The sequence below is a fragment of the Cryptomeria japonica genome, chromosome 2 (assembly GCF_030272615.1).
Source record: "Cryptomeria japonica chromosome 2, Sugi_1.0, whole genome shotgun sequence".
Taxonomy (NCBI): Eukaryota; Viridiplantae; Streptophyta; class Pinopsida; order Cupressales; family Cupressaceae; genus Cryptomeria; species Cryptomeria japonica.
Genome location: NC_081406.1, coordinates 414,119,149 through 414,407,506, shown reverse-complemented (window position 1 = coordinate 414,407,506; position 288,358 = coordinate 414,119,149).

Genomic DNA, 288,358 nt, shown 5'->3' with positions numbered 1-288,358 from the left:
GGATTCTTTCCCTTTGCCTCATTTTTTCTTGAAAGTTCTTAGCATGTCACCATCAGAACCTATGTCGGTAATTGCCTCCTTAATCTATTTTCCAACAAAAATATCATAGGCAAAGTCCTTGTGTCCAATACCGAGAATCTCCTTTGAGAAATATAGCATTAAGAATATAGTCAAATTCCCAAACTTGAAAGTTCCCTTCTTGTCACCTTTGATCTTGCTCAAATTTTCTAACAGTTCATCATTCAGCCATTCACAAATGTCAATTTTAGCATTATTCATAACCATCTCATAGGAACTATGAATGCATAAACTTGAAACAAGATTTAGCCTATTAGTATGAGCAACTTTGTATCCAATAACCATACTAGCATATTTGACATTGTTGTCGGTTATAACACTAACCCTAAGTGATATGTTATCAAATGTAGCGCCGGTTAAGTTCATAACTTCTTTGTTTGGAATTTTCTTTTTCTTATCAAACCTAGTTTCGGTAGAAGGTAAACTAGTAATAGCCTTAATTGCTTCCTTAGTGATCTTGAAAATTGAGTCTAACCACAAAAATTCACTGTGTACTTGACTAAGAACATAATGGACAATCTCATATGAGAATTCAGGCATGTGAAGGATGTTAGTGAACCCTAAATCTTCAACAACCTTGTGTTCCGGTTTGATTACACCTTGTTTGTCAGTGATAACATTCATGAACATGTTCCTTAAATCCTCAGACCCTAAATCTTCGATGTTATAGTGAATGTATGCCTAGGGTCTTCAACAAATGCGACTCCTTTCAAAAAATTTCAAAAATGCGCCAATGGAGTCATCCAAATTTTCTATCTTAGGGATGATCTTAAAGACTGGTCTAGGACACTTGACATTTTCCATAATAGTAGGGTTTGCAATGAATTTAGGAATGCAAGATGAAGAAGCCATTTCGTAAGATAAATACCTTTGACTGTCGAATGCAAGTGAAAACCTAAAATGCCCTGAAAAACCTTTGCTGCTTCGCCTCTAGAATGTTGGTGCTCAACTCCCGCGCTCTTCAAATGCTTGAATACTTTGGTAAGTTGAAATGAGAAATTCAAGTGCTTTATAACCAAAAAGTTAACCTACAACCGCATTAAATGCTTCATTGGTGAAGTGAATACTCAACATATGTGCCGGTAAAGAAGAAATATGACTTCTTACCACCAACTGAGGGTAAATACACGATCTTCAATTAGTTGCTTTACCCCTAAGGATTATTCCTTAGTTAGATGAAGAATCTCCTATCGGTGCAGGATTACTTTATTCTACTGGTGCAAAGACAGATTCATCATTCCTCTGATCTCTCTTCCTGATCCATTGTTTAGTGAATTCTTACTTGATTTCATTCACCTTTTCTTTGCCTTTGTCATTAGATCCTTTGTTGTTCATCGGTATAGTCTTACTTCTACAAAATTTTGCAATATGCCCAATCTTGTTGCATGCATAACAGGTTATATTGTTTCTTTTGATAGCTTTTCCATAACCTTGACCGGTTTGAGTTCTGCATTGATTAGATAGATGTTCCAAATCTACCACAAACATAGCATTTCACATTCATTCTACAATTGTCTGAGTTATGACCATTTTTATTTCATTTGGAACATTGACCAGTGGGTAAGTTTGATTTTGATTATTTCTAAATCTACACTAATTTTCTCTATGACCAAATTTGTTGCAATTAAAACATTTTCCATTTAATTTATAAGCATTAGGTTGCCTTACCGGTTTGCTATGATCATGATTGTTTGCAGTTTCAGAAATTCCTCTATTTTCAAATCCAAGTCCAACTGTTTCTCCATCAGGTTTTTGACTTTTTAGCATATCATCAAGCTTGTTTGAACTATTCTTGAATTTGTCTTTGTATTCATTTGCAGCGACCAACTCACTTTCCAAAGTACTAACTTGTCTCATAGGTTCCTCTTTGTCATGTTGCATGTGAATCAAATCTGTTTTAAGAATATCATTTTCATAACTAAGCCTTAGAGATTCATTTGATCTTTCTTTAAGTCTTCTGGCCAAATATTCCTCTTTTCTCTTTCTATCTTCAATATCCTTACATAGTCTCATGGTTAAATCTTGCATCTCATTCCTCATGTTACTATTCTCTTGTCTCAGTTTCTCTGCAATATCTTTGAGAGTTTCCTTTTCTTCATCATCTTGGTTTTGCAGTTGCACATGTAATTCTTTTCTCTTATTCTTTGCTATGACCAGGTTATCTTGAAGTGCTTTGATGAATTCCCAAGCAGATCTGAGTTTATCTTCCAGTTTGATATTATTCAATTTTTCTCCATCAAATTCTTCAAGAGATCCTTCCAACTATTGTCTCACACTTTCCATCGGTATCGGTATCAAAATCTTCTTCAAGCTGTTAGGCTTCTGCAAATAGAGGACTAGGCTCTGATACCAATTGTTATATATCTGGTTAGTCACAAAGACACTGAGAGGGGGGGTGAATCAGTGTCTAACCGATAAGAGAAAAACCTCAGTGGAACTTGTGACCCACAATATTTACTCACTGGCCAATATGAATAAATATTACTTAATACAATAGGGGCCTACACATGCAGGAAGGCCAACTTCCTAGAGCTCACTGCTCGATACAAAATTGGAGTCTCACTAACTACACAATTGGATGGTTAAATCCAATAACAATGTATTGCTCAAAATAGCACATGCAATGCTGAATTCAGTATTGGTTTAAGCTCTGTCTATTACCTCTGCCAAAACCTTGCTTCACTCTGCTCTGCTTCTTATTCGCTCTCAAGATAAATACATCAAAATGCATATACATTTTTTTCACTCTCATATACTGCTGACATACATACCTACATACATACTCTCACATAACTCAAATGACCTGCAAGATCTCATACATATATGAGTCTTTACAACACATCATGTTGGCTATACAAATATAATATTACATTACAATACATTTCACATAAACAATATTATTTCCAAGTCGGTTGGACTACCAATGTGATCTACTATGGGTGTAACTGGATGCCGGTGTGAATAAAACTTGTAGTTACTATCAGTATTGGTAGGTCAAGTCTATTGCCAGTAGAACCTTTGAACCCTGTTACCAGTTGGTTGCCATTAATGACAACATCAACCATTCTCATATGAGTGTATAATGCCAACTTCCCCACAACACCAAATCCTTCACAACCTTTGTTGAATGATATAACCTTGCTTGCACATAAACCTCTCTTTGATAATGCATACATAACCACCCCATACCAAATTACATGAATAAGTCACCAATAAATATAGATCATCAACCTTGATAACAAGGTCTACTAAACCCTAAACCCATAAACCTATAATTATAAAAATTACATCACATGATACTGCTGGACCAATATTATGATTTACATTACATAGCATGGACCTAATTTAAATTCCCAAATAATTATATCCATCGAAAATCATGTTAAGACCAATCTCCAACATGTTTCACCAACTGGTAGAAACCCTCAATAAAATAACATAGAATAATCAATCGGATCCAAATAGGACCACCAAATAATCATGCCAGCCAATGTGAAGCCACCAAGCAATTAGGACACAAACATGAAGCACCTTCAACATGTTAGGAACTAATACAATAAACCAGACCAAATCACTTAACCAAATTATCAAATATCATCAACCGGTAATCCAAAACATAAGCAATAGCTTCCAAAGAACCAAATCATGAACCAACTGAATATGACAAGCATGTAACATTCCAAAATAACCATCCTAAACCGAATCCAAGGATCTGATCATACCGGATCAAAATCTGCCAAAACCAAGTCCAACCAAGACCAGGAACTAACCAAGATAGCAGTAACCAACTGGGAAAGAACCATATCCAACTAGGTTATAGTGTTGACATTAATGAAAACACATAGTCACTATTGCCAACAATCTCCCCCTTTAGCATTGATGGAAACACTGAATGTGAAAAATATCCAAGTGCCAAGGAATGCCAACAATCTCCCCAAAGAATAAAAAACCGACAAAATATCTCTCCCCCTAAGATTATCAGTTTTTTCACATGAATACTATCGCCCCCTTTAACATCAATGACAAAGTATTTATACCAAACCAAAATACTAAACCAGACAGATGAGTACTCCCCGTGAGCAACAACATCATCCCATCAACCCAAATCAGAATATATGTCTGATAAGCTCACCGGATTGATGCATCCCTGCATCTCTAAGTCTCTGCCAAAGGGGTGGTGACCCCCAACTGATCTTTGAGATATTCAAGGTATCTTTAGGAAATGGTTTAGTTAGAATATCGGCAATTTGTTCCTTAGTAGGCACATAAACCAATCTAACTTCTTTTGCTTCAACCTTTTCCTTCAAGAAATTATATCTTAAAGAAATGTGTTTTGACTTGGAATGGAATACCAGATTCTTTGACATATCAATAGCAACACTATTATCACAATGAATAACAATAGGCTCATCATAACTTACCCTTATATCTTTCAACATCTGCTTCATCCATAAATCAGAGTACAATTAGTTGCAACAACTACATATTTGGCTTCAACAGTAGATAATGAAGTGCATGATTGTTTCTTGCAAAGCCATGAGACCAACTTCTTCCCAAGAAATAATACACCACCTATAATGATCTTCTTGTCATCAACATTAACTTCCTAATCTGAGTCTGTATAGGCACATAATCTAAAACCATCATCCTTTGGATACCATAACCCATACTCTGCTATTCCTGCCAAATATCTGAATATTCTTTTAATAACAATATCATGACTTCCTCTCGGATCAGACTAAAATCTAGAAGCAATGAAGACAACATTTATTATATCAGGTCTAGTCTGAGTTAATTACAACAATCCAATAATCATTGATTTGTATCTACTTGGATTCACTCTCGAAGATTCATCTTCCTTAGTCAATTTTCATCCTGTTATCATAGGAGTACCAACAGGTTTTGAATTTTAAAGAGAAAATTTATTTGACAATTCCTTCACATACTTTGTTTGACAAATAAAAATAACTTTATCAGTCTGAGTGATCTACAAACCTAAAAAAAAATCATCTCTCCAATCATAGACATTTCAAATTTATTCTTCATATCATCAACAAATTTTATGCATAAATTTTCTTCTCCTCCAAAAAAGATATCATCAACAAAGACTTCAATGATTAGTATGTCATAATGCTAAATCTTACAATATAAGTTACTATCAACATTACGTTTGCTAAAACCGAGCTTTGAAATACATTTATCTAATCTATCATACCATGCTCTAGGGGCTTGTTTTAATCTATATAAAGCTTTCTTCAATCTGCATACCATGTCCTTGTCTTTTGATAGGGAAAATCCATCTGGCTACTCAATGTAGACTTCCTCCTTAAGATCTCCATTCAGAAATGCACATTTAACATCCATATGATATACCTTGTAGTTCTTGTGTGCAATATAGGCAAGAAGTAGTCTTGTCGCTTCAATTCTTGCAACCAGAGCATAAGTTTCATCATAATCAACTCCTTCTTCCTATGAATAACCTTTACAAACCAATATAGCCTTATTTCTTACAACTTGACCTTCCTCATTTAATTTATTCTTTAAAACCCATTTAGTTTCAATAACATTTTTATCTTTAGGCCTAGGAACCAATTCCCATGTTTTATTCTTTTCTATCTAATTCAATTCCTCTTCCATAGATCTTATCCAACTCTCATCTTTACTTGCTTCAATAAAAGATTCTAGTTCAATTTGAGAAATTAAAAAATACCTCTTTAGCAGATAACCTTCTTCTTGTCATCACATGTTTCCTCTTATCTCCAATGATCTGATCTTTAGAATAATTCAACTTCACATACCTGGGAGGCTTTGGATTATCTTGACTTTCTGACTCTTTATGTTCATCAATAGTTACTGTGGAATTTTCTGATGCTACTGGAGTAACTGGATCAATTATTTGAACTGATTCTTTCACTACTAGTTCTATTCTGACAAATTGATCTTTTGGTCCATAGTCATATGATCTGATTTGATTGTTACCTTTCTCATCCACCTTGACATTTATGCTTTCCATTATCCTATTCAATCTTTTTTTATAGCATCTATATGTTTTACTCTTAGAAGAATAGCCCAAAAATATTCCTTCATCACTTCAAGGATCAAATTTCTCTAATGCATAATCTCTTGTAATATAGCATTTACTTCCAAAACTTCTGAAATATCTGACAGTAGGAGTATGACCAAACCATATTTCATAAGGAGTCTTACTGGTATCTCCTTTTATGTGTACTTTGTTGAAAGTGTATACTGCAGTATTGACAACTTCTCTTAAATATATATCAGGCAATTTGGCTTCCATCATCATTGACCTTGCAATATCTAAGATAGTTTTGTTCTTCCTTTCCACTATTCCATTATGTTGTGGAGTTCTAGGTGCAGAAAATTGTCTTCTGATTCCATACATATCACAAAGTTGTTAAACTTAGAGGATGTAAACTCACCGCCTTGATCTAATATTAAACATTTTATCTTTAATCTTGTTTCTATCTCAACCATAGCTTTGAAAATTTTGAATTTCTCAAGAGCTTCTAATTTTTCTTTCAAAAATGCAACTCACATCATTCTAGAATAATCATCAATAAGAAACATAAAGTATCTATCACCTTGAAAACTTTTAGTCCTTATCGGTCCACATAGATTGGTATGAATAAGATCAAGAATTTCATTAGATTTATTGTGTATGATTATGAAAGAAGTTCTAACATGCTTACCCATTTGACATTCTCTACATATCAGATTATGAGGCTTGATAATCTTGGGAAAATCTCTAACAGACTGAGTTGAACTGATCTTCACTATGTAATCAAAATTCGTGTGACACATCCTCTTAAGTCATAGCCAACTTTCATCAATCTAAGAAATCAAGAAAGCCTTCTCACCGGAGTTCAAATGAAAGATATTTCCTTTGGTCTGAGTTCCAGATGCAATTCCAAACCAGATCTATTGATAATCTTGCACTTTCCATATTTGAATTGTAAATTAAATCCTTTATCCACCATTTGACCTGCACTCAAAAGATAATGCTTCAAACCTTCAACATAATAAATATTATCAGTATTAGTCTTACCATCCAAGGATATAGTTCCTTTGCCTTTGATCTTGCATGCCTTGTTGTCTCCAAATCTAACTAGTCCACCATCAAATTCTTGCAAAGTCAAGAATTTCCTCTTGTTGCCAATCATGTGATGTGATAAACCACTATCTATAACCCATTCATACTTCTCTTCAATTTTAGGAGCTAGAGCCTTCTCCTTAGTATGAGTTGTTTTAATGACAGGTTTCAGAGAATCATCCTTAATAGCAATAAAGACCCAATCTTTATCGGAGTTCCCATTACCAGATCCACTTACAGGTTCATCATCATCATCATCAGTAATACCAAAATCATCATCTCCAGCATAAAAACATGATTTATCCTTATTCCTTCTAAATCTAGGTCTGCTATGACATTCTGGATTAGGCTTATAACTTCTCATAAATCTTTCTTGATTCCTAGAATCTCTTTTAGGACATCTAGAAGAAAAATGACAAATCTTATTGCATGAAAAACATTTAAAAGGAACTTTTCTTTCATAATTACTTCAAGCTGGTCCTTTAGGGATTCTTCTAGTAATTAGGGATTCTAACTCTTCAAGCTCTCTGTCTTCTCTCTCAATGTCTTCCAAATCGTTAGCATATAACTCCTTCCAGTCTATCTTCTATTTACCAAAGGCAAATGCTTTAAATGCAGTCTCAGTTTTAGTAGCACTCTGATCTCCAAGTTCCTCAAGTTCAAAAGCAGTCAACTTACCAAGTAATGCATCTCTAGTAACAGGGGTACTTGACATTGTCTGGAGTTCATTAATTGCAGTAGCCCTCATTTTGTAAGCTGGGGGTAGAACTCTCAGAATCTTTGACACAACCTCATCCTCAGTGACATTTCCACAGCAACATTTGATTCCCATGACAATCTCATTGACTCTATCCATGAAAGAACTTATCTTCTCATCTTCTTCCATCTTCAAAGTTTCATATCTCACCCAGTAACCTTCAAGTTTTGTAATCTTTACTGCTCGGTCACCTTCATAAAGAGTTTCAAGATTGAACCAGATATGCTTTGAATTTTCTAATTCTATGACATTCGATAGCTTCTCATCTGATAGGGCACTTAATAAAGCTTCTTTCACTCTAACATCATTATCATCTCTTTTCTGCTCATCAGGAGGTGCCGGTATTCTAGAATTAGGATCATGAGGTGTATACCCTTTCTCTACTATCTCCCAAACTTCAGCTCCAAGATATCTCAGATGAATCTTAATTCATTCCTTACATAATTTATAATTTGTACCATCAAATTTGGGACTCTCCTTTCCATAGGGATTAAATGTAGAAGTTGATGTCATCAAATCACCTCAAATGGTTAATCTTCTACAGAGAGGACATCGCTCTGATACCAATTGTTAGAATGTTCTCATACCAGAGGAAAAATAAGAGGGGGGTGAATTAGTTTTCCACAAGTTTAACAGTTAAAGAAAATTATAAACCTTTTATCGGAGCAAGATAAGAACAACACATTGAAAGATAAAACATGAGAGCACATATCACACACCACCAATATTTTTTACATGGAAAACCCAATAAAGGGAAAAACCATGGTGGGGAACCCTACCCACAATCAGATAATACTTCTACAATAGTATGTAAAATAATTACAATGGGGATTGCACTTGCAATCAGACCAACCACCTAGAGCTCAGTGCTCATCACAAAAGGAAGTATCACTAAGTTACATAAACAATAAACTACAATCCAAAGAAAATGAACCGTGAAATTAGCATCTCCTAATGCTTGATACAGTTTTAGTTAAGCACTGATGTCTGCCCTGCAACACCAAATCCTTCACAACCTTCACTGAATGATCTAACCTTGTTTGCACATAAACCTCTCTCTGATAACCTAGACATAACCATCCCATACCAAATTACATGATTAAGTCACCTATAAATATAGATCATCAACCTTGATAACAAGGTTAGCTAAACCCTAAACCCATAAACCTATAATTAAAAAAATTACATCACACGATACTGCTGGACTAATATTATAATTTACATTACATAGCACAGACCTCATTCAAATTCCCAAATAATTATATCTGTCAAAAATCACGTTAAGACCAATCTCCAACACATTTCACCAATCGGTAGAAACCCTCAGTGAAATAACATAGAATAATCAACCAGATCCAAATAGGACCACCAAATCATCATGCCAGCCAATGCAAAGCCACCAAACAATTAGGATAGGATCAAGAAGTACCTTCAGCATATTAGGAACCAATACAATAAGATAGACCGAATCACTTAACCAAATCATCAAATATCACCAACCGGTAAAGCCAACCGATACCAAGAAATACCGACCTATAATCTAGAACATAAGTGATAGCTTCCAGAGCACCAAATCATGAACCAACTGAATATGACAAGCATGTAACCATCCAAAACCGAATGCAAGGATCTGATCATACCGGATCAAAATCAACCAAAACCAAGTCCAACCAAGACCAAGAACCAACCGGGATAGAAGTAACCAACTGGGAAAGAACCATATCCAACTAGGATACAGTGTTGACATTAATGACAAAACATGGTCATTATTGCCAATAAGACTAACTTGTGGAGAAGGCTCGTGTGGGGAATGAACTTGAACTATTGAACCTTCATTGGTTCAAGAGTTCATGAGTTCAATGGTTCAGTGGCTCCACTTTCAAAATGAAATATTTGTTAAAGAAAAGGATGATGGGGTAAAGTGATTGGCCTAGAGGGGAATATTCCAAACATCTCGGTGATTTATTTGAAAATATTTTTCACTTAAGGTGGCAATCATTTTTCTGACAAGATATTGTGGGAATTGTTATGTAATAAAAGCGGGTGTCAGAAGTGTCATCTTTATCATCACTCTACACGAGTGAATGAGTTGTGGTAATCATGAAACTATATTTTTAGCCATTTATATAGTTTTTGTACAAAAAAGATCTGTATCTTCATGAAAAAGATAAATTAAGAAAGGCAGAGGTTCGACGCTAGAGGTAATTTTCTCATAATTAGCAAACACTAAGTTCCATGAAAGGCGAATTGAAAATATTCACCATCTCTATCATTATCGTGCTTCAAGGAAGAAATTGTTAATTTTTGTTGTAGTAGCCATAGTGGGTGTTATTGCAGCATGTTTTGGTTTTGAAAATGAGACCCGTTCCACCAAAACTAGTGCTAGAATCAGGTCTTAGTTGCTTCCTTCTATAATTTGAGGATACGTCTCTAGCTCATGTTGATTTAGATGAATTTATAGAAAGAACTAAGAATTCCTCTAGTTCACCCATGATGGGAAGAATTGTAGATAGTGGGTTAATAGAAGCTTGAGTTTTCCCTTCTGCTATGCAGTGCTCTGAGTTAGTACTTGAATGTATGAACAAGTATGACCCCAAACATAAATGTATCATAAATGCAAATGGGGATGTCCTGTTGAATGTGACTAGGAAAACTATTATGGTTGTCTTTAAATTTTCCGCTAAAGAGTCGTATGAAGATTGGACAATCACCACCTCATATGGGTTCTTCTCAAAAAAGAAAACCCAATACAAAGGTGTTATAGCCAAAAATTGGCTCTTGAAATGGCAGAAGGGTGGTTCCAGAATGCCCAAGCCCTTAGCTAGAGAACATTTAATTAAAGAAGTGAGGGACATTCTCATTTTGTTGCATAAGGTAAAAGGAAGCAAGAAGACATTTTATTGGGAAGACTAGATGTACTTTTTCATTCAAGTCATATTAGATAAGAAGAGATATATAGACTGGGCATAATTAATTGCTAAGAGGCTGCATGAAGGGATAAGTATTTGTTTTAAAAATAATAATTTTTATATGTCCTAATACTTGTTTTATTGTTTGGCATGTGTCAGACCTTGGCCAGGTCTACATCATGCAGAATGGGTTGATGGAATGGAAACTTATGATTACCATCTGCACCTCGAGCTACAGAAATATCATGAGGTTTTCAAAAGAGTTTATGATGTGTTTGCAGGGAGACTGATTTATGAGCTGCAAGGAAATGTGAACAAGCGATTATCTAATGAGGTAATGTAGCTAGTGAGTACATATGGAATTTATTTCATACAGTATCCTCAGTTCACCTATATTAGGGTTGGAGGGTTCGAAGGAGAACCATTTGAATTACTGAGGTTTTCCCTTGCTCACTTTGTGCTAATTGAACTCTGCAGGTAGCTTGCTCATATTGACAAGAACACTCTGGCCAAACAAGATTCAAGCATTTATTTTCCAGTTGAGTTGGGTTATTATATTTGTCACTCTATTTATGTTGCTTTGAACCTAGAGGTTGATTTTAAAAAGCTTAACCTTCAACACCATGTAGCTCGACCAAATTTCAAGTAAAGGTTATGCTCGGGCGCATTTAGCCCTTAATAGGACTTCTCTCATGTTTCATAGCTTGAATATTTCTGAGAGGATTGCGGAGATGAATTTGAAGTGAGGAGGAAAACATTCTCCAAGTTTACAATGGACCAGATTATTTCCTTTCAGCTCAAAATGAATATAGCGAGAATTGTGGATAATGGTGGTGATTTGATTGACCCATAGTATGCAGAAAAAGTACAGGGTTCCCCAATCCATGAGAGAGAATTGGATAAGAAGGTTGAAGATCAAATTCAAATGAGGACATTCCTTGTTATTCGTAGAACTGAGCAATGGCTATGAAAATAGAGACTGGGAAAACTAGTGATCGAGGATACTCCTGTTCAAAAAGTTTTGTATAAACAATCTGTTAAAACTTGTGTTGTAGGTGGTGCCAAGGTTAAGCTTGAGGAAGATAGTATCAAAGGTTCAAAGAAGTCTTTTATTAGCCAGCTTCCATCTCGTGTTACCAGGTCAAGAACCAAGAACAAGGGAAAAACATTGCTAGAGAGTACAGTACTAGTGGTTGATTTGGAAGGGTCTCTTGAAGATGTGAGTGGAATGGCTGAACAAAACATTGAGATGTCCACCTTTGAAGTTGGAAATATTGAAGAGCCTAAAAAAGAAGAAGAAGGCATTGAAGTTTCATTGATCTTGGCCAATGTAAGTGTTGAGAAATCCCAAGCAAAGAAAGATGTAGGTTCTAGTACTCCCCATGGGTTAGACATCGTCCTTAGTAGAAAAAAGCAAAATGTGGTTCCTGTCTTGGTTCCTATTGAAGATATGGTTATTAAATACCTAGGTAAAACCCCAAAATCTAAAAGGTTGAAGACAATTTCGAAAATAGATTTTGATCAGGATACAAGTAATTGAACTACAAACATAGCTCGCCCTATTTCAGATAAGGAAGTAGAGAATCCATCAGTAAAGATTTCAGTATTGAAAGAATTAATTTGGGTGTTGGATCGTGTGTGGTAGATGTACACCATTTAGAGGCTTCCACCAAAATAATAATAAACAAGATGTGGAAGGATGCAATGGATAAACAAGATCTCAAGGAAATGCTAAGACATATGACATAGTACATAAACACTATTCATAATCCTAATGCTCAACCAATTTCACAGCTTCCAATGTCATTCAATCCTAAGTCGCCTGTTAATAAAAAAATTCTAGGCCAAATTCACAAGAGTATGATGGTGAGTGAGATTTTCCTAGAATGGTTGCAGGGGATCACTGGATCCGATATGGAATACTTCAAAAATTTGAGCAAGGTGTACGAAAATGCCATAACTGTGATGATGGAGCTAGAGACAGAAATTATCAACTGGAAGAAAGAAGAAACCAAATGGAGAGTCGTGGTTGCTCAAATGGTTGATATACATAAGTATGGCATCATGAAGTTTTTGTCAGAGAAATCAGTACAGGGCCTGGATGATAATATCCTTTATGTGTGCAGGAAAAACATTGAGTGGCAAAATTATGTAGTAGAATAGGGATGTGAAGAATCTGCTAAACTGTGAGATGAGTTAGCTCAACTCATTCTATCTATGCAAAATGATTTGAAGTGCATAAGGATTAAATGCTTGAAAGAGAATGGGAAAACCATAGAAATTTTAGAAGTCATTACTCAATCTTTTAAAGTGAAAATTAAATATGTCAAAGAAGCAAAGTATCTAACAACAAATGACTTCTCAACCATGGAAAAGATCGAATCCCTCCTTTTCCCATGCATAGAACACTTGGGAAGTCATGCGGACATTGTGACCTAGGTCAGGCAAGACAAAGAGATGTGGCGTCAGAGGATTTCTCACATTGGACTTCCAAGCTTTGTTGTTATATAGAACTTCTGAGCCACCTATTTAGATTGGAAACATGTCACCAGCACACTGTAGAACCAACCTGAAGATCCTATTCCAAGATACTATCTCAATTGTGCATGCCCTTTGGAAATTGTTTAGTGATAAACAATAGGAAAATTTCAAAAGTTAGTTTTTTTGGTTATGCTTTTAGAACTGAATCTTGACTCAAAGGTAGAGTTATGTAACTTTGTGTTTCCCTACATTTCAGTTAGATGATATGTGGCTATTTATATGTTTTTAAAAGACTATGTGAAGGTTTGAGTTTTGGTTAGCTTTCAGACATGGTATATTTTATTTTGCAGTTACATAATGTTTCAAAAGGAAATGCTCATTTATCTATGAATGAATGAAAGAATTATTTTGAAACCTCAAATCTATGTGTTTGGTGTATGAAATTAATTTTTTGTGGGAGTTCAGTTATGTCAAAATAATCTTTGTTTCTTTATGAAATGTTATGTACGTAAGGAGTAATTTAGTCTGAAAGTTACTTTGAATGAGAAGTGCAAAATATAACAAAGTCAGTGAGCTTTGCCATTTTAAAACTATATTTTAAAAATTGCATTTACAAGATAGTTATGTGTATATGTCAAAAATGCCTTTCGTACTTTCTGGTTAGAAGTATATGTGTGGTTCATTTTCTTGTTTTCATTCATTGAAAATCCTACCTCAGAACAGAGGGAAACTTTCACAAGTTTACCCAAATGTTTGGTTAATATTTTGTTATTTAAGGGTAAATAGAGTGGTGCTATGTTAGTTTTATCAAAGGACAAATTTGTTAACCAATAGTAAGTCAGTGAGACTTCCCTAAGGGTTGTGGCCTTCTAGGGAAATATCTTTTGAGCAGTGAGCTCTAGGCAATGTGCCTAAATGCATCTGTATTCCCCTTGTAATATTTTCATATGCTACTACAGAGTATCATCTTACTGTGGGTAGGTTCCCATCGTGTTTTTTTCCCTTAACCAAGTTTTTCATGTCAAAATTTTTGGTGTTGTGTGTTGTGTTGTTAATTTTCTTATTTGTTTATTGTTGTAGTTTATCAATTTTGTTTTGGAGTTTAATTTTCTGCATTCAGGGGAAGACTGATTCGCCCCCCCTCTCAACCTTCCTTCTTGATTGTTGATAACAATGTGAAGTTCATAACAACCCAGTGCCTTGACCAGGTTTAGTGTACAAATGTTAAGACTGGCTCCTCCATCTATGAGTACTATTCTGACTTTCTTCTATGTAAGTAAGCCTCTAGATGTAGTGGATCATTATGCAAAAGTCTATCATTAGGAACATCGTGTTCTGTGAAAGCAATATGGGTAGAATCAGCTAGATTCACTACCATGGATTGGAAAGCATTTTCATCCATGTCTTTGTTGACTACTGAATCTTGAAGTGCTTTATCTAAGATATCACTTTGATTTGGTGATATACGTAAAAGCTCAAATAGGGATATTTGTGCTAGGGCTTTCTTAAGTTTCTCAACTACATTACAGCTCCCTACTGTGGGTGACTGATTTGATGGTACTCCTTGCAAGGTTACTTTTGATCTACAAGTAAATACTACACAATCTCTGTCTCTTGGATTTATTTTAATAGTTGCCATTGTATTATCTCTTGTGAGGCACATTTCTTCAACATATGTTGTGCTATCAAGGTTTATTTCATCTCCTATCTTATAGTCATCATGTGCAAGTCTGACATCCATGATTTGTGTTATAATTTCATCTTCGAACTATCCTGAATAAGGTGGTTCTTCCTAACCCCAAACTATAAGACAAAGATTCTATGTTAGAATCAGAAATCACTGAGAGGGGGGGTGAATCAGTGATCTGCCAGAAATCAAAACCTCAAAATTATTCTTTATCCACTGATTATCAATGCATAATAAAAAATAATATCAACATGCAATAAAGAATACACAAATCTACAACACTAGAATTTTTACATGGAAACCCAGAAAGGGAAAAACTAGGTGGGGCTGGAACCCACAATATTCATATACTATGGCCAAGAGTACATAAATCTTACATAGATGGGGAATGCACTTGCATTCAGGCTCATTGCCTAGAGCTCACTTCTCAAATATAGTTGCCCGGAAGGCTACAACCTTTAGGGAAGTCTTACTGACTTACAATTTGATTACAATGAGAAAATACAATGAAATGAACTCTCAATTAGCATCTGACTATGCAAGAATGAGTTCTAGTTAAGCACTAAATATCTGACTATCTTTGCTCTACTGAATACATTCTTTATGTCAAATTCAAGTACCGGTTGGTCTGAAAGCAAAGAGCGCACATGAAAATGCGCTCAATCGCACCAAAATAGATCACCACACCACTAACACATCGAAAATCAATTCCAAAACCAATCTTATATATCTGTTCTTAACACAAAAGCAATCTCCTTCAAGTCGGCTTCAAGAAGTGTAATGTGTAGCTCTAAGTTAGCTTCAATCTCAAACAAAACATAGCACCGAACCAAAAGATTATAATCACATGCTTCCTAAGGGTCTTCCCAATCATCAAGATCACAAAATCACCCAAAACACCACAATCATCGGAAATCATTTCAGACCAAAACATTACCGAAATACCCTATTTTACGGGTTAACTCTAGTTTTCGGATAAGATAAATCATGACCACCGGATTGAATCACCAAGAAGAGTTTCCATCAATAACAACCCTAGACCATAAATCAAGCATCGAAAGTCACCAGATGAGTTTTAATTGCCAACAATCTCCCCCTTTGGCATTCATGGAAACACCTATGAAAAATGGCTAAGTGTTGAAACTTGTACATCAGATGAAAGAATAAAATAATTCTAAGGCTCCCCCTTAGATCAACAATCCAAAAATCTGCATCACCGAATTGAATGCTCTATACACAATTAGTTTGTACATTTTTCACCTCATCTCTCCCCCTTTGACAATAATGCCAAAGATGGGGTGCTACCCAAAATTGATATACAAATGAAAAACATTTTACAAATACTTGAAGAGGTCAGCATAAACAGTCTTCAAAAATCCTAGGTGAGTTTCCCACCCACTCTTTAGGCTATCCAAAATTGTGATAAATGCATTAAATACAGTAGCATGAATTTCTAATTCTCTCAAATCTGATGGTACAGGCTAGGCCATTTCCTTCATATAGTCTACCTTATTAATTAGTCTAGTATCTAACCATATGGCAATCAGGTTCCAAAGTTTACCCAGTTTCCTCAAAAAATTCTCCTTATCTGCTTGAAGGCTTGAGATCTGATCTTTTAAGGCTATAATATGTTCTTCAATACTTCTAGTTAATGTTACATTAGGGTCAAAAGATTGAGAAATACTAGCAAGCTTTCCTTGGCAGCCACTTATTTATTTATCAATATCAATAGTGAACTTAGGCAAAATAAGACAAGATTTATACAATTTACCAACTTCTGACAATGTGTTAGAAATAGTCTGCAATCTCTTATTCAATGTTACCCTATCATCTTCAATCATTTTCAGGAATGTTTTTTTTCTAACTTCCTTAAACCTATCCAAAATGTTTTGATTATCTGTATTCTCCAAAGAATCAAAATTGGTATTTACATTGTTAATCAACTATAATAGTTTACCAGAGGGCCTATTATTTGAATCTAACTATATATTGGAAGCCACCTTCTGCAAAACATTTATAGATATCAAAATTAGCTTTTTGTCTTCATTTTTTGATCTCACCAAATATTGACTGGCTTGAGCTTGCATTGCAGTAGCAAGCATAAGCTTCTTAGTAGGAGACATCTTCCCAAGATCAAATGAGCCATCAAGATTGATTAGAATCTGAGGTAGGATTCCTGTAAATGGAGGAGTGGAAATTGTCGAATCAGATATGCCTTTACCTTTATCCACCTTAGTTACCTCAGCTTCTCCTGACACATCATCCTTCTTCTCTCCCTTGTCCCTAATATCAGTCTATTGAATCATAGGGGCTGCAGAGCTATCTATCACTAGAGGATTGTCACCGGTCTCAACATGAATTGTGGTATTACCTTGGTCTTCTAGTTGATCTTCAGACTGAGTCTCAACCTTTTGACTTCCAGAATCACCTTGCTTATCTTCCATCTGAGATGGTCTAAATGCATCTTTGTATAGAGGGTCATTCTGAATAATCTTTTTCCATATTTCCTCTATCTCTCTCCTCACCTCCTCTACATTCCCAATCATTAATCTATTGATTATGTTCTTACTTTTGAATTCCTTTTTTTTTTGCTTCTTCACTATGAGTAATACACGTACATCTATTTACTAGCTCTCTCCTTCATTTCTCTATCAATTTTGCTTGCATTCATTCTTCTAGCATCTATTAAACTATATGTCTTTTGGAATGGACTTTTCTAATTCAATTAATGTCTTACTAAAATTATGTAAGTATAATACTACTACTTCTTCAACTTTCCTTTGGTCACCATCATAAAAATGCTCAAAATTTTCTTCAAGATTCTTCAAAGTGTCATCTACTAATATTTCATCTATCAACTGATCTGCTAATAGTGGAGGAATGGTTGTGTACTTACCTTGTATATTGCTAGACTCAAGGTCTTTGTCAAGTTGACTTTTGACCTATTTACTTCTTTGGGATCTTCCAGTAGGAGTAGGATTTGACTTAGTCTTTTTTCTTTATTGTGCTCCACCAGATTGAGGCTTTCTTACCAGTCTGACAAACTCTCCTTGCCTCTTCCTCATATTTGGTTTTTGAGGCCACCAGAGATACCACAACATAGGTTCTTTTGGGTTTTTCTTTCTACTTCAGCACACCTTTTCTGGATGGGCTAGGTTTTGCAAGTTGTGCCATTGGAGTAGTAGCGGACTTAGTTGCCTTTGGCTTTTCCTTGGAGGGAACCAGGTCAACCTTGGGTTTTTTGGTTTCCTCTTTAGCCTCCTTTTGAGTATATTTTTCTCTTTCTTTCTTCACCTCCTCCTTGGTGAAACCCATTTGAGTACCTACTTCTTCTGCCATCTTAGTGACTTTTCTCTTTTGAGTAGGAACAGTGAACTCCATATGTAAACTAAGGTCCTTTTCCTTGAATGTGACAAATCTCCCTTCTTTGGGATCCACCGATTGACTCAGAAGGTGTTGTGCTCAAGTGTACCAAAGTCAACTTCATACCCCATGGGCATGATCTAGATTATCTAGGGCTCTACTGCTTCCATCTGACACTGATCCTTATTTACCATGAAGTAGATGGTTTGCTCATATTTCTCAACTACCTCCTTCAGAATCCTCTCCTTGCTTCATTGTGGCTTGGTATCCTCATGGTTGCATCACCAACTCTCCATAAACCTTCCTTTATCCGCATGGCCACTGGTCTATCATAGGCCCATTGGACCTTACCATTGATACCAGGTATCTAATTCAGGAAGTACAATGCCAGGCAAATAAGGAGTGTACCATATTTAAAAGTATGCTTTTATCCCACGTGATTATCTTCAGATTGCTCAATAATTCATTCAAAAGTGCAGTGCACAAATCATACCTCTTATATTCCTCGAGCATTTGATATGTAGAGTAGATAGCAGTACCAAAGATAGAGTTGTATCGAGTGGATTAGTAAACCTTGTATCCAACTACCATTGAAGAAAACTTCACATCATTCTCAAAAATGTCAATCACAGTCATGGCTCTGCTGTCAAAATTGAATCTAGTGGTAGCTATGATGGTGCAATTGCTACTTTTCTTAAACTGGGCACATCACCAGTTTCAGCTAAACTAGTTACAACATGGATTTCTTGCTTGGTGATTTTGTGAGTCCTATCAAGCCATATAAATTCATCATGCACGCGACTAAGGATGTAGCGGATCCATTCTACCTCATCAAACAACAGAAAATGCATGAACTTGAGAAACCCTTATTCTAAATCACCTTATATTTGGGTTTGAGATTTCCCAAACCATCAGCCAAATACTTGTTGTATGGGTCCAACATGTTTGCATTCCCAAGCTCTTCAAGGTCACAGTGAATGTAGGCCCTGATATCTTCATTATGCAGCATACCGTAGGGAATGGATGATAATGAACCTTCTAGATCATCCTCGACTGATTTAAATGGATGTTTCTTAAAGACTGGACAAGCCCTATCCTTAATTTCAACCATGAAAGTAGTCGCAATACCTGAAACTGATGCCATTTTGAATCCTAGGGTTTGTGAAAAACTGAAAAATCTAAATAGATAGATACCTTGCTTCACAACATGGCAATAAAATTCAATTAGAAGTTGTTGAGATCGTCAAGTCATTTTTCTCTCTGCTCTACTCTTACTTGCTTGATCACATTGTGACAAAATGAAGTCTTGAGATGCACTTTTATACCTTGAAAACCTAATTTTTAACCGTAATAAATGCAGAAATTGGTTATCATGATCTTCATGAAATTTCATACCAGATCACAAGATCCTTCAGAAACTTCCGGATATCATCTACACATATGATTCAATCCTTCTACAATCTTCCGGAATCAATTGCAAGCCACCGAAGAGGGTGTTGGCATATTGGCATAACTAATGGAGATGATGATGTATCGGTAAAGGATTGTTGGTGATGATATAATTATGATATGATGCTCTATGATCAGTTATTTGTGTTGGCATTGATGGAAACCATGTTTGTCTATGTTTGATAGATCATCTAGGTTATCTAAGTTATCTAAGCCTAACCGGTAAGTAGGAACAGTGAAGGAGATGATTGTGGTAAAGATCCATGTTGAGTTAGACATTGCAGTTTGGAATATATGCTTATGACATTGTAATGAATCTATGATTAGAACCGCATCATGTTTGGAGAACTGGAAGTCATGTTTGTAATTGATTGTTAAATGTTTGCAAGGTTTGAGAACCAGTAACAAGATCTATGACCAGTGATGATTTATGGTTCTATGGTGAATATTATCATGTTCATTACTTAGTGGTGATGTGTTAGAAATCATGTGTGATGATTAGATTGCATTTAACCACATACATGGATCAAATTTATTGGGAAACAATGAAGTGCTTAGCAAAATGTAATAAGGGTTTGACAGCTTATCAGATCGATGTGCGGTGATGTGTTATGATCATTCAATGACTGTAATTATCTTAAAAAAATTTATAATGATATGATATGATCTATGGTGTAGATTAAATGTACTTTGAATATTTCTAGGGTTATGTAACCAGCCTAGTTGAAAATTTTATTTAGGTCGAGTTTGAGTAGGTTTAGTGAGTCAGTGATCAGAGAAGGAGAGTGTGCTAAACCAGATTGAGATGTTTTCATGTGTGAAGAAAGTTGGAGCTGAAATGGAACTATACTAGCAAGCAGAGAGTGCAAATATTTTGTGGGTACTAATTCCCACCATGGTTTCTCTCATGTGGGTTTCCACATGAAAAATATTTGTGTTCATGTTGTGGATGGATTGTTGAGTTATTTATTTGATGTCTTTACTATGTTTTCTTAACAATGAACACTTAAGTAGCTATTGGTAATGTTTTGGTAAATCTATTTTGGAGACTATTTGATCAACTACCTGTATTGGTTATGAACTGTTTTTGTTGAAGTGTTTTCAGATTGGTAAAAGATTTCAGTTTATTGTTATCACTAATTCACCCCCCCCTCTCAGTAAAACCGGATGCTCATAATAATAGAGGGGGTTCTTAGAATATGCATGAAAAGATCCCCCTAAGGCATAAAGTCCTAGTTACCAGTTGAAGATCTTGCATTAGATTTGGGTGTAGATCCATTGGTAGCTCTGGATTCACCCTTTCTCACCCACATCTTCTTGCATTTTGTATGATTGGTGAATGAAATGGTTATCAATGTTGGCAACATCATCTTCTAAGTCTTCATAGTCCATCGGTAAAGAAGTAAAAGATAACTAGTAAAGAACAAGAGTTCTTATTCCTATCGACGGTGAGTTAACCAGCTAAGCAGAGTATAGACTAGCTAAGCAATGTGTAGATAGGGTAAGCGGAGTGTAGACTGACTAAGCAGTGAGTAGACTAGCACATAAGAGGTCAACTGGATAATCATTGAACATATCGGTACACAGGAGGATAGTCAGCTAAGTAGATAATAGACCCGTATACAGGAGGTAACTGGCTAGGTAGAATTTTATCAATACATCGGCATAATAGGAGTCTGAACTGACAGACTTGGAAACATCAAGTTAACATCCAATGAACCAACAGTCTTCCCTTTTCAACCGGCGAACTTATCAGCATGAATGACTATCTTGACCGATATTCCTGTAATGATTTTTGGAGAGAAATTTAAGGTGCGATAACAAAACTTTGAATTAGATTTTTGGAGGGAAAATTGGTGCAATAACTAAAGGCTAATATATTCACATAATTCATTCTAATTATGGTGTTGTCAATGTGAAAAATATTTGTGTGAATGTAAACATGGACAGTAGAATAGAGAATAGCAGATACAGCTATGAATCGGTGAAGCCAACACCAAACAGTTGAACAAAGCATACAAAGCGAATCTATGAGTCAAAGGTAGTGTCATCAAACAAATCATTTATCTTTGTTTCCTTCTAACAATTGCAGCATTGTAAATCCCTTAACAGGCCAGACCTTAACTGGTTCTCTATGTAAAATCTCTTAACCGAGTCACTTCAGACATGAAGTTGTAAAATCCTCTAGCAAGGTGAACTTTAACAGGTTCTAAGATATTCTTAACTGAATACCAATAACTCCTAACAGGGTGATGTTCTCAGAAAGAACTGGTTGTAAGCTCTTAACAAGGCACCTCTTTTTAGAGCAGTAAAAGAGATTGTGGGTTATCCTTACCATGGTTTTCTCCCTCTAACTAAGGGTTTCCACATATAAATTGCTAGTGTTATGTGATGCTTATGTGTGCATGCAAATCATTTTTTCTTTGATATTCTTTGCTTTCATGTTTTATGCAATGCTTAAGTTAATTTTCAAGGAAAGTTGCAGACTGGTTAGAGGGAAAGTTTGAATTGTGTATAAACTATTTGTACTTATTCACCCCCCCTTTTAGTCATCGGTTAATCCTAACAATTGGTATCAGAGCCCTGGTCCTCTAAAGAAAATCTTGAAAGCTTGAGGAAAAGATCATGGAGGAATACCGGTATCAGAAGTAGATTGATGAAGCCAATGAAATCATTGCTCAACTAAAAGAGAGACTGAGAAAATCTCTTTCTAAAAGAAAGGAACTAGTTCTACAAATAAATGAGAGTTGGGATATCATAGATCAACTCTCATAACAGAGTGGATTTGAAGAAGCAGAAGAAGCAGTCTCAGAACTGATGGAAAAAAACAAGAAGCTGACTAAATAAATCACATGTCTAAATAGAGAACATGAAAGTCGGGCTTTGAGAATGACTGAAATACTGGAAGCCAGCAGAAATGTAGATGAAAGAAAAAGAGATGCAGAAGAAGCTTTGTCAAAAGCTGAAAAAGCCAAAAGGCTTGTTGAAGAAGCCCTAACAGAAAATGATGCAATCATCATTGAAAAAGATGAAGAAATCTGAATTCTCACTCGGGAGAATGAATACATACATGAGCATCTACATGACAACATAGAGGAAAAGGAGAAGATGATGAAAGATATTGAATAACTCAAAAATGAGTTGAAAGCTGCAAATGAGAGAAATGAAAAGATGAGGAAATTTAATGAAAGCTCTGAGAAGATAGATGAACAACTAAAAGCTCAGAGGAGAACAAAGGAGACAACCAGTCTTGGTTACTCTGGGATAGGTCCTATGGAAACCATAGAATCATCTAAATCCAAAAGGATGAAGGATGACAAAAGGAACAATTCAGGAATGAAAGGTATGAAGTCTTCTAAATCTTCTTGCAATCATTGTGGTAAATCGGGTCATAAGTCTGATGTCTATAGAAATCAATCGGTTAGTCAAAAGAATTCTTTCACCTTTGATGGTTACTGCCATAATTGTCACAAGTATGGACACACTATTTATGAGTGTAGATCTCGATCTAGCAGCATGTCAAATAGAAGAAGATTTAATGGATATTTCTTTACATGAAACAAATATGGACATAAAGCTAAAGAATGTATGTTGAAGTCAAATGTATTAAGATCATAATTTAAACTGGTTAGCCCTAATAAAAGGAATAATCAGTCCAATGCCACCTGTTCCACTTGTGGTAATTTTGGTCATGTTGCAGCAAATTGCAGAATGAGAATGGGTTAGAGAAAAAATGTAGGACCATGGAGGACAACTGGTATGGCATGTTTCATTTTCCATAAGATCAGTCACTTATCCAGAGAATGTAGGAACTAATCCTATAACTGATCTAAAGATAGGAACCAGTTTGGCAAGAAGAAAGGACAAAATGACCTGAAAGGAAAGAAGACAATTGAAGAAGTGAGGAATGAAATGAAAAAGACATGGATTAAGAAGGAAGAAATAAAAGAAGGAGAAAGTCATTCTGAAACTAAGTCATCATCCATCGGTGATGACAGTTCCTCTTCAAACTAGGCATATTGATGCTCAAGGGGAGCAAATATGGTAAGATCATTATTAAATCCCCTCGACCGATATGAGGTTATCTCTACCTGCATAGTTTAGATGCAAAAAAGTTTGTTTAAAATCTCTTTTTGGTAAATGTTTTGAGGGTTAGTGGAAATGTTGTTTGTGTACTATAATTGGTAACAAGAAACTGGTAAAACGTAAATCGATGTACCTTAAGTTGTAAATGGTCAAAAGTACAAAATCTAGCCGTTGCATTGAAGAACTGATAAATCTTAATGGATAAATAAAGAAATATCAATACATTTCATTTACCTTGCTTTCTTGTGAACATTCCTGAGATCTCGTGTGACCTAAAGTGATCAAAAAATTGCTAAGTTCTATTTGTGTGAAGTGATCAAGCAGCATTATAGCGGTGATCGGTAACCCTAGAGGAGAAGGTATTCTAGGTATTCAAACTCTATTTTGAATAATGTGTTTAAATTCATCATGGCAGCTCCTGTATCGACTCTTGTATTGGTTGAAGCACTTAGAGAGCCATAACTCAAGTTCAAACTTCATCCTATGAAGGCTGGAGAGATCAACATGATTGGTGTCGTATCATCTGTGCCCTTTGATGTGGTATTGATCGAAGATATTCGCTCCTTCATCCATTGCAAGCTTGAAGAACTTGGAGACAAATTTATTTGAAGCAAATTCAAAGGGTTCTGTAATCATGATCTGTTGAAGGAAGAATATTCGCATCTCAAGATCAAGGGTTTCTCGAATGCTATTGACTTTCCCAATTAATTTCATGTCGACTAGGTTAGGTATGTATTAACCAGAGTGCATGATCAATTTCTATGGCTGGAAGTTGGAGCACTGATTAAGATTACAAAGGATGTAATCCAGAGAGTAATAGGGTTTAGCGCAATAGGTGAAGCAAGAAACCTAAGAACAATTTCATCCACTGAAGTCACTAGGTTGACCAAATCCTGATGTGACAGTAGAGAAATGACAGTCGCTCATATTGAGATTGTTGAAGTAAGATTTGCTTCTACAGTGCTAGGTTATAGGGTCTATCAATCAAGTCAGATGAATAGTGTACCAAGCGCTGCTATACATGTTGCCTATCGAATCATCCAGGAGGAAGCAACATATGATATTTGTGAGATGATCAAAAGCCAATTTTTGGTAAACATGGAGAGAATCAAGAAGGACAAGAAGCAATCTTTCAAATATGGCTCACTAGTGGTCTGTATATTTTTCTATGTGCAAATCATTTTTTCTCGTTAAGGGTAATATAGTATGGCCTGAAGAAAAACCTATCATGGTTCAGATAGGTGAAATGATTAGGGATTTAGGAGATAGGTTTGGAGAAACAATGTGGGAACATTTTAAGGAATTTCAAATCAGGATGCACAAAAGGGAAAGAATACCAACCGGTATAGTGTAGAAGTTTAAAGAAAACAATTTCTTTCTTGTAGACACAGATTGTTGCATCATTCAAGTGGTTCAACCTAGAACCTTTTTTGGTTCCACCTATGGGTTATGAGGTCACAATAGACATTGTTAAAATTCATGCAAACATGTTACTGTCTAAACCAGTAGACAAGAAGGTAAAGAGATTTGGAACTTGTGAGGAGGAAAGCTCCAAAATAAAACAAAAACTTAAGGAGCCAATCATACAAAAGAAAGTAAGAAAAATGATTGATACTCTAGAAAAAAAAATATGGAGGCGAAGCATCCAGTGCCACTACTTCCACTAGTACTAGTGAACAAATAGGAGCCAAATCAACCAAAGTGATAGAAAAAACATAAGAAAAGAAAAAAAATGTCAAAGGAAAAATCCAAGGATATTGCAACCAGCAAGCTGACATCATACACAAAAGAACAAGAAATAGATATTCCTATATTTTTACCAGGTAAAGATAGACAGGTAGGAGTAACTTATGCTAGGAAGAAAAAGTGTGAAGGGATAGTTGACACAAAGGCTAATAAGAAGCCAAAGATAGATGAAAAGGAGGGTGATAACACTGACACACAATCTGATGTGGAGATAAAAGAAATCAGAAGAAGTGGTAGAAATGCACTTCCAACTGTTGATGAATTGGTCCATGGGATCAAATAGTTTGGAGGTCTATCAGGGGTTGGGAGAAAATATCCCCTCTGCAATGAGGAGGACAAGAAAAATTGAAGACGCACTTATGTGGAACATGCATAAGTTCTGCAGAACTCCTAGTGAACTATATGGAATAGTTCCATCAGACTTGCAAGATCAAAATGAAGGGAGATGGAAAACAACTTTAGCTATTGAGAAAGAGCATAGGATAAAAGAACTCATGGAAGTGCAACATGAGCTTGATTATAATCAAGCATCTATACTGGCAGAAGCATGTATTCAACACTTTAAAATAAGGAACAAGGCAAGGAGAGTGGGCATAGGAAATGTCCAAGGTGTGCATGATGAGGGTGTTGCCTTGTGGAAGAAAATCTTGAGCCAGCAAAAGGAAGCTGAAGAAGAAATAGCAAACGGAACAAAATATGACCAAGGTGCAACTGCCCTTGACAAAGGGAAAGGTAAAGACAAAGACTCTATTGAAGTTTTTGATGTTTTCTTAATTGTTGATATCATCGGTAATGTTGTGTCAGATATTCCTAATCTGACTAAGGATGTAGAGTAACCGGTTAAAATCAAATCAACCATTGAAACTATTTATATTGGTATTTTACCGGTAAAGGAAACCACTCAAACCAAGCATCTTGATGTAGATGAAGTTATAGTTGAAGATATGCCTTGTGAAGACACACCTAATAGAAATTCAGTAACAATAAATTCTATTGTCAATGAATTCATTTTATCAGAGATAAAGGAAATAGTGGAGAAGGAAGAACAACAAAAGGAAGTAGAAAAGAAGAAAGAAGAGATGAGAGAAATAGAGGAGAAGGAAGAAAAATAGAAGGAAGTAGAAAATAAGAAAGAAGAGATGACAAAAATAGAGGAGACCAAGAAAATAGTGGTGGACACTCCTTTGGTAAAGAGGAAGTTAGATTTAGAAAAGGAGAGGTTAAGGATGAAGAAATGGATGAAGAAACAGACGAGGAAGAAGAGGAAGACTCTATAATCAACATAAAGAAGATGACCCCTAAACAATTAATGAAAGTTTCTAAAAAATTGAAACTTCAAGCTGAAAAGGCAAAACTTAGAGAAAAGAGAAAGAAGACCAAAATTCTTAATACTGCAAAAAACATTTTGTCTGATCTCATTCCTGATGTTGTTGTTGATGACAATGCACCCATCATTGATCAGTTGGGAACTCTTGTCAAAGCAATCAATTCAAAGGCAACCGATCTGGAGAAGGTTGTAGTTAGACAGTATGAAACAAAGAGAGGTGAAAATTTAATGGAACACATATCAATTGGCAAAGTTTCTCTCTCCACCAGCACTGAAGAGGTCAAATCCATTCTTCTAGAAGTTGTCAATTATTGGTCAAGTCATCAAACTTCACCAATTTAATCCATGATCTTGAAGATAAAAGAGCTCGGACTTAAAGGGAAATCCAAGATCTGATAGGCTCTTTTGATCCTCTAATCATCTCTATAATGACCTTTAGTGGAAAGGTCAAATAGTTAACTCATGAAATCAAAGAGTTAAAAGAGGAAGAGGATAAAAGAGCTCTTAGTCTACTAGAGCTACAGTGCTACCTTGCACCGATCATTGATTTCATGCAAAGAAATGTCAAAGAAGCAAAAGGCATAATAAGTACACCTAAATGTAAGTCAATAGATGAAATAGAGGATTTTGTTACATTCTTGCATGGACACTGCAACACCATGAAACAGATGAAGTCTTCATGGCAATCCTCTTTGCAAGTCGCAAAAGAAAATTTCAAATATATTTTTGCTTTACTTTCATAAATCTTTTTGTATATTCTTTTCCATTGATGTCAAAAGGGGGAGTTTTTATATGTATGTGGGGTAGATGAAATAGTGTACATAGGGTAGATGAAACAAGGGTCAGAACTGACACATTTTTGTAGTGTTTGCCACTAATGCCAAAGGGGGAGTTTGTTGGCATTTTGGTGCATTTTGTATGACCGGTGAATAAAATGGTTTTCATTATTGGCCACATCATCTTCTAAGTCTTCATAGTCCATCAGTAAAGAAGTAAAGGATAACCGGTAAAGAACAAGAGTTCTTATTCCTATCAGTAGTGAGTTAATCGACTAAGCAGAGTATAGACCGACTAAGCAATGTGTAGATAGGGTAAGCAGAGTGTAGATTGACTAAGTAGTGAGTATATCGGCACATAGGAGGTCAACTGGCTAAGCAGTGAATAGATCAGTACACAGGAGGATAATCAGCTAAGTAGATAATAGACCGGTATACCTGAGGTAATCGGTTAGGCATAATTTGATTGGTACACCGACATAATAGGAGTCTCAACCAACAAACTTGGAAACGTCTAGTTAACATCTAGTTGAACCGACAGTCTTCCCTTTTCAACCAATGAACTTATCGGCATGAACGACTATCTTGACCGATATTCCTAGAATGGTTTTTGGAGAGAAATTTAAGGCACTATAACATAATTTTGAATAATATTTTTGGAGGGAAAATTGGCACAAGAACTAAAGGCTAATATATTCACATAATTCATTATGATTATGGTGTTGTCAATGTGAAAAAGATTTGTGTGAATGTAAACAGGGGGAGCAGAACAGAGAATAGCAAATATAGGTATGAATCGGTGAAGCCGACACTGAATAGTTGAACAAAGCATGCAAAGTGGATCTATGAGATAGAGGTAGTGTCATCAAATAGATCATTCATCTTTGTCGCCTTCTAACAATTGCAACATTGTAAATCCCTTAATAGGGTGGACCTTAACTAGTTCCTTATGTAAAATATCTTAACCAAGTCACTTTAGAAATGAAGTTGTAAAATCCTCTAGCAAGGTGAACTTTAACAGGTTCTAAGTTATTCTTAACCAGATACCAATCACTTCTAACAGGGTGATGTTCTCAGAAAGAACTGGTTGTAAGCTCTTAATAGGGCACCTCTTTTTACAGTAGCAAAAGAGATTGTGGGTTATCCCCACCATGGTTCTCTCCCTCTAACTGAGGGTTTCCATGTATAAATTTATAGTGTTATGTGATGCTTATGTGTGCATGAAAATCTCTTTTACTTTGATGTTCTCTGCTTTCATGTTTTATGCAATGCTTAAGTTAATTTTCAAGGAAAGTTGCAAACTGGTCAGCTTGAATGTTTGAATTGTGTATAAACTGTTTGTATTGATTCACCCCCCCTCTCAGTCATCGGTTAATCCTAATATGTTCTTTCTTTTGCAGTACTTTGCAATATGGCCGGTTTTGTTGCATACTCAACAAACAACATTATTCTACATAGTTATGAAGTTCATCTGATTTGGTCTTGTCCTGCACTGATTAGAGATGTTTCCAAACATTCCACAAGCGTAGCATCTCTTGCTTTGAAGGTTACTCACTACTTATCTACACACATTTGACCTATGTCCAAAGTTATTACACATGAAATACTAACCAGTAAAGGTAGGAACATTATTCATGTTGTTCATCATTCCATTATTCATCCTACTTCTGCACTGACTCGCCATATGACCAAATTTGTTGCAAGTAAAACATCTACCATTAAATTTATGAGCATTAGGCTATCTTACTAGAGGATTCTGGCTCTTCTTCTGATCAGGTTAAGCATTTCCTTGTCCAGATCCAGAGGATTCACCTTTCTCAAATCCTAGACCTTGCATATCCTTTCCATGTCTCTGACTTTCTAGCATCTCATTAACCCTTGTTGAACTAGCTTAGAATTTGTCTGTATTCATTGGCAGTAGCAAGTTCATCCCTCCAGGTAGCAATCTATCTTTCAAGTTCTTGACAGTTATTCCTTGATTGTGTCAACTCAAGCTTCAACTGATCATTCTCATAGGTAAGCATGAAACATTCATCAGCTCTTTCCTTCAATGATTGTGCCAAATTATCTTCATTCTTCTTCCGGTCCTCAATTTCTTTATCCAGTCTCATCACAATGGATTGCATCTCATTCTTCAAATCAGCATTCTCTCTCTCAAGCTTGTTAACCTCATCAACTTTGTCCTAGTATTCCATTATCTGATATTCTTTCTCCTTCAAATTATCCATTAATTCTTTCCTCTTTTCTCTACATACACTTGCTTGATCCTTTATCTCACTAATGAATTCATCATCAACATTCAAGTTCTTCTTCAAGGTACAGGCCTCATTTCTAGGTGCATCAAGATCCTCAAGTGCCACATTGAGTTGTCTATGAAAACCGGAATCCATAGAATCAATCTCCCAGAACTTCCTTAGAGGAACTAGGCTCTGATTCCAATTGTTAGAATCAAAGATCACTAAGAGGGGGGGTGAGTCAGTGATCTACTGGAAATCAAAACCTCAAAATTATTCTTTATCCACCAGTTAGCAATGCATAACAGAAAACAACATAAACATGCAACAAAAAATACACAAATCCACAACACCAAAATTTTTACGTGGAAACCCGGAAAGGGAAAAACCATGGTGGGGCTGAAACCCACAATATTTATATACTATGTCCAGGAGTACATAAATATTACATAGATGGGGAATGCTCTTGCATTCAGGCTCACTTCCTATAGCTCGCTGCTCAAATATATTTTCCTGGAAGGCTACAACCTTCAGGGAAGTCTCACTGACTTACAATTTGATTACAATGAGAAAATATAATGAAATGAACCCTCACTTAGCATCTGACTATGCAAGAATGAGTTTTGGTTAAGCACTGAATCTCTGACTGTCTTTGCTCTATTGAATACTTTGTTTTTGTCTCAGTCAACTACCAGTTGGTCTGAAAGAAAAGTGCACACGTGAAACTGCATTCAATCGCACCAAAAATCAATCTCCAAATCAATCTTATATATCTGATCTTAACACAAAAACAATGTCCTTCAAGTTGGCTTCAAGAAGTCTAATGTGTAGCTCCAAGTCGGCTTTAATCTCAAAAAAAACATAGCATGACCAGAACAAATGATTATAATTACATGCTTCCTAAGGGTCTTCCCAATCACTGAGATCACAAAAACAATCACCAAAAACACCACAATCATTGGAAATCATTTCGGACCAAAACTTTACCAAAATACCTCATTTTACAATTTAATTGCCTACCGGTTCACTCAAGCTTCTAGATAAGATGAATCATGATCGTCGGATCGAATCACCAAGAAGCATTTCCATCAATGACAACCCTAGACCATTAATCAGACAACAAAAGTCACCAGATGAGTGTCAATTGCCAACATTCTCATCTTTATCATATTTTGGTGCTTCTGACATCATGCAAAATTGGTTATCATAGTTAACAGTCCATTGATATTGCTCATCATCATCAAGTTATTTGTGTGAATCAATATTTACTACATCTCCTGAGCTAATAGAATGAATGATATAGTCATATGAGACTTTTGTGTAGTTAGCAATGTTGTCTTGTGTTCCTGATGTTGATGCCTTACCTTTGTCATGTTTGACAAAAGGGTCTTTAAATATGGTGTGATTTCTATTTGTTGAAGTTTTGTTGGTGTCAACTATGATATCACCTTGATCTATCAGATCCTGGATTAAGTTCTTCAACTTATAGCAACTTGCGGTCTTATGACCTTTTGTATGATGATAGTCACATAAATCATTATCATTCAACTAGGTTGGTTTGAAAGGACATGGTTCGTACACTCTAACCTCTGGGAAAGGGATCAAATTTGTCTATATTAATTTCTTTAATGTTTATTCAATGGGATCGCCTAGTGGTGTGTAGTTCCTTCTAGGAGCATTCATTCTCGGGAATCTTGTTTTTAGCTTGTACATCATTTTCATTTGTGACACTGTATTATTTTCCTGTATGTGGAACTTTATTCTGACTAGATGATTGAATTGGTCCTTTTAAAGATACAATTGGTTGAGATTTGTTCACCGTATGGGCATCTACCACACCGTCATTGGTCACATTCTTGTTTCTTGACTAGAACTTAGGTTTATCATTGTTTGTGTTGTTTGTAGAAGTTCCATATTTTATGATACCTTTTTCTAAAAGTCCTTTCTCATATTTTGAGGCCTTTTCAATGATTTATTTAAATATGGTCAAACATTGCATTTGTATTAGGTACTTAATTTTTGGGATTAAGTTCTCTAAAAACATGTCAACTTGCTCAGTTTCGAGAATAATAGTCTTGCATCTTCAGTAGAGAGATCTCCATCTTTGTAAGAAGGATGTGAATGTTGCATTCTCATATTGTTTTGCAGCACATAAATCCATCAATGTAACTAGGGTATCAATGTTATGCGAGAAGTTTGCAATGAATTGTTTAGCTAGTTCACCCCATGATGTGATCATTGGTGGGAGATGTAAAAACTACTCCAAGGAAGAACCTTTGAGACTTTTTGGAAACAATCTCATTAGATAGGTGTCCTCATGTGCAACCTCTATACATACAGTGAAAAATTCTCTAATGTGATCTCCAGGATCACCTTTCCCTCAATATCTGTCAAATTTTGGTGTTTCAAAATATGGAGGGAAAGCAAGCATGTATATTGTATGATCGAAGGGATAAGGATGTAATTCACGCATCGTATAGCTCTTTTTGTCATTACCGGTTTGCATAGTTGTCACATGTTGTTGTAGATTCTATATTTGTTGGGTTATAATTTTCATTTGAGTTAGTGGTACACTTTGCGCATGTATGTTTCCCACAAAAAGGATTTGTGGTAGTATAAATAGGAGGTTGTTGAAATGTACCATAACTATAATTCTACTTGTTGTGGCTTCCACTTGGTATTGTGAAATAAGTGAATTGTGAACCCATGTTCGATTGGGTTGCACTCATTATATTAGTGGAACCTGGGTTTATGTTCTAATGATTGTATGTATAACCTATTGAGTAGGAAACTAGAGGTTGAGTTTCACTTGCCGTATGAGAAAAATGTGAGGCTTGTGATTGACTTGGCGCCAAAGCACTTGACATTACTGGTATAGTTTGAGAAGCTATGATAGCCTACATTTGTGCACTAACATTCATTGTTGAGGTCAATGCACTTGCTTGAGAACTTGTGTTTGTCACCAAAAATGCTTGAGTTAGCAATATTGATGCATTTTGGGAGGAACTTGAAGTCATAGCTTGTGTTTGTGTTACATTTGGTACTTGACTGCTATTTTGACCTAAGGTAATTCTTGATGGTAAGATTGTTGTGACATCAAAACCTTCAGGTAACTTGGCACCATTATATAATAACAAAGAAAGATATCGATCTCTTCCATTGTTTATTAGGGCATTTAGAATCATAAGGACATGTGAGTCCTATTGAGCTGACTCAATTTCCTCACGTATTAAGTTTTGTTGTAGCTCATGTATTGTCGACATGCCATAAGGATTTGACTATTGATAGTTTTGACTACTTAGCATATCCATGTTCCAAGTAGGATTAATTGATGGGTCATTGTTTGGGTCCATTTTACTCTTTGCCTTTTGTGACCTTGTGACGGGCATTTAAGACTTCTATATGAGGACACTAAGACCTAATGAAAGATGATGACAAACCTTGTGTATGAATGCAAGACTCTAGACCAAAAAGTGAGGTATGCAATAGTAAACTTAACTCTCTATTGGGGATTAGGACGTGGAACTTGTTGAGTACTCTTAGATTTTTGTAACATAAGTTTTTCAAGTTCATGTCTAAGGATTTTTGCCGCAATTTCTCTATCAATTTTGCAGGCAATCTTATACTCTCTATCTAGCTCAAACTTGACTCCTATGTACTGAGGTGCCCTTGTATTTAATTGCCAAGCCAAGTTATCTAATCCGTCAATGATTTGTCATTGACCGTTGTTTGGCACTAGATTAGGTTGCTCGAAGGGGAGCAAACCATCACTTGGTATGACTTTCTAGGATGCAAATGATGACAAACTAAGATAGAAGTATATGGAGTCTAAACAAGGACTAATATGAAGATTATACTTAAAATGAACTAGGAGGTTAATATCAATTAAGGACTTATGTGAAGATTATGACGACATAAGATAGAATTATAATGAGGATGATAATGAGGACTATGCAAGGACCCTAGGGATGCAAATGAGGACTATAATAAGGATGACAATGAGAAGGATGCAAGGACTTATGCAAACCCTAAGGATGTAAATGAGGACTACAATGAGGATGATAATGAGGACTATGCAAGGACTTATGCAAACCCTAGGGATGTAAATGAGGACTATAATAAGGATGATAATGAGGAAGATGCAAGGACTTCTGCAAACCCTAAGGACATAAATGAGGACTATAATGAGGATGATAATGAGGACTATGCAAGGACTAAGGACTCTAAGAACACCTATGGTGACAAGTATGAAAAATTTTGGACTTTGTTGGATTGTCAAATGTTTCAAGGTAGACTCTATTTCAAATAACTATGTTTGTAGGACAAGTCTATTTTTTGATTATGAGAACATTGTTAGAAAATAAGTATAGTTGGATGAACAATGTTCTAACAAACTCTAAGAATTTAGAGATATGCAATGTTGGGCCTAAAATAGCCCAAATATTGACTCAATACTAGTGTAGCACAATGATACACATAAAAAACATAGAATACAATCTTAGGTTGGAAAGTGGAAACCGTTTAATGGGGCCCCCACAACAAAATACTGAAACAAGATGAACAGATAAAGAATCTGGCAGCACTGGCTCCATTCCATGTCACACACTTCTTGGGCATGTTAGTCTCTCTTACCCTGAAGATTCGAAGATCTTATCACCAAGGATTTTCTATCTCATCATGCAAGGTACATGGAGGGTATCTATGCAAGGGTATGATCTGCACACCTGGAACTAATAAACGTGGGATTTGGGCTAACAATTGGGTTCTTATTATAAGTTTCAAGGGATCCCAATCCAAGGATAGTTTCTTAGAGAAAGCCACTTAAGGCTTTAGTTAAGCTTAGCGATGTAGGGAAGGCCCCCACATACGTCGAATTCACTCAACACTCTAGCCACCTGACCAGTATGTTTATATAGCGGCTCAAAAAACTGCTCGAGTATGCTGGGAGAGATGATATCCCCAATGCATCCCAATTGGAAGTACCTCTATGGGGTGATGAAATCCCCAGTATAAGATACCCCTCACTACTAAAAAGAAAAGTGGGTGTCGTTATCACCTTTCCCTCTCTTCCAAGACCTCGAAGGCAGGTGGAAAGGTACTTAAAGAAACAATAAGTCCACTCAAGACATAAAAAAAGTTGTTTTTTCCCTTAAATATTGCAATGTGTGATTTATTCTATTCATAAGCTAGATTCACGTCAATTTTAAAATCCAAACTGAGGTGTGAGATATGCATGTGCATGTCTATTTTAAAACACTAAAGTGGAGTGTGAGATCATGCATGCCAATTTTAATCCCAAGATCAATTTTAAGCACCAAGCTGAAGTGTGAGATCATGCATGTCAATTTTAATTCAAGATTAATTTTATGCACCAAGCTGAAGAGTGAGATCATGCATGTCAATTTTAATCCCAAGATCAATTTTAAGCACCAAGCTGAAGTGTGAGATCATGCATGTCAATTTTAAACCCAAAATCTAAAAGTGATTTAACCCTAAAGGATCCTGCAATCAAATTGTTAGTGGTTTCCAAAATAATCTGGGATGATCAAGCCTTCTCTATAATTTTGCCACATGCTGCAAACAGGGAATCAGTAACTAGAAAACACAGAAAAACCAGAAAATAGAAAGTCAAACTACTTATCAAATAAATGTGTGATCCTAACTGAGCAAATGTGTAATAATGTCTAGGTGATTGTGTTAAGATGACTGAGTGAATGCGTAAAACTGATAGAGCGAATGCATGAAATTGATAGGGCGAATGCGTGACAGACAAACATGGAATTAAGAAAATCTACAAAAAAGCTTAAATTTCACCAGAAACCCGCAAACCTGACTATGAGGCCCTATTCAGATCTCTCATCCACCATTCTATATTAAGAAAGTCATATTTCACTCTGTATGATAGAACAAGGTTGTTGTGTCTATTAATAGTTGGTTGGTCTTCAAGGTCTTGTATTCTCTTTTATGCCTTTAGGATTTGTTGGTAATTTATAGCTTGCCTCCTTTGTTCTATTGTTCTTCAAGCACCTAAAATCTTAAATTTTCTCTTATGTGCCATTAGATGTTATATTGAAGTCATCATATAAGGAAAAAAAATCTTCAAATTTGCAGAATTGAATACAAAATTTAGACAAAACAGAGGATTAAAAAATGAGAAAACAAAACAAATAGAATGCCTAAATATTGTTGGAAATTGACACTCATCAAATTCATTTTGTTGTCATTGATGGTAAAAAGATTAGATGGAAATAATTTATTGGCATTAGGAGGCATATACCGACAGACACCGACTTTGGAGCATTCAAGGCTACACTGGTATCGGCACCGGTACCGACATCAGTACTTGAAGCAAACCAACATCAAGGAAGATTTATTTAGTAAATCATTTTGTAATTATTGTCGAGGCCAACATTGAATATCTTTTGTAATGTATTGTAAGCCGACATAAGGCATATTGTTTGTAATGGGTATATAGGTCTGTCTGCTAAGTGATTTTGAATATATAGGTGAGGTAGAATATAGAAAAACTGCATAATGCAAAGTATATGTATGTAGATCATTTGTATGTGAATATTATATCATCCAATGATCTGTAGATAGTTTGGATAGCATTCTTGGAGGAGAAGAGATACCAGTAGTAGTGTTCAGGTTTTATGAACCGGTACAGAGTAGAGATAGAAACGAAACTCTATTTGGCATAGCAGATGCATTTTTGAGTTCTTCTTTAGTGTTTTACTTCAACAGAAGCTTGCAGTCAGTGAGACTCTTTAGTGATGAGTAGTATGCTCTAGGAAATGTGTCTTCCTACATGTGCAGGCCCCCATTATATGTAATATCCTTTCATATGGCCAGTAAAATGATATTATGGGTCACAAATTCCATCATGGTTTTTCCTCTTTGAGGTTTTCCATGTACAAGTTCTGTATGTTATGGTGTTCTTTTATGTGGATGGTTTATTTTCTTCATGTGATATGTTTATTTGTTTACCGGTTTATATGTGTATGGTATAAAAGGATAAAATCTTATGTTACTGGCAGAACACTGATTCACCCCCCTCCCCCTCTCTCAGTGTTCTTAGACCCCAACAATTGGTATCAGAGCCTGGTACCTCGAAAGAAGTTTAACAGCTTGAGGAAGATCCTGAAACTGGAATCTTTGAACATGGCTATGGAGAAGCAACTTGAGATGGCTCTCAAGGATTATGATGTTGAAAGGATAAACAAATTGAAATTGCAAGATGAATTTAATAATGCTAATGAGTCCATTCTATTGGAATTTTGATGATGTTTTGATTGTCATTGATGGACACACACTTTCTTGATGTATGAGTTATGCTCAACCGGTAATTGTTCCAACTGGTATTATGTATTATAGTCTTTAGACTATCGGTGTTTTGCAGAATATGTTTACCGATCACAAATTGACTGAAGACCTCAAGCAGTATGGAGAACCCAAGCGGTATGAAGACCTCAAGCAGTTCGAGGATCTCAAGTGGTACGATGGAACAAAGCAGTAGTTAACATTTTCCAGTCTTCATTTTTGACAACTAGTAATCGGTATATTGTATGAACCGCTATTACTCTGTGATGAGTTACCAACTGGTATTTCTGTGATGAGTTACCAATCGTTATTTCTGTGATGAGTTATCATCCACCAATACTTTGGTCGTGATTTTGTGTCGTGTTACCAAATGTTTCTAGATGCACTGAACCTAGGAACTTGTAGTTTAATCCTATTGGACCGACATGAAATTAGTTTCCTTTATAAGGACATCATGTATAGGGTTTGTATATGTGAGAGATGTATGATGTATGAGAAGGTTATGTGCGATCTTTGCAGAGAAGATTAGGTCTGTGTGAGGAGTTAGAGTGTGGAGATATTGAAGACTGAGGTAATGCCGAAATGCATTAACAATGAGCTATCAAGGATCTAACCAAGCATACAGTGTTAGTATCTAGATCACTCACTTGTTGATTACTCACAGCTTTGACAAGTCTAAAACCCTTAATCGGGTAGGCCCAGCAAAGCCTTTGTAAATCCTCTAACAAGGTGGTTCACAACTGTGGATCTGAAATCCTTTAACAAGGTAGTCTTTAATAGGACTTATCTCCTAACAGAGATCTAGATTCCTAACAGGATCTGTTCTGGTGAAGAACATTGTATGACCTTAACCGGTTTGGTTTCTATTCTATAGATAGTTACTTGTAAGTTTCTTCTCACTGTGGTTTTTCCCATTTGGGTTTCCATGTCAAAATATCTTGTGTTATGGTGATTGTGCTTTTGTGAGTGAATGCTTTATTTTCTATTTGGTTTGCATTTATCTTAACCGGTTTATTAGTGAATTTGTTATATCGGTTATCTGCTAAATTTTTTAAGAGTTTGAGTTTAGTATTTTTTGGTATACTAATTCACCCCCCCTCTTAGTATTCATCAATTGGTATCAGAGCCAACCTTTCTATAAGTCTAACCACTTGGAAGGAGATATGGGGGAATACAGTGTGAGGGAACTTACTCATCACCTCACTCATACTGAGAGAGCCTATGATGAACTCAAAGTCAAGTATAAAGCCTCTTTGGCCAAAAGAAGAGAGCATGCTGAGAAATTGATAGAACTTACTGAAAATAGCTCTTCTGATGAAGCTGACATGGATTCCCTAGTTGAAGAAGTTGAAAACCTGAATGAATCTAATGCCAACCTAAGAAAGGAGTTGGAAGGACTGACTATCAGAATGTGTCAAGAGTTTGAGAATGGAAGGAAAGCTGAAGATCTGGTAAAAGACAAAGATCATGAGATCTCCAAGATGAACCAAGAAATCTGTGCCCTTACTGCTCATCTCCAAGAGAGTAAAGTGGAAAAAGAAGAAATTCAAGGTGAACTAAACATGGCTATTTCTGAGAATGCAACCTTGATGGAATCTAATGCTTCTATTTCCATGGAACTTACTAAGTCAAAGGAGATACTTGCCAAATTCAACAAGAGTACTGTTAAACTAGAACAAAAGTTGGAACTGGCAAAACCAGTAAAGAATACCACTGGACTTGGTTTCTCTAGGTATGAGGAAGGTGAGACCTCTGGAACAAAAGCTAAAGCATCAAAAAAGAAACCAACATCTAAGGATAAAGGTAAGAAAAAATTTAAACCTGTTTTCTTTAATTGTCTTAAGGAAGGAAACACTACTAATCTGTGTAGAAGCAAGGTCTACAATAATTTTCCTTATTTTCTAAACAATAAGCCTAGATCCAATAGATTCAGTGGAAACTGCTATGCATGCAACAAGTTTGGGCATAGAGCATTTGAATGTAGGTCTATTTTGTACAACACTGGGAGACATCCTCCAAGGACTCAAGGAGTTATCCCGGAACCCTCTGTGAACCAAAATCCCAACTGGTATAATACCTATGACCATCGGTCAGGTGGCTATCAAGTAGCAACTGGTTGGAGAGAAACCTGTTTGATCTATCATGGTAGTGGTCACACTGTTGCAACATGCAGAAGGAAGAATGGTAGTATGAATAATGAACCATGGAGAACACCAGGAATGGTATGCTATCATTGCAACAAACCGGGTCACACTGCTAGAACCTAAAGAATGAGAAAGAACCTATCGGATGATATACCGATCACTCCTAAAGGGAAGAGTGATGTTGAAACCATTCAAGTGGGAATGAATAAAACTTGGAAAAAGAAACCTGAAGAAGCATCACAGGATGAATCGATTTCTGCGCCTAGTGTGGAAGTCTCTGAACCGGCAAACTGAGCTTCAAAAATCTTAGGGGGAGCATATCAGTGAAATATTTGAACCCCCGGTTTATATTGGTAAAGACCTTAACTGGTATACATTACTTGTCAATTGGCAGAAAACTTGAAGTGGTAAAAGGCAAAATTAAGGTTTGTACCCCAATAGAGATGCATTTATTATGGTAGGTGAAAGATTGTTTAAAAGGGATTTTTGTCATCATTTTCACTTGTTTTCGAGCAAAGAATTTTCAAGAGTAGAGCGAAAAAGTGTGATTCATCTAGCGATTCAAAGCGAATTCAAAAATCTTGCAGAGGAATCTAGCAAACTTTCAATCTATCGGTGAAGAACACTAAGCGGTGTTCCAAGCAAGCAAAGCGGTGTGTTGTGAGAAACTTTGGCAAAACCTAAATTTTGGTTTGTGAAGGTATTTCTCAAAATTATTGTTTATCATTTAATCATGGCTTCTACATCACACTCCAGTTCGAGTGTGCCTATAGATTTAGCTAATTTTATTCAAAAGAAGATGAAATACAATGCCCTATCCAAGATACCCGCCGAGTTATAGTTGAGGAAGATATTTCAGGATATATTGATTGTAAACTGGAAGACCTAGGATCCCTAGTGATCCATTCCCAGCTAGGTCAGTTCTATGGGGATGACAAGAAAATCAAACCTGAATATAGAATCCTAGAGAGGAAGAAACTGCACAATGCGGTTTATTTTCTGGAAGAGTTCACTAAAGATCACATCTGCATCATCCTGAGCAGAGTGCATGGTGATAAAATGTATCTTGGGTGGACGCATGACATCACACCGAAAGAAATTCATGTCGTCACCAGTTTTTGTAACATTGGAGAGGTGCCAGCTCTAAGAAAGGTCACCAAGACTAAAATGACTAAGCTCGCTAGTTCTTTGAGCAACCAACGGGCGATGACCGTCAACACCATCAAAGATGATTTGGTTAAGTATGCTTTCATGGTGATTGGCTACCGGATGTTTTATGCCAGCAGAATGAACTTTGTCCCTGCTACTGCAGTGAATTCCGCCTACAGAATGATTAAGGAAGATGCCTCATTTGATTTGTGTACCTATTTGCAGAAGCAATTGCTACTAAAGCTAAAGTCCATTAAATAGGATAATGTTTTAAGGTTCAAGTTTGGACAACTTTTGGTCGGCCTATTTTTCTACTTTCAAGGCTATTTCACTAGAGTAGGTGATGTTCAATGGTCTGCTGACCAATTGGTCTCCAAGCAAATTAGGGAAAGTCTTCAAGCAGTGGGAACTTCACATCCTAAGGTTCTGAACAAATACTTTGATGAATTCAAGTGGAAAATGAGCCAGAGAATGAGGATATCTGGTGATATTGTGAAGAAGTATGAAGATGACATCTGCTTCACAATAAAGGTAGATGAATGCATAATGGAAGTGGTGGAACCAAGAAAGGAAGCAGTTGAACCAATGGGATATGAAGTGATGTATGATATGCTGATTGGGTATGCCTCTACCCTACTTACCTCACCACTAGATGCCAAGAAAAAGAGAACTGGCACCTACTTAGAAAGGGTAACACCGGTTGAAGATCCTACACAAAAAAAGGGCAAGGTAGTGCCATCGGTATCGGCAGTGGTTACCTCAGCCAGTCCAAAAGTGACCAAGTGGTCACTTGCCAAGAAGAAACCCAAGGTTTCTCCCGCTAAAGTATTTGAGAGGAAGCGGAAAACCAAAAACAACTCACTGGAGTCAGAGGATACTGAACTGGAAGCACAACCAAAGAAGACCAGACAATCAAGCACCTGCAATGTCAGCACCAGTAAACATGGATATTTCCTTTTACAAGCCAATGACACATTGTCAGAGGACTATTAAGAATATTAAGAGGAAAGTGCTTGATGATTTAAAAGAATATTTTAATGAATTTAATGATAATGAGAAAGAAGAAGTAGAGCAAGAAATTATTAAATATTTGTGTGTTAATGACCGGTCGCCATCTGAAATCAGATCGGTCACACCAAATTTTTTATACAATTCTTTAGATATGAAATGGTGCATTACCATTGAAAAGGAATAGGAAATAAGGGAGAGAGTCTTTGCACAATACTTTCCTGATGCCTCTAATTCTGAATTATTTGAGATAATGGATAAGAACAAAGGCCTCTTCTTCATGAGAAGAAGAAGAAGACTCGGGATACTAGAAGGTAAAGCTTCTGAAGTGGAGAAGGACACACATTTACATGCCAAAGCTAATGTCCAGTTACACCAAGTGTCAGAAGCCAATCTGAAGGTTGAGCAAGCACTTGATCTAACATCAGGCAAACCAGATGAAGCATTTGACAGTGAAGGGGAAAGAGTGACAGAGTAAAATGATCCCATAGATGTGGATGCATTAGATGTTGAGGATGTCACTCTAGACATAGAGAAGGAGAAACAGGACAAGGAAAAAGATGAAAAAGAGAAGCAGGACAAACAAAAAATGAAGAAAGAGCAAGCGGAAAAAGAAAAGAAAGAGGAAGACAAGAGGAAAGAGGAAGAGAAAAAGAAAGAGGAAGACAAGAGGAAAGAGGAAGAGAAAAAGAAAGAGGAGGAGAAGAGGAAACAAGAAGAAGAAAAGAGAAAAGAAGAGGAGAAGAGAAAAGAAGAGGAGAAGAGAAAAGAAGAGGAGAAGAGGAAAGAAGAGGAGAAAAAGAAGGAGGAAGAAAAGAAAAAGCAGGAAGAAGACAAGAAGAAGGAAGAACTGAAGAAGAAACAAGAAGAGGAGCAAAAGAAGAAAGAAGAGGAAAAGAAAAGAGTAGCAGAGGAGAAGGAAGTAGAGAAAACCAAACAAGTGAAGACTCCCAAGGCAACCAGTGGTCAAGCCAAACTGGTTGACACCACCAGTCCGATTAACCTTTAATCAACAGTTGAGTCTGAGCTGCTATGAGGCATCAAACTGGCATAAGAAAGACTAGAAGAGTTGTGGAGGAAGAAGGAAAGGGATGTCATACAAACTACAGTTGACACCCTTACCAGTTTGATTCCTAGTACTAACCTCCCTAGTACTGATTCCTCTCTGTCCAAGCTAAAACTCCTTTGTACTGTAGTAGAGGACCAAGTACAATGCTTGGAAGATGTTGTTGCAGCCACTGCAAAGAAGAATCATGAAAAGGCACTCAACACTGCCTTATTCAAGAAATTGAATGAGCTCTGATCACAACTTATGAAGCAGTAGAAGGCTATCAAGGGTGTTATGGATGAGGGCAAATTACTGTTGAGTAAAATCTGCCAACCCCATCTATTTTGTGATGATGTGCTTAAGTAGAAAGATAAACTCCAATCGGAATTCCAGGCATACATTAGCAACTTCAAGATGCCATATGATTCATTTACTACATATGGGCAAACAGTCCATCATTATCAGCTACAGAATGCTAGGATGGAATCAGAAATATGCAACCAGACAAAAGATTTGCAGGAGCTTCAACTGGTCTTATTACCCAGACTGCAGATTCTTCAGAAATGTTTTCTCAATCTGGAAGCCATCATAGTAACTCAAGAGACGAGTACCATTGATGCTATGGAAGAACTGGTATTCTATATGTAGACATAAAGTGAGGTTGCTACCTCATTACTTGAGTCATGAACATTGGCCATGAAAACTTTTATGCATGATTTTAAATCTGTTTTTGATAAGTTTTATTCCTTATTGTCATAAACATTTACTCTATTTTTATATATAAGGAAACATGGGTTATTCTGCATTACTTTGTCATTGTTGGCAAAGATGGAGTAGTATTTAAAATTTTGGTGAATGTTATGTATACTTTCATGTTACCACTTTGGGGGAGTAGTATACATTGTAATTTCTGCAAAAGTGATAGTGTATATGCTTAGGGGGAGTAATTTTGATTATGGCATATTTTTGTTGTAAAAACACTTAGATGTCAAAATTTTCCTAAGTGTTGCCATCAATGCCAAAGGGGGAGATTGTTCGCATTTTGATGATGTTTTGATTATCATTGACGGACACACACTTTCTTGATGTATGAGTTATGCTCAACCGGTAATTGTTCCAACCGATATTATGTATTATAGTCTTTAGACTATCGGTGTTTTGCAGAAGATGTTTACTGATCACAAATTGACTGAAGACCTCAAGTGGTATGGAGAACCCAAGTGGTATGAAGACCTCAAGCAGTTCGAGGATCTCAAGTGGTACGATGGAACAAAGTGGTAGTTAACATTTTCCAGTCTTCATTTTTGACAACTGGTAATCGGTATATTGTATGAACTGGTATTACTCTGTGATGAGTTACCAACTGGTATTTCTATGATGAGTTACCAACGGGTATTTCTATGATGAGTTACCAATCGGTATTTATGTGATGAGTTATCATCCACTGACACTTTGGTGGTGATTTTGTGTCATGTTACCAAATGTGTCTAGATGCACTGAACCTAGGAACTTGTAGTTTAATCCTATTGGACCGACATGAAATTTGTTTCCTTTATAAGGACATCATGTCTAGGGTTTGTATATGTGAGAGATGTATGATGTATGAGAAGGTTATGTGTGATCTTTGTAGAGAAGATTAGGTCTGTGTGAAGAGTTAGAGAGTGGAGATATTGAAGACTAAGGTAATGCTGAAATGCATTAATAATGAGCTATCAAGGATCTAACCAAGCATACTGTGCTAGTATCTAGATCACTCACTTGTTGATTACTCACATCTTCAACAAGTCTGAAACCCTTAACCAGGTAGGCCCAGCAAAGCCTTTGTAAATCCTCTAACAAGGTGGTTCACAACTATGGATCTGAAATCCTTTAACAAGGTAGTCTATAATAGGACTTATCTCCTAACAGAGATCTAGATTCCTAACAAGATCTGTTCTGGTGAAGAACATTGTATGACCTTAACCGGTCTGGTTTCTATTCTGCAGATAGTTACTTGTGAGTTTCTTCTCACCATGGTTTTTCCCATTTGGGTTTCCACATCAAAATATCTTGTGTTATGGTGATTGTGTTTTTGTGGGTGAATGCTTTATTTGCTATTTGGTTTGCATTTATCTTAATCAGTTTATTAGTGAATCTGTTATACCAGTTATCTGCTAAAATATTTAAGAGTTTGAGTTCAATATTTTTTGGTATACTAATTCACCCTCCCCCTCTTAGTATTCATCACATTCTTATCCTGCAAGAAAGTTTATCATCATCTCAAGCCAAGAGAAAATAACTTTTGCAAAACCTGGATGATGAGGAGAAGAATGCACTTAAGGAACAATGTCAGAAACTAAGTCAAGCAAACATGCTCATGAAGAATGAAATGCAAGACCTAACTATGAGGTTATCAAAAGATATTGAGGACATAAAGAAGAAGGAAGATAATCTTGTTATATCTCTGAAGAACAAATTTGATGAATGTGGCAGATTGACTCATGAGAATAATCTATTGAGAATTGATTTGGCACACTCCCGGAACAATGAACAAGAACTTGAAAGACAGATAACTACTCTGAGAGATGATCTGACTATTGCAAGTGAGTATAAAGAAAAATTGAGGATTAGTGTTGCACAGTTGGATGACTTATTGAAAAGACAAAGACAGATTGATGATTCTAGAGGACTTGGATTTGTACAAGGTGAAAGCTCTGGTACTACAAATGAAGATCATACAATCGGTATGCAGAACTCATCTAGACAGAGGAAACCGGTAAGGAAATCTAATGCTTATAAATTCAATGGTAGATGTTTTGTTTGCAATAAATTTGGGCATATGGCTAAACAATGTAGAAATAGAGAAAATCAAAACTACAATTTTGTTCCCGGTCAATGCACAAATTGTAAGAAATATGGTCATAGATCAGAAGATTGCAGAATGAATGTTAAATGTCATGCATGTGGAAAGTTTGGACATTTTGCTAATCATTGTAGGTCAAGGAATGACACCAAATTTGTCAAAGCAATTTAGAAGAACAATGTTACATGTTATGCATGCAACAAAATAGGTCATATTGCTAAGTATTGCAGAAGCAAGACTCAACCAGTTAGCAATGATAAAGATAATAAGAAAGGAAAGAAGAAGGTAGATGAAATACAACAAGATCACACCAAGAGATGGGTTAGAAAATTTGAAGATGGATCTACACCGGTAACACCACTGGTAGAACAAGGTATTCCTCCATCGACATGAAATTCCATTGGTAACTGAGGCATAGGCCTTAGGGGTTGGAAAAGTCATTACAAAATCCTACATATTACCCAGGAGGAGATCTAAAGAGATCTGGAAGAGATTTGGAGAGTTGTGTTCATCATTGATGAAGGTTCACCTGGCACAAGATTGTGAAATTGGCATTCGGTAGGGTTGTTCGTGAAGCATTTATTACAGAGAAAGATTAGGATTTTATTTGCTGATAAAAAGGGTAAGTGAATTCATTTTCACTCACTGAGCATTCAAGAATTCAGAGCAAAGAAAAGGAAAATTTAAGGCGAATTAAGAGCAAGCAAAGGCATTGTAAATAGATTTCAAGCAGTTATCTGAGAAGCACTCAATCTTCCACTGACATTCACTTTCAGGTATTCTTCAAAAATGGCATCTGGATCTTCAGCTCCGACTTTCATTGGAAATCCCACCATTGTCGAAGTCAAGGATAGGTTAAGGCTCATATTCAAGGAGGTTCTTCTGATTGCTAAGAAAGAAGACTCTGCAGGATAATTTTCTAGGGTTCTTGACAGTGTGATGTATGTTGAAGATGTGAGGGCATACATTCACTGCACCCTGGAGGATCTAGGCATAGAGGAAATCAAAGCATGTATCAATCCATGATACTTGGAGACTCCATAACCATCAAGATAGAATACAAAGCAATTGAAGGTCTAGGGTTAACGGATATTCTATACATACTAGAATTCAAGGATGAAGTCATCAGATACATTCTGAGAAGGGTTCACAATGATTTTATTTGGCTGGATCGGTCTTACATGATCACTAAGGAGGTTATTCAAGCAGCCACCGACTTACCCAAAGTCAAACAAGAACCTGCCAAGAAAATTTACAACACAGAGGTCAATAAACTCATCGGTGCAACTCCTGATAGCAGATCAATGAGGATCAGCACAATCACCGACACTGATGTGAAATTTGCAAGCATGATAATAGGTTATAAGATAACTCAATCTAATCGATTGAATTATGTTGCTAGTTCATGCATTCATGTTGCATATTAGATGCTGAGGAATAATGCAAAGTATGATTTATGTGAATGGATGAGGAGTGAATTGATGTTGAACCTTGGAAAGATCAAGGGAATCAAGAAAGGAACTTTTAGATATGGTAATCTTATTGTATGTCTGATGCTTTACTTCCTAAATGAGCTACCCGTTCTTGGCAAGAAGTGTTGGGCTCATGAAATACCGGTAGGTATGAAGATGAAGGAAGCAATGACCCATCTTCGTACTGACAAAGATGAGAAAATTTGGGGGTATTTCAAAACATTCCAAGAAAACATGATGCAGAGGGAGAGAATATCAAAGAAAATTGTGGAGAAGTACTCCACTAATATTTGTTTTATAGTGAAAACCGATGAAACTCTTATGGAGGCAGTTGAACCTAGGACAATCTGGGTTACTGAGCTTGGATATGAGGTGGATGTTAGCATTTTTAAACTCTATGCAAAAATGTTGCTAGAAGCCCCATTAGATGACAAAACAGAGCATTTTGGCACAGCAGAAGAGAAGGCCCTTGAAGTCAAAACTGGTTTTAACAGGAAGAGAAAAGAGAAGAAAATAGAAAAGATGACTGCATATGTACATGATGTAATTCATAAGATAGACACTCAACTGGGTTCTGGATCCAAACCGGCAATAGAACCTGCAGTGGCTAGTACTGCAGAGGTGAAGAAGCTTGAAGCTTACATTTCTACCATCACTTTTGATTCTGACCTTGAGGACAATGAACCTCTAGCTTTCAGAAGGGTACAAAGGAAGAAAGTGGATCAACCACTAGTAGAGTAGAGGAAGGCAGAGCCTAGGAGGAGACTTGTTAGAAAGGCAACTAAACCTACTGCACCACCACCTCCGACAAGGAAGCCTATACAAAAGAGGAAACTAGTCACATCTACTCTAGCAACCATAAGAAAAAAGAAGAAGAGTGATGATACTGAAACTGGTAAGACTAAAATGACTTGTGCTGAGCTAATTGATGAAATTACAAAAGATGGAATTTTGAAAAATGTATCTATGTGTTATGATAACTTAGAAGAAAATGAGCAAAATGAAATAGAATGTTAGAGTAATTGGGTATTCACTTGATAAATTAAACAATATTTGTTTAATTCTTTAAGTTCCCTATTATATTTTTACACTTAAGCTAACATTAGGTGCATAATAATTAATTCTTTTATTAATTATTATGTGCAAGCCTAGGTTTTCCCTTTTAGGGTTTCTTGACCTATTAGATGTTATTTTTCTTTTCTTTGTATCATTATGACATTACACATTTTGGTGAATATTGAGCTCTCATCTTTTGAGCATATTTTTTTGTGTTTTTGTCTTTCAGATTATTTGCTTCCTTGCTTCTCCTTATAATAGATTATTCAGCTTGCAAAAGATCTTCAGGCTCCTGTGGTGTTGTATTTTCTCAAATCCAACATAGAAGAGGGTATTTTGTTACATATAGACATTTATAAGAAAGCCTTAATAGAAATTTTAAAGGAGATACCTCTATCTTTGTATAATAAACTTGATGCTAGAAGACTTGATGTTGTTAAGAGAGATAGGGAGATTAAGGAAGTAGCACTTTTGGAAATGTGTGGTTCTATAAACAATGAGGAAATGAAAAGATGCATAGGTGTTGCAAATAGGATAGTTTTTCAGTAGTAAACCCCGACAAATAGGCCTTATGATGGGCAGAGTTAATGAGGTGATAAATGAGACCAGTAAGGGTTGGACCAAATTATTCCCAAAGAATCCAGATTTTCTCACATCTCATAAAGAATTTGTAAAGTCTACATCATCCGCCATTCCTGACAAATCAAAAGGGAAAGGTATTTCGGATAGTTCAGCTCCAATTTTAAATACACCGGCATTAACTATAGATATATAAACACAACCGGCTAAGGAGAGTGTACAGTTTGTACCGGCACAAACTATTTTTGAGCAAGTCAATGTACAGGTTACACAGAATATTGTAGATAATACTCCATCAATGGTAACTGACACTGCACCAAGTGGTGAAGCCACTGGTGCAAAAGAGGTTGTAGAGGATAAGGTAAAGGGAACTGAATCTATACCGGTAGTTAAAACTGATTCCCCTTCAAAGGTTTTGGCAATTGACACTTCTCAAGTTGAGAAAAATTATGTCACTAAGATGAGTCCAACTAAGTTGATGATGATGGAAACTCAAAAATTATTGGAGGGTACTGTAGACAAGGGATTAATTGATCAATCACTTACAATATTGCATAATTTAATCCCCGAATGTACGATTGAAGATGGAGCAAGCCCTTCCGAAAAGCTTAAAACTCTAATAGAGCATATTTCTAACAATTTTCAATCTCTGAAGCAGATTGCAGACCAACAAGCTTCAAAAATATTTATTGTGGCTAAGAGAGCCACCTTTGACCAGATCATAGAAACAGAGAAAAAGAAAATTGAAAAAAAACTCATTCTAATTGAGGTTTTTTTTAAAACATAGGTACAAATATCTATAGGGTTTGTTGTAACATAGGAATTCTTACAGCTAATGTAGATAGCAGATTAAAGGAGTTACATGATAAGGTAGCTAGCATTGCAAACTCTTTTGATGGATTAACCACACTAACAACATCTGTTGATGGACAAATTTTGTCCTTAAAGAACCAATTTTTTACTTTTGAGAAGGAGAGAGATAAAGTCATTAGGAGAGCAAGAAGTCTTAGAGGACTGGTAAGTCCCAGATTAGATTCATTGTGTGTTCATAAGAGAGAGTGCATAGATATGATTACTAAACCCACACCGTCAGATGTCAAAGAGAAGGAAACACTTGCCCACTTACTAAGTGGACTAACATCCATATCTAATGCCTTAAAAACTGGCTGGGATACATATCTTCAGTTATTGGATAAGGCTTACCCAAAAATTTTGAAATTGGTCAAGCTCCAGTGAAATTAACAGTATTCATTTATTCTTTTGTTCTGAATTCTTTCAATTCTTTCACCAGTCTTTCGCATTGATGCCAAAGGGGGAGTATGTATATATGTGAAAAATATTAGAAAATATCACATGGGAAGGATATCAGGATATCAGAAGGGGTGTATTGCTCAAGGGGAGCATATTTTAGTTAAACCAACAGAGAATCTATTTTTCACATGAGTGTTTCCATCAATGCCAAAGGGGGAGATTGTTGGAAATTGACACTCATCATATTCATTTTATTTTCATTGATGGCAACAATATTAGATGGAAATCATTTACCGAAATTAGGAGGAATATACCGGCAGACACCAGCTTTGGAGCATTCAGGGCTACACCGACACCGACACCGGCATCAATACTTGAAGCAAGCCGACATCAAGGAATATTTATTTAGTAATTATTGTCGATGCCGACATTGAATATCTTTTGTAATGTGTTGTAAGCCAAAATAAGGCATATTGTTTATAATGGGTATATAGGTCATTCTGCTAAGTGATTTTGAATATATAGGTGAGGTAGAATATAGCAGAACTGCATAATGTGAAGTATATGTATGTAGATCATTTGTATGTGAATTTTATATCATGCAATGATATGTAGATAGTTTGGATAGCATTCTTGGAGGAGAAGAGATACTGGTAGTAGTGTTCAGGGTTTATGAACTGGTACAGAGTAGAGCCAAAACCAGAACTCTATTTGGCATAGCAAATGCATTTTTGATTTCTTCTTCAATGTTTTACTTCAGCATAATCTTGTAGTCAGTGAGACTCTTTAGTGATGAGAAGTATGCTCTAGGCAGTGTGCCTTCTTGCATGTGTAGGCCCCCATTAAATGTAATATCCTTTTATATGGCCAGTGAACTGATATTGTGGGTCACAAATCCCAGCATTGTTTTTCCTCTTTGAGGTTTTCCACATACAAATTATGTGTGTTATGGTGTTTATTTATGTGGATGGTTTATTTGCTTCATGTTATATGTTTATTTGTTTGTCGGTTTATATGTGTATGGTATAAAAGGATAAAATCTTGTGTTATCGGCAGAACACTGATTCATCCCCCCCTCTCAGTGTTCTTAGACCCCAACAAATATGAATGACAAAAGTGTAATGCATGAAGGTATCAGCACGAATGCGTGACCCTCACAAGTCGAATGCATGATTTTTTCTATGCGATTGCGTGATGTTTAATTTCACCTTTGAAATTCATACAAAACCTGCAAAAAATCTGAAAATCCGTACGATCCTTCAAAATCACATAGAAAACACAGAGGGTTAATTATCTGTTGTTCACACCAGGTTCACCAAAATGTCGTATCTTAAAATAATCATTGCTAAATAGGAAAAAGGAAAATCATGAATTCCTTAACTACTCAAGCAATTCAAAGCATAAACCAATGAAATAATGAAAAATAAAGCAATAAGGATGTAAAGTATTAATCAAAACTCCCTATTCCATGATCACATATGGCTTCCATTGTTCTTCTCTTCTTTGTGGTATGATGGCTCTCAGATATTGCACTGGTAACCTGCAATTGACACAAAGATTCAAATTTTGTGATTTGATTGAAAATGGAGAATTGATGCTGAATTTATAGATTTTTGGGTCAGATTGATTGAGAGGTGGAACAAAATGATCAAGAGGTGGAACTCAGGTGAGCTCACATATTGATTGATAGTTGAACTGTTGATTAGGAGGTGAAACTCAATTGATTGAATAGTTAATTGAGTTAATTGATTCAGAAAAAAGTTGATTGAAAGATGAAAAAGAATGATTGGAGGAGAATTAAAGAATGTTGTAATTAATCAATTAAAATAGATGGAATAGTTAACTGATTGAAAGCTTTTTGGAAAAAAGCAAAGTGGAAGATAGAAATAGAGATTGGAAAGATAATGATTTAATTAATCAATTAATTTAATTAATTGATTTAGCATGTGCTTGAACTTTGACTTGGATTTTCAATTTAATCTTTGCATGAGATTTAATTAAAATATTGAATTTATTTTAAATTCAATTTGTTATTTGAATATATTTAGAACTTGACTTTGGAATTCAATTTGATTTTTGAAATCATGCACATGTATTTAAAATTAGAAGAAATTAGAAGAATATGAATTTGAATTTGAATTTGAAGAAATAATGAAATTAGAAGAATTAATGAAATTAGATGAATTAATGAAATTAAATGAAATTAGAATTTGGGGATTTGGAATTGGAATTAGAAGAATAAATTAGTTAATTAAATAATTTAAAGAAACTATTTAATTATTTAGAAATTGAATTTAATTAAATAATAAAGATTATTTAAATTAAAAGATTAAAATCATAATTAATCAAATAATAAATATTTAATTGATATTTAGAAAATGGTTAAATGATTAATTGATTAGAAATAGAAATTGAATAATTAGTAAGATGATGAAGAAATATGAACTTAGAAGAATAAGATTAATTAAATTAATTAAAGAATTAAAGAATTATTTAATCAATTAGACGAATAATTAGTACATGATCAATAGACATTTTTATAATACCCTAAAAAATGGTCACCTAAACCATGGGCCCCTAATCTTGACAACATCACCAAGGTCCTAACCAAAAGGCAATTAAATCAACCTTGAGCACCTAATTAATTAATTAATTCTTCAATCATTAATGTTAGATAATAATAAATCACTCTATATTAATTAAATATTTATTTAATTAATTAATCATTCCAAGTAAATCATTTTGATCAATTATCCTATTTATTTAATTAAATATCCTAGCATATTTAATTAATAAACAAATTTGTCATTTAATCATTAAAAAAAAGGAATTAATTTACAAAAAGAGATTAATCGTAAAAAATGAATTAATTTACAAAAGGAGATTAATCACAAAAAGAGGAATTAATTTACAAAAATAGATTAATCACAAAAGGAGGAATTAATTTGCAAAAGAAAGAGTTAAATTGGAAACAAAAGAAAAGAATTAAATTGAGAGAAGAAATCAAACTTAAGATATATCTTTTTCTAAAATTGAAATAACTTGAAAAATAAAATAAAAACAATTAAATTGAATTAATCATTTTCCTTAAAGTTAAAGCTCAAAGCTTTTCAAGAAAGAGGTTCAGTTGCATTGAAAAAGTCTTTTTCTAAATAAAAATCTTGAAAAAATTAAAGAAAAGTGCATGGAATCACCTATTTTTATCTCAAGTGCATGGAACCAACTAAATTTTATCTCCAATGCAAACTCAAACTTATAATCTGAATGCATTCAATCAAACTATAATTGGAATCTATCTCAAAATTAACTTAATCTGATCTCTCAATTATTTCAATTATCCTGAATTGTGCTTTTTCTTGACGAATCTCAACCCCTCATTGTTTATCGATCTTGACCGTTGGTCTCTCTTTTGAGTCTCTATAAATTCAACATTCATCTCTCATTCAAAAGACCCTAGAGATTTATTGTTAGTGTGCAGTTTTTGCTCTGGAGTCATTGAAGATAATGTGCTTTGAGATTATTGCATCTTAGTTTAGCTTTTTGCATACTTAGTTTAATCGTTATTGCTTGCATTCATCTAGCTTAATCTTGTATATCTAGCTTAATCTTGCATACATTTATCTTATTCTTGTGCTCATATAGATTAAATCCTTCATCTTGGTGTAGTCTAGTCACTGGTATTGCTTAGACAAATCTGAGAGCAAATCTATACTCGCATCTTTTAAAAGGCAATAGGTCAATTTGTTATGGTTCTTATATTCATGATTATATTTGTCTAACCATGCATGCAATGACTTAATTGAATTTTTGTGTCTTACAACTTGTAGATACTTATTTCACTTTTCACACACAATTTTTAGGTGTCTATAGATACATGCCATGCAGGCAGTGCCTTCCACATTTCATCAATGCATCAAATTCCTAGTCAATGGAGTAGAAATAATTGTGCATGGGGATCCTAACCCCTTTCAACACCGCAATACTTTAAGAGCAAGCACAAACAATCAAGTTCCAATTAATCAAGAAGCACTACTTACTATAAAAATGGACTCATTGAAAATCACAAAAGCACAGAAAGATACACCTACAACATCTTCTTTACAGCTTAAGGATGTTGGTTGTGGGGAATATTCTATCTCAAGTACATAAAAAATCAGACAATTATCTCTTTCTCCTAGAGCTTTTACGAAACCTCAAAATACTATGATGAAACAAGATAAAAGAAAGGAGATAGTCAGACACTGAGATTCATTCTTATCCATCAGATGGGGAGACTTACAAGAAGAATCCCTAGAAGAAGATGTCAATCACTAGTTATATAAAGAAGAAGATGACATGACAATAGATCGCTTACCCTTAAATCATTATGACAATGGTTTCAAAATTCTACAGAAGCATGGGTATGCTAGTACCACAGGCTTGGGACTACAACAACAAGGAAGAATAGAACTTGTTTTACCCTAGGAGAACCCAAAGAATCAGGGGTTAGGGTATAAATGTGTCACAAAGATAACAAAGGCAAGACAACAAACACTGGACATACTGAATAAGCCAAGACTAGCATCAAAGTATATACCTCAGAATCAATTATCAACACGGGTACTTCCTCCTTCATCTCATAGAAGCGAGAAAGAAACAACATACCCTAGTACATAATCAGATGGTGAAGATCTCAGACGTCTTTTACAAGAAGCTAATGAGACATCACCTAATAGTATGGTACCTGAAACAATTTCGCAACCAAATGTGGTAACAGAAACTGGATTACCACCTGCAAATGAGCCTAATCCTTGGATCCTATCAATACTTTTACCAAGGGAAACAAACTTAGCTCTACCAAATAAGTTAGATGAAGAAAGACTGCAACATCTTATGCCAGGCTTAAGAAGGGTCTCCACCACACAAAGGAGATCCACAAGTCGGGAACAAATTTAGTTACAAGAACAAGATGAGATAAGTGACACAGCCTCAGACAATGGAACATATATAAAAAGTGTGATAGATTCTCATGACTATGATTTTCTATCCATTGAAGATAGTAGCCCACAAATAATAGACACGACATATGACAATCAACCACTCATTTATGATGACACTATCTATGAAGATGTTCATAATAACTAGATTTGCATGGTGTCAGACACTTCTCCAATAAACAAGCAAATATTTACCCCATGTACATTCACATCTAATTGACTAGGGGAAAGATGACACACCGAATCTAGACTGGTTCAAGAATTATAAAGCTATTGCAAAATTCTTTAGTGTCAAAGAAGGGTTTACCTATGGGGATCATAAGGCAGGATTTCCAATAGACTTGGATAGAACAATATACTTTGGTGAGGCTAGCTCATCCTCGAATCTAGTTGAATCTGAAGAGATAGAAACAATGACTAGAGGAATATTGGATGATCTTCCCATTGATAGAGAACAATCAACACTCCTTATGGAGGAAACAAAAGAAGTCAACATTGGAGATTCAAAAAATATAAAAAGATTCATCTAGCAAAATCTCTAAATACTATGGAGAAAGAGAATTTCATCCGCTTCTTCAAGAAAAGACCCATCAACTTTGCATGGTCTTATGCAGATATGTCAAGATTGGACCCCGAGTTGGTATTACATCACTTACCTCTCTTACTAGGAGTAAATTCATACAAGCAAAAATTGAGAAAAATGTATCCTCATATAGCCTTACTAATCAAGATCGAATTGCATAAACTATTAGATGTAGGTTTCATCAGACCTATCAATTATTCATAGTGGATTTCCAATTTAGTCCCAGTGACTAAATATTCCAGGGGTATCAGGATCTATACAAATTTTAGAGATCTTAACAAGGCTTGTCCTAAAGATGATTTCCTACTCCCAAATATCAACATAATTGTAGATTTTACAGCAAGGAATGAAATGCTATCACTTATGGACGGTTTTTCTAGTTACAATCAGATTAGAATAGAACTAGAAGACCAAGCTAAAACAACATTCACCCTTCCTTGGGGTACCTACTGCTGGAATGTAATGCCTTTTGGTCTAAAAAATGTAGGAGAAACATATCAAAGAGATATGACCATATTGTTTCATGATATGATACATGACTTCATGGAAGACTATGTCGATGATATCTCAGAAAAATCACAAACCAAAGAAAATCATTTAGAGGTCTTGAAAAAAAAAATTGACAGATTGGAACAATACTAGGTAAGGTTAAATCCAAAGAAGTGTGTGTTTGGTGTAACAGCTGGAAAGTTGTTAGGCTTCATAGTATCAAATAGAGGAACAAAGGTAGATCCTACAAAGGTGAAATCCATCTTAGAAATGCCAACACCAACAACACTCAAACAACTCAAAATTCTACAAGGTTGACTTCAATCTACCAGGTTCTTCATAGCATATTTGACAGATAAGTGCCACCCATTTCAACACCTTTTAAAGAAAGGTGTTACATTCAAATGGTCAAAACAATGCCAAGAGGCATTTCAAGCTTTGAAATACTATCTATTGACCACACCAGTTTTGATACCACCAGTACATGAAAGACCATTACTTTTATATATATCAGCTACCAACTCAGCTTTGGGTGCTCTCTTAGCACATCATGGTGATCAAGTGAAGGAACGAGAAGTCTACTACATTAGTAGAACCCTTGTAGGCTATGAATTGAATTACACTACTATTGAGAGTGCATTCTTAGTAGTGGTCTTTTCTTCCCAAAAGTTAATATACTACATGATCAGTCACAAGATCCAGCTCATTGCAAAATTAGATCCACTCAAGTACCTTTTTAGTAGATCTGCACTAACTAGAAGGTTGGCCAAATGGGAAATGATCCTTAGTGAACTTGATATTGAATATATTAATAGAAAATCCATCAAAGGGAAAATTATTGCAGACCAATTGGTAGAAGCACCAATGTTAGACCACCATCCTATGTTGATAGACTTTCCAGATGAGTCTGTCTTTATAGTCACAGTATCCAATGAGTGGAAATTATTCTTTGATGGATCACATATGAACCATGGAGTAGGAGTGGGAATTATTTTTATCACACCTCAAGGTGACTATATTCCCAAGTCATTTAGAATAAGCTTCACATTTACAAATAACGTAGCCAAGTATGAAGCCTTGGTCACGAGACTTTAGAAAGTGGTGCAATGGAAAATACAAGACCTACAAGTATATGGTGACTCTCAGCTCATTATAAATCAGGTAAATGATGATTATGAAACCAAAGATGAGAAGATGACACCTTATAAATAGTTGGTAGAATAACTAAAGCAATATTTCACCAATATCACATTTGAGCAAATCCCCATAGTACAAAACTGAGTTGTTGATGCAATGGCAACTGTGGGATCTCTCCTTGACATGACAAATAATGGAACTCAGTTTGAGTTCATAGTGGAATAGTTGATGGTACCTTCATATGAAATACCAACTTCAGAATATGTTTGTGCAATAGTAGGACCTAAATCTCCATGGTATCAAGAGATATATGCATATTTACATGATCAATATATGCCACCTGACCTCTCATCTAATCAAAGAAATACTTTCATAAAGAAGGCGTCTAGATACACACTCATTGCAGATACATTGTACAGAAGCAACTTGGATACAACTTTACTTAGATGTCTCAATACCTATGAAGCACAAATAGCTCTACAAGAAGTTCACAATGGAATTTATTGTGCCCATATCAATGGCCCAACTCTAGCTAAAAAAATATATGTGCAAAGATGCAGACAATGTCATATCCATGGAGACCTAATCCATGCACCAGCACAAGATCTTCAACCAATAACATTACCATATCCATTCTCACAATGGGGACTTGATTTGGTAGGAAAAAACAACCCTACTTCATCCAATGGACACAAGTTCATTCTTACTGCCACAAAATATTTCACTAAATGGATTGAGGTAATCCCTATGAACTATACTACAAGCAAGCAAATAGCTAAGTTTGTTCTGAACTACATTATCTGTTGATATGGAATACCAATGAGAATTGTAATGGATAATGGTAGACCTTTAAAAAACCACAAAGTGGAAAAACTTTGCAAACAGTTCCATATTCAACAAATCTTTGCAGCTTCATACTATCCTCAAAGCAATGGTCAAGTAGAGGAAACAAACAAAACAAACCTTAAAATCCTAAAAAAAGTTGTCAATGAAGCAGGCAAATATTGGCACATACAGCTCAATCCCGCTCTATGGGCCTACAAAACAGGTGTATGCACAACAACAGGTGCCACACCATACTCTTTGGTATATCATATAAAATCCATTTTTCCTATTGAAGTAGAATTACCATCACTGGGGATTTGTTTAAAGAATATCATATCTGATGAAGATCACAGAGTTGCAAGGTTGCAAGAGTTGGAACTCTTGGATGAAATGAGACATACTGCCCTGAATCACTTATAAGGTTATCAGAATAGAATGCACAAAAGTTACAATAACAAAGTGATAAAACATCACTTTGAAGTAGGAGACCTCATCTTAAAGGAAAACCAGAGGAACTTGGTAGAGCGAGAAAAGCCAGGAAAATTTGAACCAAATTGGCAAGGCCCTTTTGTCATAACATGAGTAGTTTGAAATGGTGCTTATCATTTAACAACAATGGAGGGAGATCCACTCCCTAATCCCATGAACAACATGCACCTAAAAAGATATTATATCTAAGGGACTAGTTCATTTAAATTTTCAGTACCGCATTTGCATATTTCTTTACTGCATTGCATCGCATTTCTCCAGTTTAGAGTGCATCATAGTTGCTTGCATTTCAAATTGCATAACATATAGCTACATATCATTATTACTTTTGCATATAGCTGCATCAATAAAACAAGGCAATTATCTAAATCATTCACTCGTCTACACTAAAGGGAGAGATGGTGGTCTCATTTCCTAGATACTAATTTATGAAATCTTTAGGAGGTCTTTAGTCATTTACCATAAATGTTACCTTGTTATTGAGCTTTATCCATGGTTGTGTAGAGGTTTCACTATTGATTCTTGTTACCCAAAGTCTATCAATTATTATATCTAATACATTAATCAAATGCTCTAAGTTGTTTCAGATACCTAGTTGGTCATGTGGCTAGTGAAAAATCTAATATTCCACTTCAGTGTTGTTGTAATTGTCATACCCAAGTAGGTTTCATTACTTACAAATCAAGGCAAGAAAATATTTTTAAAAAATGTAATTCCAATATTCATCTCAAGGCATCATAGCACAAATATATAACTAAAATATCATGCAAAAATGTGAAATAAAAGTTTGACTAAGGGAACATGTGAATAAATCCATCAAGGCTATGGATTCCTATTGGCAATGGAGCAATGTTCAAGAGATTATGGTGTATAATCGTGTCAGAGTCCTAAAAGCTTGCTGGCAGTGAGTCTCTATCTAGGTTGCTTTTGAAGATAGAATAACACACGTAGCTAGCCACATAGGATTCCAAGGGTCTTTAATGGTTATAAGAGTCAGAATAAATTCAAGTGCACACACATGGGCAAAGGGAGATCAAAGATTTAAGAATTGATGGAGAATTTTTCCACGCCTTCATTCATAAATCTTAGTTACATAGCGTGTTAAGATTGGATGATCTAAAGTCTTCTGAGAATAGATTGATTTCCTATCTCTGAAACATTTCATAATGGATTGAGTTCCTATCTTTGAAATGCACTAATTGAACTAACCAAAAACAATAAAAAATCTTTCAAATCTGAAAACATTAAAAAAATGAAAAAAACTATCAAAAACATCCATATATAAGCCTCAAAAAATCAATCAAAAACATTCAGATAAAGTCTTCAAAAAATCCAAAAACATTTGCAAAACACAAAAATCTTAAAAATCATTAAAAATCCCAAGAACAAAACCCTAAAAATCATAAAAAGTCTTGAGAAAAAACCCTAAACATCGTAAAACTCAAAAACAAACTAAAAATTGAAAAAACAATAAAAAACTTCCAATAAAATCTCGTGAGAAACAAATACCCTAGCAGATATCTAGCAAAGACTTCGCATGAAGTTCAACAAAGGATATAACTATCTTATTAAACATCTGCAACCAAACTGATCTATAGCTAGGAAATGTGGAAATCATCAAATCAAATCAATATTAATCTAGCTCAATCACTAAAGCTCAAATGCAATGATCAATCCTAAAAACACTCAATAAAGACATGAAAACAAGACATCAATTCAGTATTGAAAACTAGCAAACCAAATGCAGACTTGAATGTCTCCATCATGTGGCTCCATTGTCCTTCTTTCTCCTTCAAATAGCTTTGTTGTGGATCTCACCTACTAGTGCATAAGCATGATGTGAAATCAAGTAGACAAGACGATAGCGCAAGACTACTAGAAGCGTGATTGATTCGACCAAGTAGTAGTCTTGATTGAAGAAATTCATCCAATTTATAGACAAATTGGAGAAAAGATCAGATTAGCATGAAAATGATTCGAATGGAAATTCAAATCAAGAATAGCAAAATTATGACATGCGTATGACAAATTGCTATGCAAGGATTTATGACGATTTATGACAATTTATGACAAATTGCTATGCAAGGATTTATGACAAGATTTTGAAATAGAAATAGACATTTAGGAATTTAGGAGAAATTAGAAAATTAAGTTGGAAATAATGACTTGGAAATTAGGAAATTGATGAAAATTAGGTAAATTAATTAATAATTTCCCATTCATTAATTAATTTACAAAAATAGGAGGAAATTGAATTAGAAATTAGGAAAATTAGAAAATTGGAAAATAGGAATTAGGAAATTAGAAAATGAGGAAATTAGGAATTTAGTGAATTAATTAATAATTTTTCATTTATTAATTAATTCACAAAGAAGGAATGATGAAAAATTAGGAAATTAGGAGAAATTAGGTAAATCAATTAATAATTTGTCATTTATTAATTAATTCACAAAAAGAGGAATAATTAGTTAGCCAATCATTTAATTGTGACACGAAGACCTAGGATAAATAGATAAATTATTTAACCTAGAGGGAGAAATGACAAACAAGGTTAAATGAACAAAATCATGAAACCTTAAAAGATGAATTAGAAATGCAAAGATGACAATTAGGTCTTGACAAAGGATAATTGATATCGATTCGATTTGATCATGATTCTATCTTGATAAAAGACCAGTGCTGATAAATGATTTGATTGATAAATGCGCCAATTGATGAGGGACAATGATGAATTGATCCAAATTGAGAAAGACGACGATCGATGACAAATCGATCGCAAAATGACAAAATTGACAAGAAGACAAGGATAGATGACAAAATAGATCACAAGACGACAAGATTGATGACAAATTGATCAAAGGACAAGAATCGATGACAAATCGATCGCATGATGACAAGATTGATAAGAGGACAAAACCCTAATTAGGATTGACAATGTCCAAAATGATGAAAAATGAATACACACATAGATGCGATAGGATAAGATTGACCAAAATCATGACTGAAGATTGTTATCGACAAGACCAAATTCGAAAGTGAGACAACTGAAGAATGTAGAAGAAGGACTCGATGCTCACAAATGATAAAGACCAAGTGCGTGACATAGGAGAAATGTTAATGCGACACAAAAACCCTAAAATAAGGCAATGCGCAAATGTTAAAGTACGATTCCGCAAGCGTTGACCATTTTTAGGTGTCTACATTTTGCCCCTCTTTGAGACAATGCAATTTTAAGCGTTGTTTCAAAGAACAATAATGAAAATGCCCCAGACAATAACAATGACATATGCATGCCCCCTCAAGGAATTGGCCGAAAAAAAACCAGAAAAGAGGCCAATTGATCGATAAGAATGATAGAAAATGATAGGATCGAACAGCCGGACAATCAGAGATCGGATACATGAATGACAAGCAATTGAAGGTGCAAAAGACCACGACCAACATGAGATGGTGAGAGTGCACGTCCATCTATGCACTGACAAAGATCTATAAATAAGACAAAGAGAGTGAAAATTGCTCATTTGCACTAGCCAAAGAGGAGAATTTGTTGCTCTGGAAAAGGACACATGCAGAGAGATGGCGAACATTCCAAGGGCAGATCACCTCGAAGAATGTGTACACACGTATAAATGACCGGATGACATGGAAGTAGCGGTATGCATCTCAAAAACCCATATTTTCAATTTCATGAATTTGATTGGCTTGCAAGACATTGCGGGGCCCACAGGGGATGTAGAAACTGACTTTTGCGCTTGTGTAGGGTGAATTTTGTGCTTGTGTAGGGTCTTCTGCACTTGTGTAGGGTACACAGGTGTAGGTTATGCTACACAAGTGCAGGACTTGTCACACAGGCGCAATTGTGCAGTGTAAACCCTAATTTAGTCAAAAATGGCATGCGAATGATCCAAAAAGGGGGGTTAAGAATAGGATAAGTCAAAATAGATGAAAAACACCCAAATTTGGACATGAAACAAGGAAATGCAGCCCGTAGGAGCAAACCCTAAAACTAACAAAATGTGCCCCAATTGTGATGCAGAGTCAACAGTATCCATTGATCACACGGGAGAACCGACCAGACTGCTTCATGTTACAACATAGACTCAGGAGCACAAACAGAGATACATTAGCAGAACTTGGGATATACTATATCACATTCATGCCCGAGATTAGGGCAAACATAGGACTGCTTACCACATTGGCAGAGCGATGGCATTTGGAGACCTCCTCATTCCATCTGGCGACTGTGACGCTAGAGGACGTATGGCATATCCTTTGCATTTTGATTCATGGAGAGATAGTGGAGTGTGACCCAGTGACAGGGAGAGATGCGTTGTGCAGATTATTTGAGTGTGACGCAGAGGATCTAGATATCGTAGAGAGGGAGATCGGCTGGGAGACCATGGCATCAGAGTATGATCGATGATATGTTGTGATAGTAGTGGTGATAGCATGCCTACTAGCAGGGGATAGACAAGGACATGGATTCCCTATTGGATGGGGAAGAGTGCTGGAGCAGATGGTGACAAAGGGGACAGTGTACGCATGGGGACCATGTGTACTGGCTATGCTGTATTTTCAGTTGCATCAGATAGCATATTAGGGAGTTCAGACCTTGAGCTGTGGAGTCACATTGTTACAGGTATGGGCATTCGAGCACATAGCCATATGTCGACTGATTGCAGAGAGATAGGTATTACCACATCGACCATATGTGTACTGCTATGGGGGAGCACTGAGACAGGGCCCGTTTAGATATATATTATATTGGCGACACGAGCTAGACAGACTGAGAGAGTTCACATGGAGGCCATATCGTGATTGCCCTGGATGGTCAGATGATAGTGAGGAGCTACCATATTGTAGACAGGAGAGGTACCTGATTGGGTGACCAGTGAATCACCAAAGAGTGATTGAGATGTACCTACCAGAGAGAGTCAGATGACAATTTGGAGAGAGGCAGGATGTACCTAGGAGGACTGCACACTTTGTCCAATCTCACAGAGAGACGAGTCAATGGGGGAGTATGATTCAGCCACACATAGAATATGTTGACTTCACATAGCTACAGTAAAGATAGTGGGATTGGAGATCAGATGTGGAGGACATCAGGATGATAGAGGAGTATGAGAGATGGTTTGCATGACGACGGCCAGTGCCATTGACAGATCCCAATATTCCAGTACCGAGGAGACAGGAGGACTTCCCACTCATAGGAGAGGAGGAGGGAGATGATGAGGATGAGGAGGATGAGGGTGGTGATGAGGATGAGTGGGATGATGAGGACGAAGATGAGGATGGGGATGACAAGGATGAGCCAGATTCAGGCGAGCAGGAGGCATTGCAGGATATACCCATAGAGCCGGAGATAGCTAGCATAGAGGAGATGGAGATATGCAAGGCTACTATAGCGAGTCAGCATGATCATATTGCGACATTAAAGAGATAGAATGCCATCTTGAGGATAGAGCAGGATCAGTTCAGAGTGGAGATAGCCAAACTCACAGCAGCTCGAGATACAGCAATAGCTCAGGCACAGCGAGAAGAACAGCGAGTCACTGATTATATTGGGTCGATTAGGGACACCAGGGCATGAGAGATGGCATAGATGTTGGTAGAGATCGGAGAGGAGATACACCATTGGAGGACATTATATGAGAGTGCAGTTCCACCAGAGCAGAGAGTAGCATCATATCGGGCACAATCGAGGACAGAGAGCAGGGCACGCTCTCGGAGGTCATTGAGCAGCATGGGGGTGAGTGGACCTATGAGACCACCGCAGCCAGGACTAGGAGGAACATCATCCATGAGACATGGTAGGGATGAGGAGGACAGAGGGAGCACCCAGTGACAGAGGCACGTGCTCCTTAGGACGGACAGATGACATTATGTAGTCAGCCTGCGGGCCATACTTAGGACAGACAGTCCAATTTTGTACTCCAATATTACGTTGATATATGATATGATATGCATCAATATGATGGGATGCAATGTGTTATGACTTATGTTATTTTCCATGTATGGATGACTTATGCACTATTGATGTATTATTGTGGAACATGTATGGATATATTTTTTTATGTGTTTTTGATGCATTTATAATATGAAATGGATAAAAATGCTTGATATGATGCTCGATGTGATGCTTGATATAATGCAAATGTACTAACCAATGAATGTAGGATGTAGCATATGTGTTTGGGGAAATTGGAGCACTAGACCGAACTGACTATCCGAAATGACGGAAGAAATGTTAGTAAGAAGAAATGAGACAAAGGACAGTTAGAGATGAAGAAAAACTTTCTTTCAGTAATGCACTTTGTAGGTGAGAACCTTTATTTTAATGTAGAAAAATGGATGCGTAGCATCATGGCATTGAAGACCAGAGCTAAAATGCAACCCTTTTTGCAAAAGACAGACACATCACAGACAAACAACAATCACAGCAAAAAAGAAAGGGACCATGAACCATCCCGGTCACTCTAAATCACTCAGTGACATCATCGAGCAACATAGGAACATGATCGAAGCCAAAGATAAATTAGTAAAAAGATAAGATGCACAAATTCCAACAAGTCAAACAAACATCTTGATCTTCATTGTTAAAAGTTGAAAGTGTTGATAGGACGATCATGCTGTCTGGTTTCAGGGAATGCGGTACCCCATCTAAGACAAGACATAGTCTGGTTTTGAGTATACCACACCTTGTATAAGACCCATGATAATGTTGACAAGGAAAGATAATGTTGATGATGATGTTCGATTGATAAGACAATTTTGATCAGTTTGAATGCTTGGTTGAACAGTTCATCTATGAATGCATGATTTCATTAAAGCATAATGTTTGAAGTGAGTGTCATTGGAGGTATGCTCAGCGATCTGTCCATGCACAAAGGGATCATTTATTGACAAAATGCAAAATGCTTGTTTTTGGATTTGGAGTTTCTTCAAGACATTAGTTGATTTTTTTTTTTTGGATTTTTTCAGGACATTATTTGATTTTTTTGGATTTTTTCAAGACATTATTTGATTTTTAGGGATTTTTCTTTTTTAGGACATTATTTGATTTTTTTGGATTTTTTCAAGATATTATATGATTTTTAGAGATTTTTTCAGGACATTATTTGATTTTTAAGGATTTTTTTAGGACATTATTTGATTTTTTTGGATTTTTTTCAGGACATTTTTCAATTTTTTTGGATTATTTCAGGACATTTTGCAATTTTTTATGATTTTGCCCCTAGTGTCTAGCAAGACAAGGAATATGATAGGTGAATAAATAGGCTTTCTGAAATGTTGGTGGATAGAGGGAAGACAAAGGTCTTTTAACATGGAGACAATACAGATGCAATTTTCAAGGGCTATTGCGTGATGGGACAAGAGACTGGATATGACAATGTAAAGCAGGAACATGGCATGAGGGACATGTCAAGAGGTTTTTGAAACCATATTTAAATTTTGCATCCTTATGTCAGATCAAGATCAAGGAATGAAAAAGAGTGTATGGATAGTGATAAGATATGGATAGGATAAGCAAGACCAAGAATGGATAAAAGATATGGACTGAAGGTTGAGGTAGGATAAGGGATAGTGGCAAAAAGTTGCAATAAGACAGTGAATATGGATGAAAGGTTATAACAAGAAAATGGATAAATGACCAAAAGCTATGATGGACTAAAAGCTACAAACAAGATGCATGATGCTCATGAAGATCCTCAACCTTGTCAAGATCAAAGGTGGAAAGAGGAAATGGACATGAGGGACAATAGGATATGAAGGGTAATGATAGGGGTTCGATAGGATAATGGAACAATGAAGGACAAAAGGATATGAAGGAGTATGACATGGGTTCGATAGGATAATGGAACAATGAAGGACAAAAGGATATAATAGGATAAAACCTGCCCCCAAGTGTGGTGTGCAAGAAGTTCATAAATTACGCATGACACCTGTTTGCCAGGTTTTCATCATGGTACTTGCCCAAGGCACCTATTTGCCAGGTTTTCACCAGTGGACGAATTATTTTTTCTTTACGTTTTTTCTTTTTTTGTCTTTTTTTTTCTCACTTTTTTTTTCACTTTTTTTTTATTTTTTTTATTTTTTTGTATTTTGACTTTTTCAATAGAAGATGGACACATGATAGGGGATGGAAGAAGGACTCAAGCATATTATTGTTTGGATAGTAACCTTGAAATAAATGGACCATGACCTTGGAAAGTATGCTCAAAGACGTTGGTAGGATGAGGACATGGAAAATGAGATGAAACTAAGGCAAGGATTTATGTAAAGGATTGGATCAATATGCATTGAAAATATGCATTGTATAATAGGTAGGGTATTGGAAGAATTGGGATTCAGTGGATGAAAATGTTGGCAAGATTGACATTGGCACACACCTTGAGGGGTGATGGACTGATGGAGGAAAAATGGATTTCAGATTGTGAGATTTGGATGGAGGAATAGCTTGGGATTTTGGGACATAAGGGCCCAAAATGGATGAAGAAGGTGATGGAGGAACAAATTTGAGAGGGTTGGATGAAGGAATAGCAACTTTGGATGCCAAGTTGGATGTTTCTTTAGGCTTTTGTACTTCAAGGAGCCGCTTAGGGATCCACATGGTTTTTGATTTTTCATGCTTTTGTGGTTCCTTAGAGTGCATTGCTTGCACAAGGGATTTAGGAACCCACATATATTTTGACTTTGTTGTATTTTGCTCAGTGGGCCTTTGTGGCCTTTTGGATATTTCTTTTTCTTTATAGATCATATTGTTCTTTTCTTTGACATGTCGATTATATTGGACATGTTGATCCTTGAATACATGTGGATTTCTAGACTTATGACTTTTATACTTGGCATCCAAATTGCTTGGAGGGGGAAAGGAATGCATGGATGGATATGAATGAAATGGAGTTCTTTTGGATGGATGAAATTTACTCAAGGATGTGTGCCTTTGCTGACCTTGCATAGAGGACGAAGGGATATAAGGACCTAAGATGGATGGAAGGTATGATGGGGAAGGTGTATGTTTTGATTTTGATGGAGGGATACCAACGTCTTGAGAGCGAGTTGTGTAGACATGACCCTTAAGATATTATTTAACATGAAGGGATTCTTGCTTATGGAGATCTACTCCTTTGCCTTTATGAATATCTTGACTTGTAGGATACTCTTTTCTTTGGGAAGAAGACGCGAGTCCATTATGAGGTGCATATGATATGAGAGAAATAATGAGATCTTGAAAGTGGATCAGATTGCACCAAAGTGGAAGAACCCATTGTGCATGTCAAGGGTTCATGAACATATTGCGCTGACACATTAGAATCATGAGTGGGATTAGGATCATGAGGGGGACTAGGATTGTGTAGTGGACATGGTTCAATGACAGGCTCTTCAAGAGATGGAATGGGAGAAATAATGGGATCATCAAAAGAAATGCGATCTTGGAGTGTATATGGAGCATTAAGACAAGGAGATGGAGGAACAAAAGGATCTTGTGGAGGATTTAAAGGAATAATTTGATCTTGACAAGGAGGAAGATCATTGGAATCCTCTTTAAAGGTGCTTTTCTCTTGACTTTTAATGGGATCATCAGAAAGGATGGAAGGGATATCTTGATCTTTCTTAGGAAGTGGAATGCCAATGGGATTTGAAAGGACATTTTTTTCATGAAATGGAAGGGGATCATTTGGGATTTGATGGACTGGGATATCTTGATCTTGTTCGAGGAATGGAGTGTCAATAGGACTTTGGATAGGATGGACAAGAATAATGGAATCATTGTGAGTGTCTGGGGAAATGGGATCCTGGTCAACAATTGGATGGGATGATAAGGTTTTAGGATCTTGATCTTGATCTGGATCTATTTCAAGACACGTTTCTTCATGCTCTAAATTATCCTCTTGACATGAGGTTGGACTTTGGATATGCATGGGGGATTCTGACAAGGAATCAATGTTTTGGCATGAAGGAAATGCACTTTGAACATTTGTGATGGATTCTAGCAAGGAATCAATGCTTGAACATGAGGAAGAGGGACTTCAAATGGGGTCCTCTAAAATAGGTAATGGCAATAAAGTGCATGGTGGCATTGGGTCTAGTATTTCTGAAACATGACAAGGATGTGCATCATGAATTGGATTATTTTGGCAATCAATTATGGATAGCTCTTGGATAATTGTATCCTTGGGTGTATTGTTTGATGAGGACAATATGGAAGGTTCTTGTGAAACTTCTAAAGGTGTAGGGATAGATGCCACTGGAGAGTCAATTTGTTTGTGGGGAGATGAGGCATTGCTAGACATAATTGTATTATCTTGATCTTCCTCAAAGAACTCACTTGGTAGGTTCCTTAAGATCCTTGCAATAAAGCCACCTTTCTTTCGGGGTTTTGACATAGTTGTATCTAGAATTTGAACTTGTTTGGCAAGAATTTGGTCTTGGTTTGATGTCATGTTTTTCTATTGGACTTGGTTCAATTGTTCAGACATGTTTGAAACTCGGGTTGGTGTGTGTTGCAACCTTTGTTTTTGAATGTTTGGTTGTAGTTGTTGACATTGATATGTTGATTGCACTTGTTGATATTCCACCATTGGTTGAACCATTTGTGGACATTGTATAATTGGTTGGACGTATTGTTGAAATTGAACCATTGGTTGTGTTGGTTGAATATGTTGGACCATTGGTTGTGTCTGTTGGAAATGTTGAACAGCTGGTTGAACCATTGGTTGTGATGGTTGAAAATCTGATCGATAGTAAACACCTTCTTGTTCTTGTTGTGGAGGCACATAATGTTGAAATTGATGTTGTCTCCTTTCTTGAAATTGTTTCATCATCTCTATTTGGGAGAGGAGAGCTGGTATGTCTGATTGTTCAAGAAGAGATCTTACATCAATTGGCTCAATCTTTGGATTTCGACCTCAAAATTTTTGAAACATTTTGGACATTTGTGATCTATTCTTCTCAATGTTTTTGACTTTTTGCTCCAATATCTCCTTTTCTTGAGCTAGTTTCTCCTCTAGTTTTTGTATTTGGAGACTTGTTTCATCATAAAAAGTTTGATCGATATTGCCTTGTTGTTGGGTTGGATATAATTGTGATTGCATTGTCGGTTGATATGTCAAACTTTGTTGCATCATTGGTGCTTGGAACCTTGTTTCAATAGACATGTCACTATGCAAATGCAATATTTTTGGAATTTTTCAAGGATAATGTATGATATGCAACTAAATGCAAACTAAATAGATGGAAATGCAATCTATGGCAAGAGTGCAATCTATGTTTTTGGTTGTTTTTCAAGATTTTGACAAACTTATGAATGCAATTCTAAAAATGAGACCCTTAGGAAATTGAAATGATGTCTAGACCTCAAAGGACAAAAGGACCAAGTGACAAAGGGACAAAATGACAATGTCACCCCTATATGCTTGGATACTAAGCTAGGTTTGACCAAATGACATTGATGACGAAAAGAGAAAAGGTTTGATAAGGTCTAGACCTCCTAACAATGACTTAGGGTTTATCAAAGATTTGGATTAATCAAGTATGACAAAACCTAGTTTTGACACTATATGCAAAGGGGCAATTACTATGCAAATGACTCTAATATGATATGATAATGATCTAAGCTTGATGAAGAGACCTAGGGTATGCAAATTCAAATGTATGACAATGCCAACCTAAGTTTGAATTATGAAATTGTATTACTCTAATGCAAGAGGACATATGCAAATGGATGACCCTTATTGATATGCAAAGGAGTATGACCTAGGTGAAACTTAACCTTGGTAATTGACAATGAATTTGCAAAATGCAAACCTAAGATGAACCTAAATCTAAGTGACATGAATGTTGAGACAAGATTTTGAAAAATGTTTGACAACCATGTTTGAAGATGTTTTGAACTTTGTTGGATGAAATGTTCTTGTGTTTAACTTTGTTTTGAATCAATTTGTCTTGTTTTTGAAATGAGATGCAATTCAACTTTTGACAAGCAAAGAAAACAAGATATTTCAACTTAGACTGAATACAATCATGCTCATTCGCACATTTCTTATGGTAGGCAAGGACATTAGATACTTGAGAGGTAGACTCGTTATGGGATTCAAGGAGAATACATAGATTCTTGACCCCATGGGCTCCCCTCCACGACACTCACTTCTCAGGGCAGCCAAGCATCAGTCCCCATGGAAATATCCCCATGGCGAACTTAGTATCTCTTCCAAGTATCTGAACTTGTCCTTCTCAAGAAACTAGAAGGATTTTTGGCCTCTAAATACAAGGTGTTTAATAAGGATTTATGTTAAGCGTTACTCCTTGGTGTCACGCAAGTGTGATTGAGACATTAAGCCCACCAAGATACCAAAAAAATGTAGTTGTGCAAGCACGATTTAGACCGTGAGGTCCTACTTAGATGTTGATATGAGAAAGAGTTCAAGGGTCATCACTTCCCAAGTAACTGCAATTCCCACGTAACCCTTCCTTCAAAGCTTTCGCCCATCAGGTATTTATTTATAGTGAGTTAGAATGCCAAGGTACTCTAGCTATACTCACTTTAGATCGTTCCCTTCTCACGATTATCACTTGCTTGCAAAAGCAAATGGTCGGGAAGGCAGGCCCTCTAAAGGTGACACACAATCAAAAACATGAGCATGGTATCGAAGATCTGGATTTCTGATCACCCTAAGAAGGATGAGAGCATACTCTCCTACTCCAATGTCAAACTCAATAATAAAAGAAAACATACATTCATTCCATCCTATTTGGAAATCATACTAGGTGCCTAAATATTAATTGCAAACACAAAGTTTAGTTGTAGTCCAAGGCAACCTGCAAAAACCCAAGTCAGAAGTTTGATATGTTTAGTCTTTGACTATCGAACCTGCATAAAATGTATTAGTAGTTTCATTTGTTGTCTTTGTCATGTGTATGCCAAGGTGCTGCATAGAGAATCAGTACCAAAAACCAAAAAAGTAGAAACAGAATGCAAAACAAAACAATTTGCAAGTAAAAAACACTGCTTTTTACCTCTGTTTCTAGCCCTACACAGCCGCAGAATGCCTCACACAAGCACAGAATGCTTGACATAGGTGCAGATTGTCCTTGACACAGGCGCAAAAGTTCCTAGAAAACCCTGCATTACCCTGTTTATTGGGTTTTTAACCTACAAATCAACTCAAAAGCACTCAAAAGCATGGTTAAGTGGTTAGTTCATGTCGGGTTCACCAATTAATGTAGCTAGGAAATGTGGAAATCATCAAAGAAAATCAATATTAATCTAGCTCAATCATGAAAGCTCAAATGCAATGATCAATCCTAAAAACACTCAATAAAGACATGAAAACAAGACATCAATTCAAGATTGAAAACTAGCAAACCAAATGCAGACTTGGATGTCTCCTTCATGTGGCTCCATTGTCCTTCTTTCTCCTTCAAATAGCTTTGTTGTGGATCTCACCTACTAGTGCATAAGCATGATGTGAAAGAAAGTAGACAAGATGATAGCGCAAGAATACTAGAAGCGTGATTGATTCGACCAGGTAGTAGTCTTGATTGAAGAAATTCATCCAATTTATAGACAAATTGGAGAAAAGATCAGATTAGCATGAAAATGATTCGAATGGAAATTCAAATCAAGAATAGCAAAATTATGACATGCGTATGACAAATTGCTATGCAAGGATTTATGACGATTTATGACAATTTATGACAAATTGCTATGCAAGGATTTATGACAAGATTTTGAAATAGAAATAGACATTTAGGAATTTAGGAGAAATTAGAAAATTAAGTTGGAAATAATGACTTGTAAATTAGGAAATTGATGAAAATTAGGTAAATTAATTAATAATTTCCCATTCATTAATTAATTTACAAAAATAGGAGGAAATTGAATTAGAAATTAGGAAAATTAGAAAATTGGAAAATAGGAATTAGGAAATTAGAAAATGAGGAAATTCAGAATCTAGTGAATTAATTAATAATTTTTCATTTATTAATTAATTCACAAAGAAGGAATGATGAAAAATTAGGAAATTAGGAGAAATTAGGTAAATCAATTAATAATTTGTCATTTATTAATTAATTCACAAAAAGAGGAATAATTAGTTAGCCAATCATTTAATTGTGACACGAAGACCTAGGATAAATAAATAAATTATTTAACCTAGAGGGAGAAATGACAAACAGGGTTAAATGAATAAAATCATGAAACCCTAAAAGATGAATTAGAAATGCAAGGATGACAATTAGGTCTTGACAAAGGATAATTGATATCGATTCGATTTGATCATGATTCTGTCTTGATAAAAGACCAATGCTGATAAATGATTTGATTGATAAATGCGCCAATTGACGAGGGACAATGACTAATTGATCCAAATTGAGAAAGACGACGATCGATGACAAATCGATGGCAAAATGACAAAATTGACAAGAAGACAAGGATTGATGACAAAATAGATCACAAGACGACAAGATTGATGACAAATTGATCAAAAGACAAGAATTGATGACAAATCAATTGCATGATGACAAGATTGATAAGAGGACAAAACCCTAATTAGGATTGACAATGTCCAAAGTGATGACAAATGAATACGCACATAGATGCGACAGTATAAGATTGACCAAAATCATGACTGAAGATTGTTATCGACAAGACCAAATTCGAAAGCGAGACAACTGAAGAATGCAGAAGAAGGACTCGATGCTCGCAAATGATAAAGACCAAGTGCGTGACATAGGAGAAATGTTAATGCGACGCAAAAACCCTAAAATAAGGCAATGCACAAATGTTAAAGTATGATTCCGCAAGCGTTGACCATTTTTTAGGTGTCTACATGATCAAGTCTAATAAATCATCAATATCCACATCAACGGGATCATTATCATGTGTTAGATAGAATCAAGTACACTTGAAACCAGACAGATCAGTCTTAAACGACGTCCAAAACTTCTGAAACCAAACATTATCAACCATCACATCAAACAAATCAAAGCAAAGGCATAGTCAGTCTAGCTGCTGAGTTATGTCTAATTTGGTTTTTATCTTTTATCAATCTGTGAAGATCATGTTTCTATGCTACACAAGGATGTCCAAAAGTGATTAGAGGATCCATGATGGGCATGATCCTTTACTTTGTTTGTTGTTTGTGGTGTGAACCAATGAAGTTCTGGGGCAATTTCTCTAGTGGGTGTCTGTGATAGGAGCATTCATCTTGTGAATGCCACATGTACCTCAACCCCTAGTGTAATTCCCAGAATGGAGGGTTCACTCCTTGTCTGCTACATGTTTGTTTCTTGCAGTGAGATATCTATACATCCTGATTCCTTATACCTTGGTGTACTAAGCTTCATTGGTACATAATAAGTCTCAATTATGATAATGAATTGTACTACGAATAAAGGCAAAGAAGAGTACTCATCACTATCATATCATATCGATTTTGCTATCAAGTTAACACAGTTAATTCTTCATTTTAACATATCTTTTCATCATCTTTTCCAAATCTATCTTTCTTACTAACACTTATTCTAATTCAAGAGGCACAATTAACAATGTCTTCTATCATAACAAAAAAATTCATATCAATTGCATTTATTTTAAGTGCATTGCATTATAACTTAAAATGTGTTACTTAGATTCACAAGCTTAAATGTATCTTCACTTCGATTTCATTGCACTAGATTCATTTAGATAAATATCATATATGTAAAATTCATTTTATAATCATTATCATATTAATCTATGTCAAAATAATTAGTTGCACCATCATATCATCATATTAAATAAAAATTAAAAAAACACAAGGAATATAAAACATCACCAAAATGCATATCATATATATCTCAAAAAGTATCAAATACATCAAATCAAGTACAAGACAAAGTGTCTCAACTGGCACTACCCATATCTCCAGGTGGATCTTGTTTGCTCGATCCTACCCTAGGATACCCTGATGATATCCTAGGTGGAACCATGACCCTAGCTATACTAGTATCATGACTAGTAGACCTGCTAGATCTCCTACTCGAGATATATCTCCTATAACTCGGAGCTCGCTATCCCTCCGGCATGACATCCTCATACTCACAATGCTAGTACGTGCACTCTTGAGCAAGATGAATCAGTCTCTCATCTCTTGACCCTATAGCAAGATCAAGGTACTGCACCTGTGAATCCTAGATCAATCTAGATCTGCACATGACCACATCTCTCTCCTATTGGAAATGATCCCTTTCCTCTTGCAAACAATCCCTCTTTGCTGCAATCTGATCTCTCTCTACCTCCAAAGCACCATACTCTCTGCAGAAGTGCTCCCTATCATCCATCTATTGTTGTCTCAATGTGACAAATAGATCCTCCAAGCTCTTAATCCATGCTCTCAACACCTTCTCATCCTCACCCTCCTCATCGCCACCTCCCTCTATGGTTTTTGCATCTCCAATCAAGGGCATCTCAATGTCCTACCCGCCACCATCCCCACCATCACTCCCTCAACCTCTAGATGATCCTGTCTTTGAATCATCACTCTCACTCCCATCACGGTCAGAATTATTCATAGACTCGGTGTCTCCACCGATGTCTACGTCCCCCTCACTATCCTCTCACTCTGCCTCTTATATCGCTACTACTGCTATCAATCCAATCTAACCTCCACCTCATCCTCCCCCCCAATCTTGGCCTCCCCCATCTTGGCCTCCACCATCTCTCCCTCTACCTCTCCCTCTACCTCTCTGCACCCTCCTGAGTCAGATCTACTGAGGAGAAATAGGAATCATAGGATCAGTCAATGGTACTTGCATATGATGTACCCACCAAGAATCATACTGAGGTTTAGCACCAAGATCTGCAACCCCAATGGACCAACCTCGCTATACTGGCCGAAGAGAATCAAACTCTGCAATAGCAAAATAAGGTTGTACACAAACCCCCCAATCCCCAATCTCTCACTTAATCTGAGAAAACTAAGTTGTCACATCTGGCACACCCTGTGCCTCCCCAAACTGATAGAGTACCCGACGAGGAAGATGGATGTCAATAACCCTATGCCTACCAACATTTCAACCAATGAGATAACATTGTTGTTTGCAATAAGGTAAATGTTGTGCATCATCAGCCCAACCGTGACAATCAAGATACAGTCTCCAAGAGGAATATTATAATATATCAATTTGATGTCTCTGGTAAAGGGTGTTCCCTGACACCCTATGTCTAGTGCCAGTCGTGTATCTATAGGCATACGACTTCTCATCATCAAGATCAACATGAACCATTGGCTAAAAGATAGCCATATTCTCCCAAGCCCATACCTAGAGCAAAGTGATGCCATAACCAATAGATTTCTACTCTAAGTATACAATACCATGCATCTGATGATATAAAGTGGCTAATAAGAATGAACCCCAAGCAAAAACACGTCTATCAATAATCATGTCTCATATTACTCTACCCCATTCAATAGGGAAGCCATGTGTTCATCGATCAGGAAGCAATAGGCCAGCAACAACAAAGCATAGAATGACAGTAAGGTCATCATAATCAAGCTCATCCCATGGGATCTCATATCGACCTCGTATAGGTAAGTCCTCCTCTGAGCACTTGAACAAATCACATAGTCTAGAAACACCATCATCACGATTGAATGTAACTCAAGCACCATGAATAGGAATATGTAGAATAAGTCACACATCCTCCAGTGTGCTTGATGCCTCACTAGTAGGTAAATGGAATGAACAAGTCTCAGAATGCCATCGCTCGACTAAAGCAATAATCATGGCCCTGTTGGCCGTAACCTCTAGCAAGTGCAATATGTGATATAAAACCAAATGTCTAATCAAAGCAGTCTCATCATCAAGAAGTTCATAAGGATGCTCGAGACCATCTGTCCTCGTCTGCCTACCAACCAAGATAGGGTAATGTTCCTACAAGATGAAACACATAAAAATATCAGATACTATATTCGCATGATAAAAAATCAACTCATAAATTTTGGAAAAATCACAAAAACATCAATTGCGAATTAGATATAATGAAGACAATCAATTGCGAACAGTTAAAATCAATTGCACATCACTAGAGTCAATTAAGCACCATTTAGATAAATTGTGAATTATTAAATACAAATGCGTATTATTAAAAACAAGTGTGAGCCAAATAGTTAATTGTGAATTAATAAAAGAAAATGCACACAAATGTAATCAATTGTGAACAGATCAAAATGCAGTTGCACATTGATTAAAAAAAATTCTCTCACATCAACTTGAATTTTTTTTGAAAAAACAAGCAATTTTTTTGGAAAACTTACCGGGTTTCCAGTGTCAGGCAGTCTCTAATATGAATGCACTCGATCGAACAAGTGCAATCTTGCTCTGTGGCCCGCCATCATGCTCCAAAGTTGTAGGAAAGCACTAAAATCAAGAAGAGCTCCACAAAATCAAATGAATGCAAATGAATGAAAGGGAAAATTCACTATTTATACCTCAAAAATTAGGGTTTTTCCCACTCCAATGGTCACGGTCCCCCTGAACTTCAACGCATTTGTAGTACAGTCAAATGAACTCAAAATCACATGAAACTTCACATAGTTTCTCACTACCATGGTATCAAAAAAATGGTCTCAATTTCATAATTTTCATACCATTTTTTCCTAGGAGGCATATTTACACTATAAGCATCACCGGGGCATAATAGGGCAAAAAAAAATTGTTTTCTTTGAAACAATGTCTTCTCGACATTGTGTCAAAGAGGGGCAAATGTAGACACTGAAAAATATCTTTTTCCTCATCACTAATTATTCATCCTAATTAATTAAGTAATTAAGCTAATTATTCTTATAAAATAACTCAAACATCACCCTTCAACCTTACTAATCAGTTTACTTCTATTCTTTAATTAATTAATCAATTAACCCTATCTCAAATATTAATTAAATATTATTTATTTGATTTATTACAATTTATTCCTTAATTAAATAGTCTATTATTTAATTAAATCCATTTCTAATGTTTAAATAATTTCATTTAAATTATTTAAATTTATTAACTTATTCCCCAAATTTGAATTTCAAATAATTCCATCTAATTTCATTTCTCTCAATTAATTTCACCAAATCTGAATTTCAATACATTTCAGTTAATTTCATGTGCATTTCAACATTCAAAAGTCCAAATTCAAATCCAAATTAAAAATGAAAATCAAATTCAACTTCAAAATCCTCCAACACATATTGAAATCATAACTGATTGATCAAATCAGTTGACTAATCAGTTAACTCACCAATCACCCCTTTTCACTCCAAATCACCTTTTCTAACTAATCAATCAATCCACTTATCTCTCCAATCCATTCAGTCATCTCCTCAATCAACTCAATCAACTGGCTAATCTATTCAATTTATTATCCAATCTATCCAATTGACTAAATCAATCTAAGTTAACAAATCAATCAACTCTATTAACATCAATCTAAATTAGTTCACTCCCAATTAGGACTTGAGTTCAAAATCTCTCCCCATCTCTCTTGAAAATATATATAAACAACATCAATTTCTCAAATCAAAATAGATCACAATTCAAATCAATTGCCAATCTATGCAGGAATTTCAGTTCAACACCTAAGAGCCACCCACGCAATTTCGAAGAAAAACAATGGAAGCACAAATCAGAAATAGGGAGTTTTACTTAGCTTAAAGATTTCATTTCTTTCAATTTGATATTCTATTGAGTTATTTTTTATTATATTTTATTACTTAAAGATTTGTGATCGTCTTTACCCCCTAATCAGATTTAATTTTATGATATTCAAGCATGGAAACAAAAGGATCAATGTATATTCTTGTGCAGTGTCAATTAAATCACAAATATTCAATAAAGTGTTACAGAACCCCAAGCTTTGTTTGTTGATTCCATATGAATCATAAATATCAAGTATATTTCTAATTTGTCATTGCAATTTCCTTTTAATTGTGTAAATCTATATATGGGTTCTTTTCAAGGAAAGGATTAAATTTTAAGTGCAAGTTGTTGTGAATTAGAAAATACAATTTGGATTAACATGTATGATTATTGATGTAGAGGCCTTCTTAGACCTAAGTACAAGTCCAAAAGGTCAGGTTCTAACCCTTCAAATGACAAAAATGACCCTACAAGGAAGTACTCCACATCTTAAGGTTTTGAACTACTCTCCACTACTCAAGCCTAAAACCTACTCAAGATGAGTAAATGGCTTCAACTCCTCTAGCATGCCTCACTGGTGGCTCCTTCTCTTAGGGGCTTTGGAATTGGTCCATTCATGACTACTAAGGATTGTTCCAAGCATTGGTTTAAGGTTTTGTCTTCAAATCCTTATACCTCCTTTGGAAACCTACCCCCTAGGCTAGTAGCCCTCCTAGACCGGTATTTTGCCTTTAACTCCAAAATATTGAGCACAACTTAAAAAAATATTTACCATTCCAGATACCCTTTATGGAGTTACACTCTTCCCCAAAAGGTATTGGAAATATCTGCAACCTAAAGGTCCGAACCCCTTAGAAGCCTAGAGACCTAATTAGGGCGATTAGGCCTAATTTACAAAGCAACCCCCATTACCAGTTTCCAAACTACATAACCAACTTTATGAGAATTTGGGCGATGTTAAATAACCTCTAATTCCAGAGTTGCACACTTGGAATCCACCGCTATCAGATTTTAAGATGACTGTCCTAATGTTGCTTAAGGTAGTCACATAGAGATGCCTACCTAGTTTTGCTTCTTTATCCTCACAACCAAGTCTCCCCTGCAAAAACCCATGAAAATCCTAAAATACATAGGCTAATCCTGCACTCCACCAAAAGAAGAAGCTTCTAGATGGAAAGAATGCAAGATATGGCCATTTTTGGCTAAAACCCTAGCCAAACCCTTACTTTCTGGGTTACAGTAAAAAAAATGGAGGACTCTCACTACATAGAAAAAATAAAAACCTCAAACCACCACCAAATCAAATCTAATTCATTCCTCCATCTACTCCATGAATGGTGTGACTCAATTCACTCTGTACAAGATCGTACAACTTCTGCAAACTCATAATTTATGGGAAAACTCAGTCTTGTTTGTGTCTTATTGCTTCCAACTTCAAATCACAACATCACCTACATTGGGAATCATGTCCACAAGGCTTATAGACCTCTCCAATGGTTTCCAACCTAATTTGGAAGAGGTTGGAGATGTTGAGAGGCTTACATTAACCGCATTTTGAAAAGTTGCACTTTTGTACTCAAAAGTTGCACTTTTGCACTCAAAAGTTGCATTTTTGCATAAAAAGTCATCAAACTCTCTAAGGTTGGGATCCACACACTTGGATCAACCAAACACCCCTAAAACATCCTAAAAAAATATCAAACACAAAACCAAACATTCTACTACCTCTATTGACCATATTGTCCCAATTGGCTTATCAAATTGCCTAATCAGTGACATTGGTTTACATGGTGGGGTCTTTATTGAATACATGAAACTTGCATAAACATAAGACACTAAGACAAACACTATGATCCTAGTCTTCATCCTCAAAGCCATGATTTTTTTGTTGAAGAGGTGCTCCTGCACCAATTATGCAATGACATAAGGGGTTGCATTTATATTGGGAATTAATGCTAATAGGCCCACTAATTAGAAGTGATCTACAACTTTAATGTGCATTCATAACCTACCATTTAAATCCATACCTTAGTGATTAAGAATTGGTCTATGAGACTCTTGAATCTAGTTTAGAGATATTCAATGATATAAATCCCTTTTTTTTTTCCTTTGTTTTTGTTTAAGTTATTTTAGTCTTGGAATCTTCATGGTATTTAAAGAAGATAGGGGTTGAATTGGGAAGAGTTTGTATGTAATGTTTTTATGTGATTAAGATGAAGATGTTTAAATTATTTGTTCTCAGATAAATTCAATGCAACAATATTATACTTGAACTTGATAAATTGTGAGACATCTACCACTCATATGTTTGAGAACCATCCACACACATAGGTATGAAGCTTAGTGTTTGTCATATGTTTATCATTCAATCAAGCCTTTTTTTATGAATACCCTCCTGAGTCTTATGGATCTCAAAGTGAAAAAGGTCTTTAGAGCCTTGTTTATTGGCTTTTTTACCTCAATTTGCTGATAATGTAACTCCAATTTCCTAATTCCCTTATCCCATGGTTTAGGTATTATGCATCTCCTTAGGACTGAGCATTGCAAGAAAAAACACCAAAAGATTGGTGAATACATCCATTTGTGAGAGTGAACAAACTAATAAATCTAAAAATTGGTTCAAAAGTTTTGAAGTTTGCAAACCTAGAAGAAGAATTGTTACAATAGTTGTGAAGAAATGATTGAAAGACTCTATTATTGGAGAAGACCCAGAAGATGAAATTTATTCCTCTTTGAAAGAGGTGGCAACTTTGTCAAGAAGAACCTAATAAAAAATGTAAGAAGTTTAAGATTTTTAATATTTCCAATCATGAAGAAACGTTAAAGGTTGTTGTAAATTTTCAAAGAAGGTATGTATTGTAACTCTTATTATCCCTTTACAAATGTTTTGGAAGAATCACAATAGCAGCAATTGTGATGTCAAAAGGGGGCATTTTTTCTAGAAGTATATATGTCATTTGATTTCAAAATTATTCACGGTTATCCTCATCAAGTCCCATTGAGTGTTAATAACTATTTTCCTAAGCTTAATGGAAGCAAATCAAAACCCTAACCCTAATTTTTCACCAATACATTCTGGAGAGCCCAACTTATTGCACCTTAATTTCTAATTTCTGATCTCAGATCTAATTTTCTATGTGTTTTCAATTTCAAATTTGCACTCATAGATCTCATTTTCAATTGAATTACATAAATTTAGAGGTTAAATTCACAAAAACCCTAATTTATAATTCTAAAATTTACTTGTGGGTTGCATAATTTTTTAAATCTATTTACAAATGTGATCATTATGACATGTTATGCTATGATTTAGAAGCATTTATTTTTCAAATTCACAATTCAAATTTCTTAATTGGTTAATTAACCAATTTGTGCATTCACAAAGAAGTTTTAGAATTAAGGCTTCCCAAGGTTTAATTACTAAGGATAGAGCCTAATTTGAATAACTTATTTTATGAGAATGTTGGTTCTTCCTTCAACCCAACAAATAATGCCATTTATGTTGGCATTTGCATGAAGATTGCATTAATGAAATTTTATGTTGTCATTGATGTCAATTAAACCGGTAATGATATTATTGTAATGTTAATTTGTAACTGGTAGGAAGAGCTAGTGAAAGGAACTGTAACCGGTAGGTAAGTTTGTGGAGTGAATCGATATTGCTAAGTATTGGAGAGTTGAATCAGTAAACCCTACTTGTTGTTTTGAAAAACCCTAACTGATTAAAATTGGTGAATTGGTTATATAGGTTTATGATCTGATGGTGAGCGGTAATACTTATGACATGTATGCATATTGTATGAAGAGAGTTTCAAAGTGATTTTGGCATGTTAAGGTAACGGTTTTTGTCTTGGGAGTGAGAAAGTATATTGCACATAATGCAAAGCACGTGATGAGTTACTAATTTTGATGAAGCGATGATCAAGGAGTGGTCGAGGCTTTCTTGAATGATGTGTAGAGATTATTATGTAATCCAACAGTCATACTTGAATTGACTTGTTTGTAATCTCTATGTGAATTAGGTTTTTGTTGTGTTATCGACCTACTTGATTTGTTTATAAAGTCCCTGAGTTATTTAGTTTCAGAGTTGGCAAAGTTTAAGTTGAGTGTGTGGTTGCCAAACCGGATGATGTATTTGCAGTTTGAGTAAAGGCAAATAGGAGCATGAAAAGGATCTGAATAAGCAAGTGTAGTGCTATTCAAACAAATCATCAAACTCCTATTGTTTTCTAACAATTACAATAGATTGAAATCCCCTAGCCAGGTAAGCTCTAACAAGATTGATGCTATTCAAATCCTCTAACAAGGTGATCCATTAGCTTGGATTCTAAATCCTTTACAAAGGTTACTCCTCATAGGGTATTGCTTCTAACAAGGCATTATAGTCAATCCCTTAACTGGGTGGTCCCTAACAGGATTTGTTCTTAACAAGACTTTTTGTAAAGCTTTAATAAGCTTGGCTCCTAATAGGGTGAACTTCAGAAGAGTTCATATAGTTATCTTGTGAGTCTCATCTCACCATGGTTTTACCCATTTGGGTTTCCATGTCAAAATATTATGTCAAGTGGTGAATGTTTTTGTGGTTATGTTTTCTATGGTTGATCTGCTTAACTACTTAATCCACTTTGATATGTCATAATAACTGACAATAATATGAAATGAATTTTTACTTATGTCAGTAAAAGTATTTGGATGTTTGTGAGTTACAAGTTGTTTACTGTTAATCTGTTGTAACAGTCAACCGGTTTAAACTTGACAGTTTTATCTTGACAGTGATATTGCATTGATAGTTCTAAGTTTACTTTGAGAGATTGATTTTGAGATTGGTGAAGTTCATCAGTTTTTCTATCTACTGATTCACCCCCCCCTCTCAGTAGTTGACCAGATCCTTGTTCTTTCATCATACCATCAATTTGTATAAGAGTGCATCTCAGGTCCTCTAAGGTCTAAGCCTAACAGCTTGAGGTAAAGATCTTGTAGAACATGATGAAGAAGGAAGGTCTAAAGTTTAATAGAGAGAACTATAAGATATGGAGTGACAGAATGAAAATTTATATCAAGATTCTTGGAAATCAATACTGGGAACATGTTAATACTCAATATATTGCACCTAATGGGATTATGACTGATGATCAGAAGAAAGAGCAACAAGAAAATAATCAAGCACTAGAGGCTATTATCAGTTCTTTGTTTGATGCAGAGTATGTAGATGTCCATGGTCTGGAGACTGCATATGAGGTATGGAATAAACTTGAAGAGATTTATAGCGGTGATGAACATGTAAAGATTTCCAAGGAAGAGAGTCTAAGAGGAAAGTTTGATGACATGAGGATGGTTGAAGGTGAGAATATCCAACAGTATGGTCAGAGGATAAAAGAGATAGTTGGTGAGATCAAGAGTGTTGGTGGTAAAGTGGAAGATGCCACAGTGGTTAGTAAGTTATTGATAACCCTACTACTGGTCTACGCTATCTGAGTTGCAGCCATTCAGGAGTTGAAATATATTGACAAAACCAAGACAACCCTTGAATCCATCATTGGTAAGCTTAATTCTTTTGAATTAAATGGCTATGATGGTAGTATTCAGAAATCTGAATCTGTATTTAGAGCTTCCATTTCTAACCCATCTATGAGGAAAAGTAGAGATGTAAGTCACATTTATGAATATAGATTGAGCAAAGAAGTTGATGATGAAGACAGTTTGGTTGAGCTTGAAGCATTGTTGCCCAAGTGGTTTCTCAGAGGTATCGGTAAATATAGAGGTAAATTAACTTTGAAATGTTTTGCATGCAACAAGATTGGACACATAGTTGCTAACTATCCTAATGGTGATAATGAGCACAAGCGAGAGAAGTTCAAGAAGTACAAGGGAAAAGGCAAAAGAGATTGTCTTATTGTAGTTGATGGTGGTTGTAGCTAGGAAATCGGAAATCATCACAAGCAAATCAAAATACTAATCTAGCTCAATCACAAAAGCAGATTGCAATGATCAATCCTAACACACTCAATGAAGACATGAAAATAAAACATTCAAAACTAAAAACTAAGCAAACCAGATGCAGATTCGAATGTCTCCTTCATGCGGCTCCATTGTCCTTCTTTCTTCTCCAAATAGCCTTTGTTTGTGAATCTCACCTTCAAGTGCATAAACCTAATGTGAAAGCAAGATTGACATTGGCACAAGAGTACTCGAAGCGTGATTGACTCGAAAAAGTGATTATTCTCATTAGTTGGGATTGAAGAAATTCATCCAATTTATAGAGAAATTGGAGAAAAAGATTAAATTAGCATGATTCAATTCAAATAGAAATTGCAAATCAAAAATGTCAATTATGACAAATTATGCACTTTCTATGCAAAATTTGATTGATTGATAATTCATGACAATTTATGACAAATTTCTATGTCAAAATTGATTGATTGTCAATTATGACAAATTATGACAAATTGCTATGTCATTCCCATGAAATTAGAAGAAAAATACGAGGGAATTATGTGAATTAGAAATTGATGAAAAATAGGAATTAGAAATTAGGAATTAAGAATTAAGTAAATTAATTAATAATTTGTCATTTATTAATTAATTCACAAAAAGAGGAATAATTAGCCAATTAAATGAACATTTAATTGCGATGAGAAGACTTAGGATAAATAAATAATTTATTAATCCTAGAGAGAGAAATGACAAACAAGGTTAAATGATTAAATCATGAAACCCTAAAAGATGAATTAGCAATGCGAGGATGACAATTAGGTCGTGATGAAAGATTGATTTGATGTCGATTCGATCATGATTTTGAATTGATAAATGATTTGATTGATAAAGGTGCCAATTGACGAGGAACAATGACTAATTGATCCAAATAGACATAATTGAGATAGACAATGATCGATGGCAAATTAATCGCAAAATGACAAGATTGAAAAGAGGACAAGGATCGATGACAAAATAGATTGCAAGACGAAAGGTTGAAAATGACCACGATCGATGACAAATCGATCGAAAGATGACAAGATTGAACATGACAACGATCGATGACAAATCGATCGCAAAACGACAAGATTGAAAATGATAAGAATTGATGACAAATCGATTGCCAGATGATAAGATTGAAAAGAGGACAACAATTGATGACAAATCGATCACATGATGACAAGATTGATAGAGGAAAAAACCCTAATTAGGATTGATGATGTCCAAAATGATGACAAATGGGCACGCACATTGATGTGACAAGATAAGATTGACCAAAATCATGATTGAAGATTATTGTCGACAAGACCAAATTCGAAGGCGAGATGAATGAAAAATATAGAAGAATGACTCGATGCTCGCAAATGATAAATACCAAGTGTGTGACATAGGAGAAATGTTAATGCGATGCAAAAACCTAAAATGAGGTAATGCGCAAATGTTAAAGTATGATTCCGCAAGCGTTGACCATTTTTAGACGTCTACATTTTGCCCCTCTTTGAGACAATGCGATTTTAAGCATTGTTTCAAAGAACAAAAATGCCCCAGACAATAATAATGACATATGCATGCCCCCTCGAAGAATTGGCCGGAAACATGCAGAAAAGAGGCCAATTGATCGATAAAAATAATAGGATCGAATGGACGGACAATCGGAGATCGGATGCATGAAGGACAAGCAATTGATGGTGCAAAAGACCGCGACCAGCATAAGATCAAGAGGGTGCACGTCCATCTATGCACTAACAAAGATCTATAAATGAGACCAAGAGGTTGAAAAGAGCTCATTTGCACTAGCCAAAGAGGAGAATTTGTTGCTCTAGACAAGGACACTTGCAGAGAGATGGCGAACATTCCAATGGCGGATCACCTTGGAGAACATGTATGCACTTACAGACGATCGGACGATGCGGGAGTAGCGGTATGTATCTCAAAAACCCATATTTTCAATTTCATGAATTTTGATCACTTGCGGGACATTGCGGGGCCCACAAGGAGTGCAGAAACTGACTTCTGTGCTTGTGTAGGGTGAATCCTGCACTTGTGTGAGGTCTTATGTGCTTGTGTAGGGTACACAGGCGCAGGTTACATGACACAGGCGTAGGTTCCTTGACACAGGCGCAGTTGTGCATTGGGAACTCAATTTTGGTCCAAAACAACATGCGAATGATCCAAAAAGGGGGGATAAGGGTAGGATAGGCCAGAATAGATGAAAAAACACCTTGATTTGTGGATGAAATGAGGAAAGGAAACCCGTAGGAGCAAACCCTAAAACTGACAAAATGTGCCCCAATTGTGATGCAGAGTCGATAGTATCCATTGATCATGCGAGAGAACCGACCGGACTGCTTCATGCTATGACATAGACTCAGGAGCACGGACAGAGATACAATAGCAGGACTGGGGATATACTATATCATGTTCATGCCCGAGATTAGGGCAAACACAGGACTGCTTACCATATTGGCAGAGCGATGGCATTCAGAGACTTCCTCCTTCCATCTGGCGACTGGAGAGGTGACTATGACACTGGAGGATGTATGGCGTATCCTCCGCATTCTGATTCATGGAGAGATGGTAGAGTATGACCCAGTGATAGGGAGAGACACATTGTGCAGATTATTTGAGTGTGACACAAATGATCTGGATATCATAGAGAGGGAGATTGGCTGGGAGACCATGGCATCAGAGTATGATCGACAGTATGTGGTGATAGCAGTGGTGATAGCATGTCTACTAGCAGGGGACAGATGAGGACATGGATTCCCTACTGGATGGGGAAGAGTGCTAGAGAGGATGGTGACAGAGGGGACGGTCTATGCATGGGGACCATGTGTACTGGCTATGCTGTATTTTCAGCTACATCAGATAGCATATCAGGGAGTGCAGACGTTGAGCTGTGGAGTCACATTGTTACAGGTATGGGCATTTGAGCACATAGCCATATGTCAACCGATTACAGAGAGACAGGTAGTACCACATCAACCATATGTGTACTGCTATGGTGGAGCACTAAGACAGGGTCCTTTTGGATACATATTATATTAGCGACATGAGCTAGATAGACTAAGAGAGTTCACATGGAGGCCATATCATGATTGCCCCAGATGGTCAGATGATAGTGATGAGCTTCCGTATTGTAGATAGGAGAGGTACCTGATTGGGCGACCAGTGAATCGCCAGAGAGTGATTGAGTTGTACCTGCCAAAGAGAGTCAGATGACAGTTTGGAGAGAGGCAGGATGTACCTAGGAGGACTGCACATTTTGCCCAATCTCACAGAGAGACGAGTCAGTGGAGGAGTATGATTCAGCCACACATAGCATATGCTGACTTCTCACAGCTACAATAGAGATAGTGGGATTGGAGATCAGATGTGGAGGACGTGGGATGACAGAGGAGTATGAGAGATGGTTTGCATGACGACGGCCAGTGCCATTGACAGATCCAGATATTCCAGTACCTAGGAGGCAGGAGGACTTCCCACTCGTAGGAGAGGAGGATGGAGATGATGAGGACGAGGAGGATGAGGGCGGGGATGAGGATGATGGGGATGACGAGGATGGAGATGAGGATGGGGATGATGAGGATGGAGATGAGGATGGGGATGACGAGGACGGAGATGAGGATGGGGATGACGAGGATGAGCCAGATTCAGGTGAGCAAGAGGCATTGCAGGATATACCCATAGAGCCGGAGACAACTAGGATAGAGGAGATGGAGATATGCAGGGCTACCATAGCGAGTCAGCAGGATCACATTGAAACATTAGAGAGATAGCAGGATCAGTTCAGAGTGGAGATAGCTAGACTCACAGTGGCTCGAGATAGAGCAATAGCTCAGGCACAGCGAGAGGAACAGAGAGTCACTGAGTTCATTGGGTCGATTAGGGATGCCAGTGCACATGAGATGGCATAGATACTAGTAGAGACCGGAGAGGAGATACGCCATTGGAGGACACTATATGAGGGTGCCATTCCACCAGAACAAAGAGCAGCTTCATATTGGGCACGATCGAGGACAAAGAGCAGGGCATTCTCTTGGAGGTCATTGAGCAACATGGGGGTGAGTGGACCTATGAGACCACCATAGCCAGGACCAAGAGGGACATCATCCGTGAGACATGGCAGGGATGAGGAGGATAGAGGGAGCACCCAGTGACAGAGGCACGTGCTCCTTATGACAGACAATGGACATTATGTAGTGTGATATTATATAGTCAGCCTGCAGGCCATACTTAGGACAGACAGTCCAATTTTGTACTCCGATATTATTGTGACATATGATATGATATGCATCGATATGATTGGATGTAATGTGTTATGACTTATAGTTATTTTCCATGTATGGATGACTTATGCACTGTTTATGTACCATTGTGGAACATGTATGGATGCATTTTTTTTAATGTGTTTTTGATGCATTTATAATATGAAATGGATAAAATGCTTGATATGATGCTTGATGTAATGCAAATGTACTAACCAATGAATGCAGGATGCAACATATGTGTTTGGGGAAATCGGAGCACTAAACCGACTTGACTATCCGAACTGACGGAAGAAATGTTAGTAAGAAGAAATGAGACAAAGGACAGTTAGAGACGAAGAAAAACTTGCTTTCAATAGTGCACTTTGTAGGTGAGAACCTTTATTTTAATGTAGCAAAAATGGATGCGTAGCATCATGGCATTGAAGGCCAGAGCTGAAATGCAACCCTGTTTGCAAAAGACAGACACATCACAGACAAACAGCAATCACAACAAAAAAGAAAAGGACCATGAACCATCCCGGTCACTCTAAATCACTCAATGACATCATCGAGCAACATAGGAACATGATCGAAGATAAATCAATAAAAAGATAAGACTCGCTAATTCCAACAAGTCAAACAAACATCTTGATCTTCATTGTCAAAAATTGAAAGCGCGGATAGGACGATCATGTTGTCTGGTTTCAGGACATGTGGTACCCCATCTAAGACAGGACACAGTCTGGTTTCGAGTATACCACACCTTGTATAAGACCCATGATAGTAGTGACAAAGACAAATGATTGTTGAGGTTGATTGATATGACAATTTTGATCACCTTGAATGTCTGGTTTGATTGAAAAAGTTCATCTGTTAACGCATGATTTCATTAAAGCACAATGTTGGATTGTGTGTCGTTGGATGTATACTCAGTGATCTGTCTATGCACAAAGGGAATATTTATTGCAAAATGCTTGTTTTTTTTGGATTTTAATGTTTTGAAATTTTGTTTTTGTGTTCATTTTTTTTAGGACTTTATTTGACTTTTTAGGGATTTTCTTAGGACATTATTTGATTTTTATGATTTTTTTTTTTTCAGGACATTTTTCAATTTTTAGAGATTATTTCAGGACATTTTTCAATTTTATGATTTTTTTAAGACATTTTGCAATTTTTTTTTTTTTGAATTATTTCAGGACATTTTAAATGCAAAAGTTCCAGTGATTGATCATGACAAGGGGAACATCCCCAATGCACAGCGGAAAGACATATAAAGCGACCAGGACCAAAACATATGCACAAGAAATGGAGTAGGACAATGATGTTGACCAATCACTGGCCTGGAATAGAACATTGGGTCAAGACAAAGATAGACGTGATAAAACCGGCTGAGAGAAAGCATAGCTTAGAGGTCATGACAGATGACGGAGCAATGATCTCGTCTTACACATGGTGCCTGTTTGCCAGGTTTTCACCAAGGTACTTGCCCAAAGCGCCTGTTTGCCAGGTTTTCACTAAAGGGCGAATCATTTTTCTTTACTCTTTTTTTTTTTTTTTGTTCTCTTTTGCTTTTTCACATTTTTTTTTTTTTTTTTTCACTTTTTTCACTTTTTTTGTATTTTTTCAGGATCATACTTGAAGAAGTGCTGATAGAAAATTATGCCCAGTACTTGCGAAGGTGCATGCTATTGATAGGATCAGACAAAGGTTCACCTTTTGGAGTGGCAAGCTGATATGCCCCCGAGCCATAGGCTGCAGTCACTATGAAAGGCCCAACCCAATTAGATTCAAACTTTCCTTTGATGATGTCAGTAGACTGTGCATTCTTAGGGTTTGCCTTTAAAACCAGATCTCCCACTTTGAAGTGTCGCCCTTTGACTTTCTTATTATAAGAGCGACGAAAATGGTTTTGATATGCTTGCAAATGTGTCAGGGTTGTCTGACGTTTCTCATCTAACATCTCAAGCTGATGCAACCGAGAGACTCTGTGTGTCTCATCATCAATCAGATGTTGCAAGGAAGCATGCAAGGAAGGAATCTCCACCTCCAAAGGTAAAATGGCTTCTGCACCATACACCAAGGAATAAGGTGTTGCGCTAGTAGGTGTGCGGATAGAAGTGCGATAGGCCCATAGTGCTAGATTCAACTGTACATGTCAATCTCGACCAGCATCATTGACAACCTTTTTCAGGATCTTGATAATGGTTTTATTTGATGCTTCAGCTTGACCATTACCCTGTGGATAGTATGGACTGGAGAAACAGTGTTGGATATGAAACTTCTCACAGAGTTCCTTGACATCTTTATTCTTGAAGGGTCGACCATTATCTGTGACTATGGCAAGGGGAACCCCATATCGGCATATGATATAATTCAGCAAGAATTTTGAAATTTGGACACCAGTGATATAAGTCATGGGGATAGCTTTGATCCATTTTGTAAAATACTTTATGGCTATAATGATGAACTTATGGCCATTTGCAGAAGTCGGGTGAATCTTGCCAATAAGATCCAATCCCCATTGAGAAAAGGGCCACAGAGATATGATAGAATGAAGCTCTTGGGCTGGTGCATGAATATAATTTCCATGGATCTGGCACTTGTAGCACTTCTTAACAAAATCATGAACATCTTTTTCCAGAGTGGGCCAATAATACCCAGCATGAATCAACTTTTTGGCTAAGCTAAGACCATTGAAATGGCCCCCACATATACCATCGTGAACCTCATGTAAAGCCATTTGTGCTTCATCAAAATACAAACACCTGAGGAGGGTATGGTCAAAGGAACAGCGGTAAAGGGTGTCGGCAATGATGACATATTTGGCCGTCTGTCGGATAAAGGCTCGGCATTGGTTAGCGAAAAGGTTAGGTGGTAAGGTTTGGGATTTCAAATATTGATATACATCATTGTACCATGGGGAGTTAGGACCAACAAGAACACACATCACATCTTTTGTCGGTATATCAAAAGAAGGGACAAGCAATTGTTCGACCAAAAATTCACATTTATCCATATTATGGGGCATATTCAACATGGAAGCAATCATAGCCATCACATCTGTCGACTTATTTTGCATTCTGGGAACTTGACTGAAATGGATAGTCGTGAATTTTGTCTTGAAGAAATCTACCATGTGCTTATAGGGAATAAGCTTTTCATCTTTTGTTTCGTAGTCATCATTGACTTGTCGGATGACTAATTGAGAATCTCCATAGACTTGTAAATGTGTGATGTTCCAGTGGACTGCTACTCGGAGTCCTGTGACCAGTGCTTCATACTCTGCAATTTTATTGGTACAATGGAAAGTTATTCTGTAGGACTTGGGAATAGCATCACCTTGAGGGGTGACAAACAAGATGCCTGCTCCGGACCCGAACTTGGTTTGGGACCCATCAAAGTATAACTTCCATTCATTAGAAGATGTAAGAGTAAAGACTAATTCATCTGGAAAATCAGTCAACATGGGATGATCATCATAAATAGGAGCCTCTGCAAGTTGATCAGCTATGACTTGTCCTTTTATTGCCTTTCACTCCATGTACTCAATATCAAATTTGCTAAGGATCATAACCCACTTTGCCAGGCGACCCATCAAAGCTACTCTACTAAGCAAGTATTTTAGAGGATCAATTTTTGCAACCAACAATGTTTGGTGATTTAACATATAATGTCAGAGCTTCTGTGTTGCAAATACCACTGCTAAGCATGCCCTTTCAATAGTTGAATAATTTAGCTCATAACCTACCAGTGTCCAGCTGATATAGTAAATAGCTCGTTCTTTGTCGTTCTCATCTTGTTGGGCCAAGATAACTCCTAGTGCCATTTCAGTTGCAGAAATATACAATATAAAAGGCTTTCCTTCTATAGGAGGCATTAGAATAGGCGGCGACAGCAAATAGTCTTTGAGAGCTTGAAAGGCTGATTGACATTGCTCAGTCCATTTAAAAGCGACACCTTTATGCAATAGATGCTGGAATGGATGACATTTGTCAGCCAAATAAGCTATGAAGTGGCGGATTGACTGTAGCTTTCCTTGCAGAGTTCTTAATTGCCGGAGATTGGAAGGTGGAGGCATATCCATTATTGCTTTAACCTTGGCAGGGTTGACTTCAATGCCTCTATGAGAAACAATGTACCCTAGTAATTTGCTAGCTGTGACACCAAAGACACACTTCTTTGGATCGAGTCTGAGCTTGTAGGTCTCCATTCGGTCAAAGATTAGGCCTAGGATGGCTAGATGACTATCTCTTGTGACAGATTTGCATAATAAGTCATCAACATAGTCCTCCATCAAAGTATGCATGAAATCATGGAAAATTGTCGTCATTGCTCTTTGATATGTTGCACCTGCATTTTTAAGACTGAAGGGCATCACATTCCAACAGTAGGTACCCCAAGCACATGTGAGTGTCGTTTTATGTTGATCTTCAGGAGCAATGCGAATTTGGTTATAGCCGGAGAAACCATCCATCAATGAGAGCATCTCATATCCAGCAGTCATGTCAACTATGATGTCGATATTTGGCAATGGAAAATCATCTTTAGGGCATGCTTTATTGAGATCCCTAAAATCTGTGCAGATTCTGATGCCCCCAGTTACTTTACTAACTGGTACCAAATTTGAAATCCAGTCTGCATAATCGATGGGTCTGATAAAGCCCACATCCAGTAGTTTTTTCAGTTCTACCTTGACCAAAAGAGCCACCTGGGGATGCATCTTTCTAAGTTTCTATTTGATAGGCTTGGCATCTGTTTTTAATGGCAAATGATGAAGGACTAATTCTGGATTGAGGCCAGGCATATCTACATAGGACCATGCAAAGCTGATCTTCTTCTCAAGAAAGAAATTGACAAAATCTATCTTTTCCTATTGTGATAGAGAAGTAGCAAAATGAATGACCTTAGGGTTGTCAGGTGTACCCAAATTGATTTCTTCAGTCATTTCCACAAGCAATGTTGATTTATCCTGAATTGATAGGGGTATGTCCACTCTTCCACCTTTGGGCACCTCAGAGAGGTTTTCACCCGCAGGTACGTCTTTTATTTTTACTTTTGTGTGATCAGAGAGTGCCTTACGGTTTTCACTCAAAGACCTATTCTTTTGATTCTTTATCTTTTCTTTTCTTTTTTCATTTTGATGACTGGAAGATGGAGTTGACTCCCCAAAATATGCTGTGGAATCTAGGTCAATAGCAAATCCTGCCTTATGATCACCTTGTGGTATGCCTTCCCGTAGTCCAAGGAATTCTGCAATTGCTTCGTCATTTTTAAAATAGTCCAATGTGAGTGGTTCTTGTTGGTCATATTGGATAAGTTGGGGATAGATGAGGGGCATTTCATCATCGGTTTTCAGGAGAGAGAGGGCTAATATGGTAAAGATGTAAACATCTGTGGTATCACTGTCTGAACTACTTGTATCTGATTCGGAGCTTGGATCCCAGAATGACTCTATCCAAGCATAAGGACATGTTTTAGGAAGAGGAGTGATTTCATGTTTGTCTTCCATAGGCAAATTATCAGGGTTAAGGAAAATATTGTCAAGGGCATAGGAGCTAGAAGAAAAGGAACTCCACTCCCATTCATTGGAATCAGTTTCGGGTCGGGTATCCTCAGGTGTTATTTCATCATCAAAGTCACACCCTTTTTTACACGTGGTCACTTTGGAAGATGAGGGTCCAATTCGTAACGGTACAAAACCTAACCCTAAAGTTGGAGGTCGCATCTTAGGTATAATAGGTTCAAGCCTTCCATTGTTGTTTAGGCCTAAGCCACTACAGCCGTCATATCCTTTCTTTTGCAACATAGTAAATCCTTTGCCGTATCGTTCCACTGGCAATCTGACAGGTGGGGTCTTAGTTGGATCCTTATAAAGCCAATCTATGACATCATCATCTAAAGTTTCTTTGTCAAGTTCGCCCCATCTTGTAAATGTGGTGGGAGGCTGATATTGAATAACCACCTTAGGTTCCTTTTGCAATAAATGCGGTTTGCCATATGATTTTGGAGATATTGGTAAATTCTCGATGAGGAATGTTTGATCCATTGAATATTCTCCACATCCTTGGTCCTGTATCTTCAATTTTCCTTTGATAGCATCTAACAATTCATTAGGATCCACATAACTATGTGGTTTGGCCTCTCTATTGACTGGGACTTGCTGCTGCGGAGAATCCTTTAGAGTAGCACAAAATTGAAATGGATTAGGATCTCCTGGAATTGTTATCTCGATTCCATTGTAAGGATATTTTAAACATTGATGATAGGTGGATGGAACTGCTTTCATTGCATGGATCCATGGACGGCCAAGAATCATATTGTAAGGGAGATTAAGGTCCAATACTTGCAAGAAAATGTTTTCTGTCACGGGACCGACTCTGATAGGCAATGTAATTATCCCTTTGGATGGGCACTCAGCATCATCATATGCTTTGATTGTTACTCTTTTGGAAGCATCAATTTCATTTTCTGTATAACCGAGGCCAATGACCACTCTCAAGGTACAAATATTAAGACCCGCTCTGCCATCTATCAAGACTCGTCGGATTTTGCAATTATGGACAAAGACTTCTAGGTGCAAAGGATCATTATGAGGGAGCTTATCAGGTGAGATATCATTATCAAAAAATGCGACATTTTGGGAAACAGCTAGATGTCCGATTCAGGCTTGGAACTAGTCAACATCAATGTCTATCGGGACAGTGGACTCAATTAAAGCTTTATCCAGGACTGCACGATGCATGGGGGACATTTTTAACAACTCAAGGATTGATATTTGTGCAGGTGTCTTTCCTAGATGATCCAAGAGATTATACTGACTTACAGGAGTTGGCTTGGGAGGAGCTGCAAGAGCTCCTTTCAGGACTATTTTGGATCGACGAGTGGTGACTGTGCAAGAAGGATCTTGTCCCTTTATTCTTAGGGTGGAAACATACTCATTCGATGCACAAAAACAATTGATGACATTATTATAACCAGTATTTGCATAATTTGTTGTTTGGGTAGAGTTTGAAGAAGACACTTTACCCTTGTCATGATCAAGCAAAGGAGTTTTGAAAATGGTATGATCAGTGTTAGAGGTCGCATGGGGTGGATCTACCTCAATTACTCCTTGCTCTAACAAATCTTTAATCATATGTTTCAATTGAAAACATGACGCGGTTTTATGTCCTTTGGACCGATGATACTCACAGTATGCATTATCATTCCACCAATGCGGTTTTACCACTGGTTCTGCCTTGATATCTGGTAGCTTAATAAATTTTGCTTGTATTAATTGCTTCATTACTGATTCAATAGGCTCTACCAATGGCGTAAATTGTCGAGGAGGCCCATCCCTCGATCGGAAAGGTTTGCATTGCTGATTTTGTTGCTAACCTTTTTGTTGATTATACTGTTGAGTGTATTGTTGAGCATGTTGTTGGTATTGCGGTTGTTGAGTAACATTGCTCATTGGTGTTTGATTTTGTTCCATAGTTGACATATTAGGAACACTCAATTTCTTGATTGTGAATGGGGGTTGATTTGCATTCACCGCTCTTGCATCAACAACACCATCATTAGTGACATTCTTATTTTTATACCAAAATCTATTTCTGTCCCCTGAATTATTTGTGTTGTCACTGTCTTTATTGAGCTTGATAGTTCCTTTAGCTACAAGAGCCGTTTCAATGCTCATTCCTTTCTTAATGAGTTTCTCAATAGTACTGGGACTTTTCAAGTTTAGTTCATACATCATTTCTGGGACCAAATTTTGGATAAACAGATTCAAGGAAGAACGACTATACAAGCTTCGCCATCATTGCAAGAAAGTCACTAATGGTTCACCTTGCTTTTGCTTGGTGTTGCATAAATCTAACATGGTCACGTCACTGTCGATGTTGAACGTGAAATGAGATAAAAACTTTTGAGCCAATTCTGACCAAGTCTTTATATTTCCTGGCAGATGTGAATACCAATCCATGGCTTGTCCCGTGAGACTTCGTGCAAATAAGCGCATTAAATATGTTTCCTCATAACTCACTTCAGTACATGCCATGAAAAATGCTCGAATGTGATCTTTTGGATTGCCATTCCCTTTATATTTCTTAAAATTAGGTGCCTCAAAATGCTTAGGGAATGGAGGCATGTATACACTCTTGTCAAATGGATTAGGACATAAATCTTGATCTGTATACAACTTCTTTGTTCCTTTGGTTTCTAATGCATCAACTTTTTGTTGCAACTTCTCAAGTTGTTGCGCAATTGTATCAGATTTTGGAGGTCCATCATTAATCCCCGTGGGTACTCTTTATTGATATATCGTATTTCCGATCGGTTGTTGATACTCTGAAATGGCCATTTTTGGTGTCTTCGGCATATAATGTTCTTGGTACATCTCTTGTTGTTGTGGTCGTGCCATGCCTTGATATCGACCTTGTTGCTGTGCTTCTTGGAGCCTAGGTTGATATTGTAATTGAGTGTGTTGTTGATATTGCACAGGTGCCAATTGCGGTTGTGAAGTATGATAGCTTGTTTGTCTTGGCACATATTGAGGCACATGTTGTTGTTGATGCCGACGAACCGGCATTTGTTGACTTTGTGCCAATTGTTGTCGCGGTGTATATCCCATCATTTGCAAAAAACTTTGTTTAGGTGGTTTTTGTTGTTTCTCCTTAAGATGGGGTATAGCACTTGCATTAACTTGTTGTGTTGTTTGTCCAATCCATTGTGATGGTTGCAAGTTTGCATTAACTTGTAATGGTGCCGAAGGCACTGCAATTTGTTGTCAAATGCGAAATTGTTGTTGTTGCACATTGCTTGTTTGCACATTCAATTGTACCTTTTGTGTATTACTCAATTGTTGCAACAATTGTTGTTGGTGCAAACCACTATCCATAGTTCTTTGTGTCGCCATTATCAAAGGATCTGTCGCAATAGTGTTTGGCAAATATATTGAGCTTAATGGGATATATGAACTTTGTTGCATCATGGAATTGTTTTGGACATTGGTGATATCAGGCATCCCAGTCGTGAAGCTTTCTTGCATTTTAGATTTTGATCCAATTTTATGCATATAAGGAACTACTTCTTATTGAGGGATAGTTGTCAATATTTGCGTGGTCTTTATTTGATCTTGTGTTACAGGTGTTGTGTTGAATAATGGATTATTTATTGTCTCAAATGGTGACTTTTGAGGAATAGTCACTGTCAATGCCTTTGAAGCATGTTTACTCATCAAGGTAGGTTGAGTTGCTTGTTGCACATTTTCTTCATTTGGATGCGGAGAGAAACTTAACAGCTCACCGCCTTGTTGTTTTTGCACATTGATTTGCTCACTTGAAGAGGTCACATTACTCATCATGTTAAGATACTTTTGTGGAAACATCTTAAAGACCTTGTTCAAGAACTTATCCATCTTTTTTGTCAACTTTGGATCTTGAAGGAACATGTCAACATCATCAGAAGCATCAGAATCTTATGAAGAATCTGGTTGGACATTTGGATTCGTTTCTTGGTGAATGCCTTGATCTGAACCAAATCCTTGTGAGAGGGTTTGTTCTTCATACAATGTTTGTATTTCATGTTGCAAGTTTGGTTGATTCCAATCGAAAGGTGCACTTCCTCTTGGTGTTGGTGGAACACTCCCATGTCCTGGTTTCATGGGTACAAATACTGGTTCATATAATGGAGGTGGTCCAAGTTGAACCATTCCATATGGTGGTAATGATGTGTTTGATGAACCTTCAATTTGCACTATTTGACTAGTTTGAAACTATGAATTTGCTATGTCGTCAATGGGTTGATATGTTGGTTCGCCCATCTTTTTAGATTTTGACCTTGTCTCAACAGGCATGTCACTTATGCAAATGCAATATTTTCGGAATTTTTCAAGGATAATATATGATATGCAACTAAATGCAAACTAAATAGATGAAAATGCAATCTATGACAAGAATGCAATCTCTATTTTTTGGTTGCTTTTGAAAATTTTGACAAACTTTTGAATGCAAATCTAAAAGAGACCCTTAGGAAAATGAAATGATGTCTAGACCTCAAAGGACAAAAGGACCAAGTGACAAAGGACAAAGTGACAATGTCTCCCCTATATGCTTGGATACTAAGCTAGGTTTGACCAAATGACATTGATGACAAAAGGACAAAAGGTTTGATAAGGTCTAAACTTCCTAACAATGACTTAGGGTTTATCAAAGATTTGGATTACTCAAGTATGACAAAACCTGGTTTTGACCCTATATGCAAAGAGACAATTGCTATGCAAATGACCCTAATATGATATGATAATGCCCTAAACTTAATGAAGAGACCTAGGGTATGCAAATATGAATGTATGACAATGGTATTACTCTAATGCAAGAGGAAATATGCAAATGGATGACCCTTATTGACATACAAATGAGTATGACTTAAGATGAAACTTACCCTTGATAGTTAACAATGACTTTGCAAAATGCAAACCTAAGATGAACCTAAATCTAAGTGACATGAATGTTGAGACAAGACTTTGAAAAAATGTTTGACAACCATGTTTGAAGGTGTTTTGAACTTTGTTGGATGAAATATTCTTGTGTTTAACCTTGTTTTGAGTCAATTTGCCTTGTTTTTGAAATGAGATGCAAATCAACTTTTGACAAGTAAAGAAGACAATATATTTTAACATAGACTCAAGACAATCATGCTCATTCACACATTTCTTATGGTAGGCAAGGACATTAGGTACTTGAGAGGTAGACTTGTTATGGGATTCAAGGAGAATACATAGATGCTTGACCCCACAGGCTCCCCTCCACGACACTCACTTCTCAAGGCAGCCAAGCATCAATCCCCATGGAAATCTCCCCATGGCGAACTTAGTATCTCTTCCAAGTATCTGAACTTGTCCTTCTCAAGCAACTAGAAGGATTTTTCGCCTCTAAATACAAAGTGTTTAGTCAGGATTTCTGTTAAGCGTTACTCCTTGGTGTCACGCAAGCGTGATTGAGACATTAAGCCCACCAAGATACCAAACAAATGTAGTTGCACAAGCATGATTTAGACCATGAGGTCCTACTTAGATGTTGATATGAGAAAGAGTTCAAGGGTCATCACTTCCCAAGTAACTGCAATTCCCACGTAACCCTTCCTTCAAAGTTTTCACCCATCAGGTATTTGTTTATAGTGAGTTAGAATGCCAAGGTATTCTAGCCGTACTCACTTTGGGTCATTCCCTTCTCACGATTATCACTTGCTTGCAAAAGCAAATGGTCGGGAAGGCTGGCCCTCTAAAGGTGACACACAATCAAAGACATGAGCATGGTATCGAAGATCTGGATTTCTGATCACCCTAAGCAGGATGAGAGCATACTCTCCTACTCCAATGTCAAACTCAACAATCAAAGCAAACATATATTCATTCCATCCTATTTAGAAATCATACTAGGTGCCTAAATATTAATTACAAACACAAAGTTTAGTTGTAATCCAAGGCAACCTGCAAAACACAAGTCAGAAGTTTGATACATTTAGTCTTTGACTATCAAATCTGCATAAAACATGTTAGTAGTTTTCATTTGTTGTCTTTGCCATGCGTATGCCAAGGTGCTGCATAGAGAATCAGTACCAAAAACCAGAAAGCAGAAAACAGAATGCAAAACAAACAATTTTCAAGTAAAACACTGCATTTTTACCTCTGTTTCTAGACATTACACAAGCACAGAACTCATGACATAGGCGCAAAACTCATGACACAAGCACAGAATGTCTTTAACACAAGTGCATAATGCTTAACATAGACGCAAGTTTTCTTACACAGGCGCAGAAGATCCCAGAAAACCCTGCATTACCCTGTTTCTTGGTTTTTTGACCTGCACATCAACTCAAAAGCACTCAAAAGCATGGTTAAATGGTTAGTTCACGTCAGGTTCACCAATTAATGTAGCTAGGAAACCAGAAATCATCACAAGCAAATCAAAATACTAATCTAGCTCAATCACAAAAGCAGATTGTAATGGTCAATCCTAACACACTCAATGAAGACATGAAAATAAAACATTCAAAACTAAAGACTAAGCAAACCGAATGCAGATTCGAATGTCTCCTTCATGCGGCTCCATTGTCCTTCTTTCTTCTCCAAATAGCCTTTGTTTGTGAATCTCACCTTCAAGTGCATAAACCTAATGTGAAAGCAAGATTGACATTGGCACAAGAGTACTCGAAGCGTAATTGACTCGAAAAAGTGATTATTCTCATTAGTTGGGATTGAAGAAATTCATCCAATTTATAGAGAAATTGGAGAAAAAGATCAAATTAGCATGATTCAATTCAAATAGAAATTGCAAATCAAAAATGTCAATTATGACAATTTATGACAAATTAAGCACTTTCTATGCAAAATTTGATTGATTGATAATTCATGACAATTTATGACAAATTTCTATGTCAAAATTGATTGATTGTCAATTATGACAAATTATGACAAATTGCTATGTCATTCCCATGAAATTAGGAGAAAAATATGAGGGAATTATGTGAATTAGAAATTGATGAAAAATAGGAATTAGAAATTAGGAATTAAGAATTAAGTAAATTAATTAATAATTTGTGATTTATTAATTAATTCACAAAAAGAGGAATAATTAGCCAATTAAATGAACATTTAATTGCGATGAGAAGACTTAGGATAAATAAATAATTTATTAATCCTAGAGAGAGAAATGACAAACAAGGTTAAATGATTAAATCATGAAACCCTAAAAGATGAATTAGCAATGCGAGGATGTCAATTAGGTCATGATGAAAGATTGATTTGATGTCAATTCAATCATGATTTTGAATTGATAAATGATTTGATTGATAAAGGCGCCAATTGACGAGGAACAATGACTAATTGATCCAAATTGACATAATTGAGACAGACAATGATCGATGGCAAATTAATCGCAAAATGACAAGATTGAAAAGAGGACAAGGATCGATGACAAAATAGATTGCAAGATGAAAAGGTTGAAAATGACCACGATCGATGACAAATCGATCGCAAGATGACAAGATTGAACATGACAACTATCAATGACAAATTGATCGCAAAATGACAAGATTGAAAATGATAAGAATTGATGACAAATCGATCGCCAGATGATAAGATTGAAAAGAGGACAACAATTGATGACAAATCGATCGCATGATGACAAGATTGATAGAGGACAAAACCCTAATTAGGATTAACGATGTCCAAAATGATGACAAATGGGCACGCACATTGATGCGACAAGATAAGATTGACCAAAATCATGATTGAAGATTGTTGTCGACAGGACCAAATTCGAAGGCGAGATGAATGAAAAATATAGAAGAATGACTCGATGCTCGCAAATGATAAAGACCAAGTGTGTGACATAGGAGAAATGTTAATGCGACACAAAAACCTAAAATGAGGTAATGCGCAAATGTTAAAGTATGATTCTGCAAGCATTGACCATTTTTAGACGTCTACAGTGGTATCACTAATGAGGAATCTGATGGTGATGCTAATGAAGACATTGTGTTTGTAGCCTTTAAATAAGAAACATCTGATCAGAAGGCTTTAGTTTCACAAATGGATAATCTTGATGATTGGATCATTTATAGTGGTTGTTCACATCACATGACTGGTGATTGGAGAAAATTTATTTCCTTGAAGGAATTTGATGGCTGAGTTGTAAGATTTGGTAATGACTCACCCTGCATGGTAAAAGGTAAGGGAACTATTTCTCTTAATGGAAAGAGAAATGCAGATGATGTCTACTGGGTTGAATGTAATCTTTTTAGTGGTTCTCAACTCAATGAAAGAGGATATCCATTGGAGTTTAAAAATGGTATGTGCAAAATCTATGGGAGCAAAGGTGAACTGATTGCAACCAGCAAGTAGACTAAAGGTAACTTGTTTCACCTGAATCCTAAAGTCAGCAACTGTTTGATTTCTAAAGTAGATGATAGTTGGCTTTGGCATAGGAGATTTTGTCATATAAATTTTGATAACATTGTTAAAGTGAGTAAGTCAAAGATAGTGAGAGGTTTTCCTCAGTTGGACAAACCGGTTAATGCTCTATGTAAGGAATGTTAGTTAGGAAAGATGGCATCCTCAACTTTCAAGAGAAAGTCTTTTTCAGTAGAGCATCTGTTAGATTTGGTTCATACAGACCTATGTGGACCAATAAGGACTAAAAGTATTCAAGGTGATAGATATTTCATTATCTTCACTGATGGTTGCTCAAGAATGATGTCACATTCTTAAAGGATAAAACAAAGGCATTTAGTAAGTTCAAGGTATTCAGGGCCTTAGCTAAAAAGGAGAGTGGAAAGAAGATAAATTGTCTAAGGACTGATCAAGGTGGAGAATTCACTAGATATTATGAAGAGAATGGTATCAAATGACATCTTTCTACACCAAGGACACCACAGTAGAATGGTATTGTAGAGAGAAACAACCAGTCAATTGTTGAAGCTGCTAGGAAGATGTTGATAAAAGGAGGTGTAGTGAAGACTTTCTAGAGAGAAGTTGTCAGCATAGTTGTCTACACTATGAACAGGATTTTGGTACAAAGAGGTAAGGACAAGACTCCTTATGAATACTAGTATGGTAGATCACCTAATGTTAGTTATTTCAAGATATTTGGTATCAAATGTTTTATTAAGAGAGGTGACTATATTAGAAAGTTTGAGGCTAAGAGTGATGAAGGTATATTTCTTGGTTATTCCACCAAGAGTAAGGCCTACAAATGTTTTAACAACCAGATAGAGAATCATTGAGAGTGCTGATCTTCGAGTGGATGAGTATCCTAAAGTCTCAAGGGAAACCAGTGTGGAGAAAAAGGATGAAGATCCTTGCATTCTTTTTTGGAACCATAGCCTGTGAAACCCAAAACTGGTAAAGAGAATGTTATTGTACCAGTTCAACTAGAACAGGTAGATTCAGAAGAAGATGATGATAACAATGAAGAAGAACCTGAAGATAATGATCATGTTATTCTGAGGTATGTGAGACTCAATCACAATCCTGAGTAGATTATTGGAGATAAGGATATTGGAGTACTAACCAGAAGAAAAATCAAAGAGAATTCTTGCATGATCTCCACTATTGAGCCTAGAAATGCTAAGGAAGCATTTGGAGATGATCATTGGGTTAAAGCTATGGAGGAGGAGCTTGAAAAAATTGAGAAGAATAACACTTGGACCCTAGTACCCCGACCGATAAATAAAAATGTGATAGGCACTAAGTGGGTTTTCAGGAAGAAGTTGAATGAAGATGGTGTTGTAGTTCACAATAAAGCCAGATTGGTTTGCAAAGGTTATGTATAATAAGAAAGAGAAGATTATGGTGAGACTTTTGCACCAGTGGCTAGATTGGAAGCTGTTAGAACTTTTCTTGCATTTGTAGCACACAAGGGATTCAAAGTATATCAGATGGATGTAAAGTCAGCATTTTCGAATGGAATACTGGAAGAGGAAGTATACATTGAGCAGCCATATGGTTATGCTCTGACTGATGAGAAAGACATGGTATGTAAGTTGAATAAGGCATTATATGGATTAAAGAAAGCACCGAGAGCATGGTATGAAAGGATTCATTCACACCTGATGAAGATAGGTTTTCAGAGAAATAGTGAAGATAGCAACATATATCTCAAATCGAAAGGAGATAAGATACTAGTTAGTGAAGTGTTTGTAGATGATATCATATTTTGAGGGAATGATGACATGAGCAATGACTTTGCAAATGAAATGAAAAGTGAGTTTGAAATGTCTCTAGTTGGAGAGATAAAAAATTTCATAGGTTTTCAAATACAACAAATGAAGAGTGGTATTTTCATTACACAGTCTAAGTATGTGAAGGAGGTACTAAAGACATTTGGTATGAGTGACTGTAAACTAGTTGGGACACAAATGGTAACAGGTTGTAAGTTGTCTAAGGAAGATGAGGACACATCTATTGATGAGAAGGAGTATAGGTCAATGATTGAAAAATTGCACTATGTTGTTCACAACAGACCGGATATAGCTCATGCAATTGGTCTAGTTGCTAGATTTCAGAAGAATCCAAAGGAAACACATTTGATAGCAACCAAGAGGATATTCATATATTTGAAAGGTATTGTTGACTATGGATTACGGTATCCATATGAAGGAAACTTTGACTTGAAGGTTTACACAGATGCAAACTGGGTAGGTAATGTTGATGATAGGAAAAGCACAACCGGTGGAGAATTCTTTCTTGGAGGAAGACTTGTTTCATGGAGTAGAAATAAGAAGTGTTGTATTTCATAGTCTATTGCTGAAGTTGAGTATGTTGTAGCTTTTATGAATTGTACCCAAGCTATCTGAATGAGGCACATTTTAAAAGGTTTCAAGATGAAGTTTATAGAACTTGTAAAGATCTTATGTGACAATACTAGTGCCATAAATATTTCAAAGAACCATGTCTTGCACGCATGAACCAAGCATATTGAATTGAAGTATCATTTCTTGAGGGAAAAAGTGCAGAGTAAAGATGCGATCTTGGAGCATGTTTCTACCAAGGAGAAGCTTGTAGATATCTTTACTAAAACTCTACCTAAGACTAATTTTGAGTATCTTAGAAGTTGGCTAGGCATTGTACCCCTTCATGAGGTCAATTTAGCATGATGTAGAGTACATCAGTCCTGGAGCTACTTGCAGAATTTTACAACAGGATTGATGTAGAAGTGGAGTTATTCCACGGGGGGAGAATCAAGTTGTAGGTTGTTAATGCTAAACAGTGAAGTTTTACATTGCATGTGTTTACTTTCAATTTCTCATTATTGTCAAAGGGGGAGAAGAACTATGTGATTATGGGAGAAGAACCGGTGATAAGCTAAAGACAAGGAGAGTACATGGTAAAATGTAAACTAGGATTCCTATTCACAATCACAACAATTAATGGTATTGATATTTGTATTGTCATCAATTCCAAAGGGGGAGATTGTTGGCATTTGCATGAAGATTGCATTAATGAAATGTTATGTTGTCATTGATGTCAATTAAACCAATAATGATATTGTTGTAATGTTGTTTTGTAACTGGTAGGAAGAGCTAGTGAAAGGAACTGTAACTGGTAGGTAAGTTTGTGGAGTGAACCGATATTACTAATTATTGGAGAGTTGAACTGGTAAACCCTACCTCTTATTTTGATAAACCCTAACCAATTAAGTTTGGTGAGTTGGTTATATTGCTTTATGATCTGATGGTGAATGCTTATGACACGTATGCATATTGTATGAAGAGAGTTTCAAAGTGATTTTGGTGCCTTAAGGTAATGGTTTTTTCTTGGGAATGAGAAAGTATATTGCATGTAATGCAAAGCGCATGATGAGTTACTAAGTTCGACAAAGCGGTGATCAAGGAGCGATCGAGGCTTTCTTGAATGATGTGTATAGATTGTTAATGTAATCCAACAGTCATACTTAAACTGACTTGTTTGTAATCTCTATGTGAATTAGGTTTTTGTTGTGTTACTGACCTAGTTGATTTGTTTATAAGATTGATGAGTTTTTTAGTTTCAGAGTTAGCAAAGTTTTAGTTGACTGTGTGGTTGCCGAACTGGATGATGTATCTGCAGTTTGAGTAAAGGCAGATAGGGGCATGAAAAGGATCTGAACAAACAAGTGTAGTGTTATTCAAATAGATCATCAAACTCATGTTGTTTTCTAACAATTATAGCAGATTGAAATCCCCTAACTGGATAATCTCTAACAAGCTTGGTGTTATTCAAATCAGAGATTACTTTAGTGGCGAATATTCGCCAATGGCAAATTTTTCACGTCAGTGACTTGGGAAATGGCAAATATTTTGTACCGACTGGGGGTGGCCATGTCACTAGAATGTTATCAATTTCCATCAAATTCACAGCCCGATCGCCATATGTTTTATGTAATTAAATGTTTCTATGTGAGGATTTCACCAATACAATATACAGTGGACACATGGTAAATTTAATTTTTTCGCCTACACTCTCCGAGGTTGCCTTAATAGACGACCATAATTTGCCTATAGGCATGTGAAGATTTGTTAGCTAGGAGAACCCAATTTGCCTGACATTTTGCTGATGCGTGTCTCCATTCACCCCAACTTTCTCCAACTATATTGTATTTGCCAATTATTTGGACGACCCATAATAGCCTCAAAAATTACATGTCGTGTTATAGTTATGCGGGATTCGCCATATATTTGTATATCATATAAAATTCTCATGGAATTCACCATATAAGGATTGGTATAAATACATGCAAAGATCAGATCTATCTCTACACAATCTAGTAGAAACTAGACTCTGAATTCTGATCAAAAGCAAAGTTTCAGACTAAGGAAAATCATTGATGTTGACTGACTGCATTGGTGACTGCTAGTGACCTAAAGGTGAGCGATCATATTTTTGAAGTGTTATAATGTTATTCTAAATTTATCTATATTTGTTTGCAATGTTGATTTCATTTCTATTCAGTGGTGACCCATCAGTGCCAAGTGGTCAGCTGGGACATTCAGACCTCAAACATCTAGATTGTAGGTCGTAGGGCCAATGAAACATATATTATACTTTATAGTCTATTATTGCTTCTTCAACAAATTAATATTTTTTTGGGAGCCTTTATTTCATTGGAGATTTCAAACAGGAAGAAGGGTAGGAAACCTGAATGTGGGGAAGGCCATGAGAAGCCAAAAAAAAGTAGAATGTTGTCTTCGTACTTTGGCTTTGGAAAATATTGTGATGAAAATCACGAAGGTGCATCATCACAAGTACAAGTACAAAATTCGCAACCTACACCAAATGTTGAAGACGATGGTGAACCTGATATCTCAGATCAAGATGATCTCGAAGAAGATTATCTGGTAGATGCCCAAGTTAGCCAGAATGATATAATCGACTTGGGTGATAATGTCATTGATGATAATGCATGGAAGGGGAAAAGAAAAGCCAGATCAAAAAAGGATGAACCACAATAAAAAAAGGATCAAGAGTGGGATATGTCAGTGAGGAATTTTTAAATTAATTGGGCATCAAAGTATCCATTTATTGAACCAATGGAGAATCCAATTGAAGGTGAGCCTCCAATAGAATGTAGATGTAAGATTTGCACTTGGAAACATAACAAGGAAATTAGGTTGCAGCTAAAATTTGACACCATATAAAATCATATGGGTAAAGTTTATGAAAAACAAATGATAGATGAAGTTGAAAAATCAATGATAAGATGGAAAACAAAGGAGGAATGTAAGCATGTGAGGAATGTCGAAGAGTATTATTTTCATGAGAAATTATAAATGAATCCTACTGAAGTTAAAGGTTCTATTGAAGCTAGTTTTGAAAAAGCAATGCAAATGGAGCAACTAGGAAAAGTTAAATCAGTTAAGCGTTGTTTTTTATATTTTGAGCAGAGGGCGTGCTATGACAAATTTCCCATCAATTAGTGGTTTATCACACTTTTTGAAAGTTCCTAACTATCCTAATAGACACTGGTCAGTAAATAGTGGATGGCAATGGGCAAGTTGTCTTGTTGGGGTTGAAAAATAAGATGTAAAGGAAAAAATAAGAGAGTCAAACTTTATTGCATTTTCTTTAGATTAAGTTACGGCAGTAGACAATACTTCATGGGTATGCATGCATGTCTATACTGTAGAGAATCATACCTGCCAACCTCATCTACTATCTGTTGCTAAAATAAAGGAGAGTGCAACAACAGAAAATTTATTTCAACTAGTAAAGAGAAGTTTAATTGAATATGGAGGCATGGATGACATGACGATTGCCAAAAAATTGGTTTGTGTTGGAGCAGATGGAGCTTCAATAATGCAAGGTCATAGGAATGATCTTTGTACAAAGATTGAAACTTCATTTGCACCATACATTATTGCAATTCACTGGATGACTCACATAATGAATCTAGATTTTAGAATTGTGAGTAAGTTTGCTTCGGTAAAAAAATTTGAAATTTTAATCAAAGAGCTCTAATCACACTTTTGTCGAAGTCCCAAGTGATTTGTGGAATTTCAACACTTTACTGATGGAATAACTAATGGGAACAAGCTTCTCAAGGATAATGATACCAGATGGATCTCTTTGGATGGTCCAGTGCATCGAGTTTTTTTAGAATATCCATCCTTGATCGGACTATTTGACACAACTCACGACAAATCAAATCAACCGAAATTTCTTGACCTTCTTCGGAGGTTAAGTAATCTATCTAGACACTCTTAACTTTAGCAACTCTTCTGCCCATGCTAGAGGAAATGAGGAATATTATGAAGGTTGCCCAAAAAAGAGCTCTGTATATTGCAAAATATGCTACACTGCGTAAGATGACATGCATGACCCTCGACAATCTCTATCAAAATCAACCAACACTATCTGATGAAAAATTTGTTAAGTGGCAGACACTCACAGATTTGAACAATCCTGACAACTTTTTACAAATCGGTGCAGATGGGGAGGTATGTGCCAATGTACAAGGAGTTGAGATACCAATGCACTTCTATGTCATGGTCAACCCCAAGGAACCAAGAAAGCGCCCCAGGAAGCAAATAGAAAGAGTTACAAGGGAAGATTTCAATAAGATTATTGAGACTGTAACTACTTCTGTGAAGAAAATTCTATATGATCTTTCCTCACAAATTAGAAGTAGATTCCCTCATGACAACCTACTTGAAGCCATGTCTATTGTGTTCACTCGATATTGGAGCCTCAATAGTGCAGCTGATTTTCGAAGTAAGATACTAACTTTTAGAAAAAAATTTGGCATATTCAGAGAATTGAATGGAGTAACTATAAATGGAATATTAGATGAAACTCATCTTTGAGAGCAATCATTTCATTTTATATACACTATGAGAGAACAATATGGCACAATGGAGAACCCCCATGAAGAGGGATCAGTAACAAGGCTTTGGAAATATATAGCTGAGAACGCAACGTTGCGTTATTCAATGCCAAAATATTTGAAGCTTGTTGATTTATGTCTTACCATGATATTGGGTTCAATGGAAGATGAGAGAGTTTTCAGTTCTTTGGGGTTCCTAAAATCTAAGCTAAGAAACAAGCTAGACAAAAATTTGGAAAATTGCTTGAGGCTCTATACATCTAGGTATGATGTCCACACTTTTCCTTACGATAGGGAACTGCAAATCTGGAGGTCTAAATGTGAAAGAAGAGGTTTGGGAAACACTTCAAACCAAAGTGCCAGTGAGACTATTGACCTATGTACTAGACCTACTGGTAGCATTGAGATGCAGTTCAATGAAGGTATGCAAACTCAGAGTGAAGAAACCATAGACAAGAATCAAGAAAGCTCTGAATTTGATGAGGATGAATGGCAACTGTAAGAGATTGGTATTTATTAATTTTATTATTGTATCTCATCATTCATATTACAAAAGCATATTACTTTTTGCAATTAGAATTTAATATTGATCAATTTGTAATTGTATTTTTCAACTTTCTATTTCCAGATTTAAAATAGCATAATAAAAGACCATAATGTGTTTATTTATATAGAGATGTTTATTTTTTATTTAGACATGTTTGAGAACTTATATTTTCATTAATTATTTCAAAATATAGCCATATGATACAATTCATTCAATAGTAATACACCAATATGTGTGATTCTCCATGCAAAAGTCAATACAAAGTTTCAGAACCCTTTGCGAATGACCCTGGATTCCCTTTTATAGAAACAAGGGAGAAACAACAGCTTCAGGTCGAATTGCAACATGTGAAGACTCAACATCAAATTCACAAACTCAACACAAATTTACATGGCCATCACAGGCCGGATTAGCAATTTAACAACTGCTACATAAGACCATAATGTGTTTATTTATATAGATATGTTTATTTTTTATTTAGACATGTTTGAGAACTTAGATTTTCATTAATTATTTCAAAATATAGCCATATGATACAATTCATTCAATAGTAATACACCAATATGTGTGATTCTCCATGCAAAAGTCAATACAAAGTTTCAGAACCCTTTGTGAATGACCCTGGATTCCCTTTTATAGAAACAAGGGAGAAACAATAGCTTCAAGTTGAATTGCAACATGTGAAGACTCAACATCCAATTCACAAACTCAACACAAATTTACATGACCATCAAAGGTCGGATTAGCAATTTAACAACTACTACATGTCTGATGTCTCCTGTTCAAAAAATAGAGTTCAAAATTAAATATTAATTCACGCCATGACAAATTAAATATAGATAATAGCAGTTCCCAAAACCTAATAATCAGAAATAGAGAAATGCACAAATGTTAAAGCTTGGGAGAATTTGAGAATACAAATTTACAGGCTGAAGTTTTGCACTTTGCATTATAGATTCATAGGCTCGATTAGCAATAGCGAGTGCTAGTTTTTTCCTATTCATAAAACAAAGTTATTTCAAGCGATGCCAAATTCCAAACAGAAAAAACATAAAACCTTGAAATTAAGAGTAAAAGAAGAAAACTGTGCAATACATACTATGATTCTTAAGATTTATGTGCCAATTTTTGTAGGGTGCTCCACTCTTTGTCTAATGGAAGGTCAATATTCTGTAAACTATGGAATGTCAACTACAACTTCATCAACATTCCATATTTAGAAGAGTGACCTGACATCACCATTTCACCCAATACCGAATTCAGAGTTGTAAATGGTTGGATGAATTCCAGAAAGCTTTGGGGAGTTGTATCCTTAGGAAGCAAGTCTAAATCAGACTTCTTTTTTATCTCCATGCTTTTTTTGTAAGCTTCTTTTCCAATGAATTTATTTGATGGGTCAACGGTCTTAGGCAAACCAAGTTTAATCAAATTAGTTTTCTTTTCTTGTAGCCTCAATATCTTTTTGCCACATTTATCCATAACTTATGATGTTTCCCTTAGTTTCTGGGATTTTTGAATGATAGATGATGTCTTAACTATCGCATCAATGGGACTCTTAATTCCCTTGGATGTCAAGTAGCTATCACTAGTACTGTAGACTACTTGCAGAATTTATTTTGCCATATCCTCTGTTGAATAAACATGTATGCTCTTCTCAAAGTGCCCTTTGATTTTCATATAAATTACTCTTAGACTTTCATTCAATTCAAACCATTCACACAACTTGTCACTCCTCTGCATTATTTTCGGCCAAATGTTTTCTTATATATACTTTGTTGTATTTTTCATATTATCTTTCAATCTATCCTCCAAAGTTTTAATTTTATCATTTGCATTGTGTAGGTCTTCTTTCATTTGTGCACATTTTTTTCTTTCTTCCTCTACTTCCTCTTGCAAATTTTTTTCTTTTTCCTTCTCATGATCCAATAGGTCCTGTATTTTTCTTATTTTGGCAACAACAGACTCATAACTTTTGTATAATTTTTGAAAACTAGCTCTTTCCTCATCAATTTTTTTACTGCTTTTAGCCATTTTTTCTCTCAGGTCCTTCAATTTTGCATCCATCTTCTCTTGCTCTGCAATTTCTACTGTAGAGCCCAAATTTTTTATCCTTTTCTGTAAATCATTGCACTTGTTATCTGCTGCTTTCCTCTTTGATTTTTTTGTTTGCTAGGTCTGCCTGTAACTTTTCTATTTGTTTCTCAAGTTTATTTTGTTCTCTCTCCACATTTAGCAGTGAAGTGTAGACCACTTCGTTAGTCCTTTTTGACACACTAATTTTGCCCACATTATGTACTATGGAAAAATCCATTTGGAGGGTGCTAACTTGAAATTTAGAGGGATCTATCTGACAGTGAGGTGGATTTTTATCTTTAGTTGGGGGCATAACAACCATGAACTCCATCATATCTTTGTGTGGTTCATATGTTGGAAATACCTTGTTCCTTACAGGTTGTTCGTCTAAAACATCATTCAAGGAAACCCTATGAAATGCTCTCTTTTTTTCTTTATTTGCATTTGTTGTGTGTTCAAAATTTTGATAGTAATCACAAAATTGAAAATCTGGGCTTGCTGAAGCAATTGAATGTTTGAAAGGTGACATAGGAATAACAGAGGCTTCAGTTCCACTTATGCCTGTGGTTTTTACTAATGCATTACTAAGATTACCAACAACCTTTCCTGATCCTGTCCCACTGACACTTTCATGTGTATTTTTCATAATCTTTTGAGCTCTGTGATCTGAAGCTGCAAATGATTGATTTGTAGTCTCAGTGTCACTTGATATAGGATTCTGAATAGTATGAGTATCTACCACTAGTGGCCTCTTGCAAGAGATATTTTGTTGTAGCCCTTGTCCAACAACTAGTATCAGTAGTCGTACCCATGCCAACCCCACCAATCATAGTGGCACTTGACTGAACAATAATAGGAATAATATCCCCAGATTCCCCACCAGTGGCAGTGGCACTTGATTCACCACCAATGGGAATATCATGATGTGGTGGTGGTTGTGGATTTGAACCTGAAACAAATGTAGGTGGACCCTGAGGGTAATGAGTAGTACCTTTCCATGATGAATCTAAAGAATCGAGTCCAATGACTAGTTTAATAGGAGATTTTGATTTTGAATCTGATGGAAGTTGTACCTCAAGTGGATACCAAATGCCTTCTCCTCTGGGACCTATACCACCACCTTCAAAACCCATTTTTTCCACAATGTTTGCCCCTTTGCTATATTTTTCTTTCATAAACTCATTGACTCCAAATAATATTTTAGGGATTGTAGTAGCTGTTGGAGTGGGCTCAACCTCATACTCATCATCATCTTCACTCCTATCATATGTTGTTGTGGGATGCTTCATATTCCACAATTTGCTAAACTCTTCATCCTCGTCGATGGCGTCAAATTCTGCACTAGTCTTTGGTTCACCAAGATTCTTCCTCATAGTCCAAAAATTATTTATTTTGGTTTGAGTCCAATAACTCTCTTTAAATTCTTGCAAAATTGATTTGGGAATAGATTTGTTAGATAGATTAGCATATTTTTGGTAGAAATTGTAGGACCTCCTATTTTGGATTCTCTAGCCCTCCTCAATTGTCCTTTGTGTGTGAAATGTCATAATTTGTGATGACATTTCTACTGTTGAAATGTTATTATCATCGGCAATTTTCTCCATCTCTTTTTTTACCTCATCCCAAGAGTCCATGTTTCTAAGCTTTACTAGCAATGGTTTACTTTCATGTTGACATAACGCTGAAGAGTTCCCATTTTTCTTAAGCCTTGCTTGAACTACACCGATTGGATCATACTACCAGAGATCCTCATCACCAAAGCTAAAAACTATCAAAACATCATGTGCCCCATTGAATGCTTTTCTCTCAAATGTGAACCCTCCACATGAGAAAGGCAAGGAAGGAAATATGCTCTTCTTTTGCTAACCATGGAAGTGCCTATCTATGCTCTCCAACTGCAGTACATATTCCAATGCAAATACCCTCTTTGTCACATGTATTGGAAGTTTGTATGGTTTTATTGTTGATCTGTAAAACCTTAACATAGTGAATTCTTCCATGAAGAACCAGTCAACCAATTGTATTCAACTTCTCAGTTGAATGCAGCCTCTACAAGACAGGCAATCTAGGCATTAGAGTGCTTTTAATTTCATTATACAATGGTGCCAAAAAGAAGTCTACAAAATGGTTGTAGTTCTTTCTGTTATCATGCATCCTTATCTTTGGTGTCTCATCAATCTTATAGTTCACAATTTGAAGACTATTGGTCTCGAATATTGCACGATACTTGGATAGAAGCAGATAGAACAAGTAGGATGAGAACCTAAATGTCTTACAGGAACCTTTTTTTATCATTAGTAATTGTTTTTGCATGGATTGAACAATTTGCTCAATAAAACTATATCTTACTGGCTGACCTACATAATGGATATTAAAAATCATTTCAAGAAGGCTTGCACCCACTTCCCTATCATTTTCCAATCCCAGGCAAAATGACAGCAAGGAAATAGTATCCCCAACCCATGGAACAAAAATGTTAGAATCATAAGGAGGCTTATGATTCTGATCCAACAGAGTACCACACTTTATTAGAGCCTTGATAAATGAATCTCTACGACTTGGATCGAGACTCTCATAATTCTCTGCCAGCTTTCCTAGGTCAATTTGGACATTTGAGTTGTGTGCTTCAAACCCTAGGTTCAACAAACGAGCAAAACGTTATGGATAAAATTTCCTCTTTTGTATTTTTATTGACAATTGCTTTTTTATCTTCATCATAATTTTTGGTGCAGAGCATGACAAAATCAGGGCAAGGGAATACTTCAGGTAACATCATGCTTCCCAATCCAGTATACCATGATGCGATTTTATTTGTTCTTAATTTTAACATTGAATTGAAAATAGTAAATTTTGCCCTGGATGGATCTGCCGCCTTACTAGACAATGCATATCTAATATCTATGATACAATTTTCACCATGGATAGAAGGGTCATAAATATCATGGTATTTGATGCTTTTCAAAAAGGATGGTTAGGATATTATCAAGACAAACATAAAACACACAAGCAACAAACAAGTGTTAGTGTTAGAAATTACAAATCAAACACTATCCTAAGAAAGCATATCAAGAGAGACACAAAACATAAAATAGAAAGCTTGATAAATCTAAGAAATGCAATAAGGCATCTCAAAATTCCCTTCACCATGCTTGTAGCTTCTCCTCCCTTGTTCCTCTCCTCTCCAAGTTCCCAAATGAGTGTAGCTCTTAGTAGCTTTTTGCACTATTCTGGATGTCTTATGGAGGTTCAAGATTGTAAAATGGATGATTATGAGAATGCAAATGTGAACAAGCTAAAACAAGATATTATCTAATGTTAATTTTAGCCCAAAAAGACAAATGTGGATGATTATGCTAAATGCTCTCTAAATTTCACTATAAATTAGATGCATACAAGATTTCAGGATCTCGATTATGAAGAAATGAGCTCTATTTATAGGTAAAATGGAGCAATGGAGGGTTGAGATTGAGTAATATCAATAAGGGCCAGGATTGAGGGGTTTCTGATCCATGTGAGGGCTTTCAATCCAATCCTTGGATGACAAATGTCAACATGAGATGGGTTGAGAGGAGAGGGAATAAGCATTAAATGATTGACATGATTTGAGGGTTAACTTGGGAGGTAAGGTTAATGTTGAGTTGAAAGAATAAAGCCATTATCCAATAAATAATGTCTTTATCCAATGGATAAACTCTTGTGTAAGAGTTAATGAGGATAACCATGGCCAAAGCAATAAATGCTTGAAGAGACCCATGGGTCAAATGAGGGTTGAGTTAGAGGTAAAGTCTCTAGCCATGGGGGCAAGTGGATTTAACCATAAACGATTATGTAAGAGCCATTAATGGTCATGTAAGAGCCATTAGTGGTTTGGAAGACTTTAGGCGTTAGCTTGTTGAACACATAAAGCATTAAATGCTTTTCAAAGACTTTGAAGGCTTTGAGAAGTGACTCATGTTAGTTAGATGAGAGAGGGGGTGAATCAGATAACCTCAATAATAATTACTCTAATCAGATTCAACCTCGGTAGCATTTACTTGATATGCAACTTATGACTGTAGATCATTCAAACTCATAAACAAATAAACATGAAACATTAAATCATATTTGACACCAGATTTAACATGGAAACCCTAATAGGGAAAAACCACTGTGGGATTTCGAACCCACAAGAAAATATACTCTTCTAGAGTATGCTTAGTTAAAAGCAAATCCTGTTAAAGATTACATACACATTGCTAGATGTGACTCGGTCAAGGGATTTCCCTCAGATCTGTTAGAATCTTCACTTTGTTAGAAGTGACCTTGTCAAAGGATTTCAAACACTCATTCAGAATGTTACCTTCCAAGAGGATTTACAAATAATAATGTTAAGTCCACTCGGTTAAGATATTTCATGTCACTTACAATAATAAATAACAATAATAAAATATATTTGCAACTTCACATCTAAAATGTTAAAGCAGATTCTATGTGCTCAATGTGCTCAAGATAATCTTGTCATAAGACTTATCTTTCTCCTTGTTGGGCTTCTCAATCTGTTCTTCAATCAAATCTTCAATCTTCTATACTCGGTAATCACCTCTGTAGTATCTCTATGCTTCAGTTTGCCTGCATACTTTGTTCAACAACATTACTTTATTTATAAGCAATTCCCAACCACTTAATCTCCTTAATCACATTTCTCATGATTAATCTTGGCCATCAAATCTTCAAACTTGACTAGGTTCATTGTATCCTTCGATCTGAAAAATGTTTTATCTTGCCTTGAAACTTGTATACCTTTCTTGGTACTTGTGCTCGGTTAGGACCATTCAATCTGTGTTGTAGATCTTACTCTTGAATTTTAATTGTCGTTGATCCTTAACAAACTTCTTGCACGACATTCCTATCTTCAATAAACCTCCAGCTCATTGGCATCCTTCATTTAATAATGTATACACTTATTTAATGCATTTTGTTATTGCACAGTTAATACTCGGTTAATACTGAACTTTACTCGGTAGACATTCTCTGCTCGGTGACTTTTTCTTTCATTAACCGATATTGGTAACCTTGGAGTTTACCGACTAGCTCCTTGCTTGGTAAAATAGAATAGTATCAAACCTTTACTCATTTTATTACATGAAATCTTTTCCCCTTCTTGTTCAATCTTTGAATACACATATATAGGATATCAAAAAAATCAAAATATCATAATCTCATCACTGTCTAACTTGGTAATAGTTTCCCATTGAATAACTTATTACTCCCCTTCACTTTCACATTCTTTCTATGTCACTTATAGACATCTTTATACTCATCAAAACATACTTTTTAAGATATGGCAACATCATACTGAATCAGAAAATCAATTGCTTGACATCAATGACAAAATAATAATATTAAGACAGTAATCATCCTTTATCAATTATATCATTCATCTCCAACAACCCTCTCAATATCATCAACCATCAAACTTATTGTAATGCCAACAATCTCCCCCTTTGGCATTGATGGCAATACCAACTTGATTTATTTCAATTGATTCAAACTATTGTTATTCTTCTCTTGTTATCCTTGAGCTATAAACAATCATCTCCCCCTTTGACAACGATGCCAAAAATAAGACTGATCCATAATTACTCCCCCTATGAAGTAATTTCCTTACAGTTCAAACATATACAAATGTATCTTGGTCAGAGCAACTTGTCTTCATTCACTATTTCTTGCACAACTTTAGACATCCTTCTAAAGTGTGTAAATCAGCATCAACTTACAAATAGTATTCTTTGGAGTCATAGAATTGATGATGTCACCGAACTCTGTCAATGAGTGCTAGATAGGGGTAGGGCCCCTAACTTACTTCTGAGATACTCAAAAGTGTCCCTTGCCAATGGCTTTGTGAAGATGTCTACAATTTGTTCCTTTGTGCTAACATATTCTAGCACAACATTCTTTTCTTGAACTTCTTCTCTAAGATAATGATACTTTATAGAGATATGTTTTTTCTTAGAGTGCATTACTGGATTCTTTGAAATGTTAATAGCACTTGTATTATCACAAAATATAGTTACTGGCTCGGTAACTATCTCATTCATTCCTTCCAATAGTTGTTTGATCCATGCTATATTGGTAGAATTCAATGTTGCAGTGACATATTCAACTTCAATTGCTGACTGTGAAATGTATCCTTGTTTCTTGCTAAGCCAACTTACTAGTCTTTCTCCCAAAAAGAAAGCTCCACCGCTTGTGCTTTTCCTGTCATCAATATTTCCTACCCAATCAGCATCAGTATAGACTTTTAAGTCAAAATAATTCCTTTTTTCATATAGTAGACCATAATCTTCAGTGCCTCTCAAATATCTGAAAATTCTCTTGACTATTGTCATATGAGTTTCTTTGGGATTTGCAGAAAATCTTGCAGCTATACCTACTGCATGTGCTATATCAGGCCTGTTGTGAACTACATATTGCAACTTTTCAATCATAGATCAATAAAGTGTCTCATCAACAGATGCAGATTCATCATTCTTTGATAGTTTAAAATTAGTAGGCATAGGAGTACTTATAGGTTTAGAATCCTCCATTCCAAATTTCTTCAAGGTTTCCTTTATATACTTGGATTGAGTAATGAAAATCCCATTTTTCATTTGCAGTATTTGTAAACCTATAAAATACTTTATCTCACCGATTAATGACATCTCAAATTCTTTGCACATTTCATTTCCAAAGTTCTTACATAAAGAATCATTTCCACAAAAAATAATATCATCAACGAATATGGCTAACATTAGTATTCCATTCTCATAATTCTTCATATACATGTTGCTATTCTCACTAGTCCTTATAAATCCAATCTTTAATAAGTAAGAGTGCAACCTTTCATACCATGCTCTAGGTGCTTGCTTTAGACCATATAAAGCTTTGTTCAACTTACATGCCAGATCTTTATTCTTCTCTTCAATAAATCCTTCAGGTTGTTCAATATAGACTTCTTCTTTTAGTATACCATTCAAAAATGCAGATTTAACATCCATTTGATATACCTTGAAATTTTTGTAAGCAGCATATGCCAACAATTTTCTTACTCCTTCAAGTCTTGCTACAGGTGCAAAATTTTCTCCATAGTCTATTCCTTCTTCTTGAGCATAACCTTTGCAAACTAGCCTTGCTTTATTTCGAATGACCTCACCTTTTTTATTTAGCTTATTCTTGAAAATCCACTTTGTACCAATTACATTTTTCTCTTTTGGTCTTGGGACCAGTGTTCATGTTTCATTTTTCTTGATTTGATCAATCTCTTCTATCATAGCATTTACCCAATCTTCATTGCTTAAAGCCTCTTTTACTATCCTCGATTCAAATTTGGATATCAGACATGTGTTGTGTCTCAGTTTGTTCTTTGTCATCATTGGAGCATCCTTATCTCCTATAATCTGACTTGATGCATGATTTCTTCTGACATATTTTGCTAATATAAGCTCGGTAGGCTTTGTATGATCTTCTTCATCACTCGATAACTGAGTAATTTCTTCATTGGCTTTCTCAGTAAAACTTGTCGGTTGTACATATACAAACTCTTCATAATATTCTGGTTCTTTGGAGTTTCCTTCATCATTCCTTTCTGCAGATTCATCAATTTTCACATTTGCACTTTCCACAATTTTGTTAGATGATTTGATCAGACATTTAAATGCTTTACTCCTAGAGGAATAACCAAGAAATGTTCCTTCCTTGCTTTTCTGATCAAATTTTCCATTTCTATCATCTTTGTGAACATAACATCTACTTCCAAATATTTTAAAATCACTTACATTTGGTTTCTTGTCATACCAGATTTCATAAGGTGTCTTCATAGTTCCTTTCTTCAGTTGTACTCAGTTCAAGGTGTAAATTGCAGTGCTTATTGCTTCTCTCCAAAATATTTGAGGTACTCACTTTTCTATCATCAAAGTTTTGGCACAATCTACAATTGATCTATTCCTTCTTTCAGCTATTCCATTTTGTTGTGGTTGTTAGGGTTCCCACAGATACTGAGAGGGGGGGGTGAATCAGTATCTGACTGGTAGTCACATTTTCTTAAGTTTAAACATACAGAACATAAAGTAGCAGTGTACCGGTATGCAAGAATTAATGTAATAAACAGAATCAAAAACATCCACATGAAAATAACACCATAACACAAGATGTTTAATGAGGAAACTGGGTGTGGGAAAAACCTTGGTGGGATTTGTGACCCACAATGTTCACTTACTGGCCAATAAGAGAATATTACTTACAATAGGGGCCTGCCTAGAGCACACTGCTCAGTGAGAAGTCACACTGACTTACAATGAGAATTATACTAATCCAATGATCTGTACTGCTTTATAATAGCATATTCAATGCCAGATTCAGTACCAGTTCTTACTCTATTCTTTACATATACCCTTGACCTATAATTCACACATTAGGTCTGCCTAATAATTTTCTTTATGCTCACTTAATTACTCCTACAAATGTCTACAATGATCTCCTTTATATACAAGAGTCATTTTACAATTTACTAAGTCGACTTACAATAATAATCAAAATATTACATATCAAAAATCATGTCGGCCTCTGTGCCGGTATACATCTTTTCTTCTATGCCGGTGTAGAGTGGTCTTGTTGATGTTGGTGCACTATCTTGTTTGAATAATGCTTTGTCGGTAGAATGTCTTGCCGGTGCCATAGGATTGCAAGGTTGCCATCAATGACAAAACCTTCAATCACACACAATGTCTCATTGGAGTGTCCATATGCCAACGATCTCCCCCTTTGGCATTGATGGCAACACTCATGAGAAATTTCAAAAAGGTGTCCAAAAATGTGTAGACCAGAAAAAATTTACCAAAAAATATGAGGGGCTCCCCCTGAGCATATGATTCCTATCTTTGAATTTTCTCATCCTACTACTCCCCCTTTGGCATCAATGAAAAAGGTTGTCAAGATGTTAGTAGAGTTTGTAGTTATACTGGTCCATATCCTCAACCTTGTAGTTGGGTAGTTATTATCTGAAAAAGATCGCCCAAAATTAAGTTTATACTATCCATAAACTTTTCGCTATCTTTTATTATTATTTCAGTTCTCTTCATAGTGTCGGTGAGATGCTACAATTGCTCTGCTGGTGTTTTACTTCCCAGTGTTAATGCCTCTAAGATTTCCTTCCGTAGAGATGCTAGATAGTCCAATCTTGGACTCGGTTTAGATCTCAAGTGTTTTGCCTTATTTATTATTGTCTCTTTCTCTTTCTCCTATTTAAGTAATTCTGCCTCAAAATTTGCTAACTTATCTTCAAAAACAGATAGTGAATCTGGTGAGTTGACAAAATTGTCTGCAAGCTTGTTTATCTCTTCTTGTGTCTTGCTTATTTTCTTGTATATATCTATAGTCAGGATGTTTGTTTTGCATGTGTCTTTGTACAGGTTTTTGTACTCTTTTAACAAACTACAAAGTTCCGATAGAAGTGTGTCAAAGTCTCTGTTCCACTTCTTAATTTCTTCCTCAAAGAATTTATGTTTCTCCTTTTCTACAATGTCCTTTACAGATTCGACCTTTATTTTCTCAATATTTCCAGAAATGTATTTACATAGTGTATCCAACTGTCCTAGAGAATCTTTATTATCTATATTACAATTAGGAGCGATTGTTTTCAAAATTGGTATTGAATCATCTTGTTGGGTCTCAAATCAACAGATTGGATAGGTTCTAAGGAAATGCCAACTCCAATGATCAAACCCTCCAATTGACCTAGCCAACTTACAGAGTGAACCTGTTTGGTTGTTAACTCTCTCACTTTAGGCTCTGCAAGACCTAGGCGGGTATACCTATTCACTAGTTGTTTTTAATGACCAGTGCCTTTTATAGCAGATTAAGTGTCTTGGTTTCCTCCTATCTCAGAATGGCATAAGTTCCTAGGATGGAGATATAGCAGATGAGTTCAAGATTGTTGTTGTAGAAGCTATTCGATCTATGTTTCCTACTTAGTTACTCTTATTGCATTAAAATAACATATGATGAATATGGTGATAAGTGTAATTTGTAAATAGCCAGTGCCTTCCTCGCTGTTTGGGATACAGAGTCATTATATTTTCTTTAGGACTTACTGTGCAAACTTGTGAGACAGCTTTTACCCACCCCTTTATGGATCTGTTGATTATTATTTCTTATGAGATCAATTGAATGCTTATATCATAAGTTGCTTGAATGAATTTAACCCTACCTTTAAGGGAACATTCAAGTAAGCACTGCGAAGAACAATTATAATTCGCAAGCAGAACTTTTATTTCAACCTTATAACATACAACATAAATTTCATTCAAAGAATATGAATAACCTTATCTCCTTTAGATAATATCACAAGCGACTGCCAAAAACAAAATGAAATAATCCACAACACATACGCAAAGAAAAATGACTGATCATAGCATGTATTCCATCAAAATTTGTATAACAGAAAACTTACAGGCTGTCATACATCGCTGTCTTGTCCCTATCATCTCTTATCCCATATTACAAAAACCTCTCTCATATATATATGAGAGCAAAAGTCATTTATGAAAAGACGTGTCTTTTCAAAATACTAATTGTTAATTTGAATATTCCTAACAAACTTAAGTAAAAAGAGATTAAGAATTCCTAAATGATGAATATAATCATCCTCTTTAAAACTCTTGATCTTAATACTCTGTTTCTTCAATTCTTCTCCTTGTGAAAGGTATTCGAAGATCATCTGGTTGACGGTAGGGGCCATGTCTTTGCTTCGATCCAACCTTGACAGAGCCCGATCCTTGATGCTTACAAGTTCATTCCTCAAATCTTCCATAGACATTACTACTCCTTCTTTATAAAATGAGAGCATTCCAATAGGGCTCCCATCATCCAATTCTTTAAGATCTCCTTTTAGCATATCTTTGAATTTAACATGATCTTCTATATATGAAGTCCCTTCAGCCTTCTCCTCTGGCGTCATCATATCAACACTGTTTATCACCTCATGCAATCATGCTTTTAACCTCTCATGGTCTCTTAATGCTTTTATGGTTCTAGTGTATACCTTCCAATAATGTTCGACATGTATAAGCATGGTGTTGAATCGGTGTTCAATGATGTCATTAACCAATTTATCCATCTTTTGCTGGATATTATTTACCTGTTTGGTAGCCTTATCTGCTTGGTATTTCCAATATAGAACATCAGAAACATCATCCAAGCTCTGTCCTATGGGATATGAGGCATATTCATTCAAAGGAGTCCCTGTCTCAAGTTGTAATATTTTTGTTTGTAACTTCTAATTTTCCTCTTTAGATCTTTCATACAAGCCCTTATAGGTAATATTTTCCCTGACCAAAAACTCTGTGTGATCCAAATTTAATTTGGCTACATCCAGGTTCAACTTTGCAATGACCCTAGGGTCAGTCTTTCCAACCTGATGAATCATGAGGTGTCCAAAGGTTTCTTCGATATGCACAATAATTGGTCTTTTTCCTTTCGGATATAATGCCCATTGTAGGAGAGCCTTTTGATCAGGATCATATCCGGAGCCTAGGAATAATTTATCTATCTCTTGAGGCAACACTTGTTGATTCAAGTCCTGCTTCTTCAAGAATCCATCAAATAGAAGTGCTGAATTTATGTCCCAACCAGAAAAGATGATAACACCAACCTCTTTTAATATTTTCCTCCCTTTCTCAGGGGTCATATCTTTCATGAGGGTATCGATTTCATCCTGTATTCTTTTCATCTGTTCTTCTTCTGGTTTTCCAGCCATACTTCATTTCACATGAGCCCCTTTATACTAGTACAAGAATGAAAGGAATTCCCTTGAAGAAGCGAATCCGTCATCAGCAACAAAGTCTTCATGCTCTGTCATCCTTATATCAACTACATCTCTAATGTTAAATTCACCAGTGTCCACATCCACCTCTGCTTCAAAACCAGGGGGATAATCTTCTCTAGGAGAGTCAGCAGGGATGCTACTAGCAGCTGATTTCGGTGACATGTGAGCCAATGGTTGACTATCCTTTTCAGTGTTGATAAAATGAAGGACTTGTGGGGGCACTCTATGCATAATCTCTACTTCATGTTGAAGTAGCCTTTTGGCTATCTCCAAAGGGTCTTGGAGGTTTCCAAGTAAGTCTCCATCCACCATCCCCCTTGCTCTTTTCCATTTGAAGGCTTCCCAAGTCATTTCGCTTCTTTCTCTCAAAACCCTGGCCTCTTCCCTTTCAAGGTTCTTAATTAAATCATCTGGCATTTTAGCCGCATGTATTCCAACTTTTAGTTTTTGTGATGCCCTGGCAGCTCTTATATATCCCTCAGGATCAAAGTTCTCTCTAGGATCACCCAGAGTCATGCCATAATAATCTAATTTATTTTGAAGTAAATGATAGCTTTTGGAACTTTTAACAATAAAATCAGAAAACACCAATAACCCTGGCACAATGGATTGTTTACCAAAATCCGTAAGATGTTTGGCACTGACAGCAGATAATTGTCTCACAATCTCTAGGCTAGCCACCCTCTTTGGTACTGTAATTGGAAGCATGTATGGCTTTCCTTCATACCCAAATATCCTGATTTTTGTATGATTAAGGTGGCAATACCAGTCACCCCAGTTGTGATCAATCTGAGACTCTGGAGAGAAGTCTTTTGGCCTGAGGAATCTCTTAATTTCAGGGGACAGAGTATAATCTCTATTTTGTCCAAAGGCCGCACTAAGAGGTTTCACAAAATACTCCTGAAAGTGCCAATATTGATTGTTGATGAATCTTTGATCCCATGCAGAAACCCACAACTGGACTGGTTTCTTCATACCATTCTTATCATAAGCTCTGATGCTGAAATCATCTGACCAAAAATTGATTTCTTGTCCACAATAAAGAATGATGTGCATCAATAAAGAATATAATGAGAAATGGACATTTACAAGGTCTCCTTTCAACTTTTCCAACCCATGATTTAGGGCTTCTGCAACATAAGTGGCATAGTCAAATGACCTAGGGTCTTTCGATTATAAATTAGCACACAGAACCATAACCCCAATATCCATGAGAGGATGAGCCTCTAAGCCTAATACTTGGGCTGCAGCATAGTATGTATACTTAAAATACGGATGGAATTGGTTGACATCAAATGGCACCTTGTCATCTTTACTGAATGGAACAAAGGACCCCCCTACTTTTGGCCAGTGAATGGGTAATCTCCACGTCCTGTAGATGTCTTCCAAGTTAAAGAATTCTCGCGACAGTTTCTGCATATCAACTTTCTCTTCTACTTCCCAGTCTAGATCAAATACCATATCAATAGTCTATTTTTTAATCACCACCAAGGGATTCCCTCGGTAGTCGCATATGGTTTTGGTTCTTGGATCATAGCAATCTACCAGAGCTTTCATTAATTCGACATCCACAAATACATTCAGGACTACCAATTTCCCTAAGTTTTTCTTCCACAGGTTACTTATGGGCTCAGGAGCATCCCTTCTCTTGTAACTAAATAGGAACAACTCATGTCCTCTGATTTCAGTCCATATGTCTCCTAGATGTTCAAATCTATCTTCCAATCCTTCTTCTTCACTCTTGATCTTTTTAGACCTCACACTGGATGTCGGGCACTGGTCTAGCAAATCCTGAGTCAAAGCTCTACCCTCCTTTTTCTGTCGCTTGGGCTTCTCTTCAGGGTTTAATTCTTTCCCTTTTCTACTCTTTTTAGAAGAAGAAGAAGGTTCCATAATTTCAGTAAATACGAGAAATCACACTTACTTGGAGAATTGTCGAACTCTTCTGATTGTTGTTCACGAACTTCAGCAAATCCCTTGCAATTTTCCATCTTTTGGCATCAATCTGGTTCTTATGAAAATTCGATCAATTCAACTGTAATTGCATGGGCAACTTGTGCATAGTTAATGTCTCTGTGTCTATAATGGCTATTCAAATGTTTAAACTTAATTACAGATGTGACATTCTCCACCTGGGCTTTTAACTCTTTCACGGGAAGTACTGTTCAACTGAAATGATCGTAAATCGAGTTTTCGATGAAACCCTTGTCTTCGGCCAAATACTTTGATCTTTCATCAAAAGCTCACTTTCCTCAATATCACTTTATCGACGAATAGCCCATGTCAAAAAACCATTTTCTAGTCTCCTCGAAATCATTTTTTCCTCGATGAACTTTCTTTTGATGAGTCATTCGTGAGTTTCATCGAAATCATATTTCGATGGACACTATTCTTCAGTGAAAGTCCATGCAAGCCCTTCGAAAGCCCTTTTTTCTTTGATGTCCCCCTTTATCGATGAAACCCCTTTATTTTTATTCGATATAATGTTATCGATGAGATTTGCTTTTCAATGAATAATTTTTTAGTCTCTTCGGCAGTTGTATTTCCTCGACTTCACCTTTTGCTTTTTGCTTTTCACTTTTCGATGAAACTGGAGTATCGATGAGCGGCTTCCTTCATTTATCGAAAGTGATATTCCGCTGAAGACATCTTTACTTTAATGTTTTACACGTCATGTTCTATTTTGATGAAAGAATTCTTTCGGTGAAACTCCTTTTGAGATGCTCGATATGATATTTTGGCCGATAATCTTTTAGTTTTCACGGCTATGGGAAGATTTTTTTTATTTTAAATATAGTGTTCAACACATCTATTGCTTTGTAAGCTTGTGAACTATAGTCAGTTATTTTCTTGATGGATTCAAGTAATACCTCAGTCACATTTGTTAACTTTGATGGTGACCCAACAAACTGAGTACCGATGGAAGTGACCATGCTTGTATTGACCTCTGGCAGGTTAGTTTGTGTCTGCATTTCCTTTAGCACTGGTTTTCCTACTTCATTGCTTACCAGTGGCATCTGTTCTGGAGCCTTTAGCTCTGTCGGTTTCTCTGTTTGTGCTTCAGATTCCATCTTTTTCCCTGTATCTACTGCCGGTTGCTCTGTATTTCCTGTTACCAGAGGCTCTTTAGCCATATCTGATTTTTCACTTGGGTCTTTATCAACTGTTATGTTGATCTTTTGGGTATCAACATTTACAGTGAATAGGACTTTAGGATTTGTATTGCTATCCTCTGCATCCATGCTTTCAGTTGCCAGTTGGTTTTCAGGGATTGCAATTTTTATAGGTGGAGGTAGGTTATCTTTAACCTTTATGCTTGGAGGTCCACCAATTTTCCCTTTCCCTTTGTCCTTATCCTTCTGATATACCTTAATAGGCTTGGGATTCCTATATTCTTCTTGTTTCTCTTTTTCAACCAAAAATATGTCCCAACCATCTTCTGTTTCCTTTGAAACCTCTATAACTCTACCTGCCATCAGTGAAATATGCTAGTGTGCAGTGGAAAAAACTGTCCCGTTGGCCTAAGCTATCAGATCATCAATTTCTTTTGGGGAGTTTACCGGATATACAACAAGTAGTTTTTCTATTTTTATTTTCTTGTCCAGTTCAATTACTCCTTGCCTTCTGGCCTCAAGTCTTTTGTATAAGTCATCAGGAATTTCATTTATGACTTCCATCAAAAAAATTTTAAACATGTCCATGTGTAGTATTACACTCTCCTCAACTTGCCCTTTCTCATCAGCCAATAGGGTGTCATAAATTTTCCCTATGTTCTTTATTTTTCCTTCCTCTATGATCTCATTTAACAAAATGTCTAGAGGTGCCAAGTCAGTTTTTGCCTTTTTCTTTTTCTTAGGGGTCAACTTCTTTTTGGGTGTGACCTTTCTGACCAGAGATCTCACAGCTTGTTTCTTTTGCCTTGTCCTTCTAGGTGAAGGAGTGGTTGCCGGTGAGGGATCTCTTTTCCTAACAACTCTTTTAAAGGTTGTTGGCATGTCTCCTTCTGAAGAAGTACCTACCAGTGATAGATGAGCTTCAGGTTGTGGGCTGCCAACTCATCTTTAGTTATGCTGGTTTTCTTTAATACATCTTCCTTAATGGCTTTTGCTTGTCTGGATCCTTTTCACACAAAAGCTTCTACCTTCTTCACTCTTTTCTTGGACTGTATTTTTTTTTCTATTGTTTCAGCACTACCAAATGCTTCCTCCTTAGGTTCATTGGGGGCTTCCAGAAGTGCTTTGGCATATGTTTCAACTATGTGGTCATCTATTTCATAGCCCATTTCTGTTACCCAGATTGTCCTAGGGATGACTGCTTCCATCCATATTTCATCCTTTTTGATAATAAAGCATATATCATCTTTGTATTTATCTACAATTTCCTGAGATAACCTTGTCCTTTTCTTCATTTTTGTCTTTAGTGCTTGGAAAAAGTCATGAATGTTGTTTTCCTTATTCTCACCCATGGTATTGAACAGTTCTGTCAGTTGCTTTCCTACCGGTATGTCATATCCAAATTCTTTATATCCTATATCGGGAACTTGTTTTTTTATATGAATCATTAGACACACTAAAAAATTTCCAAATCTGAAGGTTCCTTTCTTATCCTTTTTTATCTTTCCAAGGTTGCCTATCAGTTCATCCTTTAGCCATTCACAGATGTCAATTTTTGCATTGTTGGTTATTATGTCATAAGCACTCTTAATGCATAAACTTGAAACTAAGTTGAGTCTATTGGCATGAGTGGCTTTGTAACCTAATATCATGCTTATGAATCTCACATTTGTATCCTTTACATCATTAACCCTTAAATATCTTTTATCAGATGTTGCACCTGGTAGGTCAATGACTAAATCATTTGAAACTTTCTTGTTTTTGTCTGGTCTTTTACCGGTGGTCGGTAACCCTGTGACAGCCTTTACCACTTTCTTGGTGATCTTATGAATTGCATCTAACCAGAAAAATTCTCCATGAACTCTGCTTAACACTATCCTAATCACATCCTTAGGAAATTCAGGAATACTCAGGATCTCTGTGAATCCTAGGGTTTCAATGATTTTGTGTTCAGCTTTGATATTGCTGGTATCATCACATATCTCAGTTTTGTACATGGTTTTGATTTCCTCGTCTCCTATCTCTTCAATATTGTAGTGAATATACATTCTAGGGTCTTCAGCATATACAACACCTTTAGGGATTTGAGAGAATGCACCTAAGGTATCATCCTTCTCTGCTATTTTGGGGACCAATTGAAATACGGGCCTAGGTCTTTTAATTACTTCCACAATAGTAGGGTTCGCTATGTATTCAATCGCAGAGGTGGATGCCATGATAAAATACCTTTTTCTGTCTTGGATGGATGATTGCTTGGAGTGTGCTTGCTTCTTGCTCGAAATGCCTTAGCTCAGAAATCTTCACGCTCTTTGAAAGTTTGAAATCACGGTGAAATGAAATGGAGCCAAAACCTTATTTTATAAAGTCTTTTTCACTACCTACCACATTAATTGCATGCCAGTTATGTATTCACTTAACTTTATTTGTCGGTAATAAGTGATTTTCAACTTCTTTTCTTTAACCGAGGGTATAATAGTACATGTGTCATTAGATTGCCAAACCCTCAAGACAATTTTCTTCAATTATGTGAAGAACTTCCTGCCAGTCGAGCACTGCTCTGTCCTGCCAGTGGAGCATCACATTGTCCTGCCAGTGGAGCATTTGTTGGTTCTACCGGTGGAGGAGTATTCCCAATATTTAGATCAGCCTTTTTAATCCATTGCTTTGAGAATTATTGCTTAACCTCTTCAACTTTTTCTTTACCTTTCAAGCTAGCACTTTTATTGTCTACTGGTGTACCTTTACTTCTACAAAATTTAGCAATATGCCCAATCTTGTTACATGCATAACAAGTTACATTATTTATCTGAATAGCTTTCCCATAACCTATGTTGGTTTGTGTTCTGCATTGATTTGATAGATGTCCAAATCTTCCACAAACATAACATCTTACATTCATTCTGCAATTTTCAGAGTTATGACCAACTTTGTTGCATTTGGAGCATTGACCGGTGGGAGGATTGATATTGCAGTATTAGGTGGTCTTACTAGTTTGCTGTGATCCTGAGTATTTGCGGTACCGGAGCTTTCTCCAACTTCAAATCCAATTCCAGAAGTGTCACCTTTGGGTTTTTGATTCTTTAATAAGGTACCAAGTTCTTCTGAGCTTTTCTTGAATTTTTCTTTATGTTGATTTGCAGTTTCCAATTCCCTTTCCAAGATTTCTTTTTGTCTCATTAGTTCATTTGAGTCATTCTGAGTATGCATTAGATCTGTCTTCAACATGTCATTTTCATAGCTAGGTCTTGTGTTCTCATTTACTGCATCACTTAGTCTTCTGGTCAATTCTTCTTCATTCTTCTTTCTGTCCTCAATCTCTTTGCAAAATCCCATAGTCATATCTTGCATTTCATTTTTTGTTGTCATGATCTCTTGTTTCAACTTGCTTATCATATCATTAAGTGATTCCTTTTCATCATTCTCATTTTGCAATTTTTCACAAAGTTCTCTTCTCTTATTTCTTGTAACAGTAAGATTTTTTTGAAGTGCCTGAATGATATCCTGAGCTGCTCTTAAATCATCTTCTAATTTAATATTTTTCAACTTCTCTACATCATAGTCAGTAAGAGCTCCTTCAAGTTGCTTCATCAGATTTTCCATCTTTACCGGTGTCAAGATCTTCCTCAAGTTGTTAGGCTTCTGAAAATAGAGGACCAAGCTCTGATACCAATTGTTAGGGTTCCCACAGATACTGAGAGGGGGGGGTGAATCAGTATCTAATCGGTAGTCAAATTTTCTTAAGTTAAAACATACAGAACATAAAGTAGCAATGTACCGGTATGCAAGAATTAATGTAATAAACAAAATCAAAAACATCCACATGAAAAGAACACCATAACACAAGATGTTTAATGAGGAAACCCGGTGTGGGAAAAACCTCGGTGGGATTTGTGACCCACAATATTCACTTACTAGCCAATAAGAGAATATTACTTACAATAGGGGCCTGCACATGCAGGAAGGCCAATTGCCTAGAGCACACTGCTCAGTGAGAAGTCACACTGACTTATAATGAGGATTATACTAATCCAATGATCTGTACTACTTTATAATAGCATCTTCAATGCCAGATTCAGTACCGGTTCTTGCTTTGTTCTTTACTTATACCCTTGACCTATAATTTCCACATTAGGTCTGCCTAATAATTTTCTTTATGCTCGCTTACTTACTCCTACAAATGTCTACAATGATCTCCTTTATATACAAGAGTCATTTTACAATTTGCCAAGTTGGCTTACAATAATAATCAAAATATTACATATCAAAAATCCTGTCGGCCTCTGTGCCGGTATACATCTTTTCTTCTATGCTGGTGCCGGTGCTGGTGTAGAGTGGTCTTGTTGATGCCGATGCACTGTCTTGTTTGAATAATGCTTTGCCGGTAGAATGTCTTGCTGGTGCCATAGGATTGCAAGGTTGCCATCAATGACAAAACCTTCAATCACATACAATGTCTCATTGGAGTGTCCATATGCCAACAATGGTGTCCTTGGTGCTGACACTTGTCTCTTTATACCATGGTCATTGCAAAATAAGTTAAATTCATTAGAAATGAATTATCCTCCTCTATCAGATCTAATACATTTCAATTATCTTCTTGTTTCTTTTTCAACTCTTTCCTTATACCATTTGAACATTTGAAAAGCTTATGATTTCTCTTTTAGAAACATAATTGATATCATCCTTGAGTAATCATCCACAAATAATATGAATTATTTATCACCATAGTAACTTTGAACTTTCATAGGACCACAAAGATCAGTGTGTACAAGATCTAAAATTCCTTTAGAAGTGTAAGACTTACTTGTAAAGCTTGATTTTGTCATCTTACCCATCTGGCATCCTCAGCATATTGCATTCTCAGGTTTTTCCAAGCTCGGTAGACCTCTTACATGATGCTTCTTACTTATTTTGATCAGATTATCAAAATTTACATGACAAAACCTTTTATGCCATAACCAGGTATCTTCTATTTTTGCATACAGACAATTGTTCTGAGTTGAGTCAAGGTGAAATGTATTACCTCTTGTTTGAGTCCCGGTAGCAGCCAACTTTCCATGTTTGTCATGAACTTTGACAATTCCTTTCTGAAATTCTATTTGGTATCCTATATTATTTAGTTGTGCTACACTCAACAAATTGTATTTCAGATCTTCAACACAATATACATCATCACATTTAGCATTGTCAATAAGTGTGATTGTACCTTTACCTTTCACAGTGTTGGTAAATAGATTTGCCTCTCTTCATTTATTTAACCTTGCACATTATGGCTCATGAAAAGAAAGACAAATTCCCTACCAATCAGTTGGAAAATCATTATATTTGATTAACCTCTGAATTAAAGTATAACTCCCTCTAATAAATATTCAATCAGCTCCAAATTACACACAATCAATAGAATTCTTTTCACCAGAAAGCACCAAAACGTAATTGCATTCACTAGTCAATACAAAATGAATGCAAGCACTGATCCATATATAAATCTTTATATAAAGCCGACAGACTTCACACGTACACTAAATAAAATGAAAAGCCTTTTAAAGATGAAATTCGCTAATAATTTTCTGCACACATAGAAGGTATAACGACTCCTTCCTTGAAATAGATTTTCACAGAAATCAAATTCCAAAATAACAAATGCATAGATTTGAAGTCAAAGAGAACTGTTAATGAGATTTTCATTCATTGATGAATATCCACCTTTTGCATACACAACATCTTTAGCTAATTTAAAAGATAGTCTTTTCAAAAACGTAGTGAACCTTTTCAAAGTCGTTACAAAACATATATATAGGTCACCAGACCAATAGTTTTTAACCAAAGTAAAATTAACTCGTAAGAGTTAATAGAAAACAACCCTTACTGTATAACCAAAACTAAGGAAAATGACTAGACTCGCTGGCAAACAACTGACAACAACACTAGTTAGGCTATCTGCTCGGTCTCGGTGTGATCGCTCGAGTTGGTGTTTTGGACAGACACCATCACTGCCTTCACCGCACTCCACTCTCGATGCAACTTTGAAAATTATTAAATTACAGTTACGTGTGGTAAACTGATGTGAATTACCCTCTTCTTCCAGAGCTCCTTCTTTCTCTTCACCATCTGCACTTTGTCTCTATGAGAATCCAGGTGATCGAGACAAACTGTGAGCATTGACTCCACTTTGGAAATCCTCATGAAATATTCCACAGCCAAGGATTTCTCCACTTTGATTTGTTTAATGTGGCTACTGAATTGGTTAATCATCTCTATGGTATCTTCCAGGGTTTCACTATCTTCTTTAAGCAAATTGAACATCCACACAGTGCAAATCCTTCTGCATGGTTGCCCTTAAAGCTGTTAATTCGCCACATAGACTGGCTGATTCATTATGACCCTGTTCAATAATATGGTTGCGCCATTCAATACTCTCTTTGCAAATAAACATTACATCTTCATTTAAACTTGGCACTTGATTTTCAGCAAGAAAATTCATCAGACCATAACGCTGAATATCGCACATCTGTTTTGAAATCACTGCCCATTTAGTTTTCTCTTTCTGCCATGAGATTAAGTCAGAGTCCAATGCTTTGGTGACTTCATTAGCATCTCTGAAGATATGGACTAAATCCATTATGTAATTGGTCGCTTGATGCATGATCGAGGTGAGCCATTCTGAGAAAACTTTGGCAATCATCCTATTTCGTTGAACTTCATCAAAGAATTTCTAATTACCAGGTGATTTTGGGCTAAATGGTCCTGAACTTTGAGACAATAGTAATGGTTTGTTTTGTAGAGCATGAATATACTGAGCCATTTCCATTAAATTTTTCTTTAACTCATGCTTATCTCTTTCATCTTTCCAAGTACGAGAGATAATTCGTTTAGTCGAAGTCTCCAGATGTTTCACATCTACGACTCTGGTTCCGACCCCCAAATCAACTCGTTCAATAGCATAGTCTTATTCTGAAGCAATAACAACATCTTTGTCAGATGTGGGTTTGGCAATGTCTATGGTCCAATGCTTCGTGCTTTCATCAAAATCAATCATGGCCTCCATTTTTAGCTTTTTGGGCTTTGTAGACTTTCCTAGACATTTACTCACAACATCCTCCATTGATATCTAAATAGGAACCATGTTCCTTTTCCTGGTGATTGAATCACTCAACCACTTGGGTGCCAGAGTCAGTTCCTTAGATGGCATGGGTGGAAATCCTATTGAGGATGGCAATGTGGTACTATCTGCATGAGACTAGATATCAAGTGTCCCTGGATCCTAGAAATTAGTGTCTATGATGGTTGAGACCTTGTATGTATCAGAAATAGGGGATACCATATTGCACAGTGCTTCCTCTACATCTAGATCAAGAATGAGATGGGGAGCCAGTAGCTGAAAGCTTTTCCTTGACCTTGACTTGGTAATTCGACCACCAATAGATAGCTCAACCACGGTGTCAAGTTTCTCTTCTTTAATCCTTGCCTGCCTTTTTTCTGCAACAAAAATGAGAATGTTAGTTAAAATAGAAGTTTTGCTTTTCGTATTCCTCTTCCCACTTTTGCTGCTTGTACTCGTTCTCTTGTCGGCTAGAATCGGCAACTCCTAAGCCAATTTTTTGTCCTGCGAATTACATTGAAAGTTCATGTCTGAATACTATTCTCCATCTTTTTACTCCATTCCACCTCTGGAAGAGGCTCATTATGCACCTGCTTCAGAAACTCAGAGTCAAGTATATCCTCATCGTCAGTGGTGACACCTAAAGTTTCCATTGGCAATTTCATGTCGTGGATTTGCTTCAAGGTTAACCTGGACCAACTCCTTTTCCTCACTTCAAATCATCCGAGCAACCCTCCCAATAATCTTCCAACTAAGGCACATGCTAATCGGGCACCATCTTCTTTACATATTGGGCGATAAAACCTTTACTATCAAAATTATCTCTTTTCACAAAGGTCTTCAAATGAAACCTTTTAAATTCTAGCTCAAGATTCAGCGCATTGGAGACAGACCTATAGTTGTAATGGCCTAAATCAATGTGGAAAATCCCACTTGTGTCAAAGTCCTCACCATAATCCTTTGCGACATAGGCAAGCTACCTGGAAATTTTGATCAAAATACAAGAGTTTGAAACATACTTGGGTAGCCTAAATGGTTCACCTTTAAATCCTACATCCCTTAGGTAAGTGAAGTGACTAAACTATGTAAAGAAATTGCCATAGATGTTGACAAGTTCAACAAATTTTGCAGACATCCTTCTATGCAAGTTACCTTGTAATTCAAAGGTCAACCTCCCAACGAAAATATCATTCCAATGAAGATAATCATCAACATGCCCTTGTAAAGTCAAATTAGGATGATACTCATAAATTCTAATGCCTTGAACCCATTTTGCATGGGACAATCCAGACCATTCTCTCACATAGGAAAGCATATATAACAGGTAGGAAGACATATAAAAGTTAGGCATTCCAAGATAATTACTCAAACTTTTGTGTAACCTTTCCACGATAACAGTTCCCCAGTCGAAGAACCAATTTTTATCCAAAGTGACCTAGATGAAGAAATACATCCAGTCCTCCCAAAAGAAAGAGTGGGAATTACCCTTTACTCTACTTAACAATATTACCAAGTCTCAGATTGCGGGAATTAAATGCTCATGGGTTAGAGGTCTCGGCAGCCTTGAACCTCCTTTCTAGAATTTCAGAAGCCAATTTTGTGCAATAACAGTTCTGTAATACTTCTTTTTCTTGGAGAAAATTCCATAGGATTTTCCAATCGTCCAATCTTCATAGGGTTCTCGGTGTGGGATACCCATAGCTGCCATTACTATCTGTCTATCTATTGATAACAAAACCTCAACATTGTTTTTTCTTATGCATCTATTACCCTTGTCATAGTGATTCATACATTCTAAAACTAATTCAGGGCAAGGAGCAGCTGAGGGAAATGCAGCTGCTTCTAATAACCTGCTCTGTGCAACATCTCTCATCATAGGATCTACGGTTGGGTTCTGGACTCTTTCTAGAAAATCATCTAAATCCAATTGAACTAACGTTGTATCACCTAATTTTGGTAAAGAGCTTACAAGGGAATACGAGCTCATCAATTTGGGCAAAATAGGCCTCATGTTTAGCTCATGATTTTCTCTAATTAACCCCAAGCAAAGAAGGAAAGTGGAAATGGAAACAAACAACTAACAGAATACCCAGAGCTTTAAAACAAACTGCAACAATTTAGAAAGTTGTTGAACATACCTTCCTCTGAAAACCCCTATTGCAGTCTATTTCTCCCACTCCAAAACTCCTTCTCAAAACCTTCTCAAGAAAATAATAATACCGACGTGACATCTACTCAGTTTTAAAGCCGAGAAAATCTTACCCATCATTACCACAAACTGTCTCCCTTACACTTCGTTCGTGTGGCCTTACTCAGAAATGATTGTACCGGAGCATGCCTTAAATTCTAGATCACTTCACTTCTGACACTACAGATCCTCACACATACTTGCTATAAATGACAGATTTCAAATCCTTAGAGAAATAATATTCCTCTCTTCTGCGGCCATTAATCATCTCTTAAAAGTCTGTGTCGTCACCTCGTGGCTAGTCACATGTCTTCCAAGAAGCCTATACATGAAACTCTGAACTTTGTGAAACAATCACGACACAAAATTAGCATGAGAAATGTTGAACTTTGAACTTTGAACCCAAAAGGTTCAAGTTCAAGGTTCAAAGAATGTAAAATACCGACAAGGACTAGCGAAGACTGAAAACCACGCGGGAGGAAAAACATTCAAAACAACGGTCGTTGAACTTTGAACCTTGAACCAAAAAGGTTCAAGTTCAAGGTTCAAGTTCAACGCAGTGAAACTTAACAATTGCCGAGCTATATGAGGAAAATTAAATAAATGACTTGACCAATGGATTAAATGGGTATTACTCTGAGCAAGGACATATATGAAATGAAAATTTCATATGGGCCCAACAGTGGCTCTGCATGGAGACTGGGACTTTAAAGTACCAAGCAATGAACCTCAAAATCTCTGGTTTCGCAAAATGACTAACCAAGGTTCGCCTTACAACAAAACTGACACACCTAAACTAACACAACAAAAGAAAGTATGTATAAACCAACAGGGGACATTAACTTATAACTGATACAATTTTAGGTCCTGCCCATTATAGGATAGGGGTAGTTCAAAGCCATCCTGGTAAGAAAGTTTAAAATAATTGGGGCCCTTTATCTCGTGATTCACATAAGGTCCCTTCCACAGTGACTCAAACTTGCCATGAGCACCTTTTGGCTCTCTCCTTTTATCCTCATAATAACACCAGATCACCTTTCATGAATTTTTTGGGCCTTTCTTTCTGATCAAAAATCCTTTTAAGCTTCATCTGATGTTTTGTAATCCTGTCAACTAGTTTTTCCCTTTCTTCTTCAATTCTAGTTAGGTACATAATTCATTTTTCAAGAGAGCTCTAGAAAAATGCATTTTCTATCACTGTCTGCAACCTAGAAGTTGCTAACTCTAAAGGAAGAGAAAGTTGTGCGCCAATGCCATACACTAGCTCAAATGGTGACATCCCTATGGCCCATTTTGGTGAGGTTCGATCTGCCCATAGTGCTTCATGCAACCTCTTGTGCCAATCCCTGAAATTCTCACAAACCAACTTTCTCATGATGTTGATCAAATTCTTGTTACTCGATTTTGCTTGACCGTTACCCTGCGGATAATAATAAGAAGCATGTGCCAAGGAAATTCCATGATCATAACAAAATAGACTTAACTCAGATGAAGAGAAATTTAATGCATTATCTGTGACTATTTTCTGAGGGACTCCAAACCTGACAAGAATATTATCCTTAAGGAACGTACACACAATATCTGAAGTGGTTTTTTTAATAGGGATAGTGGTTTTTTTAACAGGGATAGCTTCCACCCACTTAGTGAAATAATCCATTTCTATTAATATGTGAGTATGTCCCGCACTAGAAATGGAGTTCAAAGGGCCAATGAAATTTAATCCCCACTGTTTAAACGGTTCTTCAATTACCATGGGTCTCAAAGGCAAGGCGGCTAACTAGGGTTTACTTGTAAACAACTTGCACTTCTCACACCTCGCCACCCAGGCGTATGCATCCTTGAACATTCCCGACCAGTAGTAACAATTCCTCAAGATTTTATATGCAGTAACCGTAGAAGAGAAATGACCCCTGCATGCCTCATTATGAAAAGTTTTTAAGAGAGCTTCTTGGTACGGTTTATCCACACATCGGAGCAAAGTGCCATCTAAGCCTTTCTTGTACAATATGTTATTTGAGATGACGTACTTCATAGCTTTCAACCTCAGATTTCTCTTTTCCCTAGGAGAAAGATGATCTGGATAGTCTCCATATGTAAGATAATATGCAACATTGGTGAACAAGAATCTTGATGGCCAACAATCAGGGTTAAAGGTAGATTGTCCTCTTCTTTGAACTCATTCTCTACTATCAATTTACAAAGGCCCTATCCTCTAACCAGTTTAGTGGGCTTGATGTCCAAATTGAATTCTTGAATCTTGGAGACCCAAGATGCTCTATTGTTGATGCCAACATCCTGTTGAGTTAAAACAACTTTTACTATAGAATTGGGAACAAAAACAGTTGCATGTGAATGAAGTATGTAATACCTGAATTGCTTCACAACTTTTACCATCGCATAAGCCTGCTTCTCTATCTGTGAGTATTTTAACTCATGCTTCTTCAAGGGGATACTCATGAAAGAAATTGGCACCTCTTCACTATCCTCACCCTTTTGTACCAAAATCCCAGACATGGTATGCTCAGATGCGTAACAATAAATAATAAAGTCCTTATTAAAGCCTAGATTAACTAGAGTAGGTGCATGCATGATGGCCCTTTTAATCTCTTCAAAAGCTTTCCTGCCTTCTTCATTCCATCTAAAGGCTACTTTTTTGCTCATCATATTCACAATGTATTTAGTAGTTTCAGCAAAATCAGGAATAAAATGCCTTAAGAAGTTCACCTGTCCAAAGAAGGACCTTACTCCATTTCTATTCGAGGGGAGACTGAGCTATTGTATCACCTTTACTCTCTATGGATCAACCTTTACCCCCTCCTATGAGATGATATGTCCCAGAATTTTTCCTTCAGTGACACCAAAAACAGACTTTTTTGGATTCAAAGATACCCCATGCTCCCTACATCTCATCAGAACTTTTCTCAAATCCTGCACATGATGCTTCCTTCTTCTGAAGAAAATAGTTAGGTCATCTAAATACACCATGATAATCTTATCCTTCAAATTCCCGAAGGAAAGATCCATCACCCTTTGAAACATTGCCCCTGCATTAATCAACCCCAAAAGCATTCTGTTATACGCAAAGGTAGCGGAGGGGGTTATAAAGGTTGTCTTGTGTTGATCCTGCTCTACCACACTAATTTGATTATACCCAGAGAAGAGGTCCAGCATGGACATCATCTCAGACCCTGAAACAGTTTGTAAAATATGATCCATTGTAGGCAGGGGGTAGTTGTCTTTCAAACTTGCTTGGTTTAAGTTTCTGAAATTGACACAGATTTGTATCTCACCATTTTTCTTCCAAACAGGAACTATGTTTGCAATCCAGGTAGAGTAATGCAGAGGATAAATAATTCAGGCCTTCAACATTTTGTCAACCTCATGAAAAATTGCTTCTGCTACCTTTGGATTAAAATTTTTTAACTTCTGCTGAAAAAGATTGGCACCTGGTTTCAAAGGAATTTGATGTTGGAACTTACCATCCCTGGAATTCTTCAAATCATCATAGCTCCATGCAAAAACATCTTTAAACTCGACCAACAAATTGATGAACTTCCTTCTCTCCACTTCAGAAAAGCATTTTCCCAAATTAACAAATTTAGGATCCTCATTGGTACCAATGTTAATTTTCTCATACTCACTAGAGCTTTGAATTACAGGAGGTTCCCTATCCCTTTGCCTAACATATATATCCTTCCTGTCGAAAAGGCGTTCAAGAGAAACTAAACCCTTTGGGATTTTATTCCCTTTTAGCTGCAACATTCCATCATGTACTTCTTCTAGTGTATTGGGAGGAAAACTCTTTACAACTCGCCTCTAACCCCTCATAAAACAAGGTTGTAAAAATGTTAGCACATTGTAGAAAATTTTGAATCTGTTTATCATTTTCAAACACATGCCAGGATTCAGAATTATCAGGCACACTAGGTCTATAAACTAGTTCAACCCTGTAAGTGTCAGTTGTGAAATCCGGGTGTGGTACCAGCAAGGCTGCAGATACCGCCAAAGAATCAGCCTTCAAGTTAAACTCCCTGGGAACGGCCTCAATTGAAAAAGCATCGAAGGCTTCAATGTCATCCCAAACATGATTCCTATAATGTCTCAATCTCTCATTTTTGACAGCAAATAGGCCCCTCACTTGTTTAACAATAAGTTTAGTGTCACCTCTCACCTTCAACTTTTTGATTTGCAATCTCCTCGCTTCAGCCAAACCTAATAATAAGGCCTCATATTCAGCCATATTATTCATTTTTTAAAATTCCAATTTGAAAGAATAAGGAATGACCTTTCCGTGGGGAGGTATCAATATGACCCCGACCCCTGATCTAGAAGATGAACAAATCCCATAAAATTCCATAGACCAAAGTGCATCAGACATACTTGAATCTATTAACATACTCTCGTCTTGAGGATCAGTCGATATCATGTAATTACCAAAGCCACAATCCTGGTACAAAATTTGAGCTTTCGGATCATCTCAGGGAAAAACTATGTATTTGGCCTTTGTTTCAGGGTGCAAAAGGACTCTTTGTTTTCCAACTGTGATCATTGCTTGAGACCAATCCATCCTAATTTCCCCTCCCATGTCTTTACAGAAGGTATGACTCAACAACATGCCATAGCTAGCAGGGATGTCAGCCACTAGGATTGTCAACTTGATTCTCTTGGCAGGGTGTGCTACTAAAGCGACCTATGCATCCTTAATTTTCCCTAATAAGGGAACCTTCTTGGAGTCCATGGCGTAACACTTCCCAAAGGTCTTTGTTAGGGTTAAACCAAAAGATTTTGCTATGGCTGAGGGCATGACATTGTCAGATGCTCCTGAATCTATTATACAGCTACTCAACTTGTGCCCATTAATATATAAGGACACGTAGAAAGGTTCTGGTTTATTTTCAAAATTGGGTTCAAGGAAATCAACTTGTATAGGAATAGTCTCTGATGAGCCTTTAGGGATTACTAAAGTAGGATGGACATTATCATGTGCTTGAGAATTACTACTCATAGGTGTTTGGGTTTCACTTGCTAAAGCATGGGCATCATTCCCTTTGCCAAATTCAACCAATCTATCTAGCTCCTTCGGGTTTAATTTCAAATACTCAGCTAGAGTAATCTGAACACAAGATGTCTTGAAAAACTCAATGATATCAAAAGGGTTAGTAAAATAATCAGAACTCAAAGAAGCAACCTCTGGAACAACCTTTGATATACCTCCATGATGGGTCAAAATTTCCTTTCCTTTCACAGTGTTGTGGATGGGTGTTACAACATCTTGAGATTTCAAATTCTGTTGACTTCTTGTAAGAATTGCATATGAGGAATCTTCCAAAGAGAGCAACATGTTTCCTCCCCTTTCTGAGTCAGAGACATATTCCATATAATGAATTTTAGAGTCACCAGGAATACTTTGGGAACTTCCTTCATCAGCTTCTAAGATTGTCTCTCCTTTACTGATCATTTGGGAAAAATGAACCATCTCTGGACATGAAGAACCGTCATGTTCGTCAGTTAAATGAAACACACAAGAGTTTACCTTGGGGGGTGGTGCTTCAATAGAAAGTATTTGGTGTACAGGGGGTAGTTGTAATTGTCTTCCTCCACCTCCTCCCTGTTGATTAGGATATCTCCTAGGAATGTCTTGATATGGTTGGGAATAGGAAGTACTTGCTTTAGGATTCTGCCTCTTTCGGGCAATTACATCATTCATTAACCGTTGGATAAGAGGATCTGAGGAAGTAGTTGGTTGGGCATTAGATGTTTGTACTTCTCTTTTCCATTTGCCCATATTGATCAAATCATCCTCTAATTCAACTATGAGAGTTTTAGCGGCATTCAAATCTACAACCCTTTTCCTACGAATCAAGAAACTTATTTTAGAGAGCATAGAATTAATAAAAAAAATATTTGAGATTATCATCTGAAGGTTTTTGGTTAACCAAAATCTTGTGTAGGATCTTATCAAATCTTGCTACGAAGTCCCTCATGGATTCAGGAAGCTCCTTTTTCAACTAGGATAACTGAGCTAGGAGTGAGTGTTTGTCTTCAGCTACCTTAAATATAGCTTCAAATCTTGTCTACAAATCCTACCAGGCCGTTATCACACTATTCGACAAGTGATAAAACCAATCAGTCACCACTCCTGTCAATGTTTGGATAAACAGCCTGATAGCCACATCTTCATGTTGAACCGCTATTATTCCACAGGATACACTGAAAGCATTCAGGTGCTCATCTACAGTGACCATCCCATCCCCGCTAAATTTAGGTAAATGATCTCTAGTAGCTTTTGGCAAGGGATTAGGGTTCAAACCTAAATTCAATGGGCCTACAGCTGCCCTCCATGGGTTATTGGCTGCCATTGGAAGTATGATATTAAGAGGAGTAGGGTTAAATGAAATTGGTAAGGCAACACCGTGCAGGACCAAAGCTTGGCAAACTGGAGACGTAGGTGATGATGGTAATGAGGATGGAGGTCTACTTCTTGGTTGAGATGAGAAGGTAGGTTGGTAATTTAAATTCTACAGTTCTTCAAAGATGGGATCAGAAACCCTCCCCTTCTTTGGGATCTAGTATACGGCCTGGAGTCCAGTGTGGAAAAATCAAGGTAACAAACATCTAGGATTCTATAATTGATTATTAGGGACGTGAATAAAGAAAACCCTAGGAACAACTACCCTTTCAAATACTAACACAGCCTAATATGCTTGTCTTTCTATTGCGCTAAGAAGAGCACTTATTCTATCATACTCCACTCGACTTCTTCTATGCCTCCAGGCTAGAGTATCCATCTCAGAGGTAATGTTACTTTGTTCTTCTTGTACCCAGTTTAAATTTGGTTGCAGAACAGGCAAAAACCCTTCAAGAGGCAATACCATTTATGAAGAACAAAGCATAACTGTAATGACGACCTTTTTTTAAAATTAATTGTTCTTATCTCTCCCTACCAAAGTTGGCAAAAATATGTTGGTAAAAAGATTTGTCTCTCTTCATTTATTTAACCTTGCACATTATGGCTCATGAAAAGAAAGACAAATTCCCTACCAATCAGTGGAAAATCATTATATTTGATTAACCTCTGAATTAACGTACAACTCCCTCTAATAAATATTCAATCAGCTCCAAATTACACACAATCAATAGAATGCTTTTCACCAGAAAGCACCAAAAGGTAATTGCATTCACCAGTCAATACAAAATGAATGCAAGCATTGATCCATATATAACTCTTTATATAAAGCCGATAGACTTCACACATACACTAAAACAAAATGAAAAGCCTTTTAAAGATGAAATTCGCTAATAATTTTCCACACACATAGAAAGTATAACATCTCCTTCCTTGAAACAGATTTTCACATAAATCAAATTCCAAAATAACAAATGCACAGATTTGAAATCAAAGAGAACTATTAATGAGATTTTCATTCATTGATGAATATCCACCTTTTGCATACACAACATCTTTAGCTAATTTAAAAGATAGTCTTTTCAAAAACGTAGTGAACCTTTTCAAAGTCGTTACAAAACATATATATAGGTCACCAAACCAATAGTTTTTGACCAAAGTAAAATTAACTCGTAAGAGTTAATAGAAAACAACCCTAACTGTATAACCAAAACTAAGGAAAATGACTAGACTTGCTGGCAAACAACTGACAGCAGCGCTAGTTAGGCTATCTGCTCGGTCTCGGTGTGATCGCTCGAGTTGGTGTTTTGGACAGACACCATCACTGCCTTCGCCGCACTCCACTCTTGATGCAACTTTGAAAATTATTAAATTACAGTTATGTGTGGTAAACTGATGTGAATTACCCTCTGCTTCCAAAGCTCCTTCTTTCTCTTCACCATCTGCACTTTGTCTCTATGAGAATCTAGGTGATCGAGACAAACTGTGAGCATCGACTCCACTTTGGAAATCCTCATGAAATATTCCACAGCCAAGGATTTCTCCACTTTGATTTGTTTAATGTGACTAATGAACTGGTTAATCATCTATATGGTATCTTCCAGGGTTTCACTATCTTCTTTAAGCAAATTGAACATCCACACAGTGCAAATCCTTCTGCATGGTTGCCCTTAAAGCTGTTAATTCACCACACAGACTGGCTGATTCATTATGACCCTGTTCAATAATATGGTTGCACCATTCAATACTCTCTTTGCAAACAAACATTACATCTTCATTTAAACCTGGCACTTGATTTTCAGCAAGAAAATTCATCAGACCATAACGCTGAATATCGCACATCTATTTTGAAATCACTGCCCATTTAGTTTTCTCTTTCTGCCATGAGATTAAGTCAGAATCCAATGATTTGGTGACTTCATTAGCATCTCTGAAGATATGGACTAAATCCGTTATGTAATTGGTCGCTTGATGCATGATTGAGGTGAGCCATTCTGAGAAAACTTTGGCAATCATCCTATTTCGTTGAACTTCATCAAAGAATTTCTGATTACCAGGTGATTTTGGGCTAAATGGTCCTGAACTTTGAGACAACAATAATGGTTTGTTTTGCAGAGCATGAATATACTGAGCCATTTTCGTTAAATTTTTCTTTAACTCATGCTTATCTCTTTCATCTATCCAAGTACGAGAGATAATTCATTTAGTCAAATTCTCCAGATGTTTCACATCTACGACTCTGGTTCCGACCCCCAAATCAACTCGTTCAATAGCATAGTCTTCTTCTGAAGCAATAACAACATCTTTGTTGGACATGGGTTTGGCAATGTCTGTGGTCCAATGCTTCGTGCTTTCATCAAAATCAATCATGGCCTCCATTTTTAGCTTTTTGGGCTTTGTAGACTTTCCTAGACATTTACTCACAACATCCTCCATTGATACCTAAATAGGAACCATGTTCCTTTTCCTGGTGATTGAATCACTCAACCACTTGGGTGCCAGAGTCAGTTCCTTAGATGGCATGGATGGAAATCCTGTTGAGGATGGCAATGTGGTACAATCTTCATGAGACTAGATATCAAGTGTCCCTGGATCCTAGAAATTAGTGTCTATGATGGTTGAGACCTTGTATGTATCAGAAATAGGGGATACCATATTGCACAGTGCTTCCTCTGCATCTAGATCAAGAATGAGATGGGGAGCCAGTAGCTGAAAGCTTTTCCTTGACCTTGACCTAGTAATTCGACCACCAATAGATAGCTCAACCCCGGTGTCAAGTTTCTCTTCTTTAATCCTTGCCTGCCTTTTTTCTGCAACAAAAATGACAATGTTAGTTAAAATAGAAGTTTTGCTTACCGTATTCCTCTTCCCACTTTTGCTGCTTGTACTCGTTCTCTTGTCGGCTAGAATCGGCAACTCCTAAGCCAATTTTTTGTCCTACGAATTACGTTGAAAGTTCATGTCTGAATACTATTCTCCATCTTTTTACTCCAATCCACCTCTGGAAGAGGCTCATTATGCACCTGCTTCAGAAACTCAGAGTCTAGTATATCCTCATCGTCAGTGGTGACACCTAAAGTGTCCATTGGCAATTTCATGTCGTGGATTTGCTTCAAGGTTAACCTGGACCAACTCCTTTTCCTCACTTCAAATTCATCCGAGCAACCCTCCCAGTAATCTTCCAACTAAGGCACATGCTAATCGGGCACCATCTTCTTTACATATTGGGCGATAAAACCTTTACTATCAAAATTATCTCTTTTCAGAAAGGTCTTCAAATGAAACCTTTTAAATTCTAGCTCAAGATTTAGCGCATTGAAGACAGACCTATAGTTGTAATGTCCTAAATCAATGCGGAAAATCCCACTTGTGTCAAAGTCCTCACCATAATCCTTTGCAACATAGGCAAGCTACCTGGAAATTTTGATCAAAATACAAGAGTCTGAAACATACTTGGGTAGCCTAAATGGTTCACCTTTAAATCCTAGAACCCTTAGGTAAGTGAAGTGACTAAACTGTGTAAAGAAATTGCCGTAGATGTTGACAAGTTCAACAACTTTTGCAGACATCCTTCTATGCAAGTTACCTTGTAATTCAAAGGTCAACCTCCCAACGAAAATATCATTCCAATGAAGATAATCATCAACATGCCCTTGTAAAGTCAAATTAGGATGATACTCATAAATTCTAATGCCTTGAACCCATTTTGCATGGGACAATCCAGACCATTCTCTCACATAGGAAAGCATATATAACAGGTAGGAAGACATATAAAAGTTAGGCATTCCAAGATAATTACTCAAACCTTTGTGTAACCTTTCCACGATAATAGTTCCCCAGTCGAAGAACAAATTTTTATCCAGAGTGACCTAGATGAAGAAATACATCCAGTCCTCCCAAAAGAAAGAGTGGGAATTACCCTTTACTCTACTTAACAATATTACCAAGTCTCAGATTGCAGGAATTAAATGCTCATGGGTTAGAGGTCTCGACAGCCTTGAACCTCCTTTCTGGAATTTCAAAAGCCAATTTTGTGCAATAACAGTTCTGTAATACTTCTTTTTCTTGGAGAAAATTCCATAGGATTTTCCAATCGTCCAATCTTCATAGGGTTCTCGGTGTGGGATACCCATAGCTGCCATTACTGTCTGTCTATCTATTGATAACAAAACCTCACCATTGTTTTTTCTTATGCATCTATTACCCTTGTCATAGTGATTCATACATTCTAAAACTAATTCAGGGCAAGGAGCAGCTGTGGGAAATGCAGCCGCTTCTAATAACCCGCTCTGTGCAACATCTCTCATCATAGGATCTGCAGTTGGGTTCTAGACTCTTTCTATAAAATCATCTATATCCAATTGAACTAACGTTGTATCACCTAATTCTGGTAAAGAGCTTACAAGGGAATACGAGCTCATCAATTTGGGCAAAATAGGCCTCATGTTTAGCTCATGATTTTCTCTAATTAACCCCAAGCAAAGAAGGAAAGTGGAAATGGAAACAAACAACTAATAGAATACCCAGATCTTTAAAACAAACTGCAACAATTTAGAAAGTTGTTGAACATACCTTCCTCTATCCTCTGAAAACCCCTATCGCAGTCTATTTCTCCTGCTCCAAAACTCCTTCTCAAAACCTTCTCAAGAAAATAATAATATTTACATGACATCTACTCAGTTTTAAAGCCGAGAAAATATTACCCATCATTACCACAAACTGTCTCCCTTATACTTCGTTTGTGTGGCCTTACTCTGAAATGATTGTACCGGAGCATGCCTTAAATGCTAGATCACTTCACTTCTGACACTACAAATCCTCACACATACTTGCTATAAATGATAGATTTCAAATCATTAGAGAAAGAATATTCCTCTCTTTTGTGGCCGTTAATCATCTCTTAAAAGTCTGCGCCGTCACCTCGTGGCTAGTCACATGTCTTCCAAGAAGCCTATACATCAAACTTTGAACTTTGTGAAACAATCACAACACAAAATTAGCATGAGAAATGTTGAACTTTTAACTTTGAACTTTGAACCCAAAAGGTTCAAGTTCAAGGTTCAAAGAATGTAAAATACTGACAAGGACTAGCAAAGACTGAAAACCGCACAAGAGGAAAAACATTCAAAACAACGCCCGTTGAACTTTGAACCTTGAACCAAAAAGGTTCAAGTTCAAGGTTCAAGTTCAACACAGTGAAACTTAACAATGGCCAAGCTATATGAGGAAAATTAAACAAATGACTTGACCAAAGGATTAAACGGGTATTACTCCGAGCAAGGACATATGTGAAATGAAAATTTTATATGGGCCCAACACACAGGACATGGTGCATCATTACCAAATCTTACATGACCTCCATCATAATCTTCTAATTTAACAAACTTGTGTTTATCATTTATCATGTGATGAGAGCATCCATTATCTATGATCCAAGAATCATTTTTATTTATGTGTGATATTAAGGCTTTTTCTTCATACCTTTCTTCATCTGAACCATCTTTGATAGCCACATATACAACTTCCTATGTCTCAGTCTCATCAGATTTATCATCATTGGATTCCTCATCAGCTACTAGGCATGTCTTTCTTTCTCTCCTTCTGAAGTCTTGGTGCCTTATGTATTGGTTGTCTTTCTGTCTGTCATCTCAGTATTCTTTCTTTTCATCATTTTTGTTAGGACAGTTAGAAGCCATATGTCCAATTTTATCACAGTTAAAACATTTTAAAGGTAACTTCCCTTTATACTTACCTTTGCCTCTCGGTAACCTTCTGGCCAATAATGCTTCAAACTCTTCTTGCTTTCTGATTTCCTCATATAGTTTGTGTACTTCTTCCATTTTTTTGCAAAATCTCTCACTTGCTCCACTGTGATTTCCTTCAGCATACTTAGACATTCTATCATTATAATCTTCAAATTCACTGAGATGAAAAGAACTGGATGCAGATTCAACTTTGTTTACCGAAGACCCACTATTATCAAAATCACTTAACTAAAAATCATGTAGCTTACCGATAGTAGCATCCAAAGAGACTGGCATGTTTGGTATAGACCTCAATTCATTAATTGTAGAGACTCTAATGGCATAAGCAGGTAGAAGTGTTCTCAGCAACTTACTTGTTACATCCTTTTCTTCAATAGTTCCTCCTGCTCCTTTGATTTGATTGACAGTTTCCTTTAACCTTGTACTATATTGGATTATGTTCTCACCTTCATTCATTCTCATGGATTTAAGTTTTCCTCTTAGACTGTCTACTTTTTCTCTTTGAACATGTTCATCTCCACCATACACAGATGTGAGCTTATTCCACATTGCTTTGGCATCATTGCAACCTTCTAGATCATTAAACTCTGAGTGGGTCAAAGCTGATGTTATCTCTATCATTTCTTGAATGTGTTCTTGCTTTGCCTTTATTTCTTCCATTGTCATAGGGTAGGTGCTAGGTGCAATGTAATCATTCTCCAGATAATATGTTGCATATTCTCCAATTCTTGATAAGTGCAGCTTCATCCTTTTCTGCCATGTAGTGAAACTTGACTTGTTTAGCTTTGGTGCATCCCTTTTATACATCTTCAGATCTTGCCTCAAGTACCTTTAAAATTTTCTTCCAGAGTCCAAGCTCTGATACCAATTGTTAGTTAGATGAGAGGGGAGGTGAATCAGATAACCTCAATAATAATTACTCTAATCAGATTCAACCTTAGTAGCATTTACTTGATATGCAACTTATGACTATAGATCATTCAAACTCATAAACAAATAAACATGAAACATTAAATCACATTTGACACCAGATTTAACATGGAAACCCTAATAGGAAAAAAACCACTGTGGGATTTCGAACCCACAAGAAAATATACTCTTCTAGAGTATGCTCGGTTAAAAGCAAATCCTATTAAAGATTACATACACATTGCTAGATGTGACCCGGTCAAGGGATTTCCCTTAGATCTGTTAGAATCTTCACTTTGTTAGAAGTGACCTTGTCAAAGGATTTCAAAAACTCATTCAGAATGTTACCTTCCAAGAGGATTTACAAATAAGACTGTTAAGTCCACTCGGTTAAGAGATTTCCTATCACTTACAAAAATAAATAACAGTAATAAAATATATCTGCAACTTCACATCTAAAATGTTAAAGTAGATTCTATGTGCTCAATGTGCTCAAGATAATCTTGTCATAAGACTTATCTTTCTCCTTGCTAGGCTTCTCAATCTGTTCTTCAATCAAATCTTCAATCTTCTGTACTCGATAATCACCTCTGTAGCATCTCTGTGCTTCAGTATGCCCACATACTTTGTTCAACAACATTACTTTATTTATAAGCAATTCCCAACTGCTTAATCTCCTTAATCACATTTCCCATGATTAATCTTAGCCATTAGATCTTCAAACTTGACTAGGTTCATTATATCCTTCGATCTGAAAAACGTTTTATCTTGCCTTGAAACTTGTATACCTTTCTTGGTACTTGTGCTCGGTTAGGACCGTTCAATCTATGATGTAGATCTTACTCTTGAATTTTAATTTCCATTGATCCTTAACAAACTTCTTGCACGACATTCCTATCTTCAATAAACCTCCAGCTCATTGGCATCCTTCATTTAATAATGTATACACTTATTTAGTGCAATTTGTTACTACTCAGTTGATACTCAGTTAATACTGAACTTTACTCAGTAGACATTCTCTGCTCGGTGACTTTTTCTTTCATTAACGAACATCGGTAACCTTGGAGTTTACCGACTAGCTCCTTGCTCGGTAAAATAGAATAGTATCAAACCTTTACTCATTTTATTACGTGAAATCTTTTCGCCTTCTTGTTCAGTCTTCAAATACACATATATAGAATATCAAAAAAATCAAAACATCATAATCTCATCACTGTATAACTTGGTAATAGTTGCCCATTGAATAACTTATTACTCCCCTTCATTTTCACATTCTTTCTGTGTCACTTACCGACATCTTTATGCTCATCAAAACATACTTTTTAAGATATGACAACATCATACTGAATCAAAAAATCAATTGCTTGACATCAATGATAAAATAATAATATTAAGACAGTAATCATCCTTTATCAATTATATCATTCATCTCCAACAACCTTCTCAATATCATCAACCATCAAACTTATTGTAATGCCAACAATCTCCCAACTTATTGTAATGCCAACAACTCCAAGTTGCTTAGGAATGTGATAATATTTAGGGGATGAATTAGGCTAATTAGGAATGGTTTAGAAGAGTCTAGAAGGGGATTTAGGATTGCAAGTGGGTTTGGTAAGTGAGGGAAAATAGGATTTAAATTAAAATTAAAATAATTTATTTCAATTGTTGTTGCAACTTGCATTTGTAGGAGAATGCAAGTGGGGGGGAGTTTAATGATTTACATAAATGTTTTAATTATTTATTTAAAAGAGGAAAGGGAATTAAATTAAATAAATAGGATTTATTCATTTAATTGATTGTGAATTTGGTTTAATGAATTAATTGAAATAAATTGAATAATTTATTACGCCGAAGGCATCTCCTACTATGAAATGGATGGGCTAATTTTTATGGATCGACGGTTCAGCCTCCTCAATATAGCATGCAAGACGATTGGGAGAATTGTGTCTGTCTATTGTTTTCACTGTCATCTACAGGGACGTCTCCTAAAAAAGTACTACATTTTCTCTCATTTTTATTGGTCGGATTTCTTTTTGTCAGTTTCTCGGCACACATCTCCTTATATTTCACATCAATTGTTGTGTTTTAAAACTGGCGAATACAATTATCATGGTGGCAGACGCAAGGGCTTCCATATTTCTTATTAAAAGAGTTATATTAGTTGTATAATATAAATTCTGCATTTCTTAGTACACACTACGTAGATTGAAATGTGACAAATAACAACTGTAGATTCCCATATACGATGTCAAATTTTTTTTATTTATGTTTGGATTGAAAACGTATAAATTCTTTGCAAAAGCTTTGTTTTTCGTGTGAGTCTAGACAAATTTATTTGGATGTATAGCTTTTATGTTAAAAAAATATAATAAACTTCTAAGGAATTGATTTAAGTTGCTTTTATCTTATCTAGGTAGGAAAGTGCCACGATGGTTAAAATTTTAAATTGAATTGATATTATACATTTTTTAAACATGCTTTAAAAAATGAAATTAAAATTTATTTATATTAATTAAATGAAATTAAAATATATTTAATATTAATAAAAAATAATATTAACTGTAAATGTTGATTTTAATATTTTTGATTAAATGTTTAAAATTAATATTAGTTTTTTATATATATTTCTTATAATGTTTTGGGTGCAATAATAATTAGGAGTATTTAAACTATAAGTTAAGAATAGGCAAATATTTAAATAAAAAACTAGTTGGCAAATATTTGAATAAAAAAACTAACACTCACCAAATATTTGTTATAATGTTTTGAGTAAGATTTTTAAATTACAATTTGACTAAAAAATATAAAATATAATCAAATGTGTGTTATTAATTTAAGAAAAAAATTTAAAGATTATTTTATTTAGTAGAATCCATTCTTAAGAAATATTTTAAAGTTTTGTATTATGTCTTTTTTCTCTTTAAAATATATTAATTTTTCTATTTTATTTCAAATTATATTATATTTGCAAAGGTATTGATGGATATAATGCTTTACAATTTTTTAGCATCATGTTTAAATTTTTTTTCAAATTTAATGTATTATAATATCCACCATTTTAACCGATCAAAAACAAAATCTACATTTTTAGTTATTATTAGTTGACACATCCTTATCCAGTGAGTCAATTAGATTAGATTATCCAATTTAATTTAAATATTTTATTTTTAAGGTAGTGTCTGTATATGGTGAAAATGGATAACAATAATAACAATATTGAAAGGCTAAATGAATTCAACCACAAAACCCTAGCCTAACAACAACAAAGATCCACCATAACATATGCAGATTACCTAAGACAATGCAAATCAAACGAAATCACAAAGATTATACCATCACATGTCCAATAGGGTTTGGATCTCCATTCTTCCTATCTCCATTGATCTTGCTTGATATATTTGCTGTCAGATTTTATGTGCACAAGAGCTCAACAAAGAACGGAATGTGGTTGCAAGTAGGATCGTAGTGTAGTCAAGTGCATAAAAGATGATTAGAATGATTGATTAGGATGCATCATTAGGGTTTGATAATGAAGGAAGCATCTCCTTATATAGAAGACACTATATGAAATGGAGGAATAAGATTGAGAGGTGTAAAAGGAGGTCGGCTATGATTAGAGGGTAGGTAAAAGAAATAATAAAATAATGAAAGGGGTAGGTAGTGTATGAATTAAGAGATGACTGACATGTGTCATGGGTAGAAAAGACTAATGAATTAATTAAATAAATAAAGATTTATTTAATTAATAGAAGAAGTGAGATCAATTAAATAAATAAAAATATTTATTTAATTTAGGAAAAGGAAAATTTAAATAAATAAATGTATTTATTTAAATGAGAAATAAGGCTAGAAGAGGATAAATGAATTAATTAAATAAATAAGGATTTATTTAATTAATAGAAGAATTAGGCTTAGATAACTAAATAAATAAAATATTTATTTAATTAGACATGACAATTTTAGGTGTCTACATTTTGCCCCTCTTTGAGACAATGCGGCTTGTCGCGTTGTTTCAAAGAAGATAAGATGAACTGATACAGAGTTGCCCCAGGATGGGAATGATATGCCCCCTTGAGAGATTGGATGAAAATGTCTGGAAAGATCGCAGACAATCTCTCGATAAGAAAGACGGGATAGAATGGACTGACCGGATAAAGTGACAGAGTCACAGGATAATGAAGACTGACTCGGGAAACGAGGGCTAGGGGTAGTCTATAAGATAGACCACGGGGGAAAATACATCCTCATTTTCATCTACACATCCATGAGAGCAGATTGCAGAGCGAAAAAAGAACAACAGCAATCAGCAGCAATGGCTTTCATTCACAGATTCGACCACGTTCACCGATTTCAGAGGCCAGCAGAGGCAGGAGAGCCGGTAAGTACCACCAAACCTCCTCGTACTTTGATGCATTTAATTTTGTCATTAATGCATGCTAGATAGGGTCATAAATGCGCTTAGACTAGGGTCCAAAAAGTGTCAAAAAATGTCCAAGCGCGTCTGCGTTGGTGCCAGGCGCGCCTGTGCTCGTGAGGCGCGTCTGTGTTTGTGCCAGGCGCGTCTGCATTTGAACTCGCGTCTGTGTCAATTGCGGCCGCGCCTGTGATGTTCAGGCACGTTTGTGCCAAGAAGGCACGTCTGTGTCACCCAGGCATGCCAAAATGTATATGGTGAAAATGGATAACAATAATAACAATATTGAAAGGCTAAATGAATTCAACCACAAAACCCTAGCCTAACAACAACAAAGATCCACCATAACATATGAAGATTACCTAAGACAATGCAAATCAAACGAAATCACAAAGATTATACCATCACATGTCCAATAGGGTTTGGATCTCCATTCTTCCTATCTCCATTGATCTTGCTTGATATATTTGCTGTCAGATTTTATGTGCACAAGAGCTCAACAAAGAACGGAATGTGGTTGCAAGTAGGATCGTAATGTAGTCAAGTGTATAAAAGATGATTAGAATGATTGATTAGGATGCATCATTAGGGTTTGATAATGAAGGAAGCATCTCCTTATATAGAAGACACTATATGAAATGGAGGAATAAGATTGAGAGGTGTAAAAGGAGGTCGGCTATGATTAGAGGGTAGGTAAAAGAAATAATAAAATAATGAAAGGGGTAGGTAGTGTATGAATTAAGAGATGACTGACATGTGTCATGGGTAGAAAAGACTATTGAATTAATTAAATAAATAAAGATTTATTTAATTAATAGAAGAAGTGAGATCAATTAAATAAATAAAAATATTTATTTAATTTAGGAAAAGGATAATTTAAATAAATAAATGTATTTATTTAAATGAGAAATAAGGCTAGAAGAGGATAAATGAATTAATTAAATAAATAAGGATTTATTTAATTAATAGAAGAATTAGGCTTAGATAATTAAATAAATAAAATATTTATTTAATTAGACATGACAATTTTAGGTGTCTACAGTGTCTTCTCTTTTTAAGAATAAAAGAGGATGGAAGAATCAATTTTGAAAAAATATTAATAAATTGAAGATTTAACCAAACTTAAAAATATGGTCTTTACATGACCGTACCAACACCATATGCATTGATTACATGCACATGTATTAGTGGAACTTTGTAGGACTACGCTTTTAATGTTAATCTCTATTAGACATATATATTTTAAGAAAAAAATAGATTTTTTAAATTTAAATTTAAATTTAGTTTCAAATTGGAATATAAAATTATTTTTTCTTTTCATTCATAAATAGTGATTTTTTTATAGATTTGCTTTTTGTTAATTTAGTCATCTACATTTTCTACAATTACATCATTTATGGAAGTAATAAAACAAACTCTTATATTCAAGCTAAAACAATGTCAACCATATGTTGGAAATTATTTTATAAAATTATATTTGACATATTTATGGTGTTTTGTGATAGTGTACAAAGTGCTCAATCTACCAATTTGCTTGAGTGTACTATGCTTATATTCTAGATACTTGTTGGGAGTGTTATTGGCCATAGATCATATTTTCATGTATATATTTACTACAAATTCTAACATATAAATCTTCTTCTCTTTGATTTCAATGACCTGACATTGATGATAAATATGATTCCATATGATAAATTATCAAATCCAGCCAACTCATAAAAAAAGCTTCTATCCATACTCTTCTATTGCACTCCTAAGAGTAAGTGTTAACCATAGATTTTAAATATCAAGTTGTCCATCTCAAATATGGGTTTAAAAATTGTACTATTAAAATTAACATTTTTTTTTGAAGAGTCAAAAAATAATATTTAAGCATTATAAATTTAGAATTGTTAGATATTTAATTGTGTATACCTTTTTTTTTTAAGGATAAGTGTTTGTTATTCTTGATAGGGATGGCTCCCTATATTACTTCCAAAAAAGTTTACATTAAAAGCATTACACACTAGGCCTCTCCAGACCAATCACACCAACTTCCCTATAACCAAACACACCAACTTCCCTATAATCGACACGCCGACTTACCTAAGACCGACACACCAACACGAACCATAATAATAATTTGGAGCAACTGCTTTTTTTATTTTTAAAATTTCATACCATTTTGTAGTCCACTTTTTTTGTGTTACACCTTAAGTGTTTGGAAATTGACTGTTTGTTTCAAGAACATATGTATTTAAAGTAGAATGCACTTTCCTTGTATGGTTGAATTTGTTAGCAAATTTTCTTCCTTTATGCATATTTTTAGCGATTTTTTTTTTGTTTTCTTGTGATGAAATTAAGAAAAAAAAGCAATGCCATGCCTTCTAAAAAATTTGGTTGTCATTTTCAACTATTTTTTGGTTTTTCTTTAAATTCCTTTTTTACAAGTGGGTGTTTTAATGTCCAAAAACATGCAAAAAGTAGAAATTAACTTGAATCTATTGTTATTAACACCAGGATTTGTACCTAGATAGCGTGGAAGGCAGGTGACTCGAGGATTCAAATTCGAGCGGGAATTCTGGATCAGTATCTAGACAGCATGCGGTAGATGATTCAGAGATTCCTGTGGAAGGAGAAGGTTCAAATGGTAAGGACCCCGATGATCTCATGAACTTGGGGGACCCAGGGGGAGGACCAACACCACGTGAAGAGTAGTTAGCACTAGAGAGCGGGAAAGGGCAGGTTCAAACTTCAAAAACAAAAGATGGTAACTCAGAAGGAGCCCAAGGACAGCAAACGACTTGTGTTTCAGAGAACATGGTGGAAGGTAAAGATCATCCAAAAAAGGTTCTTTTGTCAATGGACCCTAAAAGGGGACCCAATGGACAGACACATATGTGGTCCTCGTTGTTTGGGGTCAAGCCCAAAGGTAAGTCCTCATCGCCTCCTATTAAAAACTCCTCAAATGTGTCTCAGGGCAAGTTTGCTATTGTGGTTCCTGACCAAATCATTGATTAAAACATCACTAGAATGGAAAACACTTTGATTGGTTATTTCTTTGGATCCAGACCTAATATAGAAATAGTTCGTGGATTTGTAAAAAGAAAGTGGAACCTGAAAGGCCAGGTAGATGTGGTAGCAATGAACAAAGGTTGTTTATCCGTCACTTTTTCTTGTGATGAGGATAGAAGAAACATTATTTGTAGTGGGTCTTGGGCAATAGGCAAATACATCATTTTCATCTAGAAGTGGTACCCTAATGTAGCTAAAGGAAAGAATTTTTTGGCTCAAGTCCCGGTCTGGGTCAAACTCCCTGGGCTCCCAATGGAATTTTGGGAGGAAGACATTTTTGCAGGAATTGCTAATACCTTTAGGGAGCTAATCGCCATTGATCAGATCACGGCTTCTAGAAGAAGGCTAATCTATGCAAGGATATGTGTTGGAGTTGGACCTAACATGAATTTGCCAGAGGAAATAGAGATAGAATCAAAACTAGGGAAGTGGAAGTAGAACATTGTTTATGAAACAATCCCCTTTGCATGTTATCATTGTAAAAAACTTGGTCACTGGGCAGAAAAATGTCCATCTAAAGAGGACAAACCCCATACCCAAACTAGGGTTTGGAAAAAAATGGACAAGCCACTAAAAATTTGGGATTCCAATTACCCTAATCAGGAGAAGCAGTCCTAGATAGTTAGGGTGGAGGAAGAAATCACTAGTGAAGTGGGTAATGAACCAAAGATTCAGATGTTGGAACAGGGTGTGGTACACAAAGAAAAAGACAACACTCAGCAAGAGGAATAGAAAGAGGACAAGACAGAGGTTGAGAAAATAGATAAACATCTCAAAGATAATAGAGAGGAAGGAGACAACTTCAACCTTGTCTTAAAGTCCCAAGATCAAGATAAAGAATAGACTGGTTCCAAGATGCCCAACCTGATACCATTTTGGGCCAAGGGCTATCAGAAATTTCATTAACCACCCCAGTGAAGGGAAAGCTAGCTAATTTGGAGGAACAAGATCCAAAATGGGGAGATGAAGAGGATATAAAAAAGGCACTAGGGAAGAATGAATCAAAGCAGGGAGATGAAGAAGTTGCAGAGGATAAAAGAAAGAACAAGCAAAAGAAAAAGAGTAACAATAACCCAATAAATAACACACTGACTAGAAACGCCAAAAGCAGGCTTGGTGATGTGGGAGCGCAACACACTTCTCCAGGAAGACACTCAAATGCCAAAAAAAGAAAGTTGGAAACAAGCAGGAATTTAGCAGATGGTACCCAAAGAACCATCTTTGAGGCAGGTATCTCTAAAAATCCATGAAAATCATCTCCTGGAATATAAGGGGACTTAATAGTCCTCATAAACATAATTTAGTTAGAAATGTGATTAGAGACAAAAACCCTGACATTTTTTTGATTCAAGAAACTAAGATGGTGAAAGATAAAGTTGAAAGTTTGAATATTTTCAAAAATGGAGGAGTCAATGGAGGTAGTTCAGAAGGTGCCTCGGGAGGAATTGTTACATTCTGGAACAAAAACAATATAGAAGAAGAGGTGTTAATTTAGGACAACAACTTGACCTATATTAGATTTAAGCATATTAAGAATTGTACTACGTGGGTCCTAACAAATGTTTATGCTCCTAACACTAAGACTGGCCATAGCGAGATGTGGAGATATCTCACTAGGTTGAGAAGAAGATTTGCTAAGGACAGCTGGATAATTATGGGAGATTTCAACACTCCCCTAAAGGAAAATGAGAAAAAGGGAGGGGTTCATGCTAATCTGGATAGCAGATTGGACCTAATGGACTTTATAAATAATAATGCCATTCATGATCTGGAGCTGCAAGGAGTCAAATACACCTAGACCAACCAAAGAAGTGATAATTTGATTCAAGTCAGACTGGATAGAGCTCTACTTTCCTTAGATTGGTTTAATCTTCATGAATGTTCTTTATCTTCTCACATAAGGGCAGGATCAGATCACTACCCTATAACCCTAATGTCTGAAGTAAAAAATAGAAGGAGACATTTCCCTTTTAGATTTGAAAAAATGTGGACTAGACACCCGGATCTGGAAAGTAAGATTAAGGACTGGTGGCAGGTTAGTATTGAAGGCAATGCCATATATAAAGTGGTCAAAAAGCTGAAGAATGTTAAATATAATGTCAAGAAGTGGAATAAGGAATGCTTTGGGAATATCTTTACCTCAAAAGCATCGACCCTCTTAGAACTCAAGGAGATCCAAGATGAGATACAGCACAATGGTTATACCTATATGTCTAGAAATACTGAAGATTCTATTCTGATGAGATATCATGAAATAATAGCTAAAGAGGAAACCTACTGGAAACAAAGATCGATAAATGTTTGGCTAAAGGAGGGGGATAGGAACACTAAATATTTCCATATGTCCACTCTTAGACATAAGGCTATAAATAGAATAGTACAGATTAAAGTGAATGGAAGATGTGTTGAAGATGATGATTCCATGAACAAGATAGCAATGGATTTTTTCTCTAATCTACTTGCTAAGGATCTGAATCTGAATAAACAGGCCCAAAGGGAACTTCTTGACAGTATACCTACAACTCTAGGGGAAGATCACAATGACCATTTAACTGCTATTCCCTCCCATGATGAAATTATGACTGATGTTAAGTCCTTTGAGGGCAACAAAGCTCTAGGTCTGGATGACTTTCCCATGTTCTTCTTCCAAATGTACTGGCATATTATTGGAGATGATGTTACAAGAGCTGTGAAAGAGTTTTTTGGTGCTAGAAAACTACTGAAAGAAGTTAATGGTACCTTTTTAGCTCTTACACCCAAAAAGATGGGGGTTGATTCAATTGATCTTTTCAGACCTATAAGCTTATGCAACTCTCTCTACAAGATTATCTCTAAGGTCCTTACCTCTAGAATTCTCAAATTGCTCCCTTCCATTATATCACCTCAGCAAAGTGGTTTTGTCCCGGGGAGGCAAATTTTGGATTCAATCATTTATGTTCATGAAAATATCCACTCTCTGGCCTTTTCTAAAAATGAAGGTTTTTTTCTAAAGCTTGACCTTTCTAAAGCCTATGATAGAGTGGATTGGGATTTTATGATGGATGTTCTTTCAGCTTTTGGTTTTAATCCTAGGAGTGTTGGACTCATCAGGCAACTTGTTTCTTTGGCCACTTTCTCTGTGCTAATGAATGGCTCCCCCTCTCCTTTCTTTAAATCCTCAAGAGGTCTCAGGCAAGGGGACCCCCTATCTCCAGTGATCTTTATCATCATGGCGGAATGTTTGGGGAGATGTATTGGAAAGCTGGTTGAGAAAAGGGAGTTTTGTGGTTTGAAACCTTCTTTGGCAGATCAAATTTGCTCTCATCAATAGTTTGTTGATGATTCTATAATAATGGGAAAAGCCACTGTGAAGGACGCTAGAAGACTAAAAAAAGCTTTGGATATCTATGGAGAGGCTACTGGTCAGCTTATAAACTGGTCTAAAAGCTTTGTTTATTTTATCAACACCCTGGAGAGAAGGAGGATCAAAATTAATAACATTCTGGGTGGCCAAATTGGTAGCTTGCCTGCCTTCTATTTGGGGCTCCCTCTTGGTCAGGATCCTCCGGATACCTTTTGGGGAACCTTAGTGGATAAATTCCATAAAAAGTTGTCTGGATGGAAGGGAGCTCTACTTAATCAAGCAGGTAAAGTTCAAATGCTAAAAACCACTCTTCAAAGTATCCCTCTCTATGCCATCAGTCTGTTCAGAATTCCTAATAAGTATGCTGAGGCCATGGAAAAAATTCAGAGATCCTTTTTATGGATAGGTGTTGAGGAGAAGAAGAGAATAAACTTAATTGCTTGGGAGAAGGTTTGTAACCCAATGAATAAAGGCGATCTGGGCCTTAGAATAATAAGAGACATAAATGAATACCTTTTGGCTAAGTAGATTTGGAGAGGATATAGAAATCAAGGCGAGTGGAAAATAATATGGGACCACAAGTATAAAAGCTAATGTCCAAATCTTCAAACTTTCCTCAAAGTGGAGATTATCCCAATTGGATCCAATATTTGGAAGAATATCTCTAGGACTAGAGACTTAATTATCAAAGGTACAAAATGGAAGTTGGGGAAAGGGAATCTCATTCAGTTCTAGGAGGATCCTTGGCTTATGGAGACCCCTCTAAATGAAAACCTTGAGTGGAACAAATATCAGAACCAATGTAAGGAAATATTTGGAACCAAGGTGGAGGATTATTGGAAAGATGGACAGTGGAAAGACTTAACTCAAGTTGATCAGTCTTTGGGTAGTTTGAACAAAGTCATGAACTTAATGGTGAGGATTGAAGAAGAAGACCAGCTAATTTGGAAACTTACTGCTAGTGGTACCTTTACAGTGGAATCTCTTTATCATCAACAGTACAATAACATGGAAAGTCCATGCTGGGCTAAAGCATAGGTGAAAGGTCTTACCCCCAAGATCAACATTTTCTTTTGGATAGCCCTCCAAGACAAAATTCTAACCATAGAGAATATAAGAAAAAGAGGTATCAGCATACCAAGTTTCTGTACACTCTGTAAGCAAAATGAGGAGACAATAAATCATATGCTCTTTCATTGCCCCTTCTCAACTGATGTTTGGGGAAGTTGTCTGGATCAATTCAATATCAGTTGGAGCTTCCCCAACTCGATTCAGGAGATTTTCAAGTCATGGCATCATCCTTCAAAAAATAGAACTACTACCTTGCTATGGAGAATTGCTTTACCACACATGTGCTGGGGTATATGGAAAGAGAGAAATGATAGGATTTTCAGAGAAAAGTATACTAAGGCTAACATTGTGTTTGAAAAAATAAGAAGAAGCATAATGGAAAACATGAATATTATAGGTGGTTTCAATAATCCTAACACTAAGGAGGACCAACTTGTCTATAAAAAATGGAGATTAAAAGCTCAAGAGAGTATCCAGGGTAACCCTAGAGAGGGAGTGATATGGACTAGCCCACCTAGGGGATGGATGAAAATCAATTTTGACGGGGCCTCTAAGGGAAACCCAGGGGTTGCAGGATGTGGAGTGGTTCTAAGGGATGAATGGAGAATATGTAAAATCATAAAATGTATTCCTATAGGAAAACAGACCAACCATGTTGCCGAAGCCATGGTGGTTTATCATGGGATTATCCTTGCCAAAGATGCCAAATGCACTAAAGTTTGGTGTGAAGGAGACTCCTTAAACATTATCAACTGTTTAAATATGAAACTCCCACCATCATGGTCGATTATTAATGCTATTAAAGAAACAAGGAAAATCAGCAAAGAGTTTGAAATTTGTGTTTTTACACATGTTTATAGGGAGGCCAACTCTTGTGCTGATTGAGTAGCCAACCTGGCTTGTGAATCGGAAAACATCATCACTACTTATGGTGAGAAGGAGATTGCAAGTGAAATGAAATCCTTACTCAATTAGGACTGAAGCTATACAAGGCAACGTGGTACTTTTAATCATTATTTCTAATGACCTTTCTGCCCTTTTTGATGTAGGGCTTGCTTGAAGATAATAAGCCATTAAATAGGTGTCATATCATCATTATTTGGCACAGATTATGGGTGCTCTTATAGAACAACCACAGAAACCAAAGGAAAAGTTATCAAAATGAGAGAAGGCATTGCAAGGAAGGTGCTGGAAAAATGGGAGGAAACAAGAAGAGATTTGAACCTGCTTCATGCACTGAATGGAGAAAGAATGAAGAAGTCTGGAGTATCCTTCAGTAGGGGGGCTCAATGTCTTCATGGAATGACTGAATGGGAAGGACCCCACAATTACCAGCTACTTCATAAAGAACTAGAAAAATGGAAAAGTTCTAATTGGATCACATATGATGAATGTGGACGAAGAGGTTATCGCTGAGGCCACAAGGATGACTACCAAGGGTATGAAATTTTATAGAGACAGAGGGATATCAAACAAGGTTGCAGATAAGTTTCCCATTATGGATGGTGAGAGATGAAAGATGATCAAAATTGACAACTCCTACCACTCCTCGAAGAGAATTTGTAGGCCATGGAGGTTTGTCTTATTTGCTTCTATTGAATATATTACCTTAGATGGTAGGTTTACCAGGGCTTATGGGTATCACTTCGTTCTTCTTAACCATTTCTGTCATGGTGAAAGGGTTAGCCTTCTCTATTACCTGGCCTGTTCAATGGACCATACTATAAAGGAGATCCAGAAGGACCCTAAATGCGATCATTCCCTCCACTAGGGGCTCATGGTCCTGGTTTACAAAATGCTAAAGGGGAAGTGCATTGAAAAGCCTATTAAAGGCAAAAATGCTAGAGATGAGACTACAGAAAGTAAGGATAGTGGTTTCAACTTTGATTCTGAGACCAAGGGAGAGTCAAAAGAAACTAGCAAAAAAGGGAGGTTTAGGGCTAAGAAGAGGAGGATTATTGTGGAATCTAAAATGTCGGACTCTAAAACTGATTCCCTTGAGGAAAAACCTATTAAAAAGAGGAAAGGGAAAGCCTCTGGAAAGAAGGCTCAGAAAAAGAACACTAAAAAGGGTAGCAACTCTGATCTCAATTATGTTCTGGTTGAGTCTAAGGAGGAGGATGATGAAAATAAGAAAATGGATAGTCAGGACAAAGAAGGGGAGGTTAACCCAGTTAAGGATAATTTGGAAACCATGGAGATCGTGAATACCACTAGACTGCAAAACGAGGAAAAGGGGGTCAAAGTGATAGTGGCGACAAAGACACCATTAAGGCCTTCTGTGATACCATCACTTCTCTAGTGAAGGATATTAATAGCTTGAAAACTGATACACAGGCCATGGCAAAAATTATAGTTGGTGATAAGCCCTTGGCGGAGCATGTTAAAGAGTTAGTGGTTGTTCTGCATAATGCGCAAGCTATTGAATGTATGGTTGGAAAAATCTTAGCCACGGAGAAAAAGGTCAATGATATGGGAGATAGAAATGAAATGGACAACAAACTGAAAGACTTTGGCAGCAGAATTGACAAGCTAGAGCACAGTGTCAAATAGATTGCTGATCAAAATTTCCAATTTCCTAAATCTTCGGTGGACAATATGAACATCTTTATCAACAGGTATGAGAACAATGCAAAGAAGGAAGGTGATAAAGAGCAGGTGAACAAGAAGGGTCATGAAAGGAGGACCAGAGCCAACACAAGGAATAAGGTCGACATCGAAGGTCATGAGCTGGAGGATATGAAGACCTCGGCAAACAACATGAAACAAATGGTTGTTCACATTGAGGAGATCCTGAATAGTATTTAGTTCCAATTGCTTTCTTTGGTTCTGTCTCTTTGCTGTCTTTTGCTTTCCTGTTGCTGTCTGTTCCATGTTTTATGTAATTATGTAATGTTGTTTTAAGTTGAGCCCATCCGGTGGGTTCAAAATTTGTAGTGATTAGGCACTTTCTTATGCTTTTCTATTCTCCTGGCTTGTAAAAGGTTCGGGTACCTTTCAAATACTTGTTTTTACTTAATCAAAACTTGAATCTATTGTTTGTTTAGAAAGACGTTATACTTAAATTAATTATTTTTATCATTAAATTTTTTTGTTGAATTAATTTTTTAAAGGTGAATAAATAAATCAATGATCTATATATTATTCATTTTTTTTAATTTTTTTAAATAATAATTTATAGACCGTGTTTTATAATTGGTCATTTAATGAGGTTATACATGTTGATTAGAAATAGTTTATTACTCTATTAGAATTATTACCATTGATCCAAATATTTATCAAAGGTATAGCCACCATTGCTAACATCTTTGTTGATGTGTTAGTTATAAATTGGTCCATACATCTTGACATTATGTTCTCATATACTTGCAAGATTTGAATGTAATATCTCTATCTCCCTATCACTCTCCTTATCTATATCTCTCTTTCCATCTCCCTCCCTATCTCATATCTATCTCTAACTCTTTATCACTCTATATCACAATCTTTATCTTTCTATCTCTCCTCCTATTCGGCTACCGAATCTATTTGTCGCTCTAGCTCTATCTCTCCATTTCTTTATTCCATCTCTCCTTCTATCTCTCCATCTCTCTTTGCCTCTATATATCTCCCTTTCTCTATATATCACTTCCTATATCTATCTTTATCTTTCTATCTATCCCTCTCTCCTTCTCTCCCTCTATATATTTATCTCTTCCATCTATATATATCTGTCTCTTCTCTCTTTCTCTCTCCATTTTCTCTCCATATCCCACTCCTCCATCTCAATCTCAATCTCATGATTGAAGATGAATTAATTAAATGTTAATTTAATTAACTAGTGGCTAGTGGGTTTATTAATCAAATAAATAGTAAATATTCATTTAATTAAATGGACAGATTTATGTGACTACATTTGCCCCTCTTTGAGACGATGCAGTTTATCGCGTCATTTCAAAGAAAGAAAAATAGGTGTGAAGAATATGCCCCATAAATGTTATTTTAATGGGTGGTATGCCCTCTCGAGAGATGGGCCAAAAAATTTTGAATAATCGGGTGATCTCTCGAAAAAGAACGAGGATTGGCAGGGAGGTAGAAGAGAAGAAAATAGCAATAACGATGAAAGAATGGAAGAAATCGAGAGTAAAACGGAGAAATGAGAGGCCCTGGAAGTTCACGGGGACCAGAGTGGTGAGCGGGGTAAAATTAGGTTTAGGGCTGAGGGTATATATGGAGGGGAAGGGATAAAAATAGGGTCACTTACATCCATCTCCACAGTGATTCAGAGCTTAGATAGTGACTTTTGTGAAAGAGCGAGTAGCAGTCAGCATGTCGGTGCCTATAGAAGATCATCGGCTAGAGCAGGTCCGTCGATTCTAGTGGCCAGATGACTACAGACCAGTGGTATGCAAATTTAAATTTTTTATTTTTATTTATTTTTTATATGTTTTTGCAAGCGTCCAAGTCCAACTATGACAATAGCATTAAAATTGTGTTTTAGCGTGGTTGTCAGCTAAAATAGCACTTTTGTGTCGCTATAGCGCTATTGAATTGTGTTAGCGCAGTTGTATAGTAGTATTAGCGCTAATGTTGTTGTAGAGTCAATGTTGTAGTGCTATCGCCATGTTATTGCGCTTTTGTATAGGTCATTTAGCGTGTTTGTTATTTTAGCGCTAGTGTGTAGTGGTTTTAGCGTGATTGTCAATAGAATAGCACTATTGTCTAAAAAAATAGATGCGCCAGTGTTAGAAAAAATGACCTCCTGATGCCTGTGTTGGGTGGATGGATGGATAAGCTGTTTTGAATCATAGCAGCCCCGTTGAGACTAGGTCATTATGATAAATGCCTATTGTAGTCTAGGTTTGCCATGATCACTTACCTGTTGAGACCGGGAGATACTTGATCAAAGTATCTGTTGATAGTCTAGGTTTAAACTTAAGAAAATTTGAAACAAAACAACTGATGATGATGTTGATGTGTGTGCGTAGGAGGATCTTCTCGTGCTTCAAATACGGGAGCAGCATCCGGCCATGTAGCAGCTACGAGATTAGCTGATTGAGGCGGAGATTGATTATGTCATGACGACAGGACTATAGGACATGTACATGCCCATAATTCAGACGAATCATAGACTAGTGACTGCATTAGCAGAGCGGTGGCATAGTGAGACCTGCACATTCCATTTATCAATGGGAGATATGACCATTACACTAGAGGATGTGTGGCAGATTTTGCACATTCCTATCTGAGGGGATCTAGTGATATATGACCGAGGATTGGGTACAGCAGCGGTACAATAGATATTCGATGAGGATGTCTACATTCAGGATGGTTCGATCGCGTGGGAGGAGATAGCAGCGTTATATGAGCCATTACCAACTATTTTGTTAGGCATTGTTGAAGGTTTGTTGTGCCCCAATCGATGATCGCATGGACTGGCCGTGGGTTGGGGCTAGGTGATTGAGTGCATGGTGACAAATGGGACCTGTTATGCATTGGGGCCATGTGTGCTAGCACACCTATACAGGGAGCTTCATGAGGTGGTTTACCGGGAGACGAGCTCTCTAGGGGTTGGCATTAATTTGTTACATATCTGGGCATGGGAGCGCCTGCTAGTGACATGATCGGTATGTCTGAGATTTAGGGCAATAGTTCAGCCCTACATGTACATGTACGAAGGTATGATGAGTCAGCCCCACTTAAGGAAGTTGGAGTGGTGGCGGCGGACATTGGATTTTTTGGATGCAGTGATATGGAGGCCATACATTGAGTGTGAGCCTTGGGAGGATGATGCAGAGGCTTTGCCTTATCTATTTATGACATGGTATTTGATTGGTAGGACATCCTACAATGTTGAGAGATAGGTGTCAGGTAGACTGATGAGGCAGTTCGATCAGAGGTAGGGATTGCTGAGTGGATCAGGGGTGTATGCATAGGTGGTACAGGAGAGATTCCAGTGGGGGCTAGTGTTACCATATGATCAAGCCTTAGCCGAGTTCCAGACTTTACAGGCGAGACCATGGCATATGAGGTTGGGGATTGTGGATGCAGGAGTGACATAGGAGTACATGTAGTATCGTACTGTGCATCCTATTCCACACATTTCAGATCCAACTGAGCCGATACCATCATTTGAGGATGATAAGAGATAGTGATAGAGGAGAGGAGGCAGAGGAGTAGGAGTAGGAGGTAGAGGTGACGGAGGAGGAGGTGGTGGTGGAGGTGGGGGAGGTGGTGGTAGAGGAGGAGGAGGAGGAGGAGGAGGAGGAGGAGGAGGAGGAGGAGAAGGAGGAGGTTGAGGGGGTGGGGGTGGGGGTGGTGGATTTGGAGGTGGGCGTGGATTTGGAGGTGGGGTGGATTTGGAGGTGGAGGTGGTGGAGGAGGATGGTTATAGTGGAGAGGGAGAAGCGGGCAGCCATTGCAACTATCACAGGGTCCTTTGATTCAGGGAGGAGTCAGATTAGGTGGCAGGGATATTGGGGAGGGAGAGGCTCCTATGGATATGGGAGAGGGAGCTACTAGTGGAGGAGAGGGAGCTAAAGGTCGAGGAGATCTACAGGAGCATATGCTAGTATATATGCAAACTTGACTTACAGCCGTTGAGGCATAGGTGGAGGATTGTGAGGCAGAGATTGCAGCTAGAGATGTCCAGCTGTTTGCATGGGAATCAGAGTTGACAGTAGTGAGGCAAGAGTGGGATGATATTGTGGATAAGGTGATGTAGCTATGGGAGAGAGTGTGGATCTTGGAGGGAGCACATGGACAAGATGCATTATTGTGTGCACTCGAGTGAGCAGGGGGAGAGATTGACTACTAGCGAGGTTTATATGAGCAGGTGGTGCCATCTAGTCATCGGCTATTCCTTGATGCGACAGGCGAGATCAAAGCGGTCTCAGAGGATGTATAGTAGTGGTGGTGTTATGGGTCCTCCATGATGAGGTAGTGTAGGTAGTGCAGAGGGGAGTGGTGGAGCAGGCAGTAGTGGGGGTGCAACATTTGGCCATAGCACCATTTGAGAGAGATTTATGTATTTTATTACATTGTCATTTTGGACTATGACTTGGATGGCTCTTGGTAGCCAATATTTTTGACATCATTGTACTCTGATACATGTATGATTTTGTGAGATGATATATGATGTGATATATGAGGAGATCCCATATTTTGTGATGATATGCATGTTGATCATATGTATGGGTTTATGCAAGATGATGATTTATGATTTATGCTTAGATGTATTTGTTGATGAGAAGATTTCTATATGTGTGTTTTATGAATGAGTTGTTGACATGTGTATGTGGGTTATCGAATGGATAATGTGAATATGTGTATGCTTTATGTATGTAATGTCATGATGACTATGTATGCAAAATGATGAAGGAATGATGTTTCTTATGAGTTAGATAGTACTTGTGTTTATGTGTGATGATATGATGATATGTAGTTGGGTGTTTGTAAGATGAAAATGTAATGAATTGAATGGTTTATGTAAATGTTCATAGATGGTTTAAAAATGAATGCAAAATGAAGAAAAAAATGTAAATACAAATGTGCATGTGATGATTTCTAAATGAATGCATTTGTAAAATGTATAAACAAATGTTGAGACAAACATTTATGTTATGATTCTAAATTACTTAAAATATTACTAAGTGAAATGATAATGCAAATAAAATGCAACTAAGGGATAATGGATAACTGCACCTTAATGCAATTAAAAGGATAATTAATGCATCTTAATGAATCCAGTTGAAACTTTTAAGATGAGAATGAAATGAATGAGTATAAGAATATACTGGATGGATAGATGAATGTACTTGACTAATAGATAAATAAATGCAAATGAATGCAACTAAATGAATCTAAATGAATGTACTTTATGATGAATGATTTTGAATAATTTTAAAAGACAACTAACTGTACCTAGATGACTAAATGAATGTACATTAATGGCTAATAATGGAAGTAAATGAAATGATGGGTAATTTAGACAAATGAATCTAAATACCCTTATTGCAATGATGATAATGCAAGTAAATGATAATGAATGTCACTAAATGATATTAGATGGACTTAAATGAATATCTAAAAATGGATGTAATGAACCTACATGCAAGTAAATGATAATGAACTAGATGCATTTAAATGCAACTTAATGTAATAGAATGATGTTGTCATGTGTTTATGATAGATGAATACAAGTTGGTGAGAACTTGCATGATGCACTGATGATGTATCAGAGAACTCCGTCATGATTGTATCCAAGACCAATTCATATTAAACAACTTTTCGTATTTTAAATTGTTCACACTTGCATACAAAACCATAAAGATGAATAATGAATGATCCAATGGATGGGTGATATGCAATGTAATGCAATATAAACAGATGAGATGAAATGATGATCCATAATGCTTTATTTTTCATCATTGAGCATGGTAGTATCAATCTTAGATGAGGCAATAGGAACCAAGTTTGGAGCAGTGTACCTGTAAGCAAGCAGTATAGATAAAACATGATGGACCCTCCATTCTGGTTCATGTGCAGACACTTGAGGTATACGCTATAGTCAGTAAGCCATAGTGATCCATGACTAGATTTTTTTGCATATGATCACGTAGCTTAGTGAACTTCCCACGTAGACACCATTAGTACATGCCCCAGAACTTCATTGGAACAATTCACAAACGATAAACAAATGATACTTAGAAACCATCCTGGATATTCTAATCACTTATGGATATCCCGAAGTAGTGTAGGAACCTGATATAAATGAATAAATAACTTATCAAACTGACCAAGTACTTGATAGCTTAAACAGAATTTTCTTGTCAAAGAAAATGTTATCATGTCTTTGTTTTGGTAAGGAAGGATGCATCCTTGTTAAGACAGTTGTGTGTCGATGTTGATTGTTTGGTTTATTTGAAAAGTGATCGTTGTTTGAGTATCTCAAAATGTTTGTTTGATGTTTGTTGTGATGCATATGTACAAAGGTTTATTATGCATTGCCATGTTTTTGATTGATTTTTGATGTTTTATGATGTTTTTGGATTTTGTGAGTTTTTTTGAATGGTTTTGGATTTTGTGAGATAGTTTTGAATGAAGAAATCAATGAATCACAAATAATGTAGAATCTACTTCCATCAATAGGTTAAGGGCATTGCCCCCAGTTTAGACATTACTATGAAAAAGCAAGATGCAAGACGCATGAAGTACTATCCCTGATTGCAAATCAATAACAAGCCATGGTTTGATTGATGGATGAGAGGATGCAATGAATGCGATCACAACAAGTGTGAAAGACAATGGAACCATAGCCTTTATGAGTGGTGCCTATTTGCCAGGTTTTCACCATCGTACTTACCCAAGGTGCCACCGGAGTGGTTGTTCACCATTTGGATGCATGATTTTTCTTTTACTATTTTTTTTTTTTTTTTGTATTTTCTTCAAGACATTTATCTGAATGTTTTTGGTGTTCTTTCTTATATGTATTGGATCCTGATGCTCTGTATAGCTTATGTATGAAATTGTTTGAGGTGCATGTTGTTGATTGGATCTACTAGCGGTTCTCCTTCTGAAGTAGCCAACTGATATGCCCTAGACCCAAATACAATAGTGATAACATATGGACCCAGCCAGTTTGATTCAAACTTTCCCTGATGTTCTTTGTTTGGTTGATTATGAGGATTCTCTCTAAGAACAAGATCACCTACCTCAAATGTACGAGGTCTAACTCGGTGATTATAGCTTTTTCTCATGTGCTGCTGATAGGCCTTGAGGTGGTTGTATGTAGCTTGTCGCCTTTCATCAAGTAGTTCCAAGTCATGAAGACGAGAGACTCGATATGCTTCATCATCTATCAGATTATGTAGGGAAACTTGTAGAGATGGTACCTCGACCTCAATAGGAAGGATGGCTTCTACGCCATAGACCAGTGAGTAGGGAGTTGCACTTGTAGGGGTTCGAATGCTAGTTCGATACGCCCATAGTAATGGATTTAATTGAATGTGCCAGTCATGACCGACATTATTGACTCTCTTCTTGAGGATTCTCAATATGTTCTTGTTCGATGCTTCGGCCTTACCATTGCCTTGTGGGTAATAGGGAGTGGAAAAGAGGCGTTGAATGTGAAACTTCTCACAGAGCTCACGAACATCCTACTTTTTGAAAGGAAGCCCGTTATCTGGGATGATGGACATGGGTACACCATACCGACAGATGATATAATTAAGGATGAATGAGGCAATCTACTTGCCAGTGACTTGGGTAAGTGGAATGGCTTCGATCCACTTTGTGAAGTATTCGGTGACGGTAATGATAAATTTGTGGTCATTGGATGAAGATGGATGAATTTTACCCACAAGGTCAAGTCCCCATTGACAAAAGGGCCATGGTGATGTGATTGGTTGCGATTCCTGTGTTGGTGCATTTATCAAGTCTCTGTGAACTTGGCACTTCTTGCATTTTCTAACAAAATAGTAGGAGTCTTTTTCCATGGACGGCCAATAGTATCCAGCGTGCATGATCTTCTTTGCTAAGGAAGGACCGCTTGAGTGAGTCCCACAAATTCTTTCATGTACCTCTTCCAAGGCCTTTGTTGTCTCATCTTTCTCCAAACATCAAAGGAGAGTACCATCAAGATTGCGTCGATATAGGGTTTTAGCAATGATGGTGTATCGAGCGGTTTGGCGAATGAAGGTTTTGTGTTGGTTATTCGATTGGTTCAGAGGGAGTGTGTGATTGTGAAGGTATGTGTAGAACTCACTGTACCATGGGGATTTGGAACTCACAAGGCAACATATCATCTTGGATTCAGGGATATCATAAGCGGGAATCCAAAGTTGTTCTACCAAGAACTTGTAGCGTGTTGAATTCTGTGGAAGATCTAGGAGAGATGCAATGATAGCCATGGCATCAGCATCTCGATTCTGATCTTTGTGTATCTGCTCAATGGTGATAGTCATAAATGATGCTTTTAAACTGTCCACCATTTGGTTGTACGACATGAATTTATCATCCTTGGTGTGATATTCGTATGTGACTTGTTGGATGACTAGTTGGGAGTTGCCATATATCTATAGGTCTTTCAGTTTCCATTGTATGGCTAGTCTGAGTCTGGTGATCAGGGCCTCATATTATGCTATGTTGTTTGTACATGGAAAATTTAGCCTGTAAGACTTCAATATGCTATCACCTTGAGGTGTGATAAACATAATGCCTGCCCTCGAGCCATGTCTAGTATATGAACCATCAAAGTAGAGCTTTCATGGTTGTGTTTCCGTGATCATGAATATCTCTTCATATAGAAAATTGGAAACAAGAGGATGATCACCTATGAGGGGTGCATCGGCCAACTGATCGGCAATAACTTGGCCCTTGATAGCCTTACGGTCCACATACTCAATGTCAAATTCACTCAGAATCATTAACCATTTGGCCAAGAAGCTTGTCAATGCTGCTTTGTTGAGTAAGTACTTTAGTGGATCGATCTTTGCAATGAGTTGTACTTTATGTGTTAACAGGTAGTGCCTCAGTGTAGTGGCTACCAAGATTATTGCTAGGCAAGCTCGCTCATTAGGTGTGTAATTGAGTTCATAGTCGACCAGTGTGCGAGAGATGTAGTAAACAACACACTCTTTCCCTTCTGCATTGTGTTGTGCCAACAATACACCTAATGATGTATTTGTTGCTGAAATATAGAGCAATAGAGGTCTACTTGGATCTGGTGGGATCAACAATGGTGTATTCATGAGATACTCCTTAAGCATCTAGAATGCTTGCTGACATCTAGCATCCCATTGAAAGTGGATGTTTTTGTGTAACATATGTGTAAAGGGATGACACTTATCTTCTAGTTGTGCAATGAATCTTCAAATGGATTGTAGCCACCCTTGTAATGTCCTTAGCTGACTGATGTTCCTTGGAGGTGGCATGTTCATGATTGTTTTGACCTTTGTCGGGTCGACCTTAATGCCTTTGCTTGAGACAATGTATCCTAGAAGCTTCCCTGAGGTTACTCCAAAGACACATTTCTTTGGGTTGAATCGAACATGATATTGTTCTAGTCTGTCAAAGATTTTATCTAATATTTTGAGATGACCTTCTCTTGTTAATGATTTTGCCAATAAGTCATCGACATAATCCTCCATTATGGTATGCATCATATCATGAAAGATGGTGGTCATTTCTCTTTGATAGGTCACCCCTACATTCTTTAGAACAAAAGGCATTACATTCCAACAGTATGTTCCCCATGAACATGTGAAAGCGGTCTTATGTTGATCTTCTAGTGTGATCTTTATCTAGTTGTACCCTGAAAAGCCATCCATAAGAGAAAGCAGGGAATGTCCTACTATTAGGTCCATGATCATGCCAATGTTTGGTAGGGAGAAGTCATCTTTAGGACATGCTTTGTTCAAATCGCAGAAATTTGTACAGATACGGATGCCCCCATTTGGTTTGTCGATAGGTACAATGTTGGAGATCCAATCTACATAATCAATTGGTCTAATAAAACCAACATCCAGGAGTTTCTTAAGTTCTGCTTTGATAGTACCACAATCTGGGGGTGCATCTTGCAAAGCTTATGTTTTACTGGTTTAGCTCTTTCTGCTATGGTGAGGTGATGCATGACCAAATCGGGATCTAGACTAGGCTAGTCTGCATATGACCATGCAAAGTTGATCTCATGCTTCTAGAAGAATTCTAAAAACTTAGGTTGTTCCTCTGGAGTTAAAAGAGATGCCAGATGTATTTGGTGAGGAGTCTCATAGGTCCCCATGTTGAATTCTTTTGTTTCCTCGATGAGGATCGTTGATCGTTCCTAATTTGTACTAGAGAGGAGGATGTCAACCCTTTCATCCATAGGTGCCTTAGAGAGGTTTTCACCATTGGATACGCTCTTTCTTTTTCCTTTTTTGGGATCAAACAGTGCCATAGTGTGGTTTTCACTGGAAGATCCATGTTTTATTGTGATATTTTTGCAGCTGAAAGGTTTGGCATCTGCCCCAAAGTATGTTGCGCTATTAAGTTCAATGGCAAATCTAGCTTTGTGATCCTCTCTTGGTATGTTATCCCTTAGTTTGAAAAATTCAATGATCGCCTCATCATTTTGGAATTGGTCAAGGCATGGGGGATTTGGTTGGTTCCATTCAATCGGTTCAGGATGGATAATGGGCATTACCTCATCGATCAGGTTAAGTTCATAAGATGTATCAGTGAGGGTTATGTTGGCAATATTACAAGAATATTGAGAAGGTTGTTGATGATTATGGACATAACTGATTAAAGATGTTTTACTATCTTGATATTATTATTTTGTCATTGATGTCAAGAAATTGATTTTCTAATTCAGTATGATGTTGCCATATCTTAAGAAATATGATATGAAGATTATAAAGAAGTTGGTAAAGACACAAGAAAGAATATGATGAATAAGAGGATAAGTTATTCAATGGGCAACTCTACCGAGTCAGACAATGATGAGATCTTGATGTTTTAGATTGTTTTAACATCACACATATGTTGTAAAATGTAAAGGTCAATACTATACTATGTTATCAAGCAAAGAACCTAGTCGGTAAACCCTAAGGTTATTGCAGTTGGTTAATGAAGACAAAATGTCTACCGAGTAAAGTTTAGTATTCACCGAGTTGTAACCGAGCTATAATAGAATGCATTAAATGTTTACATGTGATATTTAATGAAAGATGCTGATAAGCTGGAGTGGATCAATGATTGGCAAGCCATGGAAGAAGTTTGTTAACAAATCTAAGGCAATAGAATGTCGACAAGAAGATCTATAGCTCATATTGAACCGCATTACCCTAACACAAGTTCCAAGGTGAATGTGCAAGTTCTGAGGCGGAGTAAAATGTTTTCAGATCAAAAGATACAATGAACCTGGACAAGATTGAAGATCTGATGGCTATGATTGATCATGAGAAATGTGATCAAGGAGATTAAGTGGTTAGAAGATTGCTTATAAATAAGGAACTGTTGATAGACAATGCATGCGGGCAAGTGTATGCACAAGGATGCTACATAGTGGTTACCAAGCATAGAAGCTTGAAGATCTGTTAGAATAACAGAGTATTGATGCCCAGCAGATAGACAAGATTAGTTCTATGTCTAGATTGTATTGAACAAATAGGAATTTGCTTTAGCATTTTAGATGTGAAGTTGCAGATAGATTGTATTACTGTTATTTTGTGAAAGTGACAGGAAATCTCTTAACCAAGTGGACTTAATAGTCTTATACGTAAATCCTCTAACAAGGTGACATTTTGATTGAGTGTTTGAAATCCTTTGACAAGGTCACTTCTAACAAAGTGAAGATCCTAACAGATCTGAGGGAAATCCCTTAACCGGGTCACACCTAGCAATGTGTTTTATAATCTTTAACAGGATTTGCTTTTAACCAAGCATACTCTAGAAGAGTATATTTCTTAGTGGGTCTGAAATCCCACAGTGGTTTTTCCCTATTTGGGTTTCCACGTTAAATCTGGTGTTATGAGGTTTATATTGTTCATATGCTTTTGAGTTTGCATGCTTGATAGTTTTTTATTATATGACTGATATATGTTACCGAGGTTGAATCTAATGTTTTTATGGATGATTAAGTTTGTATGATTCACCCCCCCCCCTCTCATCTTGTTGGCTATTGGATCTGTACTTATATTAAGTATCAGAACTATCAATTGGTATCAAAGCTTTGGACTCCGAAAGGAAAGTTTAAAGGCACTTGAGTTAAAGATCCAAAGATGTATAAGAGGGGTGCACCTAAGCTGAATAAGTCAAGTTTCTCTACATGGCAGAAAAGGATGAAGCTACATCTATCAGGAGTTGGAGAATATGCTTTATACTATCTGGAGAATGATTTTGTTACACCAAGCACCTATCCATTGACTATGGAAGAGATAAAGGCAAAGCAAGAACATATTCAAGCAATGATTGAAATAACATCTGCATTGACCGATTCTGAGTTTAATGATCTAGAAGGCTGCAATGATGCAAAGGCAATGTGGACTAAGCTCATATTTGTATATGGAGGAGATGAACATGTTCATAGAGCAAAAGTTGATAGTCTAAGAGGACAACTTGAATCTATGAGGATGAATGAAGGTGAGAACATAACCCAGTACAGTACAAGACTAAAGGAGATTGTAAATCAAATCAAAGGAGCAGGAGGAACTATTGAAGAAAATGATGTGACAAGTAAATTGTTAAGAACCCTTCTACCTACCTATGCAATCCAAGTCTCTGCAATCAATGAATTGAGGTCTGTACCTAATATGTCAGTTTCCTTGGATGGTACTATTGGTAAGCTACATGCATTTGAGTTAAGTAATTTTGATAACAGTGGGTCATTGGTAAATAAAGTTGAATCTGCATTTAGTTATTTTCATCTAAATGAATCTAATGGTTACAATGAAAGAAAGTATAAGTACTCTGAAGGAGATCACAGTGGAGCAAGTGAAAGATTTCGGAAGAACATGGAGGAGGTACACAAACTGTATGAAGAAATCAGAAAGCAAGAAGAGTTTCAAGCACTATTGGCCAAAAGGTTACCGAGAGGCAAAGGTAAGTATAAAGGAAAACTACCTTTGAAATGTTTCAATTGTGATAAGATTGGGCATATGGCTTCTAACTGTCCTGACAAAGATCTCACTAAAAAGAGAGAGTACCAAGATGACAGACGAAAAGATAATCATTACAGAGGACACCAAGACTTCAGAAGAAGAGATAGAAAGACATGCATAATTGTTGATGAGGAATCTGAAGATGATAAATCAGATGAGACTGATACAGAGGAAGTTGTTTATGTGGCCATCAAGGATGGATCAGATGAAGAAAGGTATGAAGAAAAAGCCCTAATATCTCACATAAACACTAATGATTCTTGGATTATAGATAGTGGATGCTCACATCATATGATAGGAGATAAACACAAGTTTGTTATATTAGAAGATTATGATGGAGGCTATGTTAGATTTGGTAGTGATGCACCATGTCCGATAAGAGGTAAAGGATCCATAACACTTCTTGATAAAGCAAGATGCAATGATGTTTATTGGGTTGAAGGTTTGAAATATAATTTGTTGAGTGTAGCACAGCTAAACAACACAAGTTACCAAATAGAATTTCAGAAAGGAATTGTCAAAGTTCATGACAAGAATGGAAAGTTAGCTGCTACCGGGACACAAACAAAAGGTAATACATTTCACCTTGACTCTACTCACAACAAGTGTTTGCATGCAAAGATTGATAACACCTGGTTATGGCATAAAAGGTTTTGTCATGTTAATTTTGATAATCTGATCAAGATAAGTAAGAAGCACAGAGTAAGAGGTCTATCGAGTCTTGAAAAACCTGAGAATGCTATGTGTCGAGGATGCCAGATGGGTAAGATGACAAGATCTAGCTTTACAAGTAAATCCTACACTTCTAAGGGAATTTTAGATCTTGTTCACACTGATCTTTGTGGTCCTATGAAAGTTCAAAGTTATTATGGTGATAAGTATTTCATATTATTTGTGGATGATTATTCAAGCATGATGTCAGTAATGTTTTTAAAAGAAAAGTCAGAAGCTTTTCAAATGTTTAAGTGGTACAAGGCTAGAGTTGAAAATGAAACAAGAAGACAACTAAAATGTCTTAGATCATATAGAGGAGGAGAGTTCACATTTGATGAGTTCAACCTATTTTGTAATGATCGTGGTATTAAAAGACAGGTCTCTACACTGAGAACTCCACAACAGAATGGAATAGCTGAAAGAAGAAATAGATCTATTGTGGATTATGCAAGAACACTGATGATTGGGAAGAAGGTTCCACAAACATTTTGGAGAGAAGCAATAAGCATAGTTGTTTACACCTTGAACCGAGTTCAATTGAAGAAAGGTACTTTGAAGACACCTTATGAAATGTGGTATGGCAAGAAACCTAATGTAAGTTATTTTAAGATCTTTGGAAGTAAATGCTATTTTCATAAAGATGATAGAAATGGCAAGTTTGATCAGAAAAGTGAAGAAGGAACATTTCTAGGATATTCCTCTAGAAGCAAAGCATTTAAATGTCTGATCAAATCATCTAACAAAATAGTAGAAAGTGCAAATGTGAAAATTGATGAATTTGCAGAAAGAACTGATAAAAGGAATTCCAAAGAACCAGAAGACTATGATGAATTTGTCTATGTGCAACCGAGAAGTCCTACCGAGATAACTGTTGAAGGAAATGAGGAAGATATCCAGTTACCGAGTGATGAAGAGTATCATACAGAGCCTACCGAGCTTGTATTAGCCAAATATGTTAGAAGACACCATGTACCAAGTCAGATTATAGGAGATAAGGATGATCCAGTGATGACAAGGAACAAACTGAGATAGAACACATGTTTGATATCTGAATTTGAACCAAGAATAGTGAAAGAGGCATTTAATAGTGAAGATTGGATAAATGCTATGACTGAAGAGATTGATCAAATCAAGAAGAATGACACATGGACACTGGTCCCAAGACCGAAGGACAAAAATGTAATCGGTACAAAGTGGATCTTCAGAAACAAGCTAAATGAGAAAGGTGAGGTCATTCGAAACAAAGCAAGATTGGTTTGCAATGGTTATGCCCAAGAAGAAGGAATTGATTATGGTGGGACTTTTGCACTTGTTACTAGACTTGAAGGAGTTAGAACATTGTTGGCATATGCTACTTTCAAAAACTTCAAGGTATATCAAATGGATGTCAAATCTGCATTTCGGAATGGAATATTAGAAGAAGAAGTTTTCATTGAACAACCTGAAGGATTTGTTGAAGACAATAATAAAGATCAGGTATGTAAATTGAACAAAGCTTTATATGGTCTAAAACAAGCACCTAGAGCATGGTATGAAAGATTGCACTCTTATTTAATTAAGATTGGTTTTATAAGGACAAGTGAGAACAACAACATGTACATGAAGAATGATGAAAATGGAATACTAATCTCAACCATATTTGTTGATGATATTATATTTTGTGGAAATGATTCTTTATGCAAGAACTTTGGAAATGAAATGAGGAAAGAATTTGAGATGTCATTGATTGGTGAGATAAAGTATTTTATAGGCTTACAAATACTGCAAATGACAAATGAGATTTTCATTACTCAATCCAAATACATAAAGGAAATCTTGAAGAAATTTGGAATGGAGGATTCAAAGCCAGTAAGTACTCCTATGACTACAAACTGCAAACTATCAAAGAATGATGAATCTACATCTGTTGATGAGACACTCTATCGATCCATGATTGGAAAACTACAATATGTTGTTCATAGCAGGCCAGATATAGCACATGCAGTAGGTATTGTTGCAAGATTCTCTGCAAATCCTAAGGAAATACACATAACAGCAATCAAAAGAATTTTCAGATACTTGAAAGGCACTGAAGATTATGGCTTAGTATATCAGAAAGGAAATGATTTTGATTTAAAAGTTTATACTGATGCTGATTGGGCAGGCAACATTGATGATAGAAAAAGCACACGTGGAGGAGCTTTCTTCTTAGGAGAAAGACTAGTGAGTTGGCTTATCAAGAAACAAGGATGTGTTTCTCAGTCAACAGCCGAAGCTGAATATGTTGCTGCAGCACTGAATTGTACCAACATTGCATGGATCAAACAATTGTTGCAAGGTATAAATGAGAAAGTTACCAAGCCAGTAACTATATTCTGTGACAATACTAGTGCCATTAATATTTCAAAGAACCCTGTTATGCACTCTAAGACAAAGTACATATCTATCAAATATCATTATCTTAGAGAAGAAGCTCAAGAGAAGAAAGTGGTGTTGGAATATGTTAACACGAAGGAACAAATAGCTGATATCTTCACCAAGCCACTACCAAAGGACACTTTTGAATATCTCATAAGTAAGTTAGGGCTCCTACCCCTATCTTTTACTCACTAATCGAGTTCAGTGAAAGCATCACTTTGATGACTCCATTGAATATCTTTTGGGGAGTTGATGCTGGAGTGATACACTTTAGAAAGTTTTTCTGAAAGTGTACTGGAAATAATACTGGGATAATACAGAAAACGATACAGGGAACAGGAATTGTAAACAAATACTCTGACCGAGACTCAGTTGATACACAACAGCAGGAAATAACTTCTTACAGCAAGAAATTATGTTTTAGTTCTATTCTTTTTGGCATTGTTGTCAAAGGGGGAGAAGACCAAGGAGAAGACCAAGAAGGAAAAGACCTATCCAGGAGGAGAAAACTGAGAGAAGACTACAAATTGAAATAAAGACTGAAAATAGAAGAGAAATCTGATGTATGGGGGAGAGCATTTCAGCATTTCAGAATCACACCAATCTAAATTTTTAAAGGTCAAATCAATTGGTTTTGCCATCAATGCCAAAGGGGGAGATTGTTGGCAATATTACAAGAATATTGAGAAGGTTGTTGATGATTATGGACATAACTGATTAAAGATGTTTTACTGTCTTGATATTATTATTTTGTCATTGATGTCAAGAAATTGATTTTCTAATTCAGTATGATGTTGCCATATCTTAAGAAATATGATATGAAGATTATAAAGAAGTCGGTAAAGACACAGGAAAGAATATGATGAATAAGGGGATAAGTTATTCAATGGGAAACTCTACCGAGTCAGACAATGATGAGATCTTGATGTTTTAGATTGTTTTAACATCATACATATGTTGTAAAATGTAAAGGTTAATACTATACTATGTTATCAAGCAAAGAACCTAGTCAGTAAACCCTAAGGTTATCGCAGTCGGTTAATGAAGACAGAATGTCTATCGAGTAAAGTTTAGTATTCACCGAGCTATAACAGAATGCATTAAATGTTTACATGTGATATTTAATGAAAGATTCTGATGAGCTGGAGCGGATCAATGATTGGCAAGCCGTGAAAGAAGTTTGTTAACAAATCTAAGGCAATAGAAAGTCGGCAAGAAGATCTACAACTCAGATTGAACCGCATTACCCTAACACAAGTTCCAAGGTGGGGTAAAACATTTTCAGATCGAAAGATACAATGAACCTGGACAAGATTGAAGATCTGATGGCTATGATTGATCATGGGAAATGTGATCAAGGAGATTAAGTGGTTAGAATATTGTTTATAAATAAGGAACTATTGATAAACAATGCATGCGGGCAAGTGTATGCATAGGGATGCTACATAGTGATTACCAAGCATAAAAGCTTGAAGATCTGTTAGAATAACAGAGTATTGATGCCCAGCAGATAGACAAGATTAGTTCTATGTCTAGATTGTATTGAACACATAGGAATCTGCTTTAGCATTTTAGATGTGAAGTTGCAGATAGATTGTATTACTGTTATTTTGTGAAAGTGATAGGAAATCTCTTAACCGAGTGGACTTAACAGTCTTATATGTAAATCCTCTAACAAGGTGACATTCTGATTGAGTGTTTGAAATCCTTTGACAACGTCACTTCTAACAAAGTGAAGATCCTAACAGATCTGAGGGAAATCCCTTAACTGGGTCACATCTAGCAATGTGTTTTGTAATCTTTAACAGGATTTGCTTTTAACCGAGCATACTCTAGAAGAGTATATTTCTTAGTGGGTCCGAAATCCCATAGTGTTTTTTCCCTATTTGTGTTTCCACGTTAAATCTGGTGTTATGAGGTTTATATTGTTCATATGCTTTTGAGTTTGCATTTTTGACAGTTTTTGATTATATGACTAATATATGTTACCGAGGTTGAATCTGATGTTTTTATGGATGATTAAGTTTGTATGATTCACCCCCCCTCTCATCTTGTTGGCTATTGGATCTGTACTTATATTAAGTATCAGAACTATCAGGTTAATACATTATGGTGAAGGTCATTGATGGTACTCTCCATGTCAAAATCAGGTGTAGGATGTGACGTAGGGTCTGTGGAAGGTGTTTCCAGTTCAGGAACCCAAGAGGTTTTAATCTGTGCTTCTCCGTAAACAAGGATTTCTTTGCGAGGTGGAGGGGGAGATGTCTTCCTCATCTGAAGTATTGAGATGTATGAAATCAAATTCCCACTCATGTGAGTCGGTCTTTCAGTCACTTCCCAGTATCCGATTACTATACCAAACCGGGATATCTTTTGAGTTGAACACTTAGGGGTAATCGACTGATGTACTTTTGGAGATTGAATGGTTGGTGTTGCAAGGAGGATTATTGGTATCATTGAATCTGATGCTGGGAGTATCAGTGTTGTTGAATCTGTTATTTCTGATGGAATTAGCAGTGTTGTCGATACTGTTGGGGGTTCTGATACTGCTAATAGTGTTGTTGATGTGGTTGTTGTTGTTGATGGGGTTGTTGGTTTGATTGGTGGTATGATTGGTGTTGTTGATGGTATTGATGGGATTCTCAGCCTTATTGGGGCACTTGGTGTGGTTCTTGGTGTTGCTAATATAATCAAGGATGGCCCCTTTAGAGTATTAGGCTGATATAGAGGTTCCCTTTGAATCTGAGCTTAGGAAGAACCGCCTTTTGAAAACCTAATCCAGTGTTATCTTTAGGCTTTAATTCAGGCTGCAACGGCTTGTGTCATCCTTGCTTGCAAGGTCCCAAAGAACTATGACCATCATAGCCCATTATTTACATAATAGTAAGTCCTTTGCCATATTGATCTATGGGAAGCTTATCCTGTGGGATTTCTGTGGTGATAGGGTCTTTCTAGATCCATTCTGCTAAGTCCTCATCTCTGGTCTCCTCTTCCCGACTCCTTCCAAGGATAAAAGGTAAAAAAGTGCATGTTGGATTGACTACTGGTGTTTGAAGTAACCTTTGAGGCTTACCATGAGTTCTATGGGAAGTGGGTAGTTTCCCAACACGAAAGAGTTGGCTTAGATTGTATTCCCCAGGACCTTCCTCTACCATTTTTATTTTTAGCTTCTCTTGCTTTAGTATAGTGGTGGTTGAACTGGAAAGAGAGTCTAGACTAACATATGATGTGGATGGGATAGCTTTTCTATTGTTGGGAATGGTAATCTCTGGTTGATGGTTGATATTGTTACAATATGAAAATGGATTGTAATTTCTACACCGTTATGAGGAAACTTGATACACTGGTGATAGGTGGATGGAACGACTTGCATGGCTTGTATCCAAGGTCTTCCTAACAACAAATTATATGGTAGAGGAAGGTCCAGAACTTGACATATGATGTGTTTCACCACTAGGCCCACTCAGATTGGCAACACAACTACTCCTTTGGAAGAATGCTCTACATCATCATAGGTTTTTATGGTTATCTTTTTGTGGGGGTCCACTGATTCAACTGCATATCCTAATGTTGTGACCAACTATAATGTACATATATCTAGGCCTTCTCCATTGTCAATCAAGAGTCGCTTGATCTGGTGTTGGTTGATAAATCCTTTAATATGGAGTGAGGCATTATGAGGTTGTTGGAAGGATGTATTGTCACTTTCAAAGAAAGTGAGACATGGTGATGACATCAGATTACCAACCATAGCTTGAAATTGATCTGTATTAAGATTGGTAGGGACTGACGCCTCTTGGAGAGCTTGATCCAAGATTTTTTAATGAGATGGGGATAGGCACAAAAGCTCTAAGATGAATATAAGTGCAGACCTCTTATCTAATTGTTCCACAAGGTTATACTGCTTTGGGATGGATGTTGTGCCTTGTGGAGTTTCTTTAATGGTGATCTTGCTATGATGTGTAACAACATTGCAGGAAGGGTTTGGATCTTTGATGGTGATGGTTGCAATTTTTTCATTGGCATCATATAGGTGATTCATAGTGTAATTATAGGCGATTCGTGTATAATCAGTTGTATCTGTGTTTTGCCCTGAAGTGGAAGGACCCCTTTCATCTTGTGATGGAAGTAGATTCTTAAACATGAGATGATCATTATTTGAGGTTTTTGGGTTGTGTCCTTCAATTTCAATCTCTCCTCGGTCAATAAGATCTTGAACAAGATCTTTCAATCTATGGCAGTTACTTGTTTTATGCCCTTTCCCTTGGTGGAATTCGCAATGTTCATTATCTCTCCACCATGGAGGTTTGACTTGAGGTTCGTAGTTAGATGTCTTTGGTAAGGTCACCAGATTTGAAGAGACCAATTGATGCAACACTATTTCGATAGGTTCCCCTAAGGGAGCGTATGTACGTTTTGGTTTATAATTTTGTTGTTGTTGTCTCGGTTCCTATTGTGGTGCATTGCAACCTTGATTTTGTAGAGGAGCAACCATGTTGTTTTTAGGAGGGGGATTTTGCCCAATAAATCAAACCACAGGTTGTGCACTCTTTATGGTTCTTGCATCTACAACCCCATCATTGATGATGTTTTTGTTTTTATTCCATAAGTTGGGTTTATCACTGAAGAGGGGAAAACAGATTTGAAAGGTAAACTGATCAAAACATAACAAAATAAACATGCAGAATGCTAAAATATCATTAAAAGACCATTTCACCTTGCTATTTTACCTTCTCCTTCAGATTGAGCTTGATGAAGTGAAGGCGCCCCTTGATAATGCTCCACTTGATGTGCTCCTTTGATTGCTGGATGTGGATGGCTCTCCAATATTGTGCACAAATGATTAGGATGAATGATAAGGATGAGATGATCAAGTTGCCAAGATGATTTCCTGGGCTCAAAAGGGCAGCATAAGCTTACTGGATTTAAAGATGTCCTAAATGAAGGGATGGAGCCCTATTTAATAGGAAGAGGAGAGGAAAATGAATGGCTAGGATGAATTTGAGATGAAGGGCTATGATTCACTTGTGAGCTCACACAAGCTCCAAGAGAGGGTGTGGAGACCAAGAAATATGCCCTAAAGGCATTTCATATTTCCACACTCTACAAGATGCATTGGAGGAATTAAAAATTCTCCAAAAATGGATATTATGGGGATTAGAAGAATAAAAAGGAATTAAAAATTCCTTGGGAGAGGGAAATGCCTAGAGGAATGTGAGATTTCAAAAATCTTACATTCATCTAGAAAAAGAGCATTTAAAGCTAGTGGCTGGATGAAAGGACAAAGAGTTGACTTTGTGGCTAATCATGATGATTAGCCATTAACGACTCATTAGGAGGGGGATTAGATGAAATGTTAGGTGGGATTTATATTTGTAGGAGAATTTGACTAGGAGAGAGAATGAGTGGAGGGAATAAAAAATTAGAAGAATAATGTTAAATGAGTTTAGGGAGTTTCTAGAAGAATTTATTAGGTTAATGATGAATTAAGAAAATGATTTGTAGGAATCATGTAGGTTAACTAATAATTGAAATTAATTAGCTAAGAGGAAGATTTGTGAGGATTTGATTTTTTAGAAGAATAAAGAAAGGGATTGATTTATTAAATAAATCAATCATATTCTATAGTGACAATATTAATTATATTTAATTAATATTGAGAAGAATTTTAATTAACATAATTAATTAATTAATTAATTATGTGAGAAATTAAAAATAATTAAAATAATTATTTTTAAGTGTCTACAATCACTGTTAAAATGTAGGCAAGGGCCATCTTTTGGTTCATTGTATATCTTGATAAGTCGCTTTTTGATAAGGGCTCGTTCACATTTTAATCCCTGGGTGATCATGTCATTAAAGGACTTTGTTCCCTTCATGTCTAGGTGGAATTACATTTCATCGTTCAAGTTAGAAATAAATATTTCCACTAGCTCTCATTCAGGTAGATGAAGAGAAAATCTATTAGATAGTTGTCTCCATCATTGCAGGAAAGGTGAAAATAGCTCCCCTAGTTTTTGCTTGGTATTACATAGATCTGCCATGGTAACATCACGTTCTATATTGTGTGAATAATGTGCAATGAACTTTTGGATAAGTTACTCGAATGTTCTAATGCTGCATGTTAATTGGGAAAACCATTGTGTGGTTGTCCCTCCCGAACTCTGAGGAAAGAGGCACATTAGATACGTGTCTTCATATGCCACTTCTAGGCAAGCTGAGTGAAATTCCCTGACATGATCTCTAGGGTCTCCTTTTCCTTGATATTTTTCAAACTTAGGTGTTTCAAACCCTCATGGAAAAGGTGGCATATGTAGATTCCTATCAAAGGGATAGGGACAAATGTCATTAAGTAAAAACTGGGTAGTTTTCACACCACTGTGGAGTTGTTGGGCTAGATTCTCAACTTGTTGCCTCAACATGTCAATGTCATTAGGAGGAGGAGGAGGTGGGGGATTTCCTTGATTAAGGTCATATATGAAGTTATCTTGACCTCTTCCACCCTCATTATGGCTATGGTGTTCTGATGTTTTCCGTAATTATGCAGTATCAAAATCAGAGGGTAGTTTAGTTCCCTCTTGAGCAAGTCTCAAAAAATGAGCATCGGCATTGTTTATGAGGATTTCATCAAAAAGTCGATTGAAGAGGGGATTTCATCAAAAATTCGATTTAAGAGGGGGTTGTGTTGTGCCCTTTCTATTGCTTCAAGAGTGGGAGTACTAGTATTTTCATCATTTTCATTTCCTCCAATGGCTTCTTGAAATTCATTGAGATTTTTATCCTCCTCTTCGACCTCTAGTTGTCTAGTCCTTGATCTAGTTTGATCCATTTGTTTGAAAGTTGTGTTGAAGTTTGGTGAAAGTGATTATCAGTTGGTGATGGAATAAAAGATAAGTTTTTTGTGAAGTGTTAAGAATACGGATCTCTAACACTGAAGGTTTGATGTTACCAAAGTCCTTTTATGAATTGCTTGTTGTGTTTGTTAACAAGGTTGATATGATAAGGTATAGCAAGGTCTAAGATGTGTTACAAACCAAGCTACCTAGTAATGAGAGGATGCACTCATAGACTAGTTTTAACCTGCGTAGAAATGCCTCTTAGGATGATTTTATCCTAGATGGAGAGACACTCTAAAGAGTTATGTGTTGTTTTGATTCAAGCAATATCTAAAAAGAACTTAGGACAAGACCTTTTTATGTTTTGAGAATTGAAATGGATTAATTATGTAAGAATGTGAGAGTGGATGGGAACTTCAATAAAAACTCTGTGTTACATATGGGAAAAAGTCTTCCTCTTCTCTCTCAAGGGTTGGTGGTTCTTCCCGAGCTATGTTATATGTAATGCAAATGTCTAGAAAGAAGGCAGGGTTGATTTTGCCTCCTTTTTTTTTTATGATAACTCAAATCTCTATATTGAGTAAAAGCTCTGTTGTTCAAAGGCTCTTTACCGAACTCGTTGGATTTTCCTTGAAGATATAGATGCATATGATGCAAGAAGGCTCTGTGTGAGACAAAAATTTATCTATTGAGATAGAAAAATTTCCTTCTTTTGATGAAATCCTTTGAACTCAATGGTCTTGTATTCAAATTGATATGTTGATGAAGATTCTTCTTTCTCAAAATGTGAAGGATGCTCATATAATTTGATATCTGATTTTCACTTTGTTTTGATTTTTGTCAAATGTTGTTTTTGAAAATTTGTGTTGGATGAATACTTGTTTTTGAATTGGTTTTGATTGTATTTGACAAGAAAATAGAGCAAGCACACAAACACAATAATTTTGCCTCAAAAGGCACAAATAGGTGTGGGTCTAAATCAACCCAATCTTTGAACTTTTTGACCCCTTTTCAGATGTTTTTGTATATGTTTTTTTCAAAATCCTGAAGTTGGCTCAATTTATCACTAGTCTGACACAAAATGAAGACACTTCAAACAAACTTTATTCCTAAGGTCAAATGGCCAGTTGCGATAATTTCAACCCACATCTTGATATTTCTTCAACTTTGGTACTACATACCCTATGAATCTTGTCATAGCAGGTAAGGATGTGATATACTAAATCTTGCATGAGCATAACAGATAGATGATCCCTATGATGGGAGAGTCACCACTTTTATCAAGCTACAATTAGCCTTCCAAAAAGCCTTGTTTCTACTCAAGGAAATATGTATGGTGAGTATCTTGGGAGCAAAACCATCTATGCTCTTGCACTAAACTTCTCACAAATATCCTCAATCAATAGAACGGGTGGGTTTCTATATAAAAAGGTGTCTAGTAATGTTCGATGTTTTTGGACATAAATTCATTCTATAGTGACTCACTTAAGAGCCTTGTAACTTGTGGTGGGGCCCATATGTCCTTTCGAAAAGTTACACTATAGGAACAACTATACCCAAGGCTACAGCTTTTGCTCACACCTGATTTCTATAGCGGCTCGAAGGATTTACCGTGCGAGGTCATTCCCAAGAGTGATGTGTCTCTTGGCAGACCTCTTTTAAAAAGATAAAATTTTGAGTGTTACTAACACTTTTTTCTTGCACCTAGGACCACGAAAGCCAAGGGAGAGGATAGTGTGTGTTAGAAGTAAGACCACTCGACAAACTTTGCACAAGTGTGCCAATCACCAAAAACACTTGTTCTTTTTAACCAAGTTTATAGCAATGTGATCTGACTATTTGGAGATGTTGCTCCAACAAAAATGGTGTTCTTTTTAACTTCAAGGCAAAATGTTTTGTAATCTAGGAACTTGAAATCCTAGTCAACTGAATTGAGAACACATTTTGCTTGAAGTAAATCGATTGAACTCAAAGGGGCAAATGGCTTGTTCTTTTTAATCTTTCCCAAAATGAAGTGTTGATTGTGATTTTTAATTGGATGCAAGAAATAAAAATTGTCTTGTTGATTTTAAGCATCAAATTCAAATTGTCTTTAACTTGCAAAAAATAAATTTTGTTTGGTTTGGAGTTTTGTGGTTCGTTTTAACTGGACAAGTGAGATTATTTTTACAAGCCCAAACAAAATATGTGATTCATTTTTATACCCAAAAAAGAAGAAGTGAAGTTGATTTTAACCAAGAAAAGAAAGTGAATTCGTTTTATCCTAACTTTAAAGACAAAGTTAGCAACATAAATAAATTTACTTCCTAAGCTTAAATTTTGGAAATCTTACAAAAATGGGGTTAGTCAAAACCTGCACCAAAGATAATTAGGTAGTAAAATTTGAATGTTTGGTGGGCTTCTACAAGCCTAATATTTTTGGTTTTTTGGTTACAAGGAATTTTTTTACAACTCTCTGTTACAATAGCGCTACTCTGTGTGGAAACAAAAGCACTATTTAAAATGAAAGCACTAAATAACAAATGAAAGCGCTAAAAGAAGTGCAAACGCGCTATAAAAATAGACAAAAGCACTAAAAGAACTCCATCAAACAAAATGAATTATGTCAAACAACGAATTGAAAGCGCTAAAACTAGACACGATAGCGCTATTTAATGTTCAATAGCGCTATAAAAAGGACAATAGTGCCAGTTGGGAGACAATAGCGCTATTATTAGGAACAATAGCGCTAAAGTACCAACTTTCAAAGGTGCTAGAGTGTGAACAATGGCGCTAAAGCGTGACCTGTATGTCAATTAAAACATAAAAAAGTTAGTAGTTTTCAAAAAGATATCAGAAGGTTGCATGTTCGATTCACGTCGGGTTCACCAAATGATGCTCTACAAAAAGGATGGTTAGGATATTGTCAAGACAAACACAAAAAAAACAAGCAACAAACAAGTGTTAGTGTTAGAAAACACAAATCAAACACTATCCTAAGCAAGCATATCAAGAGAGACACAAAACATAAAATAGAAAGCTTGATAAATCTAAGAAATGCAATAAGGCATCTCAAAATGCCCTCCACCATGCTTGTAGCTTCTCCTTCCTTGTTCCTCTCCTCTCCAAGTTCCCAAATGAGTGTAGCTCTTAGTAGCTTTTTGCACTATTCTGGATGTCTTATGGAGGTTCAAGATTGTAAAACGGATGATTATGGGAATGCAAATGTGAACAAGCTAAAACAAGATATTATCTAATTATCTAATGTTAATTTTAGCCCAAAAAGACAAATGTGGATGATTATGCTAAATGCTCTCTAAATTTCACTATAAATTAGATGCATACAAGATTTCAGGATCTGGATTATGAAGATATGATCTCTATTTATAGGTAAAATGGAGCAATGGAGGGTTAAGATTGAGTGATCTCAACAAGGGCTAGGATTGAGGGGTTTATGATCCATGTGAGGGCTTTCAATCCAATCCTTGGATGACAAATGTCAACATGAGATGGGTTGAGAGGAGAGGGAATAAGCATTAAATGCTTGACATGATTTGAGGGTTAACTTGGGAGGTAAGGTTAATGTTGAGTTGAAAGAATAAAGCCATTATCCAATAAATAATGTCTTTATCCAATGGATAAACTCTTGTGCAAGAGTCAGTGAGGATAACCATGGTCAAAGCAATAAATGCTTGAAGAGACCCATGGGTCAAATGAGGGTTGAGTTAGAGGTAAAGTCTCTAACCATGGGGGCAAGTGGATTTAGCCATAAACGATTATGTAAGAGCCATTAATGGTCATGTAAGAGCCATTAGTGGTTTGGAAGACTCTAGGGGTTAGCTTGTTGAACACATAAAGCATTAAATATTTTTCAAAGACTTTGAAGGCTTTGAGAAGTGACTCCAATATGCCTAGGAATGTGACAATATTTAGGGGATGGATTAGGCTAATTAGAAATGGTTTAGAAGAGTCTAGAAGGGGATTTAGGATTGCAAGTGGGTTTGGTAGGTGAGGGAAAATAGGATTTAAATAAAAATAAAAATAATTTATTTCAATTGTGGTTGCAACTTGCATTTGTAGGAGAATGCAAGTGGGGGGAGTTTAATGATTTACATAAATGTTTTAATTATTTATTTAAAAGAGGAAAGGGAATTAAATTAAATAAATAGGATTTATTCATTTAATTGATTGTGAATTTGGTTTAATGAATTAATTGAAATAAATTAAATAATTTATTTAATTAATAGGAGAATGATTGAAGATGAATTAATTAAATGTTAATTTAATTAACTGTTGGCTAGTGGGTTTATTAATCAAATAAATAGTAAATATGCATTTAATTAAATGGATAGATTTATGTGACTACAGTATTAATTAGTGAAACTTGGTGTTTTAACCAGTTCGGTTAGGTACATTTTTTTTTTCACTTGGCTTCCTATTGAACTACTGCTTCCCGTTTTCCCTATCGTTGTTATTGTTATTAATTCAAAATAATGCTAGACACAAACCTGAAAATGCTAACCTTCAAATTGGACCACGAGATTAAAAAAATTAAAAAAGGCGGGATGTGTTCTATAATTTACCCAAAATTTCTATTTCACTAGATTGGCGCAGACGGTCTCTGTTGCAACTTGCATTCCTCAATCTAGAAGTTGTTTCTAAATCTCCCTCGATTTACTGGTGTGTCCATGAAATTAAATACGATTATGATTTATGGGTCACTTATTTTGAAAACTCTGAAAAGTAAAAATGTAATACTTAGGGAAAAATATCTAGAATCATGTTGTAATTTTATTAATTATTATTAATATCTATCCGTCGCTGAAGGACAAACCATTCATTACTTCAGTCTAAATTCTGAGGACATTAAATATAAAACATTCAATTCTAGGCGAAGTTCTCACAAATGTGTTCACTTCCCACATTCGGGTTGAAATCCACCCTAAGCCGTTGATCTTTGCTCATCCAACGGACGATGGTACATGTTGTCAGATGTCGTGGGTCCCATGACTTTTTCCATTTTTCAGGCACACCACCACACTCGAGTCACTTTTTGGGACTATTTTTTAAGTTTGTTTAATCATTTTTAACTTGCACCCGAAAAAGAGCTTTATAGACTTAATTATATTTAATTAAATTTAAAACGTTCAATTTTGGGCGAAGTTCTCACAAATGTGTTCACTTCCCACATTCGGGCCAAAATCCACCCTAAGTCATTGATCTTTGCTCATCCAACGAATGATGGTACCTGTTATCAGATGTCATGGGTCCCATGACTTTTGCCATTTTTCGGGCACGTCACCACACTCGAGTCACTTTTCGGGACTATTTTTAAAGTTTGTTTAATCATTTTAAACTTCCACCCAAAAAAAGAGCTTTATAGACTTAATTATATTTAAATAAATTTAAAATGTTCAATTATGGGCGAAGTTCTCACAAATGTGTTCACTTCCCACATTCGGGCCAAAATCCACCCTAAGCCGTTGATCTTTGCTCATCCAACAGACGATGGTACCTGTTGTCTAATGTCGTGGGTCCCATGACTTCTACCATTTTTTGGGCATGTCACCACACTCGAATCATATTTCGGGACTATTTTTTAAGTCTGTTTAATCATTTTAAACTTCCACCCGAAAAAGAGCTTTATAGACTTAATTATATTTAATTAAATTTAAAATGTTCAATTCCGGGCGAAGTTCTCACAAATGTGTTCACTTCCCACATTCGGACTGAAATCCACCCTAAGTTGTTGATCTTTGCTCATCCAACGAATGATGGTACCTGTTGTTAGATGTCGTGGGTCCCATAATAAGAGACATTTAAAGATGTGCAATAGTTTGAGATAACTATTAAATATAATGTTAATATAATTTGTAAAAATATGAAATTCAAAAATAGTATAGAACATGAAACTTAGTTTCTAAAATAAAAAAATAACTAAATAAAAATATTAATTTTGATATACAATTTGAAAGGTAAAAGTTTAATATAAAAAATAAAACATTCAATATTAAATCTAAAATATTAATTTAAAGTTTAACAAAATTCTTTAAAATAATGTTTACGATATATAATTTTAAAAAATAGTTTAAAAATATTTATAAAAGTTCATAAATTTAGTGTAATATAAATTTTAATTTAATTTAATTTAATAAATAAATAAAGACTAAAAATATATATAAAAGTTCAACATAAAATTAGTTTACTATAAATTTTAATTTAATATAATTTTAATTTAATTTAGTTCAAATTAATTTAATAAACAAATAAAGACTATAAAAAAATTATATGATTGTATTTACAACAAAGTTTATAACCTTTATGAAAAATCCACCGTAAGTCGTTGATCTAATTGAGTCTAATCATGTTCTCTAATTGAGTCTAGAATCTTGAATTTTCTTCTAATGACCTTGTCCTTGAGTCTAATAATGTGGTGAATCTTATTGATAAACTTGCACCTCCTAAGGACCTATGTCATATGCATTACCTTTGATCCTAGTGAGACTATTGAAATTTGAAACACCTGATGGCCCACTATAAGTCTATATATCACCTGCAAAGATCAAAGATATACTCTCACAAGGGGTTCTCATTGATGATTGATCCAACATGTATGGTGAATGTAATAACTTAAGAATGTCTTTATACTTTACAATTGCATGAAGTAACATATTGATATGATAGATTTGATTTAGTGGTTAAGATTTTTGATGGTTTCTCTTGTCCTACTATAGGTTCTATTACTCTTCCCGTTAAGGTTGATACTAAGTGCTTAGATGTCATTTTTGCTATCATTCCTAAATCCTACTTCAGATCAATTTTGTGTGAAGTTGGGACATCCTTGCCCTTGGTTCTCTTCCATGAAAGCGATCCCATCTACCCTTCATAAATGTCTCAAATATCTTCATTATGATAAAATCTTAACTATAAATCATAGCATGTACACAGTACCAACCCACGCATGCACTAGTTCAAAACTTCAACAAGAAGTAAGTTGGACTTTTAGTTTTAATTCACATGTTTTTCGCGAGATAAACTTATTTTTTATATATATTTATAAAATTATAATCAACCATAATCAATGTACAAATAATTAATGGAACGAACTGAATTTTTTTTATATATATTAAATATAGAGGAAGAAGCATTACATAAAAAATATCATAGTATTAAATTTATTTCCATTGTTTAACAAAATATTGAAATAACGTAGCTCATAGACAAAAATCATTTGAAAAACTTTCATTAATAAAAATGAAATAGAAAGTGTCCAAGGGGTTGAGCTTAACTGGTTAAAACACTGGGTTCTCACTGTGGAGACCCAAGTTCAATTCCCAATAGGGACATCTAAAGTATAATTCTAAGTTGTGACTCTTGGCCTTCCATAGGATGGGGAAAGTCTTGGGTCAATCTAATCAAACATAATAATAATAATAATAATTCAAAATATTGTGGCTACGACCTATTACCTATCAAAAAAAAAATGAAATAGAAAGCATTTTTATATCCATAAGACTCTAAGAGGCAAACTGAAACAAACTAGAATTTGAAAAATTATGATTAATATTTATGCTTTGGAAATTTACAATTTTTACATTTGAGACTTGAGTCCCTCCAAAACTTTAAAGACAAAATGAGCGAGCCACTAAGCCTGTGAGGTTTCGAGGACATAGGCAAAAAAAAAACTACTAGGGGGTCGGGGCTACGACACAGGTAGTGGATGGTTTACAACTTTACCCTAAGAATCCGGCCCTCCTTCCATGTAGAATTCTTTAGATAGCATAAGCTGAGAGATTTCTTCAAGCCACATGTAGTTCGGAAAGTCGTCTAGGAGCAACCATTTCTAGAGAAAGTCCCTGCCAATTCGCGCCCATTTCCTATGATGCGTCAAGTGCTCCGCACTCAAGTTTAGAAGAAACAGTTGCCTGGCCACTGGCACTGTTTGGTCAGGGAGGAAAAGCTTGGATAATTCACTCACCCAAGGGATCCCCACCCCTACTTTTGCAACGACGACAATATTAATGTCGTCTCCAAGGAAGTCTTCCTTAAACACCTTCCTCAACAGCATCAACATATCCACCTTATCTCCTCTGAGGTCCAGAAGAGACACCAAGAACTGGGATGCAATATCCATGTTAACACGGTATCTATTTTCATTTCACAGAAACTCTCTACCCAGCACTATCCGCATAGCCTCATTGGTGAACGACCCAACCTCCTTGCAGACTGATTGGAGAGTTGGGTTTCTAACGGAGCCCAGAAAGGCCCTCTAGTCCTCTGCAGAAATACTTCTCAAGCGGATGGGAGTGTCCATCTTGAGAAATCAAATTAACAAATTAAACAACCTGAGCCTATAAACCTAAACCAGAGGAAGAATTTAAATACTGTGAGCTCCGATGATTTATCTACCAAATGGCAAAGGCTAATTGAAGATGAAAGAAGCAAAAATCATATATAAATAGTTGAAGCTCCTGATTGTAATAATTACTTCTCTAACTGTATGAATTGCTTTAAATTTTTTTAAATCTTTCCTATCTCTGGAAATCTTTCCCATAAATGCACTAGTGTACGAAATTGGAAACAGCTATAAACCAGTACCAAGTTGGCAAGTACCACATTGGAAGTCATGGGGACAGAGTGGATTGCAGTTAGTGAATAGATATATATTAAATGACCGAAATTATCGATTGTGACATTTGATATGTGTCTATTGAATCCAATTCCATTCCGAGCACTTTCTAGTGAGCTATGTTCTCTTCAGAAAATTGGGCCGAAATAAAACTTCAGCCATTGATCTACGATCATCGAATGGTTTAAAATCATTGATGGATTTTAGGTATGTGTCACCCTTCATGTGTCAAAGAGGTTGTGCTTATTGATACATCGTGCAGAGTCTAGACTCAATGTGATGTACTGATGTGGTTTGATGTGACTTGTCTATTAATGGCAATGAATTCATGAAATCACCAATAAATTATATATTTTTCATATATAACAAAATATTTGCCAAAACAAATTAAATAATTTTCAAGCGGTGGATAAAAATTGCCAATACATTTAAATAATTTTTCCTTCAGAGTAAATTTTTTTGCCCATACAATTATATATTTGTTCATTTTAACAAAAATTATTCGCCTCCTACAATATATATTTTCCCCATAGAACAAGGTATTATTCGCCAAAAATTTGTGGAATTTTTCGTACCCTAAAAAAAAATCACCAATACAAAATATATTTTTCCCTATTTTGAATTTTTTTTTTGCCATCAATATGAAAATTTTGCCCCTGAAAATAATGTCTGATTCACCAGGATTTTACACAGTTGCCCAGGGGGTGGTTTCTTAAAGTTACCCCTAATTCAAATCCTCTAACAAGGTGATCCATTAGCTTGGATTCTAAATCCTTTACAAAGGTTAGTCCTCACAGGGTATTGCTTCTAACAAGGCATTATAGTCAATCCCTTAACGGGGTGGTCCCTAACAGGATATGTTCTTAATAGGAATTTTTGTAAAGCTTTAACAGCCTTGGCTCCTAATAGAGCAAACTTCAGAAGAGTTCAAATAGTTATCTTGTGAGTCTCATCTCACCATGGTTTTTCCCATTTGGGTTTCCATATCAAAATATTGTGTCAAGTGGTGAATGTTTTTGTGGTTATCTTTTCTATGGTTGATTTGCTTAACTACTTAATCCACTTTGATGTGTCATGATAACCGACAACAATATGAAATGAAGTTTTACTTATGTCAATAAAATTATTTGGATGTCTGTGAGTTACAATTTGTTTACTGTTAATCTGTTGTAATAGTCAACCGATTTAAACTTTACAGTTTTATCTTGATAGTGATATTGCTTTGATAGTTCTAAGTTTACTTTGAGAGATTGATTTTGAGATTGGTGAAGTTTATCAGTTTTTCTATCTACTGATTCACCCTCCCCCCTCTCAATATTTGATTGGATCCTTGTTCTTTCATCATACCATCAATTTATCCCCATTCTCTTCATAATTCTCATGATGAGGATGAATCACTAATTAGGGTTACCATTGACCGATTGGAGAAGATTGATAATCAATTTAAAAATCTTCAACAATGGATAAGTCAACAATACCTAAGAAGTGAGGCAATCCCATTGATTGAACGATTAAAAAGAATGATGAAAAGTGACAAAATTGTTGTTGATTTTTTGTGTGACCTTGCTCATATTTTTGACACTAATATCATGCCAATCAAAAGTTGTGTCAAAGTCCTTGGTTACTCTCAACCTGCTAGTCAAGTCCATATTTTTTACATCTTCTATCATGACTAATTCTACACAAAATGTTAATCCTACACATGTTAGTCATGGGGGCAATCTCATTAATCAATACTCTTACCTACCTCCTTTAGTGATTCTTCCATTTGTATCTCAATCATCTCTCATTCCCACATATCATAGTGTTCCACCTCCTTACTCTCAACCTCCACCTATATACAACAATGTTACTCCTCCATCATAATCCAATATGTCAAATTTCAATCCATCCATCAAAGCAACCATTAACAACCTTTCCCAAACTATTAGATCCCTGCAACAAAAAATGGCTTCCACTACCCAATCCAAGTTTAATGTGCCCACATTTGATGTAGCGAGCCCATTATTAGATGACATTGTTTGTGTTGTCCCTCATAAGCATTTGGAAGTACCTCAATTAGAGTCATACAATGGAAAAGGTGACCCCTTGACTCATGTGAAAACATTTTAAACTTTGTGTAGTGATTTTTCTCATGAACAAAGACTTATAGCTAAATTATTTACTCAAACCTTTAGGGATAAAGCTTTGCAATAGTATTTTTCTTTGTCTCCCTATTATATTGCATCATTTCAAAAATTATCTAATTATTTCATTCAATAATTTAACAATAATAATGGTCCTGAAATTACTTTGACTGATTTGATTCATTGTAAGCAAGGAATTAAAGAGAAAGTGACTGATTTTATTGCCAGATATAAACATTTTCATTCTCAAATTTATTAACCTATTCTCAATCATGATGTTCAAAGAATTTTTATTGCTATTTTACAAAAATACATTAGGGATAAGCTTCTACTTTCAGAGTTTACTTCCTTTATGTAATTATGTGCAGTGCTTCGTAATTATCAGCTTCAAGTGAGTCAATTTGAATCATCTCCTTCAATGGATTTGATTGATAAGAATGAGAGTGCTCAACAATGTTTTGTTAAGTTTAAATTGAACAAATGACACATCAATATAAAAGACAACATCAATACTCAAGTGGCATCCATGACATCAGGTGTGTACCCTTTATCCAAATACTTTAGAAAATAATTTACTCGTCTTTCTGAGTCTTTGCATAGAATAATGTCAAGGTTGATAAATAATAATATGTTGAAATTTACCCCCATAAATCCAATTGATACCTCCAAACCTTTTGCATCTTATCATGATCCCAAAGCCTTTTTCCAATATCATTATCGACCCAGTTGTGATACTGAAAAGTGTTATTCTTTAAGTAAGATTCAAGACTTCATTGATAATAATACCCTATCTATAGCTAATGTGAATGAAAAAGGAAACAAATATATAGATCTTCCTAATCAAAGAATTCAAATATTCATCAATCCTTTACCTTCCCACTCTACTAGTGTTGTTGAGTCTGAGTCTTTTGCCTTTTCTCTTGATGAACTTGGCATTGAGTACAAAAATGTTGTAAATCTTGTTGACAAACTTACACCTCCTAAAGACCTATGTATTACCTTTGATCCTAGTGAGAATATCGTTACATCTGATGGCCCATTATATATCATTACAAAGATCAGATACAAACTATCATGAGGGGTTGATCTGATGTGTATGGTGAATGTGATCACTAAAGAATATCTTTAATTTTATAATTGTATCAAGTAACAAATGATAAATCTGATGATATGGTCAAGGTGTAGGTGGTTTCTCTTGCCCTACTATTGGCTCTATTACTCTCCTCATTGAGGTTGGTACTAAGTGCTTAGATGTGACTTTTTCTATCATTCCTACATCATATAAATTTTGTGTGAAGTTGGGACATCCTAGTCTCTATTCCATGAAAGCAATACCTTTTTCTATTCATAAATGTCTAAAATTCCCTCATATTGGCACTATCATAACAATTAATCATGGAATGTACCAACACATGGTGAGGCTTGGAAATTTCACCCTTGATTTCTCTTTTCCTAAACAACTTGAGTCTCTCAAGCCTCGAAATGATGCCCTTTTTATATCTTATCAAAAGTGTAAAAATGAGATGATATTATCCTTGAGTAAGCCTAGAGACCCTAGACCTATTCCTCCTCATGATGGGCTTGGTATTCTTCCTACACCTTCTATTTATCCCATATATGTTGTGATGCCACCTCCTATGTATTATAAAGGAAAAAAATTTGTATCTCCTTTTTCTCAACCTAGTAGGGCTTCTCTCGTTCCTCCTCCTTTAAAGGAAGACAAGAAGCTATGTCCATTTATCCTCAACCTTCACAACCCTCAGATAAACCTATAAGGAATTGTTATGCGAGAGAACATCAATGAAGATGTTTTACTAAGGCTTGTGAACTTGCTTCCCAAACCATTTCCTCCCCAAAGACACCAAATGTTGACTTGGTCCCATTTGTCTAGCCTTTACCCAACCCTAGAGAGGAAGTTCAACCTAAATCACCAATATTATAAATGCTTAAGGAAAATGATGGTACATGCTCTTTTTGTGTCAGAGATCCTATTTTTATTAATCTAGATGATTAAATGGGTGAAAATGTTGTTCATGCTAACTATGTTGATTCTAATGATTCTGATGATATGTATGAGCTTGTTGGTTAATAATGATCTATCTTCACATTTTTCAAAAGAATTAACCCTAGCTCCTAGTAAGAAACAAAGTAACTCATCATTATATCATGGTTCTTGTTTGGAACTTACAATAGCTCCATCTACTATGCTCAAAGTTGCTCCTCTTGCATCTTGTCCACCTTTCCAAAATAATGTTTATCAAGATTGGGAGGTGGATGATTTTCTTGATTAGCTTAATTCATGTCATAGATCCTCTCTTACTTTTTTAGTAATGTGTTTCCCACATTATGGTTTTTTGTGTTTTGTTAGGTTTTCTTTATATGACCCTTGTTACTATTTTGGTGCAACATAATAAAGAGGTCGAATCTATTGTGACATTCTTCTATTTGTATCTCAATTCTTCTATATGGTTTCCCTTGTGTTTTCTACTTTGGGATGATGCAAAGTGTTGAGACCTTTTTTGTTCTCTTCCATGTTGACTCAAAAGACACATGTTCCCTTCTTTCATTATTCTTGTGGTTCCACTACCTTCGGGGGATAAGGTCAATTAAATGCATATATTCATGATATATTATTTCATTAGAGCATACTAACCCCAAAGTTGGTGGATCCCTTATGTGTTTTTTAGATTTTGTGACCATTATCCTTTGATTTGTCTTTTCTTGGGGGCATCTTATTGTGTTAATATTCTTGTCTTTTGGATGCATGTTATCTTAAGGAAATTTCTCCCGATAAGGTGTATGCAATCACTTTGATGTGGGGGAATACACTCTACTCAATCTTACACTTTATATACACACCATGACATGTTTTGATACTCAAGTTACTTTGCAAACCAAGCCTATTTCTTTGTAATTTGGTATTTTTCTTTTTCCATGACTCATAGTAAGAAAATATTACTAGGCTAGTAGTCATTTTCTCTCTCTCTTTCATCTTTCTTATGATGTCCCTTTTATCTTGATATTGAATTAGTAAGATCCTAAAGTCCCTGGGGGCTTAGTGTGTCTTGTCTCTTTGATATCTTGATGAAAGTTTTCAATGCAAACCTTTGTACTTTACCATGTGTACGCTTAGTCTTATACTCCTGCTAAAGTGGGGGCTAAATGTAACATCCTAAATTGTACTCGCTTACAATTTTATCCTCACTTAGGCCTCACTTTTGCATTCTATCCTCCAAGGCTTGATTGCAACACTGATTATGCCCATACCACCCATTCACCTCACATTCTCACCAATTTTCTAGCTTGAACCCTTGTTTGGGATTTTGAATTGAAAGACTAGAATGTACAACAACTTGGTCCCAAATCAGGACCAAGATGTACCACACTTGGGTTTTAAACCAAGACCAAGGTGTATATGCCCTAAGCCTCTTAATTAAGCCCCAAATTGGCCCCACTTAATGGTCACCTTTGATGAGTGGGAATTCTAGCCCAATGTCGACCCGTTGCTAAAATTCTATCATATTTTTGACAAGCAAGTATATAAGGAGGTCTACCCCTCTCATTTCAAACCTAATTTAAATTGTTAATCAGGTCAAGAGAGAAAAATTAATATCCTGCATTCACATGAACAAGCAATCACTCTTTTATCAAGCATTGGAGCAGAAGTGAAGTTAAGATTCAAGCACTCAAGATGACATTCATGTTCATTCTTTTATGAAGACAACCCACATGAAACCTTAATTCCTTTGTGTATACAAACAAAACCATTAAAGATATATCATTAGTGTTTCATTCATTCTCATTCACTCCCTCAAAAGGAAAGTATTTTACTATAGCACTTCATTTACATTTTTAAATTAATTTTATGGTTAATTCCAAAACCAGGGTTTGACCTAAGGAAAACTCCTATTCCCAACATATTTATCCTTTTAACTATGTGCACGAGTAGGTATAAATCTATGTTCAAAAGGATCAACAGGATTCACAAAGACGAATAGGTTTTTCTTTTGACCGCAAGAAATTTAGAGGACCACAATGAATTGTACTACCTGGTCCCAAAAAATCAAGCCAAACTTCTAGGAACATATCCAAATCATCTTCTTCTTCTCAAATACAGGTTGGTGTCTTTGTACGACATCTATAGCTCATTGTTTCTATAAGATTTCTTCAAAAATTCACTATCTTTCCCTAATCTTCAACAATTAAAATCAATTAAATTTAAGGTGGATAAAGCTCTATCAAAGGAGCCTAGAATCTAATCAAAATATTGGTCTATAAAGGATAGATCTATTAGATTTATCTCCTTAATGTGTTGGCTAATAAGGTCATTTAGTGGTTTTATTATCTTAATTAAACCCTAACCCTAATTTTCCAACAATACAACTATCATGTTTATGAAGAGGATGTTATCATGAAGCCCTTTATAAGATCATTAGAGAGTGATGTAAAGGATTGGTTTTCAAACTTTCACATGCATTGTATATTATCATTAATTGAACTTGTAAGTATAAATGGTAGATATTTTCATATTCAAGAAAGAAGTCAAGGTTGCATCATGAAATTAAAACATTGTATATCACCTTTGGATGGATTCTTTGATATGGTGAGACATGAAGAGGAATCTACATTGTCTTTGTTTAAAAGAACAAGGAATACTTATATGCAAATACCCATTAATGTAAGGCCTAATGAAATTGTGTGTGTTGAGTTGTTCACCAGAATATATGATCTTAATTCGGTCTAGTTACCTAAGTCTTCAAAGTGTACTACTCTCAACCAGGTATATGAATTGGTTGGTATCATGGAGAAGATCAAATATGAATATGCTAGAAGTACTAAATCTTGTAATGAAAAAAATAAAGATATCATTGATAGATATGAGAAGAACAATGACATGGTGTAGCCTATAAAAGAGACATATGCAAATGAAAGTTGCAGTTAAACTATTTTTGAAGATCTAGAAAATCATGTTAAGTATGAAAACTAAAGCATAATCAAAGCGAATCACAAACTCTTTAAATGATTATGCTAAATTATTGTAATCTAATCAATAGAGACATTAAAATGAAATGCAAATAACATGAAGATAAAAAATTGATATCACCATAACATTCCTTCAACGTGGCTCTATTGCTCTTCATTTCTTCTCTAATTTGATGTCACTCTCATTGTGAATGTGCAATTATTGAAATGAAAGCAAGGATGATATCAAGGATACTCAAAAATGTGATTCTAAAATTAAATGATTTCAATCAAATGAAAATATAAAAAACTAGATGATGGCTAAACAATTCGACAGAGTAACAATGCATAAAAATTAGATCATTCAAATAAAGAACGAGGTCCCAATTTATAGAAAACTCAAGACTCAGCGGATGGGCAGGATTAAAAAGATTTTTGGTTAATTGAACAAACTTGATTGAGCACATGACAAGTCTGTCATTTGAGGAAGGATGAAGATGATGAAGGTAAAGTGGAGAAAAAGGTAGAAAGCTGATTTTTGAATGTACAAATCTCATTTTTTAATTTAAAGTTAAAACAAATGAGATATTACCAAAAAAAAAAAAAAATTGAAAATTAGGAAAGATATTACTTCCCCAAATTTGAAAATTACGAGAATATTATGAAGAATTAAAAACTGGGAAAATTTTGATATTATCCTTAGATGAGAGGATAAATAGAAATAATTAATAAATATAATTTATTAAATATCTCATCTCAGAAAAACAAATAAAGATAAATTAAAATATTAAATTTATTAATTATCTTTATTTTGGAAGAATATATATAATTTATTAATTTATTATTTAAATTTATGATGATTAATTAAATAAAATGAATTTATTTAATTAATAGAGAAAGGGGACAAATAAATAAATTATCAAATTTATTTATTCAACTTTAGAAGAAGTGTTATTAAGATAGGGATATTTAATTAATTAATTAAACTTAAAAAGACAAATAAGTCAAACTAACATCTAGAGACCTAAAATAGGTCAAATTGGGTTAAATTGAGAATATTTGGGAAAATTTAGACAAAAATGTGAAGAATTGAATCAAAATGGGAAAATTAGGTCAAATTGGGTAAAAGTGCATAAATCGGGTCAAAATGGGTCACAAGATTGAAATGGGGCCAATGCAATGCCATTCGGCAGAAGAAGAGGTCAAAATGATGTCATAAACTCAAAATGCAGAAAATAGGAAAGAGGAAATGGCAGGAACAAAACAAGAGCAAAATGACCCAATCATGACAAGTTTTAGGACGAACTGACATTTCAAGATTGAAATGGGAACAAACTAACATTGATGCGATGTATTTTAGGTCAAAATGATATCCCAAACTTGAAATGGGGAGAAAATGATATCAATGGGCTAGAAAATAGGAAAGGAGAAGTGAGACAAGATCACGTGAATAATAAAGACTATACACTCAATTAGGTTAAAAATAAAGAACGTAGGTGTTTACAAGTTTTTAATGTCTGTATTTTGCCCCTCTTTGATACAATGTGATTTAGAATATTGCTTCAAATAAAATTCTAGAAAAATCACATTTTACATACCCCAAGTATGATAGGGTATAAGGGTGCCCCCTCAAGAAATTGACCAAAAAATTTGGAAAAAAAGGTTAATTTGTCGATAATGACACCACGATTCCAAAATCATGAATGGAAGTGAAATTGGAGGTAAAACACAAAATTTACAAGCTTAGGAAGGTGAAAAAGGCCACAACCAATACAAATGAGAGTGTGTGCATGTCCATCTAGGCAGGTAAGAGGGGTATTAAAGTGGGTGGCAGGGCAAAAAGAGCTCATTTTCACACTCTTTTTTGGAAGAATTGGAGCTCTTGAGCAAGGAGAAGTTAGAAGGAATAGTGTAAATTTCTGAGGTAGAATCATCATGGTGAGCGCATGTGGAGCTACGAGCGGCTGGAGGGCGCAAGGCCAATGGTATGTAGTCCAGATCCCACTTTTCAATTTTTTATTTAAGCATGCTTTAATAGGTTTATTTTCCTCATTTTCGATGCTTGTCGAGGGGTCTAGGATCAAAGTTGCACAGGTGAGTTCATTTTTTGCATAGTTGAGGGAAGACCTACGTAATTGGGAGTCTGGAATGCTCAATTGGGATATACAGTTGTGCAGTTGGAAGATATAACTATGTAGTTGAGTTGAATTTATTGTGCAGTTGACTAGGTCAACATACAGATTAATTAGGGTTTAGGGTGTGGGTTTGACTAAGCTAAGCAATGATTTGACCTTGAGTTTGACTAGGGTTTGGATTGGATTGACTAGGGTTGATGCTCATGTGCATGATTAGGGTTCTAAGATAGGGTTGAGACATAACTGATTGGTTAAGAGGTCATGATAGATAATGTTAGGTTAACAAAATGTTTGCTCCACTATCTTGTAGGTTGATCTTTTGACTTTACAAGCTCGTGAGAGTCAACCTTCATGTGTATCATTGTGTCATCAGCTACAAAGATGAGAGAGAGATTTATTATTACATTCATGCTCGAGATAAGGGTGAATAGGGCTCTTATCACCATGTTAGTAGAGTGGTGGCACTTTGATATGAATTCATTTCATCTGTCCATAGGAGATGCGACAATCACATTAGAGGACATATTGCAGATACTAAGGACTCCTATTCATGGAGAGTTAGCTATGTACAAGCCTTATACTAGGAGATAGGCTTTGAGAAAAAATTCTTGAGGTGGACAAGGATGAGCTATGTATTTTTTACTATGATATTAGATGGGAGACTTTGGCATCTTAGCATTTGAGGTTGGTGACTGTCAGCAGTGTAGTGATAGAAGGATTGGTAGCACGAGATAGGAGAGGACATGGATTCCCTATTAGATGGGGATGGGTTCTAGAGTGGATGGTCATGGAGGGTATGGTATTTGTGTGGGGATCATGCATGCTTGGGATGCTATACTTTCATCTACACTAGGTGGCATATAGACAAACATTAACTATTAGTAGGAGGTTGACTTTATTGCATGTGTGATATTTTGAGAACATTATAGTGTGTAGACCTATACCAAATAGACGAGTGTGGCAAGGACTACCTTATGTATATTTTTATGATGGGGCACTATCATAGGGATTGTTGGTTCATACCTCATACTAGAGACATCAATTAGCTGCTTGAGGGGTTTTATGTGGAGACTATATAGGGATTTTCCAGGTTGGTCAAATGATGATGATCATCTTCCTTATTGCAAGCGGGAGAGGTACCTGATAGGCAGGACCATTATGAGACAAAGGATTATTGAGGTTTAACTACCAAATAGGATACAAAGGCAGTTTGGGGAGCGACAGGATGTACCTACAAGTATGGCATTTTTGGGTGAAAATTTTGTAAACTGGTGAAGGGTTACAAAATTTGAGTTCCACAACAGTACATGAGATAATACTTCTTAGAAGGCAAAGTATGATCTATCCTAATTATAATGGAAGGCTCCCCCTTTCTACTGCAACTTTGTTCTCTTTTTTCAAAACAAGTTGTATCTAATTCTTTATTTAAAACGAATTTCTTCTTTCAATCGAATTGATTTGAACTTGCAGTAATATTAAAACTATGCTAATAAGGAAGTAAAGTGTTCGTAAAAGAACAAAGTCTTCTGTTACTTCCCTTTTTTGTTTGTTTGTTTGTTTCTTTTTTGTTTTTTTTTTCTTCTAAAAATGACTTAGGGACAAAGCTTGTGTATATAAAGAACTCAAAGTTTCTTTCAAATACTTTTCCTATCAACCACTATAACCCAAATATCAATATATTGCTAGCTTAAAGACTTTTAGATATATTGTAAGACTTTCTATTCTAACAAGATAATTTAGTAAAGCACAAAGACTTTTCCTTATTATCCACTTAATATAAACTTCAAAGACAATAAAAAAAATCTCAAAGGATTTCCAATATTATCCACACCAATTTCCTATTCTTGAATTGTCAAAGTAACACAAATTCTACCTTTATAAACTCAAGTCACTCCTTAATATTTTGCAGCAATAACACTACACAACATAGATCTTCCAAAGATATATTGCATTGTAGACATCTAAAAATGGTCAACGCTTGCGGAATCATACTTTAATATTGGCGCATTGCCTTATTTTAGGGTTTTTTGCATCACATTAACATTTCTTCCATGTTGCGCACTTGGTCTTTATCATTTGCGAGCATCGAGTCCTTCTTCTGCATTCTTCATTTTTCTCGCTTTCGAATTTGGTCTTGTCAATAATAATCTTTAGTCATGATTTTGGTCAATCTTATCTTGTCGCATCAATGTGCGTGCTTATTTATCATCATTTTGGACATCGTCAATCCTAATCGATGATAGAATTAGGGTTTTGTCCTCTTGTCAATCTTGTCATTTTGCAATCGATTTGTCATCAATCTTGTCATTTTGAGATCGATTTGTCATCGATCGTTTTCCTTTTCAATCGTGTCAATTTGGATCAATTAGTCATTGTTCCTCGTCAATTGGCGCTTGTCAATTTGATCTCTTTATCAGTCTTGGTCAATTTATCAATCAAATCATTTATCAGCATTGGTCCTTTGTCAATCAAAATCATGATCAAATCGACCCTACATCAATTATCTTATGTCAAGACCTAATTGTCGTCCTTGCATTTCTAATTCATCTTCTAGGGTTTTATGATTTATTCATTTAATCTTGTTTGTCATTTTCCCTCTAGGTTAAATAATTTATTTATTTATCCTAAGTCTTCTTGTCACAATTAAATATTTATTTAATTGGCTAATTAATTCCTCCTATTTTTGTAAATTAATAATTGAATGAAAAATTATTAATTAATTTACCTAATTTTCCAATTTACTAATTTCTCCTAATTACTAATTTTCTAATTTTCATCAATTTCTAATTTCCTAATTTCCAATTCATCTAATTTTCTATTTTTCTAATATTTCCCCTAATTTCATGGGAATGACATTTCAATCTTGTCATAATTTGTCATAATTTGTCAATCAATCAATTTTGCATAGCAACCTTGTCAATTTTGTCATAATTTGTAAATCAATCAATCTTGCATAGCAAGTGTCAATTTTGTCATAATTTGTCATATTTGTCATTCTTGATTTGAAATTTCCTTTCAAATCTCTTCATGCTAATCTTGTCATCTCTCCAATTTGTCTATAAATTGGATGAGTTTCTTCAATCAAGGGATCAATTAATCACATTATCGAATTAATGACATTTTTAGAGAATCAATCACGCTTCTAGTACCCTTACGCTGCCATTTCATCTTGCTTTCATGATATACCTTTGCATTTGTAGGTGAAATCCATAAACAAAGCAATTTGAAGGAGAAAGAAGGACAATGGAGAATTATGGAGGAGATATTCGTGTTTGTGATGGTTTGCATTTGATTTGAATGTCTTGTTTTCATATCTCTATTGAATGTTTTTAGGATTGTTATCATTGCAATCTAGTTTTTGTGATTGAGCTAGTCTAATTTCTCTATTTGCTTTGATGATTTCCAAATTCCTATCTACAAGCATAAATAACATAAGAACATTTATACCATACTCAAAATTGATTCCAACACAAAGTTTGAAAGCCAAAATTTTCTTCTCTTTGATTAAGTTTGCAAATTAACAATATGAACACCAAGTCTCACTTTCTGTTCACTTTGGCAGAGTTTTGTTGCATAAAATAATGATGGAAAAATATCCTTATTATAATAGAAATCCTCACTTATATAGAGGAGAGGTGGATCATGAAAGTAGGAAAATGGAAACCAAGTCAAAAGTAGAGACATATTTGACTTAGAACACGTGTAGTCCTCCTACATGTGTACTAGAGCACATACAAAATGACACTTAAGGTGTCGATTGACATTATAAAATGCCATTGGAAAATCAAAAAATGACTATGTCATTTTCTTCATGTTGACTCACACTTATGAAATTCTCCAAATTTTTGCAAGACATCTTTTATATGAGCTCCATGGGGTCCCTGGGTATGGTTGGTGATGATCTTCACCTGTATGATACAGTCTTTTAAGTCAGTGCAACAATTCTTGTGTTTCTTCATAAGAGAATCCATAAAGTCCAAGATGAATTGTAAATCAAATAATTTATCAATAGAGGACAAAGAGAAGTCCTCTCTATCAATTTCACACCAACAGGCTGAATTCCTTAATAACCAGATCCACATCAAGAACCTTTTGACTTTCATCAAAGAAATAACATGGGATCTCAGAGATTTTATCAACAATCTCTTTCTTCTTATCTACACATTCTTTTTGGGCCTTCATCATGTCCTTGATAAGGCACTCTAGAAAATTCATTTGGTGCTCTAGTGCCTCTCTTTGCTCAACATCATATGCTAAGAATGGATAACACCATTCTGCACAAGATAATTTGAATCAAAGTCTTCAAGCTTCAACCATGCCTCAAAAAATTTCTCTTGTGCTTCCAATTATTGAAAGAAAATTTCCATAGTGTTGTCCATTTCTATCCTTACAAAATAAATATTACTGATAATTGTGAAAGTCAAGCTTAGGAGCCATGTACATTGACTTAAGAATTTGGTCCATCCATTCTCCCACTACCCTCTTCATTATGTTGCTTTCTCGACCCTTTTCACAACTTGTTCATCTAGTGATGAAGTCACCACCTCAATGGATTCCGAAGACTTGGTAACTTTGAGTAACACAATGGTGATTTGATCAATCCATGCCTTGATTTTATCCTTTTTTACCTTATCTTCATACCTAGTAACAAGAGCTTCCAAAGATGACTAAGGATCTCCTTTAGCAGATTCATGAATTTTCTTTCCCAACTCAATCCTATGGATTATATAATTTGATTCTTGAGTTTGATCTATATATTTTTCAAGAGAAAGAACTACAACTTTTGCATACTTGTTTCTCTCTTTGTCCACCTTAACCCTTGACAAAGTTTTGGCTTTCTTGGTGACCTTGGGTTTGGTGGGGACAAGCTAATTGAAATCAAAGTCAATAGGAGATACCACTTGCTTCTTTCTCTTGGGAGCATTAGAGAATAACCATGGAGGTAAAGTTAAATCACCATCATCACCTATTGCCGCAACTTGAGAAGGATTGATTGACTCTTGAGGGGTAGTAGTCACAATAGGTGACATTGTCGGGAAAACTAAGGGAATATTTTCAAGAGATGACTCATTGGGTCTAGGACTCGTCTTTGTCATAAACTTGTTAAATTCATCTAACATGGTGGAAAAAACTTTAAACAAATTGGGAAAAGTTGAGAAAACATTCTGAATATTATCATGGGGAGTATCTAGGGCAGACTCACTAGAACTGGTGGAAGAAACATGAATAATTGTGTTAGGAGAGACACATGTGATCACAGAGGGATCTGACTCAGAAGTGGAAACTAGATCTTGCATCATGGATGAAGAAAGAGATACCTGAGGTAGAACTGTATGGGACTCATCTACTTGTGGTAGTCCTTCCTCATCATATTCCTCATGCTCTTGATCACCTTCCCGATTATCTTCAAGTTGATCAACAGTAATGAGTTTTGTATCAAGATGCTCATCTTCTAACTTTTCATCTTGTTCTTTAGATTCCTATGTCTCATGAATATTAGAGGTCAATGGCTCTCCTTGGGCTTTTGATTTCTTGGTTCCAATTGTGAACTTCAACTTGGGAGCCCTTGAAGGAGTGGAGTCTTGTTTTTTCTTTGTTATGATTTTTGATCTCTTTCCAATAGGTCCAATTGTATCATGATCAGATCCATAAGAGAATAATTTCAATGGGTTTCCCTTGCACAAAAGCCATACATTAGTATTCGCTAGAATACTTTGAAATCTATCTCTAATTGAGGTCAACTCCTTCTGTGACCATTTGATGAGGGGAAAGGGAGTTGATGAAAATTTATTTTCAGCATAAGTAAGTTCTAAGACATTACCATCTTCTTCTAGGTCCTCTAGGATACCAACAAGATCAAACTCCCTAATTTGATCCACTGTCAACTAATAGTAATCAAGCTTCTTGATATCATGTTTAGTCCTGCAATCAATCCATACATCTTTAACATGATGGACATGAACATAGGCCTTTTTCAACTTATTCCTCATTCCTCTGTAGTCAAAATCTCTCCTAGCCTTGAAGAACTTCATGGTCACCTTACTCATCTCTTCCTCCATTGCCCTATCTTTGAAGATAGAAGTGATAGAATACCTACCAATGGTCAAAGTAAACTTCAAACTTGCCTTATGAGAACTTGATTGGACCTCATGGACCACCATCATCTGATGAGACAATTCCATCAATACAACTTTATCTGATGGATACCTTAGGAGCATAAAGGGTTTGCCATTAAAATAGCTGACTCTGTGATATGTGAAAGTGGGGAACTACAAGAACATACATTCGTATTGATTTACAACCTATCACGCATCATCTGATACCCTTCTATTGAGAAAATATGTATTTATCACACATATTATATATAAAGAAAGCATCATTCACTCTTATGAAGTGACTAAAATGGGTCTTCAGCACCAACTAGGAGTATTACTCATATACAACGACTTGCTTCCTATCCCCTGTTGTAGACAATCCTGGAAAATGTCTCATTGAAGCTGTAGCGTACACCAAATAGGAAGTTGTGTATAACTTTAGAGTGGTTGTCACTTTGGTAAGTTTTTCACATATGGCATCACTGATTTGCTTACCCCGGAAGATCTTTTCCTTATTTTGTCTGATGATGTGGATATATTGATATATCCATTTATAATAGGTGTTAAAAGTGGGAATACCTTTCACCCTACTTAGGAAAGTCACCAAATCATTTACTTCTTCAATGAGGTCACTTCTAGGAAAAGTCTTTGTACATCTTGCAATTGCAGGTCTTGGGGTCTTCAACCAGTTGTCATTTATGTTCCTCCTACATTTGTCAGAATTTCTGTCATAGTAGGCTTGAGATGATTGCATGGTAATTTGTGAGTACTTTTCAATATTAGGGCACTTGAAAATAGAGTCAAATAAATCTTCATCCAGTCTAATCAACTTTTTACCGATGGCATCATTTACACTTTTGTTAGCAAGATCAATGTGACTTTCCACTGCCATGAGAAATTCAGGATCTTGAGCGAACATGGGAAAAGCTGCAACTAAATGGATACCACTGTTGATGGTGGACTCTGTTTTGTAGTATGAAGGAGTATACTCAATTCTTTTGAGAAACTCAGCTAGGTCAATATGACCTATTTCAGTGTCCCTTATCTAGTCTATGTTTGATGAAGTCGTTGAAGGTGAGAAGACCAGATGTGGATCTTGCTTCTTAAACTTCATGGCCTTATTGTTTGGAGATTCCTTTATCATTTGTATAATAACAACACTGGAACATGGGGAAAACCATCAGTACTAGAGAAGCGTAATCAACCAACCATTTTCAACCATTTTGTTCATTTTAAATTGAACAAGCTCCTCAATAAGATGCACTTGATGTCATTAGGGTTTCAAAAACCCTCATTATATCATGGAAATTCAAAAGTAAATCTGGCTATGAACCCTTTTTATGTGTGTGCAATTGGTGTAATTTGGGTTCATAGGCCCAAATTACACTTTTTGACAAAGTGTGGTTCTCGGGTTAGACCTATAGGTCCAAAATACACTAATTTAGTGTAAGTCAAAATAAGGTGTTGATCAGACCTATAGCTCTGCCATACACCTATATGAGTGAATCAAGGTATAAGGTGGGTTCATAAACCCGCCATACACTTGAGAAAGGAAAAACTCAAAATAAATTGTAAGGCAGGTTTGTAAACCTGTCATACACAATGGAAACAAAAGATGGTGTAAGGTGGGTTCACAAACTCGCCATACACTTAGGTTATAACAATAGATTAACAAATTGCATAGCAGCACCAAGCCAAGGCTTTCAATGCATGGCAGGCCTATGGCACTACCACACACCATCCACACACAAAAAAGGAAAGATAGAAAGGGAGGTGGAGCACGGATTGGTAAACCTAAAATCCACCAAAGTTTGGTGTAGTTTGGGTTCACAAAACCGTACTCCACCAAAATGGGGCAATGCAATGATTATAAAAAACACAGCAAAAGTGAAATGCAAGGTGTGGTCGCAAACTTGCCACACACCAAAATGACCTAAGGTGCATGACAAACCTATGGCCCTGCCATACACAATAGAGACAACACTGTTAAATAGGAAAGGTGGAGCACAGGCTAATGAACCCAAACTTTACCAAAATTCGGTGTAGTTTGGGTTCATGAACCCGAACTCCACTTAAATATGGATAGTTCAAAACACAAAAAGAAAACAATGGGCAATGATGGGAGCCACTGAGGCGTATCAACCCAAATGGCACCATGATGTGGTTATGCATAGAATGGATTTCTAATCATACTATATGAAAAAAAAATGATCAAGAAACAAGAGTTTCAAAACTCGATACGATACATCAAAATAAAGAACAAAAGGGAAGAAACTTACCCAAAAATAATGGGGAAAACTCTTGGCGAAGTCCAAAATGAATTCTATCCTCCACGATCTCAGCTTGGCTTGAAATGGGAAAAATGAAGTAAAAATGCAAATGAAATGAATTTAAAACCAAGTGAAAGACTCCAAATTGAATTACAAAATGATGAGAGCTATTTATGTCTTATTTTATGCCATATTCTAGCCTATTTCATGCACTTTCATGCCCATTTCCACATTCCATTTCTATTCCACTCTATACCATGTTCTCAGCTTTATGTTGCATATCATTACATATATATAAGTGGTATTTGATATAGTTTTGAAATTAAATTATGGAAATTAATTATTGATTGTCTTTATTAATGAGCATTGTTATTTTATGCCTTGAAAAATATATCTTGTAGCATGCTTCATGTCATCTTCTATGTTGTCACTTAGCATTGCCACATGGATTATAATCACATTTAATTCTTCTATGTTGGACCTATTTATGTGTTTGTGATAATTCCATGGTTACTAAGTTGAGAATACACTATTTATAATAAAATTTTATGATTGCAACTATAAGCATCTTCCAATTTATGTTGTTGTCAGATTCCTAAACAACTCAACCGATGACTTCTCTAAATGGTTGGAAATAAATATTAGAATTTACAATCAGTGATGCACTCGCTAACAAATATCTTTCCATTTCTTATTTTTGTCCACCATTGTAACAAGACTGTTTTTAATATGCATCCACTTCACCTCATGCTCAAATGTTCCCAGTCAAATATATGCCAGATAAGAACAGTCAGTTTTGCGTAGCAATTTTCCGGCAGATGAGGATAGATCTCAAAAATCTGAGACATGGGTTTTGTCCAGAATGGGCCCAATTAAGTTTCTTCACGACAGAATCCTCAGAAAATGAAGGAGCAAAGAACTATGGATGGTTTTCTAAAGGCAACGTTTTCTGATTTACTGTTATGACCAAGATTCCACATTGTATGATTGCTATATTGTTAGGAAATTGGTTTAGACATGATTAGTATATTGTTAAGAAATTAGTTTATTATGTTAAAGAAAGAGTGGTCACAGGTCTTACACTCTTTATTAAAAATAAAACAATAAGTCTCAACCATAAAGACTGAACTGTCATCATCAAAATAGATATTTTGTTTTATGTGTAAAAGGCTATATAAACCATCACATATTCAAGAAAGAGGGGAAGAATGTATGAAATCATATTATTTAGAAATTCAATATTGTTGTTCTAAGTTGATTTCGAAAGTTCTCTATTATTTTCTTCAATCGGAAACTAGGAGGAAGGGCGTCCACTTTTCAACTGTTGGATGAATGTATATAGTTTATTTCTGCAAGTATGTTTTGTTATTTTTACATTATTTGGATTGATTAAATGTGAGAGATAGCTATTCTAATTTATGTAATTGGTATTTAATTTCAAATTGTTTCCATGCTTCATATTTAATTGTGTGGTTTGTATTAAAGTAGTTGTTTCAGTGTTCGTTGTAATTTCTGCATAGTTCCTATCACCTGGATAGAATAGAACAACTCCTATTGTCAGGAAGTGACAGTTCCTGTCGCCAGATTTATTTCAATTTATAATAGGTTTTCTTTTCATAGCTTCATTCATCTCCACTCATCTCACGACTTTCACCCCTTGATGGCATATTGTCCGGACACCTCTCACAAGTTTACGCCCCCGGATTGACACGTATAGACCAACTAAAATTCATTATTAAACATAAATTATATTGCACTCTTTGCCCCAATGTTGGCCTATCACAAAAGGGCAAAATTAATAACTCATAGTTCCATAAATACATGCCAATTGGGTTTGTAAACCTGATTTGCACTTGCTAAGGTGCATTTTGGGTTTAAAAACTTGATTTACACCTTGGGGCAAAAAAGTGTAAAGAGGTGTAAATCAGGTTTATAAACCTGATTGACACCTAGGATTCTCATTTGGTGTAAGTCAGGCTTAGGAACCCGATTTACACCCAAAATTCACACAAAGTGAAAAATGGTAAAACCAATTGACAATCACGCTTGTGACGATGAAAATGTCTCAAAAACCATGCATAGAGCTAAAAAGCCATAAATAGGCCAAAAATTTGTGGGGTTACCTCAATTCTACCTAATGTTAAAATTCAGGATAATTTTGGCATATTATGTAGGATCCACCAAAGAGGTTAGAGACTAGAAACCAATGATTAGACCTCATATAGCTTATACTGAATTTGAGCACTTACAACCCAAACAATGGGGTGTTGAACCGGATGTTATAGATGCAAGTACGATATTAGCATATGATAGGTGTTTTTCAGAACACAAGCCAGTGCCTTTGACATATCTGGAAGTTCCAGTTCCAAGGATGCCGCCACGACGAAGACAAAGGAGGGGACAGGATGAGGCGGAGATGGAGGAGCTAGAGGGAGATGAGGATGAGGAGTTTGGTGATCAGGATGCTATGCTGATGGATCGGGCTTATAACATACAAATTCCATAGGATGAGCCTATGCAAGACATAGAAGTAGGCGATGAGGTTGAGAACATCTCAATGTTAGAGAGATAGATAACATCTCTTTAGGTTGATAGGACATCTTGGGATGTTGAGAAAGCATCGTTGATTCAAAGCATTGAGAGACTAACAATGGAGAGGGATAAATTGAGTGTAGAGAGGGATACTTTGATAGCCTCTTGGGATACAACAGATAGGGCAATGTGGGAGGCATAGTGAGAATATTTGATAAAAAAATAGGGACAGACTTAGAGTAGAGAGAGTTACACTTATAGCCTCTTGAGATACAATGATGTCCAAATCTTAGATAGTATATGAGATTGTTCAGGAGTTCATTGAGAGTGTCATATATATTAGTATTTATGAGGCTATGTAGGAGATAGGAGAGCTCGGGAAGGAGACCAAGTATTGGAGGGATTTGTATGAGAGCGGGTCACGCAACAAGACACATTCTTGGAGGACACAAAGTAGTGCAAGGGTGATAGGGCCATTGAGGCCACCAAGATAGACATGATTGGAGACATGAAGAGTTTCATCCTTAGGACAGGACAGAGGTTAGGTTGATTAAGGGAGCACCCAGTGATACATATCTTTGTAAACACTTTTTGAGATTAACTGAGCCAGCGAGCTCTATTTTGACAAAGGGACTCAAATTTTTGTAGTCTAATACTATTTATGAAATGTATATGAGACGATATGATGTGTTGTACTATATGAGATGCTTTGATTTTCTTATGAAAATTCTTATGTATGTTATATTTCTATATGTTGATGATGATACTTACATGATTCTATTGATGTTATTGTTGTATGAATTATGGATGCTATGTAGTGGTACTAGAATGTGTGTAGGATGAGATGATATATGAATGGTTATTATATGCATGTGGACTAACATGTTTTTGAATGTAGGATGCCTCTTTTTGAGTACCGGAGTACGAAACCTTGGGGACCACAAGGACTGGTTAAAGAAATGTTAACAAAAGCACAAAATTTAGACAGAGAAAAGTTATGAATCCTTGCTTTCATAAGTGCACAGTTAGTAGTAGAGAGATTTATTTAATATGGAAAATGGATACATCGCATCATGACATATGATGTAAGTGTGATAATGTGATCCCTTTGTCAATGGTCGAGGTATTTTTGATAGTCACAAGTTAACATACCAACACAAAAACCCAAAACATACATGTTTTAGAACATCATGAAAACATCCCACAAATAAAAGACAAAACAAAAGATCATGAATCATCCTAGCCACTCTAATCACTTGTGGATATCCTTAAGTAGTATAGGAACGAGATCAATGATAAATGAATGAATGATAAGACTCACTAGACCAAGCAAGTCAATAGCCACTCTGATCCTGTTGTCAGATTTTGATAGTTTGTGTTGGATAGGACAATCATGATGACTAGTTTCAAGAATGATGTACCCCATTTAAGACAGACATAGTGTGGTATGAGTATACTACACCTTGTATAAGATAGATGATAGTTAGGATAGTGTAGATTAATATGCCAAGTTGATCTATCTAATTTTTGACCTTATTGATAGTTTGTTTGTTGTTGCATGATTTGATAAGAACAATGTTTTACGAGTTTTTCTTTTTTTTCTACTCAAATGTTTGTCTCGTTGTAAAGGACAAGTTTATTGATGAACAAAATAGATTTTTTTTTTTTTTGATTGTTTTTAAATTTTTAGAGTTTTGTGTTTTTTGATTTTTTTGTGATTTCTTCAGGACATTTTTTTGAATGTTTTTGGATATATTTTTTAGGATTTTATTAGGATGTTTTTGGTATTTTTTTTGGACATTATTTGGATGTTTTTGTTCTTTTTTAGGATGTTATTTTATGTATAGGTGTCATCCTCCGATCTTTTTACAAGAAGGACTCCATCGATTGATATGATAAGAGAATTGCTCCCAATCTATACCAAACTATATACGGTTGCCAAATAAAAATATATACAAGATCAGTTTGTGCTATGAAAAGTTAATAAACAATGACCAGTTTCAGGCCACAATGGATAAAAGGGGTTGATGAAAAGATGGATGGAAATTCTATTGTGAATGCAAATAGGATTCAAAGAGAGTGACAATAGATGACAGAGTAGTGTTGCTACACATGGCGCCTATTTGCTAGGTTTTCACCATGGTACTTACCTAAAGCATCTGATTGCTAGGTTTTTACTAGTAGCTGAATGATTTCTCTTTACTTTTTTTCAAGATTTATTTTCAATTTTTTGGTACTTTTTTTAGGATCATATACCCTCAAGTATAATACTTGTGAAAGTACATACTATTTATGGGTTCAAACAGTGGTTTTCCCTCTGGTGTTGCTATTTGATATGCCCGAGAGCCATAGGCTACAATAACAACATAGGGACCTAGCCAATTAGAATTAAATTTGTTTGGCTTCTCCCCATCTTGTTGATTCTTTAGATTTATCTTAAGGACTAGGTCTCTGGTATCAAAGTGCCTATCTTTGACTTTCTTGTTATAGTTCCTTCAGAGATGATTTTGATATGCTTTTAGATGGACTAGGGTAGTTTTGTGTTGCTCATCAAATCTTTCTAGCTCATGTTGCCTAGATACTCTATAGTAGTCATCATCAATGATATGGTACAATGAGACTCTCAACAAGGAGATCTCGACCTCAATAAGAAGTATGTCTTCAGTACCATAGAATAGTGAATAAGGTGTAGCACTTGTAGGTGTGTGGATGTCAATTTGGTATGCCCATAAATTAGGGTTGAGTTGCACATGCCAATCACGGTTAGCATCATTGGCAGTCTTCTTGAATATTTTTATGATGGTTTTATTAGATTTATTAGTTTGACCATTACTCTATGCATAGTAGGGAGAGAAAAAGCAATGTTGGATATGAAACTTTTCACAGAGGTCCCTAACATCTTGGTTTTTTAAGGGATGACCATTATCGGTGAAAATGGTCAAAGGGACTCCATATCAACAATGATGTAGTTTAGGATGAATTTTGATATTTGTGTGCTAGTAATGTAGGTCATGGGAATGGACTTCAATCCATTTGGTGAAGTATTTTGTGGGAGTGATATTGAATTTATGGCCATTGGTGGAGATAGGGTGGAACTTACCTATGAGATCAAGTCCCCATTGAGAAAAGGGCCAAGGAGATATGATAGTTTGGAGCTCTTGCATTGGTGCATCAATCAGATCTCTATGCATTTGACATTTTGACACTTTATAAAATTGTGACCCTCTTGTTCCATGGTAGGCAAGTATTACCCTACTCATTTTAAATTCCTTTGCAAGACTTAAACAATTAAAGTGGCCCCCACAAATACCATCATGTACCTCTTGTAAATCAGTTTGTGCTTCTTCGAAATCAACACACCTAAAATAAGGTTTGGTCAAAAGAGAAATAGTAAAGGGTGTCACCAATAATAACATATCTAGAGGTTTGGTCGACAAAGGAGTGATGTGGATTATTTGATAGGTTGGGAGGTAATGATTGGGATTATAAGCCATCAAAATAGAGTTGCCATGCTCTAGTAGGTGTGATTAAATATGGACTCATCTAGAAAACCAAATAGAAATGGATGATTTGTTGGCCATTTGGAGGAAATGATTATGTGTTGCATTGATGTTTTTTCATTGATGTCAACACTTGTTGTTTTGGATGCTTTACTGGCACCCTTCTGGTCTCGGTAGGTTGTGTGGTTTCTGGTTGGTTTGGATCTAGCATGATCTGGTATGCTCCAGTATGTTTGGGTAATGGAATTGGCTTATTCATATTACTCATGTTCATATTCAGTCAGTTGGTTTTGGTTTGGTGATCGGATGCTATTTTGCTTGCTTGGAAGCTTGGTTTGTGGTTTCGGCAAGGGTTTCACCGGCAGAGCTTTGTTGAAGATCTTTGATGATATGCATAAGTGGTGTTGGTGCAACTTCTGGTATGGATTCAGGATGCTGATGGTGATCATGTTTGAGACTTGGCAGATTGGGATCATTGCCTTAGCATGTGGACCTATATTGGGTCTTGGTTGATCTAGGTTATGGATCGGCTTAATGTAACGTGTGGATTGGACCTCTCGATGTGTTTTTGGAATGTCTTATGGGTTGGATATTATTTGTTTGGTCTAAGGCCGACATGTTTTGTAATTATATAATTGATTTATTGTCTGGTGGCCCACCTAATTGTTTATGGTCAAGGGCTTGTATATATATGATGTAAGATCTCATTGTAGATAATCATGGTATGGGATATGGATATGTAACGTGCGAATAATGTAATATCATTCAGGCAGAGGATTTGGTCGATCATTGGAGATCGAGTTGGGTTTATGTAAGAGGATTTAGTCCTCTGATATTGAGCTTAACAAGAACTGTACTCGAGCATAGGAGATGTTATCTTTGCAGTTCATTCATTCTTCCGGATTGTAGTTAGGATTTCTATGTAGTCAGTGAGACTCCTTTTGTGATGAGCACTGCACTCTAGGTTGTTGGCCTTCCAGCAAGTGTGGGCCCCTCAATTGTAGTTCACATACTTGCTGTGGAAGTATTATCTGACTATGGGTAGGCTTCCCACTGTGATTTTTCCCTTTACCAGGTTTTTCACGTATAAATATTGGTGTCATGTGGATGGTATTTATTCTCTGATTATTGTTTATGCTTAATTGGTTTATCTACTATTTCGGTAATTTGTTTAAGCATTCTAGTATTAATGTTTTGGGTTTCAGTATTAAAGTTTTAATTGCTTAATGTTCCAGTAATATGAGACAACTGATTCACCCCCCCCCCTCTCAGTTGTCTTCCAGTTATTTGAATTGTCTAACAATTGGTATCAGAGCACTTGTCTTCTCTGTAGAAAGCTTAACTGCTTGAGGAAGATCCTATGGTGACTAACAGTTCAACTTCATCTAGAGCTATCTTTCGAAGAGATATTCCTATGCTTGATGAAACAAATTACATAGTATGGAAGATTCAGATGGAGACTCATCTTAGATGTCTTGGCAAGGAGATTTGGGAGATCACACAGAATGGTGTTACACCTTATAATCCAGCATTTGGCGATCCTCCTTCGGCAAACTTGGATAAAGAGCTTGAGAATGATTGTAGAGAAAGAGAAGCCCTCTTGTGTGCACTTTTTGATCAACAAATAATGAGATTAACTGACAAATCATCTGCAAAGGTTATATGGGATAAGTTGGATACTCTTAATGAAGGTGACCCAACTGTGAAGATTGCTAAACTTGATGGTTACCAAGTGAGGTATGAAAACTTGAAGATGGAAGAAGATGAAAGGATTACTACAGTCATGGAAAGGGTAAATGAGATTGTTATGGGAATTCAATGTTGTGGTGGAACTCTGAGTGAAGATGAAATACTTTCTAAAGTTCTAAGCGCCCTACCACCGACTTACAAGAAGAAGGCTACAACAATTAATGAATTGATAATAATGGATAATACTTTTTTCAACAGAGATACCTTGGTTGGAAAATTATCTGCTTTTGAGCTTGATGAATTTTGACCTTCTGGAGTTGTGAAGTCTAAACCTGATTTTCATGCATCTGCATCATCAACTAGCAAGCAAGATTGGAAAGATTTATATGAAAAGGAATTGGATGATATGAAGAGAGAAGATGAAGAATTTGGGCAACTTGGAGCACTATTTACTGAAGAGTACCAAAAGGACCGGTAGGAAGTAAGTATGAAGGAAAAGCACCTTTTAAATATTTTGCATGTAATAAGATTGGTCATTTTGCATCTAGATGTCCTGAAAGGAATTCAAGATTTGAAGAGAGAGTTAGAAGATCTTTTAAGCCTAACCCTCAATATCAAAAAAGGTATAAGTACAAGAAAAACATAGGCAAATCATGCTACATAGAGGATGAGGAAGGTGTGACTGACTCTGATGATGAACCTACAGAAGACTTTGCTAGTGGTTTCGGCAATGGGAAGGAATGGGTGTTCTTGGCTATCAAGGAAGATGTTTCGGCACTGGAAGAGAATGTACCTGAAGAGAAGGCACTTGCTACTAAAATTGAAGACAAGGATGAATGGGTAATTGACAGTGGATGTTCACATCAGATGATTGGAGATAAAAGGAAGTTTTTATCTTTGCAAGAATTTGATGGTAGCGTGGTTAGATTTGGAGATGACAAAGCATGTATGATCAAAGGAAAATGAACTATATCATTGGATGGTAAGAACAATACTGATAATGTTTATTTTATTGAAGATCTGAAGAATAATCTTTTGAGTGTAGGACATTTGGTGGATAAGGGATTTCAATTACAGTTCAAGGATGGAAAATGCAAAATCATTAATAGATCTGGTTTGGAGATTGCAACCGGTACACAGACAAAATGTAATATATTTCCTTTGAATTTCGATGAGAAGACATGGTTGATTACACAAATTGATGAGAGTTGGCTATGGCATAAAAGACTACGTCATGTGAATTTTGATTGCATTGTAAATCTCAGTTTGATTAAGGCAGTTAGAGATATATCTAAGATTGTGAAGCCCTATAATCCAGTATGTAAAGAATGTCAAATGGGAAAATAGGTCAAAACCTCTTTTAGGACTATACAAGATAAATCTAATGATGTTCTTGATCTTATTCAAACTGATTTGTGTGGAACTGATAGAGTTAAAAGTTTTCAAGGTGATAGATATTTTATGCTAATAATTGATGATTATTCTAGAATGATGTGGGTTACTTTTCTAAGGGAGAAATCTGAGGCTTTTGAAAAGTTTAAAATCTTTAAGGCTAAAGTGGAAACTGAGACAGGATTGAAGATTAAATGTTTGAGGTTAGATCATGGAAGTTAATTCACATCTGATGAGTTTAATAACTTTTGTGAGAAGCATGGTATAAGGAGACAATTTTCTACTCCCCAGACACCTCAACAGAATGGAGTTGTGGAAAGGAAGAACAAAACTATCTTGGATTCTTCTAGAACAATGATGATGGAAGCTAGTCTACCTCATATCTACTAGAGAGAAGTAGTGAGAACAATGGTTTATACATTCAACAGAGTACATATCAAAGGAGAAACCAGTAAGACACCTTATGAATTATGGTTTGGAAATACACCTACAGTTAAGTATTTCAGAATCTTTGGTAGTAAATGTTATATCAGGAGAGATGATATCATTGGCAAATTTGATCCTAGATGTGATGAAGGCATATTTATTGGTTATTCTAATGAAATCAAAGCATATAGATGCTATAACAAGAGATTGCAAAGAATTGTTAAGAGTGCTAATGTCAAGGTGGATGAGCTTAATAGAAGTCAAATCAGATTTTATGAGCAAGAACCGGTGGTGGAAATAATTATATATGAACCGGTAGCACCTTTACCAGAACAAAGTGTTGAACTAGTTACTCCGGTAGTATCAGAAAATTCAATAGTAACTGAAGAACCGGGAAGAGGAATAGAGAGTCGGAAGACTCCTAGGTATGTGAGATTGAATCATTCAGAAGATCAAATCATTGGGGATAAGAACAATGGAGTGATGACAAGAAGAAGACTCACAACTAATGAGGTATGTTTAATTTCTCAAGTTGAACCGGTATCAATAATTGAAGCATGTAAAGGTGAATGTTGGTTGATAGCTATGGAAGAAGAATTAGATCAGATTGAGAAGAATAACACATGGACTTTAGTTCCCCGGCCAAAAAATAAGAATGTTATTGGAACTAAATGGGTTTTTAGGAATAAATTGAATGAAGATGGTCAAGTTGTAAGGAATGAGGCTAGATTGGTTTGTAAAGGATATTCTCAGAAGGAAGGAAATAATTATGGTGAAAATTTTGCACCTGTAGATATAATTGAAGTTGTAAGACTTTTTCTTGCCTATGTTGCCCATAAAAATTAAAAGGTTTATCAGATAAATGTTAAGTGTGCATTTTTGAATGGGGATCTTGATGAGGAATTTTATATTGAGCAACCTGATGGTTTTTCACTTTCAGATGATAAAAACATGGTTTGTAGGTTAAGGAAAGATTTATATGGATTGAAATAGGCACCTAGAGATTGGTATGCAAGATTGGATATATATCTTTTGAAGCTTGATTTTACTAAAGGTAATCCTAACAATAATTTATATTATAAGGTCACTGATGATGATATACTGATTATTGAAGTATTTGTTGATGACATCATTTTCGGAGGTGAAGATAAGTTGTGCATGGAATTTTCTAAGAATATGGAGAAAGAATTTGAAATGTTTGTGATTGAGGAAATGATTTTTTTCTTAGGTTTGCAGATTACTCAGACTAACAAAGGTATTTTCATCTGTCAAACTAAGTATGCTAGGGAATTGTTGAAGAAATTTGGTATGGGAGACTCTAAACCAGTAAGTACTCCTATGGTTACAAGTAAGAAATTGACAAGGAAAGATGTTTTTGCACCGGTAAATACTACAAGATACAAATCTATGATTGGAGGTCTACTTTATTTGATTGGAGTTCTACATAATGAATGTTGTTTGTATTGTATCTAGATATCAGAGTGATCCTAGAGAAAATCATGAGAGTGCGATGAAAAGGATTTTATATACTTGCAAGCTACATCTGAATATGGTTTGTGGTACCCTAAGGATGATGACTTTACTTTATGTGCATATACAGATGTTGATTGGGATGGAGATGTTGATGATCGGAAAAGTACTTCTAGTGGAGCTTTCTTTCTTGGAAAGAAGTTGGTTTCATGGATCAGCAAGAAACACTCATGTACTTCTTTATCTACTGTTGAAGCTGAGTATGTTGTTGCTGCTACTAACTATACACAAATTCTATGGATGAAGCAAATGTTGAAGGATATCAAAGTGCATTGCAGTGGACCAGTAGTTATTCATTATGATAACTCTTCTGCTATTGACATATTAAAGAATCTGGTATTTCATTCTAAGACTAAGCACATATCTATCAAGTACAACTTTTTGAAGGAGAAGGTGGAAGAAAATGAAGTCAAATTGGTTTATGTGAACACTAAAGAGCAGAATACAGATATTTTCACTAAATCTTTGCCTAAAGAATCATTTGAGTACCTGAGAGACAGATTAGGGGTTTTTGCCCCTATGAGATAGAATTGATTGATGCTTTTTAGCATCAGTCTAGTATGCATTATCAGAAATATGATTCATTCCAACATTGATGTGGGGATGCTACTGCTCATGGAGAGTAGTTAGCTTTGTGATTTAGTGGTTTTTATTTTTGCTTTGATATTTTTGTCAGATTTTTGGCATTGATGTCAAAGGGGAAGAGATATTGATGTGAAAAACTTAAGGATTTGTATACATTAGGGAGAGAGATATATGTGTAATATAGAGCTTTAAAGAGATATCATTCACAGGGGGAGTTTGGTCTTTGTTTCAGAACTTCATTTTCTATATCTTTATGTGGGAGATTGTTGGTTGTCTTCCATTGGGGGAGACTTGTTTGGCATTTATTGGCACTTGGATGTTTTTCACATCTAATGTTGTCATCAATGCCAAAGGGGGGGATTGTTGGACATTTGGAGGAATTGATTATGTGTTGCACTGATATTTTCTCATTGATGTCAACACTAGTTGTTTTGGATGCTTTACTGGGACCCTTCTAGTCTCGGTAGGTTGTGTGGTTTCTAGTTGGTTTGGATCCAACAATTATCCAATATGCTTTGGTATGTTTGGGTTATAGAATTGGCTTATTCATGCTACTCATGTTCATATTCAGTTAGTTGGTTTTGGTCTGGTGATCGGATGTTATCATGTTTGCTTGGAATCTTGGTTTGTAGTTTCGGCGAGGGTTTCACCGACAGAGCTTTGTTGAAGATCTTTGATGAGATGCATAAGTGGTGTTGGTGTATCTTCTAGTATAGATTCAGGATTTTGATGGTGATCATGTTCGAAACTTGGTGGATTGGGATCATTGTTTTAGCGTGTGGACCTATATTGGGTCCCGATTGATCTAGGTTATGGACCGACTTAATGTAACATGTGGACTGGACCTCTTGATGTGTTTCTGGAATGTCTTATGGGTTGGATATTATTTGTTTGGTCTAAGGCTAACATGTTTTTTAATTAAGTTATTGGTTTATTGTCTGGTGGCCAACCTGATTGTTTATGGGCGAGGGCTTGTATATATATGATGTAAGATCTCATTGTAGATAATCATGATATGGGATATGGATATGTAATGTGTGAATAATATAATATCATTCAGGCAGAGGATTCAGTTGATCATTGGAGATCGAGTTGCATTTATGTAAGATGATTAAGTCCTCTGGTAATGAGCTTAACCGGAACTATACTCAGGCATAGGAGATGTTATCTTTGTAGTTCATTCATTCTTCTGGATTGTAGTCTGGATTTCTATGTAGTCAGTGAGACTCCTTTTGTGATGAGCAGTGTGCTCTAGGTTGTTGGCCTTCCTGCAAGTGCAGGCCCCTCAATTGTAATTCACATACTTACTGCAGAAGTATTATCTAACTATGGGTAGGCATCCCACTGAGGTTTTTCCCTTTACGGGGTTTTCCACGTATAAATCTTGGTGTCATGTGGATGGTATTTATTCTTTGATTATTGTTTATGCTTAATTGGTTTATCTACTATTTTCGTAATTGGTTTAAGCATTCTGGTATTAATGTTTGGGTTTTGGTATTAATGTTTTAATTGCTTAATGTTCCAATAATCTGAGTCAACTGATTCACCCCCCCTCTCAGTTGTCTTCTGGTTATTTGAATTGTCTAACATGATCATCTTGGATAGGAGCTTCGACCAATTTATCTGCTATTGATTGTATTTTATAGCCTTGTGTTCTACATATTGGATATTAAATTTAGTTAATATCATCACCCATTTAGCAAGGCATCTTGTGATTTTTTCTCTATTGAGTAGATATTTTAATGGCTCTATCCTTTCTACAAGCAATGTCTTGTGACTTAACATATAATTTCTAACTTCTGGGTATCGAAAATAATTGCGAGGCATGCATTTTCAACAGTGGTATAGTTCAATTTATAGCTAACCATAGTTTGGTTGATATACTATATAACTCTCTCTTTTCCTTACTCAATGTGTTATGCTAAGAGAGCCCCTAATGTTGTTGTTGTTGTTGATATGTACAAGATGAAAGCTTTGCCTTCAATGGGGGGCATCAAGACTGGTGGAGATAAAAAATAGTCCTTTACCTATTGGAAATCTAGTTGACACTATTCCTTCAATTTTAAAATTAATCCCTTGTGAATCAAATGTTGGAAGGGGTGGCATTTGTCAACTAATTGTTCTATGAATCTTCTGATAGACTGTAATTTTCCCTATAAACTTCTTAGCTATTTTAGGTTTGAGGGTGGAGGCATATTCATTATAGCTTTCACCTTTGTTGGATCTACATCAAAGCCACAATGAGAGATAGTGTATCCTAGGAGTTTTCTTGAAGTAACCCCAAAAATACATTTGTTAGGGTTTATCCAAAGCTTATATTATTCTATTTTGTCAAAGATCAATGTTAGGATATTCAGATGACTATCTCTGCTGAGTGATTTACAAAACAGGTAATCTACATACTCTTCCATCAATGTGTGCATGAAATCATGGAATATGGTTGGCATTTCTCTCTAATAAGTTTCTCTAACATTTTTGAGGTTGAAGGTAATTACATTCAAACAATAGGTTCCCCAAGCCCATGTGAAATTTATCTTATGCTGATCCTTGAGAGCTATTCTAATAAGATTATACCCAAAAAAACCATCCATTAAGGACATCATTTTATAGCCAACTATTATGTCTACTATCATGTCAATGTTTGGTAATGTAAAATTATCTTTCAAACATGCTTTGTTTAAATCTTTGAAATTAGTATAGATATCAATGCCACCAACCGACTTGCTCACTAGTACCAAGTTGGAAATCCACTCATCATAATAAATGGGTCTAATGAAACCTTTGTAGACGTCTAAAAATGTTCAACGCTTGCGGAGTCATACTTTAACATTGGCACATTGCCTTATTTTAGGGTTCTTGCGTCGCATTAACATTTCTTCTATGTTGCGCACTTGGTCTTTATCATTTGCGAGCATTGAGTCCTTCTTCTGCATTCTTCATTTTTCTTGCTTTCAAATTTGGTCTTGTCGATAACAATCTTCAGTCATGATTTTGGTCAATCTTATCCTGTCGCATCAATGTGCGTGCTCATGTATCACCATTTTGGACATCGTCAATCCTAATCGATGATAGAATTAGGGTTTTTGTCCTCTTGTCAATTTTGTCATTTTGCGATAAATTTGTCATCGATCCTAGTCCTTGTCAATCTTGTCATTTTGCAATCGATTCGTCATTGATCCTAGTCCTTGTCAATCTCGTCATTTTCCGATCGATTCGTCATCGATCCTTGTCCTTGTCAAATCTCGTCATTTTGTAATCGATTCGTCATCGATCCTTGTCCTTGTCAATCTCATCATTTTACGATTGATTCGTCATCGATCCTTGTCATTGCCAATTTTGTCATTTTACAACCGATTCATCATCGATCCTTGTCCTCTTCAATCATGTCAATTGGCACTTATCAATTTGATCTCCTTGTCAATCTTGGTCAATTTGTCATTGATTTTTGTCAACCAATTTTAATCATTTATCAACACTGGTCCTTTGTCAGTCAGAATCATGATCAAATCGACCCTACATCAATTATCTTTTGTCAAGACCTAATTGTCGTCCTTGCATTTCTAATTTATCTTCTAGGATTTTATGATTTATTCATTTAATCTTGTTTGTCATTTTCCCTCTAGGTTAAATAATTTATTTATTTATCCTAAGTCTTCTTGTCACAATTAAATATTTATTTAATTGGCTAATTAATTCCCCCTCTTTTTGTGAATTAATTAATGAATGAAAAATTATTAATTAATTCACCTAATTTTCTAATTTCCTAATTTCCAATTCATCATTTCTAACCTTATTTCTATTTTTCCTAATTCCTAATTTCCACCTCATTTCTAATTTTCCTAATTCCTAATTTCCACCTCATTTTCTAATTTGCTAAATTCAATTTCCACCTAATCAATTCCTCTCTAGTCTCTCCCTATTTTTGTGCTTTGGTGGAAGCATGAATTTCTCATGTGTCATACCGTTGGCATAGCAAGATGTCATAGGCTTTTAGTCTTCTAACCTTTGCATTGGCAATATGTCATAATTCATGACATAGAAGGTGTCATAACCTTCTTCCTTCAACTCAATTTTGCCATTTTTGAAATCAATTGCCTAAAATATCAATTTCATGCTAATCTTGTCCTCTCTCCAATTTGTCTATAAATTGGATGAGTTTCTTCAATCAAGGGATGGAATCAATCAATCAATCACATTTTCAAGTAATCTTATGCTACAAATTTCATCAACTTGCTTTCCACTTGCAAATGCACTTTGTAGGTGAGAACAACATCAAATTGGAAGGTGAAAGAAGGAACAATGGAGCCACATGAAGGAGATATCTGCATTTGGTTTGCTTTGATTTCATTTTGAATATCTTGTCTTCATGTTTTCATTGATTAGATTAGGATTGTTTTCATTGCAGTTTTAGGTTTTGTGATTGTCCTAATTGTTATTTGCTTTGATGAATTCTCATTTCCTAGTTTACATTTTGGTGAACCTGACGTGAACTAACCATTTAACCATGTTTTGAGTGCCTTTTGAGGTGTTTGCAGGTGAAAAACTCAAGAAACAGGGCAAAACAGAGCTTTCTGGACACTTCTGCTCCTGTGTTAAGGAGATATGCGCCTATGTAGAATGGATCTGCGCCTATGTAGATGAGATCTGCAATTGTGTAGGAGGGATCTGTGCCTATGTTAAGGAGATCTGCGCTTGTGTTGATGAGATCTGTGCCTGTGTAAGGCCAGAAACAGGGGTAAAAATTAGTTGTTTTTCTTGCAAGTTTGTTTGTTTGCAATTTGTTTCTTGCATTAGGGTTTTTCCTTGGTACTAATTCTTTGTGTAGCATCTTGGCATTACGTATGACGAAGGCCAAAATGCAACTACTAACGAGTCTTATGCAAGACGCGGTCAAAGACTCACATTAAAACATCTTGCTTGTAAATTTTTTAAGTAGTTGCACATTTTGTTTCTTAAAGGATAATGAACACCATGCATGCTTTGTTTATTTTCAATTTGATTGTATGTTTTAAGCCTTAGAGTTGGGCCTGCCTCCCAATTTGCCTAGCACTTCACACAGGCATTGGTGAGAGGGAACGACCCAAAGTGGTGATAGGCTAAAGCCAAGCTCTTCTGAACCACTCTAAATAACTGTGGATGCAACGAAAGTTGTAGACAATGGGTGCTGGAATGGTATTGGTATTGCGACGATTTATTCATTGGATCAATACCCACCTGAATGGATGCCCTTACTAGAATCTCTTGTTTAGAGGCCAAAATCCTTCTATCTGTTGGCTCAGGCATTGTGATACGCGCATGCCGAAGACACCTCTCATGTACTCCTTAGTTAGAGATAGCAAGTTCTTGGGAAGTGATGCCCCTTGAACTCGAAGCTTGGTATGCCCAAGAAGTGAGTGCACTATAAGGGGGAGCCAGTGCTACCAAGCGTCTAGCTATCCAGCTAAGTGTTGTATTTTATGGTTAGAGGATTCAACAGATATTGCCCTTGCCAACCATAGGAGTTGTTGTGAATGAGCATGATTATCTTGGGTCTAAGTCCAAACATCTTGTCTTTTGTGATTGTCAAAAGTTGAATTATACAATTGTCACAAAACATCATTTGTCGAACAAGTCCAAACATTGTCCAAACAAGGTTTTTAAAAAGAGAACATTCATCCAACAAAGTTTAAAACATTTTCAAAACATGGCTTTCAAACATATTGAAATAAAAAACTTTGTCTCAACATTCATGTCACTTTAGGCTAGGTTTTGCATAGTCCAACTTAGATCCTAGGGCATATTGTCATCTCCCTTCATTTTAGTCCTTTTTATTGCAAGCGTCCTCATAGTGCACTTAGGTTTAAAATCATTTCCTTAAGTTTGCATTTCATTGTCATATCCTAAGTCATTGTCATAATCATTGCCTTCTTGCATTTAGTCTCAAAAAAATTGGTTTGTCAAACTTAAAAAATCAAAAATTTGGATGATACCCTAAGTTGTTGTTAAGAAGTCTTGACCTTGTCTAAATTTTGTCTTTTCATTAATGTCATTTTTGTCAAACCTAGCTTAGTATCCAAGCATATAGGTGAGACATTGTCAATTTGTCCTATTGTCATTTGGTCCTTTGTCCTTTAAGGTCTTGGCTTCATTTCAACTTCCCAAGGTTGAGTCTTTAGGTTTGCATTCCAAAAGTTTGTCCAAATCTTGAAAAACAACTAAAACATAGGTTGCATTCTTGCCATAGATTGCATTTTCATCTTAGTTGCATATCATACATCATCCTTGAAAAATTCCAAAAATTTTGCATTTGCATAGTGACATGCTTGTTGAAACAAGGTCAAAATCTAAGAAGATGGGAAAACCAACATATCAACCCATTGACAACGTATCAAACTCATAGTTTCAACCTAGTCAATAATTACAAATTGAAGGTTTGGCAAACACATCATTACCACCATATGGAATGGTTCAACTTGGACCAGCTCCATTATATGAACCAGTGTTCGTACCCATGAAACCGGGATATGGGAGTGTTCCACCAACACCAAGAGGAAATGCACCTTTTGATTGGAATCAACTGAACCTGCAGCATGACATTCAAACTCAAACATTGCATGAGGAACAAACTCTTTCACAAGTATTTGGTTCAGATCAAGGCATTCAACAAGAAATAAATCCAAATGTTTTACAAATTCTTCATCAAATTCCGATGCTTCCGATGATGTTGATATGTTCCTTAAAGATCCGAAGTTGACAAAAAAGATGGATAAATTCTTGAACAAGGTCTTTAAGATATTCCCACAAAAATATCTTGACATGATGAGTAATGTGACCTCCTCAAGTGAGCAACTTAAGGTGCAAAAACAACAAGGTGGTGAGCTGTTAAGTTTCTCTCCACATCCAAATGAAGAAAATGTGCAACAAGAAACCCAACACACCTTGATGAGTAAACGTGCTTCAAAAATGTTGACAGTGACTATTCCTCAAAAGTCACCATTTGAAACAATAAACAATCCGTTATTTAATACAACACCTTTAACACAAGATCAAATGAGGGCCACACAAATATTGACAGTTGTCCCTCAACAAGAAATGACTCCTCAAATAATTACAAGTGGATCAAAATCTAAGATGCAAGAAAGCTTTACGACTGGAATGCCTAATCTTACCAATGTCCAAAACAATTTCACAATGCAACAAAGTTCCTATGTCCCATTAAGTTCAATATATTTGCCAAATACTCAAGTACCTGTTATGCAAAATATTGTGACAGATCCTTCGATAATGGCAACACAAAGAGCCACAAATAGTGGTTTGCACCAACAACAAATGTTGCAACAAATGAGTAATACACAAAAGGCACAATCGAATGTGCAAACAAGCAATGCACAACAACAACAATATCGCATTCAACAACATGTTGCGATGTCTTCTACACCATTACAATTTAATTCAAACTTGCAACCACCACAGTGGATTGGACAAACAACACAGCAAGTCAATGCAAGTGCCATACCCCATCTAAAAGAGAAACAAAAGAAACCTCACAAGCAAAGTTTTTTGCAAATGATGGGATTTATGTCAGGACAACAACAATTGGCACAAAGTCAGCAAATTCTAATTTGTCAGCATCAACAACAACATGTGCCTCAATATGTGCCAAGACAAACAAGTTATCATACTTCACAACCACAATTGATGTTCATGCAATATCAACAACACCCTCAATTGCAATATCAACCAAGGCTACCAATGATGATCTCACCACAAGAAGCACAGCAACAGGGTCAATGTCAAGGCACAGCACAACCACAGCAACAAGAGCTGTATCAAGACCTTTATATGCCAGAAACACCAAAGACAACAATTTTAGAGCATCAACAGCCAATGGAGAACATGATGTATTGACAAAGAGTATACCCAAGAATGAATGATGAACTTCCAAAACCTTCGATATCTGACATAGTGGCACAACAGCTTGAGAAGTTGCAATGACAAATCGAAGCACTGCAAACCAAAGAGGCAAAGAAATTATACACCGATCAAGATTTATGTCCTAATCCATTTGACAAGAGCTTGTACATGCCTCCCTTTCCTAAGCATTTTGAGGCACCTCATTTTGAGAAATATAAAGGGACAGGCAACCCAAAAGACCATATACGAGCATTTTTCGCAGTATGTACTGAAGTGAGCTATGAGGAAACATATTTGATGCACTTATTTGCATGAAGTCTCACAGGACAAGCCATGGATTGGTATTCACATTTGCCAGGGAACATAAAGACATGGTCAGAATTGGCTCAAAAGTTTATATCCCACTTCGCATTCAACATTGACACCAAAGTGACCATGTCAGATTTATGCAACACAAAGCAAAAGCAAGGTGAACCATTAGTGACTTTCTTACAAAGATGGTGAAGCTTGTATAGTCGTTCTTCCCTAGATATACCTAAAGAACAACAAGTGAACTTGTTTATTCAAAATTCAGGGGACAGAAATAGATTTTGGTACAAAAATAAGAATGTCACTAATGATGGAGTTGTCAACGCAAGAGCGGTGAATGCAAATCAACCCACGTTCACAATAAAGAAATTGAGTGCTCCTAATATGTCAGCTATGGAACAAAATCAAACACCAGCAAGCAATGTTACTCAACAGCCGCAATACCAACAATATGCTCAACAATATAATCAACAACAAGGGCAACAACAAAACCAGCAACGAAAACCTTTCAGATCAAGGGATGGGCCTCCTCGACAGTTTACACCATTGGGAGAGCCTATTGAGTCAGTAATGAAACAATTAATACAAGCAAAGTTTATCAAGTTACTAGATATCAAGGAAGAACCATTGGTAAAGCCGCATTGGTGGAATGATAATGCATATTGTGAATACCATCGATCAAAATGACATAAAACCACATCGTGTTTTCAATTGAAACATATGATTCAAGACTTGTTAGATCAAGGAGTAATTGAGGTAGACCCGCCCAACACGACCTCTAACACTGATCATACAATTTTCAAAACTCCTTTGCTTGATCATGACAAGGGTAAAGCATCTTCTTCAAACTCTACCCAAACAGCGAATCTTAATTATGCAAAAACTGGTTATAACAATGTCATCAATTGTTTTCGAGCATCAAATGAGTATGTTTCTACCATAAGAATAAAGGGACAAGATCCTTCTTGCGCAGTCACTACTCATCGATCCAAAATAGTCCTGAAAGGAGTTCCTACAATCCATCCCAAATCAACTCCTACGAGTCAGTACAATCTCCTAGATCATCTGGGAAAGACACTTGCACAAATATCAATTCTTGAGTTATTGAAAATGTCCCCTATGCATCGCGCAGTCCTAGATAAAGCTTTAACTAAGTCCACTGTCCCAACAGACATTGATGTTGACCAGTTTCAAGCCCGAATTGGAAATCTAGCTGTTTCCCAACACGTTGCCTTTTCTGATAACGATATTTCTCCTGATAAGCTCCCTCATAATGATCCTTTACATCTCGAAGTCTTTGTCCATAATTGCAAAATCTGATGAGTCTTGATAGATGGCAGAGTAGGTCTTAACATCTGTACCTTAAGGGTAGTCATTGGTCTTCGTTATATAGAAAATGACATCGATTCTTCCAAAAGAATTACAATCAAAGCATATGATGATGCTGAGCACCCATCTAAAGGGATAATTTCATTCCCTATCAAAGTCGGTCCAGTGACAGAAAACACTTTCCTGCAGGTCCTCGACCTTGATCTCCCTTACAATATGATTCTTGGCCATCCATGGATCCACGCAATGAAAGTAGTTCCATCTACTTATCATCAATGTTTAAAATATCCTTACAATGGGACTAAGATAACAATTCCAGGAGATCGTAATCCATTTCAATTTTGTGCTAATCTAAAGGAATCCCCGCAGCAGCAAGTCCCAGTTAATAGAGAGGCCCACTCACATAATTATGTGGATCCTAATGAGTTGTTAGATGCTGTCAACAAAAAATTGAAGATACAGGACCAAGGATGCGAAGAGTATTCAATGGCTCAAACATTCCTAATTGGGAATTTACCTATATCTCCAAAATCACATGGCAAACCACATTTGTTGCAAAAGGAACCTAAGATAGTCATTCAATATCAGCCCCCCACTACATTTACAAGATGGGGTGAACTTGACAAGGAAACTTTGGATGATGATGTCATAGATTGGCTTTATAAGGATCTAACTGAGACACCACCTGTCAGGTTGCCAGTGGAGCGATACGGCAAAGGGTTTACTATGTTGCAGAAAAAGGGATATGATGGCTGTAGTGACTTGGGCCCTGACAAGAAAGGAAGACTAAACCTATTATACCCAAGATGCGACCTCCAACTTTAGGGTTAGGTTTTGTACCATTGCAAATTGGACCCTCATCTACCAAAGTGACCATGTGAAGAAAGGGGCGTGACTCTGATGATGAAATGATACCTGAGGATACCCGACCAGAAACTAATTCCAATGAATGGGAGTGGAGTTCCTTTTCTTCTAGCTCCTATGCCCTTGAAAATGTTTTCCTTGACCCTAATGATTTGCCCATGGAAGATAAACATGAAATAACTTTCCCACCTAAAACATGTCCTAATGCTTTGATAGAGTCATTCTGGGACCCAAGCTCCGAATCAAATACGAGCAATTCAGACAGTGATAACGTGGATGTTTACATCTTTACCATCTCACCCTCTCTCTCCTTAAAACTGATGATGGCATGCCCCTTGTCTATCCTCAGCTTATCCAACATGACCAACAAGAACCACTCACATTAGATTGTTTTCAAAATGACGAAGTAATTGCCAAATTTCTTGGACTACGAGAAGGCATACCACAAGGTGATCATAAGGAAGGATTTACTATTGATCTAGATTCCATAGCATATTTTGGGGAATCAACTCCATCTTCTAGTCATAAAAATGAAAAAGAAAAAGAAAAAGTAAAAAATCAAAAGAATGAGTCTTTGAGTGAAATCGTAAGGCACTCTTCGACCATGAAAAAGTAAAAATACAAGACGTAACTTCGGGTGAAAACCTCTCTGGGGCGCCCAAAGGTGGAAGATTGGACATACCCCTATCAAGTCAAGATAAATCAACATTGCTTATGGAAATGAACGAAGAGATAAATTTGGGCACACCTAACAACCATAAGGTCATTCATTTCGCTACTTCTCTATCAAAACAGGAAAAGATAGATTTTGCCAATTTCTTTCTTGAGAAGAAGATCAGTTTTGCATGGTCCTATGCAGATATGCCCTACCTTGATCCAGAATTAGTCCTTCATGACTTGCCATTAAAATCAGATGCCAAGCTTGTCAAACAAAAACTCAGAAAGAGGCATCCCCAGGTGGCTCTCTTGGTGAAGGTAGAACTAAAAAAATTATTAGATGTGGGCTTTCTTAGACCAATTGATTATGCAGATTGGATTTCAAATTTGGTACCAGTTAGCAAAGTAACTGGGGGCATTAGGATGTGTACAGATTTTAGGGATCTTAATAAAGCATGCCCTAAAGATGATTTTCCACTGCCGAATATAGACATCATAGTTGACATGACTGCCGGATATGAGATTCTATCATTGATGGATGGTTTTTCTGGATATAATCAAATTCGCATTGCTCCTAAAGATCAACATAAGACTGCATTCACATGTGTTTGGGGTACCTACTGCTGGAATGTGATGCCCTTTGGTCTTAAAAATGCTGGAGCAACATATCAAAGAGCTATGACAACAATTTTCCATGATTTTATGCATACTTTGATGGAAGACTATGTTGATGACCTGTTATGCAAATCCGTCACAAGAGATAGTCATCTAGCCATCCTTGGCCCAATCTTTGATTGAATGGAAACCTACAAGCTTAGACTCAACCCAAAGAAATGTGTCTTTGGTGTCACAGCCAAAAAATTATTAGGGTACATTGTTCCCCACAGAGGCATCGAAGTAGACCCCGAAAAAGTTAAAGCAATAATGGATATGCCTCCTCCTTCCAATCTCCATCAACTAAGACATTTGCAAGGGAAGTTAGAGTCAATCCGCTAGTTTATAGCTCAATTGGCAGACAAATGTCATCCCTTCCAGCATTTATTGCATAAAGGTGTCACTTTTAAATGGACTGAGCAATGTCAATCAGCATTTCAAATTCTCAAGGATTATCTGATGTCACCACCTATTCTAATGCCTCCTATAGAAGGGAAGCCATTCATATTTTATATCTCTACAATTGAAATGACACTGGGAGTTCTCTTAGCCCAACAGGATGAGAAAGGCAAAGAACAGGCTATTTATTGTATCAGTCAGACACTAGTAGGCTATGAGCTAAATTATTCAACTATTGAACGGGCATGTTTAGCAGTGGTATTTGCAACACAGAAGCTTCGACACTATATGTTAAATCATCAGACATTGCTAGTTGCAAAAATTGATCCCTTGAAATACTTGCTTAGCAGGGCAGCTTTGACAGGTTGCCTAGCAAAGTGGGTTATGATCCTAAGTGAGTTTGATATTGAGTACATTGAGAGAAAGGCAATAAAAGGACAAATCATAGCGGATCAACTTGTAGAGGCACCTATTCATGATGATCATCCAATGTTGACGGATTTTCCAGATGAATCAGTCTTTGCTGTTACATCTTCTAATGAATGGAAATTATATTTTGATGGATCCCATACCAAATTCGGGTCCGAAGTAGGTATATTGTTTGTCACCCCTCAAGGTGATTCTATTCCCAAATCCTACATAATAACTTTCCATTGCACCAATAATATTGCAGAATATGAAGCTTTGGTCACAGGACTCCGAGTAGCAATCCACTAGAACATTACACACTTGCAAGTCTATGGAGATTCCCAGTTAGTCATCCGTCAAGTGAATGATGACTATGAAATGAAGGATGAAAAGCTTCTTCCCTACAAGCATATGGTGGATTTCTTCAAGACAAAATTTACTGATATCCATTTCAGTCAAGTTCCAAGAATACAAAACAAGTCAGCAGATGCTATGGCAACTATTTCTTCCATGTTAAATATGCCCCATAATATGGACAGATGTGAATTTTTGGTCAAACAGTTGCTTGTCCCTTCTTTTGAAATTTTGACAGCAGATGTGATGTGTGTTCTTGCTGGTCCTAATTCCCTGTGGTACAATGATATCTATCAGTATTTGAAATCCCAAACCTTACCACCTAACCTTTCCTATAACCAACATCGAGCCTTCATACACCAAACTACCAAATATGTCATCATCGCTGACACTCTTTACCATCGTTCTTTTGACCACACCCTCCTCCATTGTTTGGATTCTAACGAGGCACAAATGACTTTACCCTAGGTTCATGATGGTATATGTGGGGGCCATTTCAATGGTCTGAGTCTAGCTAAAAATTTGGTTCATGTTGGGTATTATTGGCCCACCATGGAAAAGGATGCTCATGATTTTGTCAAGAGATGCTACAAATGTCAAATACACAAAAATTACATTCATGCGCCAGCCCAAGAACTTCACTCTATCATATCTCCGTGGCCCTTTTCTCAATGGGGATTGGATCTTATTGGCAAGATTCACCCGATATTTGCAAATGGACACAAGTTCATCATTATAGCCACAGAGTACTTTACAAAATGGATTGAGGCTATCCCTATGACCTATATCACTGGTGTGCAAATTTCAAAATTCCTATTGAATTATATCATATGCAAATATGAGGTTCCTCTTGCAATAGTCACAGATAATGGTCATCCATTCAAGAACAAAGATGTTAAGGAACTCTGTGAAAAGTTTCACATCCAACACCGTTTCTCTAGTCTTTACTATCCACAGGGTAATGGTCAAGCCGAAGCATCAAATAAAACCATTATTAAGATCCTGAAAAAGGTGGTCAATGACACTGGTTGAGATTGGCATGTACAGTTGAATCCAGCACTATGGGCTTATCGCACTTCCATCCGCACACCTACTGGCGCAACACCTTATTCCTTGGTGTATGGTGCGGAAGCCATTTTACCCTCGAAAGTGGAAATTCCCTCTTTGCATGTTTCCTTGAAACATTTGATTGATGATGAGATGCATAGAGTCTCTAGGTTACATCAGCTTGAGATGTTAGATGAGAAACGTCAAACAGCCCTGACACATTTGCAAGCATATCAAAATCGTCTCCGTCGCTCTTATAATAAGAAGGTCAAACAGTGACACTTCAAAGTGGGAGATCTGGTTTTAAAGGCAAACCCCAAGAATACACAATCTAATGACATCATCAAAGGAAAATTTGAGCCTAATTGGGTTGGACCTTTCATAGTTACTGCAGCCTATGGTTCGGGGGCATATCAGCTTGCAACCCCAGACGGTGAACCTTTGTCAGATCCTGTAAATAGCATGCACCTTCGCAAGTACTGGGCATAGTTCTTCTGTTAGCAGTTCTTCAAATATGATCCTGAAAAAATACAAAAAAATCAAAAAGCTTAAAAAATACAAAAAAATCAACAAGAAAAAAGAACCAAAAAAAAAAAAGAAGGTGAGAATTTTTGAAAAATAGTAAAGAAAAATAATTTGTCCTCTAGTGAAAACCTAGCAAACAAGCACTTTGGGCAAGTACCATGGTAAAAACCTGGCAAACAGGCACCATGTGTAAAAGACTATTGCTCTGTTATCTATCCTGACTCCTAGCTATATTTTCCCCACGTAGGTTTATCACGATTATCCTTATATTGACCCAATGTTCTGTTCCAGGCCTGTGATTGGTCAACATCATTGTCTTGCATACTCAGGTTTCCAATCCTTGTACATATGTTTTGGTCCTGGTCGCTATATATGTCTGTCCAATTTTCATTGGGTGCTCGCCTTTGTCATGATCAATTACTGGAGTTATTCTTGTGTGCGGACTGGAGCTTAAAAGATCCAAAAAAAAAATCACATAATGTCCTGACAAAAATCCCTAAAAATCAAATAATGTCTTGAAAAAATCCCTAAAAATCAAATAATGTCCTGAAAAAATCCCTAAAAATCAAATAATGTCCTGAAAAAATCCCTAAAAATCAAATAATATCCTGAAAAAAATCCCTAAAAATCAAATAAAGTCCTGAAAAATGTACCAAAAAAAAAAAAAAAAGTTTCAAAACATCAAAATCCAAAAACAATTTCTTTGGCATTTTGCATTTTGTCAATAAAATGATCCCTCTATGCATAGACAGATCGTTGAGCATACCTCCAATGACAATCAATCAACCATTGTGCTTTAATGAAATCATGCATTAACAGATGAACTTTTCAATCAAACCAGACATTCAAACTGATTAAAAGTGTCATATCAATCAATCAACATCAATATCATTTGTCCTTGTCACTACTATCATGGGTCTTATATAGTGTGTGGTATACTTGAAACCAGACTGTGTCCTGTCGTAGATGGGGTACCGCATTCCCTGAAACCAGACAGCATGATCATTCTTGTTTTTCACTTTTGACAATGACAATCAGATTGTTTGTTTGACTTGGTTGAATTTGTGCATCTTATCTTTTTACTTATTTATCTTTGGCTTTGATCATGTTCCTATGTTGCTTGATGATGTCACTAAGTGATTTAGAGTGACCAGGATGGTTCATGGTCCCTTTCTTTTCTTTGTTGTGTTTTCTGTTTGTGGAATGTTTGTCACAAACTGGGGCAACTTTATCATTGGGTGTCTATGATAAGTACGTTCTCTTTGTGAACATTGCACATACCTCGACTCTTGATGTATGCACCCTAGGATGCTTCACTCCTTCCTTGTGTGCAATGTGTCTGTCTTTTGCAAAAAGGGGTTGCATTTCAGCTCTGGCCTTCAATGCCATGATGCTCTGCATCTGCTTTGCTACATTAAATAAAGGTTCTCACCTACTTCTGTGCATTGGTGAAAGAAAGTTTTTCTTCATCTCTAACTGTCCTCTATCTAATTTCTTCTTACTAACATTTCTTCCATCAGTTTGGGCAGTCAATTCGATCTAGTTCTCCGATCTCCAAAAAACATAAGCTGCATCCTGCATTCATTGGTTAGTGCGTTTGCATTATATCAAGCCCATATCAAGTATTTTATCCATTTCATATTATAAATGCATCAAAAACACATACAAATATATTCATACATGTTCCACAATGGTACATAAATAGTGCATAAGCCATCCATACATGGAACGTAAACATAAGCCATAACACATTGCATCCCATCATATATCATACCATATATCAAAACAATATCAGAGTACAAAATTGGACTGTCTGTCCTAAGTATGGCCCGCAGGCTGCGTACATAATGTCACACTATATATGTCTTTGTCATAAGGAACACGTGCCTCTGTCACTGGGTGCTCCCTCTATCCTCCTCATCCCTGCCATGTCTCAAGGATGATGTCCCTCCTACCCCGAGTCCTGGCTGTGGCGGTCTCGTAGGTCCACTCACCCCCATGCTGCTCACTGACCTCCGAGAGTGTGGCCTACTCTCTATCCTCGACCGTGACCGATATGACGCTACTCTCTGTTCTAGTGGAACTACACTCTCATATAGTGTCCTCCAATGGTGAATCTCATCTCCGATCTCTACCAACATCTATGCCATCTCACGTGCACTGGCATCCCTAATCGACCCAATATACTCGATCACTCTCTGCTCTGCTTGTTGTGCCTGGGCTATCGTTGTATCTCGCGCCGCTGTCAATCTGGCTATCTCTGCTCTAAACTGATCCTACTCTGTCCTCAAGATAGCATTTTGTCTCTCTAATGTCACTATGTGATCATGCTTACTCACTATGGTGGCCCTACATATCTCCATCTCCTCTATGCTAGTTGTCTTCGGCTCTATGGGTATATCCTGCAATGACTCCTGATCGGCTGGATTTGGCTTATCCTTCTCGTCCTCATCTCCATCCTCATCATCACCTCCATCCTCGTCATCCTCATCACCTCCGTCCTTGTCATCTTCCTCATCCTCATCACCTCCGTCCTCATTATCCTCCTCATCCTCATCTTCTCCCTCCTCCTCTCCAGCGAGTGGGAAGTCCTCCTATCTCCTCGGTACTGGAATATCTGGATCTGTCAATGGCACTGGCTGTCGTCATGCAAACCATCACTCATACTCCTCTGTCATCCCAGCATCTACAACATTTTATCTCCAATCCCACTATCTCCGCTATAGCTGTGTGAAGTCAATATATGCTATGTGTGGCTGAATCATCCTCCCCCATTGACTCGTCTCTCTATGAGATCGGGCAAAGTGTGTAGTCCCTCTTGGTACATCCTGCCTCTCTCCAAACTATCATCTGACTCTCTCTGGTAGATACATCTCAATCACTCTCTGGCAATTCACTGGGTGCCCAATCAGGTATCTCTCCTATCTGCAATACGATAGCTCATCGCCATCATCTGACCATCCAGTGCAATCCTAATATGGCCTCCATGTGAACTCTCTCAATCTATCTAGCTCATGTCGCCAATACAATATGTATCCGAATGGACCCTGTCTCAATGTACCCCCATAGCAGTACACATATGCTCGATGTGGTACTACCTGTCTCTCTGCAATCGGTCAACATATGGCTATGTGCTCAAATGCCCATACCTGTAACAGTGTGACCCCACAGCTCAAAGTTTGAACCCCCTGATATGTTATCTGATGTAGCTGAAAATATAGCATAGCAAGCACACATGGTCCCCATGCGTACATAGTCCCCTCTATTTCCATCTTCTCTAACACTCTTCCCCATCCAATAGGGAATCCATGTCCTCATCTATCACCTGCTAATAGGCATGCTATAACCACTGCTATCACTACATAACGTTGATTATACTCTACTGCCATGGTCTCCCAGCCAATCTCCCTCTCTACGATATCCAGATCATCTGCGTCGCACTCAAATAATCTACACAAAGCATCTTTCCCTATCGCTGGGTCATACACCACCATCTCCCCATGAATCAGAATGCGGAGGATACGCCACACATCCTCTAGTGTCACAATCGCCTCTCCAGTCGGTAGATGGAAAGAGGAAGTCTCTGAATGCCATCGCTCTGCCAATACGGTAAGCAGTCCTGTGTTTGCCCTAATCTCAGGCATGAATGTAATATAGTATAATCCAAGTCCTGCTAATGTATCTCTATCCATGCTCCTGAGTCTATGTCGCAACATGAAGCAGTCGGGTCTGTTCTCTTGTGTAATCAATGGATACTGTCGACTCTGCATCACAATTGGGGCACACTTTGTTAGTTTTAGGGTTTTCTCCTAAGGGCTACATTTCCTTGTTTCATGCACCAATCAGGGTTTTTCTTATCTATTTTGACCTATCCTACCCTTATCCCTCTTTTTGGGATCATCCGCACGCTGTTTTCAGTCAAATTGGTGTTTTCAGTGCACAATTGTGCTTGTGTACCCTGTCCTACACCTGTACAGCATCAAGTTGCGCCTGTGTACCCTACATAGGTGCAGAACATCCTTACATAGGTGCAGAATGTGCCCACATAGGCACAGATGTCCATTTTTCCCTTCCCTGTGGGCCTCGCAATATCCCGCAATCAAGCAAAATTCATGAAATTGACAATATGGGTTTTTGAGCTACATACCATTGCTCTCACGTTGTCCAGTTGTCTATAGGTGTGTACACATTTCCCAAGGTGATATGCCATTAGAGTGTTCACCATCTCTATGCAAGGGTCTTTTTCCTGAGCAACAATTCCTCCCCTTTAGCTAGTGCAAATGAGCTCTTTTCCTTCTCCTTGTCTCATTTATAGATCTTTGTCAATACATAGATGGACATGCATGCTCTCCATCTTATGCTGGTCATGGTGTTTTGTGCCTTCTATTGCTTGTAATTTGTGCATCCGACCTTCAATTCTTGATCTGTTCGAACCTATCATTTTCTATTATTCTTATCGACTAATTGGCCTCTTTTCTGGATATTTCTGGCCAATTCCTTGAGGGGGTATGCATATGTCATTGTTATTGTCTGGGGCATTTTCATTATTTTTCTTTGAAACAACGTTTAGAATCGCATTGTCCCAAAGAGGGGCAAAATGTAGACGTCTAAAAATGGTCAACGCTTGCGGAGTCATACTTTAACATTGGCGCATTGCCTTATGTTAGGGTTCTTGCATCACATTAACATTTCTTCTATGTTGTGCACTTGGTCTTTATCATTTGCGAGCATTGAGTCCTTCTTTTGCATTCTTCATTTTTCTTGCTTTCAAATTTGGTCTTGTCCATAACAATCTTCAGTCATGATTTTGGTCGATCTTATCCTGTCGCATCAATGTGCGTGCTCATGTATCATCATTTTTGGACATCGTCAATCCTAATCGATGATAGAATTAGGGTTTTTGTCCTCTTTTGAATTTTGTCATTTTGCAATCGATTTGTCATCAATCCTAGTCCTTGTCAATCTTGTCATTTTGCAATCGATTCGTCATCGATCCTAGTCCTTGTCAATCTCGTCATTTTGCAATCGATTCGTCATCGATCCTTGTCCTTGTCAAATCTCGTCATTTTGTGATCAATTCATCATCAATCCTTGTCCTTGTCAATCTCATCATTTTGTGATCGATTTGTCATCGACCCTTGTCATTGCCAATTTTGTCATTTTACGATCGATTCGTCATCGATCCTTGTCCTCTTCAATCATGTCAATTGGCACTTATCAATTTGATCTCCTTGTCAATCTTGGTCAATTTGTCATTGATTTTTGTCAACCAATTTTAATCATTTATCAACACTGGTCCTTTGTCAGTCAAAATCATGATCAAATCGACCCTACATCAATTATCTTTTGTCAAGACCTAATTGTCGTCCTTGCATTTCTAATTTATCTTCTAGGGTTTTATGATTTATTCATTTAATCTTGTTTGTCATTTTCCCTCTAGGTTAAATAATTTATTTATTTATCCTAAGTCTTCTTGTCACAATTAAATATTTAGTTAATTGGCTAATTAATTCCCCCCTTTTTTTGTGAATTAATTAATGAATGAAAAATTATTAATTAATTCACCTAATTTTCTAATTTCATCAATTTCTAATTTCCTAATTTCCAATTCATCATTTCTAACCTTATTTCTAATTTTCCTAATTCCTAATTTCCACCTCATTTCTAATTTTCCTAATTCCTAATTTCCACCTCATTTTCTAATTTGCTAAATTCAATTTCCACCTAATCAATTCCTCTCTAGTCTCTCCCTATTTTTGTGCTTTGGTGGAAGCATGAATTTCTCATGCGTCATACCGTTGGCATAGCAAGATGTCATAGGCTTTTAGTCTTCTAACCTTTGCATTGGCAATATGTCATAATTCATGACATAGAAGGTGTCATAACCTTCTTCCTTCAACTCAATTTTGCCATTTTTGAAATCAATTGCCTAAAATATCAATTTCATGCTAATCTTGTCCTCTCTCCAATTTGTCTATAAATTGGATGAGTTTCTTCAATCAAGGGATGGAATCAATCAATCAATCACATTTTCAAGTAACCTTATGCTACAAATTTCATCAACTTGCTTTCCACTTGCAAATGCACTTTGTAGGTGAGAACAACATCAAATTGGAAGGTGAAAGAAGAACAATGGAGCCACATGAAGGAGATATCTGCATTTGGTTTGCTTTGATTTCATTTTGAATATCTTGTCTTCATGTTTTCATTGATTAGATTAGGATTGTTTTCATTGCAGTTTTAGGTTTTGTGATTGTCCTAATTGTTATTTGCTTTGATGAATTCTCATTTCCTAGTTTACAACCTTATTTTTTATTTCACTGGTTTAGCACTTGGCTACAATGGCAAATGATGGAGGACCAATTTGAGATCTAGCCCTAGCATATCTACATAGGACCATGCAAAATTTATTTGTTTTCCAAGAAAAATGTAATGAAGTCTACCTTTTCTTGCTTGGACAATGACATTGCAAAATGAATGATCTTAGGGTTGTCTGACGTACCCAAATTTATTTCTTGCATTATCTCCATTAAGAGAGAAGATTTTGCATGATTTGTTTGGGGTTTGTCTATTCTTCCATCCTCAAGTGCCTCAAAAAGGTTTTCACCCTCAAATACGTCATTTATTTTTATTTTTTTAATGTCTAGAGATGCCTTGCAGTTTTCACCAAGAGACTCATTTTTTTCATTTTTTTTACTAGAAGTTGGAGTTGACTCCCAAAAGTGTGTTGGTATGCCCTCATGAGACTCAAGGAATGTTGATATGGCTTCAACATTCTCAAAATAGTCTAAACTTGGTGGTCCTTGTTGGTCCTAGTCGATAAGTTTGGGATGAACTAAAGGCATTCTATCATCCATATTATACATATCTAGTGTAGTAAGGGTTAAGATCATGAAATGGACATCAATCGTAACACTGTCAACATTGATTTTGGTATTACATTCTTTGGAATATTTTCTACAATCCAAAAAGTATATAATCCAGGGCCTAGGACAAGTTTGAACAATAGGAGAAGTATTTACGTGTTTGTCTTCAATAGGTAAGTCATCAAGATCAATGAAAATATCATCTAGGGCATAGGAGCTAAAGGAATAGGAGTCACATTCCCACTCATTGGAATTAGTTTTGTTAAGATCTTCCTTAGGTATCTTTTCATCATCAATATTTTTCCCCTCCTCACATAAGGTTAACTTGGTATTAGAAGGAACAATTTGTAATGGTTTAAATCCTAGTCCTCTAGTGTGAAGCCTCTCTTTTGGCTACACAGGTTCTACAATACCTTTCTTGTTTGTGCCAAGACCACTATGCCCATCATAGACTTTCTTTTGCATAATGGTGAATTCTTTTCTATAGTTTTTAATAAGAAATTGTACAGGTGGGACATCTTCTTCATCTCTACAAAGCCATTTTGATACATTCTCACCAATTTTTTCTTCGTTGTGGTCTCCCCATTTTGTGAAAGTAGTCGGAGGTTAATACTGAATTACAATTTTGGGTTCTTTTTATAGAGGATGTGGCTTTCCATAGGACTTAGGGGAAGTAGGTAGCTTTCCAATGTGGAATGACTGTGTCATAGTGTATTCCCCACATCCTTGATCTTTAACCTTGATTTTTCCTCTAAAGAATTTTGCTAGTGTTTGATGCTCCATATTTTGAGAAGTGCTAATGGATGATGGAGCTTCTCTATTTACTAGAACTTGTTTTTCATGTGTCCCTTTTAAGTTGGCACCAAATTTGAAGGAATCTGGATCTCTAGGGATAGTGATTTCTATTCCATTATAAGGGGATTTTAGGCACTGATGATAAGTAGATGGAATTGTTTTCATAGCATGTATCCATGGATGACCCGAAATCATTTTATATGGAATATCTAGGTCCAAGATGTATAGTGTTATGCTTTATGTGGTAGGTCCAACTCAGATAGGTATAACAATGACTCCTTTTGAAAGGTGCTTTGCATCATCATAGGCTTTGATAATTATTTTCTTTGAAGGATCAATGTTATTTTTTGAATATCCAAGAGCTATGATAACTCTCAATGTATTGTAAATGTTCAATCCTACTCCACCATCTATCAATACTTGTGTTATTTTACATTTATGGATGAATACTTCTAAATGTAATGGATCATTGTGATTAGGCTTGTTATCTGGGAAATCATTTTCAGTAAAAGTAACTAGGCATGAGAGAGTGATATATCTCATCATAGCTTGAAACTGTTTGACGTTTATGTCAGTACGAACTGTCGATTCTCATAAGGCCTTTTCTAAGACTTCTCTATGGGTAGGGGATATATGAAACAAATCAAGGATAGAGATTTGTGTTGGTGTTTTTCCCAAATGATCAAGGATATTGTACTAGCTAGTAACTTGTGACATAGGAGGAGCTCCTTGTAAAATGCCCGTAGATCATCGGGTAGTTATTGCACATTGGAAACTTGGATCCTTGATACTTATAGTAGATACATGACTATCTAATACTTGGAGACAATTGATTGTATACTGATGGGAAGTATTAGTGTAACTCACATTACCTCTGGGGTCAGGATTGGATGTAGAGGCCTTTCCCTTGTCATGATCAAGTAAGGGAGTCTTGAATATGGTATGATTGGTGTTTGAAGGTGTTGCTAGAGACTCTATTTCAACAAAGCCTTGGTTAATCAAATTTTGTATAAGATGTTTAAATTGGAAATAGGAAAGAGTTTTATTTCCCTTTGTTCAATGATATTCACATATTGGTTGTCATTTTACCACCCTAGTTTTAATGCTTGTTCATTTATGATTTCTGCTAGTTACACAAGGTTTGATTGAAGTAGATATTTTAACATAGATTCAATAGGTTCTCTTAACAATGCGAATTGTTGAGGAGGTGTGTCTCTAGTTCTAGGGTGTTTTTGTTGTTGGTTTTATTGCATAGTGTTGACTTGTTGATGTTGTTTTTGAGTTGGTTGTTGAAAAGGCATATTGTTTTGAGTTTCTTGTTGAGGTTGGTTATTTGTTTAAGCACTTGATAGTGTGATCCCTTTAAGGGTGAGCTTTGTTTGTGCATTGTTCACTATCCTTGCCTCCACAACTCCATAGTTGGTAAAATTCTTATTTCTAGACCAAGATTTGCTCTTATTGTTGGAAGTGCTAGGGTTGTTGGTGTTATGTTTAAAGATTTGATAATCCCTTTTTGTATAAGAGCTTTCTTTTTGTTCATCCTTTTCTTGGAAACTTTTTTGATGGTGCTAGGACTTTTTATCTTCAATTAGTGCATTAATTTTGGTACTAGATTTTCATTAAATAGGTTGACTTGTTGTTCCTCGGGGATATCAAATGGACATCGGCTAACTAAGTTTCACCATCTCTGTAAGAATGTTATGAGAAATTCTCATGTTTTCTATTTTCTAGTACAAAGATCATTCATGGTGATTTCATTATCGATATTAAAGGCAAAGTGACAAATAAATTTATTGGATAATTCATTCCATGATATGATGCTATCGGGTACTCGTGCATACCAATCCATCATTTGTCTTGATAGAATTTGAGGGAATAGATGAATGAGATATGTGTCATCATAGTGGACCTCCATATAACACACTTATAATTCTCTAATATGATCTTTTGTGTCTCATTTTCCTCTATACTTGTCAAATTTGGGTACATTGAAGTTTTGGGGGAATGGAGGCATGTACAAACTTTTATCGAACAGATTAGGACATATTCATGTGGCATGTAGTTTATTTTTATCCATTTTATTTTAAATAATTAAACTTTTTTGGATAGTTTTTCGATCTATTGAGTCATCATATCAGAAGGTACATGTTTGGGAGGTTCATCATTCATTCCTGCATGACCTTTTTGTCTGTATATTGTTCCTCCAAGTGGATATTTCTCTTGATATTCATGAATAGTTGATCAAGGTGTAATTTCCATTGACATATCTTGGTATGGATTTCCATATTCTGTCGTGATTGTGTCTTGGTATTGTCCTTGTTGTTGGGGTTGTTGATATTGCATTGTGGATTGAACTTGGGGTTGATATTGAATGTTGGATTGCATTTGATGTTGAAATTGTTGTGCTTGTTGGATGGGTTGTTGTTGAGCTTGAATTGTTTGTAAATGATGAAATTGTTGTCACCCATGTTGTAACTACTCTACTAGTATTTGTTGTTGTGTCCCTGATTGAGTCATTTGTTGTTGGAATCAGGGAACTTGTGGTATGTGTTGTTGGTACACCACATATTGTTGTTGTTGGTACTATGGGTCTGATTGATATTGTTGGATGGTAGGCTATTGTTGTGTCACTTGGTGTGTTGGTCCAACATTTTGATAAACTTGAGATTTTTGAGGTTAATATTGGATGTTGGCTTGCATAGTTGGTTGAATCTCTTGTTGATATTGTGTAGCAACTTGTTGCTCTTGAAGAGTTGGTTGCATATATCCTAAACTCCCAAGTAGGTTGCCAAGCACTTCTATTTTTCATTTTCAATGTTTAGAAGGCTTGGTTTGTGACATCATTTTTACACCCTCGTGGTAAAATGTTTCTTGGTTGGCCTTGTTGTGTGGAAGTGGGTATGTCAACTTGTGGTGTGATAGTTACTTGTTTGAATTTATGAGATTATGTTTGCATCTAGTCTACTTGGCCATTTGCAGTTGTTTTAGAAGAGGTTTCTTTCATGAGGGAAGCATTCTATTGCATTTGTATGCTCTCTTCCAAGGGTGGTATATATGGCATTCCCATTGTATATGTAAACACTTCATGAGCTTTTTGCTATTGTTGACCTATTTGAGGGATATTTGATGTTTGGGGTTCGATGATGCTTTCTAAGGTTCTCATTATTATTTGTGATATTGACACCTTGTATGGATCCATTTTATGTGTTGAGGATGTGGTACTGAATAATGGGTTGTCAAATTTTTTGAATGACGTCTTTGAGAGAATTTATACAGTTAATCTCTTGTGAGGTTTTTTCCTTGATTCTACCTTTTTTGTTTCCTGTGTCATCATAGGTCTTGGGACTTGATCTATTTGTTCATGTTTTTGTGAAAGTTTTATTTGAACTATTTGTTGGACATGGTGTGTTTGTTCTTTCATTCCGAGTTGGGACTCAAGTTCTCCTAATGTGACTTGGTATTCAGGAGCCAATGCCAACTTCTCTTCAAGTCAGCTGAAAAATCATAATGGATCTTTCAAGATTAATTGCTCTAGAGTTTTAGTGATTCTTCAGTCATTTATGACTTTGTCAATTTTTTTCTAAGACACATTAAGGAGAAATGGATCTCCTATGAGGAATCTGAGTTAGATGATGCGTCTGATTGCACATTTATGTTCACAAGTGTCTCAAGTTTAATATACCCAAAGTTAGAATTAAAAAATTGGTTCCATTCTTGAGGAATATCCTTGTTGAACATAGCCTTGAGTTGTTGGGCCTAGGTCAAGACTTGGTGGCAATTTGGTTGGTGTTATCAATGGAATATTTCCTTCTCTTGGTTTCACGGTTTAAGAATCAAGCATTGACCCTAATTGAGTCATGTCAAATTGAGGTTGCAGGTTCGGACTTATTTTTGGATTGAAAATCAGTTGCATAATATTTCTTAATTGTGACATATTTGATTGGGGTCATCTCAATGGTGTCTCTTCCATCGATTCTTGTCACTTTTTAGAAACCTAAGACCTTGTTTCAACCATATGCACTATGGACTATGCCAATGTTTTTTTTGTTTTTCTTTTGGATTTTGGATGTAATACAACTAAATGATATAACCTATGTTTTTATATTTTTTGAGATTTTGGGGATGTTAGCACATATTTTTACAAAATACTTTGTGCTATAATAGATGCCCTTTTTCTTATCATTCAAACATTTACTGCGGGTGTTTTATATGAAGGAGCATACTAAATAAAATGGAGTTGTCCAAAGATTAACTGGCATCGCCAAGACCCCCAAACCTGCACATACAGAATGGTGGAAAAGGCTTTGGAAACTTTCAAGTGTGTTGCACTAGCAGAGGGAAAGCCTTTGTCCCAAATTGTTTGTGGGATAAGCTCATTTAACGTTTAAGTTCAAAATGACCCATATGATAATTGTCGAAAGACAAAAGGCTTTTTGGCATGAGGAAGGCTAAAGTCAGTGGACCCCACGCACATGCGTATCCTGAGGAAACCAAAGTTTTACAACAGACTGGTGAGGATGGAGGCTAAAGATCGAGCAAGTTTGACTGATCAGACGATGATTGGAGAGGATCTGATGGTCGTCACTATCTTGCAAGGTAGAGATGCACGCTGGTTTAAACCCACGACTTGGTGAATAAGCACACACGGAAAAGGCGATGTTAACGAGCATGCAAGTTCGAAATGGATCAACAGTCATCACTATACTGCAAGATGAAGTTGCACGACCTATATCCCCCATGACATAGCGACTGCCAAGGTGGCAGATGAGGTGTCATCCAAGTAGATCTGCAAGCGAGTCAAGATGTGCCATGTGGTGGAGCGCAAAAGAAGAACCCAGGTCCAGTGGTGGATGAAATGGCAAGACAGATCGGGTCCAATGGCTGTCGAGGTGGATCCACGAGCGAACCAAAAACCGATACACGGCACAAACAGACAAAGAAAAGAGAGAGCCACTCAAGCAGGGTTAAAGGCCGAGTAGATGAGGATGACCGGACGGTCGAACAAATTGATCCAATGGTGTCACTATACCGCAATCAGAAGGTGCTCAATGTATATTCGTCATGGCATGGCGACTAAGTGGTGGGCCCTGCTAAGGAAGCAATTCAAAAGACTAAATTCTGGGGGTGAGTCTAGGTCATGCTAAGGTGGCATGATAAAGACCCTCGAGCCAATAAAAAGAAGACACATGGTGGAGCATAGAGGGAGGCAGATCAGGCAAAGGATGAGCAGATTAAGGAAGCTGGACAAAGAGATAAGGGGCGAGCAGGTTGAAAGAGAAACGACGTTTGTCGCTATAGCACGATGGGAAACTGTTCGTCAGTTACCCATCGTGACTTGGCAACTAACCGCTAGCAGCAAGCAGTAGACTGAGGCGGTTAAGGAAAAAGGTATTGATGAAACTGAAGAATCGATAAGACCTACGAATAGCTTGCCGATGAGGAAGTTTGGCTGAAAAGATAAAGGGTGATCCTCAAATGAACTAGAAGAAGATACGTGGCATGAATGGATGCGCAACAAAGGAAAGAATTAAAGTTAAATAATGTAAGGTGAAAATGCGGCTGAAATATTGATTCACAAATGTCATCTGTAAAAGGGAAGTATTTTATTTTACTTGTCATATAAAATCTTTTACCTTAGGTTATGAAAAAACTATCATTAGGGTAAATTATTTTATTTAAATAAATATTTACAAGTGTTTAATACTTTGATTTAAATGAATTATTTTAATAAGTATTTGTATAAGGGAATAAATATTATTGATCCTTCCAATTAGACCTAATTGAAGGTGAGATATTTTAATTTTCAAACCAAGGAATTTGATTGGCTTATCTTATGTGCAAAAAATAATGAGAAGATAATGAATACTTGTTGAGGAATTTTATCAAGGTGGAGAATAGAAGAACCATTATTAAAGCATCATTTAGTATTTGTTGGGTTCTCATTTGTAATTATTTACCAAAGGGTGTGTCCTTCCCAAGAAAACTATTTGTAACTCCCTTATGTGTATGAAAGGGTGTGTCCTTTCGTATATGTCTTTTGATTCACATACTTATAGGGAGTTATTTTTTATGTAAAAGAGGGGGAGTCACAAGAACGACATAATGTTGTAGGGATTCAATATCATTTTGTATCAGAGAAGTCTATAGGAAGAACAAGTATCATTTTGTGAAAACAATCTGTAATGAAGTATTTACAAGTGTAGCTTATGTATGCAATTATTTCCTAAAGATTAATATACAAGGTTCATTGTCTCTTTTTTTCCAAATATTGTGTACACTTTTGTGTTGATGAGTTATCTTTGTCCTCTTGATAAATTTGTTTATAGATTTGCTATGATGTGAGTCACATGTAGTTGCATTAAGTGAAAGATAGAGTCCTCATTGTTTGTCTAACGCATACTGAATCTTCATAGTTGATGAGAAATTGTCCCTTGAGTTGATGAATTATTTTGTCCATAAAGTGTCATATATATTTTCTCAAATAGAGGTACTGGTCTGTTATTGATCTTTTAAGGTTTTGATTTGTATGCTTTCAAGGTCCTTGATAGAGAAACATTCTTCCCAAATCCTATATGAACTGATCTATGCAGATTTTATTTAAGTCCTGAGAGAAATCTCATTTTCAATATACATTCACAATCATTTCTTTTCAAAGCATTCAATTAAAGCACATAATAAAGCATAGTTGCAGAACAATAATTTGCCAGTTGTGTAAACTTGCTAGAAGGTTTGAATCCACTATAAATAACCTCTTTTGTGCTTGAGAGGAAGAGGCACACCCACCTAGGTTCAGTGGAGCCTAAAGTGTAGAGGGATTTGTTCTTTGACCATCCCTGTTCGTTGGCCAAGGTCGATTGGACTACTTAAGGATTTGGCAAGTTTTTTGGTTTTCCAATCTATGGTTTTGGGCACCAACAAGGGAAACAATGGACAAATGCAATTTAATTTTTAACAAATGCACCTAATTTTTGGAGTTTTGTAGAATTTTGGAAAATGAGCAAGATGAGAATTAAGGATAATGGGTGCACCTATTGGTTTCCAAAATTTTGGAAAGATTAAGAATGCAATCTATGGAAGATCATGCACCTATACTTTGTGTTTTTCGAGATTTTTGGAATCTTTGAGATTACAAACCTAAATATGTGACCTTGAGGAATTATAATGAATTCAAGACCTTGAAGGATAAAAGGACAATATTATGACAATGTTGTTCCTATAGCTAGTTTTATGAGCTAGGGTTTTGACCTAATAGTGATTGATAATGAACAAAATTTTTGACAAGGTGTTGACTTCTTTTAAAATAACACAAGGTTTGATCCAAAGATTTGGCATTGCTTGTATTTTCAAAATTATGATTTTAGGATCCAACTGCAATGTGAAAATTGATACTAAGAAAATGATATGATCTAAAATGAGGATAGTAATGCCATGTGCTAAAGGGACAATGCAAAAAGACTAGTATAACAACTTTGGAATTGGAGTATGAAATGCCCTAATTTTGAAGATAATACAAAATAAAGATAATGATTTGACCCTATGATTTATGTGAAAGCTTATCCTAGAAAAATATGGGGTTTATATTAACAATGATTTTTTCAACAATGCTAGGATGGACCTAAAGACTAGAAAATATTATCCTAAAATGATTTATTAATCGATATAAATATTAACCTATGACTTAGGGATAATGGAAATTATATTAAATCTATCCTTAAATGATATGAAGTAAATGGAAATGGACCTTAGATTTATCCAAAGTTTAATCCCTATAATGGTATGAGACAATACGACAATTGGGAATTTATGCAATTTTTTATCTCTAGAATGATATGAGACAATATGGCAATGACTTTATGATGAAGGATAATAACATGTATGCAAATCTATAGTGGAACCTATGTATTGTTGAGACAATTTTTATTTTCCTCATGAGTTTTCAATGTTTGACACTATTTGAATTTTCCAATGTTTGAATTTGTTAGACAAGTTTTTATTTCATTGTTTGGAGTATTTTGGAAAAGTGTTTGATTTTTTTGAATGTCAATGTTTATAATAAATAGTCACAGAAGATAAAGTAGATAGAAATGGTTTTTTGATTTTGCTTGACTTTGATTCAAAGTTACGACTAAAAAGAGGCCTAGTTTAGACCAAATTTCATTGGTATCAGCAAATAAAGTAGTTGGAAGAATGTACAACCTAGGTTGGGTTGGAAAAAGAATATTACTTGTTGACTCCCCACTTGGATAATCTACATACTAAGACAAAGTGGATAGCTAGAGATATTGTTGGTACTAGCTCCCCTCCACAACACGAGCACACCAAATCTCTTACCCCAAATTTTCAGAGATCTTATGAACTGATGAATTTACTATCTCCACAATTAATAGTACATGTGGGGCATCTTCAGAGGTCCAAACTCTTGCACCTACAAGTAAAGGTTCTTTTTAGGCTGCTAAAACACCGGTTCATAGTATTTCTTTGAGGAACAAGATCATGATATGGATTCTCAAAATAAACTACTTAAATCTCTGACAACGCCTACAAGGAAAACCCTCAACGCAAGTTTCCCTCTGACCATATGCACCCCTTTGTAAAGCCTTTTATATAGTGGTCCAAAGAGAGATATCGCTCAAAAATCACTAAGAGGTGATGAAATCCTCAAAGTTATTCCAATTTCAAAATACCCTATGAGGTGATGAAATCCCCACAAAAAGTTTTTCTAATAAAAAAAAGTGGATGTCACTATCACCTTTCTCTTTCACCCAAGATCCTGAAGGAAAGGGGAGAATATTCTTGATGCAATAGTGGGTCCACCCTATAGAATGAACAAATGCTCAAAACATGGAAAACACACATTCATTCCCATTAAACAAATTTAGTTGTGAGCTAATCTATGAAAACAAAAGAAAATTCATTTGGGGTTTTTATTAATATCTTCAACTATTATTCTACACTGAACAACTTAGTAGTCTAATTTATTTTTATCTATGTCCCATGGATGACAAAATGTTGCCCAAAATGATCCGTAATATAGGAAAACTTAATACCAAACAGATTTGAAAACTCAACAAAATCAATTGAGAAACCTTGATTTGGAAATAACTTATACCTGTCAATTGTGTAGGTATATAGGGTCAACTCTATAGTAAGATGTGTCAACTACACTATAGGATTCTCAAACTACACAAAAAGATGCTCCAACTACGCAACACTAGCCTCCACTTGCAAATTAGAAAGCAATTCAAGTCAATTCTGCAAATTAATGATGTGAAACATTAAATTGCACATAAAATGACTAAAATTGATGAAAAATAGAGTGTCAATCCTATTGAGGAGGTGCAAGAGTTTCTTGAAGAGCTTGTTGTTCTTCACATTATTGTTCTTGTTCCCTACGCAGGGCTTCTTTGAGACATTGTGCTTTCTCTTCTTCTTCATCTAAGACAAATTTTTTGTCTAAACTCGGCCCAACTAGCTTTTGTTATCCAATCTAAGGTATTCAAATTAGAGATAATGTTTTCTTGCTTATCATGGAAACCTAAGTTGGGTTGAAGCATAGGGGCTCATCCTCATCCTCACCAGGGATAACCATCTTGATTCATTTTCAAATACAAAAGTATGAGACAAAAACCTTAAACTAAGGATATAAATACTAAAATTGACTAAAACAAAGCCTTAATTCTATCGAGGTTATGGAGGAGGTATCTGAAAGGCTTAGTTTTGTTCTTTCTCTTATTATCGATGTTGTTCTCTTTCTTATTCAAGTTGTCTTTGTATGGCGTCTGTGTGACGTTGGGTTCTTTCCTCTTCTTTCTCTATAACAAACATGGTTGGCATATACTTAGCGTAATTGGTTTTGGTTTTCCAAGCAAGGTTATTTAACTCAAAGATAATGTCTTCTTGTTCATCTTGAAAGCCTAGGTTGTGTTGGAGCACATGATAACATTCTCACCAGGGATAACCATTTTGAACCATTTTCAAAGTTTAACAAAATTGAAATCCTAAATGCAGGAATGATGCCCTAATTTAGATTAAATGGGAGTTAATTTTTAAAAGCTTGCAAGATAAAATGGAAACTTTATGATTCATTCAACCTTCCTATTTAAACTTTGTGAAATTGTAACTAGAAATAAAAGATTAATTAACCACCTACTTAGGCTATGTGCAAGTTGTAAACTAAAAATTGAAAGATTAATTGACCACCTACGTAAGCTATATGTGAGTTGTAAACTGAAATTGAAAGGTTAATTGACCACCTACGTAAGCTATGTGCAAGTTGTAAACTAGAATTAAAAGGTTAACTGATCACCTACTTAAGCTATGTGCAAGTTGTAAACTAGAGTTAAAAGGCTAATTGACTAACTACTTGAGCTTTATGCAAGTTGTAAACTAGAATTAAAAGGTTAATTGACCACCTGCTTAAGCTATATGTGAGTTGTAACTTATTTTAATCCTTTTAATCAAAAAAGTTTGATTGTTAGACCTCCTTATCAAGCCAAAACCCTGCATGTAAATGATTAGAACTTCAGACACCTGCATGAAATAGAAACAGGTCAAAGATACCCTACATATCGAAATCATTCATGAAAACCAAGCTAACTAATCAACTACATAAATTCTAAGGCCAATTGAAAAGGTACGAAGGCCAATTGCATGGTTCTAAGGGACATCTGTATAGTAAATATCTCCAACTGTGTAGTTTTGAGGATCAACTAAACAGTTATGGTTTTCAAATGCAGAGATCTAGTCTCCAGGAATTGGTAAGATGAAACACTTTATTTAAGATGGAAAATTGGACCTCAAACACCTGGATACAATCAAAAAATTATTAACACTTTATATTGGACGTGCGAGATTCACGTCACGTTCACCAGATGTAGATCGGCAAAATCATGTTAAGTATGAAAAATTAAAGAATAATCAAAGCAAATTGCAAACCCCTTAAATGATTATAGTAAATAATCCTAATCTGACCAATAGAGACATTGAAATGAAATGTGAATAACATGAAATTAAAATAATTGATGTCACCATAACATTCCTTCAATGTGGCTCCATTGTTCTTCCTTTCTCCTCTAATTTGATGTCGCTCTCATTGTGTAGGTGCATTATTAAAATGAAAGCAAGGACGATATCAAGGATACTCGATAACATGATTCTAAGATTAAATAATTTTAACAAAATAAAAATATTAAAAGTAGATGATGGCTAAACAATTCGACAAAGTGACAATGCATGAAAGTTAGATCCTTTGAATGAAGAATGAGGTCCCAATTTATAGAAAACTCGAGACTCAGTAGACGAGCGGACTTGAAAAGATTTTTGGTTAATCGAACGAACCTAATTGAGTGCGTGACAAAGCCACCATTCGAGGAATGATGAATATGATGAAGATAAAGTGGAGAAAAAGGAAGAAAGCTGATTTTCAAATTTATGTATCTCATTTTTTAATATAAAATTAAAATAAATGAGATATTACCAAAAAGATTAATTTTTTTAGAATCGAGAAAGAAATTACTTCCCCAAATTCAAAAATTAGGAGGATATTATGAAAAATTAAAAATTAGGAAAAAGAAAATATTATCCTCATATGCGACGATAAATATAGATAATTAATAAATAGAATTGATTAAATATCTCATCTCAAATAAGCAAATAAATATAAATTAATAAATTAAATCTATTAGTTGTCTTTAAATTGGAAGAATATAAATATAATTTATTAATTTATTATTTGCATTTATGACTAAATTAATTAAATAAAATGAATTTATTTAATTAATGGGCAAACAGGACAAATAAATAAATTATTAATATTTATTTAACTTTAGAAGAATTGTTAGTAAGTAGGGAGGTTTAATTAATTAATTGATTAATTAAATATAAAAGGACAAATAAGCCAAACTAACGTTCAAAGACCTAAATTAGGTCAAATTGGATGAAATTGGGAAGAATTGGGAAGGCTCGGATAGAAAATGAAAAGAATTGAATCAAAATGGGAAAATTAGGTCAAATTGGGTAAAATATAGGTAAAACAAGTCAAAACGGGTCATAGTTTTGAAATGGGGCCGATGCGACGTCATGGGGTAGGAGAAGATGTCAAAATGATGTCATAAACTCAAAATTTGGAGAAAATGATGTGATTGTTACCTACTTTCACCTCCAGCTCAATCAGGTAGAGTTGGAACAATATTTACATTGAAAAATTAAAAGTGCATATTTGTTATGCTAATCATTTGTACAAGAGAGTTTATCAAGTGAACTTTAGATCTATTATGCAAACAATTTACAATAGAAAATCATACAAGTTTTGCATCAAAAGTTTGTTTTCTTTACTCATAAACTTCAATTGTACAAGTTCCCACACAAGTCGTGGAGTGACTAAATCTATGCATTATGAAAAGGAAATATATATTTACAGAAAAAGCATATAGAAAGAGGAGGGGACTTGTCATTTCCTGGAATGATGAATCCCTAGTTGAATGCTTGCATCTTTAAGCTCTTTGTTTCTAGAAGTGGCTTTGTTGTCTAGGATCGCGTACAAGAAGAGAGAGAAAATGGTCATGGATCAAGGATACTCATCAATCCATATGAAAAGTAGGTAAATGTATATTTAATTCTCATAATGCACCATATCAGTTATGTAGTCTTCACATGTATCAAAGGGAAAAGTAGATAAATCATCATCAATATGCATTAAAGTCTGAATTTCATTATTTTCTAACATGTTTGTTCACTACGCAAGTACAAGTATGATATTCCTTATTTGATTACTTTACAGTTTGCACTAATACATTAGTTATAACAACATGTGGAGTAAAATGAGGCTCCCACAAGGGTTGAGCCTAGCATGCTAACATCCTGTGTTTTTTAACAAAGCTAAGGGTCACCCATGTGTCATGGTAGCTCAATCAAGAAGAAACTCACCATTCAAAACAATGAGCTAATGAGATCACTATTATATATAATAGGTTTCTACTTGATAGAAATGCAATGACAGTAAGAAACCTTTTTATCATGCCTAAAAATCAAAGACACAAAATGGTAATAAGGTTTCAACATTATGACAGTGACTTTGCAAGGGATCTAACAATAAAAGGAAGAAACTATAACATAGTTATTCAAAACAAATGACTGTCCCAAAATAGTGAGAAAATAATGCAGTAAGAACAATGAGATGGTTGTTTACAAGAGTTCTCAGCCAAGCAATTTGGATGCCAAAATCAACTATGAATGACCAACCATAAGCATGTGGAATTGATGAAACGATGTCATCTTCAGGAGCATAACTTGAAAAGAACCCTTTGAGAAGAGAATTTCCAGAAGGCATTCTACATGTAATGATAGTTCACATGATGTATTTATAGTCAATATATATGGATGAGAGCCTAAGACAAAGGGTTTGATATTTAAATCATAACAATCTTAAAGCTTCTTAGAATTGTCATAGCAATACAAGATAATATTCTCAGAGTAGTGATCAAAAGGTAACACAATGATCCTCTTTACAAGCACGGATCAGAGCCTTAAAGGGTAGAGAAAGGGATGATTCCAAAATATGAGATACCACAGAGAGATAGACAAGCTAAGAAAGAACAAAGGATAGGCATCCATGACCTTGATGAGTTATTCATTAATATTTGTCACTGTCAAAAGAGAGGTCTTTAAGAGCAAAAGTTGCATAAAGATCACAGTGAAAAGCATGCAAATAGATTCCAAATTGCAGCATGGTATGAGATCCTTAATACAGAGTAGTACAGAATATGACTGCCCAAATATAGCTAGAGGTGGTTTTTGAACAAGAAAAATGATATGAGAAGATTCATTATAAGAAGACAGTGAGAGATCTTGTGACAACATTAGCTTAAATGCAGATAGGACATTCTAAGATCTTGACTATGTACAATGAAGAGAACATTGATAGTTACTATCAAAGACATAAAGATAGTAGTCATGCATAACACTATGTGGAAGGCACCAAGGTAGAGGTTATAACAGATTGAAGGTCTTAGAACGGTTTTTCACTATTATGAGTTTGTCGATGTTGTCAAGGTTATGAGAAAAATACAAATTTGACAAGCAAATATGCAGTGGATAGTCATCATGATAGAAGGACAAAGATATCTATTGAGAGTAGCAAAGAGGTCAAACCCTTAAAATTTAGAGTTGTCATAAGCCAATACACAGTCTTATGACTAACACAAGGAGTAGTTACAATCATTCAAAGGAATAAAATCTTAAAGATCACAAAAGACACAACTACATAGTCATTATAATAGTTCGTAGAGCTCAACAAAGACAATGATAAAGATTGTCAATCATCACATAGAGGAGTAAAGACATGCATTAATCAAGCCTTCATAAATAAATGATAGATTATGCTCACATTCATCGCCAAAATACAATGATACCATATGATAGAGCAATCTTACCATGGTGGCCTAAATGTTGCCTTAAAATCTCCATCCAAACCCTCGACTGCAAATAGACCCTCATGGCGGTGCTTAGACAGAACATAAGAGAGAAAAAAATGAATGAAATATATGTTTTAGGGTTTGTAAAATTCCTAATATTCTCGATAAGCACTTAGGCATTTTCGCCTTTCTTTTTAAAAATAAGCCTTCGTAACTAATATCCCATGGTATTAGAATTGTTTAAATATTTTTTTTTACATCTACTTTATAAATGTTAAAATGTTTATTAAGTGATTTAAAATTCCAATTCATGACTTAATAAACATTATTTTTGGTGCAAGTAAAAGCATTAATTTTGATTAATGAGTTTGAGGGTATATAGGGGAGTTAGGAACAATTGGAAAACATGTGGAGGGTATATAGGGCTTGTTTTGGAGTTAGTTTGGGGAGATTAATGCATTTTTGTTAGCCTTTATAATGGAAGTGGTCAAGGTTGACCTTTTCTTCATTTTGGAGTCTTTTAGGGGGCTAAAAAATAGGCTTTTATGTTATGCACAACCAAGCAGGTTGATGAGGCCTATTATTTTCCAACTATTTGGAAAAGGCATAAGTATGCTTCCAACATAATTTTTTAAGTTAGTTCTTTCTATTTCACTTATGCAACTTATAATTTTGGGAAATCTTTTTGCATAAGGGAGGAGTTTGTAACTCATTTTTAGAGAGTAATAAAGCATTCCAACACCTTTTGATAGCAATAGAATAGTGTTAGCCTTCTCATTTTTATGAAATTGTGTACTTAGTGATTGATGTGATTTCATGTGATGTCTTTGTCCTTATAATTATGTCTCATAGTGGTACCTTTATGTAGAATTACATATACATTTACAAGTTATAAGTTGTGTAAAAAATATAATCAGTCTCAAGTTGTGAGAAAAACATCCTTTCTCCTACAAGGATAGTGAGTATTTAGCCTTCTTATAAATTGATTATGCAAAATTTATGAGTTTTGAGTTGTGAAAGAATAAGATTTTGTTACTAGTTTTCTATGTGTTGTCATTTGTGTAAAGTTCATAAAATCATTGGGTGCATCACCTTTAGAGTTAGGTTTCATTTACATGTTTTTTCCTCCTTACTCTTTTCTATGCAATGTCATTAGTAAGATATATTTAGGTGAGGTATCAAGGGAGCAAGCACTTTATTTGGAGGTTCATTCTCACTACAGGTTACCCACGGCCTAAGAATGTTCCCATGTATCACTAGATTGCTTAATTTACTTAGCAGGGTGCAAATCTGGTGTAGCCACGGTGGGAGTGTCCTCAAAGAGAACAACCTGGACCATGTATCAAGAGTTAACACAACAAAAGCAACACAATGTGATGGAGGAAATTCAAAAAAGATTTAAGCATATCATGAAAACCAATTATAATCTACTGGTAACATGCAGGCTCACAAGATTCGACTCACAAGCCTGAGTACAATACATGTTGGCAATAGACACTCATCTGGTGACTTTTGGTGGTTTCTGATGGATGATTATTGGTTTAGGGTTGTCATTGATGGAAACTCTTCATGGAGATCTGATCTGGCGGTCTCAATTCTTCTTATCCAGAAGTACGTGTTAATTAGTAGCTGATTAACCAATATTTTAGGTAGAACAAAGCATTTTTGGGTTCGAAAGCTTTCTGATGATTGCGGTGCATTGAATCATGTTCTTGTTGATTGGACCAACTTAGAAACATCATTTTATTACTATTTTGATTATCTGAACTTATCTTTTTGGATCCGATCAAGCTGGCATGTGACTACACATTACACCTTCAGGCCGATATGATGTATAACCTATTTTGTGGGTGCTAGTATATATGTTTGGTGTAGATGATATTTTGGGTGAATTATGTGAATATATGTGAGCAACAGGTGATCGGGAATCCATTTTTGGCACAGTTTCACGTATGCATTCTTGATCTGGTAGCTGATTGAGACAATGAATAGGGCAGAACAGAGAATGTACTCCAGTCAGTTCATTTGTACTCAACCAAAACTCATCCAAGAATAGTAGATGCTATCTGAGAGTTCATACATTGTAATTCATCACTATAATTATCTTGTAACTCGGTGAGACTTCACTGAGGGTTGTAGCCTTCTGGGTTATTTTAATTGAATAGTGAGCTCTAGATAGTGTGCCTGAATACCTGTGCATTCCCATTTTGTAAAATTGTTTTTCTACTGGCCACAATGGAATAATATTGTAGGTTCAAATCCCACCGTGGTTTTTCCATTTGAGTTTTCACGTAAAAATACCGATATTATGATCTTGTGGTTGTTTGTCTTATGTTTCTGTATTTCAGTTTTAAGTATATACATCCAGTGGTTGAAAGTTGAGTTTGAAAATCTGATAACCGGTAGATCACTGATTCACCCCCCTCTCATTGATCCCTGATTCCAACAATTGGTATCAGAGCCTAGTACCTCTGAGGAAGCTTAACCAATTGAGGAAGGTCTGGGAGATTGATTCAATGGATTTTGATTTTCAAAGACAACTCAATGTGGCACTTGAGGATCTTGATGTAGCTACAAATGAGATATGCACATTGAAGAAGAACCTGAATGTTTCTCATGACTTCATTAATGACCTGAAGGATCAAGAAAACATCTCTAGAGAGAAGAGGAAGGAATTAATGGAAAAGCTGAAGGAGAAAGAAGATCAGATCACAAAATACCATGATAAAGCTAATGAAGTTAACAAGCTTGAAAGAGCAAATGTTGCCCTGAAGAATGAGATGCAATCCATTATGATGAGGCTGACTAAGGAGATTCAGGACCAGAAGAAAAAATGAAGAAAATCTGGCACAATCATTAAAGGAAAGAGAAGATGAATGCTTCAGGCTTACCTATGAGAATGATCAGTTGAAGCTTGAGTTTACATAGTCAAGGAATAATGGTCAAGAACTAGAAAGATAGATTGCTACCTTAAGGGATTAAATTTCTACTGCTAATGAATACATAGACAAATTCAAAGCTAGCTTAGCAAGGCTTGATGAGATATTGGAAAGTCAGAGGCATGGAAATGACATGCGAGGACTTGGATTTGAGAAAGGTGAATCCTCTAGATCTGGACAAGGCAATGCTAAACCTAGTCAAAAGAAGAGCAAGAATCCTCTGGTAAGATAACCTAATGCTCATAAATTCAATGGTAGATTCTTTACTTGCAATAAGTTTGGTCATATGGTGAATCAATGCAGAAGTAGGATGAATAATGGAATGAACAACATGAATAATGTTCCCAACTTTACCGATCAGTGTTTCATATGCAATAATTTTGGTCACAAGTCAAATATGTGTAGAGAAGTAATGAATAACTTCCAAAATAAAAGATGCTATACATGTGATATGTTTGGACATATCTCTAATCAGTGCATGATGAGACCAAATCAGATGAACTTTAGACCTATGCAGAACATTGTTGTTTGTCGAGAATGCAACAAAACTGGTCACATTGCAAAGTACTGTAGAAGTAAGAACAATTCTGGTAGACAAGAGAAAATCAAATGAGAAAGGAAAATAGAAAGTAGAAGAGATCAAGGAGAAGCATGAGAAGATGTGGGTAAGAAAAGGTGAATCTAGAACTGAAAATGGGTCTGCACCCAAATCCGGTGCAAGATCTTCATCCGGTAACTAGGGCTTTATGCCTTAGGGAGAGCTTTTCATGCAGATTCTAAGCACCCCCTCTTCAATGGTTTGCAATCGATTCCAGAAGATTACAGAAGGCTTGAATCATGAGTGCAGATGTTATCCGGAAGTCTCTAAGATGATTTGGTGATCCGATATGCGATTTCATGAAATCATGATAACTGGTTGTTGCATTTATTACAGTGGAAAATTAAGTTTTTGAAGGGTAAAAGTGCATTTTAAAGTTTCATTTGTCACAATGCAATCAAGCGAGTAGAAAAGAGAAGAGAGCAAGTGATTTGGCGATTTCAATAACAATTTCAATAATTCCAAAGCAAATTTCAGCATTCGGTTTTGAAGCAATTTATTTATCTATTCAGGCTTTTAGTTTTTGCAAACCCTAGCATTTGAAATGGCTTCAACTTCTAGTGTTTCTACCCCATTGGTGGTTGAGATTAAGGATAGGGCCCAGCCAGTTTTCAAGAAACACCCTTTCAAGTCAGTTGAAGATGATCTAGAAGGTGTATTTTCTTCTATGCCCTACGACGTTCTCTGTAATGAAGATATCAGGGCTTACATTCACTCTGACCTTGAAGAGCTTGTGAATGCGGACATGTTGAACCTATCCAATAAGCATTTGGCTGATGGCTTGGGCAATCTCAAACCCGAATACAAGGTGCTTCAAGATAAGGGTTTCTTGCAGTTCATGCATTTTCCGTTGTTTGACGAGGCAGAATGGACCCAGTATATTCTTAGTCATGTTCATGATGAATTCATATGGCTTGATAGGCCACACAAAATCACCAAATAGGTGATCCATGTTGTGACAGGCCTAGCTGAAACCAATGATGTGCCCAGTCTGAGGAAAGTGTCAAATGTCATGGTCATAGCCACCACAAGATCCAAATTTGACAACAGAGAAATGACCATTAACAACATTCTGGAGAATAATGTGAAGTTTACATCAATGGTAGTCGCTTATAAGGTTTACCAATCCAGCAAATACAACTCTGTCTCTGGTATTTCTATTTACTCAACATACCAGATGCTTAAAGAATATAAAAGGTATGACCTGTGCACTACCCTTCTGAATGAGCTATTGATCAATTTGAAGAAGATCAAGCAAGATAAAAAGAACACATTCAAATATGGTACACTTCTTATTTGCTTGGCTTTATACTTCTTAAATGAGATACTCAGTATAAAAGGTAAGGTCCAATGGTCCTATGATAGACTGGTAGCTATTTTTAGATACTTGATCAGTCCCAAAGACACTAAGAGGGGAGGTGAATCAGTGTCTAACTGGTTAACAAAAGATTTAAACTTGTTTGCAACTTTATAACCCAAATTAATACATCGGTAAACAACTAATAATGCAATAAAGAGAAATAATAGTATAACCATCAATGCACACCATAACATAGATATTTTTTGGTGAGGAAACCCAGTAGGAGAAAAACCTCGATGGGATTTGTGACCCACAATATTTACTCACTGGCCAATATGAATAAAAATTACTTATACAATAGGGGCCTGCACATGCAGGAAGGCCAACAACCTAGAGCTCACTGCTCAACAACAAAAATGGAGTCCCATTGACTACACAATTGGATGATTAAATCCAATGACAATGTAAATACTAAAATAGTATCTGCAATGCTGGATTCAGTACCGGTTTAAGCTCTATCAAATACCACTACCATAAACCTTACTTCGCTCTGCTCTTCTCTTATTCCCTCATAAAATAATTACATCATAATGCATATAGATTTATTCGCTCTCATATACCGCTCGCATTCATTACCTAATTACATTCCCTTGCTATGATCATGATTGTTTGCAATCCCGAAACTTTCTCCATGTTCAAATCCAAGTCCAATTGTTTCTCCATCAGGTTTTTGACTTTTTAGCATATCATCAAGATTATCTGAACTTTTCTTGAATTTGTCTTTGTATTCATTTGCAGTGACCAACTCACTTTCCAAAGTGCTAACTTGTCTCAGAAGTTCCTCTTTGTCATGTTGCATGTGAATCAAATCAGTTTTAAGAATATCATTTTCATAACTAAGCCTTTGAGATTCATCTGATCTTTCATTAAGTCTTCTGGCCAAATCTTCTTCATTCCTCTTCCTATCTTCAATATCCTTGCATAGTCTCATGGTTAAATCTTGCATCTCATTCTTCATGTTACTGTTCTCTTGTCTCAATTTCTCTACAATATCTCTAAAAGTTTCTTTTTCTTCATCATCTTGATTTTGCAATTGCACATGTAATAATTTTCTCTTATTCTTTTCTATAACCAGGTTATCTTGAAGTTCTTTGATAAATTCCCGAGAAGTTATAAGTTCATCTTCTAGTTTGATATTCTTCAATTTTTTTGCATCAAAATCTTCAAGAGCTTCTTCCAATTGTTGTCTCAAACTTTCCATCGGTACCGGTTTTAGAATCTTCCTCAAGCTATTAGGCTTCTGCAATTAGAGGACTAGGCTCTGATACCAATCGTTAGATACTTGATCAGTCCCAAAGACACTGAGAGGGGGGGTGAATCAATGTAACCGGTTAACAAAAGATTTAAACTTGTTTGCAACTTTATAACCCAAATTAATATACCGATAAACAAGTAATAATGCAATAAAGAGAAATAACAGTATAACCATCAATGCAAACCATAACACAAATATTTTTGGCTAGGAAACCTAGTAGGGGAAAAACGTCGGTGGGATTTGTGACCCATAATATTTACTCACTGGTCAATATGAATAAATATTACTTATACAATAGGGGCCTGCACATGCAGGAAGGCCAATAGCCTAGAGCTCACTGCTCAACAATAAAAATGGAGTCCCACTGACTACACAATTGGATGATTAAATCCAAATTCAATGTACTGCTAAAATAGCATCTGCAATGCTAGATTCAGTACCAGTTTAAGCTATGTTAGATACCTCTGCCATAAACCTTGCTTCGCTCTACTCTGCTCTAATTCACTCATAAAATAATTACATTTTAATGCATATACAATTATTCGCTCTCATATACCGCTTGCATTCATTACCTAATTACATTCCTTACTTCGCTTTCTTTCTTACAAAATGACCTATAAGATCTCATACATATATGAGTCATTACAATATATCATATCGGCTATACATATAATATTACAATACAAAACAATATAATTTCCATGTCAGTTGGGAGTGTCGGTAAGATCTTCTATTGGTGTAGATTGGATGCCAATGAGAATAATCTTTGTTGTGTCTGTCGGTGCCAGTAGATGATGTCTATTGTCGGTGTAACCTATGAACCATGTTACCAGTTGGTTGCCATCAATGACAACATCAACTATTCTCATCTGAGTGTATAATGCCAATAGCTATGCATATCAAAGAAGGATTATCGAGAGTTGGAGATGCAACCATGGAGATATCTGCTCTCTATGGATACTTCAAAACCTTCCAAAGAGAAATGACGAATAGAGAGTGTACCCCCAAGGAGGTTGTTGAAAATTATGAGCAAACCATTTGATTCATGGTTGACAAGGATCAGTGCTTAATGGAAGAAGTGGAACCTTGAATAGTATGGATCATGCCCATGCCTAACATGAAGTTGACTCTGTTACACTCAAGGCATATGCCTAACATCTTCTAAGTCAACCAGTGGATCTCAAGGAAGGGAGATTTGGGACTTTCAAATAAAAGGACCTCAATTTGCCCATGCAATTCACTACACTAGCCCAGAAAAGAAAAGATACTAAGATGGTTGAGGAGGTGGCAGTTCAAATGGGTTTCACCCAGGAGGCGGTGAAGAAAGAAAGGGAAACTCATGCACAGAAAGAGGCCAAAGAAGAAACCAAGAAACCTAAGGTTGATCTAGTTCCCTCCAAGTTCAGACCAAAAGAGACTAAGTCTGCTCCTGCTCTGTGTTACAAGCTAGGGTTGCCATTGTACCAAAAGATTGACCCGTCAATGTCCGATACAATGACTAGACTTATAGAATCCACAAGAGGCTATAAAACCATGTCATGAATTCCCACGAGGGATGCTGGACCACTACCAACAATCCCCCTCCCAGCGTCACTCATTTCCATCTGCATGATTCAAGCCTATGACCAAGCTCTGATACCACTTGTTACAAGCTAGGGTTGTCGTTGTACCAAAAGATCAACCTGTTAATGTCCGATATAACCACTAGACTTGTAGAATCCATAGGAGGTTAAACCATGTCATGAATCCCCGTGAGAGATGTTGGCCCACTGCCAACACTCTGGTGACTCAATCTACAAAACCTAGCCCATCCAGGAAAGGTGTGTTGAAGCAGAAGGAGAAACCTAAAAGAAACTATGTTGCAGTCTCTTCGATAGCTTCAAAGATAGAGTTTGAGTAGGAAGCTAGAAAGGCAAAAAAGAAAAGAGAATTTGTGACTACAGACCAGTGGAGCCCAACAATCCAAGAAAGAAAAATCTGATCCTGCTCCTACCGAAAGATACAAAAGAGGCAGACAGGTCAAACGTCAACTTTCCAAAGACCTTGAGTCTAGTAACATACAAGGTAAGTACACAATTTTCCCTCCACTATCAGCAGATCAGTTGATAGATGAAATAATAGTTAATGGCAATTTTAAGAATCTTGGAGTATACTTTGAGAATTTTGATGAAGGTGATAAGATCAAAGTTGAAGAGGAAGTTGTACTATATTTACACAACTTTAGTAAGACATTGATTGAATTAGAAAAGTCCATTCCAAAGGATTTGTATAATTTGATTGATGTAAGAAGAATGACTGCAAGTAAGATTGATAGGGAGATGAAGGAAAGAGAACTAGTAAATGTTTGTACTTGTATTACTCATGGTGAAGTCAAGAGACTCATTGAAGAGGAAAATAAGAAGGAATTTAGAAGTAAAAATGGGATTAACATATTCATTATCAGAAATGTGTAGGAGGTGAGGAAAGAAATAGAGGAGATATGGAGAAATATAATTCAAAATGACCCTCTGTACAAAGATGCATTCAAGTCATCTCAGCTAGAAGAGAAGCAAAGTGTTTCCAGAAGTCAAAAGGTTGAAACTCAGTCTGAGGATCATCCAGAAGACCATAATAACACTCCACTTGATGCTAAGACTAGTGATGCTCCTCTAATGGTGGATAGCTCTGCAGCCCCTAAGATCCAATAGATTGATACTGCACCAAGTGGCAACACTAGTGCAACAGATAAAGGAGATAAGGGAGAGAAGAAGGATACTGAGACAACAGAGGCTAAGGTTGTTGAGGTTGACAAAGGAAAAGGTATAACTAATCTAGAAATTGTCACTCCTTCGGTTACAAGGACCTCATTGTAGATTCCTATTAATCTTGATGGTTTTGTTGATCTTGGAAAGATGTCTCCTACTGAAAAACTCATGCTCCCAGCTACTATACAAGCTCAGGCTAGCCATGATTTGGTAAATTCTGAATCAAAGGATAAAAAGATAATTTTGATGTCAATAGATGTTTTTCAGAAGGTGGTCCCTAATGTACAAATAGATTCAAATAACAGCCCCTCTAGTAAATTGCTACAATTGATTAACAGTGTAAATACCAGTTTTGATTCTTTGGAGAAGATGACTTCACATAATTTTTTGGATAAATTCAAGAATGTTAGAATTCAAACATTCTAGAAGATGATTGAAGATGATAGAGTAAGATTAAATAAGAGATTGCAGATTATTTCTGACACATTGTCAGAAGCTAGAAAATTGTACAAATCCTGCCTAATTTTGCCTAAGTTCACTGTAGATATTGATAAGCAAATAGATTTTTGCTAGGGCAAGCTTGCTAGTATTTCTCAGTCTTTTGATGCAAATGCAATATTAACCAGAAGTGTTGAAGGTCAAATTATAGCTCTACATGATCAAATCTCAAGCCACCAATTGGACAAGGAATTGTTTTTGAGAAAAGTAGGTGAACTCCAGAACTTGATTGCCACCCACTTGGACACAATATTAAGTAATAAGGTGGATTATATGAAGGACATGGCCCGACCTGTATCATCTGATCTGAGAGAGTTAGAAATTCATTCCACTCTATTTAATGATTTCATCATAGTTTTGGATAACTTGAAGAGTGGGTGGGATACTCACCTAGGATTTTTGAAGACTACTTATGCTGATATCTTCAAGTATTTATAAGTATCTCTTTTTTGAATAGAACCCCATCTTTGGCATTGTTGTCAAAGGGGGAGAGGAATGGTGAAAAATGTATAGTATTGGAGAGTGGAATTCTTTTTCTAAGGGGGAGCCTTAGAGATTCTTTTAATTCTTTTAAACCGGTATACAATGCTCAACACTTAGTCATTTTTCACAAGTGTTTCCATCAATGCCAAAGGGGCATATTGTTGGCAATTGACACTTGTTTGATGACTTTTGGTGGTTTTCAATGGATGATTATTGGTTTAGGGTTTTCATTGATGGTGACTCTTTATGGAGATCCGATCTAGCGGTTGCAATTCTTCTTATCTAGAAGCAAGTGTTAACCGGTAGCTGGTTGACCAGTATTTCAGGTAGAACAGAGCAAATTTTGGGTCTGGAAGCTTTTCGGTGCTTGCGATGCATTGAATCATGTTCTTGTTGATTGGGTCAACTTAGAAACATCATTTTATTACTATTTTAATTATCTGAACTTATCTTTTTGGATCCGGTCAAGCCGACATGTGACTACACATTACATCTTCATGTTGACATGATGTATGACCTATTTTGTGGGTGTCAGTATATATGTTTTGTGTAAATGATCTTTTTGGTGAATGATGCAAATATATGTGAGTGAGAGGTGATCAAGAATCTATTTTAGTGTAGTTTGACATGTGCATTCTTGATTCGGTAGCTGACTGAGACAATGAACAGGGCAGAACAGAGAAGGTGCCCTAGTCAATTCATTTGTGCTCAACCAGAACTCATCCAAGCATAGTAGATGCTATCTCAAAGTTCATATATTGTAATTCATTAGTGTAATTATCTTGTAAGTCAGTGAGACTTCCCTGAGGGTTGTAGCCTTTTGAGTTATTATAATTGAGCAGTGAGCTCTAGGCAGTGTGCTTGAATGCCTGTGCATTCCCATTTTGTAATATTGCTTTGCTACTAGCCATAGTGGAATAATATTATGGGTTCAAATCCCACTGTGGTTTTCCCATTTGGGTTTCCATGTAAAAATACTGGTTATATGATCTTGTGGTTGTTTGTCTCATGTTTCTGCATTTCAGTTTTAAGTGTTTGCATCTAGTGGTTGAAAGTTAAGTTTGAAAATCTGATAACCAGTTGATCACTGATTCACCCCCCCCCCCCTCTTAGTGATCCCTGATTCCAAAAATTGGTATCAGATCCTAGTACCTTTAAGGAAGCTTAACCGCTTGAGGAAGGTCTGGGAGATTGATTCAATGGATTCTGGTTTTCAGAGACAACTTAGTGTGGCACTTGAGGATCTTGATGCAACTAAAAATAAGATCTATACCTTGAAGAAGAACCTAAATTCTTCTCATGACTTCATTAATGACCTGAAGGATTAAGCAAACATCTCTAGAGAGAAGAGGAAGGAATTAATGGACAAGTTGAAGGAGAAAGAAATTCAGATCATGGAATACCATGATAAAGTTGATGAAGTTAACAAGCTTGAAAGAGAGAATGCCACCCTGAAGAATGAGATGCAATCCATTGTGATGAGGTTGACTAAGGAGATTGAGGACCGGAAGAAAAATGAAGAAAATATGGCACAATCATTGAAGGAAAGAGAGAATGAATGCTTCGGGCTTACCTATGAGAATGATCAGTTGAAGCTTGAGTTGATACAGTCAAGGAACAATGGCTAAGAACTTGAAAGATAGATTTCTACCTTAAGGGATGAACTTGCTACTGCTAATGAATACAAAGAAAAATTGAAAGCTAGCTCAGGAAGGCTTGATGAGATGTTGGAAAGTTAGAGGCATGGAAAGGACATGCGAGGACTTGGATTTGAGAAAGGTTAATCCTCCAGATCTAGACAAGGCAATGCTAATTGATTAGAAGAACAACAAGAATCCTTTGGTAAGACATCCTAATTCTCATAAATTCAATGGTAGATGTTTTACTTGCAATATTTTTGGTCATATGGTGAATGAATGCATAAGTAGGATGAATAATGAAATGAACAACATGAATAATGTTCCTAACTTTACCAGTCAGTGTTTCATATGCAATAATTTTGGTCACAAGTCAAATATGTGTAGAGCAGTAATAAATAACTTCCAAAACAAAAGATACTATTCTTATGGGATGTTTGGACATATCTCTAATCAGTGCAGGATGAGACCAAATCAGATGAACTTCAGACCTATGCAGAACAATGTTGTTTTCCAATCATGAAACAAAACTTGTCACATTGCAAAGTACTACAAAAGCAAGCACAGTGTTTTGGTAGACAAGACCAAATCAAATGAGAAGGGAAAAGAGAAAGTAGAAGAGATAAAGGAGAAGCATGAGAAGATGTAGGTAAGAAAAGATGAATCCAGAACTGAAAATGGGTCTGCACCCGAATTCGGTGCAGGATCTTCATCCGATAACTAGGGCTTTATACTTCAACACAAAGGCATAACTCTGTAAGAACTCTACCCATCTCATATGTCTCTGATTCAACTTACACTGACTATTCAAATACTACAAAGCTTGATGATCAGTATACAACACAAACTCCTTAGGTAACAAATAATGTCTCCACTTCTTCAATTCTTGAACTATGACATAGTATTCCTAATCATACACTGAATATTTTGTCCTTTCATCATTCAACTTCTCACTAAAATAAGATATCGCTCTTCCTTCCTAACTTAGAACTTCTCCAATTACATTCCTACTTGCATCACAGTCCACTTGAAATACTTTGCTTAAATCCGGTAAACCCAACACAGGTTTCTCTATTACCTCTTGCTTCAACAATTCAAAACTCCTATTTTCTCTAGTTGTCCATTTTAAATATTTCATATCTCCTCTCATTTCTTCTGTCATAGGGCTACAAACTGAACTCAAATTCCTGATAAACTTCTAGTAGAAACTAGCCAATCCATAAAATGATCTTACCTCTCCAATGCAATCTGGTGTAGGCCATTAAATAATTACTCTTACCTTCTTAGGATCCATCTTGAATCCATCCACAGATATCACAAATCCCAAATAGACTAATTCTTCCTTCAGGAAACTGCACTTCTTAATGTTTATCAACAACTTCTCTTCTCTACAATTATTCGGTCGATTCACCAAACAATGGAGGGAACAGCGTTTGCAGTGGGAAATTTGAAATTGAGAAATGGAGGGAACAACGAGGCTGGATCCTCTAGTTCAAAATCCACTATAGCTCAAGGACAAGCATCTGATGATGAGGATGGGAGGCAGGATGGGGACCCATGGATACGGAACCCTCCTCTCGATCATGAAAAGTTAAAAGATTCCCAAGAATCGAGCCCCTAGGTGGTGAAGGTTGACTAAGAAAATATCAAGGAGGGGCGAATCTCTAAACCCTGGAGTAGTCTTTTTGCAAGAAAAGCATCTGGAAAACTGACTAGTAAATCATCTTTCCCCTTTGTGAAATATATATCAAATAATAAAATGGGTAAACTTGCTATTGAGATTCGTGACATAGTTATTGATCATAGCATCTCTTTAATGAATTTTTCTTTGGTGGGGAAGTTTGTTGGACCTCGACCTAATATTGAGGATGTTAGGTCTTTTGTTAAGAGAAAATGGAGAATGAAAGGACAGGTTGATGTCTCTACCTTGCCTAGAGGTTTTTTTGTTTTTTCTTTCTCTTGCGGGGAAGATATGGAAGTTGCCTTAAGTGGTGGCCCCTGGATGTTTGGCAAATATTCTCTTTCTGTTAGAAAATGGTCTCCTAATATGGAACTCAATGATTCTTTCTTTGAATCTAATCTGGTGTGGGTTAGGTTGCCTAGGTTGCCGTTGGAATACTGGGTGGAGGATTTTTTCTTAGGAATCACTAACTCCTTTGGGGAGCTTGTTGCGATAGACCCAATGATAGCAACCCGCAAGAGATTGGTTTATGCGTGTATCTGCATCAACATATCATAGAATATGGACCTCCCAAGAACTATTGATATAAATTCCAAACTTGGGTTATGGGAACAGTCAATAGAATTCGAATCTCTCCCCTTTGTGTGCTTTTCTTGCAAAAAAGATGGTCACTGGGCTAAGGCTTGTCCCAGCAACCCTAAAAAACCTATGATGACAAATATCCATAAGCAGGTATGGAAAGAAAATAATAATAACAAAGATTGTAACAAGTTAGAAGGAAAAAGTGGAAGCTTGGTTAATATATCAGAACCACTGGAAGTAGATAGCACTGACCCTCCTAAGAACCCCCCTTTGAAGGAGAATAAAAAGAATGAAATTAGGGAGTTTGAGATTAAAACAGTCAATACCTTTGAGGCTCTATAGACATAGGAGAAGGAGAATGAAATTAGTGAAGAGACACTTGAAGATGGTGAGATTGAGAATATCACTGACTCTCATCATGAGGCTTTTCAGGATTCTATATCAAAAAAAGATGAACACTGTCTAGATGATGATTTTGAAGAACATGAAATAAAACTGGGAAGGAACAACAAGTTTGGATCACCTTAGGTAAATTTAAATGCCTTATTCCAGAATATAGGAGTCGATATGCCTACATCATCCCAGAAAAGAGGAGAACTATGGAGCAATATGCAAGATGAGCCTAGAGCAGAACAAGAAGAAAACACAATAGGAAATGGAAAGAAAATTAAAACCAAGAAGGTAGGAGGCCTTAATGGAGTAAAAACTAGAACCAGATCCAAGGCTGATTTTGGGGCTTCAAGATCCCACCGGGACGTAAAACTATGAAATGGCATAGGGACCAGGAGAGCAAGCAAAACATAGTTGATGGAAGGCAGCGAACTATCAAGGAATCCTGCCCTCAGGCTTCCAAATGAAGGTAATATCTTGGAATATCAGAGGCCTAAATGGTCTCAATAAACAAGATATATTAAGGAACCTCATTCGAGATCAAAATCTGGATATTATCCTGGTTTAGGAAACCAAAATGAGTAAAGAGAAAGTGGAGAAATTAAAGTTCTTTAAAAATGGAGGGGCTTGTGGCAGTAGCTCAAATGGAGCTTCTGGAGGGGTTGCTATTTTTTGGAACAAAAGCACAACCTCTGGAGATATGATTGATGTTGATGGAAATATTTTATCCCTAAAAGCTAAAAGCATCTTTGATGGTAAGGAATGTGTCATCACTAATATCTATGCCCCTAACTCCAAATCTGCTAGAAGTAAATTCTGGAATAAAATTCAGCAAAAAAGAAATTCCTTCCCATTGAACAGCTGGGTTGTGATGGGAGATTTCAATACTCCTCTGCAAGACATTGAAAAATTTGGAGGCATCCAAGCTCAACCAGACAGCAGATCTGACCTGATGGATTTTATTAATATCAATGCTCTCATTGATATGGATCTCAATGGGGCCTCCTACACTTGGTCTAACCGAAGGGATGGTGAAGATCTCATCCAGGTAAGACTTGATAGATCCCTTGTTACTAATGATTGGATTCTTTCTCATAGATGCTCCCTTTATATTATTAATAGAATTGGGTTAGACCATTATCCCATCTCTTTTGTTGCTGAGAATTTTAAGAATAATCAAAGTTTCCCTTTTCGGTTCGAAAAGATGTGGACTTCCCACCCTAATCTTGAAAAATCTATTGCTAACTGGTGGAATATTGATGTTAACGGAACTACCATGTATAAAGTTGCCAAAAAACTTAAAAATATCAAAACCAAAATTAAGATTTGGAACAAGAAGGTCTTTGGTGATATCTTTGATTCAAAGAAAAAGCTAAAGGAGGAGTTGGACCAAATCCAAAATTCAATACAGAAAGATGGCTATAAAAAGTATTCCAAAGCCATGGAAGATGATGTTCTAGTCAAACTCCACAACATTATTTCTAGGGAAGAAATCTATTGGAGGCAGAGATCCAGGGCTATTTGGTTGGAGGCTGGGGACAGAGACACTAAATTTTTCCACATGACTTCTCTAAAACATAAGGCAACGAATAGAATCACAAGACTCATTGTTGAAAACAATACTCTAATTAATAAGGATGAAATTAGGGATGAAGTTGTCAGGTTCTTCAATCAACTCCTCACAAGTAACAAGGACATTGATCAGACCCACCAACTCAATTTGGTTAATATCATTCCTAAGATCATTAACCCTATTCAGAATAAGGCCCTTTCTGCTATCCCATCTGCTGGAGAAATTAAAAAAGATGTCTTTTCATTTCAAGGGGATAAAGCTCCAGGTCCTGACGGTTTCCCTATGTTTTTCTTCCAATAATTCTGGCATATTGTGGGAGAAGACACGGTTAATGCGGTCAAAGAATTCTTTGGATCTAGAAGAATCCTTAAGGAACTCAACTCCATGTTTATAGCCCTAATCCCTAAAGTTGCTGGGGTGGACTCTATGGGAAATTTTAGGCCAATAAGCCTTTGTAACTCTTTCTACAAAATCATATCCAAAGTTTTGACCACTAGAATTTTGGCGGTTCTTCCCTTCATCATCTCTGAGGAGCAGAAAGGTTTTGTTCCTGGCAGGCAGATTCTAGACTCTATTATTCTTGTTCATGAGAACATTCATTCCCTCAGTACTGCTAAAAAAGAAGGTTTCTAGATAAAGTTAGATTTGGCAAAGGCTTATGATAGAGTGGAGTGGAATGTTCTTTTCAAAATCATAGAGGCTTTTGGTTTTGATGAAAAGGTACCCAAAAGTATCAGAGAGTTGATTACCACTCCTATGTTCTCTATTTTTATTAATGGATCTCCTACAAAAAATTTTAAAACTTCAAGGGGGCCCAGACAAGGAGATCCCATATCTCCTATCCTTTTCACCATTTTGGCTGAGAGTATGAGTAGATTGATTCACAATCTGAAACAGAGAAAAACTATCAAAGGTCTTCAACCATCCTCTGCCAATGTTTTTTGCTCTCATCAATAGTTTGTTGATGATACTATCCTCATGGGATATTCTTCTGTTAAGGAGGCTGAAGCCTTCAAAACTGCTCTTAATTCCTATGCTTTGGCTACTGGTCAGCAAGTCAATTGGGACAAATTGGCCATTTACTTCCTGAATACTCTGGTCATAAGACAACAGAAAATTGCTAAAATTATTGGGTGCAAAGTGGATATGCTCCCTTCCACCTATCTGGGTCTTCCCTTGGGTTTAGCTCCCCCAAATTCCTTCTGGAATATGCTTATTGATAAATTCAATAAAAGACTTGCTGGATGGAAAGGTTCAATTTTATCTCAGGCTGGGAAATCACAGCTCCTTCAAGCTACTCTTCAAAACCTCCCTATTTATGCCCTCAACCTATTTGGTATCCCAGCAAAATTTGTTGAAGCAATGGAAAGAATCTAGAAGAGATTTTTATGGTCAGGAGTGGAAGAAAAAAAAGAGAATATCCTTGATTGCTTGGGACAAAGTTTTTAGACCAAAGAACAAAGGGGGGTTGGGGATTAAATCTCTAAAAACCTTTAACAAAGCTCTTCTTGCTAAAAAATTATGGAGAGCCTATGATACTAAGAAAGCTTGGAATCAAATATGGTTTGACAAATACATTTAGAATCAGCCTATCCAAGGGGTCCTTAATTCTGAAGACATCCCTGTTGGATCCTTCATCTGGAATAGCATTACTAAATCCATAAAAGTGGCCAAAGCTGGGGCTAGATGGGTCCTTGGAAAAGGTGATAGAATAAGGTTTTGGGAAGACCCCTAGATGGAGAATGAAGCTCTTTATGATCAAGGCAACAGTCAAATTATTTAGGAATGTAAAAGGAGGTTTGGGCTTATGGTGTGTGACTACTGGAAGGAGGACAAGTGGGTTAGGCTTGGTGATATTTATTCTAGATTTTCCTTACTCCAGAAGGAGCTGCTGTCCTTTTCCCCTAACAAAGACTATGATGATGTTTTCCTTTGGAAAAGTGATCCTAGAGATGAATTTACGGTTGCCTCAGCCTACAAAAACACCTTTTCTCAAACCAGTAATCCCATTTGGAGTAAAGTTTGGAACAACATTTTAATCCCTAAAGTCAACATTTTCTTTTGGCTTGCTTCTCATAATAGTACCCTTACTCTTGATAATTTAATCCAAAGAGGTTTCAAATTCCCTAATAGATGTGAGCTATGCCAGAAGGAGGGAGAATCAGTTGATCATCTCTTTTTTCACTACTCTTTTACCTGGGAAATTTGGTGCAAAATGTGGGAAAAATGGAAAGTTAATTGAATTATGAACAAGAGTATCAAGGATATTATCTGGCACTTGAATTTTCCAACCAAATGCCAACTTATCAAGAACCTTTGGTCTTTGACCCTCCCCATGATTTGCTGGGGCATTTGGAAAGAAAGAAATAATAGGATATTTAGGGAAGCTAAGTGTAATACTCAGGTGGTCTTTGAAAAAATCTGCAAGGCTATAAAGGAGAACATCAATATTCCTCACAAGAACAATAAGCAATGGTTTGTTACTGATATGAATGATATGGAAAGAGACATCCTCACTGAATGGAACCTAATACATAAGGTCTACAGATCAGACAATAAGAATAGGAGAGATAATATTGTCTGGCGTTTTCCTGATTATGACTGGATAAAGGTAAATTTTGATGGGGCGGCTAAGGGGAACCCTGCGAAGGCTGGTGGTGGAGGAGTTATTAGAAATGTTCAAGGAATTTGCATTGTTTCTTTTGCTTCTCTTTTTGGGGTCCAAAATAACCATGTGGCTGAAGCTCTAGCAATGCTAAAGAGCCTCCAGCTAGCTCAGGAATTCAAATTCAAAAAAATTTGGCTTGAAGGGGACTCTTTAAACATCATACAAGCCCTCAAAGGTACAAGCTCTGTTTCTTGGAATATTACTAACTTAGTTAAAAGTGCTAAATATTTGTTAAATAACTATGTTAGTATTAGCATAACTCATACCTTTAGAGAAGGCAATAAGGTTGCGGATATCCTTGCCAATGAAGGGGTCAATTTGGAGAAGGATGTCAAATACATTGGAGAAACTCACATTAAAAGGGAGGTTAAAGAGAAATTATACTTTGATCGTATCAATGGGTCAAGTTAATCTCATGATTACATTTTGGGGAATGAATTCCAAAGATAGATTTTGGGGGTGGATTAACTATCAGTTAATGAGTGTTTTTTGGCATCATTTCCATGATCATATGCATGAGAAAGATTATAGTAATAATTGCTAGGTTTGTGCAGCCATAAACATTAATTTCAAAACAACGAAAGAGTCTCTACACTGGAAATCCAGAAATCACAAGTTTTTGGGGTTTCATCTACGGAATATGAATTGTAGCAGTGGGTATCTCTACTTGGAGTTCAGAATGGGTGGTAACCTAAATAGGAACGAGCCTCCATGATGTGAAAATTGGAAGAGTGAACGAAAGGTCTGGAGAAGGCTCCATAGATACGGGTTTACTAACTATATGGAAAAGCTTCACGGAAGCAGAAGTTCTGTGTCTTATGGTTTTGCCAAAAGCTAGAGTAACAACAGAGTCACCTTGTTCGAGGAGATTTGGCAAATTGATGAAAACCTAGTTGCAGAGGTCATGGGTCTTCAAACGGAGGGTACTAAATTCTATAGGGACCAGAAGTATGCAGCTGAAGCTTTCAAAAATTTCCCGAAGTCAGAGGATGAGAAGGGCAAGCTTATGAAGAAGGACAACATCTCCTACTACACTCCCCAGCAAGTAAAGCCCTTCTAGCAAAAATTTCTAAGGGTTTTAATGGATTTTTTAGTTATTTTGAACCATTTCCGTCATGGGGCTAAAATTTCCCTGCCTTTCTATTTAGCGTCCTCTCTAAATGAGAGTCTTGCAGACCACGCTAAAAAGCCTAACTCTTACCCTATAGCCCACTAGGGGCTTATTCTGCTAATATATGAACATATAAAGGACAAGGCCAGGGCAACCAAAGATGACCCCTTGATCACTAATGCTCATATCTCTGAGAGCTGCAAAGACTCTGATTCGAATGGGGATCAGCCCAATACCCCTACCCACAAAAAAAGGAAAGCTAAAATAGAGCATGAGGAAATGGAGGTGCATTGTGATGAGGAAGAGGAAAAGGATAAGGACATTGATACTGAAATGGAGCAAAATAAGGATGAGAACAATGGTGAAGGGGAGGAAGGGGGTAACTTTGAAAACCCTCACTCTAACCCTAATGGCTTAGAAAGTGAGAATGTTGCTCTGAATTCTAAGGAGGATGACAATCCTGACTCTGAGGAGACTGAACAGGGCAAGGACTCTGCGAACACCATCCTGAACACCACCCATAATTGCACTCTGGAATCCTTCAATTTCCAGAAATGGGTTGTTGACAACATCACCAGTATGCAAGGTAAGCAAAGGGAGCTGGAAAATAAGATTAATAAGTTGATTAAGGATTCTAACTCTGGGAAACAGAATGATGATACAGAAAACAGTGAAGCTGAGGAGGAAATTGAGATGGAGGATTGGCTGGAGAAAGATCTGATCAAAGGGGACCTGAAACACTTGGAGGATTTTATCAGAACTCTAAAAGAACAGGCGGAGGAGGACAAAGACAACATCAACACCCGGGTTGCCCATAATGAGAAGGCTCTGAAAAGCTTCATGAACCACAGCCTCCAGGTCCTTAAATTTTCATCCCATAACATGAACGCTTTGGTGGATCATTTGGAAAGGAAAAATTGGGATAAGAACCTGGTTATTATAGAAGATGTTCCAACCTCCAGCCCCACCCACTAGAATCCCAGACACAGAACAAGGTAGACCACTACTAGGAAGGACACCAAAATGAAAGAGAGCTAGCTGGGACAGGAAAACAACGACTTGAGGGAAGCGGCCAAGGCGATGATGCTCTTGGTTTAGAATGCTGAGGAATCTATTAAAAAAATTTAATTAACTTGTAATGCTGGGCTAGGGGCCAATTTCTTGCTGGCCTCTTGCTATCTTTTTCTTTGCTGCTGGTTTTTGTGCTGGTCTTTTGCAGTTGTCTTGTTTTGTTTCCTTCTTGGTTATCTTTTGAATGTAATCGGGTTTCGGGTCCCTTAAAACCCATTTTTACTTAATCAAAAACAACTTCTCTTCTCTCAACCTTTGCAAAACTTGTCTCAAATGCAACATATGTTCTTCCTTTGTCTTACTAAAAATAAAAATGTCATCCAAATACACAATCACAAACTTACCCAAGAATTTCTTCAATACATCATTCATCAGCCTCATAAAATTACTTTTTGCATTAGATAATCCAAAAGGCATCACCAAGTCCTTCATTTGTCTTGAATGTTGTCTTCCACTCATCTCCTTCCCTGATTCTAATATGATGGTATCCACCCTTCAAGTCTATCTTTGTGTAGTATCTGGCTCCACTCAAACAATCAATTATATAATCCATCTTAGGCAAGGGAAATTGGTACTTCACCATGATCTTGTTTATTGCTCTAGAATTAGTACACATCCTCCATTCTCCATTATTCTTAGGTGCTAACACTGTTGGCACTGCACAACGACTCAAAATTTCTTTGATCAAACCTTTCCTCAATAATTCCTGCACTTGTCTATTCAGCTCCTCATTCTCTGTCGATGCCATCCAGTGTGCTACTTTATTAGGCAAACTAGCTACAGGAATTAGGTCCATGCAATGACTGATACTTCTCACATGTAGTAATCCATCAGGTACGTTATCTGAAATGATGTCTCCATATTGTGTCAGCAACTCCTTTATCTCCTCCTGTTGTTCTCCTTCATGCTCTGAATTGTCAGTCTTCTTAGGAACTAAGGCAAAACACACTTTCTCATGTCTTATCCCATCCAATAATTTCCTTCCATCCACCAAACAAATTCTAGCACTTATACAAACTTTAGTTTTTTTAGGCTTTTCCAAAGGTAACAAGGTCTGCTTCATCCCATTTGCTATTTGATAAGGCTTAGGGTGCTTCAATATTTCCAAATTTAACTTATTTACCATCTCCTCTGAAACAAGATTATCTAAACCACCACTATCAATAATGACTTTATAACACTTACCGAATACTTTGCATCTGGCTTTAAACAAATTCCTCGCTCGCAAGGGCTCTTCATCATCTCCGATATGACACAAAGCTCTACTCATTACAAGCAATTCTCCATCTTCCAATTTATTAGTTGATCTGGTATGGTCTTCTTCTACCAATTCTTCTCTCCCAGCACATTTTGTCTTCCTACATTCAAAAACACGATGTCCTTCTCCTCCACACTTAAAGAAGGTTCCTCTAAACACTCTTTCATCTTATCTTTTATCTTCCTTTCCATAACCCTCATTTTGGTGTCCATCGAGTTCTCTTCTCCAGTAAAAATTTCTATCATCGTTCCAATATAAACTACAATTTCTACTAACTTCCTTATCTTTATTCTAATCTTCATAGAGTCCTCTTCCTCTAGAAAACCTTCCACCTCTACCTCTTTGCTTATGCTCATGTCTTTTGTTCAACTTCTCTTTTGCCTTTAGGGCATATTGATAAGCTTCCTTAACACTCTACAACTTGATTAAACTAAGTTCATCTTGTATAGACATCCACAAACCATTTAGATATCTAGCAACTTGTTCAATCTCATCATCAATATGCTCGGATCTGATATTTAACCTGTAGAATGCTTCAATATACTCCTTCACACTAGATTCCTTCTGCTTCAGATTCTACAACTTTCGGAACACATTCACTTCATAACCGGTGGGTATAAACTTTGATTTCAACTTACTAACCATTTGCTCCCAATATTTGATCTTCTCTTTACCTCTTCTCTATCTATCTACCTACAAATGTTCCCACCAAAGAGATGAATGGCCTTTCAACTTAGTGCAAGCATATCTCACCTTTCTATCTTCCACAGTGCCTTCAAAATCAAAATACTTTTCTATCTTCGTGATCCAATCCAATAATTCATCCAAATACAACTTGCTATCATAATTGAGTGGGGTAAAATATGGTCTGGTATTCTCTCTTGACAATGCTCTTATAAACCTTTGTTCATCTAGATCATTCATCGGTGGATTTGCTACTTGTTCTCCAGCTAATTATTCTTCCTCATCATCACTTACATATTCAACATGTTGATCTCTTCTCTGGTTCATTTCAAGAGCTTCTAATCAGGTTGCAATTCCTCTTAACATTTCCATCATATCAAGGTCTACATTTCCATGCACTCCACCATTTCTATTTCCTCTTTGTGCCATATTCATGCAAGTCCTCTGCAGCTGCAGGCCAAATCTGCAATCCACCACCCTACAACAAAATCGAACAGGGCTCTACAATCTTTGTAACAAAATCTCACTTTGATACCACTTGCTTAAGCCACGACGGGAGTGTCCTCAAAGAGAACAACCCAAAACATCCAACAAGAGTTAACACAACAAAAGCAATGCAATAGGATGGAGGCAATGTAGAAAAGATTTAATCATATCATGAAAACCATTTACAATCTGTTGGCAACATGCAGGCTCACAAGATTTGACTCACTGGCCTGAGTACAATACATGTGTGCTATGCAAAATTTGGGATCAAGAAAGGATATGAGCCAACTCTGGACCTCCCAACCTCAGGATTACCTTCTATCTTCTCCTAACTGATTGCTACATGCTTTATTACATTGATTTATATGGTCAAGAATCCTCTATGTCTGCCCAAGGTGGAAGAAATGCTGATGAACAAGATGAAAAGTGTAAAACAACAAGGTCAGCTTCCACCAATCAGATCCTTCTGAGAAATTTATAGAATGAAGTGTGGACCCAAGGGAAGGTCAGCCACATGCCAAGGAACATTGGAAACAACAAACTGAAACTCCATAAGCTACAAAAGTGATCTGCAAGATCCGCCAATAGCCAATAGGTCCAAGCAGTTCTGGTGTTCTAAGCTAGAAATTGTCTCATTATTCGGAAGAGATAACTCACCAGAAAAAGATCCAAATGCCCCGTAGACCTAGGATAAGGTAAATGAATTTGTCCACAATCAAAATCCAGCTTCACAAGATTCAGTGAGAAAATGCCAAGAAACACATAAAGAAATGTTGAAACTACAAAACAAGAACAAACTGAAAGAAAATGTTTTTGGTTGATGCAAGATTTCTATGAACCAGGGATGCTTCTGCATCAAAATCTAGGTGATAACAGTGATTTAGGCAGAAAATTAGAAAGAGGAAATGACAAGATCAAAACAGGAGCAAAATGACCTAATCGGGACAAGTTTTGGAATGAATTGACATTTCAGAAATGGGAACGAATTCACATCGATGACATGGATTTTAGGTCAAAATGATGTCCCAAACTTAAAATGGGGATTAAATGGTATCAACAGGACATAAAATGGGAAAGGGGAAGCAAGATTAGATCGCGTGACAATAAAGACTATACACACAATTAGGCTAAAAATAAAGAACGCAGGCATTTACCAATTCTTAGTGTCTACAGTTTTAAATGTAAATAAAGATAGCTTTGTGAAATGTCAGATCATGCCCTTAGAAAGGATTGCAATAATGATTATGTTGTTGATAATATGTTACATAGAGATCTTCCCTACCTTGTTGATAAGAAAAAAAATGCATTAACAATGAAGTGAGTAAAGAGGTATGTATATCTGAAAAATTATTTTCAGATTTTTAAAACTCATTGTATGATGGAATGGTATAAGAAAATGATATAGTACTTTGCCAAGGTGTGTCTCAATATGACCTTCATGTGTTTTCAAATCCGTTATATGATGAGGATGTATCATTTTCGGATGATCAAGATGTTGTATCAGCTTGTGATGCAAATAGCCAAGAAGATGAAGTTAATGAATATGATTTGTCATATTTTAATGATTTTGAGTCTTGTTGTGATGTTGAAGCTATTGAATATATAAATGCACTAGCAAAAAGGAAAATGAGGAAGTAAGTTCACTCAGTAGTGAACAAATATCAGATTTGTTGATAATTGAATATTAGAGGTATACAAGAAAGTGTAGTTCACAATCATTGAGTTATAACTTTGAAAGTGATGAATTCATAAATGATGCTTTGTATGATTCCTATCAATTTTATTTTATCTTTGATATAAATGATAAGCAATGAAATTTTGATTCAAGTCTATTACAGGTTATGGGTATGGGATCTTAAAATTCCTGTAATGTTGTAGTATGTGATTGTGTTGTTACTTTTCTATCTTATATAGAAGGGAGTGATGCTAATGCTAGAACTTCTTATATGGAAGTTAGTCATGATTTTAAAGTTGAATCAAATTTCATAGAAGGGTATGTTTTTGTATACATTGATTGATTTCAGATGAAAAGTTGCTTAATTGTTATGCTCAAAATAATGATAGTGTTGATGAATTCATTAGTATCCATGCACATATAAGTTTGGATCCTTGTGTTAATATTTTTGACAATATGATTGATGACTTTGGAACTAAATCAGAATATATTCTGGAGCCAGAAATGTGTATTTGTATGCATGACAAAGATGTTGATGATAAAGGGTGTCAAAATGATTGTGAATGTACATTTTATGATGAGGGTGAATGTACATTCCATATTGTGAGTTCTTCCAATTCAAAACTAATTTCATAGTGCAGATTGAAAAGGAACATGTTGAATATATTATGTATAACAGAGTGACAAATGGTGTCAATGGAAATTTGAGTAACCGGACAATTGATAGTGATGTTTCCAAATTTGGTTGGCTGCAATCAAATCAAAATAAAGTGTATGGCAAAGGTAAACATATGCTTCTCTTTTTGGTGGTCATGGGCCATAAAACATGGCCTTCTTCCACTAGAGGCCTAGGCATTGATACAGAGGGTGAAGTTTAGGAATTTCTAGTACATGGACAATTCCTAAAACTTGAACAAATCTTTTTCCATGCACAATAGGTTAGGATTCCCTTTTGTGTGTTAGTCTTTGTTTTGTGTCAATTTTTGGTTTGCATACCAGAGTATTTTGAATTCTTTCTATGTCTGTAAGGAGCATACATCCCCTGTCAGAGCCACTATTAGCATGATAAATTCAATTGTAATCCTCTGAAACACCCTTTCAATTTTTTCCTAATAGGCCTATTTTGAAATTTTATAGCTTGATATCATGTGACTATTATATAAATCCATTATGGGATCATGTTCATGTGTTATCAATAAGTTCCCATGTCCATTTTCAACCCCTCTTAGTCAAATTTGATGTATTTTCATAATAATAAGTTGGAGGGCTCAAAAGAAGTTTGTTGTCAGTACTTTGTTGTTTCTACTAGGGTAGTCAATTTTAGAGAGTGATATTTCATTACCATTAGAGTGTCATGTCAAAAGAATTGTTTCCCATAATTGTCTTAGTATTTATGTGCTCCCCTATTCATTTTCAAGGCCTCTTGATTTCATTTGATATTTTTAGCAAGTCAAAATAAAATGTAGTTTGTAGAGGTTGTCTATTTGCACTATGAATAAATGTGTCATATGGTTTACTTTAGAATTGATATTTCATATCCAAATGATTTTCGTGTCAATTGGATTAGTCCCCATGATTGTATTCATGTTCACATACCCCTTTTGTGCATTTATTGAGCCTTGAGTTTTAGTTTGTTAATTTTTCAAGGTCAAAAGCAAATAGAGTTTGTAGAATTTTGATTTCTACATTTCTAGAAGGTTTCAAAAGGCTCATCTTTGAATTTTTTAAATTTTTTGAAGGAAGTAGATTGTTACAAATCCCTTAAGCACATGTGTTCATTAATTCTAAATGGGCTAATTCCCTAGGTGATGGCTTCCCAAAAGGAGATTTGGTGTTTTTTTTCAAAGAATGTGGTTAATGAGGTTTGAAGGGATTCTCACATTTCCAATAGGAGAAGCACTTGAGGAAGCAACTTTGGGCATTAATATTTTACAAACCTGAGCATGTCACAAAGAACTATTATAGTTTCTAATTCACATATATTTAGTGAGTGTGTTTGTGCATTCTCAGGTCTCTAGGTGGATTTATGGCTAGCCTTTGTAGGCGATTTTCGAGGCTACACAACTTGTTTTGGTCATAATGCAAAAATGGCATAATATAAATTTTAATGGTAACCCGCTTTGTTTTTTGCCTCAAGAAGCATGTATAAGTGATTCAAAAAATATTTAAGGATCAAGTTATTTTCAAATAAAATTCTCTTTTAGGATCAAGCTCATAGGGGATCTGACATGCATCTTGAGATTCTGAGGCTTCGAGGTTGATTATTTTATTTTTGAAAATGTGTACTATTCAAGTCATTTTTATGAATTAAATAATCACAACCAATATAAAAGCTGATTTTTAAAGTTATTTTAATTTTAAGCGTGTAATGGTGAAAATTAGGGTTTCACTAATTAAGGTAACAAAACCTCTATTTTGCTTAAAAGACTATTACTTTGAAAGAGGGTTGGATCTAATAGATCTAGGCTTAATCCCTCTAAGGAATAATCTTTCAAATACTAATTAGGTTCCACTTGGTTAGATTAGGGTTTGACCCTCATTCTAAGTTGAATTGTGAAAATGTTGAAATTAGGGTAAAAAATAGGCTATTATTGAAGGAATTAGGCATAAATAATGAGCTACATTTGTCGTATGGAGACACCAACCTAGATCTAAGAAAAACAATATGTTTTGGATCTATTCCTATAAGTTCAGCTTGATTTTTTGGGATCTGATAGTATCAATTCACCGTGGTCCTTTGAATTTGTCATCGTCAAAAGGTGAACGTGTTCGTCTCTGCGAATCGTGACAATCCTCCCAAATGC